At 37.8% G+C, this 288,358-nt stretch overlaps 1 protein-coding gene and 1 pseudogene across 4 annotated transcripts; one reads left to right on the top strand and one right to left on the bottom strand.

Annotated features, from left to right (window-relative positions):
* Nucleotides 1-19,233: 19,233 nt before the first annotated feature.
* On the bottom strand, nucleotides 19,234-24,811 carry LOC144994431 (uncharacterized; annotated as a pseudogene). The gene has a single exon (XR_013657972.1). The product of XR_013657972.1 is annotated as an uncharacterized LOC144994431 (transcript).
* A 77,531-nt stretch (nucleotides 24,812-102,342) lies between these two features.
* edil3a (EGF like and discoidin domains 3a) lies at nucleotides 102,343-233,248 on the top strand. 3 transcript variants are annotated; one of them, XM_011479262.4, is made up of 10 exons: nucleotides 102,366-102,713; nucleotides 125,222-125,251; nucleotides 137,900-138,028; nucleotides 165,541-165,654; nucleotides 178,851-179,032; nucleotides 195,563-195,718; nucleotides 196,432-196,576; nucleotides 196,705-196,889; nucleotides 222,830-222,985; nucleotides 230,401-233,248. In XM_011479262.4, exons 1-10 carry the CDS (start codon nucleotides 102,650-102,652, stop codon nucleotides 230,548-230,550), a joined length of 1,311 nt encoding a protein of 436 aa, XP_011477564.1. In that variant the 5' UTR covers nucleotides 102,366-102,649; the 3' UTR covers nucleotides 230,551-233,248. The 3 variants fall into 3 exon arrangements, with proteins under 3 accessions (XP_011477566.1, XP_011477564.1, XP_011477565.1); XM_011479263.4 differs by having other exon boundaries at nucleotides 102,375-102,713; nucleotides 125,225-125,251; XM_011479264.4 differs by lacking the exon at nucleotides 125,222-125,251 and having other exon boundaries at nucleotides 102,343-102,713.
* The last annotated feature ends 55,110 nt before the right edge of the window (nucleotides 233,249-288,358 follow it).

Consider the following 288,358-nt stretch of genomic DNA (forward strand, 5'->3'; position numbering starts at 1 on the left):
ACCTAACAGATACAATAGGGTCCTTGCACTCCGTGCTCGGGCCCTAATTAAAGCTACAAGTAGCATTTAACGGGCCCGAGCACGTGCGACCGCCTGGCATGGGCGACCGCCCCAAGAGCAACGCCCTGCTCGAACTGTTTGGCTTCATTCTTCCTTCTGGTTTCTGGAGCTGCAAGCTACATTTAACATGATAGCAGCATGTCAGTGGGGGGGGGGGGGCTGGGGCTGTAATCTGTTGGCTTTAAGGACAGACACTTTTGCATATAGCATGAAAAAAATCTTCAACCGAAGCCTTGATTAGAAAGGCATTTTCAGATTAAGAAGGTGTCAATCAAGCAATGATGATAATTACTGACACTGTACCTAAGGATGAGAAAAATGGAACTGATCTAATTTTCACTACAATGTCTAGACAAGTGTCAGCTATGTCTGATAACTTGGCCGATCAGGTGGACCGGGATCTTGCAAAGTGCAGGTGGTTTAATGTCCAGTGTGATGAGTCTGTGGACAGCAGCAGTACATAGCTTTTGGTTTCCACAAGAGAAGAACTCTTGACACAACTGCCCTACGGACAACTACAAGAGGAGTTGAAATGTATAACATGGTGAAGGAGTTTTTGTTCAGAGAAAGGTACCATTAGTAAAGCTGGTAGCAGTGACTGCAGACGAGGCTCCTACTATGATCAATAGACAAACAGGTTTCATCACTCACTGTAAAGCTGACCCAGACTTTCCAAAATGTCTGCATTACTGCTGCTTCATTCACAAGCAGGCCTTATGTGCAGAAGTGATTGGCTCTGGACATATAATGACTCTTATTCTGAAAATCGTAAACAACCTCAGCTGCAAAGCAAAACAGCACAGGATTTTTAAGGTGCTATTGGAGGAGATGTCTGTTGAATTTGGTGAATATGAACATTGTGAATCTGAACTTGCATTCTTGACTGACATTACTGGAAAACTAAACCACTTGATCTGCGAGCTGCAAGGCAATGACAAAACTATATATTTTTTATGGAACAGCCTGCCCGAACCAGTGTTTCTTGTGGGGATCTTTTCTGCCAGGGCTTGTCGGCTTGGTCGGTGGTTGTAGCTGCAGTTGTCGCCCTTGCTGGGACAGCTGGGGTTTAACTTTGCAGCCTCCCGGCTGTGAAGTGGACCCCGTTGCTGTCCCAGTCTGGGTGGGTGCTGTGGCGATGTTCCTATAGCCAAGCTGGCTCCTGGAATGAAGAGATTCCCAAAAACCATTTCCTAGCTGCAGAGCCAAGCATATGTTTACATGTTTAGGTCAATAATGTGATGAACAGCTTCATGTTGTCTTGTGATTTAAGTTTTTAACCTAAGTAAGCCTAAAACTGCCACCTGTTACTAATCCAGTTTATATGGTTCTTCATTTGTGTCTAAGTGATATAAAAACATTGTTTTTATATTTAAAGCCCTAAGCAACAAAACAGTTGTCTATACAAAAGACCTTTTTACAATTGTGCACTTTTAACAGGACTCTGAGTACATGTGACCAATGTATGGTGGATGTTCACAGACTTTGTTTATAACTGAAGGTGACAAAGACTTTGGAGAAGGGGCTACATTGTTCTGGACTTCTTTGTTTCACCCACAGAAAAGTTAAATTGGTGATTTTTTTTTAAAGCTGCTGAAAAAATTATCTTTTTAAAATTGCAATTTCTAATTTGGGTTTTACATTTTGTGTTCCATTTTTTGTGATTTTATTAGAAAGATTTGTTATTTTCTTTGGTGTTTAAAGGTGGTAAATATTGTATATACACAATCTTCTTAGAGACATTTGCTATATGTTGTCTTTGTTATCACTGTAGTTTAATTTCTTTGGATGTATAGAAAAGAAAAGAAGTTGCAGCATTGATTAAAAAAGCATAAAAGAGACATTTACTGTCTGATGTTACATCTGTACATCTGAGTGTACTGAGGCTGGGTTTTGTTTTGGAGCACATTCATATGTGTCGTTTGTAAAAAAAAAAAAAAAACAAGATAAAATATAAAGTTAATTGTATTTTGGATGAATAAAAAAGCAATGATTAGTGCTAAAGATGTATAAAAGCCAAACAAATCAAAGGAAAAGGCTGTCTTTCAGTGTTGAACTAGGCTTTCTGACTGCTTTCTGACTGCTTTCTTGTCTGCCACTCCTGGCTAATTTACATGTGAGCACACAGCCTGGGGGCTAACTCCACTCCTACAGCAGGGGAGACTGAGGAAAGGCTGGAGGATGTAAGATTAAAATAAATCCTAGAGTTGACCAGTTCATTTTGTATATGTAAATATTTTTTATTTTGGTGCTGATAACCTAAACAGAAGCTATGATAAAAATATTTGCTTGAGTCAAAATTTCCAAAAATTTGATTTCAGCACAATAGGGTGATTAAGGTGGTTAAATGTTTCTCGTACGTATAGTGCTGCTTTTCAAACGTGGAGCTTTGTAAGACACATCTAATTCTGAAATCTCAGCTGATTTCCTATCAAGCTTGATTATATGACTGCAACACAATCGACCACTTCCTGTTTGGCGGTGGCGTACGAAGGCATCGTCAGATGTGCAGCCATGAAACTTTAGATGATGAGAGAGGACCATTCTGAGTATCTCCAGTTTTAATTTCATGCACATCAGACAAAGCACAGAGAAAATAAAGGGCAGAACGTGCCCTATGCAATAACTAGGTGGCGCTATGGAGATCGTCCAAAGTTGTCATATCCATCGGTTCAGAATGGAAGTTTCATCATATCTATTGAATTTCAGTGAGATCGGACAAGGAATGTGCACGAGAGAGCAACATTTGTGTGCATGGCGAGATGCCCAACTTTGCCGCTCTGTCACGACCACACCCCCGCGTTGAAAGTTATGGTTTTTTGTCAGAGTAAACTTCAATGGCTTTTCAACAGGTGGACGTCATTTTGAGGTGTGTTTGCTCATCCTACTTGGAGCAGTGATGCTCCAAGTAAAACATGTCATTTCCTGTAGCCAGCAGGTGGTGCTACACCTGTTCCGGATTCTTCCACTGCAGATGTGTTTAGAGTCAGACTACAATCATGCATATCAATTTTGGATCAAATTGGATTATGCATGGCTGAGTAATGGCCATTTTTCTTTTCATGGCGTGTTTTCGAAACGACCTCAAAATGTGACTCGCCGCCACGGTCACAAACAACTGTAAAAACTTAAAAGCTTCGCAATTTAAGATCGGACATGTGTTTAGTTTACAAAGCCAAAGTTTGGAGTCATTATTCACAAATCTCTAGGAGGAGTTCGTTCTAGAACGAGGCCTGCAAATGACCAAAATACACCAAAAATGACATATTGACATCAATATAGCAGACTTCCTGTGCGTCTGACAGCTTGGTACCAAGAGAATTTTTTGTAGGTTTTCATCTGATGAACATGTCCTGTAAAGATCAAGCTTGTATGTTAAAGAACATGGCGGGGCTCGCAAAAACAAACATTGTAGGTGGCGCTATTGAGCCGTTTTTGTGCACCCATGCGAGTGCTGTATATCTAAGTTGGATCTATCTAAGAGGCATCTCATTCTGAAATCTCAGCCTCGTGATACAAACGGCTGATTTTCTATGAATTTTTAATTATCTGACTGCAACGCAATCAACCACTTCCTGTTTGGCGGTGGCTTGCGCAGTTACCGTCAGGTGTACACCCATGAAACTTTAAACGATGAGAGAAAACCCTTGTGAGTATCTCCTGTTGTAATTTTATGAACGTCGGACAAAGCACAGAGAAAAGATAGGTCAGAATGTGACATAAAATGTATTTGTCAATATCTAGGTGGCGCTATGGAGCTCGTTCAAGATTGACATATCCATTGCTTCAGAATGGAAGCCTCATCACCTCCATCGAATTTCAGTGAGATTGGACAAGTAATGTGCACATGAGAGCAACATTTGTCTGCATGGCGAGACGCCCAACTTTGCCGCTCTGTCACGACCACACCCCTGCGTTGAAAGATATGTTTTATATCAGAGTAAACTTCAATGGTTTTTCAACAGGTGGACGTCATTTTGAGGTGTGTCGGCTCATCCTACTTGGAGCAGTGATGCTCCAAGTAAAACATTTCATTTCCTGTTGCCAACAGGTGGCGCTACACCTGTTTCGGATTTTTCGACTGCAGATGTGTTCAAAGTCAGACTACAATCATGCACAACAAATTTGGATCAGATTAGATTATTGATGGCTGAGTAATGGCCATTTTTCTTTTCATGGCGTGATTTCGAAACGACCTCAAATTTTGACGCGCCGCCACGGTCACAAACAACCGTAAAAACTTAAAAGCTTCGCAATTTAATATTGGACATGTGTTTAGTTTACAAAACCAAAGTTTGGAGTCATTGTTCAAAAATCTCTAGGAGGAGTTCGTTCTAGAACGAGGCCTGCAAATGACCAAAATACAGCAAAAATGACATATTGACATCAATATAGCAGACTTCCTGTGCAACTGACAGCTTGGTACCAACAGACTTTTTTGTAGGTCTCCATCTGATGAACATGTCCTGTAAAAATCAAGCCTGTATGTTAAAGGACATGGCGGGGCTCTCAAAAACAAACATGGTAGGTGGCGCTATTGAGCCGTTTTTGTTCACCCATGCAAGTGCTGTATATCTAAGTTGGAAATATTTATGAGGCATCTCATTCTGAAATCTCAGCCTCGTGATACAAACGGCTGATTTATTATGAATTTTTAATTATCTGACTGCAACGCAATCAACCACTTCCTGTTTGGTGGTGGCTTGCGCAGGCACCGTCAGGTGTACACCCATGAAACTATAGACGATGAGAGAAGACCCTTATGAGTATCTCCTGCTGTAATTTTATGAATGTCGGACAAAGCACAGAGAAAAGATAGGTCAGAATGTGACATAAAATGTATTTGCCAATATCTAGGTGGCGCTATGGAGTTCGTCCAAGATTGTCATATCCATTGGTTCAGAATGGAAGCCTCATCACCTCCATCGAATTTCAGTGAGATTGGACAAGTAATGTGCACGTTAGAGCAACTTTTGTGTGCACGGCGAGACGCCCAACTTCGCCGCTCTGTTACGACCACACCCCCGCATTGAAAGTTATGGCTTTTTATCAGAGTAAACTTCAATGGCTTTTCAACAGGTGGACATCATTTTGAGGTGTGTCGGCTCATCCTACTTGGAGCAGTGATGCTCCAAGTCAAACATGTCATTTCCTGTTGCCAGCAGGTGGCGCTACACCTATTCCAGATTCTTCCACTGCAGATGTGTTCAAAGTCAGACTACAATCATGCATATCAACTTTGGATCATATTGGATTTTGCATGGCTGAGTAATGGCCATTTTTCTTTTCATGGCCTGTTTTCAAAATGACCTCCATTTTCGACGCGCCGCCACGATCACAAACATCCGTAAAAACTTAAAAGCTTCACAATTTAACATCGGACATGTGTTTAGTTTACAAAACCAAAGTTTGGAGTCATTACTCCAAAATCTCTAGGAGGAGTTCGTTCTAGAGCGAGGCCTGCAAATGTCCAAAATGAAGCAAAAATGACATATTGACACCAATATAGCAGACTTCCTGTGCGAGTGACAGGTGGGTCCTTTCAGACTTTTTTGTAGGTCTCCATCTGAAGAACATGCCCTGTAAAAATCAAGCTTGTACGTTAAAGCGTATGCGGGGCGTCGGGACAAAAGTCACTGTAGGTGGCGCTATCGAGCCGTTTTTGTGCGCCCATGCCAATCTCCTATAAAATACGAAATTTTTCGCGACTCCTGATGTGTGTGCCAAATTTGGTGAGTTTTGGGGTATGTTAAAGGCCTCAAAAAGGCGACTCTTCCGGTAGAATAATAATAATAATAATAATTAAAGCTACAAGTAGCATTTAGCGGGCCCGAGCACGTGCGACCGCATGGCACGAGCGACCGCCCCGTGAGCAACGCCCTGCTCGAGCCATTCTCGTCGTTTTTTCTTGTCCATAAAGGCATTGTTTTTATATTTAGAGCTCTAAGCAACCAAACAGTTGTCTATATAAAAGAGCTTTTACAATTGTGCACTTTTAGCAGGCTGAAAAAATTATCTTTTTAAAATTGCCATTTCAAATTTGGGTTTTAAATTTTGTGTTCCATTTTTCTGTGCTTGTATTGGAAGGATTTGTTATTATTTTGTTTAAAAGTGCTACATATTGTATATACACATAATTTATTTAGAGAAATTTGCTATACGTTGTGTTTTTTGGTTTTGTAGTTTAATTTCATTGGATTTATATTAAGGAAAAGAAGTTGCAGCATTGATTAAAAAAGGATAAAAGAGACATTTACTGTCTAAGTCTTATGTTACATCTGTAGAACTGTACTGAGAGTTGGGTTTTGTTTTGGAGCACATTCATATGTTTTGTTTGTAAAAAAAAAAAAGATAAAATATTAAGTTAATTGCATTTTACATGACTAGAAAAGCAATGATTATTCATAAAAATCTATGAAAGACATACAAAACAAATGAAAAAGCAGTCTGCCCTCCCTCTTGTGTCTAAACTATTGTCACCTCACTTCTGGGTTAGTTAGCATATAAACAGGCAGCTGGTGTGTGTGTGTGTGGGGGGGGGGGGGAATTTGACTCCAGCAACAGAGCAGGCTGAGGAACAAGCTGCAGCATGAGGAAAAGACTGAAGCATGTAAGAGGAAATGACATCCTACAGTTGACCAGTTCATTTTATATCTGTAAAGAATATTCAATAAGCATTTAGACATGTTCAGCTATATGCGTGTGAAACTTGGTGTGGATATTTGAAGCATAAGTAATTTTAAAACACACTTGTTTGGAATCCAGACGGAAAAAGCACAGGTTTTGGGATGAATCAGGATTTTTTTTAAATCATCTGTTTCACCTGGACTTCTGAAAAAAATATGGAAGGCAGCAAACACAGATCCCTACATTTAAAAAAATAAATGGTGTTGATATATGATGATTAAGTTATGAAAAAAAATAGGTGTTTGTAGTTTTGCCTAAAAAGACGTTTTCGGACCTTTTTGGATGAAATGTTGAATAAAAGTTCACCTGTAACTTCAATAATTCTGAATTTTTTTAGGAAGCAGTAGCACATAAATGCCTATGAAAGTTGAATTCTTGGTGCTGATAACCTAAACAGAATTTATGCTAAAAATCTTTGTTCAGTCCAAAATTTCATTAAAAAAATCAAGTGATGAAGTTTCTCGTAGACCCTATAGTGTTACATATCAAAGCTGGAGGTTATTAAAGGCATCTAATTCTGAAATCTCAGCTTCCTGAGACAAACGGCTGATTTATAATAAATTTCTATTATTTGGGTGCACATAATCGACCACTTCCTGTTACGCAGGCACCGTCAGGTGTACACCCATGAAACTTTACATGATGAGAGAGGACCCTTCTGAGTATCTCCAGTTTTAATTTCATGCACATCGGACAAAGCAAAGAGAAAATACAGGGCAGAATGTGCCCAATGCAATAACTAGGTGGCGCTATAGAGCTCGTCCAAGATGGTCATATCCATGGGTTCAGAATAGAAGCTTCATCATATCCATTGAATTTCAGTGAGATTGGACAAGGAATGTGCACGTGAGAGCAACTTTTGTGTGCATGGCGAGATGCCCAACTTTGCCGCTCTGTCACGACCACACCCCCGCATTGAAAGTTATGGTTTTTTGTCAGAGTAAACTTCAATGGCTTTTCAACAGGTGGATGTCATTTTCAGGTGTGTTGGCTCATCCTACTCGGAGTAGTGATGCTCCAAGTCAAACATGTCATTTCCTCTTGCCAGCAGGTGGCGCTACACTTTTTCCAGATTTTTTCACTGCAGATGTGTTCAGAGTCAGACTATCCGATGAACATGCCCTGTTAAAATCAGGTTTGTACTATAAAGCATATGGAGGTGCTCGCGAAAACAAATTTTGCAGGTGGCGCTATCGAGCCATTTTTGTTTACCTATGCCGTTCTCCTATAAAATATGAAATTTTCCGCGACTCCTGATGTGTATACAAAATTTGGTGAGTTTTGGGGTATGTTAAAGGCCTCAAAAAGGCGACTCTTCCGTCGGAAGAAAAAGAATAATAATAATAATAATAATTAAAGCTACAAGTAGCATTTAGCGGGCCCGAGCACGTGCCACCGCCTGGCACGAGCGACCGCCCCGTGAGCAACGCCCTGCTCGAGCCATTCTCGTTGTTTTTTCTTGTCCATTCTGGAGCTCCAAGATAATGTTAATATGACAGCAGCCTGTGTGTGTGTGGGGGGGGGGGGGGGGGACTGTAATCTGTTTCCTTAAAGGACAAAGACTTATGCATATAGCATGAAAAAAATTCTTAAATCTAAGCCTCGTTTAGACCTGCTCAATTTCTCATCAAGTAGAAGAAGGTTTTTATCAGATTAAGAAACAAGCAATGATGATAATTGCTATCACTGTTCCTAAGAATGAGAACAATAGAACTCATTCAATTTCCACTACAATGTCTAGATGAGTGTCAGCTATGTCTGATAACTTGGCCAATTAGCTGGACCGGGATCTTGCAAAGTGCAGAGGGTTTACGTCCAGTGTGATGAGTCTGTGGACGGCAACAGTACAGCATAGCCTTTGGTTTCCACAAGAGAAGAACTCCTGACACATCTGCCCTAACAGAAAACTACAAGAGGAGTTGAAATGTATAACACGGTGAAGGAGTTTTTGTGCAGAAAAAGGTACCATTAGAAAAGCCAGTAGCAGTGACTGCAGACAGGTTTCATCACTCACTGTAAGCTGTAAAGCTGACCCAGACTTTCCAAAATGTCTGCATTACTGCTGCGTCATTCACCAGTAGGCCTTATGTGCAGAAGTGATTGGCTCTGGACACATAATGACTCCTATTGTGAAAATCATAAAAAAAAACCTCAGCTGCAAAGCAAAACAGAACAGGATTTTTAAGGTGCTATTGGTGGAGATATCTGCTGAATATGGTGAATATGAATATGGTGAATCTGAACTTGTATTCTTGACTGACATTACTGGAAAACTAAACCACTTGATCTGCGAGCTGCAAGACATTGGCAAAACTATATTTTTTTATTGACCAGCCTGCCTGAGCCAGTGTTTTTCTTGTGGGGATCTTTTCTGCCAGGGCTTGCCGGCTTGGTCAGTGGATGTTGCTGCAGTTGTCTCCCTTGCTGGGACAGCTGGAGTTAAACACAGCAGCTCACGGCTCTGAAGTGGACCCCGTTGCTGTCCCAGTCTGGATGGGCACTGTGGTGATGTTCCAATGTTCAGGCTGGCTCCTGGTATGAAGAGATTCCCAAGTACCATTTCCTAACCGCAGAGCCAAGCATGTGTTTACATGTTTAGGTCAAAAATGTGATGAACAGCTTCATGTTGTCTATTGATGTAAGTTTAAACCTAAACATGCCACCCTGTTACTAATCCAGTTGATGTGGTTCTCCACCTGTGTCTAGGTGATAGAAAAGCATTTTTTTATATTTATAGCTCTAAGCAAACAAACAGTTGTCTATATAAAAGAGCTTTTACAATTGTGCACTTTTAGCAGGTCTCTGAATACATGTGACCAATGTATAATGGATTTTCACAGACTTTGTTTAAAACTGAAGGTGACAGAGACTTTGGAGAAGTGGCTACATTATTCTGGACTTCTTTGTTTCATCCACAGAAGAGTAAAATATGTGATTGATTTTGAAAAGCTGCTGAAAAATGTATCTTTTTAAAATTGCAATTTCTAATTTGGGTTTTACATTTTGTGTTCCATTTTTTGTGATTTTATTAGAAAGATTTGTTATTTATTTGGTGTTTAAAGGTGGTACATATTGTATATACACAATCTTCTTAGAGACATTTGCTATATGTTGTGTTTGTTGTCATTGTAGTTTAATTTCTTTGGATGTACAGAAAGGAAATGTAGTTGCAGCATTGATTAAAAAAGCATAAAAGAGACATTTACTGTCTGATGTTACATCTGTAGGAGTGTACTGAGGCTGGGTTTTGTTTTGGAGCACATTCATATGTTTTGTTTGTAAAAAAAAAAAAAAAAGATAAAATATAAAGTTAATTGTATTTTGGATGAATAAAAAAGCAATGATTAGTGCTAAGGATGTATAAAAGACAAACAAAACAAAGGAAATTGCTGTATTTTAGTGTTGAACTAGGCTTTCTAACTGTTCTACTTTCTGTCTGCCACTCCTGGCTAATTTACATGTGAGCACACAGCCGGGGATTGGGGGGGGGCTAACACCACTCCTGCAGCAGGGGAGACTGATGAAAAGCTTGAGGATGTAAGATTGAATAAATAAAATCCTAGAGTTGACCAGTTCATTTTATAAATGTAAATATTTTTTATTTTGGTGCTGATAAACTAAACAGAAGTTATGATAAAAATATTTGCTTGAGTCAAAATGTCCAAAAATTTGCTTTCAGCACAATAGGGTGATTAAGGTGGTTAAATGTTTCTCGTACGTATAGTGCTGCTTTTCAAACGTGAAGCTTTGTAGGACGCATCTAATTCTGAAATCTCAGCTTCCTGAGACAAACGGCTGATTTCCTATAAAGCTTGATTATATGACTGCAACGGAATCGACCACTTCCTGTTTGGCAGTGCCTTACGCAGGCACCGTCAGATGTACAGCCATGAAACTTGAGATGATGAGAGAAGAGCCTTCTGAGTATCTCCAGTTTTAATTTCATGCACATTGGAAAAAGCACATAGAAAATACAGGGCAGAATGTGCCCCATGCAATAACTAGGTGGCGCTATAGAGCTCGTCCAAAGTTGTCATATCCATGGGTTCAGAATGGAAGCTTCATCATATCCATTGAAATTCAGTGAGATTGGACAAGGAATGTGCACATGAGAGCAACATTTGTCTGCATGGCGAGACGCCCAACTTTGCCGCTCTGTCAAGACCACACCCCTGCGTTGAAAGATATGTTTTATATCAGAGTAAACTTCAATGGTTTTTCAACAGGTGGACGTCATTTTGAGGTGTGTCGGCCCATCCTACTTGGAGCAGTGATGCTCCGAGTAAAACATGTCATTTCCTGTTGCCAACAGGTGGCGCTACACCTGTTTCGGATTTTTCGACTGCAGATGTGTTCAAAGTCAGACTACAATCATGCACAACAAATTTGGATCAGATTAGATTATTTATGGCTGAGTAATGGCCATTTTTCTTTTCATGGCGTGATTTCGAAACGACCTCCAATTTTGACGCGCCGCCACGGTCACAAACAACCGTAAAAACTTAAAAGCTTCGCAATTTAATATTGGACATGTGTTTAGTTTACAAAACCAAAGTTTGGAGTCATTGTTCAAAAATCTCTAGGAGGAGTTCGTTCTAGAACGAGGCCTGCAAATGACCAAAATACAGCAAAAATGACATATTGACATCAATATAGCAGACTTCCTGTGCAACTGACAGCTTGGTCCCAAGAGACTTTTTTGTAGGTTTCCATCTGATGAACATGTCCTGTAAATATCAAGCTTGTATGTTAAAGAACATGGCGGGGCTCTCAAAAACAAACATGGTAGGTGGCGCTATTGAGCCGTTTTTGTTCACCCATGCAAGTGCTGTATATCTAAGTTGGAGATATTTATGAGGCATCTCATTCTGAAATCAGCCTCGTGATACAAACGGCTGATTTTTTATGAATTTTTAATTATCTGACTGCAACGCAATCAACCACTTCCTGTTTGGTGGTGGCTTGCGCAGGCACCGTCAGGTGTACACCCATGAAACTTTAGACGATGAGAGAAGACCCTTATGAGTATCTCCTGCTGTAATTTTATGAATGTCGGACAAAGCACAGAGAAAAGATAGGTCAGAATGTGACATAAAATGTATTTGTCAATATCTAGGTGGCGCTATGGAGTTTGTCCAAGATTGTCATATCCATTGGTTCAGAATGGAAGCCTCATCACCTCTATTGAATTTCAGTGAGATTGGACAAGGAATGTGCACGTGAGAGCAACATTTGTCTGCATGGCGAGACGCCCAACTTCACCGCTCTGTCACGACCACACCCCTGCATTGAAAGTTATGGCTTTTTATCAGAGTAAACTTCAATGGCTTTTCAACAGGTGGACATCATTTTGAGGTGTGTCGGCTCATCCTACTCGGAGCAGTGATGCTCCAAGTAAAACATGTCATTTCCTTTTGCCAGCAGGTGGCGCTACACCTGTTCTGGATTTTTCCACTTCTGATGTGGTCAGGGTCAGACTACAATCATGCATATCAATTTTGGATCAGATTGGATTTTGCATGGCTGAGTAATGGCCATTTTTCTTTTCATGGCGTGTTTTCAAAATGACCTCCATTTTCGACGCGCCGCCACGGTCACAAACAACCATAAAAACTTAAAAGCTTCACAATTTAACATCGGACATGTGTCTAGTTTACAAGACCAAAGTTTGGAGTCATTACTCCAAAATCTCTAGGAGGAGTTCGTTCTAGAGCGAGGCCTGCAAATGTCCAAAATGAAGCAAAAATGACATATTGACCTCAATATATCAGACTTCCTGTGCGAGTGACAGGTGGGTCCTTTCAGACTTTTTTGTAGGTCTCCATCTGAAGAACATGCCCTGTAAAAATCAAGCTTGTACGTTAAAGCGTATGCGGGGCGTCGGGACAAAAGTCACTGTAGGTGGCGCTATCAAGCCATTTTTGTGCGCCCATGCCAATCTCCTATAAAATACGAAATTTTTCGCGACTCCTGATGTGTGTGCCAAATTTGGTGAGTTTTGGGGTATGTTAAAGGCCTCAAAAAGGCGACTCTTCCGGTAGAATAATAATAATAATAATAATAAACATTCGAATTACAATAGGGTCCTTGCACTCCGTGCTCGGGCCCTAATAACTCTAACAGATACAATAGGGTCCTTGCACTCCGTGCTCGGGCCCTAATAATAATAATAAACATTCGAATTACAATAGGGTCCTTGCACTCCGTGCTCGGGCCCTAATAATAATAAACCTAACAGATACAATAGGGTCCTTGCACTCCGTGCTCGGGCCCTAATAATAACTCTAACAGATACAATAGGGTCCTTGCACTCCGTGCTCGGGCCCTAATAACTCTTACAGATACAATAGGGTCCTTGCACTCCGTGCTCGGGCCCTAATAACTCTTACAGATACAATAGGGTCCTTGCACTCCGTGCTCGGGCCCTAATAATAATAAACATTCGAATTACAATAGGGTCCTTGCACTCCGTGCTCGGGCCCTAATAAACCTTGTAAATGTGTGGCGGCACCACTTGGGTCATCACCTCCGAGGTGAGCTCAGGAGATCAAGAGTAGGGCTGCACAACCCAGGTCCATGAGATCTACCATTCTTCTTGTTTCCAGCTATCTCTGCACTGCTTACTACTTGGATTAGGTGTGTTGAGCCTGTGTGAGCATTGCATCAGCAAACGAGGCAGGGAGAGCTGAAAACAAATGCCAACTTGGACCTGGACTGTGCTAAACTCCTTGTACCCCCATCGATAGCTGTATTAGCAAAATTACACATCACTGCACCTTTTCCAAAAAGAGACAGAATGGTCACTTAAAAGGTTGTACCCTCATTTAAAGGCCCACTCAAATGAAAATTTTGTTTTTTGTGTTTTTATCATGCTCTTGTGTCATTTTCACAATGGAGGACATATATAAAGATAATTAAGCTTAAAATTGCATTTCTGAGTATTTCTTAATCGTCAAATTAGGAGCAGAAAAATGTGTTTTAACGTGCTTATCTAAGCAAAGTTGTGCTCACCTATCTAGACTGATCTAGCTTCAGTGAACTTTGTCTTCAAATCAACCCCAAAGAGGAATTGAAAGTGTTACTCCTTAGACTCTGCTACTATTTACTCCACAGTAGTTGAAAGAGTAGTAATGCACAGATGTATGAGTCTTTATGGTTTTAAAACCTTGGTGAACACCTGAAGGGCCGTGTTGTCATGATACGATGACTAGGCAGACCCAGATGCTGGAACCCGGAAGAAACTCAGGAGCGGGAGTAGATCAGAATATTTAATAACAAGATTCAGTCCAGAACTCAGACGTTGGAGCCTAAGCAGATGAGTCAGGATCGGGATTCCGTGGGAATCCTGAGCAGCACGAGACGAGGGCGGAACCAGCTTGCGGCGAGGCGTGAGCGCCGAGGACAGCAGAACCAGCTTGCGGCGAGGCGTGAGCGCCGAGGACAGCAGAACCAGCTTGCGGCGAGGCGTGAGCGCCGAGGACGGCAGAACCAGCTTGTGGCGAGACGTGAGCGCCAAGGACAGCGGAACCAGCTTGAGGTGAGGCGGGAGCGCCGAGGACGGCGGAACCAGCTTGAGACGAGGCGGGAGCGCCGAGGACGTCGGAACCAGAGAGGAGCGAGGAACCAGCGTGACCAATGGGAAAAAGACCGGAGAGTGTATAACGGACTGGCGTAGAATGCTGGGGTGGATCTGATTAAGAAGGTCTGCAGGATGATGAAGTGATGCAGGACAGCTGGTTCCAATCAGAGAACAGGGAGGAGGGGGCAGCTGCCGGAGGCACCGTGACACGTGTCTTTTTAAGTGTCAGCACTTAAGAACATTTCACTCCATATAATTTTAACACAAAAGCAGAATGGCTGAAATATGCAGTTCCTCTACAGGAGGCTGGTTGAACACTGTAGTCAAGACCCCAAATTTTGATACAATTGGTATGATTAATGCTTTGTCCAAAAAACATGCTTCATATGTTGATTGGTTACTCCAAATTGTCCCTAGGTGTGTATGTGTGTGTGGTTTTTTTCCCTGTGACAGACTGGGTACCTGACCAGGATTTCCCCTGTCTTTGCCCACGAGTGGCTGGGATAGGCTCAGGCAGCCCTGTGACCCTGAAAGGGACAAAACAGGTTTAGAAGATGACCGGTATGCTTTATCAATCAAGGGTCTACACATATTAGATTGTCAAATTAATGAAGGTGCCATAGTCCACCATCATTTTTTGTTTCATTTTTGTTTTTTATCTTGCATTTTCTAGCTTAAGGCTGCACAGTGGTGCAATGGTTTGCACTCTTGCCTTACAGCATGTTCGAATCCCAGCTGGAACCTTCCTGTGTGGAATTTGCATGTTCTCCCCATGTTCATGTTGTGCATGTTCTTGGTTTTCTCCAAGTACTCTGGCTTCCTCCCACAATCCAAAAACAGGCTTCATAGCTCAGTTGGTTACTCTCTTTGTATCACAAACCACCAGTAAGTCATTTTTAACCTCTTTATAGCCTATCCTCAAACATGCAGCAGCACAACACATGATTGACACAGTGAATCTGTTGACATGCTTTATAAAATGACTGATACAGTTAAGGAGGGACAAAAACACAAGTGGAACAACTATACTCAAGCTGCAACATGCATCTTGAAACATTTACACAGTCAAGACTGTTTACAGGCACTCTGGGATGTCACAGGGAATTATAGGGTAGCCATCCTAGTACATCCCTTCAGGGCTTGCCACTGCTAATCAGTCAGTTTGATTTGACCCTGTCATGCCTAACGTCTGTTCTCACCCTTGTCCTCTTTTAACACATTTTCCTCCACTCCTTGGAGGCGCTTTGCTTTTTATCCATCAATCAAAACAATACTTACTTTTCTTTACTAAGCTCCCACTATAATCTCACTTATCATCAAATGGTTCATTCACTTTCTTTTTTTTCTATGCATCTGTTTGTACTTTTAGCTGCTTATTTAAAGCTGTTTTCATTTTGTTCTTCCTGTAGGCTTTCTGTTTCTTCCTTACAGAATTTAAATCTATTGTGCGTTCTCTTTTTTGAACTATAGTGTCCTTCTCTTCAGCCTTTTTCTCAAATGTTTTACATAATTTTGGTTAGATGTGTTTGTGTTTTTTCCACCTCGTCATAAAAATACATTTTAACGCTTTTTTTTCAACTTAATCTTGGCTTTCTGCTTTTTTTTAACCACCAATTATAACAGTCTTTCCTTTTTCTTGGTGATAAATTTAGTGTCTTTACCTTTCTGTTCACCTTTTCTATAGTTTCTTGAGAGTCAGTCCACCAGAAACTGGTTCCTAAAGAGGCCAAGTCAGCCACGGCACAAACAACCGCTTCAGTCCTATTTTTCCTTGTTACCACATAAGCCCAGAAGTACCAGAAGGGATAATTTACACATGATTTGCAATTTCTAAAGCACCCAGTTATGAAAAAGAATACACATTGTTTTTTTTTTCTTCTAACTAATCAATGTGACCACAAAAGGTGACCCACATAAATAACAAGGAATTAATTTGGAAGATTAAGAAGCCTCACACTCTGAAAACCAGACAGTAAAAGTTATTACACAGTGTTGTTAAAATAAAATTGAATCATTCATTGGTACAAAACAAATTGTATGTGGCTGGAGCTTTAGTCATTTGGAAGCTTTTTGGGACTACAAAGGATTTGTTTCATCTCTTCTCTAAACTCTTCAGTGGCACACTTCCATTTTCAGCTTCTACCACAGTTCTCCTTACCGCCATGTCAGCTATAGACTGCTCCTATCACTGCTCTCTCACCTGAGGGAAAACTTTTATCTTCCTCTTCAAACTCTCAACATCCTCGTGAGGTGGAGCCAGGGACCACTTTTAACATTATAACCTAACTTTCCAGCTTCAAACCCAAAATCCCACCTGGCTCTCAATTCTGCTATGATATTCTTTACTAACTTCTTTCAAGATGACCCCTGCTCTATTTCTTTACTTCTTTTTTTCTACTTTTTGATACTACAGATAAACCCAGCTCAGAAGCGCTGGGCCCTGTTGTACTTCCACCTGCTCTCGTGCACACGTAGGATTTCTCCCTCTCATATCCCAATCATTTCAGTATTTATTTTCTTAATTTTCCTGTTAACATTCCCAACTCTCTTTTAGTGACTTAACTTTTTTTTTTTTTAACTATTACTACAATTTGGCTTTGAAAATGCTACCTTTTTTCATTTTTCAGTTGCAAAATCTAGACAGAAAATTTCACATAAAATCAAGAACGAATTAGCATCAAATGCACTTTTTACGGTGTTGGGACATCAAGCAAAGTTTTGCCGTCTCCTTGCTGAAATAGTGGGTTCACGCCTTTGTTTTTGTGGGATTTTAAAGTGTAAGGCATTTATTTCAAGTATCTGAGATAACGGCCCCTTTTATCTTTTTTTTTTTTCAGGCCTATGCTCTGTAATTTGTGTATCTCTGCCCCGTGCCGTGTGAAATAATAAGGTGTCATCAAGTGCAGAGGATTCAAACTTTTCATGTTATCAGTTTGCATGCACAAAGTCTTTTGGGAAACTGCCCCCTTAAACTAAACCATTGATAGTGTTCCCAGAGCACCTTTGAACAACTGCTTTCAGTACAGGTAACTGTAAATAGTCCAAATGATTGGAAAAAAAGCATGCATTACAAGTTAAATGATTGAAAATTACACAGTATATTATGTTTATCATTATATAGTATGTTAATAATTTATTATAATCTGTAATAGATTAATCACTTAAAGATTGAAAACCAACTGAGTCAGTTAAAAAACAAAACAATGTGCTCCAGTGGCATTCATTTAAAAGTAGGAGTATTAGTTGCATTTTAATGTAGGCTTCCTTAGATAAAACATAGATTTGCACAGATTTTCTGGGTATTAAATGTATTCTTGCATAGTGGATAAAACAGGTGTAGGCAGTTTCATAGATAATGTGCCAAAAACAAGAAGAAAAAAAAAGCATTTATTGAAGAGCATTAAGGATGCACTGTTGTTTCAATAACACATTTGCAGCAGGAAAGTAAAAGTAAAAATAAAACAGGTAAAACCTGCAAAGGGAAGAAAACACAGAGCTAAGGAGATTAGAATTTATGAGGACATTGGAGTTTGAGTATTCGTATTAGGCTCAGCCCCAAGATATTAATGCCTCAATTCACCACCTGCAGCCCTGCATTACACTCTCTTTTCACATATTCATATCTGACATGCTGAAAACACTCCGGGAGAAAATGCGAGAGACTGAGGGAGAGGAAGTGGGTTCACCATTCCAGTTTTTATTTTAGCTCCTGAGGCACAGCAGAATTTGTCACATGGAGGAGTTGAATTTTCTGACATCCTTCAGGAAGCTCTTGTGTTGTTTTTTTATTTTTATTTTTTTATACTGCTCTATTCAATCCTTTTAGTTCTTTAGTTTTTCTGCTGGTGTGGCTTCCTGAGAGAAAACACTAAGTGTCAAAGTGAGTGAGAATCATGCTTAAGAAGCCAGAGCTAGAAAGGGTTAGATCTGGCCTTTTTGTCTGAACATTCATTGGTTTTAAATAAAGTTTATCTACATCACATCTTCAATATTTCAAGGGTGACTAAACAAATTAAGCAGTCCAATTGAGCAGGAAACTGGCTTTTTATTTTTATTTTTACAAACAATCAAGGGGAAAATAGAGTACCACTGTCTCCTCCATCCACAGATCTGAGCAGCGGCAACATGAAAAAGTTACAGCGCTTTGTATTTGCAAATTCCCAACATCACTTGCAGTTCAGTCCCTGTGTCATTCTTTTATCCAACACTCACTGGCACACATTATATATTCACTCAGGCTTCCTCCACTCTGCAGGCATATTTCACACACTAAACGCCTCCCAGGACTCTCAGCTGATGCTCCACGGTTGTGTACATGCAAATGATGAAGGTACAAACAGCCTCCACTGAGTTCTTGCTCAGAACAGTAACAAAAAAGGGAGGAGAAAATCTAACACACTTACTCTGGATCTAATGACTTTATTTGTGCATTTAAGCAGAATCACCTTTGCATTTTTGATAACACATGTGTAAACGTTAGAGAAACAAAAGACAAACCACCAGCATCACATTACAGCAGGCTGATACTTGCACATGACATTCAGTGAGGATCCTGAAAGGTCAGTGCATGATGGAGGTTTTCTCCAGGAGATGGATGTTAGCTTTTTTGTCATATGACAGGCTGAGGCAAGTTCACCGAAGAAAAATCTAAAATGAATGGCTTATCCTTATTTCATGAGAGAAATATGTTCAAAAAGATAGTAGGTCTCCGTTAAATATTGATAGTTAATGCAGAAGGTGCTACAGATTTACTACACATTTTTTAGAAATTTATGCCACAAAATAAAAAGTACTCGGTATACAGTGATTATTAAAATGAATAAAAATGCAGAAAACAATAGAGAAACAGTCTTGTTTTTTTATTTTTTTTTAAATATTTTTTTTAAAATATATCTAGCAATAATATAATACAAATTGTTGCATTTTAAAAGCCAGTGTGTCACAAGTGAAGATCAGTCAATGTAATTGTGCTCCCACTGAGAAAAATAAGCTTCAAAATTCGACTAAAGTAGGTAAAAAAAATGTGCTATCCAATCAAAACAAAGTTAATTAGGAGTTTTTTGCTCTCATAAATAATTTTAATGGATTCAAAAACCTTTTGCAATCTAATATTTTAATGGCTTTCCTTGGAGAAATGCAGACTAATTAGATAAGCACGTCTCAAACCAACAGAAGGAAAAAAATAAAACTCTACCATTACTGTTACCGGGAAGATGTAACTCATTGGCATTTGAGAGCTGTATTGACCTCTGCTTCCTGAAATGGATTTTCAACTGGAGGAATGAGTCAGTGCTGGAGCCAATCTGTGGTTTCTTTCACAGACAGAATGGAAGCAGAACCATAAGAACTACTGTCCAAAATAACTGCATAACAACGCACAGAAGAACTACTTTAAGTCGGTCGGCCTTCTCCACAAAAGACAGTGATCTATGGAATAACATTTCAAATGAAATAAAACTTGACTTCAAATAAAATATACCCACTTTGATAATCCTCGACTGCATACACAGATGGTTTTATGTGAGCTTGTCCTGATTTTGTGAAGTTTAATTTATGTCAGTTTGTTTGTATATCTGAATAAAAGCCTTATTGTTGATGGGTTTCATTCAGTACTTCTCAACATAATAACTAAGCCAATTTTATCTTTTCAGTATTTTTCCAGTTTTGTTATTTGGTGTGGTCTGAGATTTAGTTTTTGTTTTTTTGCGTTTCATCTTTACTTACTTACTAATTACTGACTCTTGTCTTGGCTGTCAAAATCAGGGACTTTCAGATACCAAAAAAGTTTTTCTTTAGATTTTCTTTATGGCTTAGGAAATTAGGATAGAAAAAAAAAAGTTATTCTTTTTTTTTTTTATATTTTTTGACCTCTCAGTGAGGACAATATATACTTGAAAGGACACAAAGAGCTTTTGTTTTCTTGGAAAAATGAAAGAGTTTTGTCCCGTGTAACAAAGTAAAGCTTTTGAACTGCGTTTCCTCTGATGAAGTTAGTGAGAAATTGTTTGGTAACAGCTCAAAGCATTCAACTTTTTTTCTGTGTGCATGCAAGATTCTTGTCCTCATTTGCACTTAAGTGTTTGTGTCGTCCTCATTTATGCGGCAGTGTCTGTAATCTCCATCAAACGCAAGTTAAACGTGGCAGCGCAGCATTAAGGCAACATGAAGAGAAATGCATTTTTTCAGGCATATGAAGGCATACATCATTATCCTTTCCTCTCCCTTTAATTAGATAATTAAGGGGAACGTCTGTGCAACATCTACAAGATCACATGTGAATTTGCTCCAGTGCCTTTGTCACTTCTTTGAGGCATCTCTGAAACAGTCACAGTGGACTTTGTCTTATCACAACTTTAAATTTCACTGAATCAGTAAAACCTTATTGCATTTGAAACTCAGCCTAAATTGATTATTTGAGGTTTTACTTTCCCATCCTGTTATAAAGTAAGACACATCTGCATTTCTGCATTAGTTTTTAAAGCAGCTCCAGAAAGTTGTAGTTTATCATGTCACACCTTTGCCATTTAGATTTTCTCCGTTTTGTTCTTTTTATTTTTAATTTTTGTTTTATTCATGAACTTCAACATTCCCATTTGATAGTTTTTAAAAACAAAGAAACATGCAAAGCAAAAGATAAACAGATGAATGCTGGAGAGCCATGTTAAACTATTATACAAGAAACGCATCCTCGGTGATTTATCCTGAGATCATGGGGTGTTTCGGGTCTCACAACATCATACACCCTCACCCAGGCGACCCAGCCAAGGTTTATCAGACCCGACTTGCGTCCCAGTAGCAGTCCACGGATCAGCCCTCTTAGTCCACAACCACCTCGTAGTTTTCTTTGCGGCTTCGCTCACGGATTGAATGGCCCTCTTCTTGGCCGCCCCTGTAATACCTAGCCGACAGAGGACTTTGCAAAGAGAACGTCCCGCAAAGCCTCTACAGCCAACTTCTACAGGCTCATAGAAGGTTTTTTAGGCTCTCTCCCCCTGCACCCCTCCACCAGTTCCTGGTACTTAGCGCATTTCCTCTCATTTGCTTCCTCAATACGCTCTTCCCAGGGCACAGTAAGTTCCAGCATGATCAGATGTTTTGAAACCTCAGAGTTAACTATCATGTCTGGGCGGAGGTTGTTACTTACAATGTGCTGAGGGAACCTTAGCTGTTTTCCTAGGTCAACCTGCAGCTGCCAGTCTGAGGCTTTGTGGAGGAGGCCTGTTGTTAATTGTGGCCGTGCCTGAGGTTTCTCTCCAGCTTTGATGAAGGGGACTGACTGCCTTTTTTGGTGCCCGGTGGTTTTTGCTGGTTTTTATGGCTGAGGCTAAACTCTCAGCAAGTGCTTTAAGCACCTGGTCGTGGCGCCAGCAGTAGCGGCCATCAGGCAGAGCCTTTGGGCAGCTGCTAAGGAGATGTTCTAAAGACCCTCTTCCAGAGCTATGAAGGTAGGATGGTGTTTCGCTCTTCCCCCAGACATGGAGGTTTGCTGGGAAGTCTGCATGCAAGATGTCTATCCAGGTAATTCTGCACTGCAGTGTGCTCTCCCAACTAGTCCATGCTCCCTGCTGCCGAAGTCCCGTCGCCCTGCTCATTCGCTCTTCCTCCACACCTGCTCGGACCTCTTCCTGGAGTAGACGGTGTCTTTTTTTCTTTGCCATTGGCCTGGCTGACCAGAGTCTTTGGGAAGTCGCCCAAGCCCGCTCTTCCTGTCGCCACAGTGCCGACCAGGGCTTTTTGTCTCAGGCATAACTCTGCCTCTGTCATGTGTGTGGGTGGCTAGAGAGCCGGTTGGACCCAGAAGCAGAGGCGGAGGCACGCGGATCAGAGACTAGAGGATTTAATTAACAAAAACCAAACACAAAGCACTGCAGAGCATGTTCACAAAACAAAAACAAAAACTTACTTGGCGAGGCATGAAACGTGGACGAGGCAAGAGACAGGACCATGGACTAGACAGGACATGAACACCATAACAGAGGTAATGAACCAGCACAGGAGGAAGGCAAAGACAAGACTTAAATACAGACAGGGCAGACAAGACACAGGTGGACACGATCAGGGCTGATAGGGACCAAAGGAAGTAAAACTCAAGAAACAAGACAAGACAGGACCTTTCAAAATAAAACAGGAAACAGAAAACAAGACAGAACAAGAACTAAGACGAAAAACAAGACAACAAACTCAAAACCATGACAGCCTCCTCCACTGCTTTTCCAGCCTTCCATTTCCCTCCTGTCCTCACTTCAATACCGGCTGCTTACACCTTGCCATCCCTGAAGTCCCCTATACTGTAGGACTTCTCTGGTGCGTACCACCATAAATTCTTCCGTGAGGACACTGAAGGGCAATTGCAGGATATTACTTGTCCCATACAACGCTGCACTGGTAAGACTACGTGGAAGCCCCAGCCACCTCCGAAGAAAGCCACTGATCTTCCTTTCTAGGGACTCTAATGTCACTGGGACTGCATAGACCAGCAAGGGCCACAAGACTCTGGGCAGGATGGAATGCTGGTAGATCCAAGCTTTAAATCTACCCGCAGGCCAGACTTGTCAACCTTACTGAGCCATACTTAAACTAGCCTTTTAGCCATCAATATTTAAAAATGTATACTAGATCATTTTTAACAATATATGTATCTTTCAAATGAAATACTAATCTAATGTGCAAAAAAATCAAATTAAATTAAAGACGTGTCCTCGTGGTTTCAAAGATTCTCCTCTTCATCTCCTTTAGCTGCTTTCTGTTGGTCAAGAACTATCTGTAGAACTCCATGCTTTCAGTTATTCTTCCATTGGGAGTCATGTCACTGCCGCGTCTCCACTTTTGTGTTCATACTTAAGTTTGGTCTAAGGTGTAAGCTTTTTTTTTAAGTTATTCATTTTTTTTGTTTGTTTCTCTTAAAAAAACTTTAATTACTCGTCTACTTTGCCTCCTCCACTCAGGCTAATTGACACCGCACAACAATACTATTATAAAATCAAAAATGCTATAAGGCTGTAGTAACATTTTGTGCTCAAAAAGACATTTTTATGAAACAACATCAATATATCCAGTCAATATTTTTGAGATCAGTTAACTTTTTTTCCAATCCTTTTCCACATAAAGTCAATACCTTCACCGTACATATAGCAAAAGATCCCGTTGTAAGAGATGGATTTGCACAACTTTAATAACATATGTTAATGGAAAATAGATTGTTGAAAGGTTTGGGCTCACAGAAATGTTTTTCACTGTCAGGGTTCATACGTTTTTCAAAATTATTAGAAGTAACTTTTGAAAAAGTCACAACTCTATCATAGGTCCTTCATTTGTCTTGAAAAGAAAATTCAAACTATAAATCAAGTGTTAAAGCACTTTTTAAGCACAAGCGGTGCAAAGTACTTCACAGAATATAGCAGTTTTCAAATTTTAAAAGTCACTTGCAGCCAAACCAAAAAATACTAAACGAATCCATTCAAACATACAAGCACACGCACTTCCTTCTGCACAAACACAAATTCTGAACTCTATTTTCCAGGATGACCAAGCAGCATCCAGGGGTTCTGTCCACACTGGGAACTGCATCTGGGAACACAGAGGGCATCACTACATGGCCTTTTCAAAGTATGGTGCTAGACCCCAAACCAGCAAGACAAGGGCAATCCCCATGGCAACAACCTAGTAGAGAAAGCAGAAACAGTGGACAAGTCTCATGAAAGAAAAGCTGGAGACAAACTTTTAAAAGCCAAAAGAAAGATTCAATATGCTCATTTAACATAGCTCAATATTTAACTTTGCAATTAAAGTAAACTTTCTACCATGGTGTGCATATACCACCTTAAAATGAAGAATAAAATGATGTGCAGTTCTTTTTTTTTTCTTTCTTCCCATTTAAAGTTTCTATAAAAGTGATTTGAGCTCAAGGGGGCATTGACGGTTCTGAGCTGATAATTGCTTCTGTAAACACAGGTTTCGGTGCTACTGCACCTTTGCATTATTTACCAGGTAACTGAGCAAGAGAATATTAAATATTAGTTAGAGTTGCTTTGGCCTCTGGGCTTTCAACATTTGCAATGGGAATAGGTGTGTCAACATACCCAGGATGTATTTTTGCTTGAAAGATGAAAGGGAAAAAGCTTGAGGAGGGAGAATTTAGCACAACAAATAACAAACTGTTTTGACAAGTTAATTGAATTTCAAAGTATTTTTTAATGCTACAAGGGTAAAAAAAAAAACACAAATATTTAAGCAGGCATTTGCAATTACTCTGCAAAGAAAACAGCCAAAGACAGGAATACACAAACACCACCATTTTACTGTATATAGCAGGGCAAAAAAGTATGTATGTAGTCAGCCATGAATTCTGCAACTTCTCCCTCTTTAAAAGATGTGAGGCTTGTAAATTTTGTCATAGGTTTACTTTAACTGTGAGAGACAAAATTAGAAAAAAAAATCCAGAAAATCTCATTGTTTAGTGTTTAAACATCTTATTTTGCAAATTACACTGATCAAAAATATAAACGCAACACTTTTGTTATTGCTCCCATTTTTTTATGGTATGAACTCAAAGATGTGAAACATTTTCCACATACACAAAATAACCAGTTCTCTGGAATATTGGGGGTGTATTCAGTTGCCTTTTCTTGTGGCCAGTCTAAGGCACACCTGTGCAATAATCATGCTGTCTAATCAGCATCTTGATATGGCACACCTGTGAGGTGGGATGGATTGTCTTGGCAAAGGAGAAGTGCTCACTATCACAGATTTAGACAGATTTGTGAACAATATTTCAGAGAACTGGTTATTTTGTGTATGTGGAAAATGTTTCACATCTTTGAGTTCATACCATAAAAAATGGGAGCAATAACAAAAGTGTTGCGTTTATATTTTTGGTCAATGTATGGTTAAAAAAGTATGTGGTCAATAACAAAAGTAATTGATATATATATATCCTATATTGGCACTGACAAAAGTCAAGCATTTTGTAAAAGTCTCCACCAGGAGATCCTCCAGAGCAGCAGTGGTTTGGGGCTGTCGCTGGACTACACAGACAGATTTTTTAGTGGGTTGAGATCTGGAGACTGGCTAGACCACTCCAGGACCTTAAAAAAGCTTTTTTTTGGTAGCCACTCCTTTGTTGTCAGGATGGTGTGTTTATGATCATTGTGATGCTGAAAAACAGAGTCACATTTCAACCTCAATGCAGTCACTTGAGGTTTTCACTCAAAGTCTCAAAATCCTATTCATCCTTTACTTTACAAAGATCAGTCATCCTGTCCTCTTTGCAGAAAATCATCCTTAAAGCATGATGTTTCCACCCCCATGCCTTATAGAAGGGATGTTGGGTTTTTTTTGTTGCAATTTAGGATTTTTTTCTCCTTTTTTACAATTTGTTTTTACTAAAACATCTTATTTCTGAATCCCTGGTGGTGTAGAGTCTTCTTGATGCTAGCCTTTGTTACTTTGGTTCCAGTTCTCAGCAGGACATTCACTAGCTTCCCCTGTGTGGTTCTGGAATTTTTGCTCATCGTTCTTGTGATTATTTTAACCTCAGGAGGTAAGATGTTGCATGGAACCCCAAATTGAGGGAGATTTTTCATGGTCTTTTCCTTCTTCCATTTTCTAATATTGATTTCTTTACACCAAACTGTTTACCTGTTGGTATGGTGCAGTTTTATTTCTTATTTTTGGTGATGGCTCTTTAGTCTTAGTTTGGAGTGGGACTGTCTGACGTTGTGTACAGGTGTCTTTTATCCTGATAATGAGTTCAAGCAGGTGCCATTAATGTGACGAGTAAATGAGGTGGCAAATAAGAACAACAGTGGCAAATGGAAGGCCATTACAAGTGAAAGGATCAAAAATACATATTTCAAAGTGTTTTATAGCTGTTGCTATGGTTATTAATATTAAAGCGGAAGTTATTTTAGCTGAGGTACTACTACTAATGCATATATAAATGCTTTCTCAATCTTTTGTCAGACTGTAGCTCCGGCCCTGTGTTTGGGTATACCTAAGATGAAAAATAGCAGGCCTCACTCATCTTTATTGGAAGAGCTGGTGGCTGACTAAATACTTTTTAGCCCCTCTGTGCATAAATAACTGCCTTGCTTTTGTGGTCAGTATGTGAGTCTCCCAAAAGTAAAATACAAAACCTAAACTTAACTCAAAAATGAAAGTTTCATTGGCAAAAAGTGAAAAAGAAAAACTTTAAAAAGGTGCACAAAGCAGCCTCTATGTAGTAGAATAGAAGTTCATCTAGAGCCCGGGTAAGGATGACCTTCAACACGCCAATAAAAGCAATGGCAGGCAATGAAAATTTGGATACATAATCCTCCATCAAGGCTATTTCTTCTCTAAAGGATGTGAAGGGAAGTGGATGTTATAATTATCTCAGTAGGATAGGAGCACATTCTGCACACAACAGCATGGGATTGATGACAGAGTGTCCATCTGATTGTCCTGAAAGTATGTAAACAAATCTATGACATCTGTTATAAACAGATTAAAACACAGATTACTGTTGAGCAGGTAAAATGTGACATAGAAGCAATGAATGTGTTTGTGATTTGGTTTTATAAAATGTAAATGTCTTTGGATTTAAATAAAACTTGGTAGGTTTTACCTTTAGTGCAGAATGAAAAGACAATAATGTGCAACTTTTTAGAGATATATCTAGCATTTTCCTTCAAATAAACCAGCATTGTCTTGGATTACTCCAATAAAACCAACAACATAGGAATATATAAGTCTATACTTGTTAGAAATATTCTTATTTTAGGTACTGCAAGGCCCCTGCAGAGTTGATGCAATTAACATACAATAGCACTGTGGCCCCATCTTACTGAGCAAGGCCAAGTTGAATTAATCTCAGACCCTCATATGGTGTGACCCTCAAGTGATTTTTCATCTGGCTCCACATCAAGAGAGAAAAATGTGTGCACGTAGGCTCAGAAGTCTTACCTTTGTGAAGCTATTGTTGTGTGTGCAGCAATAGCTGGCTATAGCTGTCTGTTCCCTGACACAAGATAAAGGCAGCTTTGAGCGTTAGGTTTGATTAGTGCCAAAGTCCTTGGAAGAGAAAATCCATACTTTGATGGAAACAGTAAAGATGGGATAGTAAAAAAAAAAGCAACTTAGAACTGAGTAAATAAAGTATAACTTTCTTAACGACCCAAAGTTAGCAAAAAAAAGTTACTGATATTTGTGGTTCTAAAAAAGGATGTGTGTTCTGTTTACATTGCAGCCGACTGAATAGTGTAGTGACAAAATATCTTGAGGTCAAGACAGCGAAAAAGCTAGGCACATGATGCATTTATGGGGCCGAGAAAGAAATGCTTTCCCCAGAGCAAAAAAAATGTCATCAGTGGATTTCTGACAAAATATGGATTATTAGACTAAGTTTTAGACAAACGATTAGCAGCTCCTACACCATCAAAAGGGCTGTGCTCCCATCTCTACTACTATAAATGTTTAGGGGTTAACCAAAAATGTGAATGTAAACAAAGGAAGAAATGTTCAAGAGAGGGTTTTTCTAGAGAGACTTTCATTGAGTATTAGGTGGAATCTTTTGTTTGATAAAATATTAATAGCCCCCCTTTGAGGGGTTCAAAGGAAACTGCATCTAACATCAAAGATGACAGAGAATAACCTCTGACATCATCCAAAATGCTCTTAACAGAGAAAATTAAGCCTCAGATAGGACAGAGACGTTAACCGAAGCCTTAGTCACCTGTACGGGTGCTGGAAGTTTTTGGGCTCTCCAGGGCCGTAGAGGGTTGGGTGGGGTAGCTGCATCAGTTTGCCCTGTGTGTTTCAGCCATCCCAAGACCCAATAACGCCATGTCTGAATGATAGCTTTCATCTTTTAACATACAAACCCAATTTAATGTGAGCATAAACATTACATTTTTTTCATTAATCATGTTTTTTTTTTAAACTTAAATAATCATAAATATTTCATATCTGTTAGGTAATAATACAACTGTTAATATATGTATGAAAAGAACAGGTCTGTTCTTATTTTCCAAAAGTAAGAGGCCATGATTTTGCTTTTGAACACAGCTAATTCAGTGACCACTATTTCTCTCAGGAGAATAAATTAGAACTTCTTTGTCTTCAGTGTAATTTTAGTGTAAGCATACTTTGCAGGATAAGGTGCTTTTCTCCAGCAGCTGTTCTGTAAAGGCCCATCAGCCAAATCACCACAGGAAGTGGTTGTAAAAAAAAGTTCTTGTCTACAAACTGCACGAAATAATAAGGAGAGGAGACCCAAAGTAAAAGTGACAAATGGAAGAAATAACATAAAAAGTAGCAAAAATTCATGGGTAGAATAGGAAAAGATTTAGAAAGTGAGGGCTACGTTTGCATGAATGGTAATCAGAGCACTTAAGGCTGTGACCTACAAAATTGCAAAAGCAGTTCTGACAGGTTCACCCTCAGGCTCCCATGTATATGATAAAGACTTTAGAAGCGAAGGAAGCCTGAAGGTACAACATGACTGGGGGCAGGGAAAAAAGTTTACACTTTTTGTAGGGCAAAGAGAAATGAACTCCTGGGAGTCATCAGACAATAATCCATGAGTAATCTCATTTACGTTTTAGCTGCAGTCTTCTAATTACTTTGAAGCATGCAATAAGTTGGAAATGAGATGTAGAGCATTATGATTCTTTGTGCTCTCAGTGAAAATGCTGATAGAGACTATTTGATGCAAATTTCTGATAAAGATGAGAGCAAGAGTTTGCCACAAAAAAAATGTTGTCTTTTTAATTGTAATCAGCAAAATAGAAATACATTTTTATTCATTGGAACAACCGTGGCTAATGTCCCATAGAGGGATGAATGCTGGTTTACATTGGGGCACAGGAGAAAAAAATGTGTTGAATGTAATGAAGAAATATGAAACATGTGAGGGCTGCACAGTGGAGGAGTTGTTATCTCTCTCACCTCACAGTGACAAGGCCCTGGTTCAAATCCCAACTGGGACCTTTCTGTGTGGAGTTTGCATGTTCTCGTCGTGCATTTGTGGGTTTTCTACAGGCACTTTGCCTTCCTCCTATATTCCAGAAACATGTTTCATAGGTTGTTTGGTTAATTGGTGTTGCTAAGTTGTCCTAGGTGCATGTGATTGACAAACCATGACCCCAAAATGAATTCAGTGGGTTAAGAAAATGGAAGGATGGAAAAATATATTGTCTTAAGTATTGTAACATTAACAAAATGTAAAAAGAAAACAATGACAAACTCAAGATGATTTTAAAATACGTAATTGATTGATTAACTGCGCAAAAGATTAGAACTTTCCTATGTCCCGCTCCTGCCCAGCTCCAAGAATATATATCTAATATCATCCTAAACTGAGTGATAACTGCAAGTGAAGGAACTGCACAAGAGCCAGAGTGCAAAAGCAGCATCTCCCCATCTAAGAACAAACACCACCAGACCAATTAACAGGACGCATAAACAGAATAAACCAAGTTACAGCTAACATTTCAGCATGTTGGTCTGAAACAATCAATGTTATAGCTTGAAAAAAAAACCTACTAATGTGCATTTCAAAAGAAATACAGCGTACAAGAGGATGATTGGAATCTTTAGATGGGTAGAGAGACTTTGAGATGCATCATCAGCTTGAAAGTCAACATTAAATACAGTTTTAATTTTAAGGGTACTCATTGAAAAGATGGTCAATTAGAAGTTTACCACATAAAAAAAAAACATGTGATTAGCCTTTTTCGTGCACACCTTTTTCATGATTTAGAAATAAGCCCGCATTGATATTTTTGGTCAGCAGCCTAAAAGACACAAGCATTTGGAGCATACGTTGCCAGACAACAAAGCGTTTTTAGTTTTCAGCCTAAAATAGCTACACTTAGAGCATAAATGTAAGTGATTTGAAATGGCAGCATTAAAATGAGACAGCACTAGAGCAGACTACAAATGACAGACTCATCAAATGGTAAATGCTGCGGGAAAGCCTGATTTCAAGCTTCTGCTCAGCTATATGCTGATGCCTTAATGCCAAAGGTCAAATGATTAAAACTATTTAGAAAAGTACTAAAGGAGAGAGTATAGCACAGGCTCTTAAATCTACTTGATTTTCATTATGACAAATTTTAAAGAAAACTTATTTTTCAATTCTGCTTTAGGTCAGTAGCATGTTAGGAGTAAAATGTGTTTTTCCACATGCCTATTTTTTGTTTCTTTTATTTTTTTACATTTGAAACAGAAGAAATTACAACTTTTCAGGAATGCAAACATTTTTATTTCTAATCTCATATTTTACCTTTACAACAAAAAAGGATTTTTGATTGGCTGAGATTCTATTGACTGCTGCTGCTCTGTTTGCTCCAAGAGTCTTTATGCTGCGGAGCCAAAGGACTTAGGAAGAGAATAAATCTGACAAACGCTTGTTATTCATTTTACTGCAGCAAAAAAGGAAAAGAGTCAGGAAACTAAAGAAAACTAAAGTATGAGATCCAAGGAAAGTGCTGTAAACCACTGAGCTTGTTAAAGTTCTGACAGGTTACCTGGCGGCTGCCAGAGGCCCCAAATCCATTTAATAAGATGAACAGGAACTCTCCCAGTTGTTTGTCTTTCACAGAAAACCCATTAAAAAGTTCCCCATTCCTTGGTTTACAGTGCATTCCGCTTGTATCCAATAAATCATGCTGCTGTCTCAGGTGTCTGCCGACTGTGGTCTCCCATTTGTACTGAACCACTTTAACAACGTTCCTGCCTGGTACAGAATTATCATAATGGTGATGCTTAACTTCAATCAAAAAAAGACGAAAAAGGATAAATGCTTTAACTTGGAGGTTGGTGTCAAGCTAGCCTAAAACTTTCATCTAACAGGAGAAGAAGCAGATGCTAAAATGGTGAAATTTAAGTGAAAGATTAGACTTTGCAGAGATTTAAAGAAATAAATTTGAAAAACAAAGAAAGAAAATATGTTTTTATGTCAACAAGACATAATAAGGTTTGGGGACTGAACTGAGATAAGCTTTTTGACATTGATGTTTAGACATAATAAATGTTGCATTTTTAATTTTTTTTTATTTAGCTTTTACTGTTTTTAATGCATAAAGCCAACTTTAAGCCTTTAATAAAAGCAGGAATGAAAATAATGATTTATGAAATGGTTAAAAAAATAAACTTATCAGCTCTTTTCTGGTCAAACTTTATCCCCTTAAAAAACTAAGTTTTATTTATTTTTTCTTTGTGAATTATTAATGACCAAATATTCACTATTCTCACCCAAAAATTAATCATACTGTATTTATTTTTGTCTTTAATGAAAGTTTTTTTTTTTCTTTTGTTTTACTTGTTCTCTGCCACTTGTTACACTGACATAACTGTGTGGATCTAGCATGCAAAATAAATATATTGAAATGTAGGATTTAAAATGTTTTTTTTTCTTAACTGGAATGTTTATATACCAGTTTTTTTATTTCATTTTTTAATTAGATGTTTGGCATAAATGGTTTAGAAAAACAGCATCTCAGGAATCCTGCCCAGTTTCTATAAGCAGTTTTTTTTAATCAGTAAAAAAGACTGTTAGGAAATATTGTAACATTAAGAAAAAATGCAGAAGCTTTGGATAGATTTTCTTTTCTATTCTGTTAAATAAACAATTCTGAAAACCTTTGGAAATGAGTTGGCTCTTGTGGTCATCAAATCTGCATTCACAAAGGCTTTTTTATGTGTTAAATTCACTGCACTGGCTCAATAATACTTGAAGAAATCACTTTCTCAAAGCATGATTTCCTCTGCCATCAACAGTTTGCTTAAAGCAGGAACAAACATGACTCAGAAACACAAGAGTTAGTGCCAGTGAGCCGAAGCTTGTTTAAAGTGGACTTAGATAAAGGCAACACTGTCCTCCACTCCACTAAATCACCTCAAATGGCTTTTTTTAGAACTCCTGGACTTCACATACTTCTGACTGAAGTAAAGCCCTTTTAACCATTATTTTTAAAGAACTGACATTCTTGTTTTATTGTGGTAATTAAAACTGAACATTCAGTCAGCAGACATGCAAAAGAAAAATTATTGTTGATGTATTTGGAGGGTTTTTTTTTTTTTTGGTTCCCATCGTTCCAAAGCCTGTATACGGCGCCCAATGAAGGAGTTACATGCTGCATATCCAGAAACCAAACATTTGGCTTGATTGTGAGACTGGGAGCTAAGAATGTTTCTGCAGCCACAATCAGAATAAACATTTTATCATTTAAAATCCAATGTATTTCTATTTATTATAGTCATCTAAACAAATGTCAAATCACATTGAAAAAATTCCTTTTTTGTTGTAGTTTGGCAACCTAAAACATCCCCCACGCTCATGCAAATTCCTAACTTCTTACATCTCTGGACTGCTTTGCCTTGCCAGCAGTCCAAGATAGCAGTTTAGCTCACAGGTTTTGTAAAAGTATTTAAAAAGATTATAAGAGTAGCCTCATTTTCATAAAAACAACATGTTGGTGCTGCCTGTCTGGCTTTGAAAAACTTGGAAAACTATAAGAGGAGTAGTGAAAGGAAAATCTGTTTGCTGCTTTCCTTTTTGGTGAAATCACAAAACCTGTAGTTGTAATTTGTGCAGCGAGACAGCAAGTCACAGAATATAAAATGACTTTATTATTATTGCACAAGGCATAAAATTGTATATTTATTTCCCAAAGAGAGAATCAAATTACGCTGGCATTACAGATTCTGTATTATGCAGAAGAAGGAAAGGAGAGAAGTGACTCCAAAAGAAATAAAATGTACATTGTAAAGAAATCAAATTATCTTTTTGTCTACCATATAGAATTTTTTTTGTCATACAAATTTTACATGAATCCTCAGAAGACAGAATCTTTGGCACAAGAATATTGGAAACACCATGAGATGCTCTTCTCAGTACTGGGTGTAGTAGGAGTGACCCAAAAGGATAGACCAGCTGTGGGCCACGCCCATCACAAACACCTGATATGACACTCATGACAGTTCAAAACCAAGGAAATCTGATGTTAAAGTAAACAGCTGTCCTTCCAGCTGTCTGACAGAAAAAAAACCCCCACAAAACTGAAATTCAGCTTATTTACCCAGGATTTGTATTGCATGATATGTGTATTTTAGAACTATCAACCTTATATTTTTATTTTCATAGAATAGAAAAATATAAGGGCAAACATTATATTGTGGCAACCTGGAGAAAGACAATTAACATGGGCAAGTGGGAAACTTCTTATTTCATCCAGCAGGTAACTAATTAAAAAAAATCACCCCAATGCCTCATGCGGGTGGCACTCACAAGGGGAGAGATTAAATCTAAAATTACTGGACATCTGTCATGTTAAAGAATGTTAATGTGTCCCTGGGAATTCTGTGATGGAGAGGGGGGATACATTTCAATGACTGTTAGAAAATTAACGTGTGCATTGCACTGCAATGTTGAAAGATTTAACACATTTTCTTTTTAATGTGTATCTACTCTTTATGATGTAAAGCCTTGAAAATCCTTTTTATTACAGTGTTGTTGTTGTTTTTTATCTCTCTAATTCCCTTGCTGTTAGTAAAACAACCCCCACTTTTGACAAAAGTGCTGCTTTCTTCTGCCTTTTTAAATACAGAATGAGCTCCATGAATTGTGCCATCCCAGCACCCTTACCATTGCTGGGCCATTCAGTTCATGCCTCATACTCTGATGCGGGAGACCTTTAAGGATGATGTGTGGGCTGATTAATTACATCTCTCATTGGCTCTACCTCTGGGACTGCTGGAATAGTCTGCTGAAGATAGGACCAGAGTTAAGCTGTAGCAAAATTTTACCCACAATGCCAAGAGGAAGGTCAGTACAATGAAATCCACTGAGACGAGAGCAGGACAAAGAGATTTTGTACGTAACGCCTTATGATGGATGCAACAGTCATTCAAAATCCCTTCCAAAGTTAAAGGCTTTCACCCTAAAGTATAGGTGTGAGTAAATACATAAATACATACATAAATTACTGCTTTTTTTTTTCTTTGCGGGGATCAAATGGCAACACACAGGAGAGAGACCACAACCACTTAGCCCCTTTTTTCTGTGTTGGTGAGCTTTATTTTGCGGTGGCACAGTGGACTTTATAACAAACGACATTTTTATTTTAATTTAAGTACTTTATGGTCCGGAGTCCGTGACCTGACATGGTTAAAAAAATATTAAATCATTCCCACAAATTAGGTTTTCGTTCATCCAAAATGATAATTCGTTCCCACACAATCGTAATTAGTTCTTACTGAATAATTAAATAGTTCGCTCGAACGTTATCTTTTCTGGCTTGCCCCGATTTTGTTGAACAGGATGTGAATCTTTTCATCTAGGTTGCCATATTTGACAAGTTTCCCTTTGCAAAATGTGTAATTACACTGTTTCCATTAAATCGTTTATGCGAACAAACACAAACCAACTTATGCGATAAATCATTCAAAAACACAAATGTGAGCAAAACTTTGATCTACTGCATATACATTCAAATTTCTGTCTGTGTATATCTCATTACAATGCATGGAAGACACGGAGGATGTTTAGAGATCGGATTTATTTATCTTGTCATACTGAAGCATATATATATATAAATATATATATATATATATATATATATATATATATATATATATATATATATATATATATATATATATATATATATATATATATATATATATATATATGTATGTATTCACATCTTTATGTCAGGGTTCATGAGATTATTCAGTCTCTCCCAGTATTGTGAGCTTTACTCTTGTTGCAAATGCCACTTTCTGTCGCAACTTCCTTCTCTCTGTGACCCACATTAGTTCGAGAGAGGAGAAATCAAAACAAGAATCAAATTAGGGGATCCTTTTATTATTGTCTCGATGAAAATATGAAAAATGTCATAAGATTTGGAAGGTCCGAGCTGGCTGCCTCCCCATCCCACAGCGGAGCTTGGTCAGCCAGCTATGGCGAGACGCCTGGGGGCCAGCATAGCAAGCAAACGAGCTATGCCGTCCAACATAGCAAGGCTCTGGTGGCAGACAGTGACTCTCTGTCTGCCGCCCAGGGACCACCTGGCGTAGCCTGTGCTATCGCTCCAGCCCCGTGGGCCCTGTGACAGGGTGGCGACCTGTCATGGGTGTTTCTCTCCTTCGCCCAACAGTAGCCGGGACAGTTTTCAACAACCCAGCAGCCTCAGCGGGTTAAAAAGATTTATGCAAACGGTCTACCTGTACAGAGTTGTTTGGTCACGTGACTCATTTAATTTGAGAAAAGACTTTCCATTGCAGTTTTGCACTTGCACAAAAAGCCCCCTCTTAAATCTGCTGGAAATTGGTCCTTCAGAAGACAAGAAAGCAGACATGTTTTGTACAATAACCTTTAATGATTTACATTCTACCAGGGAGCAAATAAGTATTTGTCAGTCACAGATTCTGTAATGTTCATCCTCCATTCAACCGTCCATCCATCTGAACGAGATTTTGTGAAATTTTTGCATATAAAAGATTTTCTAAATTGCATTTTCTGGTCAGATATGATCCCAAATTCCTTGAAGGGATACTTAGAAATGGTTTTATGAGGTCAACAGTATTTCAAAAATAGAAAGCGGGTCTATTGGGGTTTTGCGGCCAAATATGCTATAATTTGGTTTAGCTGGCACTTAGAAGCAGCAATTAGGAAGAAGCTATTTTACTAAAACACATTTAAGTTCTAGAGATAGTATAAAAAGCACATGAAACCACAGTAAACAAATGCCACACACAGGAACACTTCGCTTTCTAAACCAACAGCATAATCCAATTAAATGTTTTCAATAGAATTGAGCAGCATTATTTATTATCCCCTTGGGAGAAAGACAATTCTTTTGTTTTTTTGTTTTATATTTCTGATGTTACATATGGTCTGCCTTCAGGCAGACGTTCAAACACTTAGTTTCAAGGGTGAGACAGATTCTTCAGGACACACTGAGTCTTTTTTAAAGGCAGAGGGAACAGTTCCAGTGGTTTTCTACCGTGTCATGTAAACAGCTCTCTTTCCAGAACAACACGCCACATAAAACAACCTCGTTTTGGAGATTTTATTATGACATTGTGTTCTAAAATACTGTTAATGTGCTTGGCGGTGGGTAATAAATCTGTCTCCAGTGCTCGCAGAACATGCTCAGAATAAAAAGTCAGATGGTCATCACACAGCTTTTCCTCCTCTGGTTCCAGCTAAAACCTGTCTTGGCTTATACAAATACTTGTTTTGCATGACTAATTATTTGGATAAGAAGTTGATGTCAGCTCCTACTTTCACTTAAGTACCATTTAATGGGGTTTGAAATCACTAACGATGCTAAACACAATGGAACAATGTGTGCCTAATTTGACTCCTTCTCTCTTCTGGGTTTGCTGTGGCCTTGCATTTACCTCTGTTTGAATTAAACTTTATTTGAGCAATCACTTGCTCCCCCTTGTTACAGATATGAGTCATTTCCATACAATATAGGAAGCAGGGGTTGTAGCACTTAAAGTAGAAAAAAGACTTCTTCTACATATTTTGCAGTGAAGCTGGGCTCATAGACACAACAGGAGATCTTAGGAAAACTGCGTTTCTAATCAGTTTCTTTTCACTGGCTCTAAAGGTGAAACTTTTTTAAGAGTGGAGCTCAAGGGCTTATTGTGGAATTTGCCTTGATAAGAAATGATTTATTTTGTTGCATATACCATCCACAAATTTGGAAAAAAAAGCTTTTGATCAGATAAGACAGAGTTTACACCTGCTAGAAGGAAGCAGTGCACAGATGCTGCATCGTTATTGAAACACCCACAAAAAAAGCACATTGGGGTGAACAATGCAAATAAATATCAAGAGGAAATGATCAGTCTGGAGTTATTTTGTGTTTTTGTATTTGCATTTTTTTGTAAAAGGGAGGTATAAATGTGTACTTTTTTCATATATGATAAAAGTAAACAGTCTGCCACATCTTGGTTTAAAGGACCATTGTATATAGGAAATGTAAAACATTTGGAAGTTTAATTAATCCAGCCCTTTTTTCTTTTTTTAAATAAAAGTAAAATTTCATTATTTTCTAATCCCCCGAAAGCTTTGTGCAAACAGATTATGTGTGTTTAGCACAAATAACTGAAACATGAAATATAGATTAAAAAACATGAAAGAGTAAAAGACTGATATTTTTGTAGCGGACCTGTTTGGCAAAGATGATTCAAAAAGGCTAAAAGATTATTGTAATTATTAAAAAAAAAATGAAACAAATAAATATATATATAAAATGTACATCATTGGACTAATTAGAATGTCAAAAGGTCATTAAATTCAAAAACTTGGTGTTTCAATAAATACATACTTTTTAAAGACCTTGGAGCACTTTTAGTTGGCATTTTGAATTAGAATTTATAAAACCTAAAATAGATATAATGCACATGTTCAGATACTTTTGTTGTTGGACATTGGAAATTATTCTTATTGAATGTTTTTTACAGGACGTTTGGTGCAATAAAAAGTGTTGTCCAAAACTGTTCACTTTTGCCTATCAGATGATCAATTCACATGTGACATTTGCAAGTGTGAAGTAAAAAGCTAGTTATTTCACTTTTTCCTAACTGTGATGATCAGTGGATGTGTCCACTCGGCTCATGAGGGAATGAATAGATTTCTGCAGAGACAACATTTCTTGGTGATGCAGTGATGTGAGGACCTGCTCATTTTAAATCTCAGCTGGGGCCTTTGTACACAATTTTCTCCCCATGTTTCCCAGAGGAAGTCAGATTACCATGTCGATGCCAGGGTTCCTCCCACAGTCCATCCGCGTGCATTTGCATTTGGGGTTGGATGGTGATCAGTCGGTAAGAGCAGGGGGGGTGGATGAGCTTTTGACTCTTTTTCTGTGACAAAATTGGACAGGAGGAAATGGATATACAAAGCTGAATGACAGATGAATGATCCTGAAAATAACACACGTTGTTGTTTTCTCCATACCAGGTGGGGAGGTCCAAAAGAAAACCCATGAATATTATTTATAGGTGGACTGAGCTGTTGGGCCCTCTTTGGGAGGGCCCAATATATTTCCTCATTGTGTTATTTATTTACATTTATTTGTGAGAAAGGACAAAAATGGTAGTTTTATGTTTCAAGCTCAAATTTGATGGATTGGTAGGCTTTTTTTTAAGTTCCTCCTCACTCAGAACTGTGAAACCCAACATTTCAACAAAAATGTCAAATTTTTTCCCCTTTTTTTAGTTTATGAACTGCATGTCAGCTACTTTGTTTATACTAGGCAGTTTTCTCCTTCTAGCCAGCAGATTTAAGGAGTTCCTGTTGATTTCAGCGTGCCTGATATCAAACCTTTCAGACTGACCTACTGTCTCATCTCTTTTCACCTTTACCAAACACAATAGGAAACACTTTAAAATGGATCAGGCAGTCTGCCACTTCACCAAAAGAGCATTTGAAGGTTTTCTGCAATTCTGCCTTTGTGCCAGCTCCAGAATAAAGCAGGCTTGTATCAAGCCTGACATCTAGATTGGCCCTATGGGTAAAGATGTGAGATAAGTAAGGGGAGTAAATGGACTCTTAGAGATCTGTGATCTTTGATTAAAAACAGCCAACAAAGAGTCATCAGTCCTTTATTTGGAGTCAGAAAAACGAAGGGCAGCTTGTGTGGGTAAGAGAATCTGAAAGAAGCTGGCAAGTTTTGTTATTTAATAAATAAATGTGAATTTCATGTGGTTCTATACATCTTGACCAATCATCCCACACATATATTAAAAATTTCACCCACATTTAAAGAAATACTGGTGACCAATGACACTGCAGAGAATATAAAACATCTAACTGAGAGACGCTAAAATATGTTTACACATGAAATCAACTTATAGTTTAAAGTAGGGACATTTTGTCCACGTCCCACATTGCCACAGCTTTTGACCTTAAAGCTAAGTTAACAGTGCCCTCAGGCAACTTGTGTTCAAGCATCCACTTCCAATGAAAAGACTATGTAAATGTGCTTTTCGGGCTTCTGTCTTCAAAACTCTTACATTTGAGAATTGTATGTACGTTTTCAGGCTCTACATACAAAACATAGGGCCAGGTTGAAAGTTAAAGCGGGTCGAACTTTGACAAATCAGTGATTCGGATTTGGTATGGAAGTATGGATGGCGCCCCTTTTCATTCACAGAAGATCCATCAGTTTGAAAATTGATCATGGAGAAGATATGAATTATAGCGGTGTGTGCCTGGATGGAATTGACGCCAAGTTGGTCACATATTAGAGGAGGTGTGAAAGAAAAAGGCTGGAGAAAGATTCACGACATTTGTGACCGCTTCAAAATTTTGCACAGAGCTTCTTCCAACTGTAGGTGGAGGACATGAACTAGTAAACAGTAGGGAAAAAAAAGAAGAAGAAGCCCCGCCCTGCTTGTGGAGTGTGAACACCATGGGCTAAATGGGCATTTGAGAACCTGCATTTAGCATGTTGATAAACTTGTGTCACATTCCCTGTGTGTCCGTAGCTTCAGAGTGTACACATTCCACACATTCCACCGGTGTTTTCAAGAACCCAGTCAAGGTTGTCTTATTATCTATTTATTGTGTTTTTATTTGTTTTAGGAATGATTGTGTTATTAAGTGTGGGCAGCTGGCCACTTAAAATTTCCTTCGGGATCATTAAAGTCTATCGATCTATCTGTCGATCGATCAATCGATGCGTCTGTCTGTCTGTGTGTCTTGTCCACCTGCTATGGAAACATGGTGGCATGATGCTGTTGACCTGAGAACAGGGCCAGCTTCTGCTTTGGAACTTAAAGGACTGTTTCTCTTTTTAAATATATACATATTTTTAATTCCATGCAAAAAAGTGGGTCAGAAAATGAATGAATATCTGTTAAATTTTTAACATCAAAACAATAAATACAGTATATTTTCTTACTATAGAATGTAGATTTCTTTTTTTTTTTTTTTTTTACTATTTTAATTAGATTTTTCTGTTATTTCAGTGCTGTTACTTCAGTGCTGTAATGGTTTGCATTCTCCACTGGTTCAAATCCCGACTGGTTTCTTTCTGTGTGCAGTTTGCATGTTCTCCTTGTGCATGCGTGGGTTTTCTGCGGGGACTCCAGATTTCTCCTACAAAAACATGCTTCATGGGTTAATTTGTGATTCTAAATTGTCCCCTAGGTATGAATGTAAGTTTGTGTTGTTTTCTGTCTCTCTTTGTGGCCTTGTAGCAAACAGTTTGTACCCCGCCTTCGCCCTTCAATGGTTCTGTTGACTCCAGCATCCCTGTGACTATAAACAGAAATAAGCGGACGTAGGAACTGCGTAGTTCAGTTCTTGTTTAGGTTTCTTTTCTTTTTTTGGAATGTATCTTAAAATATGACAGTTTTTAACAGCTGGAAATATGATAAATGCATAACATAAATATACAAAGTTAGTATCAAAAAGCACATCTATAAACAGAAATAGTTTGTGTAAAAAAATGTTGCTTGAAATTTTGACACTTGTGTAATAATGTTATGGAATTTTGTGTAGTGATAGATACATTTTAAACTTTTTACAAGTACATTTAGGCTGTTTAATAAATGTTAGTAATTCAAAGTCTACAAAGACAACAATTAAGACTTTTAACAGATTTTTTGCTTGGTAAATAAAATACCCTTCAAATGCCATTGCAATGTGACTACCCCCCCCCCCCCCCCAATCCTTTCTTATTTATTTTTTTGCTAATCTGAATAATTCACAAACTCTGTCTGGGGACTGTTTTTAAAGGTTATGCTTGTAGTGAACAGATTGTATTCAAATATCACAGGGGAGGAGAATTTAAACGGATACCAGTAAAACAACACTCCACAGATTTGAAGTTTTCCAGCCTTGTCCGTAGAGCGATCATGTTCTGTGTCACAAGTTCATTCAGAGTTATTTAAAATCCTGGTTTAAGGTTGTTTGTGCAGATTGCCAGACAGCAATTTCATCTCTCCCTTGTGTCGCCTGCCAGCATTTTCTGAGATGCAACATCAAATATTCAAACTCGTTTTCACAACCATTCTTTACATTTTTTAAGATGTCAGCATGTTGTAATCACAATGTAAACTTTATGAATGTTTCATCATAGATTCAGTGTCAAGCTTTATAATGTACAATTAAATGGCCAATTTGATTAAAAAAGAAACAAAAAAACAACGCATCTGCCATGCATTTTTTCTGTCTATAAATACACTCACAAATGAGGTTTATTACCAAAATATATAAAGTTAGTTTGCCAAACACTGATCTCTGAAAGGCAAACTAGTTTAATAAGTTATTTTATGGATCATGAGCTCAGCCAGTTGAGTAAAGTAGAGCACCTGGAGCAAGATTTATTGCACAGAATAGCAGTGATAGCTGAGTGATTGGGGTGCTCGTCACATGGGCGTTTAATGCTGTCAGCGCTCCTTCTTCCTGGTTGGCCCTAATACCTTTCCCCACATTACCTGTCTGTCCTCTAATAAAAGAAACAAAGGCATCTTCTTGTGTTTTAATTGGCTTGTGAAAAGCTTTTCTCAAGGATCCGTCCTTACACTTGTCCTACATTCCTCCTCAGCTGCTCCATCTCCTTCTATGAACCACTAAGACTGATTGGATGTGCTCACACCTTTTGCCTCCCAACGAACTCAAACAGATATACCTTTTTCTTCTATCTTTTAAAGGGCCTATATCATGCTCTTCTTACGCCTTTTTATATCAAACATTATCCATCCTTAATATGATAATGTGTTTCCTTTGGCTCACAAAAGAACGATTTTTTAATGAAATTTTTGTTATTTTAGCAGCTCTTTTTCCAACCCGGCTTTTGCTCCGTGTGGGTGCCGCCCATTTCATGACATCGACCTAGAGTCGGCCTCAGCAGCGTGTCTGAGTTTTGCCCACAAAAACAAACAACAAACAACTTTTGCAAAGATGGATGTGCATATTGTGATGTAAGAGTTGAAGGAAAGAGTTTTTGCTAGCTCTGGGGAGAAAGTGGGTGTTCAGCCTGGCAGCACAGACTCTTTCCTGGAAGGGGCTGTTCTCGCTTGTCCACATCAGCTGGTTTTCGTGGGTTGGAAGAGGGTGGTGCTCAAAGCGTTTTTACAGGAATACTAAGAAATTTGTGTACAGATCAAAACATTGCTTTTGGGTTTTTTGCTCTGAGGAATGAACATTATAAATACACTTAAAAGCTAAAAAAAAACTGATTTTGCTTGGTACCGACCCTTTAAACATACAGCCAACCTGCCACTCTGCAATGTCTTTCTTTGTCTTCATTGTTGCTCTGGTTTCACAGGTTGGTGTAAATTGGGATTAAGTTGCTCGGTGATTGCCCATACTATGTGGCAGAACTTTCATTGGATTCTGAATAGTGAAAAAAAGGTTGAAGTAGGGGTTACAAATTTACTTCACATTGCACAAAAGTTAGAAGCACTTGACATGGAATATATTTTCGAAACCATTGTAAAAAAAGTTTCTATTAGTAAAAAATGTTCTTTAAATGCAAGTCAAGGGAAAACTACTCCCTTCTACAACCTGCCTGCAGTGGTCATTTAAGAAATTGCATCATTTGCTTCTTCCCGGTTCTCCTTGAGTTTAGAATGGAAAGTGTTAACTTGATTTTAGCATGCTTAGTCCCAGAAGCATTTTAATGGTAATATGTTTGGCCCCTGTAATTTACTATACATAAAAAAAGTCATTTTCTTTTCTTGTTTTTTTAGGCCTTACTTCCAACAAAATTTTCCTTGTGCACAAAATCTATTAAATAAAAACACAGAACATTTAATGTGTGTGGCTTACACAGACAGCTATTATCTGTTTTCATAAACTAAATGTTTTTTTTACCCCATTTTATGCTTCTTTGGTCTTCAACCACATAAGAGGATCTGCACTCAGCAAAAGTTCATATCAGATGTTCATCCAACACAAAACCATGACACTGCTCTCCCCAACTTCCAGCTAATATTTTGAGTGGTGTAACTGGCAGTCTTGGAAGGAGGGCTTTCCCGCCAGCAGAGTTTGGGGACCCTGAGTTTAGGCTTGAGCAATGAGTGAAATCCCAAAGCTTCCCACTGCAGCAGTGGACAGATTGATCAGGACCTAGGCTGCTGCAGTGGTGTGAGCTTTGTCATACAGGTGGATACTTCCACTCCTTCTCATTGTTTTCACAATTAATTGTTTTTCTGCCAGCTGTTTTTTTTTCATTTTGTTACATTTTTTAATTCTACAGGCAGTCAGACATGTAGAGAAGACCCTGAGAGCAGATTCATCTAATATTTCAGATCCGAAAAGCATCAACATTGCAAGACTTTTGCTATTAGGTGATGCAAAAGCAGAATTATGAAGTAATGTGTTGTGGTATGAGGTTTTGTAAAAACATTCATATGAATTCAATTCTTTTCCATTTCATGCATTTTGTATGAATGCATCCATGAGTGTAAAACTTTTTAGGCTTTCAAATAATGGATCAAAGTTTTCTTTGAGCTCAGATCTAGATATGTGTAGCCCAGGTAAAGTGAGTAGTCTTAACTGACCTAAAGCTGCAAATGCGCTTTTTAGATGAGGTGTGATGTACTGATAGCAAGAAAATAGTTTTGTCATGGTTTGGGTTTCTTTTGTCTTGGTTTTTGATTTATTTCTTGTTCTGTCATGTTTGGTTCTGTTTCCTGTTTTATTTTGAAAGGTGTTCTGTTTGGTCATGTTCCTGAGTTTTACTTCCTGGTCCCTATCTGTCCTGATCTTGTTCACCTGTGTCTTGTCTGCCCTGCCTGTATTTAAGTCTCGTCTCTCCCTTCCTCTTGTGCTGGTCCATTAACGTCTGTAACGTCTCTTAACGTCTTCATGCCTCGTCATCCCTTCATGCCTTGTTCCATGTTTCATGCCACGCCACAGTGAGTTTTGTTTTGTGATCCTGCTCTGCAGCGCCTTTTGTTGCGTTAATAAATCCCTTGCCCTGGAACCGTTTGCCTCCTGCCTCTGCATCTGGGTCCTACCTGCTCTCGAGCCCCCTCACATGACAGAATGGATCAGCCATATTTTTACCTGGACCCAGCAGAGCGGGACATGCGGCTTTTGGAGGCCTACTGCCTCGAAGCAGAGAGGTCCAGGTCCTATTGGGACTTTGACATGCTCCAGTTTTGCACTCCTGCTATGGAGGGGAGCCATCTTGACTGGAGAGGGAGCCGTCTTGCCATGAAGGGGGGTCGTCGTCGCTGTCGTCCCCGCCGTCCCCTTCAACATCCCCTTCCTGTTCCGGAGGTGGTCCCGGACGCACCACAACCCGCTCCAGTGGTGGTCATGGACGCACCCCAACCCATCCCTGCTCCCAGGAGGGTGCCGGCTGCACCCCAACCCGATCCTGTTCCGGAGGTGGTCCCGGACGCACCACAACCCGCTTCAGTGGTGGTCATGGACGGACCCTGACCCATCCCTGCTCCCAGGAGGGTGCCAGCTGCACCCCAACCCGATCCTGTTCCGGTGGTGGCCCCGGACGCACCACAACCTGCTCCAGTGGTGGTCTTGGATGCACCCCGACCCATCCCCGCTCTCAGGAGGGTGCTGGCTGCACCCCAACCCGATCCTGTTCCGGTGGTGGTCCCGGACGCACCACAACCCGCTCCAGTGGTGGTCATGGACGCACCTCGACCCGTCCCTGCTCCCAGGGGGGTGCCGGCTGCACCCCGACGTGTCCCTGCTCCCAGTGGGGTGCCGGCTACACCCCGACCCGTCCCTGCTCCCAGGGGGGTGCCGGCTATACCCCGACCGGTCCCTGCTCCCAGGGGGGTGCCGGCTATACCCCGACCGGTCCCTGCTTCCAATGCCACGCCTGACCCGCCAGAGCTCGGCTCCACGCCTGACCCGCCAGAGCTCGGCTCCACGCCTGACCCGCCAGAGCTCGGCTCCACGCCTGACCCGCCAGAGCTCGGCTCCACGCCTGACCCGCCAGAGCTCGGCTCCACGCCTGACCCGCCAGAGCTCGGCTCCACGCCGGCCGACTCCACGCCGGACACGCCGGCCGACTGCTGGCCCGACCCGCCGGCCGACTGCTGGCCCGACTCCACGCCGGACCTGCCTCGCCGGACCGGTCGGCCCCCTGGCCGTCCTCCGGACTCTTCTCGGCCTTGCTGGCGTGCCGAGCCCGGCCTCCCTGAACTTCGTTGTCGGTCACAGTTGGTTTCACGGGCCCCCTCCTCCTTTGTGAACTGTTGGAACCTCGGAGCGGTTCCTTGAGGGGGGGTACTGTCATGGTTTGGGTTTCTTTTGTCTTGGTTTTTGATTTATTTCTTGTTCTGTCATGTTTGGTTCTGTTTCCTGTTTTATTTTGAAAGGTGATCTGTTTGGTCATGTTCCTGAGTTTTACTTCCTGGTCCCTATCTGTCCTGATCTTGTTCACCTGTGTCTTGTCTGCCCTGCCTGTATTTAAGTCTCGTCTCTCCCTTCCTCTTGTGCTGGTCCATTAACGTCTCTTAACGTCTTCATGCCTCGTCATCCCTTCATGCCTTGTTCCATGTTTCATGCCATGCCACAGTGAGTTTTGTTTTGTGATCCTGCTCTGCAGCGCCTTTTGTTACGTTAATAAATCCCTTGCCCTGGAACCGTTTGCTTCCTGCCTCTGCGTCTGGGTCCTACCTGCTCTCGAGCCCCCTCACATGACAAGTTTGTTTTTAACTCCTTATTCCATTCAGTCAGAGTTGAGTTCATGCTTTAACTCTTCTCCAATCAATAGGATGGGGAGAAAAATATGATGCATGACTGAGTTTGAGTGTGGATTCATGGATGAACAGTACCGGATTCTTTTTAAAAATACTGTACAGACATTTTTTGGGCATTGTTCTTTGTGTCTCTTTATTCTTTTATTTTATCAGTCAGTTTAGTGACTCTTTAACTTTAAAATGCTGGGGAACCAGTTAGCTGCTCCTTGATAACATCAGTTATTCTTTAAACCAAAGACAAGAGGGTATTCCAGAAAGCAGGTTATGCTAGTTACCACGATAAGTTTGAGGCTAAGGAATCGGATAACCTCAGCCTTCGGTTCCAAAAACGGGGGTATGTTTCAGGGTGTGCTTAGTTAGCAACTCGTGCTCTGAACATAACCTGGTCTGGAGCAAGTTTAGTTGAAGGTTAGTTGGTTTCAGAGGTGAAGCAGCATGCCGTGTCCATTTGAAAATAATTTAGTGGATGAAGAAGCTCAGATAATACTCTTTTCACCATGAGAGGGTGATAAGACCATGTATGGATGTTGTAGAGAAACTTTTTCATTGATCCATCTTAAATTATTTGCTTCAGTTAAGAAATCATTTTGAGTTTAGTCAACTTAAATATAACACTTAGTGTCAGACAGTTATTTTACTTTCATTCAAATTAATTCAATTAAGTAGGTGCTACTGTTAGATCGGCAGTGCAAGAAATTTTGTGATACCATTCCCTTTGCCTGTCTGGATGGATTTGGGTTTAAGTGTGGGTTTTTGACCAAATGTGTTTAGTTGTAGCAGTTTTACTGTGTTTTGCCGAGTTATTTTAACCTACTATGTCTAATTCTTTCTGCACCATGAGTGAAAGGAAGAGAGATGAGTTTATTCAGCATTCCTCCTGCCCCAATATTTTGTATGAACTTAAGTTAAAGTCAGAGTCACGACAAAAGAATAAGTGCTTCCTATTGCAAATCCACATTGAATCTTTCATTTTAATACTATAAAAATGAGAACATCTGCGGCCTCCTCAAACTTCAAAAAGTACAATAAATTGAGATGGAAAAACATTTATTTAAATTGGAGAAATATGACATTTAGTTAGACAAATATGTAAATTTGAGTTGTAAAAACCATTATTGAGTTGAACAGACATAAGAAATTAGGTTGAATAAATTTAACTCAACTACTTTTTACCAAGTGAAGTAATTAATTTAATTTGGTTAAGATATATATATATATATATGTATATATATATGTCACAATAAAAATGGAAATGAGATAGAAATTTGTGCGTTTACTTTGTCCGTTCTTTTTTTCCAAGCAGAAACATTTTCTTTTGCTGATGCAGCCGTATTACTTTATTGATGGTCTTATAATATTCATACACCCTCAGTAAAATCTCCGACACAGTCACACTGGAGTATAGCGCTCTGTTTTTTTCTCCACGCGTTTCCATGGTGAATCGGCGATCCATTGAGAATGCCTTTATGTACTTGCCGTGCACGCGCATTAACCCAAGGTTACCAGGTCGAGCGTAATTACGCTAACTCATATCCGGTCTTTTGGAACCGACATACCCAGAGTAACAAGTTCAGGCGGATTTCAGCCAGAGTTCAGGCTTAAAGTCAGGGTAGTTTAAACATGCTTCCTGGAATACCCCCCAGTTAAGTTTGACTGCTACTATAACTTGATTGTGAAGACAAATATGAAAAGGAGGTTAATAAAACTGAAATTTGTCCTCGTGACAAACAAACTATCAGAGCAAAAACTTCCACTATTGTACTAAAGTATTTTCTATGTAACAAACAACCTGTTATTATTTGACACAAAGGCAATGTTTCCGAGTAGTTGTTCAATATGGTTTGTGTCTTAGGTATAAAAAAATCAATAGATTCAAATTTGTCCTTGTAGTGACAAGTGCCATCACAGGGGTTGACATAGCCCAGAAATTTGCACTGGCCCACAGGGCCAGTAGTTTTTGAAAGTTACTGGCCCGACACCGCGCACAGCGAGACCCGCTGCTCCGCAGGTGCTTGCAACTTTAGGGGGGTCTGGGGGCATGCCCCCCCGGAAAATTTTATTATGGTGCAATTTGGTGCATTCTGGTGACATCTAGCACTTATTTATACACTTTTCAATGACTAAAAATAGAGCATATCAAACTTAAATCTGCTCTAGTCTGTTTCAGATGTTTTGAAGAGAGCGCTGCAGTGTAGTAGTTAACACTAGTTAAGAAGTTTCCATGCTGCTTCTAATCACTGCTATTTCACATTTGTTCCTAATCAATAGTTAAGAAGTTTTGACTTTTTTGCCCTGACTGCCTTAAGGTTCTGCTTTTTGTTACTGTTGCAGTTACATTTACTTTTTAGTTACTTTAGTTACCTAATTAAATTAAATAATTGAAAAATTAAATACAATTAAATTACTGAGATCATTCAGCTAACTAGAAATACTTACTGCTTACAGTGTTGTAAAGAAAAACAAAATTAAGCAGTTTGACCTTATACTCCATTTGAGTCTGAGATTCAGGTATTTTGAGTTGCCTTTGATTCTTTGACATTCAGCTTAAAGCTTAGTGGATACAGTTTCATCTTCAATGCATTCATTAAATATCTTGCTGTCCATAGTACTAATTCCACCCGTCACTCCATCTAACATATTCCTATCTATTCCTGCCATGTCTTCCACATCTCTGACATGCTTCAGTCTCTCTTCAGTGACGGTGTTGGATTTATGATCATCGCGGTGAAAAACCACCAGGGGGCGCGCTGATATGTGTGTCAGTTTAAATATATCTGCCTAAAATGTAATAATAACCCACTGGCTTGTTCCTTCGTTGTTGCTGTTTAACATTGTTTAGTATTGAATTGTTACATTCAATAAAGTTTGGAAAAAAAAATTGAGTGAGCGCGTGCCGCGTGGTGCTCGGCAGTGACAGCCACGCGCGCAGGCGGGAGAGGAGGAGAAGAGTGATAAAAGGTTTCCCATAGAAACCCTTGAAGTCTGAACACAGGACTAGCAGAAAAAGTGAATTATAAAGACGAGGTAAATCTACACGTTTTCGCAAAATATACTTTATTGTAAAAGGTGAAAAATGTACTAATTGTTAGATATTTTAGTGGCCCGAGCGGACAAGTAAAAAATAAAGTCTTGTGGTCCGTACTGCTCGAAAAACAGGACCGGGCCAGCGGACAAATGGCTATGTCGAGCCCTGCATCATATACTAATGGTTCTCTGCAACAATTGGATGCTCCTTAATGCACATTTGTGTGCCTGAAGGAAACTCTGTGCTGTTGAAGCCCATGAAGCTCTTGATTTATCCAATGCTAAATTTTTAGCCAGCTTGCAGCCCATGCAGTAATGTATTCCACACCTGCTGCCTTCAAGGTCAAAGGTCAGAGAAGTTTACTGCTGTCAAATCAATATCTGAAACTCTCCTGAGGTTAGTGAGCTCCTTATGCATTTACACACCATGTGGACACGGGTTACGTTCTTAAGTCCCAGCAGCTGTGCAATGCTGCAGAGACTTTATATCTTTCAACTTTTTTGTGTTACATGTTGTCTTAAGTGAACCACCACACTGTATTTTTTAATTGCACATTATTTGCCCATTAAAAACAATGGCAGCATAGGTTTAATTTATTTATTTTTACAGAAGAAGACGCCTCTAGAAAAGCAATGGCCTTTATTTATAGATTTTTTAAGTTAACAGGGCTCATGAAGACCTTTATAAAATTACTATTTTAAGCAGTAAACACTGGAAATGTAAGTCTGTTGCATGCATGCCTGATCAAACGCTTTAAACACATCAAATCACAATCATCTCTTTTTGTATACGTCACAAACCACCATCTCATGACGACTCTGACGAAGACGACAGTCGAAACATGTCAGGTTAAAACACAATCTGTGTCTGATAACAAAAGGACCAAGAAGTCAGTTAATAATCACACTATGAAGTAGACACTATGAACTTTATTGCACTAATACATAGACCTACATGTGGTTAATTTGAATTAGTAGTAGTTTGTGTCTAAGATGAAAAAAAGCTTGGGTTTATGTCTCCACGGGTCCGCTCACTTGAAGCTTTGCTCGTCTTTACCCTCTTGTTGAAATAATCCAGGCAAATCGCTGGAATTAGGCCTTCAATCATCTTGCAGCAGAAGGACTGTGTGTTTGTGACAAAACCTGATTGCACTTTCTTTTCCACAACAGCATTATGAAAGGGGCAACGCTGGGAATGGTAGCTAGAAATTTTCATTTCAATATCAAATTATTTTTTTGTTTAATTTAAAAATGTATATATTGGGGATAACACTTTTATATTTTATTGTCACTGTTTAATGTTGTATTAATTTCTTTATTCCCGTCCTATAACAGTTCATGATTTTAATGTTTCTTTGTCCTGATGGTTTTAACTGTGTTACAAAAATCGCAATGTTTTGCAAAAAAGCATAATGGTTTTGCTTAAAAACTGAAACATTTTTAAATTTTTATTCAATTAATCAAAACCTATTTGCAATGCAATTTGATTGCAATTAAACATTGGATTGAATTGACAGCTCTAACATTTATTTTTATTTTTTCTACATTCCATAGAAAATAGTGGAAAAAGTCAGATTATTTGTCCTCTAATCATGGGTCCATTTACTGACATTTTACATCCTCAGCTTCCAGCTGTTACCGTAGATCCCAACATTCACCAAGAGAGAGAGACAAACAAAACAAAAAAGCACCCTCGGGAAGCAAGTCACATAACCAAGTGTATCATAAATTATGCAAGAGTCATGAATAATTAATCAATGAACTGAACTGAAGGTGAAAGCTGAGTGAATCCTAAAATGATCATAAAAAAACCAGATAAAATATTTTCACTAACTTTCCAAAACTGTGTAAAGGTAAACAAAACAGAGTAGAGTGATTCAAAAATCAAAATAACAACTAATCAACAGGCAATGGGATATTCACCAGGCTTGTAAAGGATTGAGACAAGTTTGAAAAAGTTGAGACGATAGAGCATCAGCCTTTCTTTATTGAAACATTTATTTAAACTTTTACAAGAATAGTTGATTAGATTGTAATTATTTTTATTCGTTTTTTTTTCCTTTCCTAAAGAAAGATTTTAGGTTTTAGGCTTATTCTTGCATTAATGTATTCATGTTTTTGGGTTCCAGCTCTTGTTACACATTGCAGTTTGACTGTTTATAGGGAAACAGGGTAAAAAAAAAGTGTTAAGAGCCTCTTTAAGGTCTCTTTTCCGGTACCATAGCTGCAACTTTCTTCTAAAAACGCTGTTTACATAAGAAATTATATCACTTTAAGCAGCTGAAGCAGTTTGCAAATAGACTTTCTTTGTCTTGAACATATGAGCCAGAATGATCTTGTGGCACATCGTATGCACAACAATTTTGTTTCTTTAATTAAACAGGTTTCCTGTCACTATAAATGATATAATTTTTTTCTTATCAGGGAAAAAAGATCCACCGTTTTTTAATTAAAATAAAACATTTACATCATAAATTGTTATCAAAACTAGTATTGGAGGTTTTTTTTCTCTCTTCTTAGCTAATAATTTCATTATCCTTTTTTTTTTAAACAGCAAAAACTAAGTTTTTCATATCTTCAAATCCTAATAGAGCAGGACTATTTGTGTGCTTATTGATGTCTAGTCAAAACAGAAAAAATGTTTCTGTATGATTTTCAGAGTTCTTGTTTGTTAAAGTGTGTCATCTTCTGCAGGTTGCATGTAGTTTTCCTGCAGGAGTACAGGATTCTGTGTGGCCCATATGTCATTTACAACATATTTCTGAATAAATCAACTTCAAAGTGTACACTGTATAGTATATAATAATAAAAAAAAGTTGCATTAAATTGTGAGGATTTAGCAGGGTGGAAGTGAAAGACTGGACTAAGATAAAAACTTCTGGGAAGCGAATCCTGACTGAGAGTCTCTGGTGATACTTCAAGCAGTTCACCTGCTGTGCTTAACCGCCTCTTTTCTCTACCTCCTCCCCAGACAGAGTCCATTTATACACACTGGTGCAAAAAGAATTCATCTCAGCAGAAAATTTTCAGGTACTTAGTAATTACAGGTTGTCACAATCGGACTCCTTCATTCAAGTGACTGATGTAATCGCTTGGAAGGAACAAGCACGAAACACCGCAGTCGGGACCTGGAGTGTAAGACAACAAATTTTTCATCTGAAAAGGAGATCAAATCTTGCATTAGTACTAAATGACTTTATTTTAAATCTAATCAATCACTCATATTCTCAATAAACGTGAGCAGAATTTATAGGTCAAGGTTATTGTTAAAAAATATTTATGGTGTGTAAAAGCAAAAACACCCACCAGCGAGTAGAAAGTGTTCATCCCAAAAAGTTTTGGTCTAATTATTCTAAATGATAATGAGCAGAAAAATGTCCCTGCTTTAGATTTTAACCCTGAGCCTACCTCATGGTTTTATTCGCATCAAGTGTGAAGAATTTATGCAAACAAGTTTGAAAACTGGAACACGGTTTGTTCCTTGGAGGCGCAGTATTCCCATTGTATCCTGCACTGTCTCCAGGGAAATTGTGTTACATTTAGGTCTTAGAAGCTTGAAGTTAGTTAGAGGGTTAAAAAAAATGTAGAAGGATGTTCAAAGGTACTGCAGGAAAGGTGATGGAGGTCGCATTCGGGCTAAAAATAAAACACAGTTTTAAGGAAAAAGTGAGATGGATAAACTAGCTTTTATCCTTTCAACAGTGAAATAATAGCACAGAAATGAGTGCAAACCCAGTGACTTTACTGATATAAGTGAGGTGTTTGACAGTCTTTACAAAGGGTCAATACAATCATCTGTTGTTTTTTGTATAAAAAGCATTTTTCACTCTTTTTCTGATCATCTGAATGTTGATCAGGGAAACAAATATGCAAGAGGATGAAAGACAGGAGGGTTTTCATGTAAAACAGAGTACTAATGCTAGCAAAACGTTTTATAAGATCAAGTTAGAAAACTCTAAAAAAGCATGATATAGTTTTATTAAGCAATCGATCTGACAAAATTGAAATAACTGTGTCAGAAAATGGATTTTTGAGGATTTTTTTTCCCCCTGTAAGAACCTAAAATTAGTTCTGGGGATGGACAACTCAATCTTGTTACTTATCTCTGTATTTGCGATAAGCTGCAACAGTTGTTGTCACTGGACTTTTAAATGCCACTGCCTGCTTCCATGGATTTTAGAGGTTTTGGGGAGCTTGATGATACTGCAGCCAATTTTAGAGAAGAGCCTAAATGTCATGAGTCAATACAGGGATTGCTGACCGAGGGAACATTTTATCTGCTGCATGGTGCTGGATAATTGTGATGAAAAACATTGACTAAACAGTTAATTCTAATTAATGTATTTTTCCACTATATTTTTTTAAAGAGTTATATCCCTTTGAAAATACTGTATTCAGTATTAAGAGGAACTTTTCTCTAAAAACAATGACAAAATAAAAATGTGAATGACACTGCAGACATAGGTCTTGTAGTAAGAGATATTGATTGGAGACATTGGAGACAGAGCCATTTATCATTGGTATTCATGCCTATTATATTGATGACGTTTATCCTATTCTGCTGGGGTGATTTGCATTTAAAATCTCATTCTCGGAAGGTCAGGATAATTTATTTTTAAAAGGACAGACCCTCTATACATTTGTCCATATTACTTCACACCTGAGAAATGAAAAGATGCTTCAGTGACATTATCCAGACTTGCTTCTGTATTGGTATCATAGTTTGGAACCAATAAATGACATCAACTTTTCAATTAAATGAGAATACGCTCAACCAACAAGCTAAATGTCATTAACACTTTGAACAGCCAATGTGTCATGTTTAATTTAGGAAATAAGTAATGTTATTCTTAGTTACAAGGTAAAAATCTGTGTAAAAAACAATGTACATCAATTACATTTGAATACCATAAGATAGAGATTGTTATGGTTTATCAATAAAGTAAGTAAATATTTTAATTTAGGAGCAGATATACCAGCAACACATCTTAGTGGAAGTGTGCTGGAATAACAAAACTTTTAACTTGATTTTTAAAGCAACACTGGTATATTTTCTTATGTATAGTTATTGCATGCTGAAATAGTTTTCAGATCAAAAAAGTAACAGATCAAGTTGTTGTTTTTTTTCCCTACAACTTCTAAACTGAATATTTCTCATTATTTGAGGAGTATACCTCAGTCTGCATTTAACCCTATCATAATGCGTATTCACTGTGTTTCACTTAGATGTGACATGCTGTTTTTAAATAAAAAATGGCTTTTCTCACATTTATAATTGTTCATACTTAATTATTAAAAGAAGTTTTAGTTTGTGAGTTGCCAAACTATATTTAATGTATTTTTCTTTAAGGAAAACCCCATAATGACCGGAGAATAAAATGATGCATTATGAAAAATGTAATAATGCATGGAGTATAAGATAATAAGACAATACCGATGTTTTTCTAGGGATGGGATGATTGTAGTGGACTTCAAAGATGGAAAATAAAGAGATAAAGGAATTCATGTTACACTTTTTATACAAAGCAACTTAGAATAGTTAATAAATTAGTAAGGATTATGACAAAAACATTGTGAAAAAAAGCACTTTTCCTATACAGACTTGGTTTTATGCTTTTGCTGTTCAGAGGTTTTACCTTTTTCTCTTTAAAGTCCCACTCGGATCATATTTTAATCTGTTTTAAAGATGTTCCCAGTGATCTTTTAATTATGATTGTGCAGTTTTTAGCCAAAACATTTTTAAAAAATCTGTGTTTTTTTCTAGGAAATATTTTTAGCAGGGTGGCAGTAAGTCATTAGAAATTCGCCTCTGAGTTGTTCGACTTTTGGCACATGGCAAACCCTCCCTCTCCTCTCCGTTGCTGGGAGCTTGGAGCAGGGAGCTTGTGGCCGACCCAACATATTTCTAACGTCACAAATAACCTCTTGTTCAAACAGGACCTTTTCATCTGCTCCTGATTCACAACGATTCGAATAAAGAAATACTCTGAAATGCAACTTTAAGCTTAAATATTCTTTACATTTGTCCTCCATCATCAGAAAAAGGCCAAAAGAGCATGTTAAAAACACCATAAACATAAATTCCCTTTGAATGGATCTTTGAGTAGATGACTTACTCCAATAACAGAAAAAAAACATATTCCTAATTTGCATTTATTATTTATTTATGTTTTGCAGTTACAGAAGGTAAATTCAAATCATCACAGTAGGTCAATCATATTTTACATAAGAATAATCTGTAGGTCAATGAAATTAAACAGGATTTCTAGTGGATTTAAAGAATATTATAAAGAGACAAAAATGCATTATGTACAGATTAGACTAAACCCTATAAGCTGCTTGTCCTAAGCCTTATTTTTTGAAAGCCATCTGTTTCTCTGAGACTGTTTCAGCGATGCCATCTTAGTGTTTGGGCACATCTGAGTCTTTTCAGACTACCTTAGTCTCAAACTATACTGTACTGAAATATAAAATGCTATACTGACTAAAGACTTGAGCCCACCCCCTGATACCAGCAGGAACTGAACTAAGAACCGGATGCCAAAGGGGAAGTTTGTTTGTGAATGTTTTTTTCTCTCCTTTCCTTTCTGCAGCTCCCTTTAAGGGTCGACACAGTGAATCCTCAGCTTTCATCTATCACCATCTTCTGCATTTTCCTCACTCACATAAATCACCATCATGTCTTCCTTCACAACATCCATGAACTTCCTCCTGGGAGCTCCAACCTCAGCATCCTTTTACCTACATAACCACTGTCCCTGTTCTGAATGTGTCTAAAAAACCAACACAATCTAACATCCAACATGAGCTGATTAGCTCATCTATGTACAAGTATTTTAGGCAAACTCTATTAAAAAATACATTTAGTTATACATTTATTGTGTTGTCTTTATTCTATTTCAGTTATTGTGCCATGTATTTAAGGATTCATGACATATAGAATTTTTCTTGAGCTTGCTTAAGTGATGAACGGGTTGATTTCTTCATTAAAGCACAGATGTCCAATAAGCTTTTCAGTTCCCATCTAAGACATTTTTTCTTTATTATTTTATAACTATAGTTGCAGAGTTAAAAGGTTGGATGTCAATCAGGTTTTCAGCAAAGAGAACTGATTTCCTTGCATGTAAGGTGAAGGTGTGCAAGATTGTTGACTGTCTGAAACTGTTTTGTTAAGATGCTACCAGAGTAAAACATTTGTTGAGAAAACATAAATTCAAAATGATCAGTTTTTGATGGCATGTTTTCAATATACACCAACTAACAGTGTCAACTAACACACAACATTCTTTATTTGTTCAGGGATCCAACCGTTTTTAAAATTTTTATTTTATTTTATCACTAGATGAAAGATGTTCCACCGGGTGAGCTGTACTTTTCTGTGCTGCATTCTGCATGACAGGGTTTATTGGGAGTGTCAGTTAGGCATTAATTAAGATCTTGAAAACTGTCCTCATTCAACTGCATTCACTTACATGATGCATCCTTGCAACATCTCACACAATTTGCACATTAATAATATAACTGAAGCAAAAAACAAACATATTTTTAACAGTTCTGCACGAACGTGGTGCCATTCACTATACCGGCAAAATTGTTTTAGTAATTGCCTTAAGTCAAGTAAGTTTAGTAGTAGTTTTGGAGTCAGTCGACAAAAGCAGGTAGACTATCTCTCAGCTGTTTTGGAAAAAAACACTTCAAAGATGGAGGGCAAACTTTTGTGCTAATAGAAAATTGAATGCTGTTGCGTAGGAAGGCACAGTTGGCTCTTCTTCCTGCCAACTCTGCTCGATTCCACTCTGCTTTGTTGAGACATACAAACACAAAGATTGTTCTCTTTGTGAGAGTTCCCATCAAGAATTCACAGGGCCTCCAAGGCGGTGATCAAAAGAGCACACTGAGATACGTAATGGTGAAAGTGCGAAAGAGGGAGAGTTAACTAAGATGAGATGTTCTAATACAATTTCACTGACTCATCTGCTCCCTTTGAAGTTAGTTTTTCACAGCATGTGGTAAAGCTCTATATGCTCTCTTCAAGTGTACATGATGCACCGCGTTTCTTTTAATGTTGTTTATAACATTCAATCCATTTAATAGAGAAATTAAATTAAAGTTTATTTAAGGTTTTAAAAACCAGCAAACTATTTTCAGCATGCTTGTTTTTCAAACGTGACATGACGGGTATAAGATGAGTAGTTGATTCATTTTTTAAGAGATTTAGAATATGTCTAATCCTAAAATATAAATAAATTACCACCAACGTTCACCTTAAATTAACCTAAAAGGTCATGGAGTTAAAAAAAGGAACCAATGTGGGAATTTCTAAGATTAATGCAAAAATATAAGAGAGAGAAAAATTAGTCATTTAAACAACCTCTCTTAAAATAGAAGACAACTTCATTAATCTTCATGTCAGTTCCAAAGATATATGGAAGAAGTAATTAAAGCTAATGGGAATTTCATTTCCTCGTCTATTTTACTGAGTTATTATTCACTATTTGTCTGTAGGAGTAAAAAGTTAAATGAATTCCAGATTACATTAAAATAGCTTGTGCCCCCCTTTGATATGATTGGGGTTGTAACCCTCTTTTTTGGACCTTAATTGTAAATATTTGTTTGAAGTGCACACGTTATTGAATGGATAAAATACACACTGGCTCATTTAGCAGTAAAATGCAAAGATTAGACCCTCTTTTTGAAAAACCTTTTGTTTGAACTTTTTTTTTTTTTTTTTTTTTGATGTTTGAACTTTAAGACAAAAAACGACTTATCAGGAATTGAAAAGAACTGCAAAAGAGATTTTCTCTCATTCCAAGGATGGTTCAGGTAAAAGGGGAAACTGACTTAGGTGTAAAGTAACTGCTATTGGGTGACAAATGAAAATATTTCACAAAGTGTGAACAGAGGGTGAATTAGAGTCCATTCCAATAAATTTGAGGCAGCCCTTTCTTATATCAGAGACTGTCAAAATTTTAAAACCTCCATTAGAGGTAATATAGTTGCTGTCTTTTCTTCCATCATGCATTCTTTGGCTGGAACTATCTTTTACTCAGCTTAATTTGAAGCCTTACATTGCGTTTGGGTCAAACGGGGTGATTTTGACCCGAACACAATATACGGGTTAAGGTAGATAGTAGAGTCAAAATATACAGACTAGAAAAGCACACAGGACAAGAAATTTAAGCCATGCTTAAAGTGACAGATTGGTCTCTTAAAAGGTTGCACCCTCATTTAAAGGCAATGAAAATAGTTTTTTTTAACATGTTTTTGTGTCATTTTCTCATGTTGGAGGAAAGATATAAAGAAAACTAAGCTTAACATTGCATTTTGAGTATTTATTTATTCAAATCATTGAGAACCAGCAGAAGAAGAAAAAATATCAGAATAAGATTGTCATATGTCATCCATTCAACACATCACACCTGTTCAGCGCAGCTCCATTGGCTACCGATCATACACCAAATTACATACTGTGAGGAAACTGGATTTTCTAGAAAGGACTGTATGAATAAAAATATTAGGTTGGTTCGTTCCCTTTTCAGTTTCCAGCACACAGAAATGAATGAATAATGACTCAAAGACAAAACTTAGCTTTTGTGGAGGTTTTACTTCGTCCAAACACGAAGGGGACAGACATGAACATGGTACATTCAAAGTCCGAACCAAAGAGTTCAGGGATGGGCTTTGGTATAAAAACCCTGCATTTGCATATTCAGAAGATCGTCCAATGGACCTCGTGTGAAAATCACGCCCACAGGTTACTGGTGGAGAGAAGCTCCAAGGCTAAAGTGAAGATAAGTCTGAGGCCTGCTCAGCAGATCACACAGTCACAGAAAAAGGGAGGATGAGAATAAACTGTGAAAACTATAGCTTGGCTGTGCTTTCTTCAAATGTAATATAATTTTGAGATGACAATACATGCTCAGCGAATTAAGTTTAAACCATTAGTGTAATAAAAGTTAAAGGCAGTTTCTAACTATTCTATTTCTAATTATTCCTAACACATACAAAATGCTTCTTCTGACTTTTAAATCCATCCAAAACCTTGCCCCTCCATACCTGTCAGATCTTATTCATGTTGCCACACCCACCTATACCAACAGATCCTCCTCCTCCCTTCAACTGGTTGTCCCCACTGCTCAGCTCGTCACTATGGGGAGCAGAGCATTAAGCTACTCTGCCCCCCAGCTCTGGAATTCACGACCCCCTGACCTCCAAAACATTGTCTCTCTCCTACAGTTCTCCAAGAAACTAAAACTCACCTTTACCAACTTGCATATTTCCCCCTCATAACTTGACATCCCTGGCCTATTTTTTTTGCAACTTTCACTGTACATTTTACTCCAGTTTTATAGTTTTTTTTACTGTCATTTTTATGTACGGCGACCTTGGGTTCCAATAAAGGCGCCAAATGAATAAAATTGATTATTATTATTTTTATTTATTTTATTTACATGACATTGAACCTACAATGATGAGCCACAAGCTTCCTGCTCGGCTCCATTCTGATGAATTTGCTTGTAAATAAACAGATCTTTGTACGTCATTGTTTTCCTAATCCGAGCTGGCATCTGGCTCAAGACTGATCCAATATTGCTCACCATTTTTGTTGCTCTTTATTGCTTACTCCTTGCCAAAAGTCCCGCCCACAACTAAGAGGTGAATTTCCAATGAACTCCTGCCGCTCTGCAGAAACTATATGCTAGAAACTATATTTTTTTACTTTGTCTAAAAATGACATAATCACAATTAAAAGAGCATTGGAAACACTTTCACAATAGAGCGAAATATGATCAGAGTAGGACTTTAAGAAAAAAGCCAGTGCATCCTGGGTTAAAATCATTAACATTTTCTGAACATTTACGCTATGTATGGAACATTACTACCTCTTTACCTATTATAAGTTATTTTTTTCCCAATTGTTTGCCAAAACGATAGAACATCATGTTTCAGACCAAGTATTGTATACTACAGGGGAAAAAAGGGACATAATCCAGTTTGCAATGGTTGATGACCTGTCAAAGACATATCTGTCCCCAAAGAATACAATGGTTGGAAGAGGCACAAAGTCATGCACTAATGCAATTATTACCGATACTTTACATGTTATTTTAAAGATTATACATGCAACAAAAATCCGACTAAAGATTGCTGTTCCTTATATCCTATCTGGCATTAGGAAAAACTAAAACAAGCTAAGACATTGTGGAATTTATATCACCATCATATGTCATAGGGCAGCTGTCTGCAACCTCTCAACATTCAGCTAATGTGCCCTTTGTCAAACAAGCATTAACAAGACTTTCTGCTTGTTAGCTTGACTGACTGGCAGAGAAAAAGTTCTCCTAACCACAAGCTGCAGTTTGAATTCTTCATTAGATTTCAAATTCTGATCTGGAAAAGTAAAGAAAACACAGAGACAGCAGTTTACCAAATACATCAGAGGTGCCTTTGAGCCAAACACTTAACCTCCAGCTCCTGATACACCAAAGTGGCTTGCTGCACAAAAACCTGTCTTTTGGGCATTTTCCCGATACCATAATAGTTTTCTTACTTTAATTTTTCTTATTTTTGCAAATACCTTGTAATTAGCTCCACAAGTCTGTCTCTCTCCGACTGGTGTTGTGTTCATTGTGGAAATAAACCGTTTTTATACTCTCTTACACAATTGTAACTTAAAAGACGATACTTAGTTTTTAAATTAAACAGGCACCAAACTTTAATAAGAAAATTGATATGGTGCCTCTGTCAGACTCCTCCCCCTCTCCTCTCCGCTTGGCTCCTGATTCATCCCAGCTGCGACCACTTACCTCATCGCCTCACCTGCCTTCATAAGGAGCTCCAGGATCATCATCCAACGCCAGTCCGTTGCCCCTGATGGTGCATAGTTGGTCATCACGTCTCGTTCATGTTCCCTTTTACGTCAAGCTTGCACCTAATTTCTGTCTCTACTCACCTCCAGGAATCCATAGCCACAAGTGGTCGCCAGAATCAGCCTCAGTCTGGATCCCCTTCTCTGTCTTCACCTGCTGGACACACCTCGAGCCTCTGCCGTCTCCTCTCATCTCTCGGACCTCCACAGACGACGACTCCTTCCGAAGGCCTGCGAAAGACTCCACCAGTGACGTCACCGAAGTCTGCTCCTCGCATGTCAGAAGCCTCGGATCCTGCTCTCGCTCTCTCACCTACCTGCTCATTAAAACCTCTTGCCTGCCACACTCATCCTACTCTCAGTTTCTTCCGGGTTACAGCATCTGGGTCGACAAGTGTTCTGTAGCCATGACAAAAATAACTGAGAGAATCCAAAAAGGGATGTAAAATAAGAGCTGGGGTCCTAAGAGGTTGAGCCAAAGTGGAGGAATTAAACGGCAAATGGGTTGTTAACTGCAGAGAAGGAACTCACATCCTCTTTTGATTATTTAGCTGCGGTTCTATACTAACTGACAGTCCGGTCTAGTAAGCCCCCTGCACCCCTAGATTTCAGGCCGTTACAAACTCTGTGATATAATAGATAATACCGATAGTGGCGCATTGCAATTTATTTTTCAAAGAACTGAGCTGCCGCCCCCCCGTTAAAATTACGCCCCGGGCAATTGCCCGTATGACCCGTGCCTAAAACCACCTCTGTAATCATTAATAAAGAAAAATGTAGATCAAATCTTGTAAATGGTAGATTTAGATACAATGTTTGGTAGAGTGAGTTGCTGGTATGACCAGTAAACCACAGGTTATTGGCAGTGAAAACAATTGTTCGTGGTTGAAATGCAGCCCACATTCCAATTTCAACTGCAGGCTCCTTTCGTAAAATCAACAATATATGGCTCCCATCATTTTCTAAAAACTGAGTATGCTAAACAACATTTTAAGCCATTGTAAACCTGTAGCAACACTGTCGTGCAACCCTTCTGTAACACTCTCTAGCTCATTTCTAAGATATTAACTGTAAAAAAAAAAAAAAAAGAAGAAAATTCGACACTGAGAATATATTGTCTTTTGTCTCGCATCTTTTTTCTTTTTTTGCAGTAATATTCCCAGCTCTGGAAACACTATGTAGAGATTCTTAGTATTGTTTCATGAAATGATTCAAAAAAATTTTGGCATCTGACGTGGAAAGTATGCTGAAATGGAATAACTAACCGTCCATAATTTATCTGCACTCTAATAAAAGCTAGCCTTTAGTTGCATTAATAACCTGCAATCCCCCAATAGTCAGTGTGTAAAAAGAACAACTTAAAGTGGTGTGGAGGAAAGGTGTTTCATTTAACAAGTACCCTGAAGAATGTGTTCTTTGTACCTTTAAACAAAGGATCTTAAGTGGTGGAGGGGTTTATCTCTTAAAAAAAGGTTAAAGCTGAATTCTCTGGCACCCTACTCCCAAGGCAACACGGCTTAGCTGTCCAGTGGTTAGTGCCCATCCATCACCAGGGAGTAAAAGATGATTTACAAGGTGCCAGAAAGACCTTCAGGAATTCCACCTGTGATAAATTAGCAAGGAAGAGATTATTTCCTAACCCACCAAGGACCCACACTAAACAACCTTTTCCTGGGAGACAAAATGTTTCACAATCTTTAGTCTAAAAAAGTATTAAAATGAAAGTAAGGAAAATTGGGGGGAAAAAAATAAATAATTCAAAAGAAATGGGAGTCGTCCAGTTCTAATGGAGAAATAGTCTATCATGAATGACCTGAATAAATCTGGCTGCTGTTTAAAAGTGGGATTTACTAAGGATGGCTGTGGGAATACAACAATCCATCTCACAAAAAAGCAACAAAAAACAGGAAATTTAGCAGCAGTTTTCCTTTATACTTCTTGCTGAAGGTTCAGTAGACATTTTGAGGATTGCTGGCCATGAAAATGTTTTGCAATCCATTGTCCTCATTTTTCTTTGTGGTTGGAGAGTTTACCCAACAATTCTTAATTGAAAGAACAACACATTATGAACTTTGTAGGGGTCAGAATGTGGTTTTCACTAACACAGAGTCCAGACTTTCAGCAAATATGTCATCTTAAACATTGCTTTGTTGTTTTTATTTGTTTTACTTGTTCTGATCCTCAGTTTTACATTGTCATATATGTATGATCTGACAAAACGCAGCCATGAGAACTCGAACATTCAGGGACTAAACAGTCCACTGAGTGCAATAAGACGTGGTCCCTGTCAGCTGCGTAAATAAAAACAATATTTACAGCTGTGTTTGCACTCCTTGTTGGAGGTTCTGCTCTTTATTGGATATTACATGAATCTTACAACTTGATACAGATGCAGCCTGCCTTTGAATGACCATTTTTGCACTTCCATTAAAAGCGATAGTAGGAAAAAAAATGTTCTGCCCTTAAATGTGCAGATGTTTTTTTTAGAAGCCATTCTTGGTTCCATAGAGTATTGCAAAAGGAGACTTCCTTTATGACATGCTCGACCTGTTAAGCTCTTCATTGCATGCATAAGAATGAGGAAGCGCTCTTCGAGCATCTACAAATGACCAAACGCAAAGCTGGGCAGTCAAAGTCAAATAAAAGAATTAGTTATTATTTTAGGACATCTGACCAGTGCCGCCGCATACCATTTGGTTGCCCCCCCCCCCAAAATCTCCTGACCATATCTTAAGATCCAAGTAAAAGAAGGAGACAAAAAAAGTAACATTTAAGAACACTGTATTCCTAAAAGGTTGCATCATGGCATTTTCAATCATTCAATATTGGCATACTAAATAGTTTTAGGTGCAAGCCTAAATTAACAGGGGACGGATGGACCACCCTAGAGAAGGGCACGTCTACGTTTTCTGGCTGCAAGATGATTTATTTGTTCATTATTCTGAACCATTTTAGCATTAATGCTGTTCACAGCAAAGCTCCTTTGACGTTCTTGTCCCTTTGATGACCTTAAGTACCTTTTAATAGATTCCAATTTTGAAAACTTTCCCTCAGCTGAGGCAACTGTAAGCTCAGGGTAATTCAATGCAAAGTGCAGGGATAAACTTTAAGCAGATATAATTTTCTCTTCTTGCTGGATGAGTAACCAATAGAGAAAGAGTCTACTGTCTCTTGACAGTATCCCTCTGTTGTAATTCTCTGCTCTTTGTATCCTTCTAATGCTACACACACACCTGGCATGTATCGTGCTTTTAGCGCATTCTTGAAGGCACGTATAGTGTTCACACCGGACTGTTGCTACCCGATATTAGCTCATGTACTGCTGCTAAAAGAGGCTTGGTGCGAAATGTTGAAATGTCTTTCTTCTTTTCTAACTCTATTCCGATATGTGGAAGACTTGTTGTCATGTTATTGTGCCTGTGCACAAATTCCAATCATTATTTTCTCCTTCTTGGTCAATTTTCAAATAGTTGGGACCTCCGTTAATTAAAAGGCCCGGTCTCCAAATCAGAGTCTCTGATTAGTCAAAGTTCAATTGGTTTAACAGTTGTTCAATGGCCAGAAATTTGTGTAGCAACACATAAACGCAAGAGTTTTGAACGTGGAAGCCTGAAACATGCATTTAGATGCATTATAAAGACTTTCCGTTGGAAGTGGTGGCTTGAACGCACTTTGCCGTGCCCGGTACCGTGGCATAAGGGAGTGATCGTGTTACGGTAGCATCTTCTTTTCTCCCCCTTCATCCACCTGTGAAAAGGTCAGTAGTATTTTTTTTCTAACCATATTAGTATTAAAAAACATAGATGCTAAAAAACAAAAACAATGACATAGTGTACTCAGTGGCAGTGAGTCATATTAATCCCTAGAATGGTTTTGAAGGTTTAACTAATTATATCTCTGTGATGCCTGTGCTTAAATTCTAAGAATAAAACATGCGAGAAAGCTTTAAATCCTTTTATTTTTGGCAAAAATTGACAGAATATCACTATAAGACAGAAGTTTGTAAAATATAGCTGGACAAAGACATTTAATCACATTGACAGGAGCTGCCCCTCCTCCCTAAAAGGACATTTGGTTCCCTACGCACAGTACATTTTTCCCTTGTTGGGGGGCGGCAGTGCCGCCATTACAACACAACACAAGTTTTCACATTCCCCTTTCTTCAACTGACAGTTCTTGTCATCTTACTCAAGAGTTCCGACTTTCTTCTGATGTAATTGCTTCAAGCAAATATAAACTCAGACGTCTGAGAAAGAATGAACAATAGCTGTCTGTAATGAGTGGGTGTCTGTTTTTCTAAGTGTAAGCAACTGCCGACAGCTTCATATTTAATAGAAGTCTTTTCAGCATATCCAGCACTGTGCTACATATTTTCGTTTCTTGCCGTCTTCCCTGAGCTACACACTGAGTTTGCATTCTATAGCTGACTTGGGACTGCTTGATTTGCATACATCTGCAGTGCTGTGATAAACATCTAGTTAGGTCAATGAGGGAATCTACACCAGGGTTCACTTGAGGGCAAATGGTACTCATTGTTGAGGTGCTTTGATGTGAGTTATGAGCTGCCATGGGTGTCATTACGCGGAGATCACTCAGACAGCAATGGAGTAAAAAGATGCTTCAACCACAGAAGACATAAAACAACAGCCGCAATGTGTTGCTTCCATGTTGTGTGATCGGCAACCAACAATGTGGCTAAAACTGTTGAGGAAGTCCGAGGGTCTGACCCATTCGTTTTTATTGGGGTCACTAGGCTTTCACAATATTCTTGCAAGTATGCAAATTTTGGCTCCCATTAAAATTACATTTCAAGAGGGGGAGGGGGGGGGGGGGGGCACATTCCTGTTCCAGGAGTGTCAAATATGTCAAAAGAACCACTTTTTTCTGGGACTCGCTCTAGGTGTCCATTTTTCAGCAGCTGAAGCAGGGCCCTGCTGTGACAACACTTTTTTTTTTTTTAAAAAGGAACAAGGTTAACCAAAAAGATCAGTAGGAATTTTTCCTGAAATCTTCTTTTTTCTTTGTATGTAAAACAGCAACAACTGTGTTACTAGAGGAAAGGAATTTTGTACAAACATACTGCCAAGTGAGGCCTGAACAAGTTAGTATGGCCTGCCTTACATGCTTGATTTCATACGGGAGTAAACTGCTGTACATGTAGAAAGGTCACACATGCAAAATGAGAACATGTAAGCTTTACACAAAGGTTTCTTGTGGAACTTCTAATTTTTGTTCTTGTTTTAGGAAGACAGAGCCATAAACAGCTGTTTACATATGCAACATATGCAAGCATGTTTGTCATTTTTAATAGCACAGGAGGGCTGAGCATTTCGCACCGACAGGCTTTCAGTGATGTCCTTCGCCCTCTTTCTATATTAATATGCTTTTTAGGTAGAGTTAATACTAAACTAGGACTCAAAAATCTATTAAGAAACACAATTGATTTGAATCAAAACACACATAACTGGCAGAAAGTTGTCATTTCATGAAAGTTCCTGCTGTCTTTTGCACATGATGTGGGAAAATGAGCAGCATTGGAACCTTTACTCCTACCTGTAAAATCCTCAATAGAGGTGTTAAAAAGGCTAAAATCTCAGCAACAAAACAGCTGAAAAAATAAACTCCCATAATGCACCTTGCCAACAGCTTGCCATGCAGTGAGTGGGGGTCAAAACAATGTTCCAACACAAATCCCCTTCTCAGCACTTTCTCATTAGAAAAAAACAAGACATCTTCCTTTCTTATCTGAGTAAATGACTTTTCTGTACATTTTATGTTTTACTATGTTTTCTTTGTGTTGACAATGGATGTCATAGATAACACCTGTTTGCCGTTGTTGTACTCTTTTTTTTGTCGTCTTGTTTTGTTTATTTCAAGAGTTTCATTGCCAGAAAACTTAGCCTTGAACAAAACAATTAACACAGAAAAGTTGTGGGTAAACAGGCAGGAGCAAAAATGAGCCACGCCCAATATTTTACACTATATGTCAATCAGGTGTAAAGTTAACACCTTATATGTTTGCATCTTATGTGTTAGGGCGTCTGCAAGCAGCAGCCCACGAGGAACACGGTTGGAGACCACCCGCCCACAGCACAAAGCCAGCCTACCTGGCCCCGTCGCAACGGGCAGATCCAACTGAACAAGCTCTGCTGTTAACAGCACATGGCAAGCCCCCTCATGATATCTGAAAATCTCAGGAGAACTTTCAGAAAACATGAGATCACAAGCCAGCCAAAATAAGTTAGTTAAAAAAATCTACCACCTTGTTCAACACTGTCAGCAGCTGAACCAACAGGTGCAACATAATACATGTATAAGAGACTACTACAAAACATGATTAATAGTTTAAAAAATAAATATAAAGTCCATAAATGTTGATTCAACATTAATAAAAAAGTTATAAAAAAAAATTAAATGGAGTTTTCTAAATAGGTTAAGACCTGTAGAGCTCTGATGGCACCATGGTATTTGGTTATCTATGCATTTAGTATCTTTTCCGCCATTTATTTGGAATAAACCAGCACAAAGACAGGTTTAGGATTCTTGGAAATGATAATCCTTTATTAGATGTTAAAAAATGATTCTTGGTATTGCATCAGACTGGAAAAAATGATAGTTTATTGCTGCATCAGACTTTAAATAGTTCATGTTTAAAATGATCATTACTTTTCTGTTCACTGACAATAAATTTACCTTTTGCTTTGCTCATTGAAATAAGTGAGTCAGTGTCCAACACCAAATATATACTAGAAAAATTCATCATTTTGACAAAAATGTGTTTTTAATTTGAATATACTGATTTGTTGCAGTAACAGCATCTTAGGAAGCTGTTGTCAAATCTTGTTTGAGAATTTTAAGGAATATGAGACAAACTCATATAATCCTTTTTGGACACTTACAGGCAAGATAACTAATTTCAGACCGTGTATTTATGTGACTGAATTTGTTTGTTATTGTGCACTTTTTTCCATTCTACTGGGAGGGAGAATAAAAGATTTGACTTGGATTTTCTGGGTCTTTTCCTTCCAATTTGAGATGGCTATTTGCCCAGCTCTATAGTCAACCAATACAAGCTTCCCAGAGGTGAATGGTGCCAACTTCATTTGTTACAGTCAGGGACTGAACCTGGTTTGCTTTTGCGTTAAGTGTTTTCCTCTCCATTACTGAAGCTCCCCAAGAACAAGAACAATCTAGAATACTGCTGGAGTCAAAGTGTCATTATTTTTAACAGTATAGCATCTGCCAGACCTTATGTTTATTGTAGTCTTGTCTGGGGAATTTAGACCTAGAGGCAGAACATAACGCACCAAAGCTGTGAAAAAAGATTGCTCTCTTGTTCTAATTAACTGCATCACAGTTGCACCAAAAATAAACCCAAGTCCTGATCTGTTTAAGGCGTGGGGATTGAGAGTATGGAAGATCTTCACATACCACCCAGGCCTGTAGAGAGAAAGAAAGAGAGAGAGAGAGAAAGACCCTGGAAACCTGCATAAATTACCGCAGAATGTCTCACACAGAAATTTCCCATTTCTCCTTACATTGTGACCTAATTTCTTGTTCCCGGGGGACCCCACAGCATCTTTAGCTCCCCCTTAGTCTCGTATTCGAACTCATAAAAAGGCAAAGCTTTGCAGCAGAGCACAGAACGAAGGCTTTCATGATGTGAAGTCAAATGCAGGTCGCAACCCTCTTAAATAAAAAAAATTGTATGATGCAACTTGAATATCAAAAAAGTGATGCAAATTGCAGTAATGCTCATTTATGCCCTTAAAGCAACTATTAAATTGGGTTCAATGTAACGATTACCTGAGCCTCTGCAAGGGGAAGTGTATGGAGTAGAGGCATGTTTTATAAATGTCTTCTGAAAGAACTGTTTGCTCCCTTTAGTTCCTCGATGGCTGTCACAGTTTGAGCTGCTTTGTCATACATAACAGTGGCTTATGTCGGACACCATGACACCATGTCTTGTTACGCAAGTTTGGATTCCCAGATCACATGCGTTTGTCCTCATGCTGACACATTTCACTACTAATGTCTGCAGCCCACTTGATTGTTCCTCTTTTGATTTAGGGATGTTATGAGGCGCTTTCTCATGGCTCCTTCTCTCTCATTGCTCCTTATGTTGTTTACTACAATTTTTCTTTTATCTTTCTTCTTGTATTTAAGTGTTACATACATAAAATCCAGTTCGCTTGCATCTTTGGAGGTTTCTGTCTGACCCAAAAGCACAGCTTGTTGAAAACATTTTTTTTTGTAATCCAGCTCTCCGATCTTGAGATCTTGACTCAAGGCAAAAGGCAAAGTGAGAACATTGTTTTTTGGTATTTTTAAAATGAATATTATTGGTTATAATATTTCATTGACACTGTTATGGTGGAATTAAGCTGTTAAGACAGCACAGTGGATACATTAGTCGAGGTGAGAACCAAGGAAGAGACACAAACAAGTTCAGTTTTGAAAAGTTTTGAAGAATTGCAAATAGAAAAAAAATTGAAATCTACTAATGGGATAGTATTGTTTCATTATTTGATACAATTACCTTTTTCTTAATAAAAACGAAAAGCAACTTTATAAAAATTGGTTTTAGACTGAGAACTAACCTATAAAAACGAGCTGATAAATGTTTTAAATCTCTTCAGGCTAGAGCTGAAAACATGTAATACCCTGTGTTATGCAATGCCATGTTATCCTGCGCTGAATATTGCAATGACATGGCTTGTATGACATTGTCACAATATCTAAAGAACCTGAACTTACACATTAACCTCTACCTTGGCCTCATAAGTTTTTTTCACTGTCAGGCATTTTTAGTGTCTTTGTCTTCTTATGGAAAGTTGGTACAGACGATTTTTGGGTATGTTTGCAAACATTGAATGACAAAGTTAAGTACGTGTTTTCACTAAAGAGATCACTGCCCCTTTTACACTTCAATTAAAATATAGTTGAAAGTCACTATGAAGCTTTTAACTAAGTTCATAAAAAGTTCCTAATAATGCCAAATATTTTTTACATAATACTATCAATCCAGGCAGTCTTAGTTTGGCAGATTTTAGACAGTCTTTCAGGTCACCACTAAAGCATTTTGTAGTTTTGCTTTTATGGTTTTCAGTAAATGGTAACTGGTGTGTGCTTATACAGCAATTTACTACCTTCTTATAAGGCCCAAAGTGCTTTACAGTCACAGTCCCATTTGCACATATTCACACACTAAAAAACACTGGTGCCAACTACCAGGAGCAAAGTGGGTTTCTTTGAGCTAACTATAAGCCAGTCCAGAGTCATTAAATCTTTAGAAACAATAATGTGCTTCAGGGATTTTTACAAAATATGTTGTATTGCAAATCATGGTGTTTATCGGTACATACCTTCAACATTAAATCTGAATATTCACATTACATCCCAACATTAGCTATACTTTTGAAAATCTCATTGCAAATCAAGCTTCCAAGCATAATCATTGCCAGGATGTGAGTTTATTCAATACAAGATCAGAACAGTGCACCTAGAAATAATTAATGACAAAAAAACTGTGCTGTAAACAATCAAAACCAGCTCTGTTAGAATGGTCTAAATGTAAAGGCCCATTTTGACATGTACAAGAACAAAAAGTAAATATTAATCAAGACAACCCAGATAAAAACCATTTCACGCTTTCTTATTCTAATTATTAATGAAAATACATGAAAACATTTTCTGTTTTTCTTAATTATTTAGTATTTTAGACTCCTTATTGTAAGTTACCCAATAATGAATGGGCAAAAAAGTGTTCAACAGTTCACAGTTAGAGCCTTTGTTTTCAGCAGGAGAGCAATGCAGAGTTAATTCTACTTAACATGCTTAACAAGCCCACAACTTCAAACCAAGCAGAGAGAAGCTGTTTAGACTGAGAGCTGATATGCAGACCGGCATGGCAGGACAACAGCAAGCAATAAACATGCTAATTTAGGAAATTGTAACAGCCATTTATCTAGTGCCAAAAAAGTCATATCAAAAATTGCTTATAGCATTCTTCTCACCGCTGCAGCAAACAAGCTGGAGTTCAGAGTCACATGAGACGTTACGGCGTGATGTGGCTGAGGACCAGTTTGTTTTCTGCCTTCACACAAAACGTATAAATATTTAAGTGATACTTTGATTAGTGTAACATAATCATCACTTGTGGCATTTACATATAAAGTGTGTACATTCTGCAAATAGTGTCTTTGCTCGAGGACAAGATAATAATGTTTGTGTAAAATTAATTTTTAATCTGTCCTTGCTGTTCTGAATTTAAACTTTCAGATATTTTACCAGTAGATGTTGGGATTGTGGCTGCATGTAAAGCATCGCTGGTTAGGTTTGATCTGATAAGACTGAAGTTGGGTTTGCTGTTGTGGTTACGCTGTACAAAAGCATGTAAATCAATACAATGTCCTGATAAAGATATCTGCTCCGAATGTGTGTTTTTGCCTTTAATGAAAGTGTGTGCATGTGAAGTAGTTGTTTTTGTGCCTCAGCGGAATACAAATGTTCTTACTTTAAGACCAAAGGAAATGCGGAGACATAATTAACTGAACATTTACTGAGCTAATGCCAAGTAAATCTCCATTTCTTTTTGGAATAACACATTAATTTTAATGCCATCAGTGGAGTTTATTTTGCAAACTAGTTTATTTAATTTTTTGTTTTTATTTTGCAGCTCTCTGTTTGATCAGGTATCTCATCCCTTGTGTCAGCTGCCTTATATCTCTCCTTTAGTTTTCTTTTTATTGGCAAACCTTTGGTCAATCTAAATACAGGGAAAATCAAAACCATAAGAACGTATTGTCAAGATAGTTTTCTATTGTATCGCTATCTCACAAGCTAGAGAATTTGTTTTTTTTTTTCAAATCAATTTTACAAGCCAAACAGAGATGTTGTAGGAGCTCACAAGGAAGCAGAAATGAGGACAGAAAAATGGCAGGCAATTTTGACAAGACAGTTGAGATGATGAAACGCCAACATGATTGCTGGCTATCATTTTATGTGTTGTTTCCACCTTTGGTGTTGCCCTTGGAGAAATAAATGAGCTCAGTTAGTACCACAAGACACAGGGAATGATGCTGTACATTCCTCTCTTATGGCAGTTTGGCTTCTGAAGGAGCTTGTATAGGGTTTGCTCGTAGACTATAGTCTTCCTGATAAAACTTGATAGGTGCTCATGGGAAAACTGGGAATTTTCTATCTTTGGCTCAACTTGTTATTGATTTGAAAGTTGTGCAGGGGTGGTAAAATATAGTAAGATCCATGGTTAATGTCATGTTTGGTTTTTAGTTTTTGTTTTCCCCCAGTTACAGTCACTCCTGGTTTCAATTGATAATCATCAGTCTTCTGTTCAGTCAGTTTTCCTCACCAAATTAAAGACCCATGAAAATCGTGTTTTTAATGCGTTCTTGTGGCATTTTTCTCATGATGGAGGACATAAAGAAATTAAGATCAAAATGGCATAGCAGGTAATAAACTATAACAGACAGGCCACCAACTCCCTGCTCCATTCTGATGCATCCACTTGCAAACAAATAGATCTATGTACGTCTTCATTTTTCTCGCCTGAGCTGACATCTGGCTCTACGCAGTACAGCCGAATAGCTCCAATATTGCTCGCCATTTTTGTTGGAACGTAAATGTTCGGTTTGGGGTGTGTGGGGCTGTAAGCTTGCAAGAGACACTCTCATCGAATGATGATGGGAAATGTGGGTGGGCTTACTTCGCAACAGTCCTGCTCACAACTCAGAAGCAAATATAAAATATCTAATGAACTACTGCTGCTCTTCAGAAACTAATATGTCCTAGAAAATGTTTAATGATTTTGGCTAAAAATGACATAATAGGAATTTAAATACCATTTGGAACACTTTTAAACTTTAAGTGGAAACTTTTATATTGTTGTCATTTTTTTGTTTATTAATTAATAGTTCTTGCTTTAAGGCATTCTTCAGCATTTTGGATCCCACTCACTTGATTCTTGACACTTTTCCAAAATGTCAATATTAATGATTTTTTTTTTGTTTTTGTTTTTCTTCTAACTTGTTCAGTCCAACAACTGAGCAAACAGATTAGATCTTAAAATGTGCAAACGTTTGAAAATGTCACAGAAACCACTCAAAACATCATTTTCCTAGCAGTTTCTTCATATTTGATCACTTAAAATACAACTGCATAAATGTCATAATGTGCTGTGTCTGATGACCTTCCCACCCATCAAGGTATTCAGCAAACAGCCACAAGTTCCAGAAGTTTAGGCCTTTCTCCTCTCTTACTGATTAACAGGCAAAGTCATTCTGCTGAAAAACATTAAGAAAAGAAAATAGACTATAATGAAAAATGACATTTTGGAACAAAAAGCTCCCTTGGAAAGTGAAGTTTGTTGTTTTTTTTTTTAATCACAGCTTCTAAGCGTAATGACAAAAGAAAAAAGCAACTGTAAACTTTTGAAATAATACATGTTTCAAGACCATCTGTTTAGCAGAATCTTCATTTAGAAACTTTTCAGACCCCTTCAACAACAACTTTATTTTTTATTTTTATTACAAAAAGTGGCCAGTGAAAAATGTAGTGACTTTTTCTTTAGTCACCATGCCTAGCTGACAGCTGCTGACATAAACCACAGACAGTAGCCCTAATGGAAACAAAATATGTAATATTAAAGTCCAGAGTCGGTTCTGACATTTTGTAGAATGCTTCTCGACAACTTTTTTATTTTTGTGGTCTCATGGTGCATTTTTACTGTCAATATTAAGCCTATACACACGGCATGGTTCAATTGTTATGGTAAAACCTTTTACATAAAAATGCAAAGTAAAATGGCAGGCAATTTAGCAAAATGTTTCGTTACTTTTCTTTTTCAGTTCTGTTTCTTCAGTTCAGTTCTGATCATCCACAGCCTTTATATTGTTTAAAGTTGGTCATAATTCAGCCTTTATAAAACAATAGTTCAGTGTCAGGTTTTGTTTTTTTGGCTTTCCAATTATATACATCACAGTTTAGTTATATAATGTTGGCATTTGTTTATAAAAACCCTCAGTTTTCACCAAAAACCCATCTACTGCTCTTGAGTTCTCCACATCTACAAGTGCTGCTTAGGCTGCATTTTTTCAAGCCCTTTTGTTGCTCTCAAGCCAGTAAAAGGAGGATGGTTACATATTTTCCATTAAGAATAAAATTGTTTCGACTGATAATTCTGATCGTCACGTCAAAATGACCTCAGTAGTTCTCACGATGTACTGTAGAGACAGTATTTAAAATTACAAAATGCATTTTTATATTGCAGTTTGTGTGTAAAGATTTACTGTACTCAAATATAAATCAGTAGTCCCTTCCTGCTCTCACAATTTTCTGATCTCACAACTATTTTTATGTTTGCAAAAAAATCCTCCCATTACAGAATTTTTAAGAAAAGCCTCTTTTTATCCAGGTTTGCACTAGACGTTTTCATAAAGTTTGAGATCATATTCAGTTAGATGCTAGTCAAAGCATTCTAATCACAAATGCATCCAACTGAAAAGAGTTTTCATTGTCATAAATATTTCACAAAAGAGAAGAGGTCCAGGCCGAGAAATTGTAAACACGGCACTGCTGACATAAAAAATGTGCAGTCCAAATGCCTTTGTTGGGAGCTGAGAGCTGTAATAAGTGCAGATCATTTTTGTTCAGGAGAGAAAATTGTGTACATAGGCAGGATTCTTTTTTATTTTTGGTTGTTTGCATCTCTCAAATGCCACTAAAAAATGTTTAAATTACCAAAATTGCTTTGAAATAATACAGCTGAACAACTTTTAGTTTACGACATTTATCAAACTGAGTTGTTTTTTTGTGTATTTGTATTTTTAGTGTGCTGAAGCTCCCATTCTGGACAACACATACAGAAAATAGGTCAGAATTTCCCACAAACTGATAAAACTTTCATGCTGCGTGTTTAACTGTTAGTCCTTTCATATAATGGATTTTCTTTGTCTCACTTTTCTTTTTTGTCACCTGTAGTCAGTTTCCTTTCTTTTGACCTTTTGCTCTGTTCTCATGCGTTTTGGCTTTGCCCAACTGCCCTCATGTCGCAGTTTTTCGTTTCCAGGGAAGTGCTGAGCGTTAGAAATCTATGAGGTCATTCCAAATCTACCTTTTAGAGCAGTTGCCAAGAACAACATGTTTTGATGAGTAGTTCGATTTCCAGCTAAGACGCTCTCTTCAAAATGTCTCTTGGGTACTAAATCCCAATTTCATTTTAATGTACTGCAGGTGTATTGCAATAAACAGACCCAGGTGTCTGCACAAGGTTAGGAACCTTCCAGCATGTGATTATCCTGATGTCTGGTTGCAAAAGACAGCTTTGGTATATTATATAATGTCAGGAAAATGATATGAAGGATACATTAAGATTAAAGATTTTGGTACAGAATGCAGACATTTACAAAAATACAAAAGCAGTTGGAATGCAGAATGATATATCAAATCCAGGATTGGATTTCCTTAAAATGTCAAGCGCAGAGATTGTCAACTTTTTTTTTTTTTTACTTATCCTGCAGCTATGCAAAATCCCGAACTCTTATTGCACAAACATGCACACCATATGAATGCACGCATTGTGAGGTCACATGCACTGAAAGTGAGGCAATACTGATCGAAAAGAAAAGTAATACTTTGCCTTTATTTGTTATGTTACTATAATTGTAGAAAAGTATCATTCCCCAATCAAAAGTTTCAAGTAATTTTGAGATTAAATAAAGGTTTGTAAATCACAATAAAGCATAATCTACCCCAGAAACTGCGCTATTTTGCTTTTTGTTGGTTTGGTTTGCTGCAAGTACAAAAATATTATTCAGAAAAATAATTTTTCTGAAAGAAAGACGAACTGTATCTGTTTTTAAACAGCACAGGGTATGCCAATATCTGTATTCCTGCCCCATTATTTAACATGCAATCACTGAATACAAATCAAATGCTTTAACAACATTGCCTGAAGGCATTGCTTTTTTTTTTCTTTTTACAAGATTGTATCATTCTCACTTGTTACCCCCGGTCAGAATATATATTCAACAGCAACTATTAATGCATCATAAAAATAATAGATTTTGTATGTATATTTTCACAATTTGCCTTTAAATTGTTTGTAAGTAGCTTGAAAAATTGATAAAATAACTTTAGGGCTGTTAGCAATGAGATTACCGGTATTTGCTCTTTTGAATGATCCAGATTTTGAGAAATAAGTATTTTTAAATTAAATATTACACAGGATAATAATAGAGGGCTGATTTCCAGTTTTAAAAAAAAGTCCCCAGCAGGTACACAACAGAGTAAACCGTGGTCTGGACATTTCATCGCCACTGAGACCACTTTAACAGAATAAAATAGCCTCTATTTGAAGTGACATTTTTGAAGCGTGATTGCTTTGTGTTTACTCCACTTTTTCCTTTCTTGGGACAACAGCTCAACACACTTTGTGTCACCTGTGGTTCCCAGTTCACTGGAGACAGCTTCCTTACCTCCATTCAGACAGTTGTTGTAACAACACAATTCTTACTGGTTTAAATCTTCATTTTGCATCCAGAAAATCACTTCTAAAAGACTAATGATTTTTTGTGATATCAGAATCAAGGATTACAATGCAGAGTTCAACCTTACCTCTTGTTATCTTTTCACCATCACTTCAAAAGCAGTGATAAATCCATGTGAGAACTGGAGCATAATGGATACAATCAAACTTAATCGCTAAAGAAGTCCATATTCCTGTCAAGATGATAGTTTTAAGACAGATCTCAATCAATGAGTCATTCCTCTCAAAAACATATTAAACTTTATGTTTATTTAGCTGCTGTGAGCAACAGCTGGAGAGCTAAGACATTCAGAACATGCTTGCATCAGAAGAGAAAACTCAATCTCTTTGGTATCCAAGGCATGGAGAATAATCCCGTGTGAAATCTGACTGGGGACCAAGCAGCACATCAAGGCAAGCTTCATTTACATACCCTGCATCTCCTGTTTACACGGCTCCCATTTATCATCAAAGACAACTTCATGGATAGGTTTTTCAACTGGTGAGCGATATTAATCAACCACAGATCCAGCAGGAAACAGAGAAATTGCAAGCCAGCGGCCAGCAATTTCTTGTCTGTGTGGCTAAAGTCTATATCTAGAGAATGCTGCATGCAGATGAAGTGTGGGAGTAAGCACAAACCGCATAAAGGAGACAGCATAGTTTGCAAAAAGAGCAAGTCTATGAAAAAGCATTTTGGCTTATCTGAATACACTGGTATGTTGCCACAGGTAATACTACATTTTACCTTAAAAAGATCCTTATTTTTGTAAAAACACAGTAACTCAAATGCATAATTTACTTTAAAACTAGGCATTGGGAAACTGAAAAAGCACTATTAATAATACAATCCAAAAATATAATCATAGAGAATTTCTCAATTTGAAAATAACATGAGCTTTGATGAATTTCCCAGAATCCCTTCAGATTTGATCTAGATATTTCAGTTGTTAAAGAATAGAAAATTAAAAAAAAGGTTTCCAATGTACCTCTCTTTTTTTGGCACGTCTAAAACAAATACCACAGTCAGTATATCCTAATGTGGTTGCTTTAAAAAAACAAAAAAAACAAGTAGAACAAAAAACACACACACATTTGTTGTGAACAGGAGTAAAATCCAAAATACTAAGATGGTGTACACAACACCAGCAGCATCTCTCTTGACACCCATCGCCAGTTTGAGGTGTTGTTCACACGTTGTCCCAGCAGTGAGAAGCTGTGAACAAGGAGAAAAGAAGAAAAAAAACATAACAACAAAAATAACGTGTGGAGAACGGAGATTTATATATATTGGAACATAACCTTTTTGTTTTTTCAAGGTCAAATGCATAACATAATAATGCTAAACTGTGATATCTATTCAGTGAGGTGCTAGTTAGTGTTTGTCTATAAGCTATATTATAACAAGGTCAGGGACAAATACAGAGCCTATTGGGTAGAGGCACATAAACTCCTTCATTCTCTAACTGCTGTTGTGGAATAAATAAGATATGAGTCCCATTCTCTTTGGTTTCCCTGATACCAGATCACAAAAATACCTGTGAGTTTAGGTTGTATTGCGCATGTTTGTCAGACACAGGATTGTTTAATGATTCAGGCAAGCCCTGATCAGAACAAGTGATGATTGACAGTCAGGATTCTTTCTTTTTTTTTTTTTTTTTCAAGGAGAAATTAAGGCAAGCTGAAAACCAGAAAGATAAAAGATGAGAGGACAATTACAACATATGCATATACCAGTACAGGCAAAACATGTCAGTTCATAATCTTGGATCAAAAAGTAAAATATTTCAAAGTTATATTTGTTCTAGTTACATTATTTTAGTTTTACTGCCAAGATCATCCAAAAAAGCAGGTAGCTCACAAAACATAAATTTACAGCATAAAGGGGATTTATAGGTGTGTTGACATGCCTATTGATGCTTTCTTGCTTCTAGGCTTTTATCTGAAAGGCAAAGAATTGTGAGATAGTATCATCTTTTTTTTTAGAAAGGATGGCTGGTTGTATTTTCTGCTAAAGGAGGTAATAAAAAAAGCTCCGAAGCTCTTTTCCTTTTCAATTTGCTGGATTCAAACCCTCTTTTCAAAGGAGACACTCAGTTACTTCCAGATCACTTTATTCAGTCAAGATCCTTTCTTTAAAAAAAGGGGGAATTTGGAGACTCTATGTTTTTTATCTCCTTCATTTTGTTCTGTCAAAATGTTGGACTTGCATGGGTTGACATGTTTACTTACAACAAAAAATGGCTTAATTCTACCATGAAAATCTAATAAATCAATCAAAATATCACTCCAATGTCTGTGTCCACAAAGGTTGTACAAGAAAATCCAATATACTATCTGGATTAAACTGGATATTTACAATATTAGGCTTTGTTTCCCACAAAGGCTCAAACATACTAATGTCTGAAGCCCCAAAAAATGGGAAATAGTGTCTTCATTAAGGCTTTAGACACGATGGCCTTTAAAGAACATCATTTTAAAGACCCACTCCAATGAAAATCGCATTTTTGGTGTTTTTAACAAGTTCTTGTAACATTTTTCTTATGATGGAGGACGGATGTAAACAACAGGAATTTTAAAATTGCCTTTCTGAGTATTTTTATTTTTGAAATCGTTGTGATCGATGCTCTGCAGGAACTATGTGCTAGAAAACAACACAGGCTTTTTGATTTTGGCTAAAAATGGCAAAATTATAATTATACCAGAAAAACCACTGGAAACGCTTTGAAAATAGATCAAAAAATTGATTAGTGTGGGGCATTCACACACCACAAAGCAAAGTTCAGTTAGTCTTTAAATGGGATCTTATAAAATACGTCCATCTGCAAAATGAGGATATAACACACACTTGACTTGACAGTTGAACATTACCAATTTTAATCCTGTGTGGTTCCAGCACTGACTCACCGTGTACATTAAATATCGTGTTTCAACCAGAATGTGCAGAAGAAAAATGGCAGCACAATTTCTGACCCATCAAATGACACAGACATAAAATAGATGCAAGATATTTGCACATATTTTGAGATAGCATCATATGTGCTGTGATTCTGGAAAGAAACATTTCAGATGAAGATGAAATGGACAGACATGAAAGGCCAGTTTTCAGTTCTGAAGAGGCTCTCATTTATAATTACCCCATTTCGTTGATGATGCTTCATGATTCCTTTAATGTTTTTGTGTTTAAAGCAGATACAAAAGATGTTTGTACAAAAATTCAGCGCATCCTATCTGACTGTTTATTACAGTTAAATTTTATCACACAAACATTATACTTATTTTTTTCATAGCATGTCATAACTTGCTGGTATAATGTCACTAATAGCAGTGCAGTAGCTAACATGAGAAAACGTGAAAAGGTGTAATCATTTTTTCTTTCACATTTGACTTTTTTCATGTATGCCATTGCCACAGGGGAAAAAAAACAGGCACATAGCAAACATCTTGTAAAGTACTGGATGATTTAACAACAGCAGTAATTACTCAGATTTATTCAAGGAGACATCTAAAAAACAATGAGTTCCTTTTCTGTGTCCCTTAGTATAAAAATACCTATAATTTAGTTCTTCCATCAGATTACTCCTTGATTCTCCAAATCTAGAAAGTGTTGGTGTTTATTATCTTGAGTAAATTATTTTTCCACTTGTTTTCCCTGAAACAACTTTCACATGCCTTTAAGACTGTGTGACTGCTTGAATGAAAAGAAAAGCCTTGTTTTGATAAAAATGTTTTTGATAAAAAGAATATATATATATATACTTAAAACATTAAAAAAATATATATGAAAAAAGAAAAAAGAAAAGGGGGGTTTATACAAATTTACAGCCTGGTTACCCGGAGATACATAACCTATTTTTGTGATAGTAAAACCTGTCCAACACAAAAGGCCTTCAGCTCTCATCTGTTCTCTCAGTTGTTGAACAAGTTAAAAAGGAAAAAAATAAAAAGGTTTTTGACTTTTCTTTTTGTTTTAATTGCAACATTTTGTTTGTGTGTCTGGGGCTTTCTGAGCAGTTGTTTTTTTGACAAAAAAGTATAGATTTGTAGCTAGTTTTAGTTTTGGAGTGGTGCATGGCCTGCAGTTTTTGAAGAAGAGCAGTTTAGGTTTAAGTTTCATTTGCAGCCATTGACACCCTTCAGCATTACCAGACTGCAGTATGGAAGTCAAAGTTAGCTGTCCTGAAAGATGCTTCATGTCCATATTAACCCTTGTGCTATCCTAGGCACTTTACCATTGGGAGTTGGGTCATCTAGACCCACTAGACAGTGCGCTGAACCTTTTTTCTTCAATGATTTGTGATCTTCACTGGTGTCCATGGATTACATAAAATCTTTCCACCTTTATCAACCTTTGTCATGGTAGGGAGAACATGTCAATGTAAGGGCAGGGTCATCTAAGATAGTTTAATTGTGCCAAAAATTAGAGATTGTAAAAAAGATTGAAATACTTCATAGATAAAAATGACTTGTCTCTGTTAATATTTACCTTTTTTATCATCTTTCTTGTCCCCAGATATCTGGCACCAATATTTTTTCTCAGAAGCATTCATGTATTTGTATATTTTTCAAATGACTGCGTTTTGCCCAACTGCTAGTTGGTGATTTTCTGCAGTTGGTTCCTTTCTGCTGATGTGCATATTTGCATATATAAGCTGCTCTTTTATCTTAAGCAATAAATCAATGATTTGCTAGCTATCACTATTATGAAAATGGGACAAGAACAGACTTTATAAAATGCGATTTACTTAAGAAAATTACTTCTAGGATTATAATTAATAATTGAACGAGGAAAGAAGCACCACAAAGTTTACAACTTTTGATACATAGACATTCCTATTTACACTTTATATATTTACTTACATGTTAGTATCTGTATCACTTGGGTTAAATCAAATGTTTCTCAAACACCACATGCATGTAACCAATAAATGGATGTCATCCTTGCAAGACTGAGATTATAATTTAAGATGCAGTTCAGAGGAGTTTTATTTACCTTCCCTTTGTGCTCCAGACATATATTACCTGTTGAAAACAGTTTTTTGTGTGCAGGAACAAATTCTTTAAAGATGCACGATCGTCTAAAACCTATTTTTAGCAGATGGTTTAAGGTAAGAAAGGCAGAAAGAAACAGTCGGTATTCCGTCATCTGTGGCAAAGATTTCCAAAAAGCAGTTTTTTTTTTTTTTTTTTTTTTTGCTTATTTCATGCATCCTCCCTAAGACACATGGTTTCTATGGAGACAAATGTGGGTGGAGGTACGAAGGACTCAGAGACCTTTTTACCCACTCATGTTCTGCTACATTGATGGTCCAGCTTGGATAGTCAATAGTTAATGGGTTTTTTTTGCCTTGAAAAGTGAGCAGTCACAGAGCAAAGGCAGATAATAATTCAAATACTTCAAGTTAGATCCAGCAGTAATGTTTTTGCTGGATATGTCTGGAACATTTTCTCTCTAGCCTTATGTTCTTTACTCACTCATGCAAAAACTAAACATGCTTTAAGAGTAGAGAAACTACAGTATCTATTTGCTAAAGCTCTTTAGGGTTAAATTTGAAAAAAAATGAATGTGGAGTATAAAAAGGATGTATGGTACTACTTAATAATCTAAACTGTAGTGATATTTCTATTCTAAAATCCTTAACAAGGTTAAGATTATTTTCCACTTCATAGAAGCATAGTCGACAAATGCATATTTTCACGACTTTTTTTATTATATGTTGCAGATTATCTTGCACAGCTGGGAAAGAGCTCAGCTGAACTAAATGCCAAAAATAGTCCAAGTATTCTGTTTTTCCGAAGTCCTGTGAAAGAGGGAAATCTTCTCATCCACTGGGAGAAGCCGATTTTGTAGTGTCAGCTTCATCTCCACAAACAGTATTCTAATTACTCTGTAGCATCTTCAGTTCACACAGCTGTTTTAAAGAAAAAAAGAGCAACTCTTGAAAGTTTCGGGTGTTCCAATATGGCTCTTTGACTGCGAAATGATAAGGGAAAAATATCCCAAGTCCAAACATAAATTCTCACTGCCTTTCAAGACAATCCCATGGATAACATCCTGAATGATTTACATAACACAGTCGAGGTCCCAATACATTACAATTATAAGCTTTGCTGAGTAGGACTGCATAGACAGGTATGCAGGCACATACAGTGTTCAACATCAAAGACTGTGATGTGAAAGAGTACAGAAAGGGGGGGGGGGGGCAATATCTACAAGCAGCATCGACATATTGATCACAACTCTGAGACAAATGGCTCTGCCGTGTCAGGAGCTATTCCAGCCCTGCTTAACCTATTGATCATTTAACAGTTTTTGCCATGGCAGTCAATGGTAATGCAGAAATTAGACCTCAGCATTTACCTTTAAAAGATCAGACACACTGGTGGTGTTGCAGCCACAGGATTTGGTATAAGGCCATATGCATCCAGTAGCTTCATGCTTTGATCAAAATGGCTGCGTAAGAACAACTGCACTCTACTCCTCTAAAAAACCTGTTTTCATTTCTCTGCTGTTACTATAACACCCATGAAAGTGATGGAGCAGAGATGAAGATTTCCAGAGTAAGGCAAAATCAGTTTAACATTTTTATTATAATATTTAGATCTCATCAAGCTCTTTCTGCATGGTTACTACAGGACAAAAAATACATTCAACAGGACTGAAAGAAGAGTGTAATTAGGTGCTTAAAAATAATGAACACAAGGTCTTACGCAAAAAAACACACGTCGGAATCCATTGGGTTTTACTCAGATAAATACTAGATTTAAAAACTATGATTCCTTAAATATCTACATAAGTTATATACAATCAGAAGTCAATGTGTGGAGCCGTGGCTTTCATATGGTCGGTGCAGACTGGAAAACAGGTGGAGGTTGGAATCCTTACCTTTGACTTTGAGCAGAAACGTCATTTAAAAAGTTCTTGCACAAGATGGAAACAAATAATCTGGATCATGGCTCTGAAAAAACTGATGGACAGGATGGACAGGGAAAAGAGAGGAAGAAAACGATGACAGGGGCCATCAATGAATACATTCTGATAGAACAAAGCTGTAAGATGCAGCAAATTTGCTATGAATGAAACCCAAGCAAAATCATCCCTAATAGAATGTGTATACTTTGTAATGCAAATGTGTGTTTCATTTTTTAATAAGTTGTAAACTTTCTTAAAAGGGCATTAAAAAGTATTAAGTTAAATTTGTTGATTTCTGAAAAGCCTTCCTCAAAAATTCTACAACATGCAACACTCAAACATACATGTTCAAAATGCTCCTGGTTGAACTTGCAGAAGTTCTACACACAAAAAGGAATATAGATAGATAGATAGATGACTTTATTAATCCCACAATGGGGAAATTTCATTTCTGTGGCAGCAACACGACATTCAGAAATAATCTATATAATATAACATCAATAAAGGACATCACAAATGACATTTATATTAGATAATTAAAAATATTGCTAAAATTATTATGAAAAATTATTATCAAAAATGAGATTCTTATTAAATAAAGAAATAAATATTAAATAAATACAGCTGCAAAAGTGTAAAAAACATGCAGTCTGCAAAACATGTAAACTGTAAAAAAACATTACAAATTTTTTCAAAATACAGAAATAACTAATGAAGTTCACACCAAAAACAAAAACAAACAACTGTTCAGGAACAAAAAACAATTTAAAATTGAAAAACAACAACTACAACAAAAGTAAATGAATCAATGACTAAACAGAAAAACACCCCTGGGACCGTGGAGTGTCACTTTGACACGGTGTTGTACAGTCTGATGGCTGTGGGGAGGAATGACCTGCGGAACATGCTTGGATCAATGCCTTCACATGGTTTATCTAGTCTAGTGAAAAGTTTAATACTAAACTTCAACATCTTAAGTTTTTGGAGTTTAGCTTGGAACCCCCCCCCCCCCCCCTTTTTTTTTCAATTTCTACTGTACTAAAATAAGTAACACTTATCCAGTGTAAACCCTTTCTTTAAAAAATCACTTGACAAGAAATGTTTACTTCCATATGAGTGTTTGAACACGTAATGCTGCTTCCTTCTCTTTAAGTGCAGACTTGATTTCTAGTGTCACTTCATTTTTTTCACTCTTTCATCTCCCAATTTTTTAAACTAGAAAGTTTCTGCATCTGCTTTGGATTACGATGCACTATGAAGATCCATTTGGTGAAGAAAAAAAAAAGAGAATCAATAAATAAGTAAGCGCAGAAACTTTCTTATCCTTTGAGTCAAAAGTTTTACACTTATCCCAAGTATCACTGCACTTATTTGTACTTCTTATATATTTTTTTGTTTAGGTAATCTGTGGTTAGTTATTTTATCTAGCTTGTTTCATTGTCTGCATGTAATTCCTGAATATACCAAAGCAAGACTTGAGCCTGAATGTGTATAGTGTACAATGCGACACCTCAACAAGAAAATAGTATCATATTTTTTTAAATATTTTTGACACTTTCAATCATTAATCATGTGATAAGATAAAATGCATAAAAATGAAACCACGAAAATATTAATATTAATTTTCTAACGCCTTTTTCTGCCCTCCGCCTGGATGTCAATAAATACTTTATATGGCTTGGGTGAAGGAGCGAGTAAATGGTTTTAAAGCAGCGCACCAACGCATGAGGTCTCTTTACTATTATTTCACATTTTACCCCTGTTGTAATTCTTTTTGCGGCAGTGGAACAGACCAATTATTCCCCCATTTCATTCTGCCTTTCAGCCTGGCAGGCAGTTCAATTTCTCAGAATGCTGAGACATTTGTGTGTCTGTTTCCTCATTCCCAGCAGTAAGAAAGCTGTGTTTGATTATTTTAAGTTGAGATGACATACAGTACAGACCAAAAGTTTGGACACACCTTCCCATTCATTTGAATGAGAAGGTGTGCTTTGTCTGGACAGAGGTAAAAAAGAAAGACCCAAAAAATGGCCAGCTTTCCTGTTAAAACTCACATTTGAACATTATTCATTTAGCATTTAGCACTTATTGACAAATCATCAGAGCTGCAAGTAGATTTAATGTGACTTTTTCATTTGAAGCTACTATTTATTATGATTAAATAGATTCATTCAAAAAGATTTAAATCCAAGTATACACTACAAATAAGCAAAACGTCTTCAAGTCTTACATCATTCTTAGCATGTCAGCTTAAGGCCCACTCTGATGAAAATCCTGTTTTTTAGTGTTTTAACATGCTCAGCATTTTCCTCCTGATGGAGGGCATACATCAGGAGAATAAAGCTTAACATTTCATTTCATAGTATTTCTTTATTTAAACTGTATTGATTGAGGAGCAGATATCAGAAAAAAGCTTGTAGCTGTGATGGTCTTACTCCAGTGCCCACAACTCAGAGGTGAATTTCCAATGAACTCCTGCCGCTCTGCAAAAAGCCTGTTTTCATGAGGATTCTTCCCAAACTTCTACACTGTTTTGTAAATGTAGAAGTATTATATTAGTAAACGTGCTCTGTAAGTGAGTCTATTTTTTCCCCAATTTTTCCCCAACACTGCGATGCTTTTAGCATGTTTAGCTCTGACTTGCTTTATTTGTGGCTTAAAGCTTATTTTGTGGTCCATAATTACTCCAAGGAACTCAATTTCCAAAACATGACTATCATTAGTAACTTTATGTCTAAATCTGCAGGAAAATGGTGATTTAAAAAAAATCATTAATTTTGTTTTGTTAACATTGAGTGAGTGTTTATTTTTGTCGACCATTTTTTTAGTTTCCCTAATTCTGTATTTCTAGTTTTACTACTTGACTGAGATTTTTCCCTGCACATACTGTACTTGTGTCTTTGGCATATAAAAAGTATTTGAGTGTATTTGACACCATGTGTATGTCAATACTTTTTATATGCCGATGACACAAGTATAGCATGTGCAACTGGAAAATTGTAAATCATCCCTACTAAATTTTAGCTATCCAGTTCCACAAGGGTCAATGTTAGGTCCAACACTGTTCATCCTATATATTCTGTACTAAAGTAGAAAGGATGAAAGAAAAAACAGGAACTAGCCTCCTGCTAGAAATTAACCAGTTTAGCAAATGTTAAACTGGCTAATGCTGAAAACTGAAACAAAAGTTCATTTCAGGAAGTCTCCCAACTCTTTTGTGTTCACTGGTTTTCAGTGAATCATCTGTCTCTGCTTGTTGCTAAATGTTACCAAGATAAAAAAAGCTTGTGATTGTGATCTGTATGATTGTCTATGTGCCAGAAACTCATTGTTTAGACTACAAAAGTAGTTGGCAGCTCAAGGTTTAGCAACAGTGTGCAACAATTGCACAGCTGTTGTCCATAAAATTAGGACAAATTGAAAACATTTTTTAGTAAACTATTTAAGCAAAAGGAATTTAAAACATATATAATCCTGGTATTTACCCAGAGTACCTTTGTATTTTAACCTTTGTAACACTTTTACAAATGTTACAAAGGTTAAAAAGGTTACAAGGTTTCAAAGGGTCTTCAAGAAGGCCCGTTTAAACTACCCTGATTTTAACCCTGAACTCTGGCTGAAGTGAGTCTGAATGTGCTTACTCTGCGTATGTCGGTTTCCAAAAGACTGGATATGAGTTAGCTCAATTACGCTCGACTTGACAACCGTGGGTTAATGCGCGTGCACGGCCAGTAAATAAAGGCATTCTTAATGGATCGCTGATTTCCGGAGTCACCATGGAAATGCGTGGAGAAAAAAAGAGAGCGCCATACTCCAGTGAGACGGAGTTGGAGATTTTAATGATGGCATCAGCACTACGCACTGCCAATTATCAGATACGCTGCAGGAATAATACGATGGACAAAGGAAGAGATACAGACCACGGATGTTAAGACACGAAAGCTCCTCACCATGCATGGAGGGTTCCATCCCAAATCCAGCACCCTGAGACTGTATGCCAGCCGCAAGGAAGGAGGCCGAGGACTAGTGAGCGTAGAAGCCACTATCCAGGATGAAACATCCAAGATGCATGAATACATCAAGCTCAAGGCCCCAACTGACAGTGTGCTCAGTGAATGTCTCAGGCAATGGAGAACAGAGGATGCAGTGCTGGAGGACAGATCCTCATGGGAGGACAAACATCTGCATGGGATGTACCACCGGACAAAAACTGAAGTGGCTGATATCAAGAAGTCCTACCAATGGCTAGAAAGGGCTGGCCTACAGGACAGGAACAAGCCCTGAGCACCAGAGCGATAGAGGCTCAGATCTACCACACCAGACAAGACCCAAGGTGTAGGTTGTGCAAAGAGGCGCCTGAAATCCAGCACATAACTGCAGGGTGTAAGATGCTGGCAGGGAATAATATACAGGAACATGTGTGCAGAATATGGACTGGAAACCCCAAAGTTAAAATGGGAAACACCTCCGAAGGTGGTAGAGGATGAGAGGGCAAAGATCCTGTGGGACTTCCAGATCCAGACTGATAGGATGGTAATGGCGAACCAACCAGGCATTGTAGTGGTGGATAAAGAACAGAGGAAAGCCCTTGTGGTGGATGTGGCAGTGCCAAGCGATGGGAACATCAGGAAGAAGGAACACGAGAAACTGGAGAAATACCAGGGACTCAGAGAAGAACTGGAGAAAGCCTAGAAAGTGAAGGTGACAGTGGTGCCTGTGGTAATTGGAGCACTCGTGGCAGTAACCCCCAAGCTGGAGGAGTGGCTACAACAGATACCTGGAAAGACCTCAGACCTCTCAGTCCAGAGGAGCGCAGTGCTAGGAACAGCTAAGATACTGCGCAGGACCCTCAAGCTCCCAGGCCTCTGGTAGAGGCTTGGAGGAGAAACCACCAGCGGAAGGGTGAGTTTTTCTTTTTTTGATATATATATCCAATTTATCCAACTTAAATGAAGTAATTCAATTGGTAACAAGTAATTGAGTTAAATTTATTCAACCTAATTTCTTAAGTACCAACTTAATAATTGTTTTTACTACTCAAATTTTGTCATATTACCGTAATTTCCGGATTATAAGCCGTTACTTTCTTCCTGCGCTTACAGCCGTGCGGCTTATTCAGCGACGCGGCTAATTTATGATTTTAATTAGCGGCCGCGATGTACGCATTTTCAGACTCAGTGACTGGTTTGAGTTCTCTATCTAACACCAAGCACAAGTCATTTGTTTTCAACACACCTCTTAGCAGCCAAACAGCATGGACTTGACTTCAGGTCTTAGACACTTCAGTCATGGTTCAACCAAACGAAACACGCATGCCCGGCCGCATCCCAGAATCCTTTGGTGCCATTAGACCCAACGTGCACGTGATCGCCACTACAATATGATGAAGCTTTCAAGTTAAAAGCAATCGTTAAAAGCAGCGTGAAAAAATCCACCATCACCAACGGGTTTGGAAAAGCCGGTCTGCTGCGTGACAAAGAGAACAGCGCATGGAGTGAATTTACCTCTGAGTCATAGTGACTCGGCTGGCTGCACGTAAATATGTGGGACTAACATCCGCCTTTATTTTGTCGGGACACGACTGGAAACACAAATTGACGTGGTCGTTTTAACGGTTGTTAAGGACTGAGCGGAGTTTTGCATTGAAACGCTCACAGCCTCCGTGTGAGCTGGAGACTGCGTGTCGTGTGAGCTGCAGGGCCGATGGCAGTCTGAAGGCTCCCACACGTAACAACGCATCCGCCCTTCATACACAAAACGTACAGTATTAAGTCCGATTGCTCTGAACAGACACGATTTGCTCGGTTCACCGGCGCAATGGGGACGAAGCGCTCCTCCTTGAAGCCGCCCTGGCCAGAGCTGTCGGAGTAGATAGGAAGGGGAGACAAGGAGCGCGCGGGAGCGCGGAGGCGTCGAGCCATTCTGCAGGCTGCAGCCAGGGCTTACTCGAGGCGTCCGCGGAGCAACAGTGTTTGTTGTGGAAGGAAACTTCTGACCCACGCGCCGCGAGGAGGCGCGCGTATCGCACTGAGGCGCGCGCTTTTCAGTCGCCACTGCTTTATTTTACCGGTGTGTTTTTTAACCAGCCCTGTTACTCCCATAACGCTGCGGAAGGAGAGCTTTACCCGTTCACCCCTCCGTGCACTGCTGATACTTGCTCATTCTTAAACACTTACAACAGAATGGCGAGCCGGGCATTGGCCCCGCCTTTAGCCCCTAAGACTCATGGGAAATGGGGGATCGTGGATGTAAATTTCCTCATCATAACTGAGGGATGTAATGTTGATTATATGGTTACTGTTTGTAATTTTATGTATGATACCTAGATTGTCAATAAGTTAAAAAAAAAATGAATAAAAAAAAACATAACTGAGGAACTTGTGAACAGAATAGAGCTCCATGCTGTTTGGCAGATGCAGAAACACTCAAATACATGAGCCTGAGGCAAAGCTGGCCCCACCCACTGTGTGCTAATGAATCAAACTTGATCTGGCAGTCAGGACGTGATTTGTCATGATGACAATGTCGCCTAATACTGCCTAATAATGCGGCTTGTACTCCGACGCGGCTTGTGTATGTATAAAAGCAGTTGAACACATGAAATTGGGTGGGTGCGGCTAGTAATTGGGTGCGCTTTGTAGTCCGGAATTTACGGTACTTCAATTCGATTAAATGTTTTTTTGCATCTTAATTTATTGTGCTTCATGAGCTTATTTAGGGGTGCCAAATAAGCTCATCATCCTCTCCCTCCTTCTCACTCATGGTGCAGAAATAATTAAATGTAGTAGGACAAAATAACTCGGCAAAAGAGAGTGAAACAGCTAAACAACTAAACACATTTGGACAAAAATCCACACTTAAACCCTAATCTGTCCAGACAGGCAAAGGGAATGGTATCCCACAATTCCTTGTGCTGCCGATCCAACAGCAGCACCAAAGTTACACCTACTTAATTGAATTAATTTGAATGAAAGTAAATGAACTGTTTAATAACTATGTGTTATTTAAAGTTGACTAAACTCCAAAAAATGATTTATCTTAACTGAAGCAAATAATTAAGTTAGATAAATGTAAAAAAAATGTATCCCTACAACATCCATGCATGGTCTTATCACCCTCTCATGGTGGAAAAAGTATTATCTGAGCTTCCTCATCCACTAAATCATCTTCAAAGGGACACGGCATGCTGCTTCACCTCTCTGAAAACAAACTAACCTTGAACTAAATCTGATCCAGACCAGGTTATGTTCAAAGCATGAATTGCTATGGAAACTAAGCATACCCTGAAACATACCTCTGTTTTTGGAGTAGTGTAGAATTTCACTTTGTTTGTTTTATTAACACATTTTTTCAGAATGTTTTTTTAATTGCCTCTGTAGGGCAAATGTAGAAACTGAAACTGTAAAAATGAAATTTCTTAGGTATTAGTTCACAGTTTGACTTGAGAATTCCCTGCTATATACCGGTACTTGTAAATTCTTTGTAGCCAGAGGAAAAAAAATGGGTAGGAGGGAAATAGATTCATTCTTTCTCATGTGTTTTTGCTTTTTTTTTTTTTTTTTTTTTTTTTTACTGTATATTCCCTTTCCTCTTACAAAAAGAAGAAGGGCTTTTTTTCATATCCTTTAACTTCTCATCTTGTACGTCTCTAGGTTCTCAGACTCTCCAAAATCAGGCCGCTCGAGTTGTGTTCAAGGCCTTTTTTTTCTCTTTGCACTTACCCAAAAGACAGTCTGAAGAAAGCCTAAGGTGGGGGAAAGAGAAAATGAGGCAAAATAAAAGAAATGGTTGGGGATGGCAGTGTCATAGAGCAGGAAAAGGAGAGATTTTGAAAAAGATAGATGGAAAAAAATTAAATGGGAGTGTCGGAGAGTGGAAGGTTTGTTGAGCCAGCAGGACAGACAAGCAGCACTAAATGATAGGCTCTTGGAGCCTGTGAATATATTCTAAAGAGAATATAACATTGTGTCTTCTTTCCCTCTTTCCTTTTAGCAGTGGGACTCTGTATGGAGTTTTGTTGCCTCAGCAGGGTTGCTCTCTCATGGCTTTTCTGTTAGACTTACGCTGTTAAAACCGTTTTCATTGCTTCATTATTGTTCTTCTGTAAATTAATCTACAGGTTTTGCTGCAAGTTAGTGAGCACTAACATGATATCGTCATTGAAAATCAGTTCCTGACACACATTTTTTATAAGGAATTCCCGGCATTTTATTGATGGGAGGAACTAATGGTTGTATGTAAGCTAATATATGTCTGGAAGTTCTTTAAAATAACTTTCAAAAAAATGTTCAATGTTTTGTTTTCAATAAAAGGAAAATAAATATTTTTACAAAAATGTTAGAATGATAACTGTCCTTTTTTATACTTTTTTTTGTATTCAGATTATGTGTTTTCTTATAAGGTATGAGTCACACCCTCAACTTCTTCTCTTGTAAAGAGCACAGTCCAATGTCATTTGTCATCGCATCCAGCCTTTGTAGTTTGTAGATACAAAAGTGGCAGCTGAAATTTATGACCTGTCTTGAGCTGTAAGAGCAGCACAACAGTCATCAAGGACTTAATGTGCAGATCCTTCACACACAGCAGACACATTACCATCCAAAAGTGCAGCATCAGAAACATCAAAACCAGATGGGCTTCTTTGCTTGTTGCCAAGCAATTCAGAAAATACATTTTTTTTCTTTTGTGCTCAACAGCAGTTGTTTTTTTCTTGGCCTAAAATTACATTTCACTAATTCTTGTTTACTTTTTTTTATCGTCTTATCAATCTTGGCACACAATGTCGTCCTGCAGAAGTGGAAATCCAAATGTCTTACCAACAGATCAAATCTTGTACCTTGCTTATTTTCTTCACTTTACTCCAAAAACTCTCTCTATAAATTACCTGTTCCTATCTTTACACTTTTATTTAAATTCCTATACACTTCTTCCTTCTTAATGTCTTTCTTGTCTTGTTTTTTACCTGACAGATGACTCTCAAAATAGTTCTGTGCTTATCAAAAAAGAAATAGGGAGCACTTCGGAGCTCAATCAATACACAAACTTGTGGGCCCACATTTATTTTGTTATAAACACTGATAAATGGAAACAAATTCACAAATATAGATTTCGGCAAATATAGATTGATGCAGCGTTCAAACACAAACATGCGCCACAAGTTTTTACTTTTTTCTGTCATCAAAGTGGATTCAAAAAAATCTCTGTCTGTTTGTGGGACAGGCTGTCTGTAACACTGTTTTTCTTTTTAAACTTGTTGTCTTTTTTAAGTAATCCAAAGTGACCTTGTATAAAAATGTGGAATGTCATTCCTTGGCTAGCATTGGCTTAACTTAAAGTCTGGTATTCTGCTTGGAAGTCTGTGTCATCTTGGCAGCATGTGAGGATTGTGCTCTTTGGTTTGTTTGCCAGTTTTTGCCGCCCATTTCATGACCTCAACCCTTAGCCGGCCTCGGCAGCGTGTCTGCATTTTGCCCACAATAACAAACGTGCATATAATACGAAAGGAAAGAATTTAGCCGATCAACGCTAACTCCGCAGAGAAAGTGGGTGTGTGTTAGCCTGGGGGCGGTGCTGGCAGCGCAGACTCTTCCTGGAAGGGGCTGTTCTTCACTTTGTGATGTCACAATGTGAGAACCCACTCGTTTTCATGGATTGGGAAGGGCTGGTGCTCAGAGTGCAGGTTTTTAGAGGACTACTCCAAAATTCATGAATGGATCAAAATACCACTTTGAGGTTGCGTTTTTCTGTTAGGAATTAACATTAAGACACAGGAGCCGGTTTAGCTCGTGCTGGTTTGCGGCGCCTCCCGTCCGTGACACCAGGGTTCGACTCCGGGCTGCTCCCCGTTTCCTTCTCTGCTTCTGTGCCGGTTCCAAGCCCGGTTGCTTTGAGAGGGTTGCGTCAGGAAGGCCATCTGGCGTAAAACATTGCCAAGTTTACCATGCGACTCATTCGCTGTGGCGACCCCGATGGGAAAAGCTGAAAGGGAAACAACAACAATTAACATTATAACACACTTCAAAGCTCAAAGAGTTGATTTTGCATGGTATGGTATGTCCCCTTTAGAGTTTTAGTTCTCGTCACAAGCCCGGTCTCCTGTATTTTGGGTCCTACACCAACATTTCCTGACGATATGTTATCAACAAATTCTTTTCAATGGGCAAAAAGTAAAGCTGCTTTAAAGTGCTCCTTAAGGCTGTTTTAGATATGAAAAATTATAAATCAGTCAATCAAAAGATCACACTATTTCAGGATAATTTCCAATTAAATTACTAAATAAAATGCAATTTCACAAAAATTCAAACTAGCACATTTATCTTTGAATTAAAACAATCAAGTTTACAATAGTTGTGTCAAACAGTTATAAGTTTATGTATCAAAAATTAGGAGGTTTTACTTTGAAACGAAGGGTAATTGACTTTGTAACAAGTTATCATGTTGTTACCTCAAATAACTGACTTGGTTACAAAAACTTTTATTTTTGAACCACTATACAAGATCTGTTTTGTTTTAACTCTTATGTCTGGTTCATTTGCAGTAAATAAAGCTAATCCTTGTATTGCCAGCAGTTTGAAAGTCACACAGTCTCAAGTGTTAAAAATGAAATTTACCATACAAACAGTCTTTTTGCATCTTTAACCAACACTCCTACGAAGCAGAAGTTTGGTATCCTACATATCATCATGCACATAAACTAACCTTTACTTGTTGCCCTAACACCACTAACTGGTCAAGTTTATCTACAATTACTTGGGCCAGTTCTTTTTGATATAAGAAAATCATTTTATCAAAGTTTCTTAATGCCTGAAAACACTAGGAAAAACTGCTTCATACCACCTGTTCTATTGCTGTTTAGGTTAGTAAGATTGTGTCAAGTTAAAACATTGCAGGTTAACAGAAGAATGCAACACATAGACTCAAAAAATGCAGTGTGAAAGAGCCAAAATATACAAACGCAGTCCAACACAAGCATCTGCTTTTGCTGCATTGTAGAAATATGTGGAGGAGTTCTGTTTTGAATTAAAACAGCGTAATCCAGCCAACGTCTGCCAGTTTGCCACCTAATACATCAGTGAAGTTAAATCCTATACATCTGACTGACTTACCTGATGACTTGATTTTTGAAAATACTCCAACAAAGGCAGCGTATATAAAAATTTGATTGACAACATATTTGACCAGTTAAAACACATTTGAGTACATACTCTCTGAAATCCAATGAATAGCTAAGCAAATGCAAAAAAAATAAAAAAATGTCTATTTTTAACCAATCCCCTTCAAATTACATTTGCCATTTTAGGTGTAACAACATTAGACGTTATCACCCTCATCTCTCTTCTTTTAAATCTGCATCTATTGAAAAATACAATATGCAAAAAAAAAAAAGAACAAAAAAAAAGAACCTGGATTTTTTTCAAGCAAGTCTCATGATCTCAGCACTGGTTTTGAAACAAACACTGCGGGATATTTCCAGGTTCTTCTACTTGACAGTTATGTATATATTTTTGTTTTATAGCAATGCAGTTTTTACCCACAAGAACCCATATATTCCCCAGAGATTCGTATGCCACACTTGGTGAAGATGATGTATTGTTCTTGACCACATGCACACAGTTGCAGTAGAGACCTCTGCAAAAACGATAAGACACTATGGACTTAAATGATTCATGATTTATGATAAAGAACTCAAACACTTCAAGGTCAGACTTGAAGTAAAATTGGGTTGTTGGGCAATGACATTAGTTTTAAGTCTGTTGGCTCCAGAACACCTGATCCTAAACAAGACACATATAATTGTAACTGGAGAACATTGAAACATCCATCCTAACATTAACAAGTTAGCTTAAGAACATATAACTCTTTAAATTGCATCACTTAAGCACAAATACATATAAAGCCTAAAATGAATTAAAACTGCATTCAAAATCCTCAGATCAGCTCGGATATCTCAAATTAAAATCACAGGTTGCCAAAATATCACAGGATGCAAATAATAAATAGGCACCAAGCCTGTGCTACATTATCACATTTCGTAAAATGTCAGTGAGAAAACTGGAAGCAAATTATCATCGGAACATTGTCTTGAAGATCAGAATAAATAAGATTTCAAAGTCTGAGAGAAAATTATTATACTGGCTGTCATAGGAAAGTTTTTCTGCTCTGTATGTCCTTCAAATAACGTTTTAACTTTAAAAATAATTTAAGCCATAGATTTATTTATTATGTTGTTGATGTCCTCTGGGTAAAAAATGTAATTCTTAGGTTAAAGGATAAAAACAAAAACTCCTTTTGAGTTTTCTGTGCTTGTCTTGAAGAGAAAAATCTAATTAATAACAGGAACCTTTAAATGCCCATAAATCAAACAAATAAGTCATCCTGATGCATTTGTGCTTAATTGTCCTACTAAGAACTGCCTCTTTTAAAATGCCAATCACCGCATGTGCACTAGCCCTGAAGCGCTTCTTTGGGAACAGCACAATGTGACCAGACTGGCTGGGACACTCTGTACTGATAAGAAAACTCTCTTTTAAATTATGTTCATTTTTGGTTTCTAAATGATGCACTCCAAATGGTCTGTTAATTGCCTTATAACCCTCTGAATTATCATTAGAAAACAATTCTATCGCTGAGATCTCCTTTTGGGCACTCTGTGAACACATAATTTATTGCTTCAAAGCAGAATAACAGAGAGGTTGGGGAGGGTAGTCAGAAAGTGTACGAAAGAGTAGGAAGTGTTGCTTCAAAATAATATTACTAAAGAGCTAATAGGTATTCATCCAAACATTCACTCACACAGGAATAAAAAATTAACTGGTGAAAAAACTATTCATAACCGAGGAAGAGAACAATATGAACTGAACTATAATTTGATATTTATTCAGCCAGGCAAACAAGATGTAAAAATCAATGCACAATTTGTGGTGTGCTAAAACATGCTTTTGTACCGGTATTATAACTTTTTTGAGAGTCCTAAGACTTTGACTCACCTATAAAACAAAATACGGACGCAAACAAACTCAAAAGAAGTGGGATTATAAAAGTTAGCTTCTTCCCACTCCTTTTCAAGCAATAAATAAAACTCTACTTGACTTTAGTAAATATTCACTATATTTAATAGATCTAGTGTGTAATGTATACATTATTGGAAAAATCTCTATTGGTTTTCATGAGTAATTACACACTTAAGAGGATGGCATCTCATTCTTACATTTAAAAATAAAAATTCATTGTTTTTTGATCCTAACAGTTCTTTGTTTCTGAAATTAGACTCACATATTCATGCAATTTCTTGTTTTATTGTCTACGTTGATGCTTGAAATAAACCAATAAATCAAATCAAATCAAACATTGTTTTTTTTGCTGCTTTTCTAGTTGCTGATATTTTCAATATAAAAATACGGCGGTGTTCATCATATTTTCTTTCATTCTTCAAGTTAAAATGTCTCATTACAGGATAAGTGGCTGCCATTTTAAAATTTATCATGAATTTTTAGCATCATTTGAGTGTTCTTTTATACTTTTCCATGTATCAATGCTGTTTGGCCAACATGACAAACGGCAAGTTCATTTCCTGTCTAATTTTGAAGTTTGGTTGCAGACTCAATAATCACCTTTTCATAGCGATACTGCAGTATTAATGTGTATCCTCAGAATAAATCCCTCAAACAGTAAAAAAAACAAAATATGTAAGCTCAGAAAATGGATGTGACTATCTTAGTTTCTCCAATGTTAGACAAAAAAAAACTGTTCAGGTTTTTGTGAAAAATTAGGCATGTTTGCCCAGAAACATGTAAGAATTTACTGGTTATTTAAATAATTTGTGGTTTTGTGGAAAAAACATTTTATTTCAATGTGCTTCTTAGTTGATCCTTGGTAGATGTCTTGTGTGTTCAGTGTAGAAATAAGGTAATGGTTTAAGATAGTGTTTTTTGGGTTGAGAAGAAAAATGAACTTTTTCAGTCACAAATTAAGTTTAAAATGAAACGGCATGATGTACCATTGTTGGAAAATTCTTTAAATTTTTTATATTTTCTTAAAATATTAAAGTTTTTAACACATAATGTTTGAAACAGAAACCTGTGTTAGACCTCATACATTATTAATATTCAACTGGAGAACTTTAAGTAAAAAACTGAAAAGATTAAAGTTTATATACATTAAAAAATCTGAGAGAAAGAAGACGACCAGGAGCAACAGTGATAAAACACATCAAGGTAATTGTAACTCACAGGTTCCCATCTACCTCGAAGCAGTTGAAGAAAAAAAAGGTGTTACAACACAGCTTCAGAAGAAAATTGTTCCAATAACTTAGGTGCCAGACACTAAATGAGCAAACCAGAGAACATTTATAGTCAGTGTTTCTCACTTCCCTCCTCATGGTCTAAAAATGTTTCTGTTGACACTCTGCTCTGTCTATGTTCACCAGTAATGTTCCTATATTAAGTGATGCAATGTTGAGGATTGCAGATTTGTGTTTCACCTGGGGACAAAAAAAAGTGTGATGAGAGTGTAGCATAAGTATACTGTGTGCTGCATGAGTCATCAGGGCAGCTAACATCTACAGGCTGGCATGGATTTGCTGGTTCTATACCTTGATTTTTCACCTATATGTTAAAGTAAAGTAATAGTTGTCCCTGTGTAGTGACAGTAGCTTTAGTGGAAGAGGATTGCAAGATTCAAAATGACAGGTACGTATGTACAGAAAAAAGAAGCTTGGAAAATATGAAGGGGTGAAAGACAAATTATAAAGATGTAAAAAATTAATAAAAAATTGGATATTCAGAGGACTTTAGAAGCAAAATCCAAGGACGGGTCGGGGTCTCCGCTGAGGCCGTCGGCGGTTTCCCCGGCCGGTTGGCTGCCTCGGTCCCGTCGAGGCCTGACCAGAGCTCTTCTAGGGCCGGCGTTTGGGGGTGGGGGCCTGGGCTTGCTCCGGGGGGGGCCAGCGCTTTCTGGCTCCTCTCTCTCTGTGTGGGGGGGGTGGTGCTGGGCCTGGGGTGTCGGCGCCTCCGGGGGTGGGGCCCCTGGGCTGGGTGGGCCTGGCCCCCTTGCTGGGGGGGGGGCGGGGGACAGCTGTTTGACCACCGGGGGACAGTCTATCAGCTGTCCCCAACTTACCCCCTTCCTCATATAACCTCATAATAGGGTGAGGGGGTGGGGGGCTTAGCCTGCGATGAGCCTTGGGGGGGGGGTTACTAGGCAGTGGCCCCCCTCCTATGGTTGCCGTATGGAGTGGGCCCCCCCTCTTTCGGTTTTATTTGCACCTTAGACATGTAGGGCCCTTGGTAGGGGGGGTGCTTGGACATCACTGCCAGCAAGCAGCGGATGTCCTCCTAGCACCCTACCCGCCAATTTTAACCGCACCTTAGACATTTAGGGCCCCTTGGTGGGGAGGGTGAGGGGACGTCACTGTGAGTAATCAGGAGATGTCCCCTTAGTGCCCTACCCGCCAATTTTAACTGCACCCCCCTTAGTACACACACCCCTCCCCCCTCAATATATACATCCCAACATAAACACACACACATGCACACACACACCCTCTCAAACACACATACACGCACACACATTTTGCAAGGAAGGTGGGACCTGGGTCCGTCTGTCCCCTGCTTCTTCCCTGGTGGGGGGTGCGGGCCCCTTTGCAACGGCGGCCGTGTCCCCGGGGTGCCGGCTTCCTGGGCCCGGCGGTGCTCTCTCCGCGCGGTGGGGGAGTTCACATTACATCTGAGCCGGGGGTGTCTGGTCCCTGGGGGGTGGGTTCTGGTCCTTGCTCCTGAGTGCTGGGCCCCGCCAAATTTCCAACTGTGGCCGAGCCTGGTCGGGCCATATTTATAACACCCCTTGTGGGCCCTCTTTTTTTCCCCGGGGTTCCCCCCTCCTGGGCGGGGGCGGCGGGCCCCCTGCCTCGCTCCTCCCTGGACTAACCGTGGGCCGGGCGGATGGCTGCCTGGAGTGCGGAGCGGGTCTCCCTTGGGGGGTCCTGGCTCGTACCTGGGGTTGGGGCGGGGGGATGCCCAGAACTCCTGGGTGGTGGTGGGGTGCTCGTTTGGGGCTGTGGGCGTCCTTCTCCGGTGGGGCTGTGCGTTGGGTTCTCCCGGCGCGGCGGGGGGGCTGCTCTCCTGGTTGGGCTGGGGCGGCGCTCTCTTTCCCTCCGTGCTTCCCTGGCCTCTGGCTCTGGGGGCCTTGCGGCGGCCCTGCTGGCCCTGGCCTGGGTGGCGGGCTTGGTCGCCCGGGCGGCGGTTGTTCCCTGCCGGTTCCCGTGTGGCGTTGGGGGGATTCCGGCTGCCGCTGCTGCTGCGGTGGGGGTCTTGGGGTGGGGATGGCTGGGCACTCTCCCTCCTTCTTTTCACGTTCCACCATCCATTTTAGAAGAACATAAACACTCACCTGAGCACTGGTGTTAGCTCACCTTTGCACTAATAGCTTGCATGACTGAAATATTTCACACTAGTTGGTTTTAAGGCATAAGTATGCGTGTGTGAACACTATCTGTTTTGTGTACATGTCGACAGGTGGACATTTTTGCAGCTAGCAGGTGTGTTTATAACATTTGAGTGTGTGGACGGGCCCCGCCCTTTTTGTACTGCATTTGAACCTTACCATAATGATTAACAACCAGTAAACTTGTTGCTGTATGCTGCTTCATGGTCTTATCCCCCTTCCCCTCCTATTATCACCCTCCTACCCCCCCCTCTCTCTAGCGTCCCTCTCTCTTCTTCCCCTCTTTCCTTTTCCGTCCGGTCCAACACCAAAGATTTTCAGACATGATTGAAATTAATAAAGTTTGGCCTCAATTACAAAAGGGGTTTATGCAGACATACCTTTGGTTTGTCTGAAGATTAATAACCCCTCTTGTTAAAGCAAAATATGTCCAACACAAGAGGCCCTCAGCTCTCGTCTGTCTGCCCAGCTGTTGGACAGGACAAGTTAAAAAAAAAAAAAAAAAAAAAAAGAAGCAAAATCAAAGCACCTTAGCAAAGTAAACAATTATTTGATTGTTGTTTATAATGTACGTCTGTCTTAATATGATCAATTTTCGCTAGATAAACACTAGATTAAGATTTGTGCATCCATAGTATAATTTTACATAATTTATTTTAGATTTTTTTTTATTTGAACCAACATGGAGCCTTTTTCTTTTTTTAAATTAACTAAAGTGTGATTTAAAGTAAGATTTAGTGGATACTTCAGAACACATCAAGATCTTGAACTGCTTCGGATCCAATAAATCACAGAACAAATGTTGAAAAGTCTTACAAAAAACTGGTGTTAAGGAGTCCAAATGATTAGAGCACAGTCTATTATGCCTATTATTAAACCTCAGTCCCACGGGGTTTCAGACAGGTGAATGAAGCCCTTTGGTAGCCCCAGGACTGATCTACATTCGGCATAATATTATGGACATACAGTACTCTACAAGAGATTCTGGACCACACATCATTCATTCATTTTCTACATCCCCTTCATGCTGTTCAAGGTTACCAAAAGAAGCAAGCCAATCCCCTCCTTCAGGGTTGATGCACCGTGACTGTGTCGCCAGATCATTGGATGTATATTTAAAAAGAAGCAACCACACAAACTCACACCACAAAAGCCTGAGAAGTACTGCACTTTTTTCTAGAGTGAAATATAGACACAAAAAAAAAGCTGTGGAGAGTGAAGAAGCAGTACACACAATAAGCCCTGAAAAAGTTGACTAAGACATGGTTATAGAAGTGAAATCACTGTTGTAATTCAATGATGATATATTTTCAGTTGGATAGTTTTATCACTTCTAAGGTAACCTAACGTCTTAAAATAAACAAAGAAAACAAGGCCCTTCACATTTAAAGCTCACAGCGATTGCCTTTGCGCCAACCATATACTTCACCTACAGCAATCATCAGGCCTGGTTAAAGTCAGCCAGTTTCACTTGCGACTGACCATGATAACTGCAAAAAACTTCAAAACGCTGTTTATACTTTTCATGCCTAATGACGCGATTTTCTCCAGCATTTTGGTTGTTTGGTATTTTATTTAATGATACATGGAGATCTTTGAGATTCTGGTTATTATTTATATATAAAAGCTTGATTTTCTGAACATGCTTACAACTAAATACACAAGTTTGTGGTTAATTAAGAGAACGTAAGTGGTTAATCATGTTTTATTTATTTATTTATTTATGTTTGGCTATTAAAAGCTTCAACACACCCAAAAACTATACTCAAAAAAAAAAGTTAACTTTGAATTGAATGGCAGCCTGCTTCATATCTAAAGATAAAGTTATTTGCATTAGAAAGTAAATTGGCTATGCAGCAAAAATGAACTGAGTCAAAATGAATTAACCCAGTTATATTTTTAAAATGCAGTAACAGCAGTCTTGTTTTTGAAATCCTGGGCAGCGCAAACCGCAATTTTCGGGGATCCAATTTTTTCTCCACCATTATGTCTTCTAACTGCTCGATATAAGTATAGGTTACATGGTGCAAAATGCACAAAATGCAATGTACTACGGTGTAAAATTCTAATTGTGGGCGATGTCATCAGCTTGTGTCACATTTCACTGTAATCCCTAACAATGGCCTTGGAACTAATGTAACTCAAGCGATTACAAATCGTTATGGCACTTTCCATCAACAATGTACGTTTACCAGTGAATGGTGCATTGTCTATTAAATGTAAAAGGAAAGATACATTTCAATTCATATAAAAAAAAAAACTAAAAAACTGAAAAATTATAAGATTGTCTATATGATATTTGCCAACCTATTTGAACCCCTTCTATGGTTCAAAAAACGTTTATTTTGCCTTCTAACTTAAATACACAAGTCATGTTTTTGTCTATTTTTCAAAAAAATAAATTATAAGATGGGTTTTTGTGCTGGTCTTACAAAGTATATCAAATTTCAAATTAAAAGTCGAATTCAAAGCTTTTGTTTTGTAGATACACACCGGAAACGGAGAGCTAAGCGCACTGCTTCAGCTTGACAGCAGGTATCGCTCTCTCCACTACATCACATCACTGCAGCAGGACCGTGAAGGCAGCATCAGAGGAGAGCGGGCGGCAGCTGGAGCTCACTTGTTCCTCCTCGGCAGAGCCAAAGAGGCGCGCGTGCCTGTGTCCTCTTTAAGGATACTTTACCCTGAAAGGACATCACAGCAACGTCTGCAAAAGGCAGTTTTACACCCTGTCGATAGCGGGGGAGAAGGACAACTTTTGAGAATTTTTCTTTGAAATTCTTACATTTAACGTCATCCCGCTTAACCTTGGAAGTCACACCTGATAGTTGTAGTGCAAGGATGGGACCGCTGCTGCTTGTCATCGCGTTGTGTTTGGGTGCCGCTGTCCCGCGCCATGTGGAAGGTGAGAGGAAAAGCTTTCAGTACTGTTAAACCTCCGCGCAAAGGTGATCGATACTAAGCAGGACATTTTGACGAATCCTAATGAAAGTGATGAAGTATTGATTGATGATGGGCGATTTTTATTTTGAAGTATGAGCTGTGTTTTTGAACATATACGACACTTGTTTTGATCAAACAAACTATAGACACTTTAATTGGATAGAGTTTGTGTACAAGAAAAAAAAAGTAAAATAAAAATAAAACAAAGGGGCATTTTTATTCATCTTCACAGCCATCATCTGATGCATGTCTAGTATTTCGCCTGGAATTTATATGAGAAATTACAATTAATCAGAGTCCAGGTTTAGCTTTCCCATTAAATGCTGTGATGTATTACATTTGAATAAATTAGGATGAATTTCAAAAAGAAAGAAAAGCAAACACAAAGGAGAAGATGCCATGCATGTGTGGAGACAGAGACTAGAAAATAATAGACAGAGCTTTCTCTGTACCAGCCGCACTGTCACCTCATGAAAATAGTCAGCTAGGGCACTGCAAGTTCAATTTTCACTGTTGCCATTAGCCGTCCAGGTTAAATGGGAAATTGCCGCGATCTGGACTGACCTGTAAGACACAAAAGCCCATCCGAACCGTCTGGCATCCGTCCGGCTCTCTTGGGTGACAGAAACGTCTCCGTTCTTCCCAGCTGTGCGTTGCCCACCATTGACACTGAAAAGTACCTGTGGGATTTTCTCCTGTGAAGACAACTACAGCAAGTTAATGGAAGTGGGTCATGCCATTTTCCGTGTCTCCATCAATTTAACAACATGCTTGCCTCAGGAGTCACACATGTCAGACAGACCTCAGTCTCTGCACAGAGAGTGCCTGTAGCACCGTTTCTAAGGCTCCCTAAGCCACAGTGTCAACTCCGAGTCAGCCCCTACAAGATATAATACTCCCTGGATGGCTGTTGTAATGATTGCTTAGGAAAAGTAGGGAGCTACAGTGCTGCAAGTTCACTTTTTCAATTAAAAAAAAAGGCTTTTTGAAAGTTAAAAATACAGCCATGTGTATCTCTTAATCATGCATATCTAAGGGAAATTTGCGGTGCTGCAAAGGGATCTGGGTGCGACTTTTTTCAGGGGCGGATAAAGTTGTAACCTCCTTCACAGCGGGGAGCGGCTTTAAGGAGATTGATGTGAAAGTTATAATGAGTCAAGCGACACTAGTCGAGAGCATTAGGTCGTTCGAAAGCGTTCAAACTTGAGCGTTCAAAGACACTGGGGTTTTTCTTTTCATGATTTCTAAAAGATAGCGAATGGATTAGGAAATAACACAGAAAAACAACAATAAAAAAAACAAAAAAACAGTTGGGGATGTCATGGAGGGCTGCTGGAACAAATCGATGTGGTGCAAACATTCGCCTTCAGCTAAAACAGACAGCATTGTTCCAAGTGAGCGTGCAATACATCACATCCTTTGGTTGGGTGCTGGTTCTCACGCATTGTTTGTCTGAGCACATGACTGTGCCCGGTGTATGTAGTGCCTTTGTGCCTGGATAGTCACTCCTAATGAATTTTATGCATATCAATTTCTGTGTCAGTCTTACTATAATTGCTGCCCAATTAAAGCCTTTTAGGCAGATAGAAAGCCATCTGGAGCGCGTGTGCAATTGTCCGCTGTTAGTGAATCATGATTAGTGTTAATACTTTTGGTTTGCTGCTTGGTCTGAGCAAAGATTGACAGTAATCGGGCTGCAGGAGTTGGACATAGAAGTGCTTGAGTGAAAATGGGAGTGGTGTTGATTATTTGCTGGGAATATCGAATTGAGAGTAAAAAGGGTTGTCTGCTAAGGTAAGAAATTTGCTTAAATGCGGAGATGTGGCATTAGAAATAGAGCATTTGGTTGCGTTCAAAGACAACTCAGAAAAATGTCAACTGCTTTTTTTGAATAGAGAAATATAGCATTCATATGGTTGGCTGTTAAATCACTATTAATGGAAGATTGGAGTTAATGATGGCGGTTTAGCCCTGATAGTAACAGTTAATGTGTCTTTTAATAACAAATTTCAGTAAATAAAAAGGTCAGACCTCTGGTAGACCCTCAGCCAAAGCAATCATGTGCAAATTCAACAAGGTGGACGAGAAAATGGACTCAGCTAACTGACGCCATCTTTTAAAAAAAAAAAAAAATAATTCCACCTATTTATGGGAGTTAATTGAGCCATTAATCCTACTAATATTTGAGTGAAGGATCATTTTTCTCTGACAGTGACAATTTAATGAATAAAGTGCTGTTTGTCTTGTGCTGGTAGTTGGACCTTAGCAGTCCTGCCTACATTTCATGCTTGACTTAATAGCAGGGCACTCGAGGGACGACTATAAGAGCTGCAAGGACACACGGGGAGGAAGCGCTTATCCAAGAACTTTATTAAAGCCATGAGACACAGTGGTAAAAACCAAGCAAAACAATACTTCATTATAAAACAAGAGTTTTAAGTTATTCCTTTTTTTCCCATTTTGTCTTTTTTTTTTTTTTTGCAACTGTGCATGCATGTATCTGTTCCAAAGAGTGCAATTCTACCCCTTAAAATAGTGAAGCTTAGGATGCACGGTGCTTCAGGCCCAGTTCTTGACTCACAAGGTGACTCCAGGCTTATCAGCTCTGCATTTGTACATCAGAGAGAAAAAAATGTGAAAGTGTTCTCGCACCCTTTCCAGATAAAAGACAAACACAAAGGCTGATCAGTGGTAAAAATAGCTTCTTTTCACACACAACCTTCAAGTATGTTGTGTTTTTTTTCTCCTTAATACTTCAAATCAATGTCTGCTTCTATTAAAAAAAAAAAAAAGCCCTCACTGGAAACAATGATTATTAATATTCTCAGACACGTTAAAAGTTATTTGCTGAAAGCTGCACATTTTTGATAGCTGGCTTAAGCAATACATTTTCTGCATTTTAATGAAGCTGGAGTCAAAACTCAAGCCAATACTCTGCCAGGAACAGAGGGCCCTGAAAATAGTAAAAAAAAATGATGATATGAATGTTAATTTGTAGTGTCAGTTCACGTTCAGTGCACACTCATTTTTCTGCTAAGAACACGGAGCAGCTTATCATCTTATAGTCTGAGTAGACCACACACTGGTTTTAAGTAATCCCACTGGGTCACGATTAATGACTCAACTGTGGGCAGCCTCCATGTGTGTGTGTGTGGGTGTGTGTGTTAAAAAACAGCAGATAATAAAGAGCCATGATGGCCTGTCTGAAGGACCTGGACTGTAATAAAACAAAAATAGCCCAAATTAAACCACATTTTGTAACATAGCAAACTTTTTATGCAATTTTGTTACCATTTTTTTAAATGTAAAATTACTGCATAAATCTGAGTTTTTTGCCTGCCAGGAGACAAAATATGTTCCTTCCTTGTTGATAACTAGGGCTGCACGATATGAGAAAAACTCGCGATATGCGATATTAGTGATCAATATTGCGATGATGATATAATTTGCGATAAATTAACAAATAGCAAAAACAACAAAAACATTTCCATTTCACTGCAAAAGTTTAATTTAAATAAGAGTCAAAATACCTTCAATTATTCTCCAAATGACCCTCGTCTAATTAGCAGAGCAACCTCTAACATAAAAGCTTCATCTGATTGGTCAACAATGTGAAGGGCTCCTTCTGATTGGTGAAATGCATAAATGGATTTTTTTTCAATTCTTTAATTAGTTCAAGTTGCCATAAGATTGTTTTAGCACATTTAAGGTTTACCATTTATTGCGATATTCGCTGACTTTTGCAATATGGACATTACACAGCTTGAAATCACGATAACGATAAATTTGCGATTAATTATGATAACCAAACATGTTTCAGTAATATTGACATAAAAGTCACATATTGCAGGGGTTAAAACTTAAGGAAGGAGAGTAATGTACTAAAATATGAGTACATGATAAAAAATGTAACGTAATTGCCATAAGTTCCATTCTGAATTATTTGTCATTAATTAACTGTGCTAAAATGTAACACTCTTTTGCATATTTCCACTTGTTACATGTTGACAATAAATCTTTCGACCTTTATTGCTTAAAAATAGACAAAGAATGCTTTTGAAAGATAACTCAGTTTTAGTTTTTGCAAGCACATAGATGACATCAAACATTGTAAAGACGCGCTCAGGTCTGGACATATAGTCATGTTTTGGGCCATCATTGCTTTAAAAGCATTGCTTATGCTTTGGTAAACCACAGTAGCCATTTTTTGAAAGGATTAGGATCAAAAAATGGTTCTCATTTTCAGAGCGGATCACCAGGGCATCTGGATGTAGTTGAACTTTTGTATCAACTGAACAATTTCCATTCAGTTATAATAAAATAAAATAAAAAAAAGAACTTCTAGCCTTGGGGAACTCTTACATGTTTTCAGCCTTTCATGCTGAGTTGCAACATTATTTTCCTGCAGATTAGGTTGAGGGGATGACTTTTGGTTGGCTTTGTGGTCTTTACAGGTTTTTCTTGTTTGCTAAAACAACATAGTCCTGTTGTAAAATATGTTTAAAAGATAATATGTTGACATCTTATCGTTTGGGGAGATGAAACTGTTTCTAGCACTCAAAGTACTTTTAATATATATAGAGAATAATATACAACAAAAAAGCATGAAGGTGTGCTGATGGATGAGTGTCTGGGAATGTAAAGAGTATGTTTGTAAATGGAGCCAAATCAACAGAAGCCAAACCAAAAGTCTCTCCGAAGCAGGTCTACGGCGGATCTTTTATCCCTGTCTTCGGATTTTTAATAAACCGCCCCTGTGCTGGAGGAGGAGCAAAGGGGCAGGCAGCAGGCACAGACTCATACAGCCCAGGGCTGGAACATTATCAACCATGATGTTTACAGTTACACCACAAGATTACCCAGGCTTTTATTATTGTTAACGTACACCACTACTAATTATTCACTTCATTGTTTACCAGCTAAACATGTCCTTTTAGACGGCTTACATCCAAAAACAGGGAGATTATACAGGTCACCTTGTTACTCTGCTGTCTTCACCTGCTTTTAACAAGGTATTTTACTAAGCTTGGTCTGTTGTTCTTTGGTTTTGAAACCCATCTGATGTCACATAACACTGAGGCAGTTGGTGATTCTCGACTCTTGTGTTTAATAAAGGGATGAAAGTAGGTGGATTGATTCTCAAGTGTACACAGAGCGTCTGCTCGGCCAAATGGAGCAAAGCAGAGTGAGCAGCGTTTGAACATAGACCAAAACATACTTTAGAAACAGCACAAGGAAATGGGGGGGGGGGGGGGGGGGGGGGGGGGGGGGGTTGAGAAAAAACTTTGATTAGGTTGAGATCAGGATCTCAACCTAATCAGACTCCATTCAGCTGCATGAGACAAAGCTGAAGGCAGACGGAAAGCAGGAGCCATTCTGGCAGAGATTCCCGTGGGGGTCCAGACTCTGAACTGCCATTGAATTCAAAGGGTTCTCAAATGAACGATTCAAATTCTCTGTCGATTGAAATAACCACCTCTCTACTCCCATTTCTATGATTTTATGTCTTTCTCCACACGTACCCAACTAGAATTAGAAGAAGGAAATATGTTTATTTTGGCATCATGGGAAGTTTAAAGGCTAAAACCCTTAAGCACTAACTAATGTCTCTGTAGTGGGTGTGTCCACCTCGGCCCGTAAGCACAACACATGATTTTTGGATAAACTGCAGCAATGTTCCAGCTTTAATGTCTGAGAAATTGTTTCAACCGGTTTAGGTTTGCTTGGATTCCAAATGTTAAAACTGCAATGCAATTTTCAGAAATAATGAAACCCTTGGCTGTAGGAATGAACCAAATGTGGTTATATTTCCGCGCTTATCCACAAAACCAATTGTATTCTTATAAAAAAAAAAACAACAAGCTTTAGCCTGTAATAGTTGGGTATTTGTCCTTGTCCTTCTCTCTATCTTCTAACCATTCAGCCTCCTTCTACCTTTTTTTTCCCACCAGAATACACTTGAAGGATTTTCTTTTCCATATAAATAAAGCTAGAAACAATGTTGCAAGTATTTATTTCCTGCATGCTGTGCACCTGGGAAGGGAAGCCAGTCAAGCCGTAATAACATTGAGGAGTTGAAGCAATCAAGCTTTGCTCCAATCTGATAGTGTCTGTGCTTGGTTTTGTCACACCAGCACATTTTTAATAAATCGGTCTCCTTATTTGAGCTCAGTGGCTTAAATTGTGACATCTAACAAGCACTGGGTAGACGTGACCAAATCACGCTCTTGTCATTTTCATGGACAGAAAGTGGCTTCAAATTTTTGTACTAATGTGCTGTTTGATATTTGTCTTTGTTTCCTTTTACCTTATATGTTATCTGTCTGACCGTCTGTTCTCTCTCCCATTCATCTGCCCTGATACAAAGTATAGAATGACTTCAGGCAAAATTGACATTTTTGCTGTCAAAGATTGATCTGCTATTACTAAAGGATTATGCGAATACTAAAAATTTCCTTGATGTCAAATCAGATAGAAATATAGAATTGAAATGAAAAAAAAAAACAGTTTTTGTCTGTTTTTCCCCCTTTCTTTTAACATTTGACATAGCTTTACATGACAAACGACTGATACATATGGAGGAAGGCAAAACCCAAGCTGGTCAGACTGTGTAACTGTGTTCTAAATAAAAGCAGAAATGATTTCATGTCATCAGATATGGTGATCAAAGGAAGATATGTGGGATTTAGAGTAGGACAATCTTTTCTGAGAAGAGGATCACATGACTCTTGGATGTAAAATACAGTCACAAATGAAGATGTAGCTCCTCAGTAAACACTGACAGAACTTTTCCGATTTAAATAAAGGATTTAGGAAGCTAAAGCCCACATAAGTTGCTGCAGTCACTGCCAGAATCGTCAAACAGATGTACAGATCAGTACATGTTTATTTTATTTTCAATTAATGTTGCTGTTTTAATGCATATCTGTACAAATCCTCTTCTATATTCTACAGAAGTTCAGACCATCCTTTTTCTGCCACTTTTCAAAGTTTCTTTAGTGAAAACAATGGGAGAAATGCGTCTATGAACTGTCACTGATCTCTTCTATGTAAAAGCTGACCTTAGTTTTGTTCGTGCAGATTTTTTTTCTCCTTACAGCTCCAGTAGCATTGCTCCGCACGCTGGTTTTTGTCACGCAGTTTGCTTCTAAATTAAGGCTCTCTGCAGTTTAGCTGCTATATTATTCATCACTGTTTGAGCTGTATAAAATATTAATTTGTGTGGTCCTATAAACCCGACTCTCTGCACCAAGCTAGGTGTGGGAAGCACAAATGCATGCAGGAATTAGTGATGACTCTACCCGTCTGGCTAAAATTAGCAGATGGAAAAAGTTAAAAAGTGTAAACTAGTCCCTCTTCCCTCTTTTTGTTTGTCCTTTCTTGCACGACACACTCACACAACCTGTGAGCTTTAGTTTGAGGCTTTATGTGGATCTGTCCACCACATTTCGACAACAATTTTCTTTAAATTGACCTTCTCGTTTTGCAAATGCATGCTTATCTGGGCGTCTGCCGTTTAATAGTGCAGTAAATCAGTCAAGCAAATACACAGAAAGACTAATATTTGAACTGTGTGCATACTCAGTGACACACACACACAGATAGAGGAAAAAAAAGGAGGTAAAATATATCATATTTGAAGGTTCAGTTGTAACCCTTGATGACACATCAGCAGTTGTAAGGCTGCTATATGCAAAGCCTTTTCTGGCTCCACAAACAGCCTCTTTGAGTAAGTCCTCCTGCTACAGTGTGAAACTCAGCCCCTCACAAGTGGTGAGCAGGATGAAAAAATTGAATTTGTCAAGCCTGCCCTTTTTGGTATAAACAGTGCACAGCTTTGAAAAGTGTGTGTGATGTTTGGGAGTAAACCACCTCTTCACGCTTTTCCAGCATGCATTTCATGGAGTCGAGTATTATCACTAACTCTCTTACGGAGTTTTGTTAGTCAAACAAACAGTTGCATTGTGGGAAAGACCTGTTGTGTGTTGAAACAGGGAAAAATGCCTGACTGTGTGTTACTTGCAACGACCCAGTAAGTAATAGAAAACTATCATGCTGCTCTAAAAGACCTGCTGTGACATTTGCATACCTCTCCTGTTCAGAGCCCGGGCACAAATTTACATGATCTCATCTGTTTCAGACTCTTGACTGATGATGTGATATTTACCCAAAGCACCCCCTATATGACTTGCAGGATGGTTTTGCACTCACCAGTTGACCTGAGCAGGTAGAGAAACGCTGAAGATGAGTGGAGAAGTTACTTAAATAGAAACATGACAGTGACTTAGAAGATGCAGAGCGGACTTTGATGTGCCTGCCAGCCTGGGAGCCAAAGCTCAGTTGGTAGTAGATGTATTTTTTTGAGATTTGCACAAGTCACATTTGCCTTAAAAGGTCTGACGTTAAATATTACTGGGAGATTCATAGGCTCTGAACATATTCTACTCATGCCTTTTCACTTTTTTTACCTGCATATTTAACCAGAGCAAAGGGGTTTTCTGATAGAGGTTCGGATTTTTTTTTTTTGTGGCAATTTTAAGTGATCTTTTTTAAAGCAGTGTACCTGTCTGGCTAACGAGTGCAAGACGAAGGCTTATGTAATGCTCTCATATGTTCCTGATTTACAGGCAGCTGCAAAAAAATTGCATCTCATATCGCAAATTTATTATTTCGAATGAGCAAAAATCCTTTTTTCCCTCATGTCAGCAGAGCAACTGTGGTTTCAGACCGTCTGTTGGCCAAGAAATAGCCAGAGATGTCATTTCCCTGAATAGCAAAAATGTCTGAATGCACTTTGATTTTAGTCGAACATGTACAAGCTTTGCTCTTTTTTTTTTAACCCGATGAATTGTTTTTTGAAGCTATCTGTGTTATGCTAACTTCAAACACTCTTAAAAACTGTCACAGAAGACTGTTTGAATGTAGTGCTACTCAAGTCTTTGTGAATTTTTAATCAGACCATTGCTCATAGAGAAATTGTCTGTGTGGCCAAATCTGTCTCACATCCAAAATGCCACATGGAAAACATCATGGCAACAAGAAAGCTAATGAGGAAACCATTTAATGAACAGGGGCAAAAGAAGTGCCGCGCCGAGCCGTTGAATATGCATTAATCCTGAAAACTGACACACTTTTCACCAAAAACGCGTTTTCCCCTTTTCCTATTTAACTTCCAGCGCCTGTTAATCTGCAGTAGCACTTTTCATCACAGACTTCAGTCTCTCCACAGAGCGGATTCAGATGAGATGTGAGCCGCACTTCTTTATACATCTTTGATGAATCTTTTTAGGCTGCTCCTGGGATAAAAGCATGAATGTGGGAGATCTTGTCTGGAAAAAAGGTACAAAAGATGGGAGATGTCCAAGTTTGTAATGAGGCTAGCAAGGCTCTTGGCTCACAAGCAAACTAGGGCATCTGTAATGAGCGTGCAGAGATGAGGGGATGGGGACAGAGAAGAAAGAGAGGCGCGCTGCAAACCTGCATTTAGCCAAAAGCTTTACTGTCAGCCGTACAATAAATGCGTGGAGAAAGGAGGTGTCAATCATATTAGAGCTCCCACTTAACAGAACCCCAAACACATTTGGTAATTACTCCTCCCCTCATGCCTTAAGGCTAATTCTTGGAACTAATCGAGTGAATTTTTTCTTTTAAGAACATGAGGTTTTGCAAGAATTTCCGATATTAGATAACACAAAACAGATCTTGTCTGTAATAGAAACACAAACAGTTATCAACCATTAAAGTAAACATAGTTTATAACCAAGGATTTGATTAATACTGTATAGCTCTGCTCTGCACTGAAAGATGCTTGCGTACGATAGATAATGCCTCATTGCCAGGGCGACATGTAGTGGCAGAGATATTGTGAATCCATTGAAATATTTTTGAAGCCAAATTGGCTTTCCTGGCTCTTAATTAGCAAGAAGCTGAAATAGAGCGCTCGAGAGTGATATTAATTAGCACAATCCATCAAAAGGCATTGTTATTATGTTTCCGTGCCAGTCTGTTCTTTTGACAAAGGGAGGGGAACCCGGCGTTGTTTAATAGTGCCTGCTCTTGACTTTTGATTACCATATAGTTAGGTAGTGAGGTTTAATAACCTAGACCTAATTTGTCTGCAGAACTGTCATGTTTGTCAAATATCTGTTCCAAATAGATTCTGTAAGCTTGTCTCAAACAGAACCAATATGTGTCATGATCAACATTAATTACACTTCACCATAGGCCTAAAGGGATAGTTAGGAAAACCTCATTAACTTACCCCTGAATGATTTATATCGGTTAGAGCACCAGTTTAATACGGGGGTTTAAATGAGGATTTCAGTTTTTTGAGCAGTGAGCCCCCACCAGGTCCCGCTCTGCCTCAGGGATCTCTGGAATGAACCCGATAAAAGGAAATAGTGATGTTTGTAAAAAATAAATGCAGCTAGTTTGTGATGAAGAGTATCTTAGATGATGTTTAGTGATTGCATTTTTTTATTTGATTAAACAACAAGGTTGTAATAAATCTTCTAACAAAAGCAGTTAATAATTACCCCTGTAAAGACCTATGCTGCTCTGAGGCCTTTTGCATAGAAAACATGATATAATAGCCTTTTTACTCTGCCCAATATTACCTTTGAACCCTCACTTCTATGTGATTGCTGTTCTTTTCACCAACTCTCTGCTGAGAATTGCGGAGACTCCAGGGTTTTGCTTCTGCGTGGAGTATGCTTTCATCTCCAGGAACTTAAGTTCCTAAATGTTGGACAATCCTGGGGACTTTGCAGGTCCGGGTTGGAGAGCACTGATACTGACCCAAGCCCATAATGAGGCAAGGCATTGATCTTATTCTGAGACAAAATCCCTGCATGCACCTCTGTAGGGCTCATACAGGATGTACAGTATTGACAGCAGAAGGAAGGACTTGCATATTCTTAAAAGGACGGGGACCTTAAGATTAAAACTCTGCTTTTTAAACGTTTTTTTACTCTGCATAGTTCAGGTTTTAGCCACACAGCACCGTAGCCTCCAGGTCTTATCTGAAATTTAGAGCTCCTGTGGGAGTATAACTCAAAGGACAGTTTGAAAGCTGAGCTTGATTTATTCTCACTGTGAAGGTAAGGTTGAGGTCTTAAACAATTACAAGCATTTCTTGAGAAGTGCCCCTAAACAGGAATACCTCACACATGCAGGACGGTCCTTTGAGCTCTCCGCCTAGGTGGGGGTTTGACGGCAGTAAAAGCTGTTTTTTTTTTTTTTTAACAAGGACTGCAAAGACCAAACTGGGTGCAGACCTTTGAAATGTTAATAACATTTGCCGAAGCTGTAAAATCTCTCAGCCTCTCTGTGACCAAAGTTCAAAAAAATATATTGATTATGGATGCGGATTGTTGGTTAAAAAAACCCGGGTCTTACGGTTTACTTGCACAGAGCTCTAGTGTGCATTGATGGAAAATGCAATGCAGCAAAACATATTTATTAAAAATCCCCAACATCATACATGTATACGCATGTATGTAGATGTGTCCGTGTCAGCGTGCAGTCGTCTTAAATCCAGCACTCACTCTGGATTTATGGTTTTCAGGCAACGTAGGTGGTACTGGACCTTTAAAGTGCACACACACTGACACCAGCTGAGAGTGGAGGAAATAGTGTGGAGGAAAAAAAACCCACAAAGTTTTCTTTTTTGTTTATTGCTGAGTTTCAAGAAAAGATAAAGGCCAATGCTGTTTCTAATATAAATATAAAAATAGAAATGCAGAAATTCTCTAAGAGCAGAAAAAGTGACTCTTATAATACATTTTTCTCGAGTTCATACGTTTTAGTGTCATCTCTGACACTCCAATGAAAATTGTGTTTTTAATGTTTTCTTGTGGTATTTTTCTCATTGGGGAGGACATATATAGAAAAAAATTAAACTTCAAATAGCATTTCTGAGTATTTCTGTATTTAAATCATTGTGAATCAGGAGCAGAAGAAAAAAAATCCAGTTGGAAAAAGTCTGTAGCAGTGACACAGCGACTACGATCGGCAGGCCACAAGCTTCCTGCTCCGCTCCATTCCGATGCATCCACATGGAGATGACTAGATCCACGTACATCTTTGTTTTTCCTGTCCGAGCTGCCATCTGGCTCACAACTGTACGGCTGGATAGCTTCTATATTGCATGCTATTTTTGTTTTTTGGTGCTGTGAGGGGTTGTACGCTAACGGGAGAGAGTGTAAACAAAGAGATCACAGGAAATGAGGGTAGGCCTACTCTGTTCTAACAGTCCCCCCATAACTCAGAGGTGAATTTCTAATGAACTACTGCCGCTCTGCAGAAACTACAAAACGACACAGTTTTTTTTCATTTTGTCTAAAAACGGCATAGTTATAATTAAAAGATCACTGCAAACACTTTTAGAATAGATCAAAAGATGATCAAAATGGGACTTTAAAAAAGAAAATAGCTTCTTGGTGATGATTGTCAATATTTAGCACTTTTAAAGTAATGTGTAGTCTTTTCATAGGCATTCTCTGATTTAATATAACATTATTTGTTCTATGGGCTGCTTTCAGCTTCTTCTGTTTCATGGTGTCATTGCTCTCCAGGTTCTTTTCTCTTTCACTCCTTCTATCTCAGTCCCTGTTTTCTGTACAGAGCAGTTTCTGAACAATACGCTGCATATGCTTCTGAGTTCCTGGGACCACGCTGTGTCTTTTTAGTCTTCCAGGGATATTTAACATTTTCAGCCCTCGCTAAACATCTTCTATCTCTTCTCATTCGCCCCTCCTCCCCGAGGCCAACGCAAGTTTATTCCCTCTGGCGATTACATCCAATTAGGAAGAGTGAGGCTTTCACCCCTCCTTCGTTCCTCCGCTAACAATGCGGGATGGGGGCTCGGTGCGTCAGGGCTTTTCCCGTCTCTTCTTTGATGTAACAAAATACACTCTTGGAAAGGAAACAAAGATCCAGTTTATTTTTTTGTGTTGGGATTCATTTATCATTTGGTGAATGTTGAAAGAGGAGCTCTGGATGTGGACAGCTACCCTGAAATCTGTGTAAATATTTGCCTGCATATAGTCATTTTAATTCTAAATTAGAGATTCATTATTTTTCTTTTTATCAACACTGTCATCCGATTGTGCAGCTTTGATATTTGTCTTAGAAGTGTGAGATTGGTGAGATTGTGCATAGGCCACATGTATGTACAGAAAAGTATTTAAAAAAAAACAAGTTTTTTGATAAATTTGTCAATAAAAACAAAAGTTAAAAAAACATATCTATATATATAATATCTATATATCTAATATATAATTATTTTTAATGTTTGTCAGAAGTATCAGGTTAAAAAACGTGTTACTTGTAACACACTTTTAGTATAATTTCATTTCTTCTTCCCGGATTTTGCATTTTTGTGAGAGATTTCTAGACAGAATGAGAGCCATTAGATACTTTTTACAGGGGTTCTCCTGTTCTTATGATTTTTCTTGTTCCTTTTGTCCTTAATCTTGTTTTTCTTTTTCCTATTTTTTTGCTGTTACAGCTCCTGTTTTATTAAGGCAACATGGCTTAACCTTTGGGGCTCCTTGTCTAATAATTGAAGTAAACAATGGTGTGTACACAAAAAGGATGGAAATTACCATAAGGTGTCTGAAAACAGCTCGTGCTGCACGCGCTCCAGGATTCAGCGATAACATTCGCCTTTGTTTATTAGTTTTGCTCATTTCCACTGAACTTGACCTGGATACGTGCCGCTGAAGGCGCTGTTTCTTTAAACTGCGCCTGGGCCTTTAGGATGTACCCTATCCTGCCTTTTGTAGCTTGACTTATCTGCTGGGAACTCTCAATTCTATTTCTTTTTCCATTCATCTTTAATCCTTTTAATTTCTCCTTTTTGGTGCTACAGATCCAAAAAGTACACATTCTCCCTTAACTTCTAACTTCTCTTAAATTTGATAAGATGAGTGTTTAAAACCAAACTGTGTTGCCATCTTACATTAGTCATTTACACTGTACTGCTGTGTATGCCAGTCTTCTGACTTTAAAAAAGAAAGGCCACAGTGTTAATTGAAATTGTTTTGGGATCATAAACACTTGCATATTTTGAAGTCTTTTTTTTTTTTTTTTTTAAATTTCTTTTAGATTTACCTAGATTTTCTAGACAGCCTCAACTTTCACTACAAGGTTTTCACATTTCATCAACATCTTTCATTCAGTCTTTTTTTTTCACTCCTGTATTCTTTAGGTAGGTTCCCAGCATTATGTTTGGCTTTACTTTCATCAACTTTAAAGTAAAGGCTATAAGGCAAGACTACGTCATACATCACACACCTGGTTTTTTTATATACTCAGATTTTCAGATGTTCAAGCTTTTGAGATCTTTGCCTTAAACATCTAAAAGATGTTGGAAATAATAAAACTAGTACTCTTTTTCTGACAGGAGGTGGATTTGTTTATTATTTTCCACTTCTACACATCAGCCACTTGTTAATAGAAGACTCTAAGGCTGCACTCTTGCTCCTCTGACAATAGAGCAGAATGAGGACGGATGGGTTATTTACTCAAAAAGAGATGCTGTTTACCACTTCATTTGGCATAAAGGGGTATGATACCGCACCTCCGTGCCATTAGTTTGAAGACGGCTAATGATAAGGAAGTGCTTCAACAAAGCCTCCCTAATTAATGTTGGTATTGTGTTTGTGAGTCATTTCACAGTTAGCCACCCACTCCACAGCAAGATGATTTTATGTTAATAAGCAGTGCTCTGATGGAATAAACACTTAAAAAAGATGATGGTATGTGGGAGATGGATGTTCAGAGAGCATCTGCTGTTGTCTGCAGGGTGACTATGCGTGTGCTGATGCATGTGTGCGTATCAACTACAGACTCCGAGACATTTATTCCATATATTCAATGCTAATGCACAAACTTTGGCCGGTAAATCAAATTCAGGTGTGTGAAACAGTGTTACACAAATTAATAAATAAATAAAGTTAATAATAATCATTTCAACTTTTAATTTTAAAACTGTACTTTTAAGATTATTTCTCTTTCACATTTATAGTTTTTTTTTTAATTGGGCAATACAACTTTCTAAGCTGCAACTTGAATCATGTGCTAATTAAAGGCAATTATGTTGCAAATTAAATTGGTTTATATTAACATTTTTAATTACAACTTTTTAAACCCACCATACCTGATTGAAACAGCCCCTGTCTCGTACTGGCTGCTCTTTACAGGAGACAAACAGGAAATCCAAAACACTTTTATGGATGATATTCATAACTGGAGACACTTGACAGACACGGATGAGATTTACAAGTCTCACCTAGTGTCAGGGCTGGCAGCATTAGCAGTGACAACTAACTGTCATTCTCTATGTCGCACTGTTAAACTGGAATGCCATCCAATACTCAGATTGTTTTTTTTGCATTGACTTCTATAAAGGGGAAAGGAGACAGTTTTAGGAAAGCAAGGGTTCATTCTTTAGGATGCCTCACATCCATGTAATTCCTAATTCCCTATATACAGTGTAAACAAATAGCATAAACTTAACACATATTAAAAAGACTAGGGGCAGAGAATACTTAATTGATATCTTAATGTCTTACTCAAGTCGCTCAAAATTGTGCATCAATTTGTTCAATTATAACTAAAAACAAGTTGTGGCTTATTTCAATATTTTATAACCTGAATGATCAAGATTTATCCTGTACATTTGCTTTCTTTTTGTTTTAGTCTACTTCTGTGACAGGTAGACTGTGATTAAATACTTTGATGATGTAATTTCCTGCCATTTCACACTTTATTTAAGGTGAAGCTTTTCTTCACTTCATGCAGCATACCATATTTACTTTCTGCTTTGTTTTGTTCCAATCTTTTGAAAAAAGGTTTTCGTAGTTTTGCACTAGGGTTCTGAATTGAAATTTGTTGAGAAGGTTCTTAGACGAGTCCCAGGCAAGGATGTGTTCTTGGTTAGTTACAGCTGCTTGATTGATTATTTTTCTCTGATTATATTGTTCGCATGTGTGTGCATATAAACCAAGTTCCAACGACTCCTCTGGGTTTTCAACGTTAACAACTAACATGCTTATTGTGAAACTTTATTACTCCTCTAAAAGAGACTAGATTAAAGTAGCATCTAGAGAAGAATGAACACACACTGCACATTCTTTCTTTTCACATGTTGTATTCATGTTGGGTTTAATGTTTTATGTGTACCCTCATTCTCAGGTAGGTGTATGTGTGTGTATTTTATGAATGCCTTTCTTTTTGAAGGTTTTCATACTTGCTCGTCTTGTGCAGTCACACCTCTATCTTGACTGAACACCTTGAGGCCATATCAGGCTTCCACTGGACAGGCTAGATGGTTCCTATTAAGATTATTGATGGTTATTACTGCCTGCTGGCTGTCAGTCAGTCAGATTAAACCAATATGTCCTAGGATAGAGGCTTATCGTGCCATAGAAAGGACTCTCACCTGGGAAGGAGGGACAATTTAAATAATTAATCTCTAAAGATGTTCATGTATTACAAATGCATAAGGGGTTGTCTCAGTGTGCATCAATCTTTGAGTGTTTATTGTATAAAATAGTATGATATTCTTCTTGTCCAGTAGCTGACACTCCTGCTCACTACTTCTTAGGTTAATTCATGGTAAGTACAAAAAAAAACATAAAAACTGCCCATTTAAGAAATTACCAATGAAATTACCAATTACCTGCTCTTTTTACTTGTAGGGAAATCACGGTTTTGTTGAGGGCTTTTGTGCGAGACTCTATTGAAAGAGATGCACTGCAGTTGCAAAATCTTGCTTATCTGTGCAAGTCAAAGAAATATGTACACTTGAATTTTTTTCTTTGAGAACACCCATTCGATTCTGCACGATGAAAATAAAGCCATAAGTGCAGAGCATCTTGACCTGAGTTATATTCCCTTTTTCACAAACACTCATAAAACAGCAATTGGGTGTGACAAAATAAAGCTTGAAGCTCTGGTATAAATGTTGCAGTCCATGTTTGAAGGGGGAAGAATGATGAGTAGAATTCCAGAAACATCATACTTTGTTACGGCAAGAGGTTGAGGAAGTACCCAGACGCAGAGAGGATGAAGGAGGCAGGAGGTTGCAGGGGAGTGGGAGCTTTAATACTCAAAAACGAAACAAAACTACAAACCAAAACCACTGCTGTCGGCAGGCAAACTCGAAACACTAGAAACAGGTGATATACACGAACCGGGGTGGGACAGCATAATAACACACTATGGACCAGCACAGGAGGAAGGGAAGGACAGGACTTAAATACATATAGGACTGACGAGACACAGGTGAACACAATCAGGACAGATGGGGACCAAAGTAAAACTCAAAGCCAAAGTACAAAACAGGAACCTTTCAAAATACAACAGGAAGTGAACTAAAAACACGCCAGAACAAAAAGAGAATCAAACCACAAAGGCAAAGAACTGAAACCGTAACATACTTACTGTTAAGCATGGGGGTGGAAGCATAATGCTTCAGAACTGTTCTTCCTCACAGGGGACAGGTATTTTGATCAGTATTTTTAGACAAAAACCTTTTTCCATCAGTGAGAGCATTGAGGATGAAATATGGCTGGATCTTCCAGCATGACCTTAAACACATCGTCTAGGCAATTACTAGGTAATAAAAAATAAAATAAAACATTTTTAGGTTCTGGGGTAGTCTCCAGATCTCAATCTAAAAAGATAATCTGTGGAAGGAATAGTCTGTTATCCAGTGATACCCCAAAAACATCACAGCTCTTCAGAAGATCTTAATGGATGAATGGGCCAAAATAGCAGCTACAGTGTGTGCAAACCTGGTTAAAACTTACAGGTAACCTTTTGACTTCTGTCATTTGGCAACCAGGGTTTCATTGCAAAGCACAGAAGTGAACAATTTATTTTCTTTATTATTGCACAAATAAATTATTTTAAAGTCATACAACATGATTTCCTGTGTCCTCTTCTCACATTGTTTCTCACAGCTGAAGTGTGCCTATCACAAACCTCCCTCATCTTTTTTAGTTGTACATCTTGTGGAGTTGGTGGCTGCCAAATACCTTTTTGCCCCCTGTATGTATGAATGTTTTTGTTAGACTCAATAATGTTCATGCAAAATAAAAAAAATAAAAGCTTTGCAACGGTGCCAACACCGTTTGCATGCTTCTATAGGGAACAGGAGCCAATCGTTTTGCACACTTATGCAATCTTGTGATTCACCACTTCAACACTTGGATAAACAAAAACAGCAGCTAAAACTTCATCTTTCCCCTCTATCTTCTCAGCCTGTGTATTTATGTGTGGGAGTAAAAAGTTGTCTGCACTTGGAGGCATATTTTATTCTCTGCTGCTATTCCCTTTGTTAGTGTGTAATTGTGTGTGTATACTGTATTTGTCTGAAGAATTGCAAGTGTGTGCCTTGACCCTTATGGTAAGAGAGGAGAAGAAAGGCTGATAAAAAAAAAAAAAACCCACACTAAGTGAAGCGTGGAATATGCTTGGTTGAGGATTACATTGGCTCATGTGCATGGGAAAACACAAAAGGGAAGCTTCTGCTGCCAGACAAATGAGAGGCTGACGAAGTGCTTGCTTTTGCCTTTGTGTGACTCTCAACTTCAGCTTTCCTTTAAATTTCAAGCTGTATGAAAGACTGCTTATTTCTTATTTCAAAATTCACAACACTCTTTCTTCCATTGTGTTTGTAGACACCGCTTTGCTGAGTGGTGTTTAAATGTGTTACTTTGCTATTATTCTAGTTTTTCTTACATTTTTATCAACATAATTTGCTCATTTTGCTATAAAGTGGTTCTAAAAGATTTAATTTCATTAATGATATGCCTATAGACTACCAATGTATGTCCAGCTTTTAACTCTTATTTTAAATAGGTAAAGGTATTGGTCTAAAACTAGACAAAAATGTCTTGTTTTTAAGGATGGAACAAACAGTAGGTCAGGTTCTAAATACATAAGTAGGATCAAACGTTTCTTTCTGAATTTTGCTTACTTTTAACCTGAGTCGGGCCTTGTCCAGTCTCCTGTGGGTCCATTTATGATGACTCATTGTAAGACCATTCGTTTTTTTAACCCTTTAACATCAGAAATGTCGCTCTTCGAAATACAGTTACTCTTCAACTGTTTATGTGATCTACATGAATCAGCTTATTCTGACGCAGAAAAAAGTGGCTTTGCACCGTTATGCAACATGTTACTGATAATCAGCACAAAGCCGCTTTTTTCTTCAATACAGAATCAGCAGATTTTAATTGATTGTTTAAGATATTTTGCTGCTGTTAAGTGTTGCATGTCAGTGCAACGCTTGCTTTTCTCTCTTTCAAAATACGCTGGATTTAAGTTAAATGCGCAAATGGTTGAAAAGTTTGGGGAATTGAAAGAATGTGAAGCTAAAACTCCGGTGCTAAAGGGTTAAGTTCTAGTGGTTGCTTTTTTTAGTAGTCATCAAATACTTAGACGAGGGGTTTCAAACGCAATTGTACAGGGAGCCGTAAACCAAAACACAATTTTGGTCACAGGCTAAACAGGATAAACATTTATTGAACATTCATCCACTAAACTTTTAAAACTTTAAAACTTTTGAGACATAACTTCTTTGAACAATAATATGAATAAAAACAAAAAGGAGTATTACTGTGGAATAATTCGATTTTTAGTAGTAAATAAAAACCTCTAATAACTAATAATATTTTGCACTTCATAAAATGAAGTGCAAACTATGCAAGTTAGAAATAAAATATACTTTAAAAGCAAAAGCATTCAAATATCAATTGTCATTTTATGTAGATGGTTAACATTATACCATCTTATAATATGAATTTGCTGCTTAATAAAACAAATAAAACCTGGAAATATAAATAAAAATGTGATTTTCAGAAAAAAACAAATCTGTTTTCTCAACCCTTGTGTCCTTTTATTAGAGCTGGACGCCCGGGCTTCTGTATTTAACAAGTTTGTTTATGCGTGGTGTGAGGTCGTGTGTTGTGGAGATTTTCAGGATGGATTGCAGATGCTCATCAGTGAGATGACTCCTGTGTCATCTCACTGTTTCATCTTCATCAATGAGAAAAGTTTCTCACATAAAAATGTGCTACCAAACATGCACAAAGTTTTGGCTAAACGAAAATGGCAAACAGGGTACCCGAGTCAATAAACATACAGCCACATTTGAGTCCTATAGCTATACAACACATTCTCACCCCATCATATATGGACACATGGGTGGAGACCCCCCTCTGCGTCACATATTGGCGCTTTGGATGAAGCCAACTCGTCATTTTTTGACGGACTGTCTGCTCCGATTTAATGATTTAGGTAAAGTCAGAATGTGTCAACAGATTCTGTCTTCCTCTTTAATAATAATAATAATAATAATAAAAATGATAATAAATAAAAAAGAAAAGAAGACCAAGATGTTTTTTTCCCCCTCATATAGTCTGACAGCAGCGCTCCATGTTTTGCTTTAGCTTAAAATAGCCTATATTTTTGTTGGTGTATAAAACAGAAATTAAAGGAAAAATTTTGTTATAGTTGAAAACGTAAATGAATTACTGGCGTTTCCGGATCTCCTATTTTCAGCATGTCTGAAAACGATGAGGTGGGCTCACCTAAAGCATCGATATGTGACGCGGCGGGGGGTCCTTACTCATGCATGCATGTCTGCCGAGTTGGGGTGAGAACATATTGAGCCATAGAAACTGTGATAATTTTAATTTTCTCCACTATCAATGCATATTCTGCCTTGTAAGAACTTTTGATGAAACACCCAATATATATATATTATATAAAAATTATTTGTGAAGTTTTTTTATTTCTAAATCTAAACCCCACCTCCACCAGAGGACACAATAACTTACTTTGTGCATGTCTCTGTGTTATCAGGTGAGATTGATGTTATTTTGGTTTATTTGTAGCCGAATAAATGCAGCTATTCAATAGCTTTCACAGTGTCTGCTTAGTGATCTATGTGGCCTCAACACTCTCATATGCTAACACCTAATTGGTATTCAACTTAATTAAGCAAGCACTGGTAAGCAATATCATTAACTGTATTAGGAGACAAAAGACTTACATATTTAATCTGCTTTGTAGAGCGGCAACTCCTAACTTGGGTCTTGTTAGGCCATCCATCCGCCCGTCCATCCGTCCATCCATGCAACCATCCATGAAATCATATTTCTGATCGTTCTCTCCAATAATAGTAGCATTTTTAGCCATCCCTTGCATCGAATGGCCTTGGTCTAGTGCTTTTATAGCTGTGTATAGCTTTCAGGGACATTTTTTTGCAGCAATTTCACAGGCAATAATAGAGGTTGAGGATTACAGTAATGATGGCAAACAGGCCAAATCTCAGCTACAAAGATGAAATGGGGCTTGGAGGCTGGGCATGCAGCAAGTCAGCGTTTCCAGCCACGTGAAAGAGTAAGGAACTCAAAATACCAAATTCTGCTTACCAGGACATCAAATTAGTGCAAAAAAACAGAACAATTTTAAATTTAAATCAAAGTAATATGAAATAAAAACATAAAAAATAACTTTATTCTTTAAAAGTCACACATAAAGAACACCTGAAGTTACTGCTCAGTGGTACATCAATTTTGCTTCTAAAAAACATTTTCTATATTAATTTCTAATTGAATAATGATAAATAGCATTATTTAAAGCTAAAAGCCTGATTTCACCTTTTTGGAAGACTACAGTGAGGTTTACATTTATGGCAAACCAGTGGAAGGCATGTGACCAGGGAAAAGCATTTCAATTGGTGGGGGATGGGCTCTGACAGCATGCCAGGCTATGTTTCATGGCAGCACCTAGGAGTACCTATATCGGCAGGATACCAGGTATAGGTCTGCAGTAGGCCCGCAAATATATCGTTATCGCGACATTAAGCTGTGCAATATGCATACCGCAAAAGACGGCGAAAATCGCAATAAATGGTTACCTTAAATATTCTAAAACAATCTCATGGCAGCTTGAAATATTGAACAAATGAAATAAATCCCTTTATGCATTTAACCAATCGGAAGGACCCGTTTACATTGTTGATCAATCAGATGAGCCCTTTTATGTTTGATGTTTGCCTCCTACGTCGACAAGGGTCATTTGGAGTATAATTTTTCAACTGTTGCAGTGAACACGGAAATTATGTTTTTGGTTGTTTTGCTATTTGTTTATATACCGCGAATTATATCGTTATCGCAATATTAATCACCAATATCGCATATCGCGAGTTTTCCTCATATCATGCAGCCCTAGTCTGCAGGTAGCAGGTGTGCTGGACTTTACATAGCGTGTTTTTCTGTGAATTACATGTCAAATGTTAAAGCACATACAGTCGTGCCTTGCAGTTTATTCAGCAGTTGAATAGGCAGTGTTACATGCAGCCGCACACCAGGATACTGGGAGGAAGTTGTTATTACTCCAATAATTCACTTTTCTACCTTTTTTTGTGCTTTTTTTTGGTCTCTAAAGCAGCAGATGGTGAAGAAGCAACCTCCGCAGGTGGGATTTTTTTCTTTTTTTTCTGTACTTTGTTTAACACAATCACCCATCTTCTGTTTTTTTTGCATCAGATTGTATGCGTGTGGACTTAAGAATGCAGAAATAGAAGGAGACTTACTAGGTTTTAACATTTGGGCCTGGATTGTTTTTTGCCTTTATTATTATGGGGTAAAACATTTCTCTATCCACTGATCAAACCTCATCAGCAGCTTTGATGATGATTATTTTGTGGCTGTTCATTTTGTATTAAAATCTCCTTCATTAGAGTGGAGGAAATAGTACATCTGTTTGCAAGAGTTTTGTATTCTGATCATCACAGTTCAATTTGATGCAGTGATTACTTTTGTGTGATTGCTTTTTGGTAACTATTCTATTCACCTGAGTTTTTAGCATCATTTCTGAGTTTTGGTAGACCGTCTTTCAAGTGTGACAGACTTTATTATCCATACACTTCACAGCATCCATAACAAGAATATTTTTTTTAATTTTAAATGTGCATGCAAGTGTCCTCAGTGAAAATGCTTCAGTTTTAATCTGTATTTGAAGAAAACTGAAAAAGAAAAAACGTAAAAAAACCAAAAAAAAACCTACTAATTTTGTTTATTAAAGAATCAATCTATCTGTGGCATGCCTCAAAAAGACAAATATTATTCATCATCATTTAGAATGTAATTAAAATGTCATTTAACGTTCTGGAAAAATACAGCATATGAATACAAACCTATTTATTGTAGCTCTCTACTTCTTTCATTATTATAATTATTAATCTTTGCTCCTTTATTTCAATCAAAGTAGGTGAAAACAGTACTTAGCTTTAATACAATGAATGAGTATGAAAAGAGTAGTGTGTGATTGGTCCATGTGTTTAATGTTCTACAAAAATTTGCTTTAATTACAGTTGAACACACCTTATCACACTTTAAAATAAGAAAACAAGTTGCTCAATTTTTAGTAAAGCGAAGATCACTGCTTCTTTTCAACTCTGTCCAAAGTGAAAACCAAAATGTTTTCCTAAATGTTTGCACATTTCTAGAAGGCTGTCTGAAATGCAACGATAAGTAATGTTTTTTATTTACACTCTTAACATTTGTCAGTGAGCCATGCTCAATACTGTTTATCTTTTTCAAATGTCAATTTATTCCGGCTTGCTACGTGTTAATCTTATTTATTAGGGCTTATTTTTTTATTTAGCCTATTTCTGAGCATGTTTTATTACTCTATATGTAATAATTTAACCAACAGTTCAAGAAATAATTACAGGATTTCAAAATGACCTGAATTTGATGTGATCACTGACCTGGAACTGGACTTTCAGAGAAAAATAGGGCAGCGTGATTTGAAAGGCCAAATTACTTGTGATGGGTTTGAAGAATTTAGCATATCAACTGCTCTTTCACAACCTTCATAAAAGTAATCTCCATAATCTGGAGCTTTGTCTGCACAAGTAAAATGAGACCTATTATTCATCATGTCTGACCCGTTTTGAATTTGGGACTGAACAGATTTCATTTTACTTTTTCTGTGTTACATCTAAATCTAAAGTTTGAACCTGTTTATGAATGATAATGTGATTATGTACACTCCAAATGGAACACAAAATTACATTAATTGGATGAAATTTTTTAAAAAGGAGACTCATGAAACAAAATATATATACTGTAGTTTATTTAGTTCATAATCAGTCTGTAAAAAAAATTTTTTTTTTGTTTCCCACAAAGTGCCTGTTATAAAAAAAGAAAAAAAAATGATAAAATGATCAAAAACACTGCATTTTCAGTAGAGAAAAGACTCTCAAGGGCATGCTCAACATATATGTTTTTCTCTACTGACAATGCAGTGTTTTGATCATACACTCATTGCACAAACAAAAGTGCGATCATATGTATTTTTTTCTATAAACTTAAAGTCATTTGTTAGGGTTTATTAATTGAAAACATGTTTTTAAATTCAGATTAATCCAAATACAAATCCCAGTGTTAATCCAAACATTTTATGAATTGTGATGTATATTTGCTCTCAAATTGTCACAAACTTATTAAGAGGGTTTTTCAAACCATTCACAATTCGATGCAGCCTAGAAACAGCAGAATAAAACTTTCAGCTTTCCTTTATTCCTTTTCATTTCATTGAGCATGCCCTTGAGAGTCAGGATATAGTCCTGACATTTCTGTGGCATTTTGTCTGCCAATAAATCCTCTCATTCAGGGTTTCTCTGGCTCCTCCTACACAACTGCTGTTATCAATGTGACCTCCCCCTCAGGATATTTATTTGACATATTCCAGAAGCAATTGTTTTGGTTTGTCACCTCTAAGTGCTCTTGCCTGACTTTGCCAAATGCTGACTGGCTTAGTAGCAAGGGTTCATAAGAATGGCAGACTTAAGAGTGACTAAAAAGCCTGTTGGTGGAGTGACTCATCCTCAACACCTTGATGCAGTGTTTGGGGTGCACAGCCAGCTTTCATCAGTGGAAAGGCAGGATGGGTGAACTCATGGTGAGCACATAAACCAGTGAAGCCATCGAGGAAAAAAAAAAAAGAGGTTGGGTTAAAATAGATTTGACACAATTAGGCCATGTTAGATTTCCATGTGAAGTGGTTGAGTGCACACTCAGAGCTGTGACGCTTAAATGTAAATTTCAAACCCTTGAAGCAGGTGAACTGTGAGTGTGTGTGTTTGACCAGGTTGTGTGTGTGCCTGTTTTACAGATTACTTGAGAGGTTAACAAGGTGGCCAGTCAGTGCCAACTCAGTGCCAGGTTAAATATAAAATAAAATAAATTCAGAGTTGACACGTTCATTTTCATCTACCTTTTCAGCGAGTCTTCTCACTTCTGTCACATCTCAACCAAACATACTCAAAATAAATACTTTTTACTAAAGGGTCTGGCTCTGTGGAGCTGTCAAGGAGATCAAGGCTTTTGCAGAGTACAAACTCAGTTTAACCCACAATCTGAGCTTCTTCTCTTGGAGCAACAAAATATGATAACGAGACAATCAGCAATATATTGTTCACATTTCTTGGGATTTAAGAATAAATGTTCTTGCATTTTAGTCACTGGGAAACATTGGATCATAGTTTATTTGACTTTAACAAGCACCTTTACCCCAATCCTACTACATATTAGAAGGTTAAAAAAGGCACAGTTTTTTACTTTGTCCTTAACAGAATGAGTGTTCCTTTTAACATTCCCAAACTATTAAATATGTGAAAAAAAAGCTTTTAGTTCAGATGGTCTTTATCCTGAAAATGTCAAGTCTTTGTCGTTTTTCTCTAAAGAAACAAAAGATGCTTTGCCGTCTTTAACCGCGGGTCAGTTTCCACAGCTGATTGATTGGCTTCCGTTTGAAGCCAGAAAAGAAATCCAAGACCCAGTGCTGCACAGAACACAGGCTCAAATCAATCACAGAGTGAGTGCAGACTTCTACAGCAGAGCAAGCAAGCAGTTGACATTAACACAACAAAGCTCCTTATGGCTCCTCTGGACATGCATCACATAGTCATGCATCACATAACTTACAGGAGTGAATAGAGGTTTTATTGGTGACATACCAATGTCCACCTTTTGTCTTCTCTGCAGGATTTAGTGGCGATGTTCATAACAACAGTCTTAGTGATGTCTACAGCTAGGGGATCTGCTTAATATTTCTGACAAACATGGTCACACGGAGCAAGCTCCTGCTCTGGTTATGCCTGTTTTCTCCCTCTTTCTGCCTGATTTGTTTGTCTCCCTCCATCTCCTCGCCAGCTGCTCTCCGCTTTACGCAGTCTCGATTAAAAAAGCTGTCAGCACAGAGTCCACCATAGATCGCTGCATCAGAAAAGCTCAGAAGCTTGTCACCTCTCCTTCCCTCTGAGAGCAACGGCTTAGCGCAAGCTATTATACGTCCCTCTGTTTGACTGATTAACCACCTCTTTTCATTATTACAGATGCAGGTTCTGGCTTTAGAATGGCACAACTTTGATGGGATTACTTTGTTGTAAATTACATCAGGAGGCCAGCTCCTTTAAAACAAACAAATGCACTAATAAACCTGCCATGGATGTTTATGTAGTTATTCATATTCTCCTTTTCAACCTAAAGTAACCAGTTTATGGATTATCTCCAGGTTTCAATGGTTGCCCAGATGATTTACTATACAATTCAAAGTTGCAGTCGTTTGTGTGACTTCGTCAAATGTTGTGCTTTTGCCCATTAATTTGTCAAACTGACTTAAGAGGGCATGATATTCTTTCCTTTGGTACTCCTTCTTGTTGTTTATAACACACAATGACTTAGGAGGCCTGTCAAAGTACAATTTACCTGTCAGGTGTAAGATATTACTGGAAAAAGACCAGAATTGAAATTGCATCAAATATATGGGGTGTGCAAAAAGATATAAAAAATGTATTTTTTTCCCTCTCAGCTATTATTTCAGAAGACTTGTGAGTCTTAAATGGACAAACATTGCAAAGTAAAACCCAACGTATATAAATTTATACAGCTTTTCAATTATTAAAGGAACTTAGAGTGGTAGCTAGTGGACCCCTTCACACACCTACACACATCAACACCATCTGTGATTTCCCTTTAAGCCTCAATGTGTAAATAATGTGAAGCAATTGACTATTAAAAGCTATTGGAATACATTTTATTTAAAAAAAACACCAATGCAGCATTGTGGCTTGCCCACTTAATCTTGCTTTAAATGTCTTAATGCTTCTGCCAATAAACTGTTAACGCATATTACATTTAGTTTTAACATTTTTTATAGAAAGTTATAGGTGGAAAAAAATTTAAAAGTTAGAATATAGGAAACAAAATTCCATTCAGATTTGCAATATTGACTTTTCTGTTCCTGAAAGTTGGCTAATCAAATACTCTGTTTCTTTTGGAAAATACTTAGACAGACATGGTCTAAAAGCAAAACCTTAAGGCCCGTACACACCGGGACGAATTTCACGTGCGATATTCGCCGACGTTTAACGCCTTGTGACTAAACAAAGGGCACCAATGTGAGTGTGCGCACCGACGCGAAAAAACGCCACGCGTCAAAGCGTCACTTTTTAAAAAATCGCCTCGGGTTCGTTTTTTTGGTTTGACGCGCCGCGTCGAAAACTATACGACCAATGAGAATGGTGCTTTTGCACACGTGTCTGGAGCTTCTGAAGTTCCAGTAAAACACAACTTGGGGGCGCTCAAACACAAAACTGCCTTTCTGAGCACACATACCAGCGAAGAAGATAGACGCCAAGTAGCGTCTACACTGCCGCGAAGAAATAATGACGGACATTCTAAAATATCCCCGAACCAAGCACCAGTCGGAGCAACTGGTGCTTGAAATATTCATGTTTTCTTTGTATGATTCTGACAATCGCGTAAATACTTGCTCTCTTCTTCTGAGGGAAAAGCGACTTTAAGAAGCGTAAAGTTGCGCAGCGCCACTTTGTGTACAGGAGTATTTCTGTTTTACATTAAGCGCCATCTAATGTCAGGGAATGAAATTGCATGTTCGCTCGGCTCATTGTCAGCGAAAATCGCCTGGGTGTGAACACAAAAAACGTGGCGAAAAACGCTGGCGAATAACGCCTGGCGAATATTTGTCCCGGTGTGTACGGGCCTTTAGCATGTCATTATAGCAGTTGCACTCCCCACACACCCCTAGAATGACCCTTTTGCTGATTTGACACATTTAGGATGATTAATTCAGTTGAGATCCCAGATATCTAAGAAGTAGGAGGGGAATTAGGTCACAGGGGTTTGGAATATTGGGATTGGGTTTCTTGGCATTTATGGTGTACAATTTGTGTTTTTTTGGAAAGAGTAACACAACCACTCCTTGAATTTATCAGGATGCTCAAAAAGTATTACTTTTTCGTTCGTGACAAAAGATGATTCCGTTTCCATTAAGTTAAAGGGATGTACCAGATGTTGTAATTTCTGGAAAGACCACTAGAGGATGGTGTCAGAAAGGGGCAATTTCCTTTTTTCCACATATAAAGTCTCTTTTGGGAATCTCATTAAGATGGATGGAGTAACTTCTGGTTGGTATGCCAGTCAATCGGAATTTTATTCTTAGTCCAGTGGGTGACATCAGAGATTTTCTGTCCAGTGTATATGTGTCTCTACCAAACCTCCAAATGTCTACAAAGTTACAAAAAGAAAGACCACCATCTCTCATTAGTCAATTTTTCATAGAAACACAGCTCCATAACTTACACCTACTTTAACATTTTCCTGTGTTTGCTAATAACCTATATATGAATGTACACTTTGCTTGCAAGGTTCCTAAAGCAGACAATGTTTCACTCTAGGAATCACTTTTTGTAGTTTTTTTTTATTAAAGTATCTTGTGTATGCGACCCACCATTCATGGGAAATTTTTAGTTTTCCTTTCTTAAGGATCAAACAGGTTAAATAAATACTTCCAAATGAACATGGATGGGGGGAAGTGAGGGGGAACCACTCCATTTGAAAGAGGAAAAAGTAATTGTCTACTATTTTCTTTAAGTTTGTGAGTATTTGGGGTACAACTAAGTACAATAATGAGGTACAATTAGGAAAATGCTGATTAAATTGACCAAATAGTAGTAGAAAAATAAATGTATTTTATTAATTTGATTTTTGATCACACATTTTCTGATTTTTCTTTTTTTTTTTGTTTACATCCTTGCTAACCTTTACTGATATGCAACAACAGAGACATATCCAAATGAAAAAGCAGAAGAAGTTCAAAAACATACTGACTGAGCAAGAACGAAAAGTGCTGCAGGGCAGAAATGCCAGGAGAAAATATACACTAAAATGAAACTACAAGCCAAACAAAGACACTAGACTTGACAAAATGAGAGAGACAGCGGTCTTGGAAGTGAGAGACAACGATAAAGAATGTGAAAAAGGATATGCTGAGAGAATCAAAGCAAATAAGTCAAGGGTCCAGTAGGAAAATCAAATTGGTGTCTGTTATGACCCCCTTGTTTGACCCAGGTTGACTTTTGGGAATTTTTGAGTAGATGAAGCTCAATGGAAAACCTTGACTTTTATTGACCAAAGAAAATTTCAGTTTTCCCCTCTGGTATCTTAAAGAAAACAATGTTTTTTCTAAAAATAGACAACAAAAAAATCAACTATTTATGTGACTTTGGGCTACAGCATGTTGTGCATTAATAAATTATGTAACTTCAGCAGGTTTTTCTGCCAAATTATTCAAGCATCACTGACTGAGATTCAGGTATGTTTTTATTTGACTCAGCCTTTTTCCCTACCTTTAATTGAGAAGCAGCTCCATGCAGTCACATACTGTGAGTAATATCAATACGAATCAAGTTTTGCACTTATAACTATGAATGAAGGTAGATTGTTTATAATTAGCCTTTAAAATGGGAAGATACAGAAAACAGAGACTAAGCCACATGGGGCTCTTAACTTATTAATTGAATAGTCTAATTACTGTAACTAATTATTTTAAAAACAGAAGAGCTTCATTGTCCTGCAGCAATAATGTGCACAAAACATAGATGTATAGCGCAACTTTAAGAAAATTTAAATAAACTGGGCCTATTTTTAACTCTCTTTCTCTTCATCCACGAGGCTCCTCTACCTCCTACCTCCTCTACCTCTAGGCCTTCGTCCTGGTACCTTCAACCTCAGAATCCTTTTAACATCATAATCCTTGTTCCCTCCCTAAATGGGTCTAAACCACCTGGTTTTCCAGCTTTTAACTCCAAAACATCTAACAAGCTGTTTCTTTGATGTGTTCATTCCTGATATTATCCTTCCTTCTCGCACCCTAAAGAGACCTCCACAGGTCTGCCTCATGTCTCTTTCTCAGAGCCACTGTCTCTAAAGCAACAACATGGCTGCACACACCACACACAGGTCTTCTACACTTTGCCATTCATTCTTATTTACACACTTTTGCCATACCTGAAGTCATCCTCCACCCATTCCACCCTATTTGCAAATCTCTTAGGAAGTTTAAGTTAAGTTTCTTTTTCATCCCCCTGTAACATCATTGTTCTACTTGAGTCCCCCTCATTTACACACAAATACTTCGTCTTACTGCAGATGGCCTTCATTCTTCTCCTTTCTGCAAACCTACTACAGATCACACTGTCATCTGCAAACATCATGGCCCACAGAGATTCCTGTCTGACTTCATCTGAAGTTCTTCTGAGAACAAGAAGGGGCTCATAGCTGATCCTTGTTGCAGTCCCATTTTCATCTTAAATTCATCTGTCACACCTACAACACATCTCACCACTGTCTTACAGCTCTCATCCATGTCCTATACAACTTGTGCCCCCATAGTTCCTTTTATGAATCATGGCTCCTTTCTCTGCACCCTTGCATAGACTTTTTTACAAATACACAATGAAGCTCCCTCTGACCTTCTCTGTACTTTTCCAACAGCATTTTTAAAGCAAAATCTGAATTGGTTGTACTCTTTTTTTTGCCATGAAAAAATCAAGTCTACCCTCCCTCCCACTCTGGACCCCCTACCAGTTTGCATATCGGTCTAACCAATCGGCCGATGATGCCATCGGAGAGCATTCTGACCACATGCATCACCATGTGGTACGGAGCCTGAACCGCGTCCTGCCAGAAGACTCTGCAGCACATTGTAAAAACAGCTGAGAAGATCATCGGTGTCCCTCTCACTGGCCTCTCGGACATTTATCACTCCAGCCTCACCCACAAAGCCATCAGGATGGCAGGGGACCCCTCACACCCATCCCAGAGACATTTCCTCCTGCTGCCATCAGGGAGGAGACTGCAAAGTCTCCAGGCCAGAACCAGCAGGCTCAAAGACAGTTTCCTCCACCAGGCGATAAGGAAACTCGACTCCCTCCCTGTCCTCCCCCCTCTGCCCCCTCCACTCCGTGCTACAAACTCACACTGAAAATTCTCACACCTGTTCAGAACATCATCTTCACCAAGGACTGCCATCACTGACTCATCTACTTACTGTTCTTAGCACTGTTGTCACTTTAAACTGCCACTTTAACCACGTCATTGCTCCTTTGCACTGTTTAGATTACTGTTATTCTTCTTATTATTACTGTCATTTATGTATTTTGTTTTATTTATTATTTTATAAGCTGCTTGCACTGTGGGGTGAGAGGAAAGCAATTTCATCTGTGCTTTATGTCTTGTGTATGCAGCATACTTGACAATAAAGCTGACTTTGACTTTGGCCTTGAAACTATACTGTTACTCAAAAATGCTCGCATCTGACCTCGGAGTAGCTTCCAATACTCTTTCCCACAACTTTGTGTTACTGATCAGCTTTAGTCCTCTATAGTTTCCACAATTATTCATAGGTTTCTTGTTGTTAAAAACGGCAGCATTTTTTTATTTTAACTTTTTACATAGATTATCTTCTTAAGATTAATTTTACTTAGCTTAACTATTAGAAGTACACCAATCAATCTTTCATGTGAAATCAGTCTTATCCACCAATCTTATCTGCCTCCACAAAGGCCAACCTCTGCTGTGAGGGATGGCAGATCAGGTCATGTCTCTCTGTAGTCAGTCAGTTTCAGGTAATGATAAAGATCATTTTGTTGGTTTGGCAGACTGTGCAGTAAAGAAAAAGAGCAAAGAATCCCAATTTGCTATTCATACAAAGCCAAATAAAGTCAGGGAGGGGCCACACCAATAAATTTAGTACTGTGAATCTTTTAGTAGTACTCTTTGTCTTATTAATGTCACCCATAAGTGCCAGTCTGTAGTAAACACTAATCTTTAAGGACCCATCACCTTTTCCATACACTAAACGATAGAAGCGCATCTTTAATAATAAGTCCCGAAATATTCGTCTGTTGTTGTGGCCTTCATTTTCTGGCATATAAATATAATACATTTTATTTGATTTGTTGAAAAAGAAAAAGTGTAATTAAACTTAGAGGTTTGTGATCTTAGGAGCAGCTCTCTGTGGACATTTTTCCCTCTGAGTCCTCTTCAGAAATGTTATCATCTGAGTTACAGTTTTTATTTTTTTTCACCGATATGCTTCCATGAGAAGTTCTTAGATATATGGAACCCAAGCAACTTAACACACTGCACCCTCGCCACACATTCTGTGTCAATGAAGAATGTTGGGGAAGACTCGATTAAAAGCTGAGAAGAAATTATTTCTATGCAAACTGATGGTGGTCACTGAAGGCTGGAAGGGTTGCATGGAGGTAATAAATGGAGGTGATTTTTAAGGCCCTCATTATTTCTGGTAATAGTGGGATGGATAATTCTTTAGTCCTTTTTTTTAATGGTAATGATTATTGCTGACTGTAAACAGCGTGGTATAATGGACTGATCCAGGTAAATATTGAAGATCACTGTGACTTCCTTGGCAAGCTAGTCAGCAAAAATCTTGAGATTTTTGTTGGGTACTTCATCAGGTCTGCCTTCCTGAGATTGGCAGTTCGGAGTGCCCCCCCCCACACACACACACACTTCTTTGTTTCACACCCTGTCTTTGCAGCACCAGAGATGGATGGGCAAATCTACCAAACAAGTGGATCAACTCCTCTGCCAGTGAACTGTCAGTGAATTTAGTGATGCTTGCCCTTGTAACTTGTTATTAATTCCAGTCATTGCCACAACTTAGCATGCTCATTGTGTATAAGATAAACATCAAGTCTCGCCTCGTTGGTCTTTCTTGGTTCCCAGTATTCTTTTTTTATTGCAGCTTGTACTGCACTGCATTAAATCTAGTCCCTGATCTGAAGGATGTGTTGTGGCTCCTGTCGGACGTCTATGGTCATTTATTGGTTTTGGTTTAAAAATGCCTTAATAATTATGATGACATAGACATTGTCAGCACAAGAACTGATGATGAATAATGAAGTGTAGGTAAATGTGTCTAGAAACTAGATAATCAATGTTAAATTAGTTCTAATCAGTATTACCAAAAGAGTGGAGCATTGGTTCTGCTGGACTAGTTCCAACAGATGTCATGGATGCTTATCTTGTTTTGCTAAGGGGGCAGTAAGCTGGAAATGGAATAGAGACAGGTTATCTGACTGTCCAAAGACAAGGGAAACAGCCCTCTAGGCTTCCTGGATGTTAGAGTAAAAACCTCTTTATGGTGTTTCGTCCTCTTGTTGCACAGTTTGCTATGTTTGGCAGAATAGTTTTTTTGCTTTGTTTAGGTCGGCTCTCTGTTGTTTACCAATGAGAGTTGGCAAAAATCCCATTGTCTTTGATGTTTGTATTAGGAGAGATGCAAAATATGGTCACAGTAACAACAGTCAACTCTTGGGGTGGACAAAAGAGTCTGCATAAAACCAAGAATGCCTTCAGTTCAGAATTGCAATGCTGAGCAATAATCTTGCTGTTTGCACACCAGTCATTGTGCATATAAATGCAGAGGCCCCTTCCTTCCCTCTTTCCCAACAAGCTGGTTCTGTCCTGCCTGTTGCAGGTGTTTCCTGCTAGCTGAGGGGCAGTTTTGGGATTCATCAGGTGAAGCGATCTCTCAGTGAGGATCATCAGAGAATAGTTTGTGACAAAACGGTTTCTGCGGAATAAAAGTTCGAGTGAATCATTCTTATTTATGATGGATCTTGTGTTAGACAGAAAGAGAATGAGGAGTGGTCATGACTGGTCATTCAATACTGGTGCCGCCATCATACAAGCCAGACATTTAGTAGTTTTTATATAAAGGAAACATCAATTTCAATGGCAGAAATGGTAGAAAAATCAATTTCTTAATACTTTTTAAGACTTCTACATTTGGATGTCTGCTTCTCAAAACCAAAATACAGAGATGTGACCTTGAGAACCACAGTGGGAAGAAAACACTCATTACTAAAAAGGTGACAGTTGCATGGAAAAATACAAGGTTGTGTCCACATTTTTTCATTTTTCTAAAACTATACATACAACAGAAGCTGTATGCTGGAGGCAATGGTTCAAACTTAATACGTTATATCACTTTGTTTACTGTCAATAAGTGGAATATGAAATACTCTAAAGGATTTTAGAACAAACCTAAAATCTGTCTTTCTAATATTAGTGGTTTGGGTGAAATCAAACCTTCTTGAATGGATACAAACCCGAAACAGATGAAAAAACAGAATGACAAATTTCATGTTAAACTTTTCTTTAAAATGAAATGGACTTATATGCCAAAGACTGCTACTCACTTTAGCTTTGATTAGCAGTAGTCTTATCTTAAGCATCTTAAAATTGACATATGGCTGTAGATAATGGTGCTCCACTGCACCCAGCTCTTTCCTTTCACTGTCAGAGTAAGGCTCCCAGAGGGGACAGATTCAGTGATTTTTAGATGATGCCTTTGGCCACCCTCTATGCTACAGAAATCAGCAATAACGGAGAGCCAGGCTCCTCCAGTTCTCTTCTCATATTTAGTATTGCCTGCCAACAGTCAAGCAGAGTTTTATAGACTCTCTAGGTGTACATTTGAGCCAAATCTTTTCCCTTTAAATACACTTAGCAAAATACAACCTGTGCACTATGAACTTTGAATTTGTGGAGTTTTTCTGTTTAGATAGGGCTGCTTGAGTGAATAATTGTCTCTGTTTTATTAATAGAGATAAAAACAGTGCACTGCAACAGGGTAAATGTGTTGCCTGAGATCTAGTAAATGAAAAGATGAAGGATACAGTCCATTATTACTGTCTTTTTCTTTTCTCTTGGTTCACAGGCCCTTGTCATCCAAACCCCTGCCACAACAGAGGAATGTGTGAGATCAGCGAGACCTACAGAGGCGATACATTCATTGGTTACGTGTGCAAGTGTCCGCCAGGCTTCAGTGGAGTTCACTGCCAGCGCAGTAAGTGGGCTGTCTTTTTACTTTTTTGGAATGTTGAAACTTTATATCACAGGGATTTACATATTATTTATTTTCGTTCAACAAAAGCTTGCAAAGCTTCAATTCATCAGGATTTTTTGGGAAAAGCGGAATGAAGTGTGACTGGGTTGTTGTTTAAGGTTGGAGATATTTTCTTGTTATGGCAGCAGTGGTTGTTTAGTAGTAAGAGGAAAATCGGAGCATACCTACAGCTTCCTAATAAAGGTTTGTGTCAGAGGACTTTTGCTGTCCGCGAGATTTACAAGCACGTTAGATCGGGAACATCACTGTCACAGCCAATGCATTTAATTCTTTTAAAACATTTTGCTGAAGCCTTTTAAAGGGGATGCCCCTGAACCTGAGAGCAAGGTCAAACTGTACTATAAACATGGGTGTCAAAGCCATTACCTTTAGTTGTTAAATGACTGACATATTAATGTATCCAAAGTACAATTTCAAGCTATCTTGGCATTTTCTGACCTCAGTGTTAGTTAGGAAAAAAAAAAGACTTATACTTTAACTTGCTCTGCAACTTTTTTTGTACTTTCAATATTTACTGCCAGTATATTAAAGGCAAAGATGATGACTTATGTGAAATAAAAAGGTCATGTAGCAGCTGGAAGCTGCATTGGCAGCTCTACATTATAAATAAACATGCAGCATCAAAAGCACATACATACTGGGATTTTAAAATTGCATTTGGCTTTGTCTGGCTGCAATAAATCTTGCAAAATCTTTTTGAGTGGGATATGGAGAATAAGGAGTGGTAAGTTCAGAGCATCACATTAACCAGCACAGCATAGCTGTCCTTCATTTCCAATGATCTTGTAAGTAATGGATTTAATCTATGAGGTGCAGAATGTGAGAGATATCTGTGCTGGTTTAATGGGAAACAAGAGGCATGGAGGGAAAAGGGCACATCAGGATTTGAGCGCTTATCAGAAAGCATGACATTCAATTCTGCCTCCAAAAATAGAAGAAAAAGAAGAGGTGTGTACCTCAGACAGGTAGGTGTCAGTCATTCATTAGGCTGCTTCCGCATCACCTTTGTGTTTTCTATTCTATTAAAAAGCATGCAATATTAAAGGAAGTGAAGCTATATACCAAATCAGTTGTATTTCATTTGATTTGTTTACAGTCAGAATTGCAAAAAATTGGTTAGCATTGTCATATTTCCTATTAAACCCACAGGGGGGTTGAGAAACGGATTTGATATGGCCTGAAAACTGACTGATGTCTCCCGGTTCTATTTGCGGTCATTACCACTGGAGTGGAAGCAAATTTATGCAAAGACATTAGTAAATCTGCGCCTGGATAATTCCTGAAATTAAATTATAAAGGTGGATGAATAATTGTTCCAACTGGGTGACAGCTTAGCTGGTTTTGTTGTTGTACGGTTTTGGCTCTAAATGAATGATAGGCTTAATGAAATGGATAAAAGTGTTCAAAGCATGAGCTAGGAGCGACAGGTTTTTAGTGAGTAATCTCAATGAAATGCCCGTGTTATTGTAATGAATATCCGTTTAATGGGCAGACAAGTGCTGCATGTGTCATTTATTTTCATATTTTTTAATATTTTTATATTAGAGCATTTAGCCTCTCTTGGTAGCTTTTATCAGGATCCCACAGGTGAGGATTACTTGTGATTGACTAAGTTAAAACTGCATTCTACTCAACACTTCCCAGAATTTTTATGATAATTTTTAGTGGTGAAAACATTTTTAAGCATCTGCTTGTTTGCATTTTTGTTGACTATTTGGGCATGTGCTGAGAAAAAAAAAGGCATTTCTCCCACTGGTTTTAACGGCGTTATTTAAAGCCTACATAGAAAGCATTCAATTGAATTTGTTTGGAAAGGCGCCTAACCTTAATTAATCAAAAGCTGTTGATTTTGGACCTTTTTATTGGGATATTGGTGTTTTAATGTAAGATTTTAATCAAAATAATTTTTTTTTTCATGCACTAAAGGTGGATTGTAATTTCCCTCACAAGTTTTGCTATTTTATTCATGTATTGGTCTACAGGAGCCTGTGAAAATAGTCTTGCCAGTTAAGACTTTGTAATTTTTAACTCACACATTAAACAATTCCTTTTCCCTCATCCAAAAAAAAAAAAAATCCATCTCTCTAGTTTTCTCTCTGAAGTGCAAACTTATAAATAAAGGAAGTAGGGAGAAAAAAAAAAACTAGGAATGTATGTTCTATTCAGTAGGAGCTCTAAGAAAACACAGAAATATGCCTTTTTAAATTTCATCTTTGTTTTCCGCACACTCTGGGATAAACTGATGACCTGTCCGAAGTCTATCAAGTCCTACCCTGAAACACCTGGTATAGCCTTTAACAGCCATGTTTTAAAAAAAGAAGGTTAAAACAATTGAATTAGTTAGATGATTGGCTTAAGATTTTTAAATAACGAGGTAATTTCACTAATTGTTTGAATGCTGTACAGCCGTCGTTTTTTGCCGCTTAACTCCTTCTACAATTTTTCACCTATTTTAACCATTTAACCTTTTAAAATGATCAGCTCTTTCGGCTTATTCCTGCTATGACTTTTGGTTTTTCAAATCCGTTAACTTTTTAAGATATTCCAGGATTTCCAGTATTTTTTGCTCCATTAAAATACATAGGGAAGTCTTGGTGCATGAGGTCGCCGGTTCAAGACCAGGCTCGGACATTTCAAATTTTTTAACCATTCAACTATTAAAATGTTCAGCTCCTTCAGTTTATTCGTGCTATGACTTTTGGTTTTTGAAATTCTTTAACCTTAAAAAGATATTCCAGGATTTTCAGGATTTTTGCCTACATTGAAATACATAAGGAATCCTTGCGCTTAACTCCTACAATTTTTCACCTACTTTAATCATTCAACCATTAAAAGGTTCAGCTCGTTCAGCTTATTCCTGCCTGGATGTTTTGCTCCATTGAAATACATGGAGAATCCTTGAAAGCCTTTGCTTCTTTCAACCATTATAACTTCAACATACTTTTAGCTAGAGACACCATTCAAACGTTAAAATGCTCACAAGGCTTTGGACTTCAACATTAGTTTTGAAATCATTGTGGGATGGCAACACAACCTATGGTTTAGCGGCCATTTTGTGCAAAAACAAGAGGCTAAGTCTATTTTAACCATTCAACTACTAACATGTTCAGCTCTTTCAGCTTATTTCAGCTATGACTTTTGGTTTTTCAAATATTTGAACTTTTCTAGATATTCCAGTATTTTCCAAGATTTTTGCTCAATTGGGCACACCTTGAAAACCTTTGCTTCTTTCAAGCATTATAGCTTTAACATACTTTTAGCTAGAGACACCGTTTAAACATTGAAATCCTCACAATGATTTGGACTTCAACATAAGTTTTGAAATCATTATGGGATGGTGACACGATCTACAGTTTGGCATTTTGAATTTTCTGCGCTTCTACCATTTCTTCAGCAAATTCAGCTATCGTTCAGCAGTACAGTATTTTCTTCAGGAAATGCAGCTCCTTCTAGTTACTGATTTTGTTTTTTGACAATGCTGTTACTAAGTAGTAAACATGGTGTGTTACCATGAATTGAATTAATAAACTGTGCAACCAAATGCAGCACGTATCAGAAGGGGAAACTGTGTGGTCAACAATGGGATAAATGACTGTATTTGGCTAAGGCAGTGTCATGTTTCATGTTAGCCAATCAGAAGCAACATTATGTTACAAATAGCCAGAACAGTCGTCCCCCACACACACAAATACTGAACAGGAAGAAAAAGCTGTAAAAACCCCGAGTCCAGTACAGCCTGATAGAAAGCTGCCATTTAGCCTTAGTGGAGATATAAGTACTAACTCCAGTCTGAGGTTGTGGGAGTTTGATATATTAATTAGCTACAGTCACTGCAAGAATATTTCATATAATATTGAACAGTAAACTTTTGTAAGGAAATAAATACAGATGTGTGGCAGATTATTTTTCTGAGATTGTAAATTTGATTTATATAATTTCAATCAGTTAAATGAACTTTGTTATGTAACTGTTTTTATTTGTTTCCTACGATCAAAATACTTGGCATTACAGTTTGTTTTGTTTCCCAGATGTCTGGGGTTGTTAGAGATTGAATTACCTTATAAAAACTCTAAAGCACTATAAAGCACACTTTATAAACTTTAACTGTTTACTTAAAAAGATACTATTTGAATAATCTAAGCGTATCCATTCATCTTCTAAACCTGTTTTTGTCCCCTGTCCAGGGTCACAGGGCTGCTGGAGCCTATCCCGGCCACTCGTGGACAGGTTATACCCTGGACTGGTTGCCAGTCTGTCGCAGGGTCACAATCAAAATCAAAATCACAGATCCTCCCCCCGATATTTTTTTTACTTTTTTAAATTCATAAATGCCATCTGAACCCATTTTTTTATTTAAAAAAAAAATCTAATAAAGTTTCACAGCTTATTGATCAGCAGTAGTTCTTAAGGGATTCGCTTGTAGTTGTTTTTTTTTTCCTTTTTCATAAAATTCTACACATCAATTCCTCTTCAAGTAACCAGACATCAGAAATCCATCACATTGAAGGTTAATAATCAATTTTACATGAAGTAGAATTCTATTATGTTCGGTATTCTTCCTGTATTTTGGAATCTTTTTTTCATCCAGATTTATGTTTAAGTCTAGAAACTGTACTTTACAGGGCTCTAATGGGAAATAAGACTGGGGCTGACTTTTTAGTGTTGCTCTTAATATTTCCTCGGTCTGTCAGCGCCAAATCCAATTTCACACCTTTAAACATTATCCTAAATACACGCACTGCACATCCTACTTGTAAGATTGGTTTTATGAAGCGCAGTGAGGAATTAGGTCACACTTGGACAATGAGGAGAGATGCAGTCTATTTTACAGCCATTTAATGGGAAGACCCTTCGCATACCTATTTAATGTCAATGTTGATTCTTTTCAAAGTTCAGCTCCTTGCAAGGCAGATGTCCTACAATATCTGCTGTAACAACAGCAGCAGAGATGCAATACACACATTATTATTTTTTTTATTTCACTCAGTTCATGTACAAACATGAAAAATCCTAGATCTTACCACACAAAAATATTCAACAAATTTGACCAATTCACAATCATACTTAAAATAATAATAATAAAAATAAATAAATAGAAACACTTGTCCTAATCTATTACATTAAGATGGTGTGAAGTCGTGTTCATGTGCTGGCAGGAGAACAAGTGTGGTTGTATTGGGCTAGTAGCCAAACGAGTAATGAGTTGTCAGAGTGGGAAGATTGGGAATGATTGCGTTACACGTCATGTGGTTGCTGATCATTTTAGGACACACATTTTCATGTCCATCAAGGAAGATTGTAGTATAAAAAAAGTTGAAAGCTATTTAGTTTCCTGGCTGGCACTTAGATGCAGTTCTTCAATAAGAAACGGACCAATGCATAGGCTCAGATTTACAATGGAAACCAGTTATGATCCCTCATTTTGCTCTGTCAGACTCAAGCAGCAAAAAGGATTCAGCTGTAGAAAAAACAAAGCAACCAAAAAACAAAAAAAAACCTTTTCGATGACTGCCATTTACTTTTTAATTTGATTTTTGAGCTTTTCTCCCAGAAGTCCCTTTTGAAGATAATTCTGTCTTGCTCGGTGATCAATATGTGGTGGAACACATCAGCTTGGCACAATTGATTAAGGCTAAATGCAGGATGTGTGAAAGGATTTTTTTTTTCCTAATGTGTTCTCTGCTTTTGATCCCATATTGACAGAGGCCATCATGCTGTATACATATCTGCTGCTTGGCGTAACATAATTGGACACCGTTTCTGACTGTGGCCTGGTGGTAAATGCCATAAACCTGCTGCAATTTGCATTTCATTGAGGGAAGTAGGAGAATGACTTTCATCAGCCAAACAGAAGGATGAGGACATGTGTTAATGCCCTGTTTAGAAGTGCATTAGTCACCTGTTTAGTTTATGCTTCCCTTGGTGAGAAGTTAACCAAAGGTAATTTCATTCTTCCTTTTTCCTTTGGAACTTTTATTCATTTTTAGCGCTACATTTTCATTCCATGGAACTTTAATGGAAATAAAAAAATACATTTGGAGCTCTGACCTTTTTTAATTGAATTTCTTCTTTCGGTACTACATTTACTACTTAAAAGAAGATAGAGCACGCATTAGCACTCCATTTGACTGCAAGAAAGCACTCTCCTTGTCACATACAACGCAGTTCTTTCCGGTGAACGCCCACCACTTCTCCCTGTCTCCTTGTCTAGTGTGTCAACTGGCTCCCCTGCACTTTTTCCAGCAAAAACATCCCAATCTGAAATCTGCCACTGCATCATTGCAGGCAGTTCTGTTCACTAACTGCACATCCACAGTATTTTGTGATGGAAAAGGGTGGAAAAAATGTGTGACTTGGCACACCTTTCACTCCCCCCTGTGTAGGGTATGATCAGAATCCAGCAGGTGAGGGGGGAGAGAGCATGGCGGTCTCCCCCCTGCACGACTGAAGCAGCTGTTATTTCCCCCTGACTGTGAGCTTGTTTAAGTCACTTCAGCAAAAAATCACGCCGGAGCATGAAGGCCCGTCTTCTACTCCTGCTGCTCCTGTTTTTAAATGTTAATAGCCTTTCACTCAGGATTAAAAAATAATGAAAGACCTTAAATCATTGCAACCATCAACTTTTTTTTCAGCATTTTGCACCTCATCACAAATGTCACAGATAACTTACAGAATTTTAAAGCAAGCAAAAAAAAAAAAAGGTTTTATTCTTGGAGCTAGGCTTTCCTGTTCTCACTGAGCTAGTAAATAGCTCTATAATTCCAGCAAATGATCATGCGAATAGTCACTGTGCCCGCAGAATGAGTGACAGTCAGAGTGCTGTTGCTGTTTATTAAGCAGCTCCAGGGGTAAGTTGCTCATTTCTATCTCCTGGATCACATAAGTGGGACGGGTAAATTTTGTTCAGGGGCAAATTTTCACTTGAATTTAAAAAGCCTTCCGTTTTGGGGAAGATTACGCTAAATGGATTAAGATAGATTTATATACAAGCTGAGTTGGTAAAAAGTTGTTCGGGGAAAACCCAGTAAACAGGCAGAAGAGTCACTTTTATCCATTGAAACTGAATCAATTTCCAAAATAAACAGCAGCCCTGCTTTAGTTATAGTGCCTGAGGTCTGTACTTGTAGATTTAAACATGTCCCATTCCAAAGCCACTGAGCTGCGGGAGTTGGAAGATTTTGCTGAAATTATTTTAATCTGCATACCAGTCCTATTTCAGTGTGCATAAATTAGCATGAAAAAAACTTTTAGGAGCAGTTTCGTCACTCAGAACAACTTGCTCCTTAGCACACATGTGCCGGTGGAGCTTGCAATTGAACCCACATGAGCAATATTTCTCTTGCTTTTCAAAACAGTGTTATGGTTTTGGATGGATAAACAGTCCTAGTGCAGAGTTTATCTTGGCAATATTTAGCAAAAACTCTCAATATTTTGCGAACAGTGGCTGCTTTCCATATTGCTTTGCTGACGAGTTATGTGGTGAACATTTCCAGACACAATCTAACCGTTTCATCCACAAGCTCACAGCCCACCCACTGTTCACAGTCTGTGGCAAGACAGTTGCATTTACAAGAAGAGAGGAAGTGCACACAGTCCTGCGGGAGGGGTCTACTGGCCACCAAACATCCAAAGAATCGACCACAAGTGAACGGCCAGACCGACAGACGCAGATGATTACCAACTACGACAACCAAACATCCAAAGAATTGACCACAAGTGAACAGCCAGACCGACAGATGCAGATGATTACCAACTACGACAAGAGACGAGGACAGTGTCTGCAGAATACACACAAATAAAAGGGGATGTGCCTTTAGGTCAACCTTTCATTCTTTTGTTTTTTATTTTAGCTTGCTGCACATTGGGTTTATGATTCTCCAAATAGTCCTAGACTTGTTTCAGTGGATCAGCCAAACTCTTTATACTGTTTGTGTCAGGAAACACAAATTTTCCAATGTTGCTTAGATGACACAATACCAATCATGAATTATCTTTAACCTATTAACTCTGTTTGGATTATGGGGGTGTGAAAGGAATTCCAGCTGTTATCGGATGTGGAATGAAATACACCAAAAACTGGTCAGGAGTTTGTCATAGACCCTTATTTTATCCCCACATATGTTTGTGATACAGTAATCTGATGGAACGTTAAACTAAAGGTCAGGATGAGTTCAAATATAGAATGAAACACACCCTCACATGTAAACAGCACACACACACAGAGTGTTTGTGTGCTGTTTACATGTGAGGCTATTTAAAGGAGAGCCTCATACTCGGTGGCTGCCACAGTCGTTTTCAGTGACTCAGATTCTCTTGGGTTTTTGTAAAATAGTCTTACCAAGCAGATGTGTTATGTTTACATAAAGTAACAAGCATCACTTGACAGATGCTTAATTATATCCATTGTTGAGGTGGTGAAGGCTCGCTTGGTGCATTGCTCTGCAAATGGGAGTACATTCAGCTCTGGCGGAGGCTTTAGTCCAGTGCGTTGGAGGGAAAACCTACCTGTCTACGGTTGAGAGGACACTGACATTCACATTGCAAATGTTGCATTGTTGCCTTATGCTGTATTCACGCCGGAGACGATTTGAACCCCTGTGTTGCAATTTAGGCATCGGGCGCGACGACTTAGCTTTGGGCATGTGGCGTTTTCAGTGACTCGATCAAAGGGTCGAAAAATTAATCCAACATGGCTGTGTGATAAGAGAATTTTCGTCCTGAACTTCCATCCATTTTCTTAACCTGCTAGAGCCGCGGGATTGCCCAAGGCAGTCCCAGTTACCACGTGGCGAAGGCGGGATACACCCCGGACAAGTTGCCAGCATGTACCCCGCCATCGCCCAACAGTAACCCAAACACTCTCAGGCAACTCAGCGTAGCAAGTGAGTGAGCAAGGAAGGATAATCGAGGTTCACTACTCGGACCCTGAGTAGCGGCGCTCGCTATACTGGGTGGTTGGCTGCCCGACAGATGGAGAGCGGGTGCCGTTAGAGCAACTGTGACCGCTTCAGTAACACCAGCGTTGCCAAAAACCTAATGATAAAGTCGGTTCTCCCCACAAAAGGAAGCATCAATATGCAGCTGAGCGAAAGCCCAATCTAAATAAACAGTTGATAAATGTACTTTTTTTGTGAATTTTTTCTGTTGGATTGCCAAAAACATTTCCTTGATACACAACTTGTATACATTTGTAAAAAGCTTGGCAGTACAAATCTAACAAGTAATTGGGACAATGGATCATATAATGCCACAATTTATTTTCCAATAACTCTCAGGAAATAATAGGTACATCTACTGCTTTGGATGCCAAGTACTCAATAATGTAACAGCTATCGGCAAAATCATTAGAAACTGCAGAGCTCCAGATTTAACAAAATAGCACTAAAATGCACTATGCCATCAAAGAAACCCTTAAGCTTTACGTTAAGACCACTTTTCTAAACATCTAAATACATATGTGAAATGAATTACTTGGAAAAATGACATCATGGTCCTGGAGAGTACTCTCTATCAAAAACATTAAAAATAAATGATAAAACTGGTTAGAATATAGCAGCTGTAACGTGGTTCCATTTCCATCTTGTTGGATTAAAAAGGATTTGATTGTTTTTTAATCAAGAGGAACCTCCTGTCTCCTCCCATTCCTATTCAAGCCAAAAAAGATGTTTCCAGTCAGACGCCATAACGTTCAAGATTTTGGAATGGTGATTTAATCACAAGTGGCCATTCGGAGCCCAATGTCTTTCCTGTGTCAACAACATGCTGAGAAATATGTGCATCTTGTTGTTTACTGACTTTTTAATGTCAGCTATCATGTTACAGAGAGAGTACTCTCCAGGACCATGTTGTGTCATTTTTCCAAGTAATTAATTTCACATATGTATTTAGATGTTTAGAAAAGTGGTCTTAACGTAAAACTTAAGGGTTTCTTTGATTCATTTTAGTGCTATTTTGCTAAATCTGGAGTTTTGCAGTTCTAATGATTTTGCCGATAGCTGTTACATTATCGAGTACTTGGCATCCACAGCAGTAGATGTACCTATTATTTCCTGAGAGGTATTGGAAAATAAATTGTGGCATAAGATGCTCCACTGTCTCAATTAGTATACTTGTTGGATTTGTACTCGCTAGCTCTTTACAAATGTATACAAGTTGTGTATCAAGGAAATGTTTTTGGCAATCCAATAGAAAAAGTACCAAAAAAAAGTACATTTATAAACTGTTTATTTAGATTGGGCTGTGGCTCAGCTGCAAATTGATGCTTCCTTTGGTGGAGAAAACCGACTTTATCATTAGGTTTTTGGCATCGCTAGCGTTATTTCATTTCCCTCCTGGTGCACTTTCTTAAAGGTTAACAGCATTCACCTCTTCGTGTAATGTCTCTTGAGCGCTTTTACTAGTGAAATCGGTAAAGTGATAAAAAGATTGTGGCACAAGAACTCAATAGGGATTCCCAGTAACTAGGCAAACAGATTTTTTTTACGTTGTGTTTGTATCGTAAATTCATCTTCAGAGTGACTCCTGTGTCGGAAGAAAATGTTAGATGTCTCCAGGTATAGAAGTTGTGCAATAACTTTTTGGTCTACTTTTATTAAAATATTACATAACTTTAATTGTTTTTTTCCCTTATTATAAATTAAATGTTGTAAAACACATTAAAGAAACACAAACGAATTAGGATCAAATCAGCAACTTTTGGTGTCTGTAGTTTATTTTGCATTGTGCCTATCATGTGTGTGGTATGAGCAAATTATCAATAGTGTAACACAGTCAAACATCAGTCTTTGGAATTCTAGTTTCTAATATTTCTGGTCCTTGCCTTGTCTTTTGTTGTTTTCAGCGGGCGGTGGAGAAACAAGGTGTTAAAGGTGTTCTTGGAGAATCAAAAGTGACAGAAGATTTCTTCAAATTCACGTCACCTGTATTTTATGACAGAGCTTGGATGATTTTTTTTTTTCTTGCACTTATCGTGGTGGTGTGCTAGTACCTTTTTCTTTCAAGGTAAAATGTTAGAAAAAGTATCCATGCTCATATTTTAAAGTGAATTTTAAAAAAGATGGAGTTTTGCAAAACTGTAAAATTTTCTCTTTTTTCACGTTTTTTTTTAAATCTTGACAGAAATAAGCTCTACACCCCGGTTTGGTGTTGCACTTTTATATTTGGTCTTGCAACACTTTTATCCTACATCAAGTACTGTCTCTTTATTTATAAACCTTTGCATTGATTTAATCCTACAAACATTGGGTGTGGCAAAAGGAAACAGGTTGCTGCATAAAGCCATGCACTGAACCCACTTCAAGTAGGATTTCACCCAGTTTTGTCATCATAAATACCAACCTGAGGTTGTTTGTGCATAAAAAAGTATGTGTCTTATCCTCCTCCCTGATCCAGCGGCAGAATGTCCTTGAAAGATTCCTGTTCTTCAGAAATAAAAAAGACAAGCATGGAAAAGAGCTCCAGTTGTCAAATCAGTAAACTGATAATACGTTGATATATGTTGGCAGCTAAGACAGTCAGGTTTGCGGAGCGGTAAGGTGAGGCATGTGAAACACCACAAATGGATTGCTGTAGGTTTTTGTAGATAACAAGCAAATTGAGTGGCATTGTGTTGATGCTGTAAATAATATTGCTTTTGCTGCAGAAGGAGAAAAAAGGCAAGAACCTAAACCACATTTTTTATTAGTATTCAAACTACTGCAGGTGGACAGGGAGAACCTGGCTCCTCACTGACAACAGAATGGAGATACTCTGTAATTAAGCCTCAGGCAGAGCCACACTGATGCAGTTAAGAATGTAATAGGGAGGCTGAGCTATTTTGTGTCAAAGCCACATCTGAATTATTCCCATATTTATTTAGAACAAAAGAAAAAAAGACACGTAGACTGTATTTGACACAGTAGCCTGGCTGATTGTTGAGTAGGCAACTGCATCTTTTTCTCTGCAGGGGCGGCGGTCCAGAAGAATATGCACTGAAATACAGAGGCTGGCATCCTACAGACTTTTCTATCATAAATATGCCAATCATGAAAACTCATTTCTTCCATACTTTAACCAACTGTTTTTTATTAATAATCAGCACGAACAGATTATTTATTAAGGTTTTTTTTATTTCCTATTAAGTTATATGCATTGAATTTGCATGTAACTAAAGTGTCAATATTTCACTAAAGGATAAACTTTGTGTTGATTTTGGAAAAGTTTCAAAGGAGGATAAAGTTATACATTGCATACATAGTATACCTTTCTTTAATAACTTTTTCTGTTGCCAGAAAAGTGAGACCCACAATTACAAAACCTGTCATAACAAACAGGAGGAAAGAATGGAAAAAAAAAGTTTTATGTTGTCATATTTTTTTTCCTTTGTTCCTTACCATTGAGCATCCTTTCCCCTACTTTATCCCTGTATGGAAGACACGTAGGGAACGGGCTGTTACAGTGCCCTAGTTGTGCAGAGCCTGCACTCGGTCACTGGAGCCAGGCTGTTGCCTTCCTGGCCCTTGCAGTACGGATGGACCTTCTGGCAGATAGCCAGGGCATAAATAGAGATGCAACACTAAATCCCCGATGGCAGCAAACAGTCACACTCAGACCTTCTCTGGTCATTTGGCTGCCACTGGAAGCCAAAACAAAATGCTGAAAACTGTTCAGCTTGGCTTCACAGAGCTGCTGCATTCATTTAGGATATTCAGTGACACCAGTTTGTGGTTACACTACAGATGAGAGGTTAACGGCCATTAAAACAGCACTATAAAAATGTGCACAGGCATGGGACTTTGAAAGCACACAGACGTTTAAGTATTCAGGCTGTTATGACTACATTGAGAAGCCAGGGTTTTTTAGAAAAGAGCTTGGTAAGAAAATGAAATAGTGAAATGAGCGTGAAATCACCTTTTTCAAACCACTGATTAACCCTAATTGGGTGCCAGTATCAACCATACTGTGCGACATTAGATCAGAACTTGACCTTTTAAAAATCCCGACTGTCAATTGCAATGCAACTTTTTTTTTTATAACAAGCTAAACTCATAAACCTTTATGGCCTTCTACTTTTATGTTTAGAGCATTTATCAAAATATAGGCATTCGTATATGTTTCAGAATGAATAAATCCCTTTAATTACCAATTTGAATGTTTCCAAAAACTGTAAATGAAATAACTGTATTTTAATTAACTGCTTTAGTGATGCCGCCATTTCTAACACCTAAAAAGAGGTAGTTAAAGGTCATTTATGAAACCGGGGATAACCTTTTCTCTGAGATTACTTGTCATTTGCAGTTGCGTCGATCCTACAAGTCATACCGCTTTGTCAAGTTCACAGTTCCCCAGTGGTTGTATGATTAAGTGATCCATCCCTTTAGCAGCCCCAGTTTTTGGAGGTTGGGTGAGTTCAGGATCAGTTTTTGAACACAATGTTGTTTTTTTGTGACAGCATTTGTTTGTTCATTTGCTTTTTGTTTTCCCTCATTTCCTCAAAATGTGATTCATAAAAAAAACAAGGTTGGGGGATTTAATACTTTCGAAGCCAAAAAAGAAAACAAAAACCATTTGTGAATGACAGGAGGTAAAATGACAGAAACTTGTTTTTTTTATAAAATGGTATAGGCCTCAGCAAGCCATATCAAGTATTTTAGGGGGGTTTTCAGAGGTCATTGAGACACACTCATCACAACTTTAAACTTGAGATGTTGAGCACTCACAGAATAAATGGTCCTCAAAGGGGTAGAATACAGCCCATAAATACTATTCTGTACTTTCACAGGAAAAAAAAAGCATTCTTAGAGAATATTTTTATGCTGACAGATCATCTGTGACTTATATAAAGTGCATCGTTTCTAGATTGTGAAAGTGGTGACTTTTGAAAATAATCAAAGTCTCCGTCACGGAAAATGCTCCTACAACTTCACGGCTTGTGTTATTTGCCATTGCCCCTGGTGTCATTGAAGAAAGCAGAGACAGTCGTGTGGGAGGAGACGTCTTGCTTTGTGCCAGTCACCTTTACCTGCACTGTTTACCTGCGTGTCATTTAAACATTCGGTTAAGCGCACTGTGGTGGCATTAAGGAGCTTGTGGATTAGGGTTTGTTGTTCCGGGTTCAATCAGTATTCCTCTCACTTACCTCCTGAGGAGCCTCCATCTCAAAGCTTAAAATCACACTTAAGGCTTTCCTTTCCAGTGTCATTGTGGCTGGAAGCTCAGGGCTCTTTTCATTCAGCACATCCCAGCCTCAGCAGATCCCCCCACAGTCTCCATGATGAATGTTTTGCTCCTCTGATACTAAAACCCCTCTGTTGCGGATCCTAAGATACCTTTTCAAGGGCTTCTAGAGTGCTGCTGTGAATAAGTTCCTGGTAGGCTAATCCCACTTCAGAAAGCATGTCCTTGAAATACACCATTCTTAATCCTGCATTCACAACTTAATGCATTTTCATCTGCCCCAAAACATACAGCATGTTTCACTGTGAAACTGACCTGCATATGGAATGAGATTTACTTTGTAAAAGAAGTGAATCCAATCATTTAAGGGCAAGATGCACATGATGAAAAGTCAAATATATCACTATTAAAATAAAATTCAAAGACCCATTGGTGGCTTTCAGCTGGTGTGGAATTCCTGTCTTACAGTCACTCCAGTCACACAGCTATGGCGAGGAAAGACTGACAATTGACAGGTTGACAGTGAAGACAGGCACTTCCTTATTCTGTCCTCCATATCTTACTCAACAAGTAGTGACAGGACATGTCTGGCCTTGTGCAGTGAGGACCAGGCACATTTCGATGCAGCAGTAGCTGTCAAACACAACATCTAAAGCTGATCACCCACGCTCAAAGATGCTACTCTGGACAAGTGAGAACTTGTCAAAGTATACTTTTACTACAGGATTTTTCACTATAAATTGTTTTAATTAGGTGTTAATGTAGTCAAGATGTTGTCAGCTCAGTGCAGAGTTCACCAACTAAGTTGGTGCATTCAAACTAAGTTCATTAACAAAGTCGAGTAACGATAGATTCCTGTATTGTTTCTTGGTAAGGAATTGTACCCTTTTTGGAAGCCTGTTTATCTCCCTTTTAAGAGATGGAAGGTTTGTAAGATGTATGTATTTGTGTGGTGGGCAGTAAACCTGTGAATTTAGGTGACACACATGAAAAAAGGGCTGTAATGAGTATCAAAATGTCCAAAATATTCAGGATGTATTTTCGAAAATGAATATTTGTGAAGTCCAAAATTACTGATTCACTGTCTTTAAAATTATAGTATTGTAAAATACAATTCAGGCAATGTAATTATTGCTTTAAATCTGTAGAATACCATTGCATTTTAATCAAATAAACTAAACATATGCATTACTGCCACTTGGAGCAAAAAATCTTCAAAGTGAAGTGTTGATGAAGGTTCTCTTTTTCAAAGTAAAACTATCAAATGTTTTCTTGGTAGATTACAAAAAAAAGAATGGAATTCAGTTTACTGATATAACTTATGTTTTAAATATAGTCGAGAATATGAATAGAAACATAACGAATATGAAATTGGACACACTTGTCAGTTTAGATGAAAGAACTGTGACGATATTCTAGTTGATATAGCGGCATTTTTATTAAGTTTTGCTATGTCTTTATTTACTATCGTCTTGTCATCTATCTAATGGAACTGTGGTCAGCAAAACCACAAGTAAGGAAAAACTGTGGAGAACGTTTTCAGGATTTGTTGTGAAATGATCCAAAGCAACCTGACATTTATGTTTTGTATACTGCGAAAGTAGACTAGAAGGTTGATAGAAAAACTTTTGAGTGGAACATTGTTTTAAGTGACAAATACCATTTATGTTGTTCTCAAAAATATTTGTTTTTACCTTTTCTGTCTTATTGATTCTGATATCCTGTTCAGAATAAAGTTATAAAATGATGTTGTTTAAAAACATACTATTTTTATTTTCATACATCCAGTAAAAAGACATATATATTACAATCACTCAAAAATATTAAACAGTAAGATTCCTGATTTGATCTGTGAATCGTTTATCTTGATTTGTGAATTGAATCAGATTGCCACCTACTGTAAGTAACAATCCAAAGGCCTGCATGATAATGTTTCCAAATCCTCTTTGCCAAACAGCTTATTGCTGGAGTGGCAAATCATTGGCACCGTATTGCCATGTGTCCTTTTACAGTGGTCAGTAGTCATCTGCGTGAGGAAAATGTGCTACGTTTGTCTGATCTGATGTAATCAAGGCCAACCAACTTTGAGATGAGTCTCAATGTGCTTTAATGTATATATTGCTGTTTTATTCTGTATGACCATCTCCACCAATGATAATCCTACAACTCCACGGCCAGTAATATAGCGCTGTCCTCAAAGAACACAAAGCTCACCCTTGAACACTAGATTCATTAGAGACTTCTTGCAGAAGTTTGGAAATGGAGAAGATTTGTAAGTCTAGCAGCTGTCCTGACCTCACCTACAGAAGCAGCTTGGGGGTGCCATTTGAGCCAGAATGAGGAACCCAACCACACTGGATGAGCTGTGACAAACGCTGGTTAAAACAGATATTGTGGAGAAAAAAGAAATAACTTTTCATCTGCTAGAGAGAAATCAAAATCCTTTACTGACAGAATGACTTGGTGCCTTTATTTTACAGCTTCAAAGCTACAAATCACAGAGTGAAAACCAGTCTGGAAGAGTGCAAATTATTAACATGTGAGTGCAGCGTCTACACAGTGGTGTCGTGCATCTCTTTTAACCTAAATCAACAGAATGTACATGTGATGATGTAGCCTGACTATTGCTGATCTCTGCACCACAAGAACCTGCAAAAGGAGCAGTTGATTTAGCTGCCACTGTGTGTGTGTTGATCAAGCCACACCCAATCTGTGATTGAGTCAAAACAGAAGTGATGAGTGACAGAGTTAATACTACATTAAGTATTAATCATGGCATTGGGTTAAATTATCATAGCAAGAATTTAGTCATAACACAAGTCAAAGCAGTGTTGTAGTGCTGATAAGCACTACAGGAAAGACAAATATCAAGAGGTAAGAGGTTACAGATGGGTTACTGACGTCTTGTTTCTTAAAAATTCTGGATTCACCCAGTCCACCAAACACAGACAGAAAGCAATGGGAGTCTGAAACAAGTTGGCAAATGTATCAAGGCGGCAAACTAGACACTCAACTCTGCTGCTCAACCAACAAACGGATACATACAAATGTGGGACCATTTAAAAGGTTTAGAAGACAGTTTTTCAATGGCATAGGTTCTAGATTTCAATCACTACAACATGTCTGCATGAGAATTGATAAAAACAAATATGTTCAGCATAGGACACAGTCTGGTGGCTTTCAGGCTCATTTGAAGTTGACATTCCAAAGAGCTGCAATGACCTCCTCAGCAGTCCTTCTAACAAGACGTGACGGTGGTTTGCTGTACGTGTTCTTGGTCTTCAGAGATCATGAAGCTAAAGTAAAGAAGTGTTTATCAATGGTTTCTGCTTTGAAAACACAAGAATAAAATTACCAGCAGTCCGTAGAATTGCAAGCAAGAAGTGTTTTCTCCCAAGCACAGCAGCAACAGCTTTTAGTACTTGTTTGAAAAGGAAAATACTGAATTAGTTTAACAATCATTCATTCAATCAATCAAGCTTTATTTATTAATCACTTTTCATATAAAAGTATAACACAAAGTGCTTTACATTAAAAAAAACAAATAACATAAAAATGAGCATTAAAATAATAAAAAAATTAAAAATGTAAAAATAGGGCCCCCCTCCCCATACCTACACACAACCCCCCACTTCTTTCACATCTCCCACCAGAAAATATACATTTTGCAATTGATTCTTATTTTGACTCTCAAACTTCCTGTAGCATTAAAGTGTTTCCTTTTCATATATTGCACTTCACCAATCATGCTGGAATATAACAGCAGTCTCACCTTTTGACAACATTTTTGCCAAAAAGTGAGCATGCAGTAATTTTGCATGCTTCCTTTTTTCTGTAACAGTTACGTTACAAGGCTTTCGGCCTTGTCAATCAATCCCTTCTGTGCTGTCCTGTACTGAGTGCGTTCAGTTTGCATAAATCACAATTACATAAATCTTTGAATGTGAGCAGTTTTTATTTTATTTTTTTATTTCAGAATACTAGACTTATTTTTATTTGAAGGTTAGAACTTCAAACAATAGAGAAACTAGTAAATATGTTAACTTTTGTCTTAGAAAAGTGTATAAAATGTAAATGTGGGGTTTGTAGCCTCAAAACATTAACAGTATAATCCTACTTTATGGATTTCACCTATTGCAGGTTATTTTTTGACTGGAACCCACGCGATAAATGCGGGATCACTGCATATATCAAGCAAATGATTAAGTTTACGAAATGCAAATGAAAGCACTGACAAATCAGCAATCAGTTCAAATCATAACACATGACAAAAACATATATGTCTATGGTAATTCCCAGTGAGGGAAAGAGTGAAACATGGTCGAGAACAAAAAAGTACATTTGGTGTGCCGTCTGGTGATGAAGCAGCTATAGATAAGAGGAAGTGGATTCAGAAGAGTCTACAAAATAAAAAAGGTCACAGCTTAATAGACTAACTGTAAGAACGAATGTATGGCATGTTCTGTAAAGTTAAAGAAAGCTCTATTTAGGTAACGTCACATGAAAGCATTAATCACAGAGAAGGAGGGTCTAAGGTCGGGGATGTGCAGGGTCTGTCTAGTTTAGTTAAGCAATTGGTAATTGTTTATATTTTATAAATGATTCTTTTTCATTCATTCATTTATTTTCTTCCGTTTTGTCCTTTTCGGGTCACGGGGCTGCCAGAGCCTATCCCTGCCACTTGTGGGCGAAGGCAGGGGACAACCTGGACAGGTCGCCAGTCTGTCGCAGGGCCACATACTGCATCACACACTTCACCACACTCACGTTCAAACCAATGGACAATTTAGAGTGACCAATTAACCTATGAGCATGTCTTTTGATGGTGGGATGTCCCCGAAGAAAACTAACCATGCAGGGAGAAAGTGCAAACTCCACACAGAAAGGTCCCCTTTTGATGTTGTATTTCAGGTCCCATTCAGACAAAAAGGCAAATATCTTTAGCTTAGGACCTGAACATGACATCTTTTTTAAAAGACACATTTTTTTAAGGATATACTTTTAGATGCTAGATAGCAGGTGTAGAGGTTTGCAGTGATTTTGTTATGTTAAAGCTTTACCATTGTGTTTCCTGCAAACTTGCGCAACAGAATCTGCTGGGCTGTCTGAGCATGAGGAGAAACTCAGTCACGCTACATTTAGATACTTCCAGTGTGTCTTGGTTGTCAAGCCTAGATGAATATGTCAAAACCTTTATCAGAAATAAAACATATGTTTTCATAACTTCTCATAAATTTCTTTTATACAAGTACTGAAACTTTCAGAATGTTCTGGTCAGGAATATAAATCAGCGGCTGTTTTTTTTTTTTTTTTTTTTTTCGTCTGAGGAGTTCATTTAAACCAAATCCAATATCTCTCAGGGCCTTAACGTTTCCAACAATAAGACGGTCTCCAGCAAGATTGTCTTTGATGTTAGGGGTTAATGAGGTGACAAACATAAATAATTAGTTGTCCACATCGTGACTGCTGTTAACTGACCGCAGAGGTCAAACGATTATTTCCCCTGCAGATAATGGTGTCAAGAGGATCCACTTGCTTGCTAAACATTTGTGCAATGCCATGTTCTGGAATGTAAAACCAGATAAATGAAACTTCCCCGGGGAAAACTTTGCATGTGAACAAAACTAAGTCCAGATGTAGAGATGAAACACGATGAGACATCTCCTCATGAAAACAAAGTCTTGAGTAATCTCCAGTCGTCTGTCTTTTATCTTTTTGACACATAAACCAAAAAAAAAGAAGGTGCTTTTTTTACTACTTCTTGAAGACTGTGTGGACACCAAATTTCATTTTGTCAATCAAATTTGTAGATAGGAAAGCGATACAAGTGATAAGGTATTTATTTTTGTTTGATTTAATTTAAGGTTAATGTTTTGGGCTTTTCAGAATACAAGCAGTGTCTGCATATATGCAAAATAAGCGCAATTTCTCTTTTTGCAGTAAATTGAGGGTATGACGAGGAAAGATGCCAGTCCTCTTTACAGCTAAATGAAGTGGAAAGCAGAGTCATCAGTCTTTGTGCTTATGTGGATGTAGCAAGAGCAGGTACTGTAGAGGTCAATGCGGCTCTGATCATAGGTGGACCCCCCCCCCCCCCCCCCCCACCACCACCACCACCACCACCACCACGCTCCAAAAAGGCTAGGCTTTTTCTGCAGCTCCCCAGGCACACAAAAGCCACTTTAGCCCTAACAGTGAAGGTTCTTGTCCTTCACCAAATACTATTTACTGCTCTAATTACTGCCCACCTTTCTGAGGAGCAACTAAAAAGTAAAGCTTGGAAACAATGCAGTGTATTGTAGTAATAAAAGCATGATCTTAAGGTGAATCAAAACCTTTGGAGTGCTTTAAAGACAGGGGACAGTCGTGCTTTGTTTAGAGTTAGTGTACCTGTAACTGTTTTCCTATCTATCATGTACAGATAAAGTGTTAGAGATTGGAATCTGAGATTACATGATCTTCCTGTTGATATATTACATGCGGTCCATTTACTGATAATGCCCATATAATCAGTTTAAAAGAGCAACTGTAGACAGATGAATTTAAAAACTGAGTAGACTTCAGTTTGCATTGTCTGTCTTATTTCCCCCTTTCCTTCACATGGTACCTTCCATATTCTGATTGTAGTAATGGAAAATCAGCAGGGCAGAACCTCTGAGGTTTAGAGTCAATAACCCCTGAGTAATGTGCAGCTTTCTGTTTCAAATGTCAAATTCCAGCTCTGTGGTAAAGTGATTCATTTTTCTCCAAATGAAATTATGAAAAATATGGTAGTTTAATTGAACAGCAAATACTTTCACTGCATGATCAAATTTATTTATTTATTTTTTAACTTTTTTGTTAATCATAGCTGTTTCAAATTAATTACTTTATATTCTGTTACAAATTACAATCTGCTATTGAAGGTATTTGGGCAAAAAAAAAGTCTATTTATTGCAGTATTTCAATAATTTAACATGTCAGTATCCACCTAAATGTTTTTTATTTTTTATTTATTACATTTTTTTTTGTTATTGGTCATCTTACGTTTATTAAAGAAAAACCTTGTCACACATCACTACTGCTTCAAAAACATTACAAAGAAATCTTCCTTTGTGAATTTAACGCCCCAACCATGTTATTAAGTTGCAGGTGTTCTGATGCATTCAGCGTGATTATGCTGAATTTTCTTTGCACCGGCCCATGCTGATGCTTAATCTTTAGTGTATCCTTAAAATAAATGTTAAAAAGATCAAAACAGCCCAACGTTGCTGATTAAGAATGTCACCAAACAGATGGTGTGGGACCCCAAATTGCAAGAGACCAGGCTTGATGGCAGAAACTTAAAAAACTAGAATAAATAAACTCAATCAAGAAGGAGATTCAAAGCGAGCAACAAATACAGCTGTGGATACATCTCAAATGAAACCCAATGAAACCTGTGACAGGGGAAAAACATAACTGAAATACAAACCAAAGCGAAGGATGCAATCCTCAGGCTACGTTCACACTGCAGGGCTTAATGCTCAATTCCGATTTTTTGAAAAAATCCGATTTTTTTGCAAGGTTGTTCACATTTCCAATTAAATGCGAACTTTTGTGATCTCCTGTGTGACTGTGAAATGACCCAGAAGTGACCCGCATGCGCAGAAGAGTACTCAACGGTGAACAACGTCACTCGTTGTTTGTGGAAGTGGCTAACTGTAAACAGGGTTGTCAACAGCGGAGCTCTTTTGCATTATTACAATTATTTTCACAAAGGAGCCAGCACAATTACAATGTTCTCATTTTAAGAAGGCATTGGAGTTTATGGGAATGCAGGTATATGGGCGTTTTGGGCATCTGTGTACAAAACTCTTCCATTCATGCGTCCCCACCCAAGTTTTTAAGTCAGGTTTTGGGCTCTATGTATAAAACGCATGGCTATCTAATAAACGTCACGAAATTTGTGCCCGATCAGAATTATATGACACCACGTCTTTCATATATCTAAATAGAGCTGTGAAAGACAAAGCCTGGAGCTATAGGTTTGCGACATTTGGACCGTTATGACTTTTGCACCAAGCCTCTGCGTGGTAGTATCAGGTAGCAACACACCTGTGTGAACACTGTATGCTAAAAAATGACAAAAACACACGTTCAGTACGTTACCTGTTACCATTATAGACTAGACTAAATAAATGCATTTTTGTTTAGTTATGTATTTTTGTTTAGCATTTTTGTTTAGTTATATATATATAAAATATATATATATATATATATATATATATATATATATATATATATATATATATATATATATATATATATATATATATATATATATAGATATATATATATATATATATATATATAAACATACATCCCTTATACCAGTGGAAGAGCAATTACCTCCTCACAGTTATCCTAACATTTGAATACAGATTTCCATTGTAGAGCTATGTTCCAGTAGTGAAGGAAGCTCCTATGATAAATGCCATTGAGTGTAGAAAAAGGCATTCACTGAATTTATTTACCCAAACATCAAGCTCAATAACTTTTTCCAAATTTATATTTTTTCTAGTTTGGTGCATATTTCTTTCATGGTTTCTGGTTTCCTCTGTTTTCTATGCTTGTCTTTCCTTCTCTAATTTTTACCAGATGGATTAACTGCACGCCCCAAAGGAATCTCCTTTCTTTCACCTCATTTGCTGGCGAGTATTACGTTCCCCGCGCTGATCTCCCAGGGGCTGATAGCCTCTCATGAAAGGGAAGTAGGCTCGGCTTGTTGTGTTTTCCTCTCTCTGTGGGCTGCTGTGCTCCAGTTTATTGGAGTGGCCTGACTGCTGGGTTTCATCTGTATTTGAACCCGTTGCTCCCAACAAAACATGGGGTGAACTTTAGGGGTTACCAACAGCTTCACATCTAAAAGAATTGCAGCACTTTGTGTCTTCATCTACACATTCTGACCTAGAATTCCTGAGCTGCTTTTATAATGTTTCCAGCCAAACGTCATCAGTTTAAAGTTTCTACTAATGTGTTTAGATCCACTTATAGCAATATTATGTTGACATGTGGCTTTATAATTGCATTTCTGTGTTAATGTTCTCCTAGGGCAGTTTGCAAAGTGCTAATAAACTTCACAGTGCCTTGTTGGAAATATATACTGTTTTGCAAGGGCATGCCAACAAGCAGGCTTTTTATTTCCACTGTACTGTCTGTACACAATGTGGTAGAATACAGGTAGTAAAAAGCTGGCTTTTTTAATGAGAAATAATGTTATTTTCTTTCATTTAGTTAGCTTTCATTTTGTAATGTCATTTTATTACTTTAGTGTCTTGTTACTTACATCTTGCAGCAGCTACATTAGTTTGTTACTAAAATAAATTCTAATCAGCAACATTTTTTTTTGTTTAATATTTTACTTCTCACATCAATTTCTTGTAGGTGACGATTTTCCATTTGCTATAATGAAGTGGCTTTTGTTTTCGGCTATTGCCTTTTTAAATCAAATCTTATTTCAGTCGGTGATTTCTTTCCAAAACAATGAAGGTTCAGCTCCACAGACTGCAGTGGCCAACGGCAGTCATGTATGTTTTAAAACCCGGCAACAGCTTATATTAAATGTCTTGAAATATCAGGAAGCTGTGGAAAAACGTGTCTTTTTGTGAAGATACCAGACAAAACTGAGATGATGCTGTCCCCTGCACAGTACAAAAATTCAATGGTAAACTGAGTTTTATTGTTTGTCTTCTAAGAATCTCTCTTTATAACTGAAGATGAGTGAAGCTTGCAGTTTAAATGTCTGTGTAGTCAAGTCTTATTGCAGTTCCACTGTTAAAAGTGAGTGATTTTATTGCCTACTGTGAAAATTAGTTTTTTTGTGTGGTTCACAAAGCACACCACGGTTTTCTAGCATGCAAAATGAGAACTAGGAGCCAAAAAAAAGAATAGATTGCATTTTAAGAGTTTTTATTTTACTTTGCAGACTTCTTTTTTATAATCTATAGCTTTTCACAAAAAAATGGTTGACTGGGGAATTGACAGAAGAGAAAACTTGTCATTTTAACTTAAAATGTGAGCATTTTTAATGGGTAATAGGTGTTTAAATCCATGCTTCTCTGCATAGGTGTCCCAGAAAAGCCTCTACTTGTTGGTTTTAATTCGATTTTTTTTAATTGTAGAATATTATTGTGTTTTAGGTTATCTCTATATTTTAGGTAGATATTTTAACCGATTTTTTATTTACTTATTTGTGACAAACTGGAAAATATTAAAGTAGTTATGTACTGAAAAAGTGGAAAGATGCAGATTCACTTGTCAAGCCTTTTTCAAATCATAAGCCTAGATATTCATAAGGATGGGGAACAATTTGTTGCAGCCACAGGCATGTTTGTTAATCCCTTAAAAAGAAAAGTAGAATGACTTAAGAAAAAATCCTTTTGCATTTGAACCTTTCATATCATTCCTCTCACACTCAAGTTTACTAACAGCGATCACATGGGTGTAATGGGTTCTGCTGAAGTTCTGTCAATTTCTCTAATGGGTTAGATGAATCAATCAAAGAGCTTTTTCTTAAATCAGTTACAGAGTAAGGGTGAGACAGCTTTTCATGTTAATATTATAGATTGCTTGTATCTGTTGCTGTCATAACAAGATGAAAACATGGAAGAAATTTAGCAAGCTTTCTGCAAAAATACTAGGCTTAATGCAGTGGGGCGCGCCTGCAATGCCAGGGAGCGCGCGCAGTAGTAGCGGCTTTAGGCACAGGTAATACACGGGCAGTTGTCCGGCGCAAATTTAACAGGGGGGCGGTGGTGACAGGGGCTCAAGGCTTGGAAAAAAATCTGCGCTTCTATTGGTTTTCTATTTTCTGTTATATGACAGAGTTTGTAACAGCCTGAAACAGGGACTGTGAACGTCCCTGCAGCTGCGCGCTCCCGTCTCCTGTCACACGCGGCTGCGTGTGTGAAAACGGGAGGGGTAGGGGGCTCAGACTGCAGGTGGAACGGGGCGCGCGGAGAGCTGCAAGCGCTGCCGGGATAGCGCAACACCACGATCATCGTGTGCCTTTAAATTCCTCAGCTCATGCTAATAATGTCATTCTTTATTAACTATTGTAGACATTTTTTAGACAACTTTACTTTCCATAAATGTATCTTTGTCTGCCTGTCGTTAGTTGGTGTCAGTATTTAACATACAGACAGCAGGTAATGCAGGAAAACAGCTGCACTTTATGAGATCATAAATAAACAATCCATCATTTAGAAAAAAAAATCAGCACAATGTTTTTTTTACCTGTTTCTTCAGACTAAAAACGTTAAATATATTGGTGCTGCTGTGTTAATGTTTCAGATCAATTACATTTAATATTATTTATTGATTGAATTATTTTTCTCAGCATCAAATGGTTCAATTGGTCAAAAATGTTTCTAGTTTAAATAAGGACTGACAGATCTTTTATTATTTTTAGTCACTTTAAGCTACTTTTCTGTTTTAAACTAGAACTGGGTTTCTGTGTAACAAAATAAATGTATTATTTGTTGAAAGTGGATTTATATTGCTTTTTTTTCCTTTTTTATTGTTAAAAGATACAATTTTAGGTATACTTACTTCACTTTTTATACATACTAGCCTAATATATTGTCACCATGCGGCTTTGTGTGGGTAAGGTAAGGTGTATCTTTTGTAATAAAGTGACAAATATTGGGAATGGGAATGGGTAGCAAGATAAAGGAAAGCTGGAGTGGTGTGATTTGTCTGAACTGCATGAAACAAGTTTGTGCTTATCACACCACAAGAGACCGTGTGAGCGCACAACACAGCTCTGCTGCCTGTCCTTAGACCGACACGTTCAGCGTTCGTGCGCTCAGGTGACCTTCCCACCGGCCGTGGATTTGTCCCATTCATTGTCCTTGATGGTATCAAACACGCTGCATATAAGCCAAGAGACTCACACATATCTGAGGAAAGAAAATTATCTATATTTTGCTCTGAATTTCATGTTTCGCAACCTTAAGGGCTCAACCCAGAGGGTAGTATAGAACATCAAATTTTGCCTGACTAAATTTCCCTAACTTGGAGAAGTATGTACTTTTTGTGAAATGTCTGTAGGCATTAGAAGTCAGCCGATAAAATAATAATTGCACATGCACAATAATATGTAAATGGATGCTCACCATTTATGCTTTGATTTGCATACATTTCGCAAGTTTAACATGTAAAGTGCAGGAAGAGCTTGACTATCCTCATCCTGTGCAGTTTTGTAGCCAATGTTCATAAAGTTGTAGTTCCATCACGTGAACCAACATATATGTCCTCAGTTGCACTGCTCTACTATATATTAGTGAAGGTTGAGTTGGATTCTGTAAATGTCAAGATTTCCTTTTCTTAAGTCCTTTTGAATCACATTTTTCTGTATCCTGTGACCTTTTCCACTGAGGTAAAAGAAAAACCAAAAAAAAAGGCAAAAAAAAGATTCATGTACAGGCAGCAAAGAATGGATAAATGGGTGTAACTTGTATTAATATGTCTATCTGCAGATCATCACTGGAGTTATACGGACAGGAAATGCACCTTTCTTGAGCTAGCATACCGTAACGTGATATAGCAGTTGCTTGCCTCAGCTTTTTGCATAATTTTTTTTATCTTTTTTTGTTTTGATGTGGCAACGGTGCAGAGGTAGAGGGGTCAAGCTCTCATCGAAAGATTGCAGAATCGGTTTCTGACCTATTAGTTAAAGTGTCCCTGGGCAAGACACTCCACGTTGCTCCTGGTGGTTATATAGGTTGGCGTCTGTGTTCAGCAGTGGAACCACCATCAGTGCGTGAATGTGTGACTGCATGAGTGAATTGGACTGTAAATGTAAAGCCCTTTGGGCGTTCTAAGAACATAGTGAATTGCCTGATAAATATTTTTACCATTTTACCATTTCTTAAGACCAAGGTTTTCAGTTTAGCATTAATCATTGTATTTTTCCCATACATGGTTTTAGTTCTTCTCTTTGCTCTTAAAATCACTTTCTTTTGGGAGCATCATGGTTCTGTTTTGTAAATTTGCAAGTGAAATCTGTTGCATTTATTGTAAAACTTCTAGTCATGTAGTCATGTCTCCTGACACCATTTTTACAGTCTTGGTGTCTGGAAATGTTAACCTGGCTGTCAAAGGATTTTTGGGGGCCAGCAGAACAAACCATTTTACTTTGGAAAAGCAGTTGCTCCAATAATGTGCTAAATAGTAACTTGCTTTAAAAAGATAATTTTGCTTCCTGGTGATGTATTTTACCTGTTTTTATCAATGAAACGAATGTGGCTTTAGTGTTATATTCTTGTTTCTTTCAGATGTTAATGAATGTGAAAGAGAACCATGTAAGAATGGAGGCCTTTGCACCGATCTGGTTGCCAATTATTCCTGTTCATGCCCAGGGGAGTACATGGGGAGAAACTGTCAATACAGTAAGTGCTGGTCTTTTGGCTTTTTCCTGTTGTCGCTCAGTGTCTGTTCTATTGTCCAGGCAAAGTTTACTCACGTATTTACGGTTTCTTTTTCTTTGTTTGTTTTGTCAATTACACTGATTTAGCATTGCCCCGTTTTTAGCTTGTTGCAACTTGAAGTGAACAGGTTGCATAATCTCAGACCACAGAAAATACTTCAATTTTTTTTTTTATTGAAAAACATACTTTTAATTACATTTAGCTAGGTTAAGATGTCCTTTTTGTCATTCTTAATGCGATAGTCTCCTGTAACAATCAGTTTATAGATATTAGTTTTCCATGCGCTCTGTATAGGACAAAAGGAGAGACACACTGTTTTGTGTGGTTTTATTGGTTTTATAAAATTAAAGGTTTCCAGATAGTGACATGCAACATTTGAATCCTATGTGTTGATGAATAAATATCTCTTAGATGTTAACAGTAAATCTTAAACATAACATTTTTATTGAATAAAAATCTTAACCAGACATGCACTACTGCTTCTTAAGGGCTGTTCCAAACGTTTTGGAGGAGAAAAAGTCCAATACTACTATAAAGTTAAATAAGCACTCACTAATGTTAGCATCAACTGGAAGTCTAACATTCAGTGCAATTGATTTTATTTATTTTTTACAAAATCAAAGCTGTACACATACATTGAAATTATGATTTCACATGTTTTCCAAATGTGTGGTTGTAACGCAAGTAAATACTGCATGAACAACATTCACAATAAATCATTTTTCAGTGCCATGTCTTTACTTTAACACCCTCCTCTTGGCCAACAACCAGCTTAGATTATCCATCACAATAATAATTGTCATTGATATTTTAGTCCCATAGATATACTTTGCATCAACAAAAAGTCATTCATGCAGCAGTTAACACTTCAAATGCATGTTAATGCCAAACACGTTTCAGTGTAGTCAACAATAGCTGAGTTTTCATGGGCAAAAGTAATCGGAAAGAACGCCTGATCGGAAGAAAATGCGTCATGTAAACACGCCGTTCGGAATAGTTTGCCCCGATCAGACTCGTTCTGATCGAAATTTCTTTCTGATTGAGATAGGTGGGTTTTGCCGATTGTTGATCCGATCATTGTTCATGTAAACGGTTCATTCCGATCGTGTGTCACTACTGCTCTGGTTTAACGTCATGCATAGACGGTGTTTTGCTCCAGAGAAAGCCTTGGATCTCAACAGGACCGACCGGCTGCTCTGCGGAGGCCCGGTGCAAAGCGCCGCTCCGCTCTCGCCCCGCTGGCTCTTCGCCTCTCCCCTCTCTTACACGCCTCACGAGGGAGGTGCGGGGGAGGAGTGCTTCGTGCCCCATGACGTATTGACCCTGCGCGGTCCTGGCTCGGGTGCCGGTGGACCGAGCGAACTGTGTCTCTGAAAAGAGCAGCTGGATTAATAACTTTGTGTTTGAGGGGAGGGAGGATGCTTTGTTACTTGTGCGTTTTGTAGTTTTGTTATGTGTGTGAGAATTCGGACTGCGATCCGTCCCGCCGCTCTGAGTTAGTGGCTGCCGGACGCAGGAGAACCGTGTGTCCGAGCAGAATGAAAAGAAAGCAGAATGTCGCTCAGTCCTTAGAAACTGTTCAAACAATCACATGGATTTGTCTTTCCAGTCGTGTCCCGACAAAATAAAGACTGATGTTATTCCCACATATTTACGTGCAGCCAAGCTGCAGATTGCAGCATTTCCCGCATGGATTTTGTGTTCATCAAACAAGGCTAATGTTGTTAGCGCGTGTTAGCCCCTCCTGGGAGCTCCGTTCTTCCACAAAGAAAGCACGGACCACACGGATTAAAAATAAAATGATGAACGAACAGGTGCTTTAGAATATTCATAACATTAATAGAAGCACGTTTGGAAGATCGTCTCGTATATAACTGAGCTGCTGCATAAATGTATTTTCAACACTACTGCGCATGCCCAAATGATTTATTCCGACCGAAAGTGTGACCATGTGAACGTTTGTTCTAATCGGAAAAGCTTTTCTGTGCGCATGTGCACGGTTGAATTTTAATCCGACCATTGATCCGATCAAGATATTTTGCCCATGTAACCGCGGCTAATGTGAGACTTGGATATATTGGATATATAAGAAAAAATATATAAGGATATATAAGAAAAAATATAAGTCATATTTTATTTTGTCAGCCCTACATCACAAAAATGCAATTGAAAAGTAAAAATTAAGTAATTCCCTTTACACATTTTCCACTATCTTATAAGTTCCTCAGTGTCTATGAACTCTTTTTTTTAAGATCTTTAAAGATTCTTGTCAACAAATTATCCACATTTGCAATTAGAAACTCTATAGTCATTCCACACATGCCTCATCATTTCCTGTTTGTGAGTGTCTTACAGTCTTTTTTTTGTTATATGCAACCTGACATTGTAGCCGCTAGCAACAAACACAACTTTGATTTTGAGATTTGGATTCATATCAAAGCTCCTCATATTTTTGTGGCTGCCGATTCAGAAGCCAATGCCTAGGGAGATGCAGAGATGCAAAGAGGTTCTGAAAAAAAAACCCTAACCATAACTTGCTTTGCAAGAAGAACCGTCAGCTGTACTTTTTTTTTTCTCTGTCAGTTGGCAATGATTTTTTACTAAGCCAGCTCAAAGGGCAACATCAGTAGGTTTGTCAGTAGACTTAGGAGCAGTGAGTAGGTGATCTTTATGGTCTAAATTGACCGTCTTATAAAAACAAAAAAAACAAAAAAAGGCCGGACGATAATTCAAACTGAACAATCCAATGTTGAAGGTGTTTATAAAAAATATAACGCCTGACTCTGTACTTTCGCCTGAAAAAATATAATGCCTGAATCTGTACTACAACAGGGGTCACCAACACAGTGCCTGCAGGCACCAGGTTGCCCCCAAGGGTCACATACAGTCAGGACCATAAATATTTGGACAGAGACACATTCTTTTTAATTTTGTTTCTGTACATTACCACAGTGAATTTTAAATAAAACAACTCAGATGCCATTGAAGTGAAGACTTTCAGCTTTTATTCCATGGCTGGAAAAAAATAGAATCATTTCCATGGTCAAGAGGAACCCGTTCACATCAGCCAACCAAGTGAACAACACTCTCCAGGAGGTAGGGGTATCAATATCCAAGTCTACCACAAAAAGAAGACTGCATGAAAGTAGATACAGAGGGTACACTGCAAGATGCAAGCCACTCATAAGCTTCAAGAATAGGAAGGCTAGATTGGACTTTGCTAAAAAGCATCTAAAAAAGCCAGCACAGTTCTGGATAAACATTCTTTGGACCCATGAAAGCAAACTCAACCTCTACCAGAATGACGGCAAGTGAAAAAGTATGGAGAAGGCGTGGAGAAGCTCATGATCCAAAGCACACTACATCATCAGTAAAACACTGTGGAGGCAGTGTGATAGTCTGGGCGTTCAGTGTTTATTGATGACGTGACACAGGACAGAAGCAGCCGAATGAATTCTAAGGTGTTCAGAGACATACTGTCTGCACAGATCCAGGTGAATGCAACCAAACTGATTGGGCGGGGTTTTATAATACAGATGGACAACCACCCAAAACATACAGCCAAAGCAACTCAGGAGTTTATTAAAGCAAAAAAGTAGAATATTCTTGGCCAAGTCAGTCACCTGATCTTAACCCAATTGAGAATGAATTTCACTTGTTGAGGACTAAACTTGAGACAGAAAGGCCCACAAACAAACAGCAACTGAAAGCCGCTGCAGTAAAGGCCTGGCAGAGCACTCAGAAGGAGAAAACCCAGCATCTGGTGATGTCCACGACTTCAAGACTTCAGGCTGTCATTGCCAACAAAGGGGTTTTCAACCAAATATTAGTAATGACCATTTTGTTTTCAGGTATTTCATTTTTCCAATTACTTACGAGCCCATGAAATGAAGGGATTGTGTTTAAAAAATGCTTTAATTTTTCCGATTTGTATGCCATCATTTTGTTCAACCCATGGAATAAAAGCTGAACATCTGCACTTCAATGGCATCTGAGTTGTTTATTTAAATTCACTGTGGTAATGTACAGAAACTAAATTAGAAAAAATGCGTCTCTGTCCAAATATTTATGGTCCTGATTGAGGTGCTGGATGAATTTCTGAGTAAGGGGGGAGGAGATGTAGCTCAACAGCTGGTTCTAGCTGTTCCTGAATCGCGATAACTGTTGTTTGAGTTCCTGTATGGAGAAATGGCATCAGCTGACTCAGAAACGGACTCAGAAATGGACGGAAATCCGTTGTATGCTATATAAGCATATAGGCTATATAAAAATCCCCGCGAATACGGGGAACTTGGATGCTGGACAGGTGATGATTAAAATCATAAAATTGCAAAATGAGCTCTATCTCAAAGCCTACCAGGCTGCACCCAACTTTTGGTGCCTTCTTGACACAGATAATTACGGTGGTGTATGCACATCAGCTATGAAGGTTGCTAGCCTGTTTGGTTCAACCTTTGGTTCAACCTACCTCTTCATCAAAAACAAACTCACTGATGCACATCTGAAAGACTCAGAATTGCAGTATCAAGTTACACACCAGATTACAATAGACTGGTGAACAGCATGCAATGTCAGTCTTCCCACCCACGTCACACTAGATGTTGTCAGTGGAAACACTGCAGAGCCATGGCAAAGGTGAATTAAAATATTGAAGAAATGTTTCATATGTGTTATATAATATAAAAGTGTGTTCATGACATGTAGCAGTTATAATTTTGTTAAAAACACTGCAGATTTGGTCATTAGTCCAAAATATGACAAGATTTAAAAATATGTAAGTTGATTTTTCTTTAGCACTACATTATTGATGAACATGGTATAACAGTGAAAATGGGACAGTTTTCCTATGAAATGTAGGGATGTAAGTGATCATCTGAAAATGTAACAATTACTGAGATGAATAAACAGCTGAGTATTGAGATCTGTTTCTCGACTTGTTGTCATTGTTGATAATTAATGTGAGAAATAAATAAAGTGATGAATCTTTTCACATGAATGAGTATCAATAATCATTATTAATAATGTATAACTAAAGGCAAACTGATCATGTTTGTTGTTGAAACTGGTAGCCTTTCGAATGACTCAGTAACAATGAAGTAGCTCTCAGTTTCAAAAAGGTTGGTGACCCCTGGTGTACAAGATCTTAGCTGCTTGTAGGACATTCCATCATTTTGCAACAGTTGTTTTAAATGTAGCTTTAAGAAGAAGCTCAAGCTGAAAAAGATTGACAAAAAGAAAGTCTATGTACAGAATAGTACTGTACAACCTTTTACGGGCCCTCCAGGTGCCAGTGGTTAAAAAAAAAAAACCATCTGATAACTGTGCGCACGGATTGCTAAACTTTTTCAATAAATAAATATTCTGATAAACTTTAGTTTATCAGATTATTTATTTATTTATTTATTTTTTAACCACTGGGCACCTGGAGGGCTCAGTACCCTTTAGACATCTAACTGCTGAAATTTCCACAGTCAGGTCTACTCTAATCTAAAACAATTTATAGATTTCCAGCGTACAATGACTTCGTATTGGCTTCTTATTCTGCATCTGCAGTCACATTTCTGATTTCAGGATTAAAGGCAGGTGAAAATATTAAAGTAGGTGTTTTCAAAGTGGTTTCTACATGTCAGGTTTGGGACCTGATCTGTCTTGTAAATTCTAAAGTGAAAAAATGCATTTTTATTAAATGCAACAGTGCTATTTAGCAACATTTTGCACATAAAAGCAACATAAAAGATAGAAAAATGATTAGTTTGCGACAAACCAAAAAAATTGTAATAATATTATAGTCTGACCGATGTAACAAAACTAAACAATAACTATCAAATGTTCATTGTTCCTGATGACTGGATTGTAAATATGAAAAAAGGTAAAACAAGCTAAATGAAATAATTGATCACCACCCACAAATCTGTTGAAAGTTTCTAACTAATACACAAAAAAGTTGTTGGGCTATAAGGTTTTCAAGAAAAGTGCATACTATTTAGAATGTATGTATTTTTGCAATAATTTTTTGCCAAACAGTGAATGTAAATGTTTTCGTCTGTAGCAGCCAGGCTCTATCTCCTTTTTTACTCTACTGTTTAGGGATGTGAAATTATGCCATCGCTCTTTTAGGGGATAAGTTCCAGCTGAGTGTGTGTCTGCTTAAATGCCTCCCAATGAGTCATACTAATTCCCTGCTTTCAGAATCACTTTTATCCACTGATGAGCAGTTCAACATCAGGGCAGTGAAACTAAAAGCCTGATTGATGAAAAGTTTTACCATTTTCTTTTTTATTTCTCAAATATGCGTAAAAGGCATTTTGCTCCTAAGTTTTCATTCATTTGACACAATTTATTATGAAAGAGCAGGAAACACAATATCAGTGTTAGCTGCGATACCTAGTGTTGACGGGCTTAGAGGAGAGAAATTATGTTCTATTTATCTTTGTGAATTGTATTATATTGAGTGAGAAATTTTTTCTCGGAGGAAGAAACGCTCAGGAGCCAGAAACAGTCAAATAAATGCAAGAATTATGGAGTTTTATTATTAAAGGCTAGTGGAAGACTAGAGTAAAGCCACCTTAAAAAAGGAAAAGAAAAGCATTAAATCAATAATCAGTTAACCCACACTAAGCTATATAAAAATGAAATGATTCCTTTGCCACGTGGTTGATTCTCACATATCTTCTCTAGGAGACAGGAATGTTTTTGTGAACTTTCGACATTTGTTATATCCAAGTGAAGCAGCCAAATATTATTTATAATTTCCGTATTATATTTAGAATACATAATTGTATATGTTTAGTTTATCTGATTATAAACTGATTTAAAGTTATGTATTTTTTAGTCTACAGGGTTGACCTTTACATTCCTCGTTGAGATTATTGTTCTTTTCCTATTACATAATTATTTGTAATATGAAAGCACATATGTTGAAATAAGTGCAGCAACCATGATAGAAGCTGCTTTGAAAATTCTAAATTGTTGAGAGTACCAACTTCTTTCTTTCCTTTATTTAGGACTATAAATAGTGAATCATTTTCATTAAATGGAAATACTCCTGTTTTGTTCGGTGCAGAGGTAACAATAAAACAATACATTGATTGATATGCACTTAAACAACTTGGATTCATGTTTATAAACATGAGGCCTTGGGGAAACGATGTTTGATAAAATCTTTCACTTTATTGTTTACGTCTTTGCATGTCTCGAATTTAAATAGCCACTCATTACAGCTAAGGTTATACAGAAGATCCTTTCTACACACACAACACGTTGAACCTTGGTGTTGGTTTATAAATGGTGTCAGTCCACTCATTGAAGCGTAAGAACATGCTGTTCAAATGTGCTCAGCAAGAGTGTACAACAGAAGACTGAAGAAATGGTTCTTAATTTCCCATGCGATGGTAAGATGCCCACTGCAGAATAGATAGATCCATCCTTCTTTGTGTCCGTCCCAATGATTCTTGTCTTGGGTTCATTGGTTTTCACAATTTTGTTTACCTAAAAAGTGCTCTTTGGTGAAAACCCTATTGGACTTTGGTGAAGACTAGACAGACAAACTAGTCTGATCAAGGTGCTGAAGGTGCAATCATGAAAACACAGAGACATGCCTTGTCAGTAACGGAAAACGAGGTGTAACCAGCTGCAAGAAGTGAAAGGAGTGCTGGAGATCAGGCAGAGTGGTAGATCTTCAGGACCAGGGTGGGGCATCCCTGCTTAATGCAAGTGAAGCCAGTTGATTGAGTGAAAAGCAAAGTATTGATATAATACTCAACAAGTTTTCAACTACCAGTTAGCTGAGCTCCAATTTTCTACAGCACACTTAGTGAATTAAAAAAAAAAAAAAACAAGGAACAAAAAAATTGTTAGTGTCTCAGTCAAATAGCAGTTAATATACCAGTTTAAGCAAATTACAAAAGGACGGAAACATAGAAAACGTAAAACAAACATATAATTTAAATTGTGGGAAGAATATGACTCAACAGTGATGATTCAAAGAAAAGAAGAGTAGTCTGAAAATAAAGAGATCAGCTGGAAAAGTACAAGGCTGATGCCAAAAGGCTTGCAGATACAAGACTTTTTGACAAGCTATCACGTGTGAAAACACTCTTTACCCCTATATATCTGGTTTGTAGGCCAGGATACCATACATGCATTTTTTTCCCCAAAGAAAAGGTGTATTAGCAATGTATTTTAGCTAGAATATGTTATAAAGACTATAAAAGATAATAAGCTCTTTGATCAAACATAGCTAAAATGAAACACAGTTATTGTAATTATAAAACAAAAACAAAAAAAAACAGGTCATATGTAAAATATTGCAAAAGTAGAAGAACAGACTGTGTAGAATTGTGTGCCAAATAGTAGAGACTTGCATGCATGTGTACACTTTTATGCAGATGATACACCCGTCAAATTCAAAGTTTTGGTGTGTAAAGGAGAGTTCAGTTTTCTGATTGGGATTCTGTGAGGCAGATGCAACAGATGTCCAGACAGGAGGGAAGTCTGACAATCATAGTTTCAGATAAATACTTCTTACAACTTTTGAAGTAAGACAGTCAACCTATTTTTTCAAGTAATTGAAAAGCCATGTCAATTTATCAGGCTAATCATAGAAAAAGCATGCATGAGTAATACTTTTTTCCCCCCTCTTTATTCCATTGTGTTGTTAGTTATTTAATGATAAGAATTCGATTAGGCTTAATTCTGAATTGGATGAGGATGCAAATGTTTGCATGCAGCTGTGTTTCATTCGACATCACTTTTCACCTGCGGAACCTGCTGTTTCTTCTTGCTGTTGTTTTTTTTTTTTCTCATCCTCTCTTTCTGCTTCACACTCATTAGTAGCTGTGTATTGGCATTAATTTCAATGGAGCAGTAATTTGTTTAGGGTGTAGGTGGGGCTTATGGGTGATGGATTCAGCTGTCAGCGCACGGCAGCGCTGGTTTTGTCGATGTCTGCTGTCGCAGTGCTGATATATGCTCAGGGGCCAGCAGGGCAAGGCCCGAGGGCCGTCTGCCTCTGCTGCTCTGATGGACGACTGGCAGGTAGCTCGTTAGGGGCGGCCCATCATTGCTGTGAGGAGAAAAGGATTGTGGCTTTGAAGCGGCGTCTTGTCATAACATAACAACATGATGCAAGAGTACTGCCAAGCAGAAATGATATTAAGCTCCATTACTTGATCTATATGATGATGTTCTACTAAAGAAAGGTGCTGTTCAATTCTAATTTTATTGTGTTTTTCTGATTGCTCTTCCTTTTGTCTGTACTAGAGCTGTAGATAGATCCGATCTGTTTGTTGAAGAGCTGGTTAAACTACTCAGTCTATTCTGTTTTCAGTTCAATTTTATGAAATATTATTTTTGGTCATAACAATGATTTTGCATATAACTAGAGATGCAAATTGAACCAAAGAAATCAAAAAAATTGCTGCCTGAAAAATATATGAAAAAACAAGAATGTATATTTTTCCCCTTTAGAATTCTACCCCAAGCTTGTTTTTGGTATTAAAATTACAATCAGTCTTTTAAATCATCAAATATAAGACACCCCATATGCAGAAAAACGTCCGATTTAAACACAATGTGAACTTAATTTAGCTGCAAATAGTCATACAAATCTAAAGAAAAAATAAATTTTTGGTGTTTAACTTTTTTTTTTATTTCATTATGCAGTTTGTCAAAATACCTTGAATATGCAACATATAATATTTCAGGAGTGAGTTAAATGTAATTAAATTATTGTGTACTGTCTGATATTTGTGTGAGTTTATTTATAATTCTTACTTTTTTAGTAGAATTATGTGTGGTATTACAAATTATTAAAAAAAGAGATGTTAGCAGTAACAAAATTGAATCTTGCATTGACAAATATTTTGGAAAGAGTAAACATTTGGACATTTTAAACGAATGACAGTACTATAGAAGGACATTTAACTAAAAATTTCTAAAGAACTTGTTAAAAACAAACTCATGTCTAAAAGATTTCAATCTCTTTCCAAATCTGAGTGTCTTTAGAAATCCAGCAGGAGTCTGGTGAATCCACCCACACGTCAGTGCAAGCACTGAGTCACATGCAATGAAGAATAACAAAGCAAGAGTGTTTTACCATACTTGCATCAACAATATGAACTCATCTCTGTCAATACACACCGACACACCAACACCCAGAAACATTGTCTCTGCTCTCTTCCTGCCTATCCTCCATGGACCATCTTCAGACATTACTCAGTGTCTCAGTAGCCCGCTGGTTTAGCAGCTGGATATGTCGTGCAAGGGATTGTTTTATTATTCCACTCCTACTTTACTCTTTGCTTTCTTTGAGTGTGAAAATCTTTTCACAGCTCTCAGCCCTGTCAGTTTCATTATCTGTTGTTATGTGTGATTTTTTTTTTTCTCCCTGTGTGTTGGCGCCGAAATGCTTAGGTGATTGTTTAAATGGCGAAGGCGGCATCACTGCTTTTAGATGGCCAGCGCTTGAGGCGTCCCCTGAAGGCAGTTTGCATGGACACAGTTCAGCCACAGTTTACACTTCAGTCAGCATGAGCAAGCTGTGGCTCTGACTGAAGTCTGTGCCTGACATGTCCTCATTCTTCTGGTACTTTGAAGTTCCCTCTGCTGCCTCTGCTTCATGATTTTACACAGACCAACTGTCTTTAACCGCTTGTGACCAGACACAATGTGAGCTATAAAATGAGCTGATTAATCTTTACTTGTCCATGCAACAGTTTATGAGATAAATACATAAAAATACACAATAAATTTAAGAGGTATTAATGGTTAACTGCGTGTTTGTTTCATTTTTATATTTTGCTTAAAAATACTACATTAAGTTTTATTTATTAAACTCCCAGATGTTCCAGAATTGTAATCCCCTGTAATCCATTTTTATTGTAAAAAAATCAGCATAAGACAGATAAACTATGAATGCAACTATGAAAACTTTTATTTGTGGGAATATGCAGCAAATAACAAGCTGAGGCCGTCGTGGTGCAGAGGTAGAGCAGTAATCCTCTGAACAGAGGGTGGCAGGTTTGGTTCCCATCAATGTGTCAAAGTGTCCTTGGGCAAGACACTGAATCCCAGCCTCTGGGCATTGGGGGGGCCCCTGTAGGGGGGCCCTCTCTGTGCCTGGCTGGTGGGGTGGGCGGTCCCCTCCTCCTCCCCTCCCGGGCTGCCTGGGTCCGGATGCTGGGGGGGCTTCTGGCCTGGGGGGCTCTCCTCCCCTCTCCTGGTCTGGCTGGTCTGGCTGGGTAGGATCTGGCTCCCTTTATGAACACACGGTTCACGTCGGCAGCATGCATGTATCTCCACCCCCACGTGCACGTGCACACTCCACACTGCTCCCTGTCTGCTTCATCCCTCCTCCTTACCTACAGTGTATTGATGGACAGTTTTTTTTTCTCGCTCATCTTAGTGTCAGATTTTCACCTTTGATGTAACATTCGTCTTTCCAGCAGATCTGGTATAATTGTTACAGCTTAAATTAATAACTTAGTCAAATCAGTGCTTGTATCCCCCACCTTTTCACCTTTCTTCCTTTTACTCTCTTCCACCCTCCCCTCACATTCTTCCCCTCTCCCTCCCCACACACACTAAATGTAACAAATAAATAAAAAATAATACGAAAAAAAGGGGTTTATACAAATCTACACTCTAGTTTCTTGAAGCTATATAACCTCTTTTTGTGATAGTAAAACCTGTCCAACACAAAAAGCCTTCAGCTCTAATCTGTTTGCTCAGCTGTTGGACAGAACAAGTTAAAAAAAAAAAAAAAAAAAAAAAAAAAAAGACACTGAATCCCACATTGGTCCTGGTGGTTATAGGTTGGCACCAGTGTTAGGTAGTGGATCCAGAGTAAGTGTGTGTGAATGGTACTGTGACTTTATAGGGCTTTATCTTCTAAGAAGGTAGCAAAGCACTGTAAAAGTATATTTCATTTACCATTTAAGTTGAAAGTTTATTTAGTGTTGAGTTTTTAGCCTTTATAGATGTGTCACCTTTGCAATTTAAGATAAGAATACAAAGAAATTATCTATCTTATTTTTTTTTAGATTGATTGCCTTTACCTGTGATAATGTCCACATTAGCAACAGTCCAGACACAAGATCCACTTACAAATTCCCCACTTTTGTTGTCTCAGATTTATATTTTGAAAAATACGAATTTCCCTTTTACTGTAATTCCTTAAATTTTTGCCAGATATTTGCCTGATGTAAAGACTAATTAAACCTGCTGCACATCCTCATTAAAGCCTTTGGGAGGCTTTATTGCAGGAGCTCTGCAAGAAGAGAAGTGATGATGCAAGGTCTCTATGCCCATAACTGCAAGCCAGATTCTGTTTTATTCCAGATTACAAAGTCTGTGAAATTAATCTCCAATCAATTTTAAGTGAGCCAGTTCCATATTACAAGCAGAGGTGCACATGATGATGTGTTGGGTGGAGATAATTGTCTTACAGAGCCGAATAATTTGGAAGAACTTCGAGTTTTTAAACCAGACACACTACAGCTGTTTTAGATAACACTTTAATCACTTTAATCATCATTTTAAGGGCTTGTTTATACAGTCTGGTGTACCAGAGTTTCTCCACCATGAAGCTTTTGTCCAAATTTTCCAAGTTATTAGGAGCTTTTACAATTCCAATTGACTTAATGCATGCTGATGTCCAAAAGGCCTTTTGGCTACAAATGAGGCAGATTTTGTTCCCCAATAAATAAGATGGACGAATTAAAGTCTTGTTCAGACTTCAAAAATGTTTAAAAAAGAATGAGAAGATACGTTTTGTTGAGATCTTTGATTGGCAACATGTGAAACGATTTTCCTTCCTTGAAAATGAGCCAATTTTTGTTTTGTGATTCTAGTTACCACACAGTGAGGGGTAGAAATCAATGCTGACGTTACTCTGATGATGCTGAAGCAGAGAATGAAACCAAGAATCAGAATGAAGTACCTTTAGTTGCTATGATTAACATAACTTAACAGATTGGGATTTCCAGAGAGAACAAAGATATTAAGAAAAAAATGGTTTAGTGTGAAATGTAAAAATGACTTACTCTTAAGATGAAATAATTGGTACCTTTACGAATCTACTATACATGCTGTCCATTAAAGGATGTATGCTTTTTCAGAGTGCTGCTAAGGGTTTGTGTCTCTATGTTTCTCTCCAGAATGCTCTGGACCACTGGGCATGGAGGGTGGTATTATCTCCAACCAACAGATAACAGCTTCTTCCACCCACCGCGCCCTCTTTGGCTTGCAGAAGTGGTACCCATACTTTGCACGGCTCAACAAGAAGGGCCTGGTCAATGCCTGGACTGCTGCCGAAAATGACAGATGGCCGTGGATCCAGGTAAAGCACAGTAACAGGATGGCCGTCACACAGAGTGGAGCCGGGGCCAAGCAGAACTAAATTAAGATGCAGGTGCTGTCTTAATCACAGAAGGCTCCTATGTTTATCTTTTGCTCTTACAATTTTATTATAAAACCTTTCTACTAAAAACAAGAAATAATCTTTTAAAGGAATCCTAGGAAACTAAATAAAATAATTTTCAAACATGCAAACATTTTCAAAAGCAGTAAAATGAAGGTGCAAGATCAAGATGATGTAAATATGAAAAAAGTTTTAAAATGCCACTTTGATTAAGCTGTAATTGTGTGTATTGTTGCACCCTTGTATGATATAGTGTTTATAGTCCATCAATAATGTTTTTTTCATTTACTCTGAGTTCTCACTATGTATAGTTGTGATCAACGTCCCTCAAATGAACAGCTTTAAGTAGAGATACACAGAAAGGTTATAGTTCAGTTATAGTAATCAAAAAAATATTTCAAAAACTTTCATTTTGGATAAACATCATAAAGAGCTGCTATGACAAGGCATGGTGAACCATTCTAAGCAACAATCGTTTTTGCGCAATCACCGCAAGTAATTGAGTGATCCCCACTAAGAAGCTTATTCTCTTTATCAGGGTTCTTAATTTCTTTGAGTCTCTGACTCTGACATTGATGCGCTCAAAGATTTCAATTATAAAAAGATTTGACTCTGCACTCTCCACCATGCGCATATAAGAACATGGCAACTGATGGTTGGGAATGTTAAAAGACACATTTGTAATGACTCGCGTACTACGTCAAAGAACCACCAGTTAGCATGTGTTTGTTTTGGTGATATTTTTCAAAATAAGTGTAATTAAGGACAGATCATTATTGAGCTTTTAAGAAAACCTGCTGAGTTTAATTTTATACTCACCTGTTATTGTACTAGTAATGTCTATGTCCATATTTCAGCTGTTTTTACACCAGTGTCTATAACTGCAAACAGGTCTTTTACAATGAACAACCATATAATTGAAAATCAGACTGGTGAGTCTGTTTTTGCGTCAGTAAAGCTCTTATGCATGAAACTCCACTGTTTCTAAGGCTCTGCTCACCTCCATGCTGAGCCATTAAGCCATGCTTGTATTCTAAGAGCGACACAAACAGATCGATAAAATGGATTACCTGCACATCACATCCCTTGATTCTGTCATCGCACTCCTGCCCTGACCCAGTTACTTTTAATTTCAACTGTAACTGGATTGTAGCCCTTGAACAACCTGTGCTGTAGGATTTCACTTTACAAGAAAACGCTCTAAATGACTGTAATGAGTCTTCTGTTTCTTCTTGTCCCTGACTTAAAATGATCCTGTACCTGATTTCACTTTATTTTGCTGAAAACAGTCAACATTTGTCTTCAAATACAACCCTTTCTCAAAAATTTTATTTAGTATTGATCACATTGTCACACACAGCACATACACACACAGCTTGGCCAAAAACAAACCACCCAAAAAAAAAAAAAGGTCACACACTAACTTTTGTTGGGCTGTGTTGTTTTAAGAAGCTTCTGCAATGTCCCAAGATTTATTTTCATCCTGTGTTGCATTAATTTTTCACCAAGATGCACTGTTGATGGTCTGAGCATTGCTCAAAGCCTTCTCCAGCTCATCCGTGAGATTCTTAATGGGGCTAAAGTCTGGACTCTGTAGAGATCAATCCATATATGAAAATGATGTCTCATGCTACCTGTACCACTTTCTCACAAATTAAGCCCAATCTATGCTGGCATTGAAATATGCCTGTACCATCAGTGAAGGCAAAAATCCATTGATAGAATAGCCTGGTCATTCAGTATATTTAGATAGTCAGCTGACCTTATTCTTTGAACACATACTGTTGCAGAACCTAGACCTGACCAACTGCAGGAACTCTAGATCATAGCACAGCCCCCACAGGCTTGTACAGTTAGCACGGGGCATGATTAGTGCATCAATTCAGCTGCTTTTATCTACCCAGATGCACTCATCCATCTGGAACATTGTAAATCTGGGCTCATCGCACCACATGACATCCTTCTATTGCTCCAGACTCCAATCTTTGTTTGCAGACAATGGGTCCTCACTATCCTTTCAGATTTTAATAATGCCTTGGACATTTCTTAGCCCAATTTTAGAAGCCTCTGGAATTTCCTTAGATGCTTTCTCTGCTACCTGCATGCCAATAATTTGACCCATGTCAAGTAGGGCAATATCTTTTCCAAAAGCACAGGATGTGTTTTTCAACATGGTTGTTAAGAAAACTGTTAACGTTAAAAAACTATTTGTTTAGTTGGGTCCTAATGGCGTCTTTTTTATGGCCAGGCAGTCTATTTTTCCTTCAAAAGTTATCCATAATACTATACTTTTTGGTTCTTATTAATTCTTATTTCTTTTTTTTTCCTGTAAGTTTACTTATATCTATTATTTGAACTATATATTCACCTCTGTAATGATGTACGGCGAGCTTTGAAGCATACCGCTGTCAGATGTATGATACACAGACAGTAAGCCATAAAAGGGGTGTAATAGATCAACATGCCACACTGTGACAGATCGATCTGGAAGGGAGACAGCGTATAGCAGCAAGATAATAGTAAGATGGGGCAAAAATGGATTTGAAGAATGAGTGAGAAAAATGAGAAGGAGAGAAGGAGCATGGCACGTGGAGAGAGTGTGAGAAAAACGGTACGTAAAACATTCAAGCAGTGTGCTTGGCTTTAATGACACCACGCGGGATGTTGCGTGGGATGCTGCAGGCATTGTGTGTTTCTACAGAGAGGCCTGGATAATTAGGACATAAGCACAGAAGTGTACAGTCAATATTTTGGGATTGAGTTTGCGATCTGTGGCGTTCCTTTGTAGGATAGAATGATGCGGTGGAACTACATGTCTGTCATACTAAACATGTTGATCTTGACGGATGACAACCCTATCTGGGTTGAGATCTCTCTGTACAGCCTCCTGTGTTTCAGCAGGCTCGTCTTACACTTTGGAATGTCTCGGGCCAAATCTGACTTGTCTTTTCCAGCATCCTAACAAATACATCAGGAAAAAAAAAAAAAAGCTAAATAAAGGCCAAGACTCTTTGAATAATGCATCTAGAGTTTTAGACAAGCATACAATCACTGAATATGACTGCGTTTTTGATGTGTGTGTGTGGACAAAAGCTTTCTGCAGCTCACACACCTGTGAACAACCAGCTTTCCACACCCTCACTACATCTGGCTCACACATTAAATTGCATTTGAGTACTCGTGGGAAATATGCTGCCCGGCTGGCCAATATCAACAAGATGTAGCCTCAGACAGTTGTGCTGGAAAAACAAATAATATGATCAATTGTGAAGGCTTAAAACACTTGTTACATATGCCTTATAATTTGCATATTTTTCCCATTAAACATACACATTTGATGCTATATAGGTAGAAAATAGAACTCCATAACTGGGGTCATGGTTGATATTAGTAGGGCTGTATTACTTTATTCTAATAGTTACAATTTTGGATTTTTGGCCAAAAAGGAAAAACATGTTATAGGGAAGGCTGGTTTATTTATTAACCTGAGAACAAAAGTACCCCTACTTAATTAGAATCAAAAAAGAAAATTAAGAACATATGCAGAAGAGGTGGACATTTACCAACACATTTATTCTGCAGGTACTTTATTTGGCTTCCCATCTTAGAGGTCATAAAATAGATCTTCTGTTTGAATTTGGATAACATTTATTTGATTTTAACGAGAAAAATATACCATGAGGGGATCATTGGTTACCTTGGGCAGAGCTGTTTCTGTGCTATAGGCTCTAAATCGTGGCTGCCAACGCTTTTTTGGCATTTGAGCTACTTTTGAAATGACCAAGATATATGTAATCATAATTTGACATTTTCATATTTATTTACTTTTGGATTGGATTGGGAATTGTTTATTTTAAGATACCAAAACAAAATGAAACTAAAATTAAAGCCGCAAGCGGCGTTGTATGGCCCGCAGACGCAACCCGCCTTCCACGCCCAACTCTACGCACCACCGCCCTCACCGCCCACTTTTGATAATGGCTAGTCAAAACTGCATATGCTAATTATGCTAACTATGCTAGCTATGCTAATGTGGCTAAAAGTGCTAGCATAGCGATCAGCATCATCAACTGACTCAGAAAAACACATTACCTAAAATGCTAATTATGCTAACTATGCTAGCTATGCTAATGAGGCTAAAAGTGCTAGCATTGCAATCAACATCATCAACTGACTCAGAAAAACACATTACCTAAAATGCTAATTATGCTAACTATGCTAGTTATGCTAACATAGCTAAAAGTGCTAGCTTAGCGATCAACATCATTAACTGACTCAGAAAAACACATTACTTAAAATGCTTATTATGCTAACTATGCTAGCTATGCTAATGTGGCTAAAAGTGCTAGCATTGCGATCAGCATCATCAATTGACTCAGAAAAACACATTACCTAAAATGCTAATTATGCTAACTATGCTAGCTATGCTAATGTGGCTAAAAGTACTAGCATTGCGATCAGCATCATCAACTCACTCGGAAAAACACATTACCTAAAATGCTATTTATGCTCACTATGCTAGCTATGCTAATGTGGCTAAAAGTGCTAGCATAGCGATCAGCATCATCAACTGATTCAGAAAAACACATTCCTCCATTGGTGAGAGCTGTAAGCCATAAGTTGATAAAAACCCCACTTTTTCCAAAATGGCGGCTATTCTGTTGATTTTATCTCCATAGCAACCATTTTATGTTTTGGTCACCTTGAGAAGACGAACAGATTGACTTCAGTTTCGGACAAATCGGTAAAAGTAAACTTTTAGTTGTCCTTAGCAACAGTGGTTTTATGCTAACCACGCCCACATTCCTTATATGTCCATATCCAGTGTTTTTCAATGTATTCAGTTTCAGGCATGAATGCATGCATTCAATTTTCACTGTATTGTATTGAAAGGCATGGGAGTTATAACAGTGCGCCACTTTGCTAGCTTGCCACATGCACGCCGTTCAAAATCTACAACTTCTAATTCCAACATTTTTTCCACAGTAGTTTGCCATTGATGCCCAAAAAGTTTCGAGACGATCGATAAAAATTCCAACGACAAGTTTACGTTTGAATCCAGTGGCAAAGGTGTTTTTTATAGAAAATTCAAGATGGCCGCCTTTTCCCGAGGTCAAAGGTCGACGAAACTCCAGAGGTAATTGTAGACTTATGCTACGGACATGCGAGTCAAATTTCGTGAAAATCGCTCAAAAAAAGTTCCTTTTTCCATATTGTGTAAAAACGCGATAATCTCAAAATGGCAGATTTTGGCACAAAATGGCCGCCAAACCGTAGGTCGTGTAGCCATCACGTAATGATTTCAAAACTTTGTTTGGATATACCCGACAAAGTTATCTGGGTTTCGCTAGCCGATTCATAAAAAAAAAATCCGAATTTTTTTTTTTAGCCGAGTCAGCACTTTTTTTTGCGATCGTTTTTTGTTTACCACGGCCACATTCCTTTATCGATTTTGTCGTATGTGACATCGATTTGTTCAGTGTGGTTCAAGGAATCGCATATTTCATTTTCAGGCTATTCCGATAAAATATGTGCGAGCTAGCTAAAATGGCGACGGTTGCGAATTCGCCACGCGCACGCGTTTCAAATTCTACAACTTCTAATTCCAACATTTTGTCCACAGTAGCTTGCCATTGATGCCCGAGAAGTTTCAAAAAGATCGAAAAAAATCCCTAGGACGAGTTTTCGTTTGTATCCGTTACTAAAGGTGCTTTTTTATGAAAATTCAAGATGGCCGCCCCTTGCCAAGGTCAAAGGTCAACGAAACTTCTTTGGTAGTTGTAGAATCGTGCTAGTGGCATGTGTGTGAAATTTCATGAAAATCGCTCAAACAAAATTCTCGTTTTCCCATATTGTGAAAAAACACGAAAATCGCCATTTCTCTGAGTTCGCCACAAAATGGCCGCCAAGCCGTAGGTCGTGTGGCCATCCCATAATGATTTCAAAACTTCTTTAGGATATCTCCAACACCCGTGTTTTGGTTTCGTAACTGTATCTTGAAAAAAAAAAAATCGGCTCCATTTGAGATTTCGGCCCCATTCATTTTTTTTACGGTTTTGCCGACTGTGAGGTCATCGGGTTTGGGGGGGGGCGTTCACTTCGCCGAAAATTCATTTTGAATTTATCCTAGGTGTGTGCCAATTTTGGTGAGTTTTCGAGTATGTGGCGGGGTTCAAATTTGAGCTCAAAGACGCAGTAAGAAAGAAGAAACGTAATAAAAATGAAACAAAGCAGAAACAATATAGAAGTTTTTGCAGTCAGGTGGCCTATGTATTTCAATGCGGCCTGTCTTTTACTATAGGCTGGGCAGGTCTTTTTGGCTTGAAACCCTTCTTTTGAGGGCTTTTTGGGGCTTTTTCGTGTTATTATCGTCATTTTTGCGATTACAAATTTGACGTTTTTGCGTTGGTGTTGTGCGTGTGTGTGTGTATTTTTGTTGCGTTACACAATTGTTGTGTCGTTTTGTGCTTTGGGCGACTTTTGACCCCATTTTTTGGCGTTTTGACGCGTTTTTTTGATGTTTTGGACTTTTTGAGTGTTCGACCCTCGTACCAGTTACAATATGGTCCTTGCACTCTGTGAGTGCTGCGGGCCATAATAAACAAACAGCAGAAAGGTACATCTATACACACATATATCAAGCTATATATAGGATTATTAGTCTGGACTTTATTTGGAAAATACATATACATATGCATAAATTCACATACAATTGTAAAAAATTCAGTTGTTACTCTTAGACATCCTTAAATACAAAGACTTACTATGAATAGCAGATTTTAAAGTGAATCAGACAATTATACTGAATTATATTGAGAAATGTATCTGAATGTATAAGATTGCAACATGACAAAAACTTTGTCAGTCATTTTTTTTCCTTCAGTAGCTTGTTGAATTGAACTCATGTGTTTGTAGTTGTCATGTCAACGATGCCACAGTACATAGTGCCGACTACAGAAATGTTCTGTGCGTGTTCTGTTCAAGGTTCTTTTTGAATGGCTGACCTCGGGCTGGTCAACTAAAATATAAGGCAACATTACCGGTGAATTCGGGTTAGAAGTCTGATGCAGAACACAATTGTTATTCTTAAACTTTTCTGATGTTTAGGAGGAAGAAAAACTCAGTGGCACTCAGTTTAATGGGAACACACATGTGCTGTGACTTTAGTATCAAAGGTTGTTTGATTGGCCGATCTGCATGTCAATCAGGTGACATACTTTACTTCAAGGCAAGGATTATAATTGCCTTATGTATTTTTGGGGGTATTTTTTTTAATTCTGTTTTTTTATTTTGGATGGCCTGCGATCTACTTACACATCCTTCTATATATAAATATTGAATGGAACTTACAGAAAACACATACAGTTGATCTGCAACCGTTTTCACAAGAGCTTTGAACATAAAAGTACACAGACCAGTTTGTATCTGAGAATTACAGATCAAGTACAGTTTTTTATGCTTCCTTGCATCTTCCATGACCATTGAAGAAAATCTGTACATAATAATGGTAGAAAAGTGGATTGGAGAGGTGAAATCCAACTGATGGCCATAGACATTTGTGTCATAGTCACTTTGAAAAACTACATTGCATTAGACAGTTAATCTATTATAGATTTTGTGAGATTCTCTTAGAACATTTCTTTCAAATCGAATTGTCTCATCAATGCAGACACCTGAGGACTACCCATTGTGAAGTCATTTCCAAACTTCACTCGTCACCGAGGATTTTACTGCTGGTTGTATATAAATTATTTTGATTTTTAAATAAAGTATGAGGGGTGTCTCTTCATAAATGTGGAATGAAAACAGTTTTTTTTTTCACAGTACAAGAAATAACTTGATCTCATGATCTACTGTCATGCAACACAAGTTATTTACTGCACAGCCACAAAACTAGATTTTTGTATATCTCATAGCTGTGGCTACAGACTGTAATTAAATTTTATATCGATCTTAGTGCTGACAAATTTCTTGATGAATCGATTATCCATTCTGTTAGTGAAATGTTGAGAAACAGTGAAAAATGGCCACAATAATTCCTAAGAGGCCAGCTGTCATATATTGACTAAGACCTTCTGCTATAATTATTATCTATAAATCATTTTTCTTTTGACAACCATTTAAGGGCCTTAGTCTCTAAATGCAGATAAAATGTAAATAAATCAAGGGAGAACACTTACAAATAGATCTGGCTTAAATAGAACTGGCATAGCAAAGCTCTTCTTGTGGTGATGCTGGGATTTGAAAACATTCAAAGTTACATTTATTTCTTACCAGTCTTCTCTTGATATCCTTGTTCTTACCATTTGCTTCTGGTAGGAGGTTGTCTCCAGTGTTCGGCACCAGAGCCATCAATGTGTGAATGTGTGTGTGAATGAATGAATAGGACGGTGACTGTAAAGCGCTTTGGGCCTTCAAGGAAGGTAAAATAATGAAAATAAAACCACAACAAGATGTACCGGTAAGTCATTCTATAATTCTTGTAGTGATGCACTTATTAACACTTCACATGTTTAGTGTTTCTGCGACAGACTTGTTGCTTGTTGTTTGTTCTTGTGCTTGTACCGTTGACTATACTGGACTGAGTGAGTATGACGTCACCATGAAAAATGGCTTGTACCTGGCGTCATCAAAATGAAATTGATTACATCATCACTTTTTGGCTATATGAATGCCACCATGTTGGAACCACACTGTGTCAGTAAGCAGTGAGTGGTCCAAGTCGGTCTGAGTCGATTTTTGTGTGGCAGCCACTTATATTGAGACACCTGATTGGTCTGTTCATAATTCGAATGACTTGCAATAAAGAAATTACAGTGATCCCTTGCTATAACACGGTTTACTTTTCACGGTTTCGCTACTTCACGGATTTGCATCGTGCATTGTGTTCTGCATTCTGATTGGCTAAAAAGTCACTAAGCTTCTTCTCTACCTGTGCGTCAATAACGTTGCAGTTTAATATGTACACGTACGTAAAACAGCTTGCCAAATTTACATTATGTACGTGCAAATTCTCTTGATGTTGGCATGTCGGTGTATAAGGATGTTTTTGATGTTTTTGGGAAGAAGAAAAAAGAGCGACACCAACTATGATCACTATGTTCTTCTTCCCCCGAACAAACACACCTGCAGCTGCACCGCGGGCTGCAAAAGAAGAAAACACTGCAGAGTAAAGTCAGGATGCAGCGGCTTAGTCTGGACTTAGAGCAGTTAAATACACCTATTTGTCCCACTGTACTTTTTTTAATCATTATTTTATAATGACAATTCTTTGGGTCTTGGTGGGCGGGGCTAATCTCCGCGATTTGAAGCCTTCTGTTCACATTGATGATTAAAATTATTATTTGACAGTACAGAACAGAAGTTATTTGTAGAAAAAAACGTTTCTAAGGTACTTTTATTGGTGAAACAAATGCTTGAGCCTGTAAAATGGTTTGTTCTGTCTTTTCAATGTATAATAGAGTATTTAAATGTATAATAATTGTTAAAAGATATAGAGGTTTCTACTTCACGGTTTTTGCCTATCACGGGTTCTTTCTGGAACGTAACCCCCGCGAAAAACAAGGGTTTACTGTATATCATAAAAAAAAGGAGTAGCAAGTAGGGGTGTGACGATAACCGCAAGACGGTCATCACCGCACGTTTTTGTTGTTTTGTTTTTAGAAAGGTTTTTTTTTATGTTCTGCATATGCTGCGTGATGGAACTATAATAAACACATTAAACACATTCATCTTTGCTGATAATTTACTTTTTCTGCTAGTGCTGTGTTCAGACTTCAAGGTCTTTTTTTTTTAAACCTGTTTTTTCCAACAGCTGAGCAAGCAGATCAGAGCTGAGTGCCTTTTGTATTGGACAGATTTTGGACATCATGTTCATGCTCTTCCATCTGTCTAAAATGTAGTGATTCAAATGATTAGGCAAATTGGCTTGACAATGCAGGTGTCACAATGTTTTTGGGGTTATTTAACAGGTTAACTCCTGGAAAGTTTTTAGTTAATTGCACTTTTATGAACACACGTTCTTTTTTTTTTGTTCATTTGTCTGTTTTTAACTCATAAATACACTAACTATAGAACACTTTATCTTAGTTGCCCTAGGTTGATTGTGGATAATAGAAATTGCAGTTTCCAGCTGTTTCAAAATCAACAACCTCAACAAAAAATACACAGACAAGTTTACCAGATCATAACACCAGTTTTGACAAAGAACAGTTTCCCACCGGTTAGTGTAAACACTGCTGCTTAGCGTTTTCCAAACAGAGAAGTTTGCTGTTAAAACAAGAGCTAATCTATGTGTTGACCAGTCTTCAGGTGAGTGTTGCTCCCAGTGTAGTTTGGTCTGGACTGGCTCATGAGTAAACACAAAGCAGCAAGGAAATGAATGAAGTAATCAATATATCATAGTCGGAGAGCTAGCAGGACTAGAAGTGTTGTTCCAGGATAGCAATTTAAAAGAAAAACAAACCAAATGGAGCTGTCAACCTTGTCTACATTTTCTAGAGTAAGCCTGCCCCCCTTGACATGATCCTTTTCTCTGCACTCTCTATCTCTAGCTTACAGCCCCTCACAACCCCAAGCTAACATTAGCTGTGCAAGAAAAATGGTGAACAATTTTGGAGCTCTCTGGCCGTTCTTCGACACACCTCCAAACTTTTTCCAACGCCTTTTTTTTGCAACACTTTGAATAAAGACATACATAGCATAATTGAATAAAGTCATACATAGCATTATATCATGCCATTATGATCTTTATATATATATATATATATATATATATATATATATATATATATATATATATATATATAAATGCCACAAGAACATGTTAAAAACGCAAAACGTGATTTTTATCAGATTTGGTCTTTAATACAAAATCTGAATTTGCATTTTGCAAAGACCATTTTTACTAATAAGACTTAAAACTGGATATGTCCTCTACTTGCCTCAATCCTCAGTTATCTGTTTTTTGCAAATTAGTGTGATGACTAATAAACCAAAAGTTTGCTTCTGCGTAATCCCAGCGTAGGAGCCTGGCTCTGTGAAATAGACCAGGATGATCACTGCTTTCTGAACTCCTGCTGCACTTGCTTTTCTGTGATACCTTTGGACTGAAGCTGCCAAGTAATTATTTGAGTCCGTTAACAGCTGCTAACTCACAACCTACAACAACCCCCCAACTGTGTTCTGAGGTAAAAACTGAAAATTTATTTTGGTAACATAATGAAAGCCATGTAAACATGAAAGCATTGGGTTAGTTGCATTTGGAGGCTGATTGATCTCATCAGCAGAGGACCCAAAAAGAGGATGCCGTTGTTGCTTTTTTTGAGTAATCTCTAGTGTTTTGTTATGTTGTATTTGTAAGAGTTTCATCAGATTACTCTGACAGGGAACAATATTTCTCTGCATTTACTTCTTTTTTTTTTAAATGGAAGAATTTATGTTCCATACATACAGGCAGCAGTAAGTCTGCTATGGTCATTATTTGTAGGCTGGCACAGACTTAAGTGACAACCAGCACCAGTTTAGCAACACGGCTAATAATGACATTTTCTCATCTTTTTATCCAACGCATTCAATAGTGTCTAAAATGTGTGTACAGTACAGACCAAAAGTTTGGACACACCTTCTCATTCAAAGAGTTTTCTTTATTTTCATGACCATGAAAATTGTAGAGTCACACTGAAGGCATCAAAACTGTGAATTAACACATGTGGAATTAGATAACAAGAAAGTGTGAAACAACTGAAGAAAATATGTAATATTCTAGGTTCTTCAAAGTAGCCACCTTTTGATTTGATTACTGCTTTGCACACTCTTGGCATTCTCTTGATGAGCTTCTAGAGGTAGTCACCTGAAATGGTCTTCCAACAGTCTTGAAGGAGTTCCCAGAGATGCTTAGCACTTGTTGGCCGTTTTGCCTTCACTCTGCGGTCCAGCTCACCCCAAACCATCTCAATTAGGTTCAGGTCTGGTGACTGTGGAGGCCAAATCATCTGGCGCAGCACCCCATCACTCTCTTTCCTGGTCAAATAGCCCTTACACAGACTGGAGGTGTGTTTGGGGTCATTGTCCTGTTGAAAAAGAAATGATGGTCCAACTAAACGTAAACCGGATGGAATAGCATGCTTCTGCAAGATGCTGTGGTAGCCATGCTGGTTCAGTATGCCTTCAATTTTAAATAAATCCCCCACAGTGTCATCAACGAAGCACCCCCACACCACCACACCTCCTCCTCCATGCTTTGCGGTGGGAACCAGGCATGTAGAGTCCATCCGTTCACCTTTTCTGCGTCGCACAAAGACACTATGGTTGGAACCAAAAATCTCAAATTTGGACTCATCAAATTCAAATTAATTTTATTGATGGTTTTTGTGACTGCACTTGGGGACACTTTCAAAGTTTTCCCAATTTTTCGGACCGACTGACCTTCACTTCTTAAAGTAATGATGGCGACTCGTTTTTCTGTACTTAGCTGCTGTTTTCTTATCATAATACAAATTCTAGCAGTCTATACAGTAGGTCTATCAACTGTGTATCCGCCTGACTTCTGCACAACACAACTGATGGTCCCAAACCCATTCATAAGGCAAGAAATCACACTTATTAAACCTGACAAGGCACACCTGTGAAGTGAAAAACATTTCAGGTAACTCAGGTAACTACTTCTTGAAGCTCATCAAGAGAATGCCAAGAGTGTGCAAAGCAGTAATCAAATAATAAGGTGCTACTATGAAGAACTTAGAATATGACATATTTTCAGTTATTTCACACTTTTGTGTTGTGTAAATAATTCCACATGTGTTAATTAACAATTTTGATGCCTTCAGTGTGAATCTACAATATTCATAGTCATGAAAATAAAGTAAACTATTTGAAAGAGAAGGTGTGTTCAAACTTTTGGTCTGTATGTAAGAATTGAGTGTATTGAATATAACATTTAATAAATTCATCAGTGTGACATTGCTTTTGCAAAAAAAAAAAAATATTTTCACCTCCTCAAGCTTCTTTTAAATTGTCTCACATGGTTTGGGTCATTGTCCTTTTTCTTCCGATCAATCAGAGCAGCTTTGTTGTTAACACATTTGCAGCTTTTATGGAACAGTCTCTTGTGTGAATCTCACACACAGTCATTCAATTAGTGGTTTCTTCAAAATGACAAAAATGTGACATGTCTGCCTTCATGGAGCCACTTGAGGAAGATTTTTCTAGTGTTGCTTTACTTGATCAACAAAGTCTATCTCTATAAGCACTGAAATGACAGAAGAGCATTTCTGAGTGGTCATTAAAAATGTGAGGGATCACTCCTAATTACCCCAATGGTGCCCCTTTAGTTAGAAAAGGGCTTCTAATTAGTGCAAGACAGGCTTATCTCTATGGAGATGTTGAAAAATAGTGTAGGAATGCAAGTTTGAGTAGATCCCACCTCTTAGCATGTTAAGACAATTTTCTCTCATCCCCCCTTAAGTGGCAATTTGACTGAAGATTAAATTAATTGTGATTAGCCCAATTTGTTCTTGATGATTCTATACAGAATAATAAACATCCAGATTTAAAAATAAAAATCCCTAATGTTACCAGGAGAAATGTGAATGTTTTTTTTTTTGCTTTCCTTTTTTAAATATAATATTTGTCAGTTTATTTACTAAACTATTCTTCTTTCCACTAGAATACTATATTTAAGAGCTTTAAATTTCAAAATAAAATAACTGCCATCATTGCATGAATGAGACAAAATGCAGGAGACCAAGCTTGGTGGCAGAAACTTTAACATTTAATAAATAAATGTAAACATGACGAAACCCACGAAGAAACAAAAATATGACAAAGCAGATGACCTGACAAGAAAGAAATGAAAACCAAACATGTAAATACATTATGGGTCATTAAGGACCCCCTCTGATGAAAATCATGTTTTTTTTAGTTTTAGATATGTACATGTGGCATTTTTCTTTTCAAAAAGAATAAATGTCATACGAAATCATCTCAATTTTGCTTTTTTTTTTGACACTAAGATAAGCTTTTGTAATTGACTATGGGTCATACCGGAAGACATCTGATGCGTCTATCAATACACTGTGGGTTAGGATAGAGGGATATAGCAGACAGGGAGCAGGGGAAACGGAACATGACATAAAACGAAGAAACATCACTAAAATCCAAGTGCAGAATCCTCACACACAAACACATTTGATAGGTTATATAATGGCTCTTCCAACCGTTAAGTAGTGCCAACTCAAAGGTAAACAAAATTATATTTATAGTTACACTAAGCAAGGCGCTACTATGTACTTTTTTGAAACTTCATATATATATTGTGTATTTGTGTTTCTGCTTAGATATGTGTGTGAAGGTTTGCACAATCAATAGGTATGTTTGAGTGTGTGGACATGTGTCTGTTGACAGCACCAGCTCTTCTGGTAAAGATCTAGATGGGATTATTGCCCTTTTCCAGTACTGTACCAATGTCCCCCACCTCATCTAACCCTCATTTCTTCTTCATTTGGCCCATCCAAACAAAAATATACCCAAATACGAATACAAATAAAGTTGAGCCTCAAATACAAAAGGGGTTTATACAAATATATACCTCAAGTGTCCAAAGCTATATAACCCACTGTTGCAACAGTAACACTCATCCAACACAAGAAGTTCTCAGCCCTTATCTGTTTTCTCAGCAGGACAAGAAGAAAACACTAAGAGAACAATGTGAAAAGTGAAATTTGTGTGGGAGAGTGTGCAGAACTTAATCTTTTTGTAGACAGTGCCATCAGATTAACCATAAAAGCTTGTTATGAATACAGTGCTGAAAATATCCTGCATTCTCCTGCTTTTTCATTTTATTTCAATTCTTTTTTTTTTCTTCCGCTTCAAAGTATTCTAAAAATGAGTTGTTTACCTTCCTGGTCAACATGAGAAACAAAGATGATTTACACACTATGCAGCTGTGAAATCACCTACACCAGGCCTCAAGGTTGCATTATAAAAGCCTGAATGATTATGTCAAAGCCTTCCATCTCTGTTTAACCATACTTTATAGTTGAATCGTGCTTTAGACGTGTGCCCTTGAAAGCAAGACAAGTAATCTATCATGGCTTTACAGAGGAAGATTCTGGCCTAAACTCAAAAGGTTTTCACTCAAACAGATAATGGGTTTCTAAACAAAAGACATAAAACTCTTCAATGCAGAAAAGGAACCGAAGACCATGATCCAGGGCAGTGTAAAGTATAATGACAAAAGTGTGTTCTCAAATGGTTGTAGCGTGAAGGTCATCGATATTTAGGATGTCGTACAAGTTAGAAAGTAAGAGAGACAGACAATGGACATTTCCTAATGATAAAACAAAAATACTCATCAACAGCGGTGCAACTGTTAAATAATTTTAATGGGTCTCAACCAGATGGTAGTAAAGTTTTAATTTGGATCATTATCTTGGCAGTTAATCCTCCCTGGGTCCTTCAGTCTTCTTGCTTGTCAGTACTTTGATATATTCTCAGTCATTAATGTGTGATGTCTTTATGGGTTTTTATCACACTCAGATACAAATTATTACACTCAGCCTTTGTGTTTCACATTGAGAATGATGCATTTGCAAGTCTTGATTGTGTTCTTCAAAACCAGAGTGGACTATTCGGCTTCTATCAGCTTTTGTTTTTTTTTCTTGATTTGTCAGATTTCTTTGTATGTTATTTGTTTTTAGAAATGTTTAATCTGACAGCTAAGTTGAAGCTGTTTTTTTCCTTTCTTTTTTTTGGGATGTTGACCACAGAGGTTGACATAATTTAGTGTCTTGAATGGTGTATTTTAAAGAATAGCTGATGACCACAGTTACAGATGTCAGACCTTTGCTATCTGTTTTTCAGAGCTAGTTCGTGCAAGTGGATCTCTTTGAGTGGTCTTATTTTGAAATGTTGGTCTCTATCTCTCTTAATTAGTTCTCAAACTACCTTTTGATTTCTGTGTTGTTGGTCATTCCCTTCTTTGTATGTAACTAATGTGATACATAGACTTTTGATGTAAATATTATGAATACATACTGAAAAATAAAGCAGCCACGGGGACAAATGGCATTAATAGAAAACCTAGCAAGTGTTTATATGTAGCAAGTTTATGATAGATCTCACAACACTGATGAGAGTTCTTTTAACTTGTATGATTACAAATCCACAAAGTCTCTACTACATTTGAAATGTATTCAATTACATTTTATTCAGACATATGAGTCTGTTTAATATATGTCATTTTTTAATTAATTGAAGTGTGGAGAATGAAGGGTATAAAAATGTCTCGTTTAAGGATGTTTGGAATAAAATGGATGGCCTTGAGGCAGCAGATAGAATGAAGTGAATTTACACTACTGTCACACAAATCATACTGGTAACCACATACACATGTAATGTACACATATGTTAAAAAATTCATAAGTTTGCCTTTTCTTTTTGCATTTCCAGATAAACCTCCAAAGAAGAATGAGGGTCACAGGCGTAATTACCCAAGGTGCAAAGCGTATCGGCAGTCCAGAATATGTCAAGTCTTATAAAGTCGCCTACAGTGATGATGGGAAGACCTGGAGAACATATAGAGTCAAGGGCAAGGATGATGACATGGTAAGACACAAGTGGGGACACAGACAAAAATAAAATAAAACATGCACATCTGTTGACATATATTTATGTAGAACAAAGGCCTACACAGTCATGCACGCCGGCGTTCAAGGACTAGAGACGGTGCACTCTTTCAAGGGCATTGAGGAGGACAGGATGAGATGGCTTTTTATTAGCCAGGACACACAGGGACCATCATTCTGCCCTTTACCCCTCTTCAAGTTTAAGGCTTTGAGATTGAATTTTTAGACTATTTGGGGATAAAAGCCTCCAAATAAGAACATTCATTCATTAGAAACTAATGAAAAGCTTTTTATCAAATGTATTTTTGCACCACTGTTGACCTTTTATTAAAATTTTATTTACAAGTTTATTTATTTTCTTTTTTTTTTGTTTAAAGCAAGTGTAAGGAAAGCAACTGCATACATTCAATTTACAGTCAAATTTTGCCTCCCACTTTCCCCAGAGTGTTTAGCAACATAAATGTAGGGCCAATTTTAAACACACTTCTTCTATGAATTAACAGGCTCAAATGGTGCGAGAAATTATCAATTTTTCACTGTAATTCCTATTAATTGACCTTGAATGACAGCAATTTGTTGGGGATGGAATAGTCAGTAGAGACAGAGCTAGATAGACTGGAACACTAAAGTAATAAGATCTGCTTCACTGTCCTCCACGCCTCCAATCTGCTGTTATTTCATCTCTTACAACAGATTTTCAGAGGCAATGTTGATAACAATGCTCCATCAGCCAACTCTTTCACACCTCCCATTGAAGCCCAGTATGTGAGAATTTACCCCCAAGTCTGCAGGAGGCACTGTACTTTACGGATGGAGCTTCTTGGTTGTGAGCTTACAGGTAAATGATAGATCTTAACTAAGTGTATTTTATATATCGCATTTATTAGATAAATGGTGATTTTAGTGTAAGTTGAATTTGTGGGGTAGTTCAAAGATGAAAAGAAATGTGTGTTTGTTTTTGCAAAGGCTGCTCTGAACCTCTGGGGATGAAGTCAGGTCATATCCAGGATTATCAGGTGACAGCCTCCAGCATTTTCAGAACGCTCAACATGGACATGTTCACTTGGGAGCCTGGGAAGGCCCGTTTGGATAAACAGGGGAAGGTCAATGCTTGGACAGCTGGACACAGTGACCAATCACAGTGGCTTCAGGTAAGAGATACTCTGAGTTGTTATCTACTGTCAAGACAAATTAGTGTATCAGCAGGAACTGAAAAGATACATATTTTTGTGAGCTGCAGCTTCTTCCTCTTTGGAAATGTAAATAATGGTGTGTAAAATTTGTGTTCATTCCTTAATAATTAGTCTACATGAGGCAAGATTTAATCCATTGACAGTCTCATCTGTAGATGACATTCTTCACTTGACAGTCAAAAAGCAGTTTTTCAACATCGGTTTCACTCTGCCTTTAATGCAGTCGTTTGTTCCTGTCATCTCTGGCTACTATCCAGCCTTCCTATGAAACCAGCCAATCTATCCATTATCGGCCGCTTGGTAAACATTATCATTATTCTGAAGAGAGGACATGGCGTGGGTCCCTAGATGACTGTTTATCACAAATTTGTTTCTCTGAAAAAATTTGAAAGTGATGCAGGATGAGGGAGATCACATCTATCATGCCCCTGATATTGCTTTTTTGCAGGAGGGTGCTACTTTATTTTTAGAGGGACATGTCACATGTCACTTCAAGTTGAAATAGTGAGGGAAGGCAGACATAAGAAGGCTATCATGCGGATCATTTTCTTTGAGAATCAGAGATCAGAGCAATTTCTATGACTTTTCTTTTTTTTTTTTTATGCACCCAATCTATAAATGAACCCTCCCTTGCAGTGGCTCAGTCAGCTCTCCGTGGTCAGTCTGACTTGTCTGGTCGTTATTAGGTGGCTCTAGTTTGAAATCAGACATTTTTTGAACCGAATACTTTTTTAAAGGCGCTGATGGTGTGTGTTTGAGGAGAAAGCTACTTAGGCAGGCTCCATCTGTGCCATGGAGCTCGGCTGAGGAAAAATTGATTGCTGTGGGTAAAGGGAAACTTGTGGTCTCATATTACATGCTGTGCCGGCAGGACAGAAGAGATGCTATACAGATCCAGTGAAAAAATCAATGGCTTCCATTTTCAAGAACCATGTATGTGCTTATAGGCATAAATGAAATCTGGCTTTTAAAAAAAAGTAAACGTTGAGAATGACTTATTGCAAAGTGCTGTTTCACTTTTGCAATGATATAGCTGCTGGAACTGAGTAGTTTGTGTATCTTATGTGCCTTAATGTCCTACAATTTGTGTCTTTTCTTTGGTTGCCATGGTAAAGAATTGATTTTCAGTGCCATTACAGAAAGACTTAATGGAATTAATCAGCCCTAATGATGAAATAAGTATTCTTATTAATCAAGACAGCTGTTCTGCCATGGAGTGGGAGTAGAGGAAAGGCTTTAACAAACATTAAGTGTTAATATTGAAAACCTGCTGAATGATTCTGCTCATTTCCACCACAGTAAACAATACATTTTCTTTAATGCTGAGCGCTTTCCAGGAAAAACGCTTTCTCTCGTTAATATTTTGTTGTTTTTATTCACACCATTTTGTTTATACACACTTGAAGACACAAACAAAGTGAACAGTCTTTCCCATCGTAGTGTTTTGTACTGGGAACAGCGGTGTGCCAACATCAGTCTCAGAAATATGGATCCAGACAGCAGGGTTTCAAACTTCAAACAAGCCCGAGAAACAAATCCAGACGTCTTGAAGGCTGGAGTTTGTCAGATCAGGGACATGTTTTAATATTAACACTGCAGACACATGACTTGAAGTGGTAAATGCTCATTTTGTTTTTGCCCGTTGCTACTTTTCTAACATTACATCAAGTGAAGACAGAAAAATTCAAGCACGCTTTAACATTTTTTTCAGTAGATACCATTAGGTTTTAACAGCAATTTGGCTTTAGAATGTAATTTTTTATCTGCCACACTTTTAAGAACTCTATTTTGATTCACATATACAACACTTTCTGACAGATAACTGTGACTTTTGTAGCTATAGGCCATTGCAGGTTAAAACAAGCAAAAAAAAAAAAAAATGAATGCTTTGCTTGAGCCATCGTTTTTCTAAACTGATTTGAATTAAAATTACAAAGAGGGAGACTGAAACAGAATCTGTAAAAAAGCTTCATTAGCCCACCTGAAGATGTCAGGTGAGGTAAAAGTCTAAAGGCAAAAGGTAAACACTGTAATTCTTTTTAGGATCTGTTCCCCCAAAGTTTCTTGTTGTACCTGGACACTACTATTGCTGAAACGTACAGCTTGAATTTCTTCCAGCACAGGCAGACACACGGAACCAGCTCACATAATTTATTTGACTATTTGTCAAGAGATGCAGTCAGTTCATCAGCCTGAGTGCACACTGTCACATCCACATGCTACTAAATTGAAAAAGGAAAGAAACTATAAGAATATTTTCAAAGCTTTTTTAGTTATTAACTCCTGGGACGTCTTGCAAAACTACTGCCCCCTCTCCTTCTACAGCTAAGCAATTTAAACTGGGGCTAATCCAACCACTGCACATTCTCCACTCAGGTAACACAAGATTTAAAATGGTAGATTCAATAGCAGTTTTGGTACAAAGCACCTATGAGGTGTTGAGAGTACCAAAGACTTAAAAAAAAAAGAGAATTGCACAAATATATACAAACCAAATGAACAGAACAAGACTGTTTTTCTCCAGGGTCTAAAGACAAGAGATTCTGCCAGTGACCTTTGTTGACCTCTAGTGCAGAGGAAAGAGCAAGCCTTTCTGAACAGATCTACTTTTCATCAGCAGGGGTCACAGAGTAAGCCTGAAACCATGCAACCTAATTAACCTTCCAGTAATCCACACAGAGGCATGTAGGCTCATCCTTCTTGATCACAAGAACAATAGAGCTTCACTAAACACTGTTGGATTTCTCTGTTGCTCACATGTCCGACCACAATTATAATTCTTTCAGAAGTGTTTTTTTACTGCTTTATTTTTTTCCCCTCTATTGTATTATTGAAACCTCTACAACTGTGACTGTAACTTCCTGCCCATCATAGTGTCAGCAAATGGAATACCACATTTGTAAAGTTCTCCTGCAACAGACAACATCTGCTTTACCGAAGAGTTTAACGATGGGTGATCTCACTACAGAGTGATGAGGTGGAATTTGGCACCTTGAGCTCCAGCTCATATCTGATATTTACCATCCCTACCAGAAAAAACTGCCTCTTGCCGTGTTTTGCAGAGGCTGATTGGACATCACTGCTGCGCTCCCTCTGTCAAGACCAAGCCACCACCTTTCAATCTCTGATTTGAAGCAAACGCTACCAAATGTTGCAGTTCCTTAAATGACCCCTGGAGGCAGATTCCACGTTTTGATACAGCTCAGTATGAGTCAGTTTACCCGATGGCTTTTGCTTTGCCATTCAGAAGAGTAACGATTTCCAACTAATCATTACCTTGTGTTAGGATTATTATTTTTTTATACATTAGAAATGCCCAGAACTTTCATCACTTAATTCAGATTTGCTCTTTGGTCCTACATTCACATCGTGGATAAAGTTCACCAGGTTATCTTACAAGTGAATCACAATATTTATTATTTAGACGGCCAGGATTTGCAAGTTTAGGTCTTCCCAAAGTTCAGACAAGTCTCACACTTTCCAATAAAACAGACTATCTAAGAAACCAAACCTTGATATGAACTAAATGATCTAGTGTGAAAGCAACCAAATGTCCCGAACCCATCAGTGATTGTTCAACCTCATGAAGGGCTGAAAATCACCAGGAACCGTAGCACTTCATTAGCAGCTAGAGAGTGTTGTGGACAGATAAAGGGGAGATGTGAGTTTATATTGCTTTTCTCAACTATGATAAAAGCTCATGATGCTTCTCTGTCTACGTCTTTTCTTGTGCACTTATCAACTTTAAGTGTCAAAAAACTGCACTGAACCTGCTCTCATTATAGCAGCTCTTTCTCAGCTTCCTGCCTCCCTGACAGTTTAAATTTCTAGCACAAGTCTTTTTTTCTGCACAGGCATCCACACAGGAAGTGATAGTCTTCCGATACCGTAACTTTAGTTGGCTATTTTTAGGAGTGAAATGAAGTGATCACTTTAATACCCTCAGTTCAGATGTAAGACTTGTTCCGGGTCTCAGCTTCCTATCGAATACAAGAAGGGGAAAAACTGACTAGACATTTTCCACTGTTGTGTTAATTAGTTTTCCCTGACACTGCTCCTGGATTTGCTCCAACATCTCTCCCTGTACATTTGAGCAGAACCATCCATGCTACGACTTTAAAGAGATAAGTGCTGGATTAAAATACATATGCCTCAGATGCACAAGAAGTGACACCTGGAATAAGATGAAGGTGCTTTCTTTTCTCAAAACTAAATTTTTAATAATGATCTGGCAGTTTTAACAAAGAAGAACATAAAACCCATCTTAGGAATTAACACTGCTGATCTTCAAATCAAGCAGATCTATTCGTGAAAACCAATGTTTAACCTTTTTTCATCTTTAGATCAACAGAAATCTGAAGCTAACCTGCGTAGTTAATGCAAAAATTGCATTTGTGATTACAGTATGCCCATGTGTATGGCGAACAATTATAAGGTAGGGGGAAATACTATACAGTAAATCTGATATTTGTAACACATTTGCTTATCTTCTGATATACTTGGAGCCCACAAAAGCAAAAGAAGCCATGATCATTATTCCTTTTTTGGTGGTTCATTAGTTACTCCCCTCGTCTCCAAGGCTTTTACACTCAATTATCTTCTTATGGTGATAAATAAGTGTTATGTGTGTGTGTGTGTGGCAGTGTTATAATCACCTCTGCCTCCGATGATGCCAGAAGAGCTTCTGAGAAAACTGTGAAAGATCTAAGGCATCTCACACCCCCTTACAATTCCTCGCTCACCTGTCTGTACTGTAGAAAAAAAAAAGGGGTTTAAATGCTAAAGTTCAATGCTCAGTCTCTGTTGAAAATCAGTGCCATATTTAGCAATACAGCAATTCACTGTTCTTTTTTGCCTACTCTTCTACATTTACTTTTACCTTTTTTAAATACCTTTATTTAAGTCAACTGTTTTATCAAAATTAAGAAAACGCTGGAGTGGACTCTGATTGAAGCTTTTCATGATTTAGTAATTCAATGCGTTTTACTTAAAAATGCCAAAATGAATGTTTTGTCTGATGAATTTGTCCAGATGTTGTCAGCTGTGTCAATACACTCTCAGAACCCATTTGCACATTGCACACAAAGTGTTTTATGCCTCTGAAGGTATTACATTTACATGGGATGAAGGCTTTTCTCAAGACCAGATAGAATTCACAGCCAGGGGGAATAGAACGACAAAAAGAAAATAGGTAAAAGAGTATGTTAAAGATGTCACTATAATTCCGCAAAAGCACACGCAGTGGGGCAAAAAAGTATTTGCCACTCACTGATTCCACAAATTGCAGTACTTAAATAGATGAGAGAGATCTTTAATGGTCTTCATAGGTATATTTCAACTGTGAGAGAGATTGTAAAGAAAATGATTCAGGAAATCTGTGTATCTGCTGCTGAGATTACCCTTTGGATACGTTTTTTTCTGAACAGATTTCCCGAATGTCATTATCCTCCCTTAAAACTGCACAGTAGAATATTTGTCTTCCATTTTTTCTTCTTTTGTTACATATTTGTTATTTTATACCTTGTGTGAAAATATACAAATGTTAATGTATCCCATATCAAGAAATCCAGGCAAAAGTCATATATAAATTTGCCAATATTGGAGGCAGAATTTATCAATCCTTAGGGCCTAGTTTAGCTTCATGAAACTTCTGGGTTGCAGCCATGTTTCCTCCCAGCCTTTGGCTAAACCAGTTTCTGTGGTGTCTGGCTACTGGTGATAATGAGTTGTAGTGATGAGAGAACAGAACCTCTGCCTTCACACTCTTTTGGTTTGATCAAAAAAAGTTGATGCTCTATTGGCAAAGGACTTTGGGCTGAATATAGATAGCAGTCAAATCTGTTTTGTGTATTTTTTTCAATCAGATTACTTTTACAATGTTTTCACAGTTGATATGAAATGTTTGTGTTTATGTAACCAGACATCAGTGGATCTGTTATCCGTCTTTTCTTCATTTCAAGTCTCATGATGCACTTTTCCCATCCTATCTTTATTTCTGTTAAAGTGGCAAAAAAAAGATCAAATTTGTTGTCCTTGCACAACAGTTCACTGCAATTCTTCACTGTCTCGCTCCCTTAGTTTGTGACTTGTGACTTGAAAAGTGAAAACAGAGTTTTTTCTTTTTTTTCATATTTAAATATGCATGTTTAAGTGGTTACAATTTTTGGGAGATGTTAAAAATGTTGTTTTATTTGATCTTTAAATCCATGTAAATGTGATTCGTCATGACCCCATTTGCATGGGGCTTGTGTGTAGTAATTTTGTCAAAATAAGTTATTAAATGAAAACAAACTTTCATTCATCCATCTTTGGAACCAGCTGAATCCCTTCCAGGGTCACAGAGTTGCTGGAACAACCAAGCTGTTGTTGAGACAAGGTGTGGCACACACTGGACAGGTCGTCAGTCGGATGCAGGTCTACTCACACCTAGGGGCAATTTACCAATTAACCTATGAAGGATGGTTTTGGACTGTGAGAGGAAACCAGAATGCCTGGAGAAATAATGCACACATGCATGGGGAGCAGATGCAAACTCCACAATGAAAGGTCTAAGCCAATTTTTTTTAAAATAGGACCTTTCTGATGTGAGGGGAAGGCGCTAGCAACCAATAATTCAATCAGAATTGTTTAAATTATTTGGTAACAAAGGTAAATTGAATTAAGTGATCTATTTTTGCCCTGTATCTTCCAATAAGAAAAAAAAAAGTAAAATGTTTTAGCCTGAATCAGGAAAAGCAGGAAACAAAGGCATCCTACTTTATGGTTTTTGTGCTGCTCCAGTCCGTAAGCAAATACATGACGGATGTGTAGGTCAAGCTTACTGAACATAGTTGTTAGTAACAAATTATAATTAGCAATAAAGAAGAGCACACCTTATTGTACAATGATTTTGGTAATTACAGAGCTTGCGTCTCATTTAATAATAATATTTGTATGTCCTTAAAGGCATACAGTGCCTGTATGCAAAGAAAAATGATGGATGAACTCTGTATGTCAGCTGCCTTTTTTTTACACGCAGCATTTTGTTGAAGCTTTGATTTACTGAAAATAAAGACAATTTTGTTGGTAGAGACTTTAATATCCTGGCTAGAAGAACATTGTTGGTCAGTGGATTAAAACATCAAAACCCTTTGAGAAGATAAAAGAATCACATAAAGGAAGTCATAAGTGTATGACTTCCTTTATGTGATTCTTCTTACAACTAACTTTTAAATAACATTCTTTGACTCCTGCCTCTTTCAGCGAGGTGTAATACTAAGTACTGACGTTTCTTTGAAGGTTATGATGACATTGTGAATGCATTCACAGAATAACTAAGATTTAAAACCAACTATTAATGCTAGAAAAGTGAGCTGCAGAACAAGATGTTGTGCAGAAAATATTGAAATGTAAAAGGAAAAAAAACTGTAACTTCCCGTATGACACAAGTTTCTATTTATTTAGGGCAAGTGACTTTAAGAAGACATAATATTACTTGTGACAGACTTATTATTACATAAAGGTTTGTTAAAAAAAATCTATTATAATATGTATGCATTAGCATGTCCATACAAATCACAGTCCTGCTAATGACACCAATACTGATGAGTAAAGACCCAGGTAATGCATTGATTAAAAAAAACATTTTGTAAAAGGGATATGTAGTCATAACTCTCAATTGATCTCCTCTGTTGTGTGTTCTATTTAAAAAAAAGTGAAACAATAAAAATCGTAAAATTTGTGAAAAATAAAGATCCAAACCTTGGCCATGATATCTTTTTTTATTATTTGCAATTTATGGAAACTTGCATAATTTGTGAGGCACATAATTTCTGGAACTCAGCAGCCAAAACAAAAATCACAAATGAACTAATGAAACAGCAAGAGGTGCAGCAAGTTACAGTCAGGCCAGCTGAAGTAAGTTAATTATGTGGGAAAAAACACAAGGCTTATTGGAAATACAGTTTGCTTAGAGCAGTGTGAAAATGTGACTCTTACTGGTGGGAGAAATGTTTATTTTGCAAATAACAACATAAAAAAGGGAACCTAATCCTATAGTGCTTAAAATAGAAAATAGCATTTTTAGCCTTTTTTATTCAGGCTTTGTCATAATGTTTTAGAGAGTCAATAAAGGAATGTTCTGCTTTTAACGAGAAAGAAAAAATATGTACTTTGGAATTAATAGTTTTCTTATTTGTCGTCTTGTCCATCCTATCTCAAAGAGTAAACGAAAGAATAGAAATAACAAACACAACTCCAAAATGAAAGAAAAGCAAACATTTCACACATAGCTCCAATAATTGGATCATACTTCACACCATGCATTTTTGTGCTGCAAATACTGTGATCTGTATAGAAATGTAGCTGCACTTTAAAGCATTAATTTTTATTTTTGCCAGTTTTTTTTAAGTAATTCCGCCTCCTAACATCGATTTCAGGTTTAGAAATTGTACATTTATGGTATTACCTTGTGTCTAAAGAGAGAACTGTATCAGTCTGTAAAAACCTCTGAATAAAATGCACAAAACAATGAATAAAATCCATTTGAAATGAAAAAAAAAAAGAAACTAAGTCAATACACTTCCTGACTACTCTTTTCCAGCAGTTTATTAGGCACTGGGGCATGTTGACACTTCACAAAGAACTTTGTCTATTCAGCTCAAATACTCTTTGAGTACCGTCCACAATTACATTTCCCAGCAGACTAATTAAAATGTCAAGCACTCAGTCATCCTTTAACATAGCTGCAACGGTAAACACTTATAAGAGAAAAGTTTAACTGTTCTAAAACTGTGACATTAAAACATTACTTTGTCCAAAACTGTATTAAAATAATCAACCACACAGAGATAATTTTTATTTAAAGCAGTGGTCAGGCTTGACCTTCAGTACGTTTACCTTAAATCAGACCTGAAGAAGCCCTTTACTGACGCTACTTTGCTGCTTTGATTGGATTTTGTGCTTCTTGGACAACATGTTGCAATGCAGCATTTTGTCTTTGCACATTTAGATTTGTATATTATTAATATTATTAATATTTGAACAGAACAAGCCTTCTTTATCATTGATTCAGTGTCTTTGAGTCTCTGGCTGCATTACTTGTACTCCTAAGATACGTGAAGAACGTAACCTTTCTTTTGTCTTCATTCTAAAGAGTTTTAGTGTTGCACTTCCACTATAGCTCAAAACTATTTAAACTTCTACAATACCTTGACGTCTTCCCTCAGGATAGTCTGGGGTTCTCCAATAATCCACAGTCATTCCGGAGTATGAGGAAAGTCTAAGGGGTAAAGAAAAGTTTTTGTCTCATTCATTTTTTTTTACCCATCAGCCTGACAAATTGTGGTCTGTCTGTCAGGTGGTCAAGGGTCATTTTAGGCTCCCCTCTTCTTCTTTCTGGAGCTTCTCTCTCAGCAGCAGAGGCTGGTTATGATAATTCACTTTATAGCAGGTAGACGAAGACATGTCCTGCTACCACATCTGCACACTAAACAAGCTGCAGTCCACTCTGACAGCTTTTCACTAACCTAATTGATTTTATTTCTTTCCAACCAGAACCAGGCAGGATGTCTTCCACATCACCGTAAACTTTCACTCAAGTCACGCTGATGTCTCCAGAACCCTGCAGCATCCACTTAACCTGATTGTCAGTGATGGACAAGGCTGCAGGATGGGAACGTGGGGCCGTTCAGATCAAAAAGCAGCCGCATCAATGAGTGGATGTGATGCTGGATTGATTCCTGCTCAGTACTGGTGAACATGCATTGGATGTAATCAAAACCGGTATTATCTTTTCACCAGCTTTGCCCAGCACAGCTCACTAATCAAATCACACCTCGTAATGCAGCTCTGCTGACAACAAACTCTATTTCTCGCTATCGATGGAATTAACTTGGCATTTGTTTCAGCCATCTTCAAAAGAGAAAAGCTTTAATTTGTTCCATTGAAACTCTGATCTTCCCCTCTCAGTGTTTATGCAGCAAAGCAGAAAAAAGCTTCCTTGTGAGGGAGTGGAGCCGTTGTAGCATGGAAGGATTAAAGTGGCATTCTGATTATCTATAAAAGCAATGATAAAGCCTTTGTTTCAAGAACAAGAGACCAGTACTTTTTCGGTAGTTGCTTGCATAGATAACGGACAAAACAAATCATTTGGGAACATTTAACTGGTGAACTTTATTTTATGCCCTTGAACATATCCCACAATTATTTTAAAATCCCCTTAGCATCAATTGTTTTCTAGTTTTATCCATTTAATTATCAACATAAAAGTATTTTGAACTGGTGTTGGTTTCATAACCATCTCTACCTCCAACTTCCCAAAGTAGGTTTGGCAATGCTCTAACAGTTTTCTGTATTTCACCTGCTGCACCGCTTTTTATCAGTGTTTTCGCTGCCAGAGTACACAGAAAAATTGAATCAATAGCGCCTGTAGCTAAGTTTATTTGCTAAACTAATAAGAGAAAAAATGGAATGCCGCAGTGGCAACATCTCCAGCTGATGCATTTAGTGGGAAGAACACAAGCTGCATGAGATGCAAACATTTTCAGAGCTTGCAAGTTAATAACCTAAGTGACTTAACATGAAAGAAACCATATTCTGCTAGAAGTCTTTGAAAATGTTTCTGCATTGGATTGTAAGAATATATGGAGCTATTTAAGGTCACATAGTTATATAAACCACAACAAAAACTGACTTAGATGTAGAAAGAAGACCTTTAACTGGCAGTATTCATCTTTTTAATTACCGGTACCAATGACTTACATTATCATACATAATAGATTGCATTGCATCATTTAAAATAAACCACATCAAATGCAGAAGCAGTGTGATGAACCTAAGACATACTTTGCTTCACTGCAGCAGTTCCTGCTGTAGCTACATGACTCTCCCAATTTGCATTGCTCCTTTTCTTCCGTTGTGTCTTCAGAATCAGTTACAAGTTTGTTTAATCTTCACCTGGTTGTGCCAGCCCCTTGTACAGCTGCAGAGAAGGCTGTTTAGTAAAGTTTCCAGATCATTCATCTGCCAGTATACCCTTTGGGTAAACCATTGGAACTTCCTGGATGTGTTTCAGTCTGTCCTTGAGTTTCTGCTTAAATAAAAAAGACTTTCCTGGCAGCCCTCTTGAAAAAAGTCGAGCAGAAATTTACCGACTTGAACTTTGAAACTATCTTTGTTATTGCTTTCCTTTCCTGGACACTAATATGAATGTCAATAGTATTTTGATGGATGTTTATAATCCCCAAAAAATAGACCCTGTCGCTATATATATATATATATATATATATATATATATATATATATATATATATATATATATATATATATATATATATATATATATATATATATATATATATATATATATATATATATATATATATATATATATATATATATATATATATATATATATATATACATATATATAAAATAGGCCCAACTTTTTTAACTGTAAAACTGGAATACATCAACTCTGTGCCCTAAATCATCACTAACATGGATTGCTAGTCTAGTGTGTTTTAGTGCTGAGCAGAAATAATTAAATGCATTTTTACAACTTGTGCTCTAATTGTTTTTGTTCCTTTTTAGGCCAATTATCTTTTTGAAAAAAATTATACAAATATTAGTTTTTCAATACTTTGGTGGAAAGCAGAAGATACTAGAACAGGTCTGCAACCTGTACCTCTGAAAGAGCCATTTGGATCAGTTTCCCACAGAAATGAAGGCACAGGGAGCTGCAACACTAGGGGTGTTAGAAAAAATCATTTCGCCGATATATCGCGATAGTTCATTTGGTGATACTTGTATTGATTCAAAATGCTGTCAGGAAAATTATTTAATGATTTATTTTAATTATTTATGAGGATGGTGTTTCCTTTGATCTTTTCAGTCTCCACAACCTTGAAAAAACTTTTCTGTCTGTCAAACACCCAGAGTTTAGATGAGTGAGATGATGGAAACAAACTCAATTTGATGCAGACTTCTTTCTATTTATTTTTCTTTAGATCCAGGAAACCCAATAAAGTATATTAGTTTTATGGACGACAACTATTTTATATCAGGAAGCAGCTGTTAGTTTGTTGCGGGTCTGGAATCATCAGCGGTGAGTCTAAGCCCCTCCCCCACCTTTCTACCTGTTCACATCCTCTGCAGCTCCAAGTTGTTTTCCCCCGCGTGTAACCCCCCCCCCAGCGTGTTCTACACAGACAGCGCAACATACGGTCATCAGAGCAGCAGGTTGACAGGATAGTAGGGGCGCCCTAACGCACATTTAATTAATTTTTATGTGGAAATGGGTGGTTTCAGTCTAGGAAAAAAAATTGCTTTTTTTTGGGTGGGGCGGGGGTGTTGCTCATGTTTCCCCCCACTTGCCTTTGACTGTCTTTTTAGAAGAACTTTCCATCCCATAACAGACTCTGGTCGGTTCACAGCTGCAGACACGCCATCTCTGCGTGCTCACGCTGCTCTCTTCCTCCTGCCCGCTCGCGCTATGATATATAAGCGATATAGAAGTTCAGTGGGCTGGTGGTGGAGTGTATACCCTGAGACTGATAGCTTATGGGTTTAGACCCATGGTTGGTTTGTACCAAAGATTTTAAATGGTACCCAACAAACACAGCTGTGACTGCATCTGTTCTGTTGTGTGTGACAATAATGAGATTACACCTAATTTAAATTAGTAATAGGGTTTTAAACAACAATTTTTGAAAACATATAATCTAAACGCATTTCTTTAAGATGTGCATGATCATTTCCTTGGTTGAACTTTCTGGCATTTAAAATATATTTAAAAATATATTGAGATGGTGTTATGATGGCCTCATATTCATACTTTATTGATCCATATTGATGAAACGATTTCAACATATAGATCGTTGAATTTGTCCATGTTTTTACAACCTTGAAAAGGCCAAAGCAACAAACTGCTTTGGAACAGGTGACGAAACATTACTGTTGATCAGTCATAAACTAATTTTAATTATCAGCACACAGCTGCCAGATTCTCTTTCAATATGCAGATTAAAGTGAGCAAATAAGTTTATGTGGTGCCGTTTAAATTTGATAGAATTTTCCTAAAATCTATTGTCAATTTGTAATTTTAGTAAATCTCAGTCTCAGCAGACTTTAACACCTACATTTTAGCAATTAGTTGCATTTGTGTGTAGCTTATATGTGTTAACATTATATGTGTAATAAATGTACATGTGTATGATTGTTTTCTTAAAAGAATTTGGGAAGAATCTTGGAAAGAATCTGCTCTAATTTGAAGTCCGACCTGTTTTCAATTTCATAACGGAATTATTTCCAGAACCTAAATTTAATCTCACTCAATATGGCCTTTTCTTTCCTCAGTTTTAGTCTGCTTCCCTACAGCTAGTATGCTGAATCAATTAGCTTCCCAATGAAGTTTGTAAAGGATTTGTAAATCCATCTGGTTCTCTTTTTAGAGTGGGGACTTTTGCTGTCCTCTCCCTCCAACTCTTCAACGCACAGCTCAGAATTCAGTGTAAAACAATTATTTGGTTTTCGTAATCCCAGGAAGCCTTCTTATCCTTCAACACCATAACCTTTTCCTTGTTTCTCTGTGTCTGCCACAGTCCCTCTAAGCTAACTCAGGTTACATTCATCTGTTTTATCTGGGGGATGATTGATTCATGAGTCTGCTGCAGCGCCTGCTGAAATCGCAGGATCTGCAGGGACTGTCAGACGTGAATGTGCCAGATCTGAAATCAGTGTAGCTCATATTGGGTCCACTGTGTTGAGCATTTGTATCTTTTGAGGCAGAATGTGTCAGAGTTCTCTAGTGACAAGCAGGGAAGCCAGTAAAATATATTTGTGCTGTACCACTGAAAGATTAGAACCTGAATTAATATGTGTATTGTGTATAACTCTAAACTGTTAAGCCCAAAAATAGAAAATACAACTGTTCTAATTAAAATATTACTCTGTTTGTGTGTATATATCAAGGCAGTAAAACTTTTCAATGTCACTACATTGATAAAATGTAGTATATATATATATATATATATATATATATATATATATATATATATATATATATATATATATATATATATATATTTACCACTAGTTATCTAGTTTCATACCACTAGATAATGGATATAATCATTTTAAAGAAAAAGGATTTGACCAATGAGATAATTACTGAGAAGCCCAAAAGACTATTAAAATTTTGAGACTTTGTTTATCAAAAAGCAAAACGCAAACTAATGTGAGGCTACACCAAACAACAAGGTTTATAAATACATTTTTTGTTGAAACTGTATCCATTAAAAGGCAAAAATATAGATCCTTTAAAATAACTATGAACAAGTGATTGATTAAGAAGAGTAAAACCAAACTATTAGCTGCAGCACCAGTCTGCATGCAGGTGCATATTTGATGAAGATATTTTATATACCAGAAGTGGTTTGAAAATGCGGAGAGAAGAATGGAAAATGATGGAAAGTAAATATAGAAGACCTTTATTCACACAGTTTTATTTTCAAATTTTATTTCTTGAGTGACCTCTCTGTCTTCAATGAGAGAATGGTTAAAGCCATATTCCTGGTATGCTTACTCTCAATATTAATAAAAAGCTGATTTTGTTTTACCAGTACGCCTTACCAGTTTCAATCAAAATCCCAGATGGAGGCAGATTGCAGAGTTTTTTTTTATCGCTGAGAGCCCATCAGATGTCTACTCACAGTGAACATTAAACAGTGTTTCCCCTAAGTGCAATGTCTAGAGCCTTGTCAAGGCCATTTTTCACACATCTGGTTCAGGCTCCCTCACTTCATTCATACGGATGTGGGAAACACCTGGCTGGTTCCGTGTGCTGTTTTACTTGCTTCTTTGGCTCTAAATGATCCCGGGCACCATGGTTGATTTCTTTCCTGTTCTTTTGCCATGGCCAATTCTCCTCGGTGGCTCCTGCAACGCTGCAAACTAAAATTGACATGCTGAAGTAAGGCTTCATCTGTTTTAGACCTGTGGGCTCCAGTTGGATTTCTATCAGGTTTATTTCATAAATGACTTTGACCTAAGAAGACTTGTTGAAAACAAAACATTTTATTCAGTTATGCTGTTGGAACCTTATTATTTCTTGAATATACCATCTAAATTGCCTGCTTATAGAAAATGTTAAGAAACTTTGAGAGCTGCTCTGGAATTTCTCCATTGTGATTATTTTTTACTCTTTTCTTTTCAATTTTATTTATTTATATATCCCAATATTACAACAATATGGGCTATATAATTATAATTGTTTAAGAACATGAAATTAGTTATGGTATTCAATATTTGTAATAATAATAATAATAATAGTAATTGCTAAAATAAACTAAACAGTCCAAGCCAAACTGGGCATTCCTGCCCTTTGACCCTCCTTCTGGGTAAGGAAAAACTCCTAAAAAAAAACGGATTCCAGGAAAAAGAGAAGAAACCTCAGGGATGCCCACATGAAGGAGGGATTCTCTCCCAGGATGGACAGGGCTCTAAGAGAAAAATTAGCTTATCTAACTCTACAACGACATGTTTAAATAGTGCAGCAGATGTGCTGGAGTTGGGGATGGCCGGGGGCACGAAAGGAGTCAGTGGTAATGCCCAAGTGGAGGTACAGAGAAAAGAACAGATAAAGAATGTTCAGCCAGTGTGCTTTAAGATTTGTAATGAAATGTATGCACAGCTCCATAAAGGAGAAGGGCAAGCAGTGTATACTATGTATACATAATACATAAAATAGTTTAGCCTTAAATACAGAAGGGGTTCATACAAATTTACACCCCGTGTGTCAGAAGATTTATAACCCCCTATTGTAACAGTAAAATTTGTCCAACCCAAAAATCCTTCAGATCCTGTCTGTTTGCTCAGCTGCTGGACAGGACAAGTTAAATGGAAAAATAAAAAAAAAAGATTGGTACTGATGCAAATCAAAGAACTTTAAAACAATGATGAACATATATCATGGTGTTTTAGCAAACAAATCTTCACCTATACCATATGTAGTTGCTTTAGGATGTCTGCAGCAAATTGTTACTCGTTAGTGCATCTCAAAATAAAACACAAGTCACGTCAAGTATGTTATATATCTGTAGCAATGAGGATAGAAAACACAGAAAATCTACTCTTGTTCCCACATTTTCAGGTTTTAGGTATAGTAAAAATTACAAGTTCAGAAGCAAAACGCAGACAGATGGGGGACAGAAATGAATTTAATGAATCAATATTAAAATGGCAAACTAACAGGTTAAATTCTTTTCCGTTTTCTGCCAGCTTAACATTTAACCAGTCCCATGAGAGAAATGATCACACTCAAAGAACTTGACTTCCATTTAATCTACTGTTTCCTCCACAGGTACAACCCAGTAAGCTCCCACAACAGGAAGCATTGTCATTTCACTGGATTATAGAGCTGTTAGTTCAATACAATGTGTTTAAACCCAAAGCTTTTCAGAAACACAGTTGGTTATAGTTAACTGGACAACAGGACTTGATCCCTGCCCAGCTTGACTGATAGCAAGCTGCCAGCTGTCTTGCAGACCAAAAAAACACCATCTATTATGTTTTATTTTGTCTGCAAGTTGAGAATTTCAGCTCTACGAGATGGTAAAATCAGTGAAAATGGTGCTCACTCTTGCAGCTCAAAGTGCTGCAAACTTGGATTATGCTTTCATTATTGTGTTCTGAGCCCGATCCCACAAACCCAGTGACCCTTAATACATAAGAATGAAGAGTGATCAGAGCCACGGCGTATGGATACCATGGAGCTGAATGCTGATTAGGGACAGTTACCATTCGAAGGATATGTAGATCAAACAATACTTCAACAAGAAGGAAGCAAAAGGGGAGAAACTTTCTATGTTTTCTGTGTTTATTTGAAGACAATGAAAGGGTCTGAAAATGTTCCACCTCTAGCAACCAGCTCAAAAAGAGGTATGGTTGGGAAAAGCTGCTGCAGAAAATCCCAGTACGTCGAAACTTTGAGCTCCAGTATCCCGATCAAACACTGAATACCATTCTACATCAGCTCTGTGAAAACAGGATCTTCAAGATCAAGAAAGATCTTTATTGTTGCTCATTAAATTCTCTCAAGGGATTGTTCAAAACTGTTTTTTGCAACATTTGAGCAAGTGATTGCATGATGGAAAAGTCTTATTTTGACTGTGATTTTTGCAGTTTTAAAGAAAATAGGAATGAGATGGATTTCTGTGACATGTTGGTACATATGCAAATGTGCTGGCGTGAAAACTGAAGTGAGGAATAGCAGAGTGGAAGGGAAAGAATTTTAAATGCAAAGCAATGTTCAGACCGTGTTTGGCTTTCAGATTTGTGCGTTTGCTACGGGTATGCAGTTCAGAGTGAGTTACTGCACGGTGTTAACCCTCCTTTATATCCACAGCATTTTGGCTGCGAGATATGCTCTGGCTGGATGATTCTTGCAACGCTTTGCCAAAACAAGTCACCTTTATCAGCGACAAACGCATCTATTCTCGTGACAGAATCACACAGGCCACATGTAGATCTATCATCATGCAGACGGCTACATTGGACTTAGATTTCACACCTTGTGCTCTTAACATCAGTGCCTACAATTCAAATTTCAAGAAGAAGAAAGTGTTTAAATTCATGCTGGAGTGTTTTTAGTGTCACGCTGGCCCCTCTATGATGTTTCCTACTGTTACATTGCCTTTTCTGTGCTGGATGCTCCGAGGCAAACCCAGAATGTGCACACATCTTCCATTCCCTGTGTGAGAGCTCAGCAGGCATTTATACCTTTCGACATGCCATCAGTCCTGCAGAATAATACCGATCACAAAATGTGTTAGAAGGGGAGATTGACTGTGTGTGTTCTGTATGACCATGGGGAAATTTAAATTCCAAGGATAGCAGAGTTCTTCTTCTTTTTTTTTTTTTTGAGAAGACTGTATGTTTATGTGTTGGGTTGATATAGGGGAAAAAAGTGGGTCAGATAAATAGTTTCAGAACTAAAAGAGATAGAACAGTCAGGCACAGAGAGGAAAAGTTGACTTTTTGTTACTCTGTGAACATCCCATTGACTGTACAAGAGGACTGGACTGAGTGACCCCTCCCCTCTTGTGTTTCAAACAGGAAGTAGCCAAAATCCCTTAAAATTCTATTTTGGGCTAATAATCAGTCATTCCATTTTTCCGAATCACCATCCTTGCTCCACTAATTGTTTTTTTTTTTTTAAATGTTCTTGCTAATCCTCATTTTTTTCAGGATTTTTTTTTCTTCTCAAGTTATCAAAATACCTCAATTCAAGCAATCAGATACCTCATTAAAAGTATGTGGCACCCATTAGCCCTCATCTCGAACATTCAAAATCTTTGACAGATTCTCCCAAGCCCATTTTCATGGGAAGGGGTGTAGTCTTCCAACAAGCTTACTCCTGTTTTGTGAGAGTGGTTGCCATAGACACGTTGACTTGGACCAATCACTGCTTACTGACATAATCTGACTCCAACATGGCAGCGCAGAAAAATGGCGACTGAATTGACTTCATTTTGTTGGACCTAGAAGTAAGCCATTTTCTATGGGTGACATCACACTCCCTCTTGTAGTTCAGTTTATCAGGAACTTATGGTGAAGGACTCAAAATGCAGAACATCAGGCTTGATGGCAGGAAACTTTAATAAACTTTAATTAATCAATTCAACGCATGATACAACCAAGAACCAAATTGGAAAGAAAATAGACAGTATGAGGTAACAGATGACCTGAAAAGCAGCCCAAAATACACCGAGGGTAATTAACCGAAAATCTATTTGAATCTGGTGTGACAAGTGTAAAACAAAAAAGGACTAAACCAAGACAACAGAGCTACAAAACAAACAAAAGGCTACAATTCTCACCCTACAGCTTGTCAAATCACATTAAAGGAAGTTTCCAATACAAGTTGTTGTTGAGAAAGGTATTCCACTTTCCTTTTAGTAAAGTTTGCTGGCAATTTGTGTACGCGACTCTGTCGTATAGCAAAACCTCAACCCTCAACCTTGTACACACAGTAACCCAATGTATCCATTCAGACAGGTTTGAGTCTAGACTGTGATCAGGGCAGAACAAGACATGCTTTTATTAATCCTTTAGTGCGTCTGGGATTGATGGATTGATGCTGTGCTGGAAATTATGGCCAATGAAGAAAGACGTCCTCGGCCTGTTCTGTTTCTAATGCAAAGCAGCTGTCAGCTCACATCTGCCCCCTACTGGCGAGGCTAGCCTCACCATCAGCTTATTCTTCGCCTTTACAGTCAGCGTCCTTCTTGCACCTCACTGTTTAAATTGAGTCCTGCAGTTAGACATGAGGCGAAGCGCTCTGAGCCTCACCCGGAGTTTCTGCTCCCTATATGTGATTGTGCAACATTCAAATTCGGCGATTTTAACCTCAGAAACTGTGGAAAACGTGCCGAGTCAACTGAAAATGTGGAAATAATATAGTATGTACTTTTTTCCATTTTATCACAATGACAGGTGAGGCAGAGCCTCACTTGCCTCATATGACCGCTGTTGTTGCAAAACGAGCCCTAATCATCATTTATTTTCTGTTGTGCTAATAATTTGTTGTAAGTTTATGATGAAACCAGAGTTTTGCACTTTGACCAAAAGGCCCACTCTTAGCTCCCATGTCTGCAAAAGAGCATTGATGCACATCTCTTTGTTTGTGCAGAACCAACTAAGTATCTTTTAGCTGCAATATCTTTTTTTTTTTTTTAATTGAAAGAAACAGCTGGAGCGGTGGCCAGCATGGTGGAGTAGTAATTATCACTCTCACCTCACAGGTTTGAATCCCAGTTAGGTTCATGTGCTAAGTTTGCATGGATTTTTCTCTGGGCACTGCAAATTCTTCCTGTAGTCCAACAACATGCTTCATTAGGTCTGAATGTGAGTATTTCTGTTTTGTGACTTCCCCTGTGATGGACTGCGGTAAACCATAGGGCTACCCTGGCTTCGCCCAACAGGATCTGGGTAGGCTCCTGCATCCTGTGACCCTGAACAGCAATAAGGGGGTGTAGGAAAAGGATGTATTAATTGATAGATGTTAACTAAGGCCTGTAGATTCGAGGCATTTCATGGTCCATCATTAGTGTTGTCTTTCTGAGATGTCTAATTGTGGCTATTTTTGCCGTTGTCCTAAATCTTTTTTCTACTCTGAACAGGTAAAACATGTTTGGTAGTAATCAACAACAAATGTGTTTTTAGTTTTAATACATTTAACCAATAATTGTTTTCTTGTAATGTCTTTTACATCTGAAGATCCATCTTTTCCAGAAATCCAAATAAAAAAATGCAACAGATGTGATTTGTTTGCATGTTATGCAGTGTAAGCATGCCTAATTAATTGGGATCTTTGTGCGTGTTAAATTATACAAAAAAAATGCTAAATTTGATAGGCTGATCCAATTAATTTAAGCACATGTCAGTCAATGTGATGCGTTTTCCACTGTGGTAACCTTCTGTGAACGCTATTTCTCCTGGTGATTTCCCACCATCTTGTGTCACAGTACATTCAGGCAAAGTGGATGGTATTAATTTGTGTTGTGTGGCTGACAAAGTTTAAACACAGCGTCAGTCAGAGACGTGCAACTGAATCTGTTATTTTATGTTTTGGCAGGTTAAACAGCAGCAATGCAAATAGGGGGACTTGCCGAGTGGAAAAGTTATGAACTGTCAAGTAATTTTCAGACAGTTCCGGTCCAGGCATGTGGTGTGAACTGGCTAAAATCTGTCTGAAAGCTGACTGGAAATCACTTACAAACCCATTTTTCAAGAGTTGCTTAGAATCAAAACCTTCTAGCACCAGTCAAACCGCTTCTTTTTGCTGGACCAGTCGAAAGAATCACTTCCTGTTGCTCTGTTCAATGGTTTGGGAGCATGGATCAGTCTATCCATATTTGCTAATTCCTGTGCAGGGTCACAGGGATTCTGGGTCCTAACCAGGTACTGTCAGGGAAAGGCAGGGAACACTTTGAGTAGTTTGTCAGTTCATTGCAGGATGTACCATGGATGAGTCTACTTATTCAGCAACCACCACATCACTGCATAATTGGTGTTTGGTCGGCGATGGTGAACCCATCTTGCTTTTATCTTGTTTTTGTTGGCAATTTATTTTATTTGTTTCTGAAAGATTGATTCTTTGTATCAGGATCTCCTTTTAAATTTGGGACTGTCACCATTACCCGCAGAAACAAACATGAATCGTTTTATCTTTATTCAATCCCTTTCTTTAGTAAAAAAAAAATGCATTTTCCTTTATTTAACTTTGACCTTTGACCTTAATTTTAAATCTTTTATGTAATTTTAGGTGAACATTTTCAAGTTGTTTGATTGGTAACAGTGTACTATAGTGATAATGTGATATGCAAATATCTTTTTAGAGAGGCTGCAAGATCTGAGACTTCATGGGAAAGTTGTTGCAAATGGAATTCAGTGAATATAAAGCTCATCTTTAATACAGTATTCTGTCTCAGGCTTGCTTTTCACAGCTGTGTAACTTTGTTTTTGTCAGCAGGCGTTAAAATCTGTCCGTCTAAACTCACCAGTATATAAACATGCAGAGCCCTGAACCCATGGGATTGTGTAACTGCTTAAAGACAGGCCTAGAGCATGGAATTAATGAAGTGAAAGTATTGACAGGCTGCAGACAGCTGACTCCTGTGCCACTGTTACTATGCTTGACACATAGAATGAAGCTCTTAATTCATTCTGAATTGCATTGCATGTTTAATTTCCCCTGAGTCAATGCTACCTGAACTTAGCTCCATTCAATGTCATTTTATTTCTTTGGTCTTGCTCTTTTTTGCAAAGCCCTCCTGAGACCTTGTGCTCATTTTACATGATGGAGACCCTGTGAATGTGTTAGTACAACAAAGGTTTTGTTCAGCCTGACCACATTAGCTGTACAATGTTAACAAGTTAAACATGTGATGAAAAATCAAACCTACAGATATTAAAAACTTAGAAAAAGGAAACATTGTGTTTTTATGCTCTCAACACAACTTTAGGCCTCAACAAGGTTGTTTGATCGTTGTTGCATCAACTCAAAACATACATAGTGAATGGAAAGTAATGTCTTAATGTTATCAACTCCCTGTGTGTCTTAAGCTGTTTTGATTGCCGAAGGGGGGGAAAGAGTTTCTTTTGATTTTTAAATGCTTGTCTTCGTATAGTGTGTTTTTCCACCTTCTACAAGGTCCAGAAGTGCTTTGTTGTTACAGTCACATTCACCCACACATTTGCACACCGCTGACAGCAAAGCTTCAAAGCTGCCATGATACTCAATGTTTTACCCAAGGACACTTTGACAACATGGACGGTCAGAACGGTAATCAAACCTGCAATCAGAAATCGGCCGTGTCGCCTTATCCACACCCAACCTCTGGGTAGCAAACTCTGCCTTTAACTGGAAGCATATTTTACTGTTTTGAGGTGAAACCTTCATTTATTCCAAGAGAAAAGGGAAAAATGTAGTTATATGGAGAGGATTTTAGACTGCAGTATGAAATTTCTTACCTCTCAGTAAACTCTGTACCCTTATTAAAATGTAGACATTTTTCCCACTGCGGCGGTATTTCAAAACAGGAAGAATAACTCAGATTGCTACCCACTTGTAGTTTGCTGTCTCTGAGTTTATTTACAATACAGTTTGTTTACCCAATAAGTATATGGAAATGCAGAGAAAAAGCAGTCCTGAAATAATGACCAGAGCTTTTCTTATTTCCTTATTTTTGTGCATCTTTCCTTTATATTTAAAGTAAAACATGATGTGAATGAAGCACACTTTTCTCCCTAGACCCACTGTCATTATTTCCAATAGGCTTATGTTCAGGTAAAACACTCCTGTTTCTAATCAAGCCTGACAAAAAATACTTAAGTGTTCAGTGTTCCTGTCTTAGAAAAGTAAACTGCATCCACTACTGACTGGTATAAATAGCATTAGATAACGAAACATGACAGTCCTAACTACAACTAATAGTACAATTAAGAATTTTCATTTAAAAAGAAGTCATGTAGTTCTCCTTCTAAGCAGGGCAGAGACGTCAATCATCACAGAGTAAGTTGTGTTTTATATGTTGTATGTTGCACTGATCCATGTGATGTGTTTGGGTACAAAGACTTTCTTAAATTCAGGCATTCTCAATTCATCCCAAAGACACAAAATAGAACCAAACTCTTTTTAGAGTGTTTGAAAGAGCAAAACTGTTGCAAAATCAAATTTGAAAACAAACATTTTTATCTTTTAGACCATGATTTTTTGTGAAATATGAAATGTCATATCAAGAGATTTAGTTAAAAAACACTAAAATCCTAAATGCTGCCGAGTAAATATGGATTTATTTCACAGCTGTGAATTCCGAGCTATAAAATATACACAACATGGGCAGTATTCTCTCACCCTTTCATCAGCTGGGCAGGCTGAATGATCTTGCATCATTTTCAGAACAATCGGCACAGCTGGAAGGACAATGCTAGCAGAATGCTATTTATGCATATACTGTCTTCATTAAAAAGGACACGGGGCTCCTTAAAAGCCTTCTCTTGCTGCATATTTTTGTTATCCTATAGTGGCAAAGCCACTTCAGATAGTAACTTTAGAGATTTACACACCAAGTCTTGTCCTAATGAGGAGAGATGCCAGAAGTGTTTGCCTGGAAAACTTTTACAAACATTGGTCCCTTGTATTCTGTCATGAAGATAAGTGCAAATAGGTAGGTAAATGTGCCCCCCCCCCCCCCCCCTCGAAATTATAGCTTTCTTTATGTAAGAATATGAGCCAAGATTAAAGCTAATGTAATCTTGTTTTGTAATCTCAGACAAAGTGAGCAAAACCCTGAAATTGATCCTTTTCTCACTTTGAGGTATTTACCCAGCATGCTTTCAAAGAGCAGCAGGAATCACACGTACTCCTAGTTTGTCTCGCTTAAAACCAGACTGAAGAGCAAATGGAGTTGAAAGCGAGATGGAAAAATAACAGAGGGCTGAGACTGGAGGAAAGACCTTGCTTTAACAAGCTTATCTTGCTTCCTAATTTGGTTTGGGCCATCAAAGTGCTGAGAGCCGGCGTCGCTAGGGGCGGTCGTATTTTTTGACCGCTACCTGTGACAGCAATTACAGGTTTCGCTTCAAGCGTGCCTTTGTTTTGGTGGCAGACTTGACTGCTTGGTTGGAACGAGATTACCCGAACGCTCCACAACTGGAGCATAATCAAAGCCTCCCAATGCAAGGTGCCATGGCCCTCTGAATATACCAAACAGCTCCTGTCACAGTTTTTTGCTGGTCCCTTCTATTCAGTGAGGCTTCTGGTGACATTATTGCCTCAATAAGTGAGCAGTTGTTTGAAAGGATTCAGATGCATCATGGGAAAATTACCCTTGGAGCTGCATCAGCCAAACAGAGAGTGAACATTAAAGATAATGCAAGAGCCACTTCTAGGCTGAATATGAGCAGTGAATTGGACTTTATACATTTAGTGGCCTTGACTTGATGGACAAAATGATCGTTTTCTTCAAAAAGCACATCAGCTGTTCAACATTGAACACTCCCTTTGGGAGTAAGTATGTCAAACATGAAGCAGTAAATAAAAAAGGACAAGGCAGGACCTAAAGCAATTCTTAAACTTCATATACATTGATGGACCATTCCTTTTGATTTTATTTTATTTTTGCTTTTACTGAGCACCATATTAGCAGAAGTTCAGTCGGCTTTAATGATTTCTTGAGAGTTGTCAAAAGAAAAAGAAATGCTCACTTAGGTTTTGCCATTTTATATTGATATATTTCTTAACCGTTTAATCTATTTGGGGACTGCCATGTTATGTCATTTCCAGAAGAGCAGGATATATTATCCTTAGGCCCACAGTATCTCTCAGTCATTCAGAGAGAGGAATGTTGAGTTCCTGTTGTGTGCATGCAGCAAATATGCTCTTTTGCTAAAATACCCAAAGTAATTTTACTTCCTGTGTTGAGAGTAAAGTTTAAACTGTTAACATCACAGTTCCATTAATTATGTTTTTTTTAAACAAAATGCTCTCAATCTGATTAATTTAGTGTTTCTCAGACTTTTAATAAATGTAGGTAGGAAGTTAATTTAGTCGCACTAAGCTTTGCAAATGCAAAAACATCCTGCACATACGTTGTCCCCATTTATTACCTAATTATGAGGTTTATTTAAAAATAACAACCTTTATCACAGTAATGCAAGCTATGCTTTGCACTCACCGCCTGCTTTGTGCATACAATGGCTTCCACTTAACTTCTGTTTTGGAGTGTTTACATGTATTATTCATTTTTGGTCCTTAGCACAGCAGAAAGATTTCATTAAAAAACAACAAATAAGTAAGAAAAAACATCCAATGTTTAGACATCATGACAGAATATATTCTCCATGTCTCAGAGTCACACGCACACACTGTTTCTAATGCATTATGGGATTGAGCCCAAATTAATTTTAGTCTCAAACCACTTGCTTTGAGTCCTTGTCCAAAAAAATAAAGCATAAATGAACACAAAAATGTCAATAAATGTAACAGTTTGCATGTTTACTGCCAAGAAGCCTTGCACAGTAAATTGTTTGCAGCAAATGAGATCCTATTAAAAATTAACCCAAATGGAGGAGTGAGAGTGTCAGAAGCTGCTGCAGCGTGCAGTTTCTGTTTTGCTGAGGCGAGGTTGTGGACTTACCCTTGTTGTTCAATATTCTGTGAATAATTGAAACCGACTTGACTTACATCCAATGTCTGTATTCAGTAAATCTGCAGATGACATGAAAAGAGGGAACAAAAAGATGATAAATGGCCTTATTGTGAAAAGTGTGCTGAATTGTTGCTGAAATTCTCTGCTAAGTTTTTTTTTTTTCTGCCTTACTTTTTGTCTTACTTCTTTTCTCTTCGTTTTTCTTAGGTGGATTTGCTTGTGCCAACCAAGGTAACTGGTATCATCACCCAGGGAGCCAAAGACTTCGGCCATGTCCAGTTTGTTGGCTCGTACAAAATTGCCTACAGTAACGATGGAGAGCGGTGGAATGTGTATCAAGATGAGAAACAAGGGAAAGACAAGGTAAATACAAACTTTAGCTTAGGACAAGTCATGCATTTTCTTTTTTAAAAACGAGTCAATTTACTCTTGAACCCTTTTTATCGTTATTCTATTAGATTATATTTTCTTAGTAGAAAAAATGAAAACTGTTGAAATAATCAGATACTTTGAAAACTGTGAGGAAAGTTTGTTATTAATATCATACAGCCATTCAGTTGTGAAAGTGTGAGCTGGAGACGGCAAAAGCCATTAAAACCACAGACACATGAAAAGTAAATGTAGAAAAAGGGAATCTACTGCAAAGGTGTCAATTTTGGGAGCTGCCTGTCTGCTTCTTGTTTCCACTTACCTTCAGCATCTTCTTATCTGTGACTCAAACAGACCCTGGCTGGTCTCCTCTGTTGCATCTGCTTGGTTTGGAATGAGATAAGACCTCACTGTCAAGCTGGCTTGGTCAGTGCTTTGCTGAAAATCTTGTTTACAGCCCCTTCAGCGGAGTGCACATTTCCACTGCAGTCGCCCACAACAGAGGCTGTGCAGAGCTGCTGCGGCTTTTTTTTTTGCTGATAGGTAGCCTATATTCTAATATGTTATATCATAACGTTACAAAACAATTCAGGAACTTGTGTAAAATTAGTAAATTAGGATTTAATGAAAGCATATAAACCAAAATTGGTCCACTTCATTCAAAGACCATTCCTCCATGATTCCTTCTGGCAAAATAGAAATGGAAATATGCTCACCTATAATTAAATCGGTTAGTTCAAGTCCACAATTTTTCAAAATAAAGATATTATATGTACTATGGTCTCCAAGGGAAAAGATATCTGATTATGTGCAAATCCGTTGTAATGTATTGACTATGCTTGACATTTAAAATGCATTAAGTGCAAAATTCCTGGACTTGGGCGTCTCTTGCATGGGTTTTGTTTTATCCCATAGATGGCAGCACTAGTTATCCAATATGGCAGCGCCCCTGTTTAATTCAAGGAGGGCCCAAGTCCAGAGACTTTAGTTTGCTAGTCCTCTGAAATTATAAGAGTGAGGTGCTTCATACTATAGCATTTGTACGCTATGAACTGGTGCTAAATCTGGGTAAAGTATTAATTATTTGGTGTAGCCTCCCTTTAAGCTATGCAATGAAAATCATTTCCTGGAAAAACAAACCTCTTGGACTTGGGCCCCTTTTGAACTAACCGATTCAATTCAAGGGTGAAAATTAGTACATTTAACTATTTATCTTACAGAAGGTATGTGTAAAACTGTTAAAGAGCATTCAAATTGTGCTAGCTTTTAGTTTTTATTAGTCTTTTGTCACTTGTTTATGTAAAAATGTAGAACCAAAATGTAATGGTACAGTTTTGCTGAACATTTTTTCATGGTTCAGGTTTTCATTTCACACTCAGGCCAATCGTCTGCCATCTTTGTACATAAACTGCTCCAGAAATCTTTGTGGACATTAAGCTGTGACTGTGAGCTTCAAAGGGAGAAAAGTTCACACAGTATTTTCCACACTATTGGGGGGCGGATAATAAAGCACATCGTCAATGAATGGTCTATGGCTATGTATGAATTCCTTTACTACTCGCTACATAGAGCACTATAGTTTTTCTAGTGCTGTACAAATCTACTATTCCAAAATCGAGTGCCCTAGAAATTTCCCAGAAATCTCTGCCCAAAACCATTGTGCATCGATGCTCACTAGATTGGCGAATATAGACAAGAATGTATTGCATTTGAACAATTTTTGTGCAAAAAATTATTTAAATGAGGTTTTTTTTAATAATCCTTCAAAGTTTTCATTATCAGAACACAGTGGATTCATGAATAGTCGTTGTAGACCACTCATATCCATTACATTTTCACTTCATGAAAGTGGTGACATCATATCCGCCTTTATAAAAAGAAAGTAATGAGCATGGTGTACAAAGTGCTTTTAAAATCCAGGGCACTAGATAGTCCCGCACTATGGTTTTTTAGTAGTAGGGGTTAGGGTGGGAATTCGGACATAGCCTTTTGTCATATATGGTGCTTTAGCTATAATGGTAGTGATGAGCGCACAAACAACAGGGCAGGAAGCTTAGACCAGAGAGCAGTTTTTGAGGAGCTCACATCATTTTCTTCTTTCATGGTCAAAGTAACACATTTAAAGCAGAACAATCAAGAAAACAACTAAATCTGGACAATCCCAGTTCAGCTGGTGAATCCTTTGGGTTAATGGGTTAAACCATTGCTCTAAAACAAACACGCACTAAACAAGTATTTTAAATAAAGTTTTACCATAAGATAAATATATATTTTTTTAATCTTTCATGTGGATCACATGCTGGTTTAAAATAAATATGTGCACTTTCTCTTCTTGCTCCAGGTGCTGCAACAAAAGCTAAAAAATATTTTTCCACCACCGAGGCTTCGTCTAGTAACTTGATAAGTTTATGACTGCTATAAGAATCTTTGGCCTGCAGTCAATGCTTGCTCAGCATGCTTTTCACTCAAGCAATCTCAGCAATGAAAGTGCTGGAGTGACATGGGATGTTCGAAAAGCTCTGTTGACATCTCAGGAAACTGCTGTCTTTTTTTTTTTGCTTTTTGTCAATGTAAAGGTTTAATGTGGTTTCTCTTTTTATCTTTCAGTCTGTATTGTGCCCTGTGGTGTAACTGTTCTATGAATGTCAACTGTGCTTTAGCCAGACTTCTGAAAAAAACAACAACAAATAGCTGTTTAGATGTAGACAACGGCTCTTCAAGGTCTTTCCATTCTACAACTGAAGCAGCCATTAAGGCTGGAGGACACATTTGGCTCTTAGACTCCTGAGGCTCCTCCTGCCACTGCACAATGCTTGACTTGGCATTGATATACTATGAGTGTGTGCACATTGTGTGTGTTTGTCTCACTAAAACACAGTGGTAGAAGCTTGTAAGTATTCTTCTCAGCTTCCCCCCGCAGCCCCTGTGTGGCAGAAGCTGCAGGCAGTTACATCTAGATTGAGAGAGGAGGCTCTGTCAGAATACATATGTTGTCAAAGCAGGCACAGCGGCATGCTCAACAATCCTGCTGCAAAATCTATAGAGTACCGTGTTTGCCTCTTCCTGAAAATCCCAGATAACCACACGTAGCTAAAACAACAAACAGTGATGCCTGTTGTTTAAACATTTCATTATTCATCCTATTGACTCCACACACTCTAGTCACATGTTGACTCATCCTGCAACCCTGTTCTTGCTTGGGTCTCTATTTCTGCAATCCGTGGGTGGAACTCTAACTTTATTGGTTATTTTTTTATGGAATGAGTTCCAAAAGCTTTCTTTTTTAATTTTAAAAATTGCCAAACTTCCACTGACTCTTAAAAGTTTTATTTAGTTCTTCAGTGCAAAAACTGTTGATGAACCGTTTTCCAAAAGGTGTCTCTGAACGCTTCCTATAATGTGGCGCCCGCAGCAGCGGAGAGATTTAGATATACAATGACCCCAAAGAACTGAAACTGCTACGTCAACCATTTTTTTACTATTCCCTCCTCTTGAACTGGACGAGCTAGATGCCCCAGTGGCTCCGTTTTATGCATACCATTTTTATATGCTGCACTGCTGCTTTACTTATCAACTATTCCCAAAAGAACTATTCAAAAAAAAAAAAGCACGGCATATGACATGTAGCTTCTCGTGTCAGTCGCCTGTCTTCTGTTGCCCAAACGCAACGGCTGCCTGGCAAGATAATCACAAGTCAGGCTACATCTGCAGTGGCTTCCTCAATTATAATGCAGCTGCAGTGGGACACAGGAAGTCAGCTGCCTGCTTCTCTTCATTAAATCTAAATCTTCTCAGCTAAGCTGCTCAAACTCAAAACGTTTGCGAGTCCAATCAGTGGAAAAACACCAACAATGGAAAACATTCAAAGAGGTTGGAAACACATTGCATTGTTAGTTTCCAATAAATGTGTTGTCATTTTTGGGGAGGACATTTTTTGAGATATCGTTTCCTAGCAAACCTGATGTATTACATAAAACATGTCAGTTATATTAATATTTATCAGATCATCAAGGAATTTCAAAACCGTTTTATATAAGGTCATGTGTTAATCTCCTCATTGGACACAACTGTCAAGGTCATCGTCATCCTCACCCTTTTTTTACTTTCTTCTCAACATTTTGAGCTATTACACGTCTCTTTGCCTTCATCCAGCTCCACAGAGTCTGTTTTACACACGTGGTTTTTGACACTATGCGCGTCCCCTGACAGCCGAGGACGGTCCCTCTCATTTTCCTCCATGTTGCATGTTTCATGACCATCCTGCCTCTCGTACCTAGCTATCATGGAGCCCGGCCCCCAGTACAGTCAGAAATGACAGCACAGCAGCGATGTGACACATTTTTCGCTCCCCAGATTAAGATTATGTTCTGTGACGTCCACCTTCTCTCCTTCTGTCTGTCTGTGTTTATTATGATGCCACGCGTCAGTATTAGTAATAAGCAATTTGGAAACAACAGAAAGTGAACATGTTTAAATCCTGTGTCTTATGCACATATTTATGTGTAAGAAGAGGGCTTTCATGGTGTCACACTTTATGAGACAAGGAGTTTTCAGATGATTGCTTATCCAAAATAAAACAGGTTCAGCTCAGTGAGCAGCAATGAGAACAGGACACTTGCCCACAATGTGGCTCCACTAACTACATATGTAGATCATGTTGATGTGTTGTGTTGACACTTGTGTATTGAAGAGGCAATCACTGGAGCACGGAAGATAAAAGCAGCTTGTTTAATCCAAACCACATGGTAGGTTTCAAAAGACTTTAAGAAAAAAGTGTTCTGTTGTAAAGAATTTCACAAGTAAATAGATTCTTTACCTACTTCTTTGCAAATGAAACTAAAGATCTTTTTTAAACAACAGTTGAAGAAACAAAACCAATTTTATGACCAGTTTAAATTTAAATGTTATTGTATTTTTGTTTCTGAGGTCAGAATAAGCATTATTTCTATGGTGTTTTTCAGGCTCACCATAATCAAAGCATACGGTCTATTTCCAGTATGCATGTCTGTGTAAAGGCAAAAATGAGTGCAAGAAAATGACGAGAAAAAAAGTGACAGTAAAGGAGGCGACCTGCTGATGTCAACGAAATAAAGAAAATCATAAACCAGCAAACCTGCTTTACAGGTTTTCAAAGAGAAAGTTACACAAGCAATAAGAGAAAAAAGACAGATTTTTAGTACTGCACATGCATAGCCCTGCTAAAACTACTGAACCGCATAGCTACAGAGTAAATCAACTAACATACGTACTCTGTAAATAATAGTTTTACTGTCACATCAATGCTTATTGCTCGAGGATGTTTGGAAGTATGTTCTTCTGGGTAGGGAAATGATCCATTACGGTGCTTGAATGCTATCAACCATTTTCCCATCAAAGCCTTTTGCAGCATCAGTGTACTGTTTTTAAAACTTAACCTTGTGGCAGGATTAAAGGTAGAGCCACAAACCCAATATGAAATGAATTTCCATCCACAGTGGCTGTCAATTAGCACATTGGGATAATCCCTTATTGAACATGTTGATGTGATAGGTAAACACTAACAAGTATTTTAATGAATACTGGAATCAGTAAAAATTTTGTAATTACAATTATGTTTATGCCCAAAATTGGTAAAAGTTAAAAAATTGCATTCATCACAGTTAATTTTATTGAACAGAGCCCTCTCTTCATGTACCTTAGACTTGGATTAATGCAGCAGCTGATTATATTTACATACTTAATTACAGTCAAAAAAACTAAAAAACATGTTTTATGCAAAGTTATGCACATTTATTGACTATATTAATCAGATTGTACTTCTATTTGTAGTTTTTTTAAACCAGACTAGTTGGAGTGTAAAATGTGTTTTCCACTCTATGAATATTTTCTCCAACCACTTAACGTCTTTTCTGCTGCTCTGCCAAACTGCTCACGCTCCTGAGAACATCTGAAAGAAAGTCACTCGACAGTCTGTTCAAAAAATGGAAATCTTTGCTACCAGCTCCTGTTGGGATTTAGACCTCTGATTGTGTATTCTACACAACAGTGTTCTGATCAATTGAAACGATTAGATCCTTAAGTGAAGCCTTTCCTGTAGAGAGACATTTATTTGTAACATTTTTCATTTCAGGATGATTAAAAGATGCTGATAAGTAGTGGAACTTGGGGTTCAGTGCATCTCCACATATGCACAAAACTTTTTCAAAATTCTAGAAAAAAACACAATTTCAAAATTACAGTGTTTTCATTAAATCATAATTATGCAAGTTACACAAACCAACTCATGCAATAAGTAAGTCAAAAACACGGATGTGGACAATACTTTGATTCACAGCAGATTTGTTCAAATTAGCGCTCATCATCATCTATGAAAGATGATGGGTCTGCATCTTTTTTAGGCCATGGAGCGGCAAGCTCTTTACACGTGGCATGATGCGGTTTGGGGAAATTGTGGTTGAAGATTTTGCAGAGGTGCTGTGGATTTAAGAATTCTGCATGACCCGCCCAACTTTTGATGAGCTGTGTCATGCTGTGGGACCTCTTGTGGCGCCCGCTGTGCAGCACCCAAGGCAGCCAGTTCCTACCAAGAAGTGCATTGCCATTGCTATCCACAACCTGGCTACATGTGGTCATGTCACTCATTTAATTTGAAAAATGTATTTCCATTGCAGTTTTGCTAAATATGTCAATTGTTAAATAGCCTCAAAAACCACCTCCTCCAAGTGCAAAACCTTTTATCAAGTTTTTACAAAATTGTCGTGTTTTCATTAGGCAAATTTGCCATCTCAAATACAATTAGCGCAACTTCCTAATCAATGGAAATGCAGATACTTAGATTTTTAGATGTTTTAGGTCTTCCAATATATATTTGCATTGAAAGTTAAACCAGGTCGAACTTTGACCAATCAGGGACTCTGATTTGGAAGTGACTTATAGGTAGCATGCCTTTTAATTCATGGCAGTGACAACTGTTTGAAAATTGATCACGGACGAAAAATTAATTATTGCGTTTGTGCCCGGCAGACACCAAGTCTGTCATATATCGGAGTAGAACCATGAAAGCAAGATTTGCGAAATTTGCACCGCATTTCGCACCAAGCCACGCGCTCGTGTGCACACTATGTGCACGTCACATGCCTGGTGTGAACGTAACTATATGTTGCGTTATAGACAAGCACCAAAAACAAAATGCTTTGTACTGACTGCCAATATTTACGCTGCCTCATTCTTTGCCTCTTGAGGCAAATGATTTAAGAAAACCATCAAACACAACTAGAGCTTTGACAAAAAAAAGTTTAATATTTCATCATATTTATGCTCCAACATGTTAAAGTCCAATGCCTTAAGTTGAATTTGTTTAAAATGAACCTTTTGTTTTTCAGAAGCAATTTATATAATTATATTTATGATTACTTCTGTTATTTTTTCAGGTGTTCCAGGGGAACTTTGACAACGACACACACAGAAAGAACGTGATAGATCCACCCATCTATGCTCGGCTGGTTCGAATCTTGCCTTGGTCGTGGTACGGCAGAATCACTTTGCGCGCAGAAATACTGGGATGCACTGAGGAGGAGTGACGCCGCTGTCTCCATCCCTCTGCCCACCGTTCCCAGTCCCTTTGGCATATTGAAGATCATGTGGTACTTCAGAGAGAAACTGTTTAACCTGTAAAAAGAAATCGATTTCCAATGGATTTTTCAAGATAAGCATTGAGTTGTGGTGGGTTACTGATTTTTTTTTTTTTTTTGTACAATAATTTAAAACTAGCCCCCCGCTTCACTTTTTGTCTTTCAGCTTCTTATTGAAAGTGTGATCTCTGTCTTTTTATTCTCAAGATTTGCCATCCTGTTTGGAATGAACTTCTACTGCATAATATAAATAAATATGAGTGGGGGCAGAGGAGGGTTTGGAGTCTGAGAGAAAGAGGGGGGGTTCTTTCCGTGGTTTGATCTTGTTTCCATGGAAGCTGTTGTACAGTGTCACTTTTTAACAAAGATGTGAAATCTGTCTGTTGTGCTTCGCTTCACTGGACATAATTAACCAGCTTCATCTCAAAACTGAAATGTCTGAGGTATCATGTACAGACAACATTGTTCGACATATTAAGAAATATGTTTTTGAGTTGATTACTTCACCTCCCCTTAAGCCATGCATTTACCCTAAGAGACACTGGCATTGCTCTCATCAATCAAAACAATATTATTACTCTTGTGTCACATGTAATAGGAACTGCATGGTGCGTGAATTATAAATGTATATAATGACAAATCATTTTAAAAATCATCATCCCTGAGAACTGAGGGCTTTGATTTGGAGTCCTGTTTTCCTGTGCATTTCTGAAATCATGCTCAAACATTACACTAAAATGCAAACGCTTGCTAAAAGTGACTGAAATGTGAGATAGAAAAGCACTGCAGCGAAAACTGCCCATCACATCTAGCTGGTTGTTTTCTTGCCTGCACGAGGATATCACTCCGAATTCTTTTTTACAGTTTTCTTTGTGCCGCTGCTATTTTCACATTCATTTTTGTTCCTTTCTTTTTTGTGTGTCTGATGTTCGATTCATGAAGTTTGCATTCGATGTCTGTCCTCGTGTCATCTCAGAGAGAAAAGTTAAATCACTAAAAGAAAAAGAAGAACTCAGGACAGATTCAGTTCATATTCTAATTGTCATTGTCAGCCTCATGTTCGTCAAAGTTTTAGAAACAAAAAAAGCACTTGTTTGATTCTGCATATGTGCTTTTTTTTTTAAACTTTGAAAATAGATAAACTGCGACATAAAAAAAAAACTTTTTTGTTCAACAAAAGGTCTAAATTAATGTGTATATATATGTCCTCTTAAACCTTTATTTAAAATTAACATGGCAACAATACGAAGTTTACATTTATTTTTCAAGGTTTCCAATTAACCTTCTGAATAAAGACAGAGAAGTAATTAAATGTTTGAGAGCCTGTGGTTGTTTTTCACACAAAATGATCACAGCTGTCTGCACTTTAAACGGCTGCAGGAAGCCGGGAAATTTCAGAAACACATGATACTCTGAAGGGACTGTTACACTAGTCACATCAAAACATTTTGTCCATGCAGTTTCGCTGCAAACATTTAACTGTTGGCTGCATCAAGTAATGCTAAATTAAAAAAAAACAAAAAAAGCAAATGAATAAAATGTTTACAGGCCACTCATCTGTTCCTAAAAACAAACCGTAGTGGTTTGCTCTCCTAAAGCTCTGCAATGTAACAATAACTGACAGTTACAGCATTTATAGTTTTCAATTTCTGGACAAATCATGTCACACATCCAGAACATAATTTATTTGCAGTTAAACTGCAAACTTGTCCAAAAATAATCCAATAGTAGAGAAAAAAATTGAAATATCAGGATTGTCCAGTAGTTTGCACAGGTTTTAGTGTCACTGTACCACTTATAATCACACCTGCAAGTATATGTGGGCATTGAACTGCCAGAAAAAAGTGAGGACCTTGAAAAGAACAGGAAGTGACCGTAACCATGGCTTTGGTTTTGGCAAACTGTATTGTGATGCCCAATATGGCTACTATATATGACATACTTGTAAACTGTAATGGTCCTGTTGTGTTTTAAGATAGGAATTCTTTCCTTAAGTGTGAGTTACATTGAAAGCCTTTGCTCAAGATTATATGAGTCTCCTTCTTGTTGTGAATCGGTGACTTTCACTCATTTGTTTGTGGGCACAGAATAAATAGAAATATATCTAACAGATTTTTTTTTTATTATAAAATTGGACTCTTTGCTTTATTGCTCGTATTGGCCAGCATTTGCTCTGACTGAGCTTTGTAGTTGGCTTCCTGTGGGTATTTTTTATGGAGCAGGGCTACTGCAGAGCTCTGAGGAAGTTTGCATGATACATGAGTTTGAACAGTGCGTTGTAACAAAGATATCCACAGGCACATTGTTCCTGCATATCATGACGATCTAATCCTTTTGGATTGGTACCCTCCATCGGCTGTCATGTGCACTGTAAAACTTCACCTCCAGATCTAAAAGGGGTTTTAAAAAAAATAGAAGATGAAAAAACGCAGTGGAAAGCCATGGTGTCTTTGTGTTTGTGTGTCGACTGTTCACACTATATTTCTTTCTGCCATCGCCGGAGTGTCAACCGCTGTCTAGAAATCACAGCTCGCGTAATACTGGTTAAAGTCAAGCCTGCAGAGGAGGGTGAGGAACTGTGTACAGTTCAACATTGCTTTAAAGAAAAGCTCTTTGAGTTTGACACATAAATACATATCTGTGAAAACGGTGTGTGGTCTTTGTTTTCTTTACATTTCAGAGTCTTTCACAGTCTAGACACATTTAGGTGTTAAACTTAGCTGATCAATATTTGAAAGTGTTGCATTACCTTTAATGCTGAGTTCAGTCTGTGCAACTTGAAGATCTAGTTTAGTTTGTACACCAAGAGCTGCATACAGATCCCACTTTACTGTTTCCTGACATCCAGCGCACCTTTAGCATTTGAATAAAAGGTGAATAGAAAAATGCCACAGAAAAACGTTTCTTGGTTTTTACAGTGTAGTGCCGTCCACGGATTAAACCTGGCTCAGTGTAAACATCAATTTCACAGCTTTAAATGGCTTTCATTGATTTGCCGCATTGTGCCGTTGTCAGGATCGGTGTCTCCCTGAGGTGGCTCCTTGCCGTTGTGGCGGGATATCAGAATGTGAGCTGAAGGGGGGCTGGCACATGGTCAGGTCAGCTGAACTGCCCAGTAATGATTCTGCAGTCAAAGTGTAAGTGCAAGGGCAGCTAATCAGCTTGTAACTTTTGGTGAGGACAGCTACTTTGCAATTAAAGGTTGATTTAAAAGAAATAAGTTTAGTGCTGTTCCCATTAGAGAGATCAGTAAAGATCGGATGCTCAGAGGGGAGTGATCTCAGTCATCAAGAAAGACTACTCCCTGAAGGGCATTTGACTTAATTAAATGATTCCACAACAAATTGTTTCATCTCATATCAGCAATGATGCAGTTTATGAAGAAATAGTCTCTGTTTTTACAGTTTTTGGTTTCAAAGTGCCCTCTAACATGTGCAGTTTTGCAAATCTAACTAATGCCAGCACTATAATAATAATTAGTTTCAGTCTTCCCTTTGTCTTTATTTCAGGCATTATACCCCCGAAGAAAAACGAGGTGAGAGAAAGCCTCCTTAAAGCTTTTGTCGCAAAAACAGCTCACTGTGAGACATCCCAGAACACTGTAACATGACATTAATGTCACTATAGCCTTTTGCTATGTGATGGAGCTTTAGTTTGTAATGGTTATGAGATGTGTTATAAAATCAGCTTTTTCTTCATTTTAAACACTTGTTTTGTAAATTCCTGGAATCCCGGTCTTATTAAAAAAAAAGAGAGAAAGAAGCATAAATTAATTTTACATTTAAATCTCAGCTTTTTAACGTCCTTTTTTGATTGGCTTTTCATCATCTCTCAAATGTCATTTCTCTTTTTTTCTCCTTAAAAAAACACAAATAATTTAAAGTTAAAATAATTTATTCATTTTTCTGAGCAAATAGAAATTTTCATAGAAAAGGTTTAGAAAGAATGAACATTTTTACAGGCAAAACAATGGATTGATTTGTGATTTTTATGGATTTCAAAGTTTGATTGTGGAAACAATTCTTTTTTCTTTTTGGTCGGGTAGTCCAATCTTTCCAAAGTTGCATTTTAAAAATGAAAGTGAATTATTACAAATGCTCTGAGTTGCATGTGTAATTACACAAAAGCCGAAAAAGCTGTAATTCACTTGAAGTGCTCTCCATAAGTAATTCAATTCAATTTGATCACAGTGGCACCATGACACTTTAAATATTACATCAGTACTAATATGATGGCTTTAATACTCATCATTTTATTGAACTTCCTGCTGTGTAGAAGTTTTCAAGAATAGTGTCTGAGAAAAAGGAAAGACACATTTTTAATGTTATATTTGATGAATGGTAAATCAACTGTACAAAGTATAATGTGGTCTGCAGTTACTTTCACTTGGTGTTCAATTTAAATATGGTTACAGTAATAAATGTGCACATTAGGATTAGTTCATCGAGTTGGGAAGAAATGTTTCAGAACACTGCATCAGGAAGTTATGAGAAATGACAGGGTCTGAATCCCATTCAACTCTTTCTGCTGCACAGACGATCAATAAAGTCAAACCAAAATGACAAAGACTATCAAGCTGCTACCTGCAGAACTTCAGCATGCTTTATACAATATACACTACTAAATACTTATGTAGCAGTTTTCTACCTTACCCCAAATGGCTTTACAGTCCCAACCAACCACGCACACACACATTCGCACACGAAGGCAGCACTGCTGCCATGCATGGCAATAACCATTCGATAAGGTCGCTCTCTGCACCCTACCTGCTTTGGTATCACAATAAGTGATTTTGCTTTATAATTAGAAAGAAATATAGAAAGAGAAGACAAACATTTTATCATGCTGTTTTCATATTTGTGTGTCTTCTTTCAGTCTAAAGAACAAACTGATAGTATTTTCTAAAAGCAAGAATTGAAGGTGCTAAAAGAGAAAACATTTTGGATAGTCCATTTTTTTCCTGTTAAGGAGCACGTTTGAGGAACTCCCTTCCTGGGGCAAGAAAACGAGACATGAATGCTTTAGATGACCCCACCCTTCCATTGACGTGTTCTCCCTACCATAATAAAGATAGAAAGATTTCATGTAATCCATGGACACCAGTGAAGATCACAAATCATTGAAGAAAAAAGGTTCAGCGCACTGTCTCGTGGGTCTAGATGATCCAACTCCCAATGTTAAAGTGCCTAGGATAGCACAAGGGTTACAAGAAGCAACAAAAAGAGACTTATGTCTGAACAGAAGTGTGATCATATCAGGCAATAAAAATTAAACTTAACACTAATTTTAAGAGAACTAGTTTAACAAAAACATCATTTATTTTTAAACCTTTTATGCTAAGACGGTAAATAAGTGCTTCTGGTCTGCTCAGTTTTATATGAGGTATGGGTACAGCTTTTGGAATGTGCATGTCCTGAATGTGGTTATTTTGATTTTTTATTGGCATCTGCTGGCATGTATTGTAATATTGGACCATATAACTAAAATTGCATTGTATTGAATAAAATAAAATTTATTGTATTGAATTTCAAACATGCATGTACATTCAAATAGGGACTTTTTAAAAATAGATTTTTTTGAATTTATTAGTTATGTGTGTACACTCACAAAAACAATTCAACAATCTATAAAAGGTGTATCCAGATGCCAGTGGCACAAGAAAATATACAAAAATACATATTATTCTTACAGGGAAACTCTGCTGAAAGACAAATGTGAAACATTATTCTTAACAAGATAGTTTGTAACTAATTGTGTGCATTAAAAATAATGAACCCTTTTTGGCCTAAATAATGCTTAGATAGTAGCTCAAAAGAAGTTTACAAACTTCAAATTAAAATGTCAAAAATGCTACGTAGCTCTATGATAATTTAGATTCTCAAATCAAAGCCTGTCATGGCTAACCAAACATCGAGTCTTAGAAGAACATATCAGTGCAAACGAACCCACTTGCAGACTAAAGCATTTGCTCAGTCTATCTTTTTATGTACTTTATATTTGGATGATGCTCCCCTGTTTAAAGACTAATGTGCATAATTGACCTGAAGTCATATTATATGCATGGTATTATGAAAAAAAGAAGAAAAAATCAAATTATAATCTTTTATTTGCATTTGACTCTTAGCTCAGGGGAGAAAATTACTTACAAGACCATAATCAACAATACATACCATTGCCATCAGGGATTTTAGATGGATTTCTTTTTTCCGTTGTCATTTTAATGAATGGGAGAATTCCGTGTTCATCTTTTGCTGCCTGTAGGCTTTCAGATCTTCATATAAACTCGTTCCTTGGTCAGTGGTTCAAACTGACATGCTTCTTCAGATTCTCCATGGAACCAATTAGAATGAAATGATGCAGCCCCTCAATTCTGACATGAAAACGCTCTCAGATATTTTCACTGAAGTTAAAATGGCCGTGAATCTTAAAGTTTCAAGAAAAACAACACAACTTACAACATACATGATTCTTTACCAAGTTATAAAGGTTTTAATTAAATCAAAATTGACTTTTCTTTTTGCATGAACTACTTTCATATGCTACACACTTAATATGTTACCATTTAAATTGTAAAAAAGAGTATGTGTCTGTGGAATCTCTCAGTCATCCATACCGTGTCATATTTGTGTCACAATTTAGGAGATCATAATATACATACATCCAGGTCGTGTTATCGGAGGTTCTGCTTTATTAACATTGGTTAATGCATAACTAAGCATTAATTAAGCATCAAATAAGTGTTAACAGCAATGTTATGGTTAACTAATGCTTATGTTATACCATGGTCTGAGTGAATACTCAATTCTGATTGGCTGCTGGGTGTGCATTAGAAAGTGAAAACGCAAAGTGATAACTGCACGCCCCAAAAAGAAGTTCCGGTCACCTATCTTAAATCTTCAGTATTGCTTAACCCTTAGCTTTATCATCTGGACAAATACAAGCAGTGAGAGGAGAGCTTTCTCTCCGAACTGATGCTTTATTTAACCCATCGGGACGATCAGCATATACATATCGCTTTATATCGCCGAATCTTGCCAGCAGCGGTGGTGCGGCGCCTCATCACGTTACCATGACAAGGCGCCGCACCACGTAACAAATAGTCCGCTTTTACTGAAAAAAATTAAAAAATTAAGGACCAAGAACTGGTTAATATTTTTTTTCTTTTGTAAGTGACCATGATATGAGCGGGTTAATGGCCTTCGAACTTTTTAACGCACTCCCGTCAGACGGTTCAGGCTTCCACGGCGTGCGTTAAAAAGTGATAATGCATACTTTGTTGGCCATTAACCCTTACATAATCCGCAGAGATAAAAAACTAGTTATCATTTCTGACAATGCACACTTCATCAGCTATTAACCCTTACTTTACAATGGATCACTTACTATTAGGTGTTACAAAAATCATCTCTTAAGCCACAGTCACACCTGGCATGTGACGCGCATTCAACTTGTCAGTGTTCACACTGGACTGTCGCTAACCGACATGTCTGTCGCCTACAGTTGGAGGAGGTTTGGTTCAAAATGTCAAAGTGATGCAAATCTTGCGATTCTTGCTCCAGGTTGATACATGAAAGACTTAGTGTCATATAAATCCAGCTGGGCAAAAACCGCAATCATTACCGATAATTTCTCCTTTAGAATCCATTTTTAAATGGTTTGTGTGTCCATCCATTAACAGGGGTGCCATTCATATGTCACTACAAATCCAAGTCCCTGATTGGTCAAAGTTTAACTTTCAACACGCATTCAATGCACACAAGTTTTGTACAAAGAGCCCATGAGAGGAAATATAAATAGGTGTAGCTATGTGTGAATGCAAGAGTTTTGATCATGGAGGCCCAAATAACAATGAAAACACACGCATAGGCACACATTTTTACATTGAGTTTTCATTGGAAGTGGTCGCTTGAACGATCGTTTCCGAGGCCGGTGTGAACACAGCTTCAGATTTACCTTTTAAGTCCAATTGCCCCAAAAAAACAGAATCCTGTGGCTGTTAGCTGTAAAATCTTCGGAGACACAAGATTGACTTTAGTTCAGTCCAACATTAGTTTAATTACTAGTGGTGTCGATTTCTACAAATGTGTGCTTATGTCTTCGGAAGAAGAGGAATTGTCCATAAAATGGACTTCATGATTTAAACTTTCAACTATATTAGATGAAAAAATACCATCTCATTTAATATTGCTGTATTTTAAGTTAAAACTGAGAAGCTCCTGTCAAACAAGGTAACAGGAGAATTCTGTGTAACTCTTAATTATACTGTTTTCACAGATCAAAAAGATGGATTTTGGCTCTTAAGCTAATTCAGTTTGTCATAGAATGGTTTATCATGACATCCTAATGTCACCCTGCTCCAGGAATTTGCCTAACATTTCAGGATATGTCAGATTTGTTAGTTTAAAAATGTTCTAAAAGCACTTCGGCCGAATCTAAATTTTTCCCCTACCCCTCTGACTTCTTCCTATCCCTCCAATTGTAGGGGCTTTTGGAGGGTTAAGGCTGTCCGAAATAGTTTTTTAAATGGAAAACCCTTGCGGTGGAGGGATACAGAGCCCCTTGTGTCGCACTGTGCCGCAGAGGAGAAACACCAGTCTTCACATGGGTGTGTTCTGAAACCAGAGAAGGTTACATGTAAATGTAAGTAATGCCTTTTTTGTTTTTGTGATGACCTTGTAAAGTTATAAAACTGATGTTGCTTTGCAGAGTAAGAGTGACGTCAGAATTGGGGGGGTAAATGTAGGGGTAGGGAGAAGCCGAAGTGGAAGAATATGAATTCGGCCTTTAACCCAACTTTATATGTAAAAGTAGCTGTTTTGGTTGGTTAATACTAGATTTTTGAAATAATTTAAAATGTGATACAATACGATACAAAATTTTATATCTCTGGGTTATTTTTGTATAATTCAGTTTTTACCCTTCTTGCTTGGTCTTTTATTTTTGGCCGCCTGAAAAGTCATGGTATCTTTTTTTGATCAAATTAGTTTTGTGATACAAAAAATACAACAAAAAATGTATTTGGCACCAGAAAGACAATATTGTTTTACTTTCATCTGGGGGCTCTGAGTCGTGTTCTATATTGCCTTCTTTTTTTGGGATGCTCTTGGATGAGAAACCCCTCCTTGATACGGCGTTATTGCAATCCCCTAAGTCACTGGCAAGTAAAAAACATAATTTATCATTTTAGAAAAGGAAATTCAGTGTTGTTTTTGCTGTTTTATTCATAGAAATCCCTTATGATTTTATAAATGTAGAAAGAGTTGTCTTTGCGTTTACTATTGATTTAATTAAACTCCTTTTGCATAAGTTAAGAGAATTTTAAGGTATTTTATTCAATGGTTTTACATCATTTAAATATAAAAAAATAAAACAATAATGTAATAAAGTCAACATGTTTAGCAAACAGAATCCCACATCACTTTGCTGTTATGAATCTATTATATATGTAATGTGGGTTTTCAGATGAAAAAGAATGTTGTTCTTGAGTAATGAATGGACTAAAATAAGTTTAAAACTATATTTACTTTATCAGAATAAAAGTTTATTTCTGCAAACAGTTTCAAACTTCTTTAAAAAAAATGACAGTAGGCTTTTTGGAAAAAAATTAAAACAAGAAGAATTCTGTGAAACTGTGTTGGACCTCAGAAGATGCTCCAAAAATCCTGAAATCCTCAGATTTAGTGGATGGGAATATGAGCCAGAATATGATTGAAGTAAAGGAAATAGCTTTGATGCTTGCAATCTTGGTCTGGTCAATCTGTAATCAGAGCACACTGAATCACTAATGAGCGGTTTGCGCTTGGAATATAGCGGCGCTGCTGCAGATGTAGATGTAATATGACAGTTAAATCATGCAGGGATCGGCCCATGTGGCGCTCCGAGCAGGAGAGCTGCTGATTTGAAGGGGTATTTTAGAAAAATATTACCTCGTGGCAGGTTTGACACCACAGTTTGAGAAAAGCTGCAGTAAGACAGCTCTGAAAAAGTGTTAATTATATACAGAGATGGTTTCACATGCACAGATGTGAGGGTTTCACTTTCATGATCTTTGCTTCACTACTGCAAGATAGATGATTTCTTAGAGGTTTTTTCTTTGTTATTGTTTTTGCCTGCATTCTGAGTCACATGGACAGGAACAATCTCACTTAGCTCATTCTTCGTGACTCAAACAAACCAGTAACTTCTGGTTGCAAAATCATTTAAACTCACACCAATTATCTACTAAGCGATAACACATTAACATACCATGCCTGTTTGATCCTGTGGTACAGAAATATACATTTTATTAAAATAAGGTAAATAAAGAGAGGACCAGCATAGAAGCTCCATTGCTTTATTATATCAGCCTTATTACGTGTGTGCACATCTGAATTGTGTGGATGTGTGCTACCTCACTGAGCTGTGACTCCAATCCAGTGGCTGCTTTGACAACGCAGCTTAATAACCTAGGTGGTTAAAACTTGTTATTTCTTTCCAAATGGCAGCATCTGTGCAGAGCAGCTGTCCTCGCTTGTGTATTCATCTGTTGAGGTCAGACCACCTACTGTGCTCTCTTTCGGCTGGCTGGGAATTCCAGCATCACCCAGGACTGATGACACCGGTCGTTGATGCTGCATCCAGCCATTGCCCAGCCAATTTAAACCACATCATAAGCCTCATGTCTGGCACAGCACACGGAGCCAGATCCGAGCAGTGGCAGGCTCTTGTTGAGGCAAGCGGGGGTCAACCAGATGGCAACAAAAGATAAAGGAGATTCATTTGCTAATTGGATTTATACAAAACATCCTAATTCACATAGTGATGCTTGGTCAAGAGCCATTTCCATTTGTTTTATGGCAGTGATGCATAGACGATTGCACTGGAGCTGCATTTTGCAAGTTGACCTTGTAGTTTTAACTGATTCATTGGCAGCTGATCAGTAACGTAAATGCAAGCTTAGCTTCTACACCAAGCCAGTCATCTTATTTTGCGTTCAATGAAATAGCTTATGTAGTCGAAACTGCAGAACTTAGAAAATAATATTGTTTTCTCTACAAGAATTTGAAATATATAAATATTTAAATAAATGACCATCAGAATTTCTCTTTCAGCCCCTGTCTTGTGGGCCTCCACTTAGCTCGCCACTGTCCTGTTTAGCAAAGTCACTATATTTGTTAAACCAACCACAAATAAAGATCACATTTGGTTTCTAATGTAAGGGTTAATGGCCGACGAAGTATGCATTATCACATTTTAACGCACGTGAAGTATGTTAATTCTGATGATGCACACTTTGAAGGCCATTTCCCAGCTGGAGTTTGAATCTCAGTGGTTAGCACAGCGATAGCGCTAACCTCTGTGCCACCATGAAGTCCCCAGGGGCCAGAGTGAGCGCGCCTGCCCCGCCGGATCCATGAGGCTGGCTGGGGGGCAAATGGGAGAGCAGATGTAGCACGAGAGGCCACGGCCTGCTTGGGCATTTTACCAAACCCGTTTTAAAAGTTTATAAGTTTTGTTTATTTTAATTTTTTTTGTGGTTCACCAAATCTAATATTGACCTGTGATTCCATTCATTTTCTTTTTCATTCATTTTCTATTCCGTTTGGTCCCTTTCGGGGTCACGGAGCTGCTGGAGCCTATCCCGGCCACTACACTCTGTCGCAGACTCTCTAAACTGTCCTATAAAGTATGTTTTTGGACGGTGGGAGGAAGCTGGAGATCCCGGGGAGAACCCATGCATGCACGGGGAGAACATGCTAACTCCACACAGAAAGGCCCCCCCATTGATGTTGTGTTTTTCATGTCCCCCAGCCGGGACTTTAACCAGGGGCCTTCTTGCTGTGAGGCAAGAGCGCTAACCACTGCGCCACCGTGCAGCCTGTGATTCCAGAAAAGTAAAATGTGCACCACGAAGGTTTTGCAAAACATAAAAAAGATATAAAAAAGCTACCTGTAAACCGTTGCAAATTTTAAAATGTCTTCATTTTTATTAAATAATATGTAAAATCATGTCTTTCCAAAATCTTGTGCCTTACCTTTACTTTAAAATTTTCCAGGAGAGTCCAGCATCCATCTATTTTCCAAACCCTTCTAATCCCTTGAGTGGTCACAGGGTTACTGGGACCTATCCCAAGTACAATTGAGCGAAGGAGGGGTACATCTTGGACGGGTCACTGGTCTGTCGCAGAGAGGAAAGTTAAGCATTTTAAAGTAGTCGTAAAAATTTAGTTGTTACTAAAATTAAAGCCTTTTCTTCATGTTATAGTCACACAGGGCAGATAAATTAAGAACTGACAAGAAAGCTTCTCAACTAACGCACTTAATAAAACAATTCTTCTTTTTTTAATATTACATTACACCCAATTTTAAAATTAATGGGTATTTTATATCTTAAATTTAATTGGAACATCTGTTTAATAAGTGTTGTGAAATAAAACCCAGAAAAGAAATTGCACTGTAGCTGCTGCTCTTAAAAATGACACATGTGCAATTACTTTGAAAGAAAAGAAGGTAGGTTGTCTAATTTAAAAACTGAACTGGCCTTTCTCGTTAAATGTGTGTCTGAAAGAGGAAATACAAGTAAGTGTACTTTGATGTGTAAATTGTACACCCAGCTTCATACAGGTGGTAGTAGTATTAAAAAAGGCTATCAATCAGTGCAGCGGCTGATCATGGCACCCAGTTAACCGCTACAATGAGATATCTGCATGAGATGCAAACCAGTTCCAGGATAACACAGAAGAAATAAAATGCTATGTAATTTGCTAATTGTAAAATTGGGAACAATCTGTTGAAGCTATACATCCAATTACTGAAATAGCTGATGTGAAGACGGTAGCAGTGTGGGGTGCTATCCAGCTACAAGAAAGCTCTATCTCTCTTGCAGGCCTGCTTCAGGAGCCGTCTGTGAGGTCTGATAAGACGCTGCAAATTAATGACATTTTAATTACGGACTCATTTGGATTCTCTGCCTTTGTCTTGTAACAAGGACACTGAAATAACCTTTAGGCTCCATAGACTCGCCTTATCTTTGAACTTCATCTCTTGTATAATATACAACAATGCGGGGTGTTGTGTTAACATTTCATATTGACATAACTTGAAAGAAAAAAGTCCAGTAAAATGGTATCGCAAGAAGACACTTGTCACCCAATCCATATTTCTTTTCGTCTTCTTTTTTTTTTTTTTGTAGTTGTAGCAATCACTTCAGGAAAAGCTCTTTAATCAACTGTCCTCGTCTGCTTTCTCACAGCTTCAGCGTCACTTGCTTTGCATCAACCGTACCCCTCTATCCCGGTATTATAATGGTTAAAACCAGCATCAGATTTATATTGATCCCATTTCAAGCCAGATGTTTAGATTATTGGTTGTTATTGGCAAATGGGAGGAGCCAATAAGTGTTACCACAGAATTTACATAAACGTTTTATGCTTTTATGGGTCCAAATACACAAATGCTACACAAAAATACCTTCTTGAATAGATTGCATCCATCCACGTGTTTAGTGGAGCAAATCAGGTTTAGAGAGTCTGTTAGACAAAGGTAAAATCATTTTCCCTTGTTTTCTTTGTTTGATTTGCCCTTCCTGACACAAGCCGCAGCATTAACTCAGACTGTGGTTTGGCACATAAAAGCACTAGATTTTACCAAGCTGTGATTGCATTATAAATCTATTTTTGTTGAGATGATGAGACTTTTCCCAAATAAAATCAGTTTATTGAGCCTTAAGACCAAAAGAAGCACATAAGTATTCAAAAACTGGAGGACAAAGGAGCTGTAAAACATTTCTTTCAAAATAATAATTCAAATCATAAATAGCACAGTATTAGCACTAGCACCACCACTCCCAAACTCAAACCACATTATGATGATACAAACCCATCATTTTGTTCTAAATAATGAGAAGCAAACTGCTGAAGAACTTCAAAAACCCTATGAAACTAACTGGCAGTTTTTCTTAACACCCTATAATTGTCAACAGCAGGGCCTTTACTGGAAGCCCTCTTAGGGGGCTTTAAATCATGATGTCAAGCTGTATAAGGCAGATCATAAAATTACAGGGGCTTTTAGAGGTGCAAAACAGCTGTTGCTCCTGTCTGGATTATGTGTGTTCTGCAGGAGCCTAATGTTAGGCCTCAGTTGTCTTCTAACCCTTTTTATGCCAGAGCCTTAGCTCCAGCGTTGACATTCAACTACTGTATTCTTTAAATGTTCCTGCAATTAACCTAATGCCAGCGGATTCTGAAGCAGAAGTGGAAAAAAGCAGCGTTGCGGTGATATGCAGCACTGCAGTGCTAAATCAACATAAATTAGCTGATTCTGCTGCAGAGAAAAGCAGTTTTTCGCCATTATGGAACAATTTACTTGAATATCGGTGCAAAGCCAATATGAAAAGTTGCTTTTCTCTGCGGCAGAATCAGCTGATTCATGTTGATAAATAGTCAAAGATTTGCAGTATGTCAGAAAGCGTGTGTTATGTAGGTGTCATCTGCAACATCTTTGACGTCAAAGGGTTAATGGAGGTCCAGCTTTTTGTAGTGGCCAGAAACTACACTTTTCTTTATCTATAATTTTATTTTTTTATCTGTTTTTATTTTTTCTTTACTTATTTAAAAAAGAAGACAATAATCCCACACAACAAAAAAATAATACAAAGTAAAGACAGAATTCAAAGATGTATTCATTGGTGTTTCCTGCACGTTATCATAGAGGAGGATCCTGCCGGAGCTGCAGGTATTTGGTTGGGACGTGAGAAGAATATGAAAGGTAACACACATTTGCATGAACATAACATTAATGAATTAGCAATCAGATGGTGCAAGCAGGTGCTGAAAGTATCATTCTCCTGAGACAAGATGAGGGCAATGTCTTTAATCTAAAGGAGAGAGGAAGATGAAAGCCTCTTTAGATAAGATGCGCAGGCATTTTTTTCCTTCCCTCAGCCATATTTTCTCTTATCTTAATTCATATTATTTTTCTAAAATGTTTTTTGTTTGTTTCATTAATTTTTCCTACTCTAATTAATAGACTTGTTGTTGTCTCATGTATTTCAGTGTGTAGCCTGCTGTGGAATGCAAATGGAGTCACCTGGAGCTGCTATGTAAAATCTACTGCAAATGGAGATCGCACTGAACTCCTGTAGGCTACGCTCTAAATGAGTGGTGTAGAAGATGAGATGGTTAAAAGTGGAGGACAAATACATTTGTTTACAGCGTAATAATTACCTTTTATCTGGGTGGTTTCACAGGACAAATGTCAGTGATGAGTTAGAGGCTGCAGCTTCTCCAGCTTAGCGTTTAGGAAAGAGAAAGTTCACACAGCTTGTGAGTCTCTGCAATCATTTCCCTGCTGCACGAAAAGCACACTCTTTCAAATGAACGATGGGAGTCCAACGAACACCCTTAACAGTTTTTCAATGATTAATCTTCCAAGTTGCGAAATCGATGGCAATGAAGCAGAAAAAAATGTGCAATTATCTGGCAAAATAAGAGCTAATGAGCTAGCCATGGTAGACTAAAATAGTTGGGCCTTATAAAGTCTTGTAATAGCGTTAATAAAGAAAAATGGGTGGCAGTGGTGCTGAAGGCCACCAGTTTAGCTAATCAAGAACAACAGATAGGAGACAAATGTAGATTTAGAGTGTGCTGCCTGTTAAAATGCATCTCATTAGGAGGCTGTTTGCACGGATTTAAAGGCAGATCTGAACATGTTTGTCTTCAAATTGCCAAAAACCTTTGTAGTTTCTTCTAAACTATGTTTAGGTGGATCAGCTCATATTTGACGTTTTTATCATTTCTGCCCAGTATACCTTCCTGGAAATCTGAGGTGAATGTTACAGTGAGTTTATTTAAACCCAATGTGAGCTGCAGAGGTTTAATTTGAGAATTTCTAACAGTGGTTTGAAAGAGTGAAATTAGCACGCTTTCAAAACACACCATGTTGCCTTCCTCCTCTTCTGTGTCTGTTTGTGAGAATGTGACTAAGCCTGCTGGGTCTGGCTTGGCTCCTCCCTAAATTCAGTGCACCTGCAGCTCATCTAACAACCACAGAAGGACTCTTAAGGCTGTGCCAGATGGTCACTCTGTTTTGGTAATACACTGCGGCCAAATCCAGCTCTAATCATTTGGCAAGTCTTTTGATAACTTACCTTTTTTCTTCATATCCAGGAAGCCTGCTCCGCATGGAAACCTTCACCTAACTCAGGAGTCAACATCACTCGCTGGCTTACTCCGCCATGGATTCAGCTCAATTTCCTCAACATAATCCTTACCTGAAACTCAAGATCACCTGCAGAAACTCCAAACTTGTATTCATGTTAAATGCTTCATGTAACAGCCAACTGCAGTTTATCCGTGATCCATTTCAGCTGCAACTAAATTCCAACCAATGCCAAGATCTTCAGTAAACTGCACAAATGTCTACTTCAACTTGTCAATATGCCGGAGTTATCACAATTAGAGTTATGTCCTACAGACCCACCTTACTTAACTACCAGATAATAAAGTTCTGAAAACTTGGAAAGCTTGGAAGGTGAAGGTGACAGTGGTGCCTGTGCAGTGACGTGCGGTGAGGTTCATGGCTGGTGAGGCACTGACATCATGAGTCAGATTTACAAACAAATGTAAATGTACTCCCCATGGGGTAGCTTATTCACCATGTTACCCTTGTGCTATCCTAGGCACTTTAACATTGGGAGTTGGGTCATCTAGACCCACTAGACAGTGCACTGAACCTTTTTTCTTCAATGATTTGTGATCTTCACTGGTGTCCATGATTACATGAAATCTTCCCACCTTTATCCACCTTTGTCATGGTAGGGAGAACATGTCAATGTAAGGATCGGGTCATCTAAGATAGCACAAGGGTTAAGCTATATTTTGGCAGGGCGTACCTCACCTGCCTCCCCTGACTGGCAGTCACTGTGCTTGTGGTAATGGCAGCACTCGGAGCAGTAACCCCTAAACTAAAGGACTGTAGGTCCCTGGAAAGACCTCAGACATCTCAGTCCATGTAGAATTTTTAAACCTTGTTTTGCAAAAACAAATCATACAAATCAACTTATCATCTGCAGTTTATGAAGTCAGGAAAAAATGTTTGACAACCTGGACAAAATACTGTGTGTAAGAAACAAGGTCCAAGAACCTTCTAAGACAATAATTGCGTCACTCATTAGCAGAATTGTATCAGTAATGTTACTAAATTGACCCAGGAATAGTTTCAGAAAGCAAAGCATTGCTGCCAAACACAAGAAAAACAAAAAACAAATAGTCTTTAGGATTTATATAATTGAATGTAAATTAGGAAACAATTTTAACAACAAAAAGACAAGTCACTGTATAATTTAATTTTTTAATTATGCTTTTTTACCGCACATTTAAATCAAAACACTAATGATAATTACAGTCGACATTAGGATGCGTAACTGACACAGGCAACTCTGCTTGCTTTTAACATTCTGACAAAAAGCAATAAAAACAAAAACTAAATAAAAGATAAATATATTGCATTTGGCAACAAATGTAAAAACAAAAATGGGATTTTTTTAAAGTGCTTTTTAGAATAGATCCTGCTGACTTGTTCCAAAACTGACTCTCCCCTACAGCCCAAATTGGGTCATGAGTTTTACAGGAAAAGAGAGATTCCTGATAAGAGCAGTGTCTAGGCTGGTTACAGACGCAAAAAAATCTTCCTCAAAAGCGCTTGACAAACATCGTTGTGCTGTATGCGATTCTGTGTTATATGCAAATGTCTTTGGAACAGTTAAGACTGCAGCCTTATGCACGTCTGTGACGTGGTTGCACAACTTTACAGTAAGGCTTAACTGTATCTGTACAGCAAGTTTGAATATCTTGGCGTGCTTTTTATATCCTGCCTTGCCCTTCACTCTCATGCATAAAACATGCCTGTCACCTGTGCTTTGTCTGAGTGACTAACTCTTTATATCAGAGACCTCCAGAGGACTTTCTTTCAAAGCTGACAGTGCAAGGACACACGTACAGTACAGATTTGTGAACGTCTGCATGGTGTTATCTTGATGACTTGTCCATATGATCTCTTTTATTCAGAGTTTATTTTTAATTACATTTCAGCATTTCTTTGCATATCTTCAGGATATCCATGTTGCTTGTTGCTTTATTCCAGCTTTGAAGTTCTAATCATTATGCAAAAAGAACAGAAATAGGAATTAGTAGAAATAATAGCAACATGTGACCTTTCTTCAGTGTCTGCAGGAATGGTTGAATTTAGGACGATAAATATGTTTTTTTTCGGTGGTGATAAACTATTCACTCTCTTATCTCCAAGTTGAAGTGTTTTACATGAAAAATCAAACTATTATGAAATAAATCTATATTGTTCTGCTTCTTACCTGTTTTAATCTGTTAAATGTACCTTCATACTGTTCACACATCGTTAACTGATTTAGAAGAAGCCTGGACTATTCATAGTTTCTATGGCGAAACTAGAAAAAAAGAAAGTTTCCACAAAAAGAATTTGTCACAGAACAAAGTAATGAGAAAATTGATTAAGCTGCTGAGTCAAAAAGAGCAGGGCTGCAGTAGTTTATGTTCGCAAGTCCTTTTTTTTTTTTTGAGCCAGACAAATTACTTGGTTTTGCTCCTGGGACTAACTGTACCAATGCTATGCAAGGCTTTATTATTAGAGTTTTCCATCTTTAATATAAATTCTTTATTTTTCCGAGGATAAGATCTCTGAACATCCTAGCAGATGACACAGGACATCATTTTTTATCACAGAAAAACACTGTTTTTGTTGATTTAGAAAGCTTCTGTCATGACAGCTCCTTCAAACTGCAATTACCCTGTAAAGCAAGTTTTTCTAAAAACACCTTAAAAAATATAGAATAAAATACGTTTTTCCTTGTTATAAGTGAAATAAACTGCCACTGGTCCTACTAGATTTTGTTTTGATAAGATTTTTCAAAATAAATAGTGAAGTTTTGCCCTTTTAACACAAAATGATATTCTAATTAGCTACAAACCCCTTGTTTTTAGGTATCTCGCTCTGATAATTGGAAAAAAAATTTGCTAGGTGTGTATTGCTAAAAAGAGTTATAAGCATTTTTAACATACATTTTGTATGTTTTTGAATAGCAAAATAATTTTAGCTTAAGAAAACATGTCTTAGTGGCTACAATACTTTTCTTAAAATATAAGAAATCTTGGTAAAGGACACATTTTTTTTACCCCATTGACATAATAATTTTTCGCTTATTTAAAAAAATATCCCAACGGAGTAAGAATTCAGCGAAATCTCTGTTTTAAAAAGTTATATATTTTATTGTTTTTTTATCAAGAAAATAAAGTACATTTTCTACATTTCTTCTTTTCCATGTGTAAGGGAGAAGAAATCTTAAAACCAGAATGATTGTATGTTTTTTTTCTATACCATTTTCCTTATCCCATTTTTTTTTATTAGTATATGTCATGGAAATGTATCCTAAGTTTGTTTCTGCATGTTGTTGGGTGCATCTTTTGGCTATCAAAGTAGTTGAATGTATTTGGTGGCACAAACAGTGTTCGAGCAAAACATACTTTTGTCTTCCAAGTCAAATATTTGAGCCAGTTAACGCCTTCATAACTGTAAATTCGAACAGCTTCCAGGTACGATTGTATGAAGCTGGCATTTAGCTAAATTATGCTCTGACTCACAATTTCCTAATCAGGTGGTGTGACAACACAAGGCATCAACCTTCCTGCTTCACCCTTTATGTCACTCTGAAGGCCTGTTCACACCGGAACGGATTTCGCGCGCGATATTAACCGACGTTTAATGCCTCGTGACTAAACAAAGGGTACCGATGTGAGTGTGCACACCGACAAGAAAAACGCCACGTGTGAAAGCGTAATTTTTTTAAAAACGCCTCAGGTTCGTTTTTTTGGTTTGACGCGCCGCATCAAAAACTATACGACCAATGAGAATGGCGCTTTTGCACCCTTTTCTGGAGCTTCTGAAGTTACAGTAAAACACAACTTGGGGGCGCTCAAACACAAAACTGTCTTGCTGAGCACACATACGTAACGGCGGAAGACATACGCCAAGTAGCGTCTACATGGCCGCGAAGAAATAAGACGAAGAAGGCGAACTCACTGACGGACATTCTAAACTATCCCCAAAAACACTCATGATACATTTTCAGATCTTGTACCAGTCGATAAAACTCCCCATGTTCTTCTCTTCTCGTAACTATGGGATGTACCAAAAATCGGCGTCTTTTCCGGCGTCTTTCATCATTCAACAGATCAATAATTTCTTCATCGCTGGAGCTACTGGTGCTTGAAATATTCATGTTTTCTTTGTATGATTCTGACAATCGCGTAAATACTTGCTCTCTTCTTCTGAGTGAAAAGCGAGTTTAAGAAGCGTAAACTTGCGCAGCGCCACCTTGTGTACAGGGGTATTTCTGTTTTACATTAAGGGCCATCTAATGTCAGGGAATGAATTTGCATGTTCACTCGGCTCATCGTCAGCGAAAATCGCTTGGGTGTGAACACAAAAAAACGTGTTGAAAAACGCTGGCGAATAACGTGCGCCGATATTCGTCCCGGTGTGTACGGCCCTTTAGTGTTCTTGATTAACTGTAAAAACTATTCCTGTCAAAACTTTTTCATAACAATAGAATTCCTTCTGCTTGAATCAATGTGAAGCACATCTCACTGACTTCTGACTCATAGAGACAGATTACCTGTGTCTTTCAAATTCTGTTGTCTGATTTCAAACTCTCTTCTTATCGTTTGTTTGGAGACGACACATGCAACAGACTCTGAAGCATTGTGTCTCTCACAAGTGGAGTCAAAACGTGCGTGTAGATAGTGGGGGGAAAACACCTGCAGGAGGGTTAAAATGGGGAAATCAAACAGACAATCTTATCTCTGCCAACATCTGGTCCTTCAGTCAGACTGAACAGCTCAGTCACCGCTGCTGATATCACCGCACAGAAAAACACCCCCTCACTTATCACGCTCACTTTCCCACTCAGTGTCTCCCTGTGCACAAAGCTAAACCCTCATCATCTAGAGCAGTGGTGTGTGGCAGTAACTGAATAATGACTCGTCTGTAAATACTTGAATATTTATGCTAAGTTTCTCTAAGTTAGCGCGCTGTTCGTTCTGACAGCTGGAGCTGCCAGGATGAAGTGTCACACTTCAAAAATAGTAATGTGCTTTTTCTTATATATTTAAATGAAATAAAAATGTACATGGAAAAGTGATGTGAAATGTTTTAGTTGTCACACTACGCTCCTAGTTTTCCTCAGTCCTTTTTAATTTAGGGGAATAAAATGCTGTCCATGCAGCCTCTCTGTCTGCCCTGGCACGGGTCACAGGGTTTAATTACGCCGGCAGTACGATTGATCGTCCCTCCGGCTCCACCTTAAAGTTTCTTAAGAACTGACATCACACACCTCGCTGAAACGTAATGGTTGGGAAGAATCGAGTCACAGGAAAAAGCACCCAGACGGAAGAAAGATTTTGAAGGAATTAGACGTCAGGAAAGCTACACTATGACATTAACTGACCTGCATGGTGCAGATATACTGTACTTCATGCCCTGAGCAGGATATTGGCTGCTGTGTCTGCTGGTGTGTGACAGCAAAAAAGGAACTCTAGAGGCTTTAGAAGGACATGGCTAATGATCCAAAACTTCCAGGCCTTTGGTTTAGCCTTCCAGAAACATATATACATTTTTGTAGTTCTTCGTTGGGTCAAAGGTCTCCGACTCAAATCTATTACAAAAGAGAAATGACTGATGTTTTATGAAAATGATACGCAAACTCATAAAATCATTCATAAAATATTTTTGACACTTTAGTACTGATCTTGTATTATATAAACTATTGTTTTTTAATATTATCTTTCAAAATAAAATCTGTTTCAATAAATTCAGCCAAAACAAAATTATTTGAAGTAAAAAGGACAGTTTTTGCCTAAAAATTGGAGTATGTGAGCTTTTTAGATGTGCAGCAGAATTATAATACTTTAAACTCTTCCCTGATGTGAGTCACACATACAGTCCTTCATAGCCTGATGCTAACTAAACATTTGCATAAAGTTTGTTTACTGTTTCCTTTAATCCGCTTTCTTCCAGAACCCTTTACTCTGCTTCTAAATATGTAGAAAAGATATTTATCACTAACGCCATGATCATGTACGGAATGCTTAAACAAAGCTTGGGTATCTTTCTTTATTTTACAATCTCTTTATGTGCTGAATTTAAATAAAGCGGCTATTTTAATCAGTTTTCTCATGATAATATGCTAATAATTATGGAGTTTTTAGTCAAGCTGAAACTAAAAGTGTAGTTAACTGTATGCGCTCTACAACATGCAACCGAGTCTTGTTTATGTCCAAATGTATGTCTGCTCAAAGCTGTAATGAGAAAGAACGGGGGGGGGGGGGGGGGGGGGGTCAAGAAAGAGACAGAGGGGAAGAAGCAAGAAAATCATTCAGCTCCTCAACTGAATGCTATTACAAGAATGCTATTGCAGCTCATGTGAAATGGTTGCCCGGGGAGGATGCTTTATGTGTTGTCCCTACCTCTAGACTTTTTCTGTCCAGCCAAGATTTTTCTATCTTTTTAAAGATAAAAAAATCATCATTTTCCTTTAATAGTACCAGCAAGTTCTGGCTGTGCTAAGTACTTTAAGGTGAAATGAAAGGCTTTAGCATGTGGCTTAATTCCATTTTTCCCATCAAGTCATATTAATGACTTCTTGAAGTTGACATTAATAATGCTAAAATGATCTATTCAAAGATGATTAACAAAACAGAACTGACTGGTTTGAATGCAGCTCTTTCACGGATTGCATGACTCTGACTTGGCGTCAGCTGTCTGGCCTTACAGCTGTGTGTTCAATTATGCAGGATCTGGCTGTGATGGCAGTGGAGAAATGGAAATACGCATTCAAAATGCGTTTTGCTCAACATCTCATTTTCCCCTTCAGAAAACAAGCTGGAGATATCCAGTTATTCTTACATCTGGAAAACACCTATATGTACAATTAAGGGCAAAATGGAGAAACTTGAAAAAAATGCTTTACATAAGCAAAGTGTTTTATTTCTCTGCTTTATTGATGATTATTTGAATTGGGATGCTCCTAACCACTCCATCCATGGTTTTAGCTGAAGTTCACTGGCCTCAAAGCTGATTTAAGCAGCAAAGGGATTTTGGGGTAATGAGGGCCAGGTACATCCGGACGCTTTCCAATCTGACCAAAGACCCACTGGGTCTAATGTCTACCATTATGTGGGATTTTAGCAGCGGAAGATGGACTAATGGAATGTATAATTACCTGTTTTCATTGCTGTACCAAGAGACAAGTGCTGTTTTGGCTACATTTGAATCAGTCTGGTGTGGTGTTTTGATGATGAATAAAATGTTTCGATGTGGTTGTGGCATTTCATTTTCCTACAGAAGAAAACTGTCTGTATCGCTCATTTCAAAAACGAAAGCCTACACTAACTGGATCTTTATTAAGAGACTTTAAAGAGCTATGAATGTTTAAATTCAGTCTTTTAGGCTGCTCAATTTTCAACTTAAAGCTCAATTCGGTTTTAAAAACTAATTACTTCTACCTAAATCCTCTATTCAGGCTGCTTTGCCTGTTCGTTCTTTTGCTATTATAAAATCCATTTCCGTTCAAAGTATTTTTCCCTGTTCACATGAACTCATTAACTGTATCTTTTGTCATGTGGTCTCTTAAGAAATGGGACAAAAGCAGGGATGCAGTTCTGTGCAGGCCTGTGGCGCTGTGAGGACTGCAGACGCCACGACACAATACTTTACCAATGTGTGTGGCTCAATCACCCCCCCCCCCCACCCCAAAAGATTCCCAAAATCATCTAATGATAAAATAAAACACCACCACCCACAAAAGTCACATTTCAGCAGCGTCAGTTTAAAAGACAAAGATACCCTCCCACACTGAGGACGGAGGTCACCTTCTTTGAGAGTAATGAAGTGAATTCAGGTAAAAGCCATCATCTCTTAATGACTTTACTCATCGTCCGTGTCATTATAAATTAAAAAGATGATGACTTTTTTTTAATATTCAGATTTCTGAATCTTTATAATGCAGGAAAATAGAAACAGTTGTGGTTATTTAATTAAAGTAAAATCTTTTTTACATTTTATCTCTTAATAGATCTAGTAAGGGTAATAGACACAAGTATTGTCCAAAGGATTAGGCTGACTTTAATTAAATGTGGTAAAAGACAGGACTGAACACTGACAAAAAAAAGAAAAAGTGAAACACAAAGAAGAAAAAGATTATACTTTTTTTTCTATTTAAAAGCAAAATGCTCATGTCATTTGCACAAATCAGACCCCTAATCCTAACCCTTATGTTTGGTTAAAACATTACTTGACTAACTGAAGTATGGAATCATACCTTTTAAAAGTGATCTGTTCTTTTTTTGTGGCCACCATGGGATTGTTGCCGGTAAAAAAAACAATCAAGCATTTGCGGAAAATAATAGAATTACACCTTGCTAAAAACATGTTCACCTCAGAAATGCCTCTAGGTCCTTTGAACAGCTCATCGTGGGAGGACATTGCTCTTGCCTAAAGGCTAACAAAGAGAAAATCAAGTTAGCGGAAGTTCTTAAAAAAATTTGTGATGAGTTTGATAATCATATGTTATCAAAGAAATCCTGTTAATGAGTAGTAAAAATGGAAAATCCCCAACAGAAATTCACTAATTTATTTTAAAAAACATGAAGACATTCTGAAATAATAAAAAAAAGTGTGTAATATACATGAAATAAACAAACATAACTATATTTTCTTTTAAGTCTTAGTGATGGATTTTTAACATACTATAGCTTCAACATGTCTAGATACCCAGTGCTGGTTAAAAATGGATAACAAAAAAGTCATATTTTGAAGAAATAAATCAGAGTGTAACTAACGAGAATAAGTAAATTCTTTTTAAATTGTTTTACGCAGGGCATGTTCAGTCATATGTGCTTTTAACAGATTTACATCCTACTATGTGATTTTTCAAAACAGTGAGACCAAAAGGTGTTGACATACCAGTTTTTTGTTTTTTATTTTTTTGTTTTTCGGGGGTCATTTTCTTTTGGATTCATAATAAAGTGTCATTATTCCTGTCTTTATTTTTTAATCTTACTTTTTAATTTCTATTTGTTTTTCCTGAAAAAAAAGTAAGGCCATGTAGGGTGTCAGTGTATAATACAGAAATACCTTTCATTGAAAAACTGAAAAAAAATTGAAAAGCAATTTTGTCTATAAAAATGCATTAAACCTTCAGCCACCTGAACAAGAATAAATAAATTACATAATTTTTTTCCATTGCTTTTTCCCGCTTTTAAAAAATGTTTTCTTAATATGGTCTGCAACTTGGTTGAGCAGGAAGTTCAAGGGTCATGAAAAAAACATAAAAAATATATTTTTTCCAGTGCAAGAGTTTTCTAATGCTCACACTATTGATAACAAATTAATAAAATTCTGTAGTTTAGCACATTAAAGGTAGAAACAAATGTTAGGTTTAATTGAAACAAACTGAGTATTATATTTGAACAATTTTCCATATGTGTATACAAATGAAACAAATCGTTAATCAAATACACTAAAAAAGACAAGTAAAATTTAATTTGAACTCCCAATAACTTCAAGCAACTATAACATGGAATTCCCAAGTTACTCTGTTACTTTTGCTGGCAAATAAACTACATCAAAAGAATGAAATGCACGTTTAATGGCATGAAATCCAGACAAAAATCTGAATGTTATTTTCTTCATAATTGAACTAAAGTAGAATACATTTTACTCTCCAGGCACAGTTTGTGAACATGATGGTGCAAAAAGTTATGTCTAAGAATAGTTCAGAATCAAACAATGACTTTTTACAAACACAACTGATGTAAAAGTAATTTAAAAAATGAACATAATTGCTGGAGACTTCTTTCCTGATATTACAATTTATGTACAGGAGTGCACGCACATCAAAAACCCAGTGATCCTGAAAGGCTTCTAGCTTGATGGACCCCTGCTGACAAGAAAAAGGTGCTGATTGGTTAACCAGTTCAAACAGAATATTCATGTCAAACGGTCGAGGTTCTAACTTTAGTATACACTTATGAATGTATGTGTTGTTATTAGAATCGGATATAATATTTTATATTTTTATGCTCTCTGGCAGCTGAGCTAACAGGAGCGGACAAATTTTACTGTTATAACAGGGCGTCATGAATCTTCTGACACACAAGGTGTATATTTGTATAAACTCCTTTATTATTTAAAGCTAAACTTTACTTATATTGATTATGTTTGTGTACCCTTTTTTAAGCACAAGAAGTGAGAAGAGTGTGGGATGTCAGAGACAGGTGATAGGGAGAGAAAAGAAAGAAAGAAAGGGGGAAAAGAAAAGGTAAAAAAAGGGGGGTGAGGAAGTTGGAGGATGATTGAAGAGATAGTGGGGGAGGGTAGGGAGGTTGTGAATTTTTTTTGTTTTATTTATTTTTGCAAAAGACTGATTTGTGATTTCGCTATGATTTAGCTGTGGGCGGGGCAGAGTCACCAGCTACAAAATCAGTTGATTGTTGATAAAACAATACTTTACTCTGCGTGTTGAAAATTCTTCAAAATAAATGAAAACATGACTCTAGTTCTGCGTCCAGCTGCTTATTTCAACAATGGTCCCCGTTTGGTCTACAATGCCATTAAATTTAGCATAAAAATTTGCTTAACGGTAGTTTGAAATACTTCTTGTGATCTGCAGTGAGGGAGACTAGGGTACAGCAGCATGGATGTCATCTAGCAGTGCAGGGAGAGCCCGAAAACAGGAACGGTGGTAGATCTGAAAGACCAGGGATGGGAATCATCAATCCAGATTTCTATCCTTAGCTTTGGTTTTGATTTTTAAGTTTGAAAGTATTGATTGTGTAAATCACTTTATGCGTATGAAAAGTGCTTTTTGAATTAAGTTGGATTTGATTGAATCTGCTGAAAAATCTGTCTGGGTCCTCACTGCTTCATAACAGGAACAGGGTTTACTTTAAAAGTGAAGAAAAACCTGCATTTTCAGTCAGTCCAGGGTTTCTTTCTGCATCGGATTTCAGGTAAACTTTCACTTTTGCCAAACAAAACGGAATATTACTAGAGACAATTTGGTGTTGACCAACAGTGTCAAAGTGCCTTAACCAAAAATTACCAAAAACTGACCTTTGCATTTTAGATTTTAAAAAGTAAGCATGGAAGAAAAAAGAAAAAGCATGTGAATGTCTTCTGGATTTCTTTAGTGTATGCATTTTCTTGCAACACTGTTGCAGCATGCACACATGCATCTGTAATGATTTGCCTAGTGCAACAAGATGCTCTGCACCATACAGCCCATATTTTCTGTGTATTAAATAAGTGTATCTCCCACCCACCCACCACAATCAGCAGACTTTTTTTTTTTTTACTACTTTGATGTAGTACACCTTGGAACATGATGAGAAGAAATGCAAGCTGCAGATTTTAAAGGAGCTTTCAAAACTATACAGGGCATAATGTTCTTTTTTTTTGCAGTGATTGTGGTGTTCAGGTTTAAAAGGTCAGGAAAAGGATGCTGGTGGATGCATATTGTGAACACCCAGAGAGCACTGATTACATCCACCCACACCTTTCAACCCACCTCGGTCCTCTAGTACATTTGTATATGGATGAATAAAGTGCAGCACATGATGTGTCCAATGGTGCTATCTGCTGTTCAAAGCCTCAAACTGCAAGAATTTGAAAGTACAAGTGATAGAATGCGGAACAAATGAGTCTTCACAAGACTTTTGTTGGCCTCTTTTTCGAAAACTGTTCCATGTGAACCAAAATATTAATCAAATGCACTGAATAAGACAAAAAAAAAAAATATTTGAACTCCCACAATTCAAAACTATCAACAGCTATTGAAGGGAGTTTAGTTTTTATTTTTCTTAATAAAGATACAGTAAGTTTAGAGGGAAGAAGAGATTTGAGTTTTGCATTAACTGCACAGACAGCTCCACCTGCTGTTTGGACTTTATTTGTCTTGAATGCAGAACCTCCTGCATCTACGTTTCCCTGAAGTCTTAAAGAAAAGTCTGGGTACTTTAATGGGGTGGGTCTAAGAATTGGCTGACAATTGTCTTGCTCAGTGGGGAGTAACAGATCCTTCCACATACAGCTCTGTGTGATCCATTGTTTAATCCTTTCCTCTTTGGTTCATTTTTTTGTGGTCACTCTGTGACTAAAGGTGGTCCTGTACCATTACTAGACCTGGAAAGAGACACTAGCCTTGTGGCAATATCTATCTATTACATGTCTGTTTCTTCAGAGACAAGGGAAGGGAAAAATAAAAAAAAGAACAATGATCTGGAGGCGGCAGTGATTGATGACAGTCTCAGGTCAATGTGACGAACCAATCATAGCTCAATAAGGCTCACAATAAACAGGGACATTTCAAGCCTGTTGCTGTGAGAGGGAAACAGAGAGCAGTGGAGGTGTCACAGCTTTGTTTTTGTGTGTTTTTCTCGTGGACAAACAGCAAGTAGAAATAGAGCCGTTTCTAAGGCTGAAGTTGAACTGTTATCTGCTTCCTGCAGTTATCTGTAACCTCCAGGATACGAGGGCTTTTGTCTTTCCTCTGTTCAAACACACCTGCATCCCACTGTCATTTTTACACTTTGGGTGACAAAAAAGAACATATTCAAGTTGGACAGCTCTCTCTTAAACATTTAAGCTTCGGCTTGTGACCATATATCTCAAAAAAACAAAGATATTTTGGGGAAACAGATCAATTTATCCCTTGTGCTATCTTAGATGACCCCACCCTTACATTGACGTGTTCTCCCTACCATGACAAAGGTGGATAAAGGTGGAAAGATTTCATGTAATCCATGGACACCAGTGAAGATCACAAATCATTTAAGAAAATAGGTTCAGCGCACTGTCTAGTGGGTCTAGATGACCCAACTCCCAATGTTAAAGTGCATAGAATAGCGCAAGGGTTACTTGCTTTCTCGCTCCTTCATAAAACATTAGTGATGTTTTCTTCACTTTAGAACATCCTCCCTCATTACATCGGCCAACAAGGACCAGGTAAAGGGCATATCCTGTCCCCAGTGTTGTCAGTTTCAAGCCTGCCTGTAGAAAGAATGTAGGTACACAGACAGCGTCAATATTGACTAAAGACTGCTCTTTTGTCACCTTCACTGAATGATAGTGATTGTCTTTGACCTTTAACCTCCCCTACACTTCCTTTCAATGGTCACAAACACTCTAAGTGTGAAATTCAGCTCCTTCGGGTATGCATACCTTTCATGTGTGTGACTGAACTGTTTGGCAACAAAGTGCAACAAAACAAGGGGTTGCACTGTGACTGGTTTTGTGTTTTCACAAATAAAAGTTATTAGCTAATAAACTATCTCACAGAGTGTGATTTATGCTGGTCCTGTAGGAGCAAAAAACACTTTAGTCTAACGGAAACATGCAAAATCCCATGAGTAATGACAGCTAAGTAAGTTATTGCTGTCTTGAAGGCTGCTGTAACAAAGCTTTAGATATTTGCAAATTGTTTTTCAAATACAAGATTTAAAAATCCCAATTTGTGAATTATTTATACCATCATCTGACTTAGTCTGTTGTATCCAATGATACGACTTGAACCTTCTCTTACTTTCAGAATGCTTCTGATTTTGGTAAACATGGTGACGCCAGCATCCACGCATAGACATTGCTAATGTGTGAACAGATATATCAGCATAGACAACACATTATTGCTGTCCTCAGTTTATTACAAAGAAGAAACAGCTTTTGCTTTAGATACGCAGTGCTGCTCTATGCCTCGCATTTTAATGACTTCCTGTTTCATAGTGTTGCTAAACATGCCAATTTAAAAAACAGAAATTAAATCACATAAACCTTTATACAAGGTGGTAGCTTATATACTTCTTTTTGGAAAACTGCTGTTAGTAGACAGAATCATCCTGTTAAATCAGATAATTTAACCCTTTTTCAGCAGAGCTTCAGTTTTGACATTCTTTCAATTACCCTAACTCTTCAAACATTTATGTAATTAATGCAATTTGAGTTGATTTTGAAAAGCAAAAAAGCATATTTGAGTGATATGTAACTTTAGCAAAAGTGAGTTGTTTACGCAATCTATGTAAATCAGCTTATTCTGTTGTTGTGAAAATATTTGTGCCATTATGCAAAACCTTTTGTTAGTAATGCATTGCGTATGGGTGTCAAGCCAGGATGAAAAGTCACTTTCATCCCAGTCAGAATCAAGTGATTCAAGGTGATCTCGTACAAAAATATATGGTATTTTAAGTTTCAACTTCTGACCATACTCCTTTTACTTACAAGGTATTGTTCAAACCCATGTAATGTTTTAATACTTGGATTTATGCTGTTTTTTGTACCATTTTCACTGAAACGTGCAAAGCTTGCATCACTTCTTCCCATTGTTCCCCTCTGTTACTCTGTATTCCCCTTCTTAATTCTGCTGCGGTTCACCTTTAGATAAATCAGAATTTATTTGTTCGGCCCACGTCAGAGTTCAGGAGAAATAAAACACTTACAAATTGCTCCATCGATGAAAATGACCCATGGCTAACTTAAACCTGTTCAGAAAATTGGTGTTATTTGTGCAAAATGGATGTCACATACATACAAATAACTCCTATCAAACAAATGAATATAAATGTAACAGCCTTTAACATTCACAGTTCTTTACTCACATTAAGATGATTGCAGTCATTTCAAATGAATGTTCATCAAGAACAATTGTCTGCACTTTTCCCCCCCACTTATCATCATTACTGCTAATTGCTGCACCCCGCTTTGCTTGAATTCAGCACCCAAGTTGTAAACCTTGTGCTTTTGACCCTGGGCAAACAAGAGCAGCAGGGTTCCTTTTTCTTTTCCTGAGCTTGTCCCATATTGTCTGTTGTTAGCCCTGAAGATTCTTAACTTAGCACCAAACAGTCACTGATTAAACATGGTTGAGACCAAATATGGAAGCCAAAAGCCATATTTAGAGCATGTTAATGACAATAGCACATTCATACTAGCTTCTATCTATGGGAAATGTCTTGATTTACAAAGAAATGTTGGAAGAAAAATGAGAAGAAACAGCTTTAATGTTGACAGTTAATGTTCGGACTTTGATCTTTTAGTTTAGGAAAAGTCATAGGCAACATGTTCGTAAAGGATGTCAATATTTAGTTGGTAGATTTAGTTTGCCTTTCTTTTCCAGCAGTGGTTCTGTTCTTGTATTCTGTTTGTTTCTACATGCTTTTTCTTAGCTGTTGGTAGCTTTATTAATTCTCTTTCAGTGCAGGGAATTGTCGCGGCTCTGGAGGATAACAGAATTCTTTACAGCTCTGAGCATGATCTTAAGAGAAAACAAACCGCTGCTGCTCAGTCAACCTCTCTGCACAAAAAAAGAAGAAAAAAAAGCAGAACCACATATAACCCTTCTGAGAATTCACACTAGAAGAAAACCATTGACAAAAAAGGCTATTGTCAACGGTCTGCTGAATACTTCTGCATTGTTTCTTCTCATCTTCCTGCTTACTTACATCATCTGATGAAGCCAGAGATGACGGGACTCAAAAGGGCAGATACACTTGTCGAGAATTTCCTTGATTAAACCAACATTCTAGACGTGGTATCTTTTTTGGCTCAGAAAGCTCAATTTACTTTGTGAAGCACTTTTGAGAAAACTCTATAATCGGTGTTAGTTCTCAAAACCCAACCCTATCATCAGGTAGCCACATGGGAAATCAAACGCTACCATTCATTTCACTGTTTCCTTCCCCTGTTTGAAAAATGTGTGCAGGAGCCTCTCCGCAGTGTGAAATTACTCCCTTGGGTGGACAGAGAAAAGGCAGCCAGCCGAAGATTGTCCCTTATTCCACCTTGTGTCCCCTCATTTGTCATAACTCCACTGCAGATACAAGCCTACAGAAGTGTCATTTGCTTTACATGTCGCACCTTAAACCCACGCTGTCTTAAGTTGTCATTGAGAAAGGATGTTGTGGCCTTTCTTCTATTAGCGAGTGAGCTGTTTGGAAAGTAGGTCTCTGCTCTGCCATGTTATCTGACTACAGTTTTCTTTACACAAAAGTCATTATTGGCTCTTTACTCTTGGACGGTAGAAAGGGTTTGGCTTAACGTGCATGTAAATATACATAAGAGAAGACTAAAAAGAGTTAAAGAAACTTTTTTTTTTTAAAGGTGGACAACCTCTGATTTTTCTTTTAATGCCACACTTTGCCCGAGGATTGTGAATGAGACCCATTACATGCAAGGGGGAAGTAGGGGAGGGTCTCTTTTTGAACTTCATGCATTTGTTTTGAAGTTTGCCTCCAATTATGACTGAGCCACTTCCTCAGGCTAACATTTGGAGTTTAATGTGGGCATGTCCCACTTTTTCAAAGAGACAGCGCTCATTTGTTCTGCAGTGCTTTCCTATGTTTCTTGTCTGATTTTTGTGAAATTGAGATTATTTTGCCCAAAGCAATTAGAGAAAAACAGAAGATAAAGCAGCTCTGCACAATAACCTGCTCACCTGTGACATTTTACTTTCAACAAAAGATTTCAGCCAATTCAGATAATTTAGTATTTCATTTTTGTCAATTATAACTTTTTTTTGTTATAACAGAGATTTTTTTTCCCTTTCTGATTTATTATTGATCTCATTGAGCCAGTTTTGAAGAATGCTATGTAGTATTTATCATTTTCATCAGATCTTTTGATAGCTTTATTTTCTTATGCATTCAGTAAATATTGCATCATGTTTTGTTTTATTTTCTAATCTAGTGAATCTGTCGATTTTTGTTTTTATATTGTTTTGGCGCTTCATATTTTATTTTAAATAATGTATTTTCGGCCTCATTTTTTATTAGTGTTTTTTGTTTACTCTATTTTCATGTTTTTATCTTATTTTGTTATGCTATATAGCGTGGGTGTTCAGTTTTGCTGTTGAGCTCTTCCACCCACAGCCCAATGTAGGCTATGAAAGTTAAATTCAATCATTGTGAATAATGAACAGTGAATTGGTGTTATAGCAGTAAGCGCTGTCAGTAATGCTTAGATATACCATTGTGTTTGTACATGAACATGTGGATTAAGAGCAAACACATGTTAAAGCCTTGCATGGATCTGTCAGTTTGTCATCTTTTCTGGCTCATGTCTGTCATTTCCTGTGCAGCATGTATGTGCAGTCATGGAGTCTTGCTGAGCTATCTGTGGGTGTTTTCTTGGCTGCCACTCAAGCGATCTATCTTGTCTCCTCATACAGCTGCTGAGTGGCCACAAGCAGAATTTTTCTTAAAGGCTATTAAACTGGGATTTAAACCTGAATTCGATTTAGAAATGTTTTTTTATTTTTTTTTATTTGATAAATTCCTTTAAAATTACTGTTTTGAGAATGCTTAATTTTGTTGCCAAAGAAAAATCAACAACATGGTTCATCAGTGGGACACTATAAACTATGAGTAACTATTATGTTGTGTTGACGTTTTGCAAACCAGAAATATGTGAGTATCATTAAGGTTTTAATATCTTACAGTTTGACCTAAACAACTCTTTAAAGACTCACTCTGATGAAAATCGTGATTTTGGTGTTTTTAACATGTTCTTGTACCATTTTTTTGGTGATTGAGTACATATATAAAGAAAATTAAGCTTAAACTTGCATTTGTGAGTATTTCTTCATTCAAAACATGGTGATTGAGGAGCAGAAGGGGCTGTGACATTGAGGGAGCAGGCCATAAGCTTCCTGCTCCGCTCCATTCAAATGCATCCAGATGCTGCGAAAAAGCAAGTAGAGTAATAGTAATACGGTGGCCCAGAAGGGTCACAACACATTAACTTAACACACAACACATTAACTTTACACACAACACATTAACTTTACACACAACACATTAACTTTACACACAACACATTAACTTTACACACAACACATTAACTTTACACACAACACATTAACTCACAACACAACACATTAACACACAACACATTAACTCACAACACAACACAATAACTCACAACACAACACAATAACTCACAACACATTAACTCACAACACAACACATTAACTCACAACGGAAGTAAAGCTGCAATGGAAGTGCTTTTATTCTGAAATTTCCACTGGGCTGATTGGCTAACTGCCTAACAGAAAGTAACGTCACAGTGAGCTGTGAAGGGAGCATGATTTTCTACAAGAGAAGCTAGCAGCAGCTTTACCAGATTGGGCGGTTTTGGGTGTAAATTTGCGGTCAAAAATGCATAATTTGGGCGGTTTTAAGGTCGGTTCAGCGGGTTTTTTCCCACTCATGAATATATAATAGCGGCCTACGTTAGGCCGTGTGGCTTTTGGAGTTCTACTGAAGCTCCGTGAACGGCAGAGCTTAATGGACCGGGCTCTGTCATCTAACCTGTTGTTGGGGGAGTGCAACGCCCCGCCTCTTAGAAATTGTGTTCATTAAAGCCTGACAGTGCGATCTCTCCACATTTGTCGTGTCAAGTGTTGGGGACCGCGTGCGTGTGTGAGAGGAAGAGGAAGAGGGAGCGGAAGAAATGAGAGGAGCGCGTGCAGGGACTGGGAGGGTGTGTGGGTGGGTGGGGGGTGTTGGGGACCGAGTGAGTGTGAGAGGAGGGGGCTGCAGAACGGAGAGGAGCGGAGCATGTGCAGCGACAGAGAGGGGTGTGAGTGCAGCGCAGAGGAGTGTGCGTTAACATTGTGTAGCTTCTCTTGTAGAAGAAACATGCTCCCTCCACAGCTCACTGTGACGTTACTTTCTGTTAGGCAGTTAGCCACTCAGCCCAGTGGAAATTTCAGAATAAAAGCACTTCCATTTCAGCTTTTCTTCCGTTGTGAGTTAATGTGTTGTGAGTTAATGTGTTGTGAGTTATTGTGTTGTGTTGTGAGTTATTGTGTTGTGTTGTGAGTTATTGTGTTGTGTTGTGAGTTAATGTGTTATGTTGTGAGTTATTGTGTTGTGTTGTGAGTTAATGTGTTGTGTTGTGAGTTAATGTGTTGTGTTGTGAGTTAATGTGCTGTGTTGTGAGTTAATGTGTTGTGTTGTGAGTTAATGTGTTGTGTGTAAAGTTAATGTGTTGTGTGTAAAGTTAATGTGTTGTGTGTAAAGTTAATGTGTTGTGTGTTAAGTTAATGTGTTGTGGGTAAAGTTAATGTGTTGTGTGTAAAGTTAATGTGTTGTGTTGTGACCCTTCTGGGCCACCGTAAATATCCCCTCTCTACATCTGTGATTTGTGAATGTGTAATTCCTTTGTCTTGGTATTATTTTTTTGGATTCTAAATTGTGTTATTTAAGTGAAACTGCTTTTCTTTGTGTTTTGATTTTTCCTTGACAACATGTCTTTGTTTCCCTGGTCTGATCTGGCTCAAAACTGTACATCTGGATCGCTCCGATATTGCTTGTCATTTTTGTTGCAGTGGTAATGTTAGGTTGGGGTTGTTAGGGGCTGTAAGCTAGCGGGAGAGAGTGTAAACAGATAGCTGAGGGGATGTGGGGGCGGGCTTACTGCGCATCAATGGTCCCACCAACAACACAGAGATTTCTTAAGAACTCCTGCCGCTCTGTGAAAATGTGTCCTAGAAAGTGACAGGTTTTTTGATTTAGGCCAAAAATGCCATAATCACAGTGGAAAGACCACTGGAACCACTTTTAAAATAGATAGAGATAATTGGAGTCTGACTTTACAGCAACTCTAACACTCATGATGTGCTTTATGCTACTGTTTAAAACACAGACATGATTTTTTAGTTATAATATTTCAAAAACTCCAAAAGAAATAAAGAGAAATAGAATAAACAAAATAGAGAAAGTTTAACTTCTTAAAATCCATGTTTGAAAAGGTGTTGCTAATCACCCTCATTCATTTGTCTGTTTACCGCCAGTCACATGAAAGACAATATAAGAGAGTGGTTTGGTTTTTAAATGTCATAACAGTAAAAGGACAAAGGCAGCAACACTATTATCAACCTCTGTGAGATTCTGATAGAGCATGAACATCTGCACAAGTGATGATTAGTAACTGTGCTTTAACTATATTTTTTTATTTCATCAGACTGAAATGTTCTGGGAAACTTAATTTTAGGTACTTGTTCTTATTTGCTTTTGTCTTTTTATCCTTTTATATTTTTATATTTTTTATTTGTGTTTTTATTTGTTTTAGGAATGATTGTATTTTTAGGTGTGGACAGCTGGCCACTTGAAATTTACTTTGGGATTAATAAAATCTATCTATCTATCCATCCGTTCGTCCGTCCATCCGTCCGTCTGTCTAACATGGATAATCACGTGTTAGCTCGTAAATTTAAATTATGTTCTTTTTCTCTAAGAATTTGCTTTTTTTGTCAATTGTAAACCCCCTGTCTAATATTTGTGAGTGTGAATATGTGCTTTATGGAACTGACTGAGAGCAATATGGGAAATTTGACATGCCTTTTTGCACTACAGCTGCAAGAGGGATTGGCAAACTGATACAGTCATTAGTTTATTTTAATCTCCATTATCAGTATATCTAAAGTATTTCTTTCTAGTCTTCTTGTAAATTTATTTGTCTGCATTTTACCTTCCACTCACAGACATAGTAGTGCTTTTGAAGATTAAAAAAGGGGGTTATCAGTGCATATGATAAAAAAAACAATAGAACACCTTAATAAAGGGTGAACTGCCTTTATTTAAGTGCCACCTATAGTATTTTATTGTGAGACTTTATGGTTTTGTTCTGCTGAGGTGGGCAATGCATCTTTTATAAAGCCCACAAAGAGCGATTCTTAACTTTTCCAGTCACCCCAGGTCAAACATGCTTTTGATTTACATTTTACTGCAGTAAAATGACTATTGATCATGCAGCATTCATTTTTCTGTCATAAAGTCCTGGAGGAGCTTTAAGTCAGAAAAACACTGACTATTGCAACATTTTTAAGAAACTGCTATTTAAAAAAATTAGCAAAAAGCTTGAGCAAGCATTTGTAAAAAAGCTATACCTTTATAATGATGAAAACTTATTCAAGATATATACCTTACTGTGGCTGACTAACTGTTTGGAAACAAGGCCCAGCTAAGTGCTGCCATATGTATTTTAAATGCCCTAGGAAACTACTGGGGGGGGGGGGGGGTTACTTCACATTTGAGTCTGCTGTTTGGCTTCCCGCTATGCTGCAGATTTACTGAATACAGTCAGATGCTTTTAATGCTGGAGAGAGTAAGGTCTCAGTCAACATTACCAAAAGTATACCCTTAGATCAACTCAGAGCCTTTGATCACTGCTGTGCCTTGACAGGATAAAACAGAGTTTTTTTTAGTTTGAACCACTGCTGAATGTGTTCTTTTTTAATATGCATTACTATCTAATCCTGAAAGAAAGGATTCTGTGGTAGATGTCAAGGTGCTCAGATTGCACCTACATAGTGAAAAAAAAAGACTTAAACCTATGAGCGCAAACTAATTAGCATGACTCACACAAAGCCTTTTTTTAAAAGGCAAGCAGTTGCTTTGCAGTTGACTAACAAATACAGCAAATAATTTGCAAAAATCTTTTTTGCAAAGCTCAAAAAAGTAACATATGGGAACCAAATTAATGAATTAATGAAAAATATTTCAATTTAGTCTCCTTAATTATAAACAGTTTGTGTCCAGTTAAAGAGATGTTTGAGAAAAGGACTTTTTGTTCAGCAGCCCATTCTTTAGACATTCAGCATTGACAGTCCAAGCATTGATGCTGCGTCGTGGGAGCATGGTTTTCCGTAGTCTGCCTTGCATGTACGATGAGCTGTGAAAACCATCTTTGTCTTCTGAACAGCTGCAAAATTTTACCAAATGTCCATTTATCTGTTGATGCACAGAGCTGCACCAAGGACTCTTTGAGCTTCATTCATCCATCCATGATCTACTGCTCTTCCGGGGGTCCGGGTCACGGGGGGAGCAGTCTCTGTAACCACCTTCTCCACCTCTTCCGGGAAGACACCAAGGTGTTTCCCAGCCAGCCTTTGAGATATAATCTCTCCAGTGTGCCTCGTGTCTGCTACGGAACTCGTCCTGAATGGACTTTTCTGTAATGCCTTGGTATAAAAGCGTCCGGTTGGCGTTCTTCCCATGTGTCCAAACAACCCCAGCTAATTCTCAATGTGGAGGATTTACAGTTCAACTCTTAGGTTTTCTCGAATGGCTGAGCTCAACAGCACTAAGGGAGTCTGTAGCAAGTCCGGAATAGTTTGTTATTTCCATCAGCTGTTTTCTCTGATCTATAGATTCTATAGATCTATAGAATCCACAGCTCATTGTCAAAGATGAGAGATAAACGTAAATTAAACAATTTTATTTTTTGACTTCTTTATTTTCTTAAATTTTTAAATATCAAGTATGCTATTCAAAGGCAATTTTGGGTTAAGTGTGTTCTATATGATATTGACTGTGAAATTTAGGATTAGATCCCCAAACCAACCGATTGGCAGAAAGCTGCTTTACCCACTGAGCTAAAGCCACCCGACTTAACTCTCTCAGAAACAAACCAAGCAGTCAGTCAATCTCTAATCTATCTTTTCTTCAACTGTAAACAGAAAGTGCAGTTATTTAACACATTTACCTAGGAAAGTGCGACGTTCCTAATCTGGAGGATGCATATGACCTTTTTTCCAACTGAGAACCATGACCTCACACCTGGAATTGCTGATTCTGATTCCAGCATCTCAACAAGAAACCACAAATGGCCATCTGCAATTAGAAGAAATGGGAAGAAGTGGTCTGGCATTTGGCTGCCAGAAAACTTTGAATGAACAGAATTTGTGGCAAAGGGCAACTTACAGAAGATTGGTCTGTCTATACCTGTCCTCTGCCTTTAGAGGTCCACAGGACAGCTAGAGCAGTATAAGCCTCTTTCTTCAGCTTGATGGCTTATCCCCAACCAAGTTTTAGGATTTTTGTTATTGCATGCATCGACCACTTTTCACCCACAATGCCAGTCAGCTGCAAAGCCTGTCGTATAATGCTGCCTTTAGACCAGAAAATGTTATGTTAATCAGTGATATTTTTTCATTCATGTATTTATTTTATGCATTTTCTTCCTATATATGAGTTAGCACTTCTATGACTGTATGAGAAATTTGATTAATTCTTGCATGTGCTGAAGGTTGGGCCTCTCCTCTGTCTACATTGTTTGTCTATATAAACACTGATCCAGTGTGTGGAATCAGGTCACAACCTCAGACGCCGCAGGCCTAAAAGCATCCACGCACACACCACACGCTTCCATTTTACATTTTATTTTATACTTATATATTTATCATTTTTGTTTTATATTTTTCTTTTTACTCAGTTCCCCTCTTTCTTAAATTTTGTCCCTCATCTTATTTATTAACCTTGTTAGTTTTGTCATTTTGTTGTCCTTCTATATTACCTTGACCTGAGAGCTGCCGAAGAAAAATTCCAATGTACTTGTCTTACATGTGCAAATGGCAATAAAGCCCTGAAACCCTTGTGGTGAAATTTGGACCTTCTATTAAGGGATCCTTTTGAGGAAGTAATTCAGCGTTTCAGTGTTAGCATAATGACAGAGGTCGAGTGAAGAAACATTCGGCAGCTAAATCAGCGTTGTGTGTTCAAAGATTTACATCGAGTTTCATCATCAAATCCTCATGTTCTCTGTCTTCAGGGTATCATAAATGACAATTATGTGAATCACTTTCCTGTAAATTAATGAAACTATGGCAGCATTTGTTTTCATTATCCATGCTGAGAGCTGTGATCACATTTTCTGTCTGCAGATACAAGCAAATCCTATCTAGATCACCAGAATTTTCTACAGTGGCCCATTCCAGCACTCCCACTTGAGTTTCCAGAACAGGTCTTTTCATGTATATTTGTACAGGAATCTTCATAAGGGGCCAGCCAGCAAGTGAAATGTGAGATATGGGAATAATCAGACAAAATGCTGTGGGTCTTTTAACCTTTAGTATTAGATTTTGTTACCTCAAAGGGGGCAAAGAACGAAAACATGGAGAGAAAAAAAAGAAAACTCACTGGTGAATTATAAGACTTGCCTTGGAAAAACAACATTGCATCTGTGGAGACTGTTTGCAATCCCAATGTGAAAATTAATCAATAAAAATTAAAAATTGGGACCTGTCCTTTTTTCAATGGTTTTAATGATGGATGTCATTCCTAAGCGATGTTAGTATTATTATTTAACGTGTCCCCTTCTGTAGCTCTGGATGATTTAGGAAGCATGTGGGATCCCTTTAAAAATAAGTGGTACCAAATGTTTTCTCCTCTGTTTTTGTGTAACAATGGATCAATGTTGAGCTGAATCATTTGCAGAAGTGTATTTGCAGACAACTCCCCAAGCCTGAAAGGACCTGCAAAAATATGTAAAGGTTCCTCTGATACAATTATCTTTTTGTAACTGCGCTTTTTTATACAATTTATGCAATATGTCCAGTCTGCCACATTTACAACATAATTGATTTTGTTTATTTATTGACATTCTATATATGTCTCAGACACTCATATGGTAAGAATTTTTTTTATTTTCCAACATATTTCAAACTGGGTTTTCACTCGCACTTTTTGAAAATACATTTTTTTCTTCATCTTGTAACATGAAACAAGTGATCCAGATGGGTTAGTCAGCCCCACTTAGGCCCGTAGGGACTTACTTGTTACTTAAAGTAATTCTGAGCTTTCCTTAGACTGAAGAAGCTCATGCTGAGACTGATTCACAGAAGACTGACACAACTGCAGCCTCAGTCACTGCTGTTTCAGCTTGATGCTGCATCCAGGATGCTGTGACCCAGATTCTCATCTTCTGGTGAAACAAGCATCTTCTATCTCAATCCTACTGGGGTGAAATCAATCATATCATCCATGTGGACAATGCGTTGACTTTTTTAGATGTTCAATTCAATTTATGTGCAGTTTTTTTTTAATTTATTTTTTTTTTAGGTAAAGTAACAAAAAAAAGTCAGTGCACACATGAAGAAAATCTCCAAATCCTTCTAACCAATGCTGCAATAAATCTGGTCTCATATTTCTTCCTAACATTGACAGTTTTCGAATGAGTCGTTGCAAAACAAAAAAGGTTTTTACCTCAAAAAATGCAACACTGTCATTTTCTGGGACATGTTATTGGTGCCATGTTTGTGTGAATGGTGCCTCCTTATGTTGTCTAGAGTTGCATACTGAATAAAAAATAGAAACTTATATTATCTCACAGTGTGCAAACAGCAGCCTAATGGCATAATAAAAACCTTTGCAGATGTCAAGTATTAGCATTAATTTAATTTTACTTGGTGTTACTCAGATATAAATGATGTCCACTCAAATGTCCCCCCTCAAGACTGCAGCCTTCATTATAATGAGCAAGGCAAAAAGGAGCTTGATTTTCTTTGTTCCTCTCAGAGTTTTTCCTCACCTCCAGAGCAGCGTTAAAAATGTGCATGAAATCAAGCTTTGACAGGTTTTCCAGAACAATCTGTTTTAAATCACATCACTGACTTGGTGGGAACAAAATAGGAGTAGATTGAAAACAGATTGATTGCTCAGTAGCCAATGACTTTTATTCCCAGACAGGGAGCACACACGTGCATGTTAAAGTCTTGGAGAATTATGTTTTGCAAAACGAAAATCTCAAGGAGAACAGTGATCATTTATGGGAAGGACCCTCACTTTGTTGCTGGAGCCAGCATGTACTAACAGACGTAACAGGTCTCTTAAAGAATTTCATTACACAGTTCTATCTGAAAGCTAACTATGGGAAGTCTGAACGCAGAATATTCAGTTGTTTTGCTTCAAAAAATGACAGAAAAACACACATAAATAGTTTTTCGCTGCAATATTGTATATTGTTTGATACGATGGAGTTTAAGGGCCAGTTTACAAACAAATTCTTTTTAAGTCCTAAATTTACAAAAAGAATTATGAGAACAAAGTCGCAAATTTATGACTTTCAAACACGAAAATTTACAAGAAAAAAGTTATACGTTTACGAGAAAAAAAGTTATAGATTAACAAGAAAAAACAGCACAGTTGACTGTTTATCTGAGCAATGGTGGAAGATGAAATTTCGTGATAGGTTTCAAAAACAAGGAAATTCTGAATCTTTTGGCAACTCAAAACCAAATTATTGGTAGTGTAGCAGGGGTTCGGAATCAGTAATGCGAAGTTTCATATGTAAAATAAAGAGCTCAGAGACATGTTTCAGTGTAGATGACCGTTATTTATTCTGTCCTTTTCTTACACTTACCCAGAAGTCCATTTGTCACTTTACGTCATGTAACTGTGATGCGCACAAGAAACACCCAACCCAAGGGGAATGAAAATAGTATCATATAAGTCCCCTCCTCCAAAGAACACATCTTGTTTCAATACAAAACACCAAACACCATGAAAATAGTCTGATGCATTTGCATGAGAAGTTTGAAAATGCACAAAACTGGGCCTCTTCAGATGGAAGCGTCACATAGATTTGGAGGAGAGCTTGTCTTTCGTGGAGGAAGAAAAGATTGGAAGAGAAAAGCTGCAAGGAAACCAATGGCTTCATCAACGGGCTGGAGGGAACTGTAAATCAAACAATTAAGCTTCCAAACATTTGTAACATTATCAATAAACGTTCAGCTTATCTGTACAATTGAGTTTAGTCTGTTTGCTCTGCTGCTGTGCGACATTGACTTGCTGCACATGCTCACTTCGACTTCACTGAGAAAAAATCTCTTACGAGATTTAAAGTCGTAAATTTACATGGAAAATGTCGTAAATTTACGACTTTAAATCTCGTAATGTTGCTTTCTTTTGTGGCCATAAAACTCTGTCGTACTTTGATACAACTTTAAATTGTCTGCTCGTTTATTATATTTTAGATCATTTATTTGGACAAAATTGCAATTTTTGGTTCTCAAAATAAAGACCATGTTTCCGGTTTATGTATTACAGTTAAATTTACATATTAAATTAACTTACAGTTTTTCTCCATTGGTTTGGCTCATTTCTTGAAACAGAAAGTAGATTTTCAAAACAACATGGACAAACCTCCAAACCACTTGGCAATTGTTCACAACAGAATGGAATTTCTCATTAATTTCATCAAATTGCATTTGTCTTATTACATGTCTCAATGTCTCAGTACATCTTTGCAATTGATTAAGTACAGGTAGCCTACATTTAGCACAATTTCCAAGTGAATAGATCTTGTTGATCTAAACTGATTGTTGATTCTCAGTCTAATGGTTGTTCACTCCAAATTATACCATGGTCCGGGTGAATACTCGATTCTGATTGGCTGCTGGGTGTGCATTAATACCTGATAACCGCACGGTGAAAAAAGAAGTTCTGGTCGCCTAGCTTACATGTTTTGTATCACTGCGCTGGCTTCTTTAAAATTTGCTTCATCATTTGGACAAAAAAAAGGGGTAAGAGGTGAACTTTTTCTCTGAACTGATGCTTTATTCAACCCATCGGAAAGATCAGTACATATATATCGCCGAATCTCGACTGCAGCAGTGGTGCTGCGCGACGCGGACTATATGTTACGTTGCGCCGCATCACGTGACAAATAGTCCGCTTTTTGTGAAAAAAGCGATCCAGATCGGAAAAAAAACAAGAATTGAGGACTAAAAACTGGTTAATATGTATTGATTCTGTAAGTAACCATGGTATAAGCGGGTTAATGGCCGACGAAGTGTGAGTTATTACTTTTTAACGCACTTCGCGGAGGCAATCGTCCGACGCGAAGCGGAGGTTTGTTCAGTCTTCTACAGCATGCGTTAAAAACTAATAACGCACACTTCGTCAGCCTTTAACCCTTACATGAGTCAGCATCATTTCACTGTGTTAGTCATCACTTGCATACTAGTCTGTTCAATTGTCAAAATTAGTCAAGAACATAATGCCATGAATACGATATGAATCCCTTGGAACATTTGATACATTTATTACAGCAATTGACAGTCAGGTGAAACTAGAACTTGACTAACAAAGTCACAGTGTTCCTACCACCTTTCTCTCCTTTCCTCAATCATATTGAGAAGTTTTTCTCCGCTTGTAGGTGGAGAGTGTATGAGCATCGGGCTCAAGATCAGAGGTCCCTGCTCCATGCAATGGATGCTGTGTGTGAGGATATTACAGGAGATTAGTGAAGGGCAGAGGTGGGCACTGAGGGCCGCATTCTTCCATGTTTTCCAACATACCCTGCTCTGGCATGTTCTGATTGGCTGGACACACCTGAACCAGGTAATCAGCCATGAGCAGGGCAAGACTTTCTGGAAATCATGCAAACACACCGGCCCTCAAGGCCTAGAATTGCCCACCCCTGGTGTAGGGGGATGGTTGGGACATGCACGCCGTTTCTTCCCTTGTTGCAGTGCAAGGAAGAATATGGGCTGTGATGTGGACGAGAATCTGTAGCCTGACAGACAGCAGCATGTGGATGGCCAGCAGGGTGAGGACAGCGTCCAGTGAAGAACTGTTAGTTGTGAAACTCAAGCATCATTTACAGCACTGTAGGCTTCATTTTCATTGTTTTTTGTTTGTGTTTAAATTATAAAGTATATTATGCTGTATACATTTTCTTTTTACTCTGATGTATGAAAGTTACTTTGTGTGTATGAATGATAATGGTCAGAATTTCATTGGCAGTATGAGTGCAATGTGTGCTGTTACGTAGACCTAAGCGGCTACTCTAACCCTAAAATCCTTTTCCTTTTTTTCAGTTTTATACAAAATTGTATTCTGTTAGCTATACAAAAACAGTCCAGTAACTATTGTCAATAAAGGACTGAGCTAAGACTGAAAGGTGGACATGAGGGATATTTCAATGGTCTTCTGCTATATTGACTAAACATCTAATCATTTTGACTAGCAGTGCTTACTCAATGCCAAAGGGACGAAGTATTTTGGGGGCACTGACTGTTAAAGTGAGAAGGAAATTTAGTTTTGACACATGAGTGAATTGTTGTGGGACAGATATGAGCTTTTGCACGTGAACCATGGTGTTGTGCCAAACCATCCACATTATTTTGGCAAAAGCACCAAGAGTGTTGAGAACGTCCGGTCTGCCTCAAGAAATGAGCCAAAGCAATTGAGAAGGATCTTTGCCGTTTTTGTGGCACTGACTCTTTACATGGGAAAGGAATTCCGTTTTGAAGCATGAGTGAACAGTTTTGAGAGATATATTAGATTTTGCAAGTAAGCTATAGTGTTGTGCTGAACTGTAAGACTGTTTTGCCAAATGATCTAAGAATTTTCAGAATGTAATTTCTGTTTCAAGAAATGAGCCAAACCAATGGAGAAAAACTGTAAAACACGGAAGTCATGAAAAAAATTGAGAAAAGCTGACTCTTTCTAAAAAAAACACTTAATAAAGTTGAATTTTTTCAACTCATCAATGTCTAAATTGTTCTGAACGTTTCTTAATCTCTTTCCTTTACTAATTTTCCACTTCCCATTTAAATCTGTATGTTATTGTTCATGCACAGCTGGAGGTCTGTTCTCAGCAGTTGACTGACAGGGCCAGTCTAATAACACATTTTTCTTCTCGGGCCTTTTTTCTTTTCCTTCTTTCTTTTTTTATGCTTTTGACTTTGAGAGAACTGCTCTGTTGTATGTCCTATTTTTGTTCCGTCGAAGGGGAATGACAGTCATCCAAATTTTGATGTTGCCAAATGTTTGAGAAAAGTTACTAAAATTATTCCATTAACCATGAACATAAACTTAAATAGTGGGATCTGATTTAAACCAGGTCAGCCTTACTTGTGCAGCTTCTCTTCTTTGCTAAACGCTCTTAGTGTTTGGAGACAATCAATGCACCCAACTAGAAATCCACTTCATCCAATCCAAATCCAAATCCACTTTTATCTTTTAAGTATTATTGATATTTTTTTGTTATTCAATCTCCTGGCAAATTCAAAACATTTTATTGCTACCTCACTTGGCAGCTCTATCGCCATGGACCACAAATGCCTGCAGAGAGTGGTGAAGACTGTGTCTAAGATCACCAGGACTCCTTTGCCCTCGCTTCAGAGCATCTACAAGTGCAGGGTCAGCAGGAAAGCTGCCTCCATCATCAAGGACCCCACCCACCCACAACGAGGTCTGTTCACTCTCCTCCCCTCGGGCCGGAGGTACAGGATTGTTGGACCACCAGACTCAGGAAGTCTTTCTTTCCCGCTGTCATCAGACTCCTTAACAGCTGACAGGAGTCTGGAACAACAAACTGCACCTTTGCACACCTCATTGCTAGTCATTACTGTTCTTGCACATTCATCTCATGTAAGTCTCTTCGCACAGTTAAACTCAGCTGAATTTGCACAACATCTGATTTGTATATAAGTTTAGTCCTTTACTGATGCATAGTTATATTTTATGTCATGTGTGAATTTTCAGTTATCCTGTATATATCCCACTCCTATCTTTATTTTATTTTATCTTATTTAACCTTTGGCCTTCGGAGCAGACGGCAAAGAAAGCATCTCATTGTACAGGAAAACCAGTTTCCTTGCTGTGCAAATGACAATAAACCCCTTTAAATCCATTGAACTTGTGTTCTCTGCTATTCTAAACAAATTTGCACCAAGTGTCACTGTATGATGTTTTGTATGAGCATTATTTGTCAGTTAAAAAATTGCTTCCTCACTACAGGTCTTTAACTACATTTATCTGTTTTTTGTAATACTTTCTGATTATATTTGCCTAAATTCTGTATCATTCAGTTTCACAATCTTTTGTATTAATTTCTTTCCAATCACAACAGAAGCCTGATTTTAGAAGATAATATCCAAAGGAGAGTTTGTGAATCCTCAACCAGGGTGGAACCGTCAGGAACTGGTGGTGCAGAAACCAAAATGCAGGAAATTGGGCTTGGTGGCAGAAAATTAAACATTTAATGAATAAACTAAGACAAAAACCATGGAGAAACAAAAGGTGATAAAGCAGATGACCTGACAATGTAGAACTGAAAACCAGACACCTTCATGCACTGAGGAAAATTAACAGCTGTGGATGATAAACATGAACCTGGAATGACTGACAGAGAGCTGATTAGTTATCAATTAGTACTTTATTTAAAAATGTTACTGAATTATCTTAAAGGACAAAAAAATTTGTGCTTTTGTTTTCCTTTTCTTGTTTTCTGTTTTCCTCCTGCCCTTCTAAAATCCTGTGCACGTCCCTGGTTAGCACAATAGCACAGAAGTCCCCAACCTCAGGTTGATCACAAAGCCGGGATGAAGAATTGTTGCTCCGATCACACTTTAATACACTGGACGGATGATCTCTGATGTTACCCAGAGGATTCACAGGAACAGTGAAGATTAACGTTGTGTACTCAGCCCATCTCAACAATTTTACAAAAATGACAAATAGGAACAAAGTGAGAGCTGTCCACCCTGCTCAGAATCAAAAAGAACAGTCCCATATTATCCCCGAATTAGGAGATTTTGAAATAATCCCCACTTTGCAACGATGTCATAAATATAAAACAAAGCAACAGACATTGCAGAAACAGTTTAAACCAAACTGTTAATACATTTATTTTTGGTGTGAAATCTGACTTTTTTACCATGGGAGTCAATAGGAATTTGTACAGTTTTACAATCAAAATCAGGTTGTATTTGGAGGAACCACAACATTTGGTACCTCCTGTATGTTGTGTGTTTGCGAAATTGGTGGTCAGCAAACAGTGTTTGCTTCTTTAAAGGATTACTTTGTCTTTTCTTTTAAAGAGAAAAAGTTTTCTCCTCAAAACCTCTCTTAAAATGTCATAATTTATTGTTTTATACTTCCAGTCATACTCATGAGACCTGACATGTGCTGTCAAGCCTGCAGATTGAGACTGCTCTCTTTTTTTTGAGTCTCCGTGCAGCAACCCATCTGACCTTGGGATAAAATTGCCAGAATATCCACCACAACAAAGATAGACAGCTGTCTTAAGATCACATTACACACTGTAGAATGCTGGCCCTCAGATTGTTTCAAAGCGCTTTCATAACACAGCAGACATTGACTGGCAGCAACAATTTCTTTTCTGAGTTCCCTGTTGTTATTTTTGACATGGTGAAGCACACCCTGTGTTGTTGTTTACCTTCAGCTGAATTTATTTAATTTGAATACTTAGCAAGGTCCAGATTCCTTTTTCTGTTGGTAAAATATTTCTTTTTCACAGTGCTGAGCTGACAGCCACGACATTGATGTTTACCATCTGGTTACTTTAAGAAAAAAGTGGTTGCCATGGCAATCCAGTCATTTTCTGCAATTTTTTCCAGTTTATAAACGGATCTTGCTATTCAGTTGTTATCTTTACACCTAATTGCCTATTAAAAGTCATTGACTTAAAGAAGCCACATCTCTTCCTTGTTTGCTGGTCCTGTGAGAATCATCTGTGTCCCCCACCACCAACCATAAAGCTGGATTGCTTGAATTCTTTGCAGCTTTTACCTTCAGGATTTCCAAATGGAGAAGCTTTAATTTTGCAAAAGCATACCTGGGAAAATATCTAATTCATTCTGTTTCCAGCTCTGAAGACATCACATCAGCAACAGAATCCCGGAGTTAGACATGAGACAGAAATGAGGCGCCCTGGAGTCCTCACACTGGGGTGGTGGAAATTAGCAGATGGGCAAGATGATGAATGAAATGCCCTGGAGATGTTTTGAGGAGAAGGAGGATGTTAGAAAGACAGCTTGAAAGACAAAGTGATATAATGAAATTCAAAAAACCTGTTTAAAGACTTGATTAGGTCATTGAAATCCCAAAAAACATCGATTGCACATGCTGAGTGATTTGATAGTTGGGTATATTTCCCTGCATCAGCTGTCAGACATGCTAATGGCCACAAATCATGTACTTTCCGTTGTGATTTCCTTCAATATTTTAATAATTTGAAAGGTTGCGTGTGTGTCTTGTGTGTATTCAATAAAGTTTCTGCTGTAAAACTTAAGTAATTGTTTTCTTTTTTTTCCAGGCACCAAGTACAGTTTCTTACGGAGCCCGTGTCCTGACATTAAGATATTAAAATGTGTCTTGTTCCCACAGATTAATATCTTGTTCCCACAGATTATTATCTCGTTCGCACGAAATACTATTCCGTTCCCACAAGATACTATTGCGTTCCCTCGAAAATACTATTCCATTCCCTCAAAATACTATTCCGTTCCCTCGAAATTGAACGGCCAAGATGCTGAAACAAGTTTGACCTCCTAAAAAAACAAAATGCATTTTTTTCATATTCATAGGCTTTGTTTCCTATTTAACTCTTGTGCTATCTTAGATGACCCCACCCTTACATTGACATGTTCTCCCTACCATGACAAAGGTGGATAAAGGTGGAAAGATTTCATGTAATCCATGGACACCAGTGAGGTTCACAAATCATTGAAGAAAAAAGGTTCAGAGCACTGTCTAGTGGGTCTAGATGACCCAACTCCCAATGGTAAAGTGCCTAGGATAGTGCAAGGGTTAAAGTGAATCTAGTGGATTTTCTAAATCCTTGGAATGTTATGCAAAAAGCAAAAAAGAAACAATATGATATCCACAAACTATTTTTGTCCTCTTTTTTTACAAATAGTTTCTCTTAGATAACTTTGGACAAAGGTCAGTCGGGACCGAGAACAAGAACTTTAAATCTAACACATTATTACCTAACTTGAGACAGCTGCCAAAATGTTTTATTCTTATTTGTGTCTTATAAAGTACTGCTTTCTGCTCAAGATTTTAAAGTTTTGATGAGATATTGTTTAATCTCTAAAATGTCACCAAAAAAGAAAAAAGAACATGAAATTAGACAAGATTAATAATTAATATGAATTAAATTATTATTATTAATATGCAGTTTGGAATGTTCTGCCTTGAATTCAATATTGCAATACTGTTTAGTGTGGTGAAGCATATAAAAATAAAAACATCTTGAAATGACGGAGGAGGACGTCCTGTGAGCTGCAGATTTTGGCAGCAACTCAAATGTTTACAGCATCTGTCACCACATTTAGTGAAAGGATGGATGTTGTAGACGGTCACACAAGAGATTAAAAAAAAAACATTCTGTAAGAAAAGCAAAAGGGAACAGGTCCAGTTGTTCATTGACCAAACACTGTTCCTAAGCTCTGTGAGATGTTGGATTGCCACAGGCAAAGCTGAACTTTCTTGGAGGAGATCGCATTTAAAAATCCTGGATCAAGCATGCATTATATTATTTGTCTCTTTTTGAGAAAAAAACATGTCTTTCTTAAAAAAAAATAATAAAAAATAATAATAAAAAAAGCTTTATTTGGGTTTTTTTTGTCCAAAGAGACATCTGTTTGTCGGCCGCAGGTTAGTTGGAATTAGATCACAATAATTGTCATTGGAAGGACTAAATGTGTTTTATTTTGAAAGCCAACAAAATAACATTGTGCAACCAGTTATGTCCCTGCTGTTGAACACAGGAGAACCAATTACTATGGCCAGCCTGAATTAAACGCACATGCTGCTAAAGTTTGAATCTCAGGGGAGCCTGATGGAAAATAAAAGCAGCTGGGCACTGTCCTATGACACAAACCCAGAGCTCACTTGAGATCTGGGAGGGGTAGCCTTCCTGTGCAGGCTGTGCAGGCTGTGCAGGCTGTGCTGGCTGTGCAGGCTGTGCTGGCGCTCTAAACGTGGGGTGGTCGCACTCCCCCACCCCTCTCCAGTTCATCACTGTTCCAAGCACCAGGAGAGCTTAAATGCAGTTCAAACAAGGTTTACATTACAATGTGGAGGTTTACATTTATTGCAAACAGCATTTAAATCACCATTTAGGAAGACCCTTTGAGGATTTCTTGTAAATAGTGAACAGCTGTTCTGACATGAAACACATGAAAGTTTCATATTACAAATGACATCTTTTGTTTGTTTAATATATTTTCTTTCGGTGATCATCAGATTTGACATTTGCCTGTGAATGAGACATCAATGCTAACCAAATACGCTATTATTTACTATTTCAAATGAAAAGGTTTTATTGGAGGACATGTTTTTAGAGCCATTATGACTGGTTTTTAGGTTTCCTCCTCTCACTAAAGTTTGTCCTTCATTTTTTGCTATACATGATTCTGTTTTTGATTCCTCATCCTTTTAGGGAATATTTCTCTAAACACATTGTATTTGCTAGCTCTTTAAAAAAAAGAGAGACGAGCACAGCATTAGAAGTTGGTTGGCTTGTGTGGAAATGTAAATCAATGTGTGGCACTGAGAAGGTCGCACTAGCATCTCGGAGGAATTAATAGGGTTTACAACCCACACTCCATCCTAGGATTATTCCCAGTCAAACAGTGGTCTGTTCAGCAGGATTGAGAAAAGGATGGAACAAATTAATTCTTCCTCCATTTGTCCACCCTTTTCTCACTGCCTAGTGCCTACCCTTTTGCACAAAGGATCCTCTGTGAGACGAGATGGAGGCTGACAGGGGCTGGGGGTTGGGCAAGGAGTTGTGTCTGGGAGGAATTCTGATGTATGGCATTGCACGGCTAAACATGTAATTTATCCATGAGTGCTCAGCCTTGGTAGGATAATCTTTCTCCACAGTCAGTAAGACAACTGACACATGAGGAAGCAATGGTTTTACTGGAGCTTTGCCTTGAAAAATTACTGTCAGTAATAATTAAAAAAAGAAAAAGGACACACAGCTACCAGCACCAGCAGCTTCTTACAAGCTTCCATTACAAGAAAAGTTAAGATTGCCATCAGGAAACAGCAAAATTGCTCTCCATGTAGATTTTGAGAAACTATGACACTTCTGGAGACATAAAGATTCTTTTCTATTAAGTTATAAATTTGCATCACCCCCTCATTACATGTTTTGCTTAGTATCTAAACACTAATGCCCCAGAGTTAAAGGTAAATTTGTTTTCAATGATAATCTTACTGATGAAAAAATGTGCTGAAAATTGAATCGGACATTTTGATCATGTGACACATTTCCATCACATGCGTTTGGGACTATGACTATCCGAGGCAAAACATGAGACTAGCGGCTTACTTGCAAGTGAACACTAGTCATCAAAGTGTGAATACAGTTGAATTAAGTGCTAAAAGAAAGAGTACTGTGCATTACACAAGAAAAGTCAAGTAGATGTCTTGCCTGTAATTTTAGTTTAAGTAAGGAGCTTCAAGCACTATCAGTTTATGACACTAAATTTCCCAGTTTCAGATGTCAATCAAATGATGCCAATGCAGCTGCCCAAAAATTACCAGGTTAAAACATGAAGTAAGCAAAGACAAATAGTGATTTGGTGAGCTTTGCTCACTGTAGCAATATCATCTGTGTGGCAGTTGGGCCAAAGGTCAAGGTCCACAAAAATATCAAATAAGTCTCGATCTGTGATTTATTAGCTAAAAAAACTTGCATTACATTGTCTGACTACAGAAACTACAGTAAAAGTTAAAAAAAATACATAAAGCAGCACTTAAGGACTTAAGTTAAATTTCAGAAGGCCCCGGTTCCAATCCCGGTTTGGTCCTTTCTATGTGGGGTTTGCATTTTTGCGTTATGCACGTGTTGTTTATCTCTGGCTTCCTCCCACCGTGCAAAATCATGGAACAATTGGTAATTCTAAAATGTCCTTCATGTGTGAATGTGTGTGCAGGTGTCTTTTTCTGTGTTGTCCTGTGATGGACTGGTGAAAAAACCATGGTGCACCCCAAGTGCACCCCGACATCCCTATGATTGTGAAATGGAATTAGCAGTTGTAGAAAACTGATGGATGGATAAATGTTTATAGTGTTCTTTGTATATTTGTGTCATTGATTTTAAGTTGGCAGTGTAGTCTTACATCACAGTCCACATTTTAGATCAGATTCACTATCCACCACAACAAATTAACCTTTTTTTTAATTATTGTTTTGTGCATTTTTGCTTTTTTTCTGTTGTAAAGGCCTTAATCATCAGTTTCTTGAGGACCGTTGACCAGTGCAATAGGTTTAGTCTCCAAACAAATCTAAATTTAAGATCTTCTCTGAAATAAATTCTGATTTGTTCAACACAGAAACAAATCATGTCATTTATTTTGCAGCCACACAGTGTGTGGTTACAGCATCAGTTTTTTTTTTTATTATTTGCCTCCCATAATTTTTCACTTTGAGTCTCTATAATTTACATGTGCAATGAGCTGTGAAGACATTTGAAGTATTTCATGGGAAGCTTTGCTTTCTTTTTCCAGCTGCAAGATGGAGATTTGCATATAGTTGCCTGCTCATTTTATATAAACTGTTTTTCTTCAGTCACACACTTAGGTACCTTTTAGATTTCCTTTTGTGCTTTTTTTTGTTTTCAAGTTTGTGGTTTTCCCTGCTTGGAGTTCGGACACCATCTGCTTCCAATCTGGAACTAGGAAAAAGTCCCCTTTTTCTTCCCAAATGAAAGCTATTTCTTAAAAGATTTCACTGCACTGCATTTATTATATTCATAAAGGAACCTGATTATATTTCTTTTAAATAAGACTAACATAATAGAAGAGATCAGTCTTAATCTGATTTTTTTCAACCACTCTGCCAGGTGGCAAGGAGACCAAAACTTGAGTCCTTCAAAAAACAATCTCCAGTGGGAAACTTAGGTTCTGTGACACTTTATGTGTCCCTAAATCACTCTGGGTTGAGAAAAAAAGGCACTTTGTGGTGGTTCATGAGTTTATCATTAAACTGCTATGAATGCTATGATTTGACTTTGGTTTAACAGAAGGTTTTGAGTGACATTCTTAATGTATCTTTTTGTTTTGGTTTGTTTAACCCGTTGATGATCAAATAAAGTTTTGGATCCTTTTTATTTCTAGACTAAACCATAAATTTATTTGCATTCAAAAAATATCAATTTTACAGGTAAAACTATAGATTTTGGTAAAAATAGACTACCTTGAACAGGATTCGTTAATAAAGAAATGTTTTTGACTATTTTATTATTTGTTTTGTTTGATAATCAACCTTAAAAGCACTGTTTTACGTCTACATAAATGTTAAGTGCTCAATATAATTTTTCCACTTCTTTGTGCATTCTTCTGCTTGAAAGACACCAAAAGACTCTTCATTCCTCTGCATTTTAAATTACGTCTGCAGATGGAACAGTATGCATCCGCATTTATAGTTCAAAAATTACAAAAAAGAAACAAACAAACCCCATACCCTTATGACTATTCTTTTTTAACCTTCCCGGTGGATTTTTAATTATGATTATGACGTTTTTAACTAAACTCCCACAACTTGTCCTAAAAAGCCATATTTCAAGTTTATCTGATCTGATTAGCCCTTGATCCCTCCTCCCTCTTGATGATGATAGCACGGGGGGGGGGGGGGGGGGGGCACAGAGAACACCGACTGACAGTCTCTATTCTCAAAAGATTATCTTTAGCATAAAGAATCGGTGAAAAGTGACATATTTTTGGTTCCACATCAACACTTCTTGAACACTGTGTGGAATGACAAAGCAAATGTGTGTACTAGACCCTGCTGTTTAATAAAATTACACACCAAAAAGAACTTTGATAAGTCCATGAAAAATGCTTTGAATGACATGATAATTTAGGCTACATTGGAGCAGAAAGCAGCACTGGCTGGAGCTCAGAACTGATTTGATGCTAGCACATGCAGACTGATGGATGAACTTGGACAGCAAATAAAATGAAATGCCATAAAGAAAGTGAATATTCCCACCTTATTTTCCAAATATGTGCAGCCAGTGCTGAACTTTTCTCTTGACTGCACGGACCCAGAGGAAGAGTTAAGTTTAGGATTATGGGTTACGGTCAGGGTTAAACCACTAAATGGTTGTTTAGTGCGGCTGTTTCTGCAGCTCACCGCTCCTCCAGGGGAAGGACCAAATGAGGAGAATGCATTTCAGGCACCTATGTGCGTCACAGCTAATGGGACTTTAGGTTTAATTTTAAATACGTGAGGCCAACAACAAAATCCAGCCTTGGTCGTACTTGTGCATGTGGGCAATGCAGCAATGTGCCATCTTCTCTGCTTCTGCACCTGAGCTTGTGCACACGGGGGGAGGCAGATCAGGGGCCTTAGGCATGCGCAATTGGTCTGTTGTGACATCACAATGACTCATTTTTCCCTTGTGCTATTCTATGCACTTTAACATTGGGAGTTGGGTTATCTAGACCCACTAGACAGTGCTCTGAACCTTTTTTCTTCAATGATTTGTGATCCTCACTGGTGTCAATGGATTACATGAAATCTTTCCACCTTTATCCACCTGTGTCATTGTAGGGAGAGCATGTCAATGCAAGGGTGGGGTCATCCAAGATAGCACAAGGGATAATCAAATCTAGCGTCTTTGCGACAGCTTGATTGACAGCAATTTAAAAGGAGAAATGGTCAGAAATGCAAAAATGAAATGTTTTCTTATTATTACATTTGTTCTCTTTCGTCAGAAAAATGCCAAACCTACATGTCAAAAAGTAAAAAAAAAAAAAAGATTTTCATCAGAGAGGGACTTTAAACATCTTTTAATCTGAGTACAAATAAAACGTATGATACAATAAAATAACTCCAAGCACCAAACAGGTAATTGTTATCAAGAAAATGTTAGCTGTGACATTTCAAGAATAGATATTGAAAGTTTGATTAAAAGATTTTATAGTAAAGCATGAATAGTCAGTAGTCTTTGGCGGTTGGGCTCTGGGCCAGAGACATCTTGCATGTTTGTGATGACCTCAGACCAAGTAAACAGACTCCAGAACCCAGACGCCAATGGTGGTGATGGTGGTGATGATGGTCAGACTGCGCCCAATTGAAGAGCTAGGTTGAGACCAGTGCAGAGGTGGGCCAGCGAAAAGTCTGCAATGCAGATAAACAAACTTGTGAGGACTAATTGATGAGCAACTTGTGGAGTGAAGAATAGGCAACCATAACTGAAGATAAAATACATCTTCTGTATTGAAATTTTGCCAAAGCTTCACTTTATTAAAATTGGCACAAGTTACCCTAAACCGATCAGCTCTCTTTGCTCAGAGAAATCTAATCTAAGGTGGAAAAAGTCAGATTCTAGTCTGCTGTTTTTCTAAACATGATTAGAAATCAGATTAACAAAACTATAGGCTATACCAAATTAGCATTTGGCTTTGAATTTTAATTTCAATCATACAGCTTATTATAATGAAACTTTGTAATGGGTTGTGTATAATGATGAGCAATGACAGAGTTCACGGCAGTGAAGAGAGTAAATGTAGCAGGGGAAGCTATGATGATACAAGAAGGTCCGTGCTATTAAACTGAGCAGTTTTTGTTCTTTTGCCAAAAAAAAAAAGCTTAATTCAATATAATTTCCTAAAAATAATTCCCAGAGAACACAGTTATTTCTCAGGACATCTGTAATTTTTTTTTTTATGTGCCACTGTGGGTTTAGAATGCATACCAACAAATTCCGAAAGAAACTGCAGGCAATTTGATCCGGATTTCTATATCCCCTTATTTTGTGTATCATTACACAACTTTATCAGTAACCAGAGGTGAGCAGAATTTATTCATTTCCTTTAAAATAATACATTAAAAAAATACATTCCAACTATTTACTTGACAAAGAGTATATACAGTAATACTGGACAAAAACACATGTAAGAACTGATTAATGCTTCAAATATATATATATATATATATATATATATATATATATATATATATATATATTACATATAGAATCAGACAATCATTCAAAAGAATAAAGCGCAGACCATGTGCTTTTTAATTGTTTTTGTATAAATCTGTATAACTTGAGTTAAATCTAATTTTAATATGATTTACAAATTTAAAAAAAGAAAATATTAACCACTATTATATCATGATGTTAATCTCATGTAAAAAGATAAACATTGTGCCAAAAAAAAAAGTAAAACAAAAATAGATGGTAACTGGCATAAATAGTCCTTTTCTACTTTCCTTGAAGACCCAAGGTTCAGCCACCACCTTGTACTAGCACCAACCTACAACCACCAGGAGCAATATGGGGTTGCTCGAGGACTTTTTAATCCACAGGTGGGCAAAGCGGGATCCAAGCATCTTCTGATCAGAGATCAACCGCTCTACCTCTGCTCCAAAGCTGCCTATAAACAGAGAAAAAGAAGATGCTTTCGGCAATCCTATTAAAAGTACTTGGTTTTTGTGTGTGTGTGTTTTTTCTTTCAGCTAACAAATAGTGTATTGTTCTCTATCTTGTGCGTGTGTGAATGTGTGTGCGACTGGGTGAATGGGACTGTGACTGTAAAGCGCTTTGGACCTTGTAGGAAGAAAAGCACTACATAAGTATACGCCATATACCATTTACCATTTATCTTGCTTGACCCTTCAATCCACACAGTGTGATTATATTTATACTAATCTAATTACATTTGGGGTAACTATTCTGTTTTATTGTTTGTACTAAAGAGAGAAGGATAAAGATTTTGATTGTTTTACATACAGTATATAAATAAAATGAAAAATAAGACCACAAAACTGTTAGAGGAAACTTGTTGATTGCTCGGTATAATTACTTCAAAAGTGTGAGAAGATTGTTTTACCCTTTCATCCTATATGCAACTATTATAACATAAAAAAATCCTTTTTGCCAACTCTTATGGAAACAAAGTCTCACATTTGGTTAAAAGAAGCCCTTACTGATGTAAATTTTTGAATAACACTAAGATGTTTTGGTAAAAAGCCAAATTAGTTTTGATGTAGTGTTCTTAGATTTAACTGCAGCATATTATTATATTCTGTACAGTTGCATCTATTCAGATAATCATTCCATTATGCTATAGAAGTGA

Source organism: Oryzias latipes, chromosome 9, assembly GCF_053564925.1.
Source record: "Oryzias latipes strain Hd-rR chromosome 9, Olatipes_Hd-rR_3.1".
Classification (NCBI taxonomy): Eukaryota; Metazoa; Chordata; class Actinopteri; order Beloniformes; family Adrianichthyidae; genus Oryzias; species Oryzias latipes.

Bases quoted from the DNA above. Each gene is read 5' to 3' on its own strand.
- edil3a (XM_011479262.4), top strand. From the start codon at position 102,650: ATGGGACCGCTGCTGCTTGTCATCGCGTTGTGTTTGGGTGCCGCTGTC. The intron at 102,714-125,221 runs GTGAGAGGAAAA...TGGTCTCTAAAG, and splicing joins TGTCCCGCGCCATGTGGAAG to CAGCAGATGGTGAAGAAGCA. The intron at 195,719-196,431 runs GTAAGACACAAG...CTCTTACAACAG, and splicing joins AGGGCAAGGATGATGACATG to ATTTTCAGAGGCAATGTTGA.